This window comes from Amblyomma americanum, chromosome 2 (genome assembly GCF_052857255.1).
Source record: "Amblyomma americanum isolate KBUSLIRL-KWMA chromosome 2, ASM5285725v1, whole genome shotgun sequence".
Lineage (NCBI taxonomy): Eukaryota > Metazoa > Arthropoda > Arachnida > Ixodida > Ixodidae > Amblyomma > Amblyomma americanum.
The window spans coordinates 28,680,321-28,924,707 of NC_135498.1; the positions used below are offsets into that span (position 1 = coordinate 28,680,321).

Genomic DNA, 244,387 nt, shown 5'->3' on the forward strand with positions numbered 1-244,387 from the left:
AAGTGCATGGCGCAGTATCTGTCTCATATATCGTTGGACACCTGAACCGCGCCGTAAGGGAAGGGATAGAGGAGGGAGTGAAAGACGAAAGGAAGAAGAGGTGCCGTAGTGGAGGGCTCCGGAATAATTTCGACCACCTGGGGATCTTTAACGTGCACTGACATCGCACAGCACACGGGCGCCTTAGCGTTTTTCCTTTCTGTTTAGAGTGCACACTCTAAACATTAATGCGCCTATATGGGAGTGAAAAGGTAGTAAGCTGTCCTGCTGCGCACACCGCTTTATAAAAAGGGATTCGCTACGAGACAGCTCCCTCTCTGTTTACTCTACTCCATTATGCTTAGAGTGTATATATATATATATATATATATATATATATATATATATATATATATATATATATATATATATATATATATATATATATATATATATATATATATATATATATATATATATATCATTCCTTGTAGGGGTGGTTTTTTCTTTTTTTGCCGCCTGCATCGGAGGGTTTCTTCCTTTAACTTCGTTGGTTTAGCAACTTCCCGGAGTCCGCTTACAATCGACGCTGACTTCGATACGAGTGGATGCGGTATACACACGCTATACGGTATACACACTCTCTCGATGTGGCGGGGCATATATATTATGCGTGTGCAACAGCAGCAGCAGCAGCAGCAGTGGTCCGGCTTCTTCTTGGCGACGCAGTTCGTGTGCACACAGACACTGGACGACTGCCCCGACCCTGCACGACGACGCACGGAGCAGAGTCGCCCAAGTGCGCAACGACCATTGAGCAACGCGCGTGAACGCGGCGCGACGCCGCAGCGGGACGCCACGCATGCGGTTAGGAGCGGGACCGACACGGCGCGGTGACAGGCCGCGCGCACGCACCCCCATGTGCGTGCCTTGCGGTGTGGACGTGCCGTGCTCTATACCTAAGGCCGGTCGCACTGGCCTCTGGGAACGGCGTGTGGGACTCGGAGGGCTCTCAACTAGGACTGCACGGTGCAGAGTTGTAGAGAGAGGGAAATAGAATGGGAATGAGGACTGCACATCTACGGCTTGCCCCGCCGCGGTGGCTCAGTGGTTAGGGCGCTCGACTACTGATCCGGAGTTCCAGGGCTCGAACCCGACCGCGGCGGCTGCGTTTTTATGGAGGAAAAACGCTAAGGCGCCCGTGTGCTGTGCGATGTCAGTGCACGTTAAAGATCCCCGGGTGGTCGAAATTATTCCGGAGCCCTCCACTACGGCACCTCTCTCTTCCTTTCTTCTTTCACTCCCTCCTTTATCCCTTCCCTTACGGCGCGGTTCAGGTGTCCGCCGATATGTGAGACAGATACTGCGCCATTTCCTTTCGCCCCAAAACCAATTATTATTATTATCTACGGCAAATCTAGAGGGTGACCAGGAGGACAAGCTCGTCTGACTGGCTGACTGGCTGTACTTCTGTACTGTTGGAAGTCTTATGTTCAGACAGAAAGGTTAATGGAGACTGAGGAAGATTGGGAGGAGTGCTTTTATAACATGTCCTGTGGTATGAGGTGTGACGTGATACCATCTGACATGCCAAAAGCGAAGTTACAGGCACAATCCGTGCTACTGACAGCGCCGAACGGCTTTGTGAAGTCGTGCCAACAAATGCGCCTACAGAGCACGAGTTCAGAAGCTAACTATCGCGCTATGTAGTGTCTGACTGTGTTGTGTGCTCTTTGTATCTTCATATGGCGACTATGGTACAATATGTCCCTATATCGCTCCCTTCTTAGTTGTCTGCATCTTCCCAACCGTACGCTGTATGACCTAACATACGCCCTATCATTTGCTAGCCATCTTAGCGTGGTTCGCTGATAGAGCAACAACCAAAGCTTCGGTCAGCCGGTACAGGGCGAGCATGTCTCGTTCTTCATTTTCGCTTTAATGAGATACGTTTAAGAAATGTGCTTTACATTTATTTAGCCCTAAGGAAGAACTCTATTTTATGGTAAGGGGACTGCTAAGCGCACTGGCCACACTTCCTCATTTTCTCAATAAACAAGCGAAACGTAGCTTCTGTTTTTAAAAGCAGCGGCGGTTGGAAAAGAAGCCAGGAATTCGCTGCGCGGTACTTAGCCCGCTCTCATTTACAATTTCCCTCACCGTCCAAGAAAGTAGCCCCGAGATTCGACAAGGGCTTTCGTTTTACTTGCGCACATTACGTCAACATCGCCCACCGAAACACATACAACCCTTATGCGTATATTTATTCATATCCTTTGCACGCTCAGACGTGGACGGTTCTACTTGTACTTGGATGCTAGTTTTCGGACGCGATCTACTCGTAAATCCGTACCGCGATCAACGATGTGCGGTGCCTCCGGGGGAGGGTTACGCAGGTGATGTACGTGCAAAGGCTGCAGAGACGACTTTGCTGAGAAGTATTGATGTGTAATCGATGACTGAACCATTAATCACCCACTGGCTTCCGAACGCTCGGTTTCTCCTCGCCTCCATCGCCCCGCTCAAGTCTGATGAAATATGTCGCGGCTTTCCTGCAAGGCTCCGGTCACAGTCCCATGGCACATGCAACCCGTCGAGCCGCCGAGCACACGGAGCCGCAGGCGAGACGCGTGAAAACTCAATGCATGCAGCGGGAGCAAAACAGCGCTAAAACGCGTGCAAAATCGCGGTCAGCTAAGCCTGGGGGCTTTGGTGAAGCAGAGCGCATCGTCTGTTTTTATGAATTGGCGCGACCGCTTGGGAACCCATTGGACCGGCTAAACACCCCGGGAAGAGAGGGGCGACCCGGGTCAGAAGATGTGGGTCGCAGTATTTCTTCCGTCGTTTGTGCTATAGCGAAAGCTTTGCTGGCTTCTAGTCTCCTAGCCTCCGGTAAAGTGGAGGCGCGCATCATTCATCAAAACAGTTCTTCCGTTCGCTGTCTCTCAAGCAGCCACTTCTACTCCTGTGAAGCCAAGCTCGGTGACCAGCGTGGAAGAGCCAATAAGGCTCTTTTGATCACCAACATAATCGATAGAGGTACCATATGTTCTGCAAGACTAAGGCCTTGGCTGCCAAAATTAACCTGGTTGGCGTCAGTGATCTTTCTACTAAATTAATTTCCCAACCGGACAGACTTCTGTCAAATGTTTCTTTTGAGGCCTTGGCTAGTTCGCTTCAAATGGCCATACAGTTTAACCTCGTTATAACGAAGTTTAAAGGGTCCGGATATTACTTCGTTGTAGCCGTGGCTTCGTTATCACCCGTTTTGGCCGAGCTTCCGAGGGGAATCGTCCTTCCTTCGCTGTACCCATTATTTTGTAATAAACCGTATAACGAGGCGACCGTACAGGCTTTCTCTGAATGCTTAGGACTTGTTCTTGCCACTTTAAATGGGGGCATGGTAAAAAAAAAAAACGAGCTGTACACAGTCGCCGAGAAACCGCAAATGCCGTAACGTAAGCCATACGCAGCCGCTTGAGGTGTCTCCTCTAAATCGAGGTTCCTAGCAAAGTCCACTGGGCCAACAAGCACTCATTGCTATACCCGCACAGTTCTGATTCTCTGTCGTTTGACTTTGTAAGGGATCCTTAAATAGCCGCTTCTGCTCCTCACTAGAAAGCTCTCTGCGTCCACCCACATTTCAGCTTTATACGCAGGGCCACAATATTCTGCCTCCGTGTTCGACCCTCATGTTCGGGTCCTCATTTCCAATTCAGCGCATTTACTTTACGCGCATTAAAACGCGCGCCGTACGCGCACTGAGACGCCCGCAGAAAACAAAAGCCTCCTTACAGCTGTCCACCTATCTGGCTCTCAGTGTATATTGTACTGAGCACGTATATGGCGTTGGGATATAAATGACCGCTTCCTGTATCTGCCAAAACCGGCCTCCAGCGTCTTCTCAGCACCTCCCCTTCCTTTCCTTCCTTCCGACCTCCTGGTGTGCGTACGCACCCCGCCCTTCCTCTTCATTCACTTATGCGGCGGTCACCTGCCGCGCCGACGTTTTTCCCAAGCTTCCGTTGCGCCCGTGGCCGTAGAAAACGCACCCCCCTTCCCCCCACCGCGAAAGGCAGCCACAGCGCCACACACAAAAACACGCACACGCGGCAACGTCCGCCGTGGGAAGGGACAGAAGTGTTTGCCTGTCTGGGCAGTTCTCTGGGGCTGCCTCGGCGGGCGGGCGGCGGCTATACTACTATATAGCGTCGTCATACGGTCAAGGGAGAGATAACAGAGCCAGCGCCGGGGTCTCAGGCGTCCACCGTGCTCCCCCCTCTCTCCACTCCCATTTCACTTAGCCTCCCTCACTCTCTTCCCTCTCCCGCCTCACGTCCGCAACATCCGACGACGTAGCTGCGGTTAACTCGGTAGAAGGGCGACCGTCTTCCTTTGGTCATTCGCTTTTGCGGCTGATGTTGTTTTGTCTTTCCTTTTCCTCACCCCCCTCCGCGCGTCCTCTCGCACCTGCGGTTGCAGAGTCCGGCGGGCGCCGGCAACGGTTGGACTGTGCCGAAGGTTTTTGCTTCCCCTTCGGTGGTTAAGCGGTGTAACCGCGTGACTGCGTCGAAGAAGCAGCAGCAGCGGCACAGCGGCGGTGGAGTCTGCGGCGGCAGGACGTAAACAGCCGTAACCCTCGATCGAAGCCTTTCGTGAGTCGTGGTCGTCATTCCTGCCGCAAAGCGCAGTCAGCTGTGCACACTCCGTGCGCGTTCGGCCCGCCCTCACTCGCCCGCACGCGCGCGCCCGAGTGGTCAAGGACAACGCCAAACAAGACGGATCTTTTTCTCCGTTCGAGAGCAGTGCTTCTTGATTGTTTGCCGGCTTTCTCGCTCGCCGGCCGCCGCAGGACTCGCCGGCACCGCCGACTTCTGCACGGCTGTTTTCTCCTCTCAGGGGTGCTCTTGGTCGGTCGGTTGTTGGTCGGCGTCTCCGTGGGCACCCCCACAAGTGAGTGTGTTTTGAGTTCGCGTCGAGTTTCTAGGGTGCTGTGGAACGCGGTGGGTGCCGCGGAAGTCACGAGGACAAGAAGAAGATGACGAAGAACAAAAAACGGGGGAAGCCGGTTCACGGAAGTCACCCACTTCCTGAAGTCGCTTCGTCGCGCTCCTGCTGGTGCTGACACTGCGGGACACTTCGTCGCGTCGTCTACGTCATCGCCGAGTTGCCGCTTGAAGCTGACCGTTGGATAAGACCTTCCGCCGTCGTCTGCTTTTGACAGACCGCGTTCGTGTGACATTAGCTGGAGTGTGTTTTATCGCTTGTGTTCGGTACTTACGACACCTGTCGATGTAAGCTGCTGCTGTGGCAAGTCGTGACAGCATTGACGGCCGGACGTGACTGCCAAGTGAATGATTCATGCAGCTGTCGCGGACGCCGTTGGAACGTCGTGATTAGCGTCGATGCCGAGATCCACACTTCTCGCAGGTGTGACGCCTGTCTTCGCGCGTGTTGATTGGTGCGCCGTCAACGGAATATCGCTGAAGCTCGTCTTGTTTGTGCCATATAGCAGTTTGTTCGCTTTTCGACGAGCCTTGTAGCTGGGTGGACGTACCGGAACCATTTTCAAGTGTCCGCAGTGTTGTGGGAGAGGCTGGGTTGAAGTTTGAGAAACAGAAGGTCATCCGTGCACGTGCTTCGTGAATGCGCCTCCGCTCGGTGGTATCGTGACGCGACGAGTTGTTCTGCGCCTTGAGGAGGCGATCCGTTGTTTTGGCTGCCTGCAATGAACGAAAGCGGATACGAGCTACGCAAACGGACGTTTTATGGATACAATAACGCCTTACAGCGGTAAGATTTTTATGGCTTGTTTGTCTGTGTCGCGTTGTTCCTTCAGTACGTTGGTCTTTGTATGCAGCAAAATACGCCCGAGAGTATGCCTCCGATAATGACTTGGCGTTGATTCTGTGATATTCTGGTTACAAATAATAATAATAACGAAAAGAGCTGCGAATATTCTGTGGCTGGAAAGGACCACGAATTGAAGTACGGGCATCCCCTGTATTGGTCTACTGCGTGCACAGCGCTATCGACTTCACCTTGACCGTTGCGAGACTGAAGTGGCTAACACTCGCCGATCCCCCCCCCCCCCCCCCCCCACCGGGCCCTGGCCCGCTTTGTGGTAAAAGCGGCAGCTGCAGTCTGTTATGTGCGCAGTGTGAAAGCAGTGTTGAAATATTTAGACTTCGGGAACTTCCCGGACGGTTTTTGTTTAGATTGCGATTGCAGATTGTGTTTTCTTTTTCTTTTTAGTGAAAATTGTAAAGACTCTGCGATGATGCAGATGAGGGCGAAAACGTGTTATTAAAGTTCGCTTTTCTTCTTCACTTGTAACCTTTAAGAGAGTAATTTGTAACCTTTAAGAATGAACCAACCGGCCAAACCGAAGTTTAAATGTTTCTAAGCTTTTCGTTATCCCAGCCGAAAAATGCTGCGTGCCGGTAGGCACCTGTGCTTTGGCTCATTTGCTTTGCACATTTCCTTTTCCTCATTATTTCACACTTGACAAGCATCGCGATTCTAATGGGCAATTCTACTGTTTGGGCTACACGAAAGCACTCCTTCACCTTCTCGAGTGCTTGCTTCATTTCTCGTAAATTCTGCCACGGTAAAGATGGGCTTTCCCTCTCTTTAAGATCACTTTCTGAGAGACGCAACAGCAGGGCAAGTTATATCTCGCTCTTTCCACAGAAAGGACTCGAGAAAGGAAAACATAAAAGTCGTAAAAAGAAATCTACCGGTCCTGAGAAATACTATTGTCTCAATTTTTGGAACGTCCATCCCGTACAATATTACATGCCTCGAGGCAAGCACAGGAGACATAAGAAACGAACTCTAGTTGCTACGAATCAAGATGTATCTGTAGCCCGGATGCCGACGGTCACGAATACTCCGAGAATGGCTCTCTAACTGTGTGTTCTTATCTCTACCTTGAAAAGGAAAAAAAAAAACCTTCGAGCATCCATCTTATATTCCATGCAGCAGATCCACCTACGGCATGTTTTTTCTGTCTTCTGCACGACTGATGACAAAATTATAGTGATTCGATGAAAAGGCCGGTAAGAAGCAGAAGGAGCACGATTGAAGAAGGGCTGCTGCAGGGATGAGGGAACGCCTTAGAAAGTGGATACCAGAAAGTCGAAGGCGTTTATCAGAATCTCGATATTTATAGCTACTCTTTCTGCGAGTGAATGACGTCAGCTTACTAGGCTAAAACAATGCCCTGAAATAAGCGTAGTGCGCAGCACGGTAAAGGTGTTCAAGCGTAACAACGTGGAAGCTCATGTAAAAATCACTTGAGCGAAACCAGCGTTCCGCAGAGCGCACGCAGGTTACAGGGATAATAGAAAAGAGCGGTCTTTAGGGCTTAGCAAACATCGCCCTTATCCACACTTTTTTTCTTATTTTTTTGTTTGACGTCACCGGCACTTTATTGCCACACAACTGCGCTCGTGCAAGAGCCAGGCGAACCCGCGCCGCACTGCTCCAATACACCGGCCTGTGAAAACACCATGGCAGTCAAGTGTGCAGCGCTGTAAAACTCGCAGTTTTCCCGGTCACACATGTGTGCGCGTTCGCTTCCGACGCAAGTGTGAACACGACCCGTTTACATTTCCGCCCACGCCGTGTTGTCGCAGTGTCTGGCGGTCCTCATTGGCCACGTGTCCAACCCCGAGCAACACGTGACCCAGGGCAAGGCCAGCGGGGGCTCCGGCAAGCGAAGCTCGCCACAGCACAGGCAGGCAAGTGTGTCTTTTTTTTCTTCTGCGCGCGTGTCGTCACAGAGAGCGCGCGGTGCGTGAAATCACCGCGGCGGGGGGCGAGATAACCACCGCCGCGCTTCTTCTGCTTGGAGCAGGCGGAACTGGGTGCCCGTCTGCGCAATCCTGCCGCTATCGGGGTGTTTTTTTTTTCCCTACACCTTTGTCGTATTTGGTCTCTGTTTCTCGCTTTTTTAGCACATGCTCATGACAATGTTGTTCCGCTATCTGTTTTTCCTCGGGCCGGGTTTTTAACTGACTCACAGACGCAAAACTGACGAAAGATACGTGGACAAATGGTCACGTGACACCTCGCGGTGCATTGATACACAATGCAGAGAAATAAGAAGGGATTGGCAGGGAGATTGGAATCATTGACAACACAAAGTGAGCAACGGTGGGAAGGAAGTCTCAGACGGCTGGCTAACGCTAGACCAGACGGAGACGAATCTTCTTGTCGACCCCGCACGAGCGGCAGCTTTCATTGCGCAAATATTATCGCATGCCATCTGGTGCTGATTTTCCGCATTAAAATTTGCGCAGTTGTTTTTCAATATTTTCTTTACTTACGCGTCGTGTTCTTTAACGGCGGCCCGTCGCACAAATTGTACTTCGTTTTTTGAAAAAAAAAAAGTCCGCGTTTGGTCGTTTAGCGGCAGGTGTTTCTTGGAAGGGCCTCTTTTGCCATAAAATGCACACTAACTGCGTAACAAAGATAGCCAAGTACGCCGGCACAGACTTCTGAAAATAAGCCATTCTTAACACTCTTCGAGCTCCTGATATAATTTACGGCGTTAAGCTGTGAATAAAGGTGTTCTCCCAACGGCGGTCCTCGTTCGCCGATTTCTGCAAAATGAAAAAAAGCAGACAAAGACAGCTAGATCACTCGGGTTCACTGTTTGATCTGGCAGCTGAGATTTGTTGTTTCCGCCATTATTACAGGACCAGGCGCGTAAAATAAAATATTCAATAAACGAAGTTGATCCTAAACTCGCTTCGCTTCCGCTTCGTTGCGTTGTGCTGTCAATTCGCCCGGCAGAGACATGTCTCATTATTTTAAGCGAGGCTAAAACGTCGTGGTCGGGTCAAAACGACATTTGTCACCACCGCGCACATGTGTTGTTTGAGCAGCAGCGAACATGTGTCCTGTGAGCGATGCTCCAATGTAAACGAGCGCAGCCCGACATAAGTTCAAGCTGTTCCCGCTTCAGCAGTGGTGGAGAGGGGACCATCGTTTCACTATACTTCAGCGCTATATTTTACTTCATCCCCTGCTTTGTTTTGTTCTTGTTTTTCTTTTCTTGTTTCAAATCTCCGCGCCTTTTTTTTCTCCTCTCTAACACTCCGCACCTGCGTTTCAGGAACTCCACAGAAACAAAACGAGTTAAAGTAGACTAAACTAAGCGAAGGGGTTCTAATACCCATGTCACACGGGACTTCTTCACGGCCTTTGCCGTAAAGTTGTCTTATTGCACTAAAGGAGGAAAACCGAAAAGGAGCAGCGGCGCTGCTACACGGCAAATCCCAAGGAGCTAGAACGCGGCCTCCGTGAATGCCAAAAGTCACCGCTGTATGTGAAGCGGCGCTAGTAACATTATGAAATTAAAGCAGACGATAGCACTTCAGCTAAGAGGATAAGAGTGCTTTCGTTTATGTTGCAAAAAGTAGCTATCACGATAATAAACGAGCGTTCTAACGGTAAGAAACGGATATTTTGAAACAAAAGTTTTTTTTTTTTTTCATCGTTACCGGTCCGACCACGGTAGGCGCACTTTTCCGTTCAGCTCCTCGTTGTGCGTGAGAAGCGTGCTTTGTTTCTTATGTCGTGCGCATTTCAAAGAAATTAGGTTGTGCCTGGTTAGCGTGCTGCCGTAATCATGAGCGACGAACCGCAAGACGTTAGAACGAAGTGTGTCATTGCCATGAAGAGCAAACGAAGAAAAAACAGCAAAGCGAGAAGCGCAATCACGTGTGTGTCGATGCGGCTGCTGAAAAGCGTTCAAGTCCTTTCTTAGCAATGTAGATGTCTTAAGTCATAGCTTCCTCTACGGTTTAGTGCACTGTAACGCAAAATTAACGATTAAATAAGATATTTTTTTTACGTTTTCAAAACTAAAAATTGCGTAAATTTTTTATTCTTTGAGCTCGCTAGCTGGCGCTGCCGTCTGGGTTGCTCCTTTAAGAAACTTTAGGGCCGCTGACGGCCGCCATTGCGGCTACGGACCTTTATCGCAAAGGTCTCGACGCTTTTCCGTGTAGATGCGCGTCACGCGTCTTTGGGGCAAAGGACCTTAATTCCTAAGGCCTTACAAGTGCCCATGTGACAGGGGTATAAGGTGGTGCATTCTAAACGGAAAGGTGTAAGAAGGGAGTATGCAGTCCTTTAGCGCACTCCCGCACTTGACGCGATTACATCAAGCCTAAGTGCGCCTAGTCGTGCCGGCTGAAGTTAAAATAAAAAGAATACCGAACTGTGGGAGCAGAAACAGCGCCCAGCAACACTTCAGGAAAGCTTACGTATCCGCTCAAACATCTAAGGTTGATCCATGACTGCCAGGTGTCTTATCTGATGTTTCATTTGTTATCGAAATAGCACAGACTACAGCGCAATCACAATGCTCGCCTTAGCCATCGTCTTTAGCCGGCTATCATTTTTGTCTCGTTCACGACATTCCTGGCCATCCACAGACCGACCTTGACTAGCGAAGATGTAGAAGCATTCTGTGATCTGATGCACTCAAGGTCAAACGACGTCAAACGTGTGGCGCAAGTATACGAAAAGACGGGAGGAGAATCACAGAGAAGTAAGAGTAGATGGAGCGATGACATTCAGGCGCTTTGGTGCGCAAGGAACTGAGAATCGGCTCCAAGAGCCGTGATTGGCAGAAGATTGCTTTTCATATTGATTTGTTTTTCGCTCTAGTAGAACCATTAGTCGCTACCGCATTTAAGATCCGTTTTGATAGCTAGCTAGCAACGGATGTCACCGGTTCTGATATCGATCACTCTGCTTACCATTAGAGAAGTGGTAGGAGAATTAACTGTGGGATAAATGAATGATTAAAAATATGCAATCTGGCGTTTGCGTAATCTGACGAAAACTTCAGTGCAGACAGTTAAGGCGGCCGTATATGCGTCAGGCATCGTGGTCATTAGCAATGGATGTAATGAGCAACATGACAATTCATTGGTGTCATGACACACTTATGCAACTAATTGGTCACGTACTTATTGGTGATGTGACCGATAACAATAGGTCATGCGATCTTTCTACATTATGACGTCACTTCACGCTGTCGACGACCAGATCTCGGAGCTTTCGCCGCAAAAAGCTTATGCTCTCTAGGTGTGAATGAATCTTGACGTGCCTCCATCCGGCGGTCGGCCTGGTGCGACTTTGTCCTTGACCTTCGTGATGAAGGTTTAGTTCTTTCCGACGTAAAATGTTAGACAAGGAGAGAGCTAAATATGAGGCATCTACATCCACAGCTGCTGCTGCTTCCCACTCTAAACACAAATACGCCTAAATGGGATTAAAAATGGAGTAAACTGCCCTCTTTTACACTTTACACTCTAAACACAAAAACACCTGTATAGAAGTAAAAAAGGAGTAAACTCTCCTCTAGCGCACACCGCTAGAGGACAGTTTTAACCCCTTTTACTCCCTTTGTTTAGAGTGTAGTTTTAAAAAGGGGGTGCGCCAGAGGACAGTTTACACCCTTTTAACTCCCTTCTGTTTAGAGTACTTCTAAGCGAGTGCTTCTCGGGACGCCCCGCAGGTGGCGCCGACGTGCTCCTGTCCCGGCCCTGCTCGCGCCTCGGGCCCAGGCCGCCCGTCGCGCTCCTCTCGCCAGCCCCAGCAGATACTGCAGCAGATCCTGCCCACACAGCGCAGTCCCGCTTCTGGGGCCGCCAGGGCACCGTCGCCCGCAACGACCAGCGTGTCTTCGTCGGTGGGCACGGTTCCCGCCACCAGCTCGGCCTGCTCGGCAGCCTCGTGCCCGCAGCGGGCTGCAGGAGGAGTCAACAGCAGCGGCGAGCAGCAGCAGCAGGCCCAGGCAGCTGCACAGCCGCAGCAGGAACCCTTCTTCCTGCATGAGCCTCACATGACCGTCAGCGACCGGGTGCGCAAGCTATTCGAGAGCGCCGCGGGCGTCGCCACCGGCAACACGGCTCTGCAACCCAGCAACCTGCACGTCGGTGAGCGAGACCGTCACCTCACGGTTTCCAATAGCCCGGCCTCCGCGAACAAAACCAGATCCTTCAGTGTTCGCAACCAGCGATCAGAACGTGGTCGCTGTCCGCATTTACTTCTCAATTCGGGAGGAGGTTTGGTTTATGGGGTTTTTACGTCCCAAAGCAACTCAGGCTATGAGGGACGCCGTAGTGGAGGGCTCCGGAAATTTCGACCACCTGGGGCTCTTTAACGTGCTCTGACATCGCACAGTACACGGGACTCTAGAACTTAGCCTCCATCGAAATTCGACCGCCGCGGCCGGGATCGAACCCGCGTCTTTCGTGTCACCAGCCGAGCGCCGTAACCACTGAGGCGCCACGACAGGTTCATTCGGGAGGAGGGTTGGGCGTTAAGCTTGCAGAGGAAGAAATTACCGGCCGGCGTTGTAAGTACTCATCAAACTCATATGGGTGACAAAGGCTACTCTGATCACGTGGAGCCCAGTAATGCGCAAAGGTCACAGTTAGGCCAAGAAACACCCCAGTAAGTATGGGTCCTTCGTGGAGAAGCGACAAGTAAAGGACTTGCATACAAGCTATGAGCCTGTTGAAAAAGTTTCGGTTCGGTTCCAAGGTGTCTGTCCCTTAATTCATTAACTCGTGAAGTGGGAACGAGACAGCTTTATTGTCAGGAGAGCTGACCTAAGGAACGAATCCCTGTCTCGATACTCCACACTTGGCGAAAGAGAGAGGGAAGGACAGAAAAGCAGGTTGGACGAGGAGATGAGGTGGTGGTGTCTAACTGAAACGAACTGTCATCATACACACATCCTTAACAGTACATACATCAGGTAAGAGTTCGCAGGCCTGTCTTATATGGGATGTATAAATTAAAATACACGCGTGCACATGTACGTTATACACGTATACAAGAGAGACGGGCGTACAGGCCTCTCTCATACAAAAGCTGGAGTAGAGCCTTGGCAACGTGTTGGCTTTGTTTGAATTCCGCCAAGGCGTCCATGTGTGCCTCCTCGGAGGGGGCGGGTGTCCAGTCGTTCGACAGTGAACTTAAAGTGCTCTCCTTCCATCGAAGTAGTAAAGCCGTTAGCAATGAATGTGGAAAACAAGGTCAGTTATGTTGCCGACCGCAGCAGAGTCTTTTTTCACGTCCGTGCTTGTAGAAGTGCCGCGTGGAATAGGTGATGCCAAGCATTAACAAGGAAAAAAAAAGCAAGACTCGTATTTATCATCCTCACGAATCTGGGAAGCCCCAAGCCGCAAACCCGCATCTATAGCCTGTATAGACGATGCTATTGATGGCTTGTATATTTCCGATGGAATTCCATCGCGACTTGTATGGAATTTCACTAAAAGCTGGAGCATGGACCTTGGTTATCAGAAACCTGATTGAGTACCCGTTATCGCGGCCCAGCTTCGCTTCGGCGTTATCCTGCTCGTTATCGGCTTTTCTACAGTTGCTTGGAAATCACTGAAGTTTCACACGTTGCTTGCATACTGAGACGTATCGCAGCCAATGGATAAATTCACTGACGGTTTGGTTGTACGTTCCTTGTTTGATGTAAGAGCTTTTTAGCTGCAATCCAGGCCTACAGTGATAAGCGAGCACTCCCATTGTCGACAATGCTACAGTGTGTGCTGACCTACAGAGCGAATAGCCTCTCAAGTGGGAAGAATCTCGACGTGCGTAGCAGATACTGACGAGAGGCTGACGTCGACGGCTTTTGTTGTGAGTGACAATTCCTGAAGTGCTTTCCGGGTATTGTAAACTAGGGCTGGGCAGTCCATGTTCAGGTGTCAAGGTACAGACAGAATATAGAGCTCGAGTAGCAAAGAAAGCAAGCAAGCTCTACCTACACCGCTGCTGTATCGCGGGAGATTAAATGGGCCTATTATGACCTGAAACAGTTAGGCAAAGTAGGTAATAATTTTCGAAAGGTATATAAAACAAGGTTAAATATAGGAGAGAGTGTATAACAGGGCAAATGGAATAGAAGGGAGTAAGCCCATATACACCCTCAGTGCACGAGTCCTGGTGCTTTCAAGCGTTCAAGAGGGTAAAGATTCATTGTGCCGTTAGAGCTGGCGCAATGTATCGGAGTATTGAACAAAATGCGCACGCAAAGCTACAGTAAATGCCGTTAAAATACGCGCCATTCGCTCCAAGCCAGGGACCGAAAGATACGAATAAAACTGGGCGTATATTTAACGCGACAGTCCTAAGGGTCGCGTTCAGCTAATAGCCCGGCAGCGCAATTGGCGTTCGCGTGTCAAGAAAATCGGTATTGGTCGAGAAGGTAATGGCGTCACACCATTTCCTCGCGCCGGTAATTAAAACATTTCACCACGATTGAAAGAAAAATGGTCCGGCCGGGACTCGAACCGCGACCCTTTGGGTCAGGAGCTGAACGCGCTACCGCTCGACCAACATTCGTTCGACATGGTTGAAGGAAGGCATTGCGTGTAATAAAAAGAAAGTTGAAATGAAATAAAACAACAATATGAAACAGAGAAGTGTGCTTGACTACGAAGTGTTATGTATAGAGGTCCGCAGGGTGCTGAAATAAGTAATTAGCCGTTAAAACGGAGCTTAGGTCTCACCCGAAGTCCTCTGATCTCGGATGCTTGCTTTGCTCACTGCAATTGGTTGTCGGTGGTGACGTCTAGGAACTTGCAGTATTAAACAAAGGTATTGATTTGTCCGTCGATACCAAGAGCACAGCAGATCGTTATCTCGTTCTTAAAAACAACTACGATGTATTTTTGTGGTTTAAAGCTGACGCCCCTGACGGCGCTAGTACGCAGACGTAGCGTACACTGCACGTCGTAGCCTCGCTTGCTCTTGCGGACACGTCGCACTGGTGGTCCAGATACACATATCGATATCGGTCCACGTAATTTCTTGGAAAGGGTTTACTGAGAACAAGAGTGTTCAAAGTAGCGCTAAACACTCCTCCCTGAGGCACGTGAAAAATACACGACTGTCAGTCGTGTCACCCTGCAGGCGTCGTAATACGGTGCGTCCGCTTTTTCATATAGCTTGCAATTGTTTGACGAAACCGGCCACTAAGGCCGCATTCATTTAGGGTGTCTGCTTATCGAAAGCACACTTGACATTCAGGAAGCTCGTTGGCGGCGGTGTTTCGCTGGTTGACACAGGAGCTCCCGTTTCGAAATCTTTTCGCTGATTTCGGATATAAGCCGCGTTTGTCACTGAACCATATCATAGGTACGAAGGCCGTAAGTTTTGCTGTGTTTTTTTCGATGCTTGTAGCTCCAGCCCACAAGCCTGCGAGATAAAGTGATTCGAGGTGGTTTGTTTAGCTTCAGCAGAGCCACGGTGTTGCTTTTTATTCCATTGTCCTGGTGCGGCTGCAGGGACTAGGGGAGACTGTACAGAGCTAGGAGGGCTTGCTTGGGTTGTTTCAGGCCGAAGGTGACTAAAGACAGAGTAGGCAGCTCTGTCGGGCCATAGAACAGGAAAGCGCGCATAAGTGCGCAACGGGATTATTAGTCTAAGACACCATGCCCCCTTCACCCCCTGACCCTTCTCTGACCCCCCCCCCCCCCCCCCCTCTCTTGTAAGCTTCAGACTGCCTATTTCGAATAAGGCTTTCCAAATGGGCACCTTTCCAAGTAAACATCCTTCTTATAGCCGTTGCATTACTGACTTTAATCCGCGATACGCGTGCTCTTGGATGTGTGAGCTCACTTCTAGTACTTGAAGGGAGAAGTTCCGGTACGTCCAATTTGGCGTGCTGTTGTGTGTAATACGTTATGTGAGATGATAGCATCTTCCGCACGTGAGCTCGAGTCCAGAATCGTCGTCCATTCAATACGGCGCGCAATGAGTGATGTCCATGCATGAGTGGCACTTGCACCAGTCACAATTTTACACGAGAACCCAACGTGCGCGTTCTGTTCGAGACTCGAGCTGCACAAACCGAAGTTCAGACATGGGGGCCTTGCAATTGGTACTAGTCATCGGGGGTGGCGAGTATATGCATTACTTTGTGGATTTAGGTTACGTTTTCAGAAGCCTTGTTTGAGTGTCTCATCGGCTTCACGCCTGGCATGCGCCCTCGAGTTCACTATGAGCTTAGGAATATATTTTTCCTGCTAAGGCGAATGTTCTATGCAGTTACATTACAAAGCACTCGATTGATAACATTTTTGCGATAAAATAAGGAGGACTGCAGTGCTGCAGATCTGCTGGAAGCATATGTGTCCTCGATAAAAATGACTGGAGGTGTTCCCGCACTCTGCCGTCCAACACCGCACATCTTCTCACTGCACATTCTTCCACACGGTGCACCGCCTGCACCTGTTCTACCGAGGGTTCGTACGTGACGTCACGTGCTTCATGATCGTGTACTACGCATACTAGTCATAGCTACCATTGTGAGGGTGGTAACAAGGAAGTTTCGGAGCCCACAAATCCTCGGAGCCCAGCACTGTGCCCTATGTTCGCCAGCAAAAGGCAGAGGTAATGGAAGTCAGTATCTAAAACGCGAAGATATAGAAGCTGGCCTGTGTCGGCAAGGTACCGACTTCTAATCCCAAAGAGACCCACCTGCACCGAGAATGTTTATAAGTTAATAACGACCAAATTCAGACGTCGGAATCACCAGTAGGTTGCGCAAATAAAATTCATGCGTCGACACCGAATTTTTTTGTCGCCTATCCCAGAGATTACGATCCACAGCCGTTGACTCCAAAGCCGCCCGACCTTTTCGCTCAGTACGTCACAAGTTCGAATCGAGTGGCGGGAAGATTTTAAATCCGATTTTCCCCGCGATAATTGCGTCTTTTGCTGCCAAACAGAACTCTTCGTGGCCAGAGAGAGTCAAATAATCAATTTTTACTTGCAACTAGAATTAGATGGAGTGGTACTCGTTGCCTATTTAGGTAGCGCCCGCGGACAAGCCTTGCTGTCGGCAGCTCCCATTCTGCCTGCAGGGATCCCTACGGGGATGATCTTCGTATCATACATACCCTAAGCGTACTAAGATTGCAAAACTCTGAAATTTAGAGTTATGTGGAGAGACCTGTAGCTTTCGTTTAGTATTCTTGGACCAGTTGTCCCTTACAAAAATGGTCTATAGACAGTCTATATACTTCTAATAGACTCTTGTCTTCCTATAGATATTTCTCTTTGCCTATTTACAGTCTATAGATAGTCTATAGACTGTCTACGGGATTTGTATTGCCTGAAGATTGTTCTCTACGGTTTATCTATAGAGAGTCTATAGACTTTGTATACAGAATTCTACGTGCAGTCTATAGATTGTCTAAGGAAACTTTAGTAAGGGGTATGATGCGCAATATCCCGTTTTCCGATATTCTGTCGAGCAGTGCGAAGGTGGCATTGCTGCTTTATAAAAAAACTCGAAAAAATTGGATGACGGGATTAGAGCGGACGCCCAAATATCTCATTTGCCTTTTAGTACAATTATTAAGAGCAAAGTTGACGTTGATTGATTGATTGATCGATCAATCAATCAATCAATCAATCAATCAATCAATCAATCAATCAATCAATCAATCAATCAATCAATCAATCAAAGTTGACATGAAAGAAAAGGAAAAGGAAAGAGAAAGAAAAGGGAGAAGAGCCCTAGACAGTAAAGTGAAAGAGGAAAAAATGTGCTATCGATTCACCAGCGCAACGTCACTGAGATAACTTTAAAAAACGCAGCAGTGTCGAACCTCCACACGTTTCAATGACTGCAGGTCCCCGTCTATATTGACGTTCGCTTGTCAAAGGACAAGACTCTAGCCTTTGTCAACGACGCACATCGCTTCGGGGATAGAAGAAACAAAAAAAAAAACAAATCACTGTTGCGCCTCGGTCCCCTATTACACAATCTACACAGCGTAACCGTAGTGTCACGGCTGTTCGCACAGAGGCCACAGAATCAAAAGACGCTTCGAGAACGAGCGCGGGTGCGACCGGCTCTGTTCATTCGCGGACTCCTCTGAATGTCTGTCTCCTCGTGATTGACGTCTGTTTGCGAGGCGGCCCCATCACACGATCGGTTCGCTTTGATGCAGCGTAACCAGAGCTGTTTCACGCTGCCAGGGGTGGGAATTCGATTCGCGCCTTACATAGTCCCCCGTCGGCAAGTAGCGGCGCGCCTTCGGACTGATTAAATGGCGCGCCGCTTTACTTATGGGCACTTGTTATCTGTGCAAACAATGACGGTGAAAACAGGACGTTTATATGGGAGGCTAAAGCGGGCTCTCCTGGGAAGCTGAACTGAACGAACCGCCACTGAAACTGAGTTCAACCTGACACCCGCTGCGTTTTTATGGAGGAAAAACGCTAAGGCGCTCGTGCGCTGTGCGATGTCAGTGCACGTTAAAGATCCCCAGGTGGTCGAAATTATTCCGGAGCCCTCTACTACGGCACCTCCTCCTTACTTTCTTCTTTCACTCCCTCCTTTATCCCTTCCCTTACGGTGCGGTTCAGGTGTCCAACGATATATGAGACAGATACTGCGCCATTTCCTTTCCCCAAAAAACCAATTATTATTAACCTGACACCCGCACCATCCGCGCTGTTTCCCCTCTTCGACGTACTGCGAGTTTCAGAGTTTGCCAAGGCACTTAACGACTGACCAGATCGACAATCGACAGAGATGCTACGACAAAAAAGGAAAGGAATTTGTAAGACGGTTTCGACTTCGTAACGCGAATTCAAGCGATAGCTACTCCCTTCTTACTTTCTTTCTCATCCTCTTTCATTCCTTCTCTCAAGCTAGCTCTCACGTGTGCAGTATGGCCCACTGTTAAAGGGAACATGCGATCGCATGTCATCGGCTTTCCGCGCGGCGCTGCTGCGGAACGCCTGAAAGAATGGCGCGCTGATTATTGACCGGAGTTTTTTTTTTCGGAATTCTGTCCCCTTGCATGGATCTCATTTTTAACACCCACAACGCATTGATTACCTCTTCTCGCTGCTTAATTGGCTTTTTCCATTCTGTGGTTGCGTTTCGGGCGAAATAAGCCACATTTTCTCCGTACTAGATTATCCACGTGCGAGTGGCCTGGTTCATATGCCACTCAACGTGTACTGTACACGTGACCAACGACACGTGACCGCATGTTCCCTTTAACAGTGGACCATACTGTACGCGCTCGCGCTTATTCTGTCATGTTACATTTGAGAACATCAGCAGCTCTTATTGGTACTGCGCCCTGGTGCGCTGCTGCAGGGGACAGCGCCCTAACTACACAGACGAATGGCCAAAAGGCTGGCGTATGCCGGCTGCTGGCACCAACCAATGGACAGCGCCTCCCAACTGCAGCTTCGCCCTTTGCGAAGCGAGGAATTACCAGCTGTCGCTGTAAGAGCGAAGATGAGACCAGCCCTTCCCATGCCACCATGTGAACACAAGGATTTCTGAAGAGGGCGCCACCTTACGGCTTGAGAGTTGCTAATGCGGCCCACTCGCGTTGTGGCCTAGGAAAGTTTGAAGGCAGCTAAGTTTTCATCAGCCAAACAAAGGCGAGGAACGGAAGCCACTTTGCACGGGTGACGTAGAATGAGCGAATGGCGTCGAAGCTAATTCAGCAAAGCATGCGGGCGAAAAAGATAGAAAGGCACTAGAGTTGCTCTTTCTTTGCGTGGAAGTCTCTCCGAGTGCGTAATTGAACTTGCTTAGCAAGACTTACGAGCTGCATGGAGAAAATATCACGGCACAGAGCGTGTTTCAATGCATGTTTCCCTTTCTACATATTGGTGCATTCACGCAAGGGTTCTGGGAAACGAGATTTTTTTTAGGCGCTCGCAATATATGAGGCGTTGGAACAAAAGCCCTAGGGAACAGTGCAGGCTTCTGAGAAGTTGCACACAATGGTACAGTGATAATGATAGCGTAAATTAAAGGGATGCATTGTGCGTGGTAAACCCGGGAGTCTTTTGTAGATTTTTTTTTTTGCAAATCAAGATAGCTTGGAACTGGTAGCGGTGGGAAGCAATCCTCCCTGACATGCTGCAGTGCTTGCGAGTTGATAGTCACAAACGCGAAAGATGCCTTGTTTTTTCCACTTAAAAAAAGAAAAAACGCTTTTCCGTAACGTTCACGAGGAAAGTGAGCTTTTGCAGCTTCAGGTGAGTGAACACGATGTCCACGTAGTCAGAGTTGCATGCTTTTCCGACCGGATAGCAGACAATATGACGGCATTTCTCCAAACACTGAAAGCGCGACCTTTGGACCCTCTACTTTAAACGTCAGTGATTCGCAGGTAATGCTAAGCAAACGTATAAAAAAAAGAAAAGCCTGATTACTCTATCAATTTCAGCGCTACAACGAACGTTCTACAAAGATATAAGTGCCTTTACTTCACATCTCTGAAGTTTCATTCTCTCGCGTTAACGTGAGGGACATGCTTTTATATAGCATGCCAGCGTGGAGCGCGTTCGAATGACTCAGTGCTCGTGCTGCGCTATGAACCCGGACAAGAGTAAGCACTAACTTAAGCTGACATGGTTTGGTATTATTTTATCCCACTGGGGTCCTGTACTCTCTCTACGATTAGTTAAATTACTTGGCACCGTGAGCTAAGATCTATATGAACTGCAATCATCACCCCTGTATGCGTACAGTGCTACTCGCGCTCATGCAAATGATACTGAGAAAGCCTCGTATGACATTCTGCTGAAAGCCGCAAATGTTTCTGTAAGGAGCGCCAAGTGCTGAGTGGGAATTCAGGACTCCAGGCTAGGGTTCATGTGAGCGGCGACCATGAACGACTAGGCAACACAGGCTTAACAAAATGGGCGGCAATGTTCTCTGTTCTTGAAAGGTCGTCTAGCCATCGTCAAGTTGGCCACAAACGAAATAGGAGGGTCGTGAAACGGCAGTGCCGTTGAAGTGTAGTATTTTTTCTTTCTTTTACATAAAGCTTTAAAACGAACAGAGACGAGAATTTTTCACATCTACAGGAAAGACAGAGAGTATAAAACGAGGGAAAGGCCGGAAGTTTAAGACTCATTCGTACAGCGAGTCGCTTTCGATCGGGACACTTTGCCCAGCTTGGCGCACACAGCTACCTAAACCATCGCTGCACGCAGAGACACTCACATGAACGAAGGAGCAAGCAAGAAAGAACGACGATTTGACTTCGGGGCGCAGAGTTTGCTAGCGGGAACCTCTTCTACGGGAGACTTTAATTTTTGTTTAGCGTCTTTTTCAACATTTGCTGCCTCTGCACTTGTCTCTGAAGCCGCTGCCACCGCTTCCTCCTTCTCTTTCCCCCGTCTCCTCTCTCGTCGGGTACACACACGCGGAGAGAGAGAGAGAGCAGGGGTGCATCATCATCCCCGACGCAGCAGCTGCGACTACAGCTGGCCCCGAGCTGCAGAGTCGCGCACTCGCGCCGTACCTCGGCGCGCCGTTATTACGACTGCGTCGACTACGACGACGGCAGTCGGCGTGGGCAGCAGCAGCAGCAGCTCGCTGTCGCCGATAAGGCAAGCGCTTCGCCGACTGCGCGCGAGCAGGCTTTTCGACCTCGAGCTCCTCCTCGTAGCCTCCGCGTCCAGTCTTCGACGTGCTTCATCTGAGTGCGACAGCGAAGGGAAGCCGCCGCGGCGTCCCCCCGTCCAAACACCTCTCACCTCGGCGTCCTGGATAATTTTACGGCTGATTAATCCATTGAGCCGCGTAGACTCTACTGTGAAGCCAGTCTGGCCGAGCAAGTCAGTGAAGAAGCGACGTTTCTATGCCACCCGGAACGAGTGGACAACGAGGAGGTCCAACAAGGACCACAACCGAGGCTGCAGTGGACGTCTCCGTATTACGACGCTCCTTAACGAGGGAGTCCGCTCAGTTTTGGCAGACTTTCTGAAAGAAGGCGTGGCGAAATTTGCTGAAAGTTAATGGAATGCCAGCAGAACCATGGTTAGTGTCGATGAGGGTTCCTGTTTGCGTGACCATGGTCGACTGAGAAGGTGACGAGTTGAGTGAAGTGCCCCGAGTTTCCGTGTGACTTTTCGTGGCCATTGTGGCAGAGAGGAGTTCGTTAACTGGAGCCTTGGAGACAGAGGTGGCAGTAAGGCAACACTTTCTTTATATAGCGTGTAACTATTATTGCGCTTTTATTAATATTTACCATCATGATGACGATGATGATAAAGGCAGATCTTGTTGGCCTATTACTCATTTGGTTTAAAAATATTGCGACTTTGTGAATCAAATCATTCGGTTCTGTGTTGACTTTGTACTCGGCGCTACTTCGCGTTGCGCTGTGTTTTGGTGGTGGTGGTGGTGGTGGTGGTAGTGGTTTTATTAAAAATAATAGTAAAAAGGAAGGAAAAGATTTTTGTTAGCCCCGACATCTGCCATCGATACTGAAGCACCTGAGCTGGGGCAGCGGAAATAAAGGATAGCAGGCAGAATGGAGAAATGAAATGAAAGAGGAGAGGGGACAGGAAGAGAGGATAGAGGGAGAAGTAATATGTACAATGTATTTACACAATAAGAAATGTGTCCAGGTTGTGCGCGTGATTAGTTCATTTTAGAGGAATTAAATCACACACGCGCACAGCACTGTGATGGTTACAACTGGAGTGGGGCGTCCACTGTGTTTTGATAGAGAAGTGAGCTTTCGTACGCCCAACTACAAAAATGGTCTGCAGACAGTCTATAGACTTCTTATAGACTCTATTGCCTTCCAATAGATAGTTATTTTTGTCTATTCATAGTCCATAGACCAAAGTCTACCAAAAGTGTATGGCCATAAATCTATAAATTGTCTATAGACTATGTACGGGATTTGTATTGCCTATAGACTACTGTTCTCTAGTGTTTGTCCATAGAGAGTTTATATCAACTTTATAGACAGAAGTCTATGGACAGTCTATAGACTGTATAAAAAATTTTTGCAAGTGTGTGAACATGAATGGCCTGACTTAAAATGATGGGCGTGAGAACTGTAACCCAGAAAGGGTGTAAAAAGCCAATGGCAACTTCTTTATCAGGCCCGGTTAAAAAAAAAAATAGTGCTGTTTTTCCACACGAGCCTTTGCTGTCACCTTCGCGATGTTTTGTACGGGCGTCCGCGGCCGCAAAGGCTCACAACGACTGTACTCTTCTAAAAGAAAAAAATATGAGTCTGATTCAAGAGGTTTCCGATCAAGTGGACCTCGACCGATGCAGAGGCTGCGCGAAAGAGAGAGGAAATTGTTTACAGCTTGCTCAAGCTGCGTTTCCACTTCATAGAAGAGCGACAACCGGAAACACGCTGCAATATGCAAATAAGAGTGCAGCTGGTTCGCGTTGCCTTTTGGAGTTTAAAATGTGGTGACGCTTAAGTCGGGCATGCAATAAACCTCTAAAAATCCACACCAGCCCTAACAGATGGGGCGGGGCTATACGATCGCCTAAGCACTGACAGAGCGTGCAGACGGAGGACTAGCAGTCGACTCTGCAAAGAGCGTTGGCTCCACCATGTCTCAAACAGGCATTTTCTGCTTCATGTTTCATGTAATAAGTAGGCTTCTCTGTTCAGAGTCATGGCAGCTCGTCACGCTTCGATTTTCTCTTTGTTGTCTCTTTTCGGGTGGTTTTAGAAGGGCGACTGTCATTCTGCAACTTGATATAGCGTCACGCTTATAAATATACGAGGGCAGAAAGTTCAAGCGGTAATAGCACTTTGTCCGACGGAGTGCCGTTGAAGTAGTGGCACCGGTTCATGCAATCTGGAGACATACATTAGCGACAGCCCGCTGCTTTTTACAGCCTAATGTTAGTAGCTCAGTCGCATCGTTAAACCCATTTTAAAGGCTCAACTGACTATTCACACTGCTGGTTCTCCCATGCAGACAAAAGTCATGAGGGCTGAACGTGCCATCGTGTGGCGCTGTTGTCCTTTACGTGAGCATAGCTATTAGGTGGCATTATTGCGCTGTTGTCATACGCAGGAGTTCACGCACATGGGCCCTGACGTCTACCTAATAGCAACCGATCCGATATGTCTCTCTTCCCTTTATCAACACAACTGCGCCAGAAAAGCACTGACGCCGACCAGCTAAGTTGGCTGGTTGGCGTCAGTGTCCTTACAATGTACCCCGTCGGCTAGACGGGATTCCAACATACCCTCGATTTAAACACCACGGCGCATGCGCCGACCCCTAGCGGAAAAGTCGCGGAACTTTCTGGTCGACTAAAAAAAGCCGTTCGTGCTCACCTCAGCTGCAGCCTGCAGCACTAACTTTTGACGATGCTGCAACGTGAGTACCAGCGAAACATCATCACTGGTTCGGTGCGCAGGTACTCTCATCACTGACTAAAATTTAAAATGCCCCTGTCAGTGTATTTTCAAAATCACAGTCGCCGCAGGTGCCACACGAAAGCGATGAAGACAGTTTTCAACGTCGACAAGTTACTGGATAACTTTGTATGCACGATCTCTCTGCTTTTCGGAGAATCTATTGGACGTGGGCAAAATATTGTTGCATACGAATAACTGTAGTCGGGGAAGGCGTATACAAGTGCACCCAGACCATGCTAGCAACGCGCCGACTAAGCAAGGCGCAGTAAGGCACCGCTCCCGTCTGCTGACTTCTTTCAGCGCAATATTAGCGTGCAGTCAGCTTCAATGCCCGAGCGTCATCGCAGACGTCGCAGATAGGGCTTGTCGTTTAAAGCTCACAAGGGCATACATATATATGCAGATCTCGCCGGAAACGACATAGACAAACGCGAGATTGTGGCTGTTCGCTCAAAATGAGGCCAGCAAGCGCACAACCACACGGCGGCACCAAAGCAACAGACGACCATAAGTGCGCGGTGTCCCTGTCACCCGCCGTTCGGCATCAGCTCATGAGCAGGGTAAGTCACGCGATCCCTGATAGAGTTCAGGGTAAAGAGGCGAGCACTTCCTCAGTGTCCAAGTTGCTTTATTGAAGGTGTTTATGGTCTCCAGCTTGCGAGAAATGCCCTGCACTGGTTTTTCCACTATCTTTCCTCGCGAGGGTTGATCTTGAGCTTCCCGCGGAACGAGCGGTGCTTTATACGACTGGCTGCAGCCGCGCTCTGGGTAAACATTAAATACAAGCCCTCGTCTCTCGTGCCCGCTGTGTTGCGCCTTAAAAGATATTCTTCACCTCTTGCATAAGCACCTGGAAACGTTTATAGCTCTGCCATTGTAGGCGTCCTCACGGGTAACTCAGGGTATCCGCACTTTTTCTGGAGGTTGTGTCACCTTTAATGATGATGATGTGGGACGAGGACACGCTTGTGAATTTCTCTTCGCTTAGGTCCTACATGATTTCCTCCGCGTATCATGTCAGGTCGTTTCTCGTCGCATTTCTTTTTTACACCATTTCAATAATTAATCGTTTTAATGCGATGGCGTTAAAAGCCCCGTTGTGCAGGAAATCCGGTGTCGGCGTTCTCGGCGTTGTGAGCGATAATTAGGGTGGCATAGGGTGGCTCAGGCAGCCACCCCCGGAGAAGCAACCTAGGTGGGCGGGCTAGGTCACGTGGCCTTGGGGGTTTTTTTGATAACCTACCCACCGGATTGTGAGAATACTGACCACCGTGGCAGGTGGCTGTTAAATTAATGGTTGACCGCGACAGGTTGCTCGGGAAGAGCAACTTGGGTCTTAGGAGTCCCACCGGTGGCAGCACCTGTCATTGCAGGGCAGTGGCGCATTGCTTAAAGGGGCTCTGAAACACTTTCCGAGGAGAGCACATTGACTCGCTTAATCCCTGCAGTGTGTTGCCATGAAGACCAGAGCCAAATAATACTCTTCTACACGCAGCAGAGGACCCGCAATCACGCGTCAAAGTTGGCGAGCCCTTCCCGGCGACTTTTTCATGCTCGCACCCTCCTCCGTCCCCCGCATCTGCGTAGACAAGATGAGAAAGGCCATTGGTTAGATTCTTTCAGACGTCAGGCAGCTACCCTGGCCAATGAGCCCGTAGCTCCGGCGGGTCGGGAAGCTCCGCTCCCAGAGGAGGAGGAGGGGGGAGGGGGGGGGGGGGGTCGGCGAAGGAGCGCCTACCTTCCAGCGTGCACAAAGCGACGAGAGGAGAAGGAAAGGCGCGAAGACGCTGAAATTCAATTTTTAACTACAGATAACTCAGCTTCCGCAAGGCGCATTAAAAAGAATTCTTACGGGACACTATTCGTGAAGAGGCGTGCTTTAACATCCCAGGCATACTGCAACATTATTAGAGCTCCTTTCACAGCCCCTTTAACAGCTGCACCATTGCGCAAGGAGTGGTATGAGGGGTCCTAGGGACATATGACTGTAAAGTTGAGAATGACCAATCCCGCATATAGGGGCATGAAGTCATTAACGCTATCGCATCATATCCTTAAGACGGAGCTTAAGTGTCCCGTCCAATATGTTTTTTATTTCTTCATTTCAAGCTAAGTGCGGTGCGGTTTTTTGCGTCCATAGATTCGTTCGCTGTCGTTATCACCAGTGATGTAACCCCACTGTACGGCTAGCTCCAAGATATTGGTGTTTCGGTGGCATTGCGAAATTTCTCATCGAAAATGTTCGCCGCTTGAAAATTCTTGTGAAATGTAGTCTATTCTCTAGCTACTTTACTTGGTCAAGGAATACGTCAAGCATATCAGTTCGAGCAGTGAGCTTAACGAAGGTTCCGACTTTTCATTTCACGCGTAGTTACCACTCCGAAAGAGCTATTGCTCGCCGTCCGAGCAAGCAGGTGGTATCTCTACACAATCAAACAGCTTTCAGCTCGAGCTGCAACAAAAACCGGATTTTCAGGCGCACGTGTTGTGAGCTCTCAAGTCACCGCACTAGCGTCACAAGCTTGCAGCTCGTTCGTTCGCTCACACAGCTATCTTTCATTGTTCCTCGCCGGTCTTTTTTATTCTTTATCCGTTAGCCAACCTTTTGTCTCAATTCCGCTCGGCACCCAGCTGCGGAGGCTATCTCGTCCCTTCAAATCGTTCACCCTCGGTTCGTGTAGCAGTTCCTGGTTCTCTTGTATCTCTGTCAATGTTTACATTACATACAGATAAGCCCGCAGCTAAATTGGATTTGGAAAACCTCGGGATGACAAACGCGCGAGCGAGAAGCGAGGAACAGGTGGAAGAACATCTTGCTCTCTTTTACCGCGCTCTGCTTGTCGCGGTGTCAAAGACCTCGGGACGCGGAGCCCGGGACGCGTCACGCGGCTTCGCTTACGTAGAAGGGCGCGTCCGTGTGTGCGTACACGCAGAGATTGACCACATGCGACGACAGACGCGCATCTGTCACTCTCCCCGGCGAGGAAATGCAGGTCGATCCCCCTCCTTCACTCGCGAGCGTGTCTGATTCAGTTTCGGGACGCAGCTGTTTCGCATAGGCCGTGTCTACGAGCGCTTTTCATTTTTTTTATCTTTCTTTGGTTTCTCAATCTCGCTTCTGGGAAGACGTTGTTCTGACCCGGCTCCTCTTTGTTCCCTCGTACAGGCGGTTGCGGGTGGCCTTCTTACAGCTATAGTAATAATAATTTGTTTTGGGGGGGAAAGGAAATGGCGCAGTATCTGTCTCATATATCGTTGGACACCTGAACCGCGCCGTAAGGGAAGGGATAAAGGAGGGAGTGAAAGCAGAAAGGAAGGAAGAGGTGCCGTAGTGGAGGGCTCCGGAATAACTTCGACCACCTGGGGACCTTTAACGTGCACTGACATCGCACAGCACACGGGCGCCTTAGCGTTTTTCCTCCATAAAAACGCAGCCGCCGCGGTCGGGTTCGAACCCGGGAACTCCGGATCAGTAGTCGAGCGCCCTAACCACTGAGCCACCGCGGCGGGGAAGCAAAGAAACTATAAATCTGCGTCGCGTTGTGGCAGCATAATATGGTGAAAATCAACGCACGGTCAGTTGAAGCGCTCCTCAAGGAAATACCTGAGATCTACTTCACAGCTTAAATACTCAACAGCATACTGTATGAGATGCATCATTAATACCATGCTCCTTGCCACATTTTTTTTTCTTCTAGAAAAAAAAAAGTAAAAGTACGTTGTCAAGCATTACATGCAGTCGCATATTAATTTTTCAGTCCCGGTCGATAAGTGGGCTCTGCGATCAAGAACTGTGCACTAATTTTGTAGTTACTGCCTATAAAATCCGCTTTCTTTGATCTATTTTGTTTACGTAAAGTACCCAATAGGCGAGCTCCGGGTGACGACCATCTCACGTGACAGAGGAGCTCTCGGGCATGGGGCTGTTAGTACCAAGCATCAGAATCACTGAAGTGAGCGCATATATAGCATAAGGTTAGAATAATAGTTACTGGCACTGCAGGCACTCCGTTATGCTTTAGTAAGGCCTCAATGCTAAAGTTTTCTCCTGTTTGTTCGATTTTGTATGCTTGCTCAAGCAACTGCCTCAGACGTGCGTCTCTACCCTTTGTTAACTTTGCACTCAGTATTGAAATTTCTCAGCTGTTCTCCGCTCAGCCACAGCGCAGCTGGCGTTGCTTTTCCTTTTTTTTTCCACACACGAAGTTCTTATTGCTCTGCGTTTCACTTGACATCTTCTCTTTTTATTGAACAAAGAAGCAGTCGGGAAACGCAACTCCAACAACGCTTTTAGACGCCGCTGATGGAACCGCCTCGTGCCGATGTGATCCAGTGTGCACCATACAGGCACTTCGCTGAAGTCTGCGCAAGGCAGTCGATTATGTACAACTTCGACGATACATCACGTCCTGCGCGCTTGTTCAGCCCGCATTTTTTTTCCTGCGCTGAATTTCAATTATCTTTTTCCTCCGATTGCTTCTCGCCGGCTAAAAAAAAAAAAAAACCTTGCTACGGCGCTTGCATTCACGAACGATTAATTCTCTGCAAGGACAAGTTTTCTTGACCTATCCGCCTTGTCATCGAACTGGCACTCCTTGTACAGCTGGGTTGTTGATTTCTCCCTTGAGTTCTTATTCTTCATTTTCTAATAATGCTTTGTATGATTTAATACATTACTTCGAAAAAAAAGGATCAATGGCCTTACTCACAGAGAGCCTCAACCGTGATAAGAGTTACGCGCTGTTCAAGTTACTTGCCTAAACCATGACCCTTCGGTTTAATAGCCGGCATCATGCACATCTTTTTTTTTTTTTGTACATGGGCCTAGAAATCTGTCGTTGCGCGTCTAAGCGACATTGTAACACTCTAAGCTCTCTCACTGCATCTTCGCGTTCAAACTTGACCATCTCACGAGCGCAGCTCTGAACGTGCATCTGTATTGGCCTTAACCCGCCGCGGTGGCTCAGTGGTTAGGGCGCTCGGCTACTGATCCGGAGTTCCCGGGTTCGAACCCGACCTTGGCGGCTGCGTTTTTATGGAGGCAAAACGCTAAGGCGCCCGTGTGCTGTGCGATGTCAGTGCACGTTAAAGATCCCCAGGTGGTGGAAATTAATCCGGAGCCCTCCACTACGGCACTTCTTTCTTCTTTCACTCTCTCATTTATCCCTTTCCTTATGGCGCGGTTCAGGTGTCCAACATTATATGAGACAGGTACTGCGCTATTTCCTTTCCCCCAAGACCAATTATTATTATTATTATTGGCTTTACGTGCCATAGCTGTGTACTCAGTATCACTGGACTTGCCCTCTCGTGCCAATCGTATTATGCTTGAGCAAGGAACGAAGACAGTAAGATTATCCCTGTAGCTCCAATTACAGCCTCACTTCGTTCCTCGACAGTCGGCGCCATCGTAAGCAGCAACTCGGGCATGGCGTTCCATCACGTAGTCATCATCACGAACTCGAACAAGCTTGGTCCGCGATTGCTTCCGCGATGGCCATTGTCGGATGCTGCATAACATTGCTTGAAACGTTTATATATAACGTGCATGGCAGACGCCGCGGCTATAACGGGGTACAACACTCGGGCAATCAGGCGATTATATGACGCTATGCGTCGCTCGAGGTCATTTCAACCTCCGCCATTATAGGCATCGGCCTCTGACCCGTCAGGGTCATCCTCGCGGACAGCAGGCGTGCCCGCCTTTCTCATAAGCTGGTGTTGCCATCTTGGGGTATCTGCTTGTTGAGAGAGTTCAGAGATCAGGGTCGTGTACGCGACGACACCGGAAAAGTGTAGCGAGCTGCTGTCATTGTTTTCGCTATTTATATTCCTGACTAGACCCGCCGTCTCCAATTCATTTCATGATGGGTCCCGAAGATATATTCTCGGAAAGTCATCTTTGTTTAATCATCCCGATCCTTAATTCCAGTGTCGTGGGCGTGTTAGGAATACGTACTGAAATAACTATCTCCGGGTGAATGTCTTATCGCCCGAAATGCGTGTTTTGTTTTCTTTGAACTTAAGGCAGTTAAGATCAGGCAGGAATACATTACACCCCTATTTCAACGGCACTTGTCCCTGCCGAGAAAGAATGTAAGAAAAAAAAAAGAAATTCTATCAAGACAAAGTGATGGTGCCAGCTGTTTTGTTTGACAAGAGGTTCTATCGTACGAGATATAACCTAACGAAAGAAAGCCTCACGCGAGTCGCTGAAATCCCGTTTGCTCGAAGTTACTGGAGTTGAATGTCAAAGGCAGTGTCGTTGCATTCTCATTTATTATATATGCAGCCGTAGTAAAAAGCTCACAAAAGGCAATATTAGCTAAAATTTTAATTCCATCCCAGTCATCGCATGCAGCCCAGAATCGACGTATGCGGCTTAATTTTTTTATACGTCTTTATTTCTGCATAAAATAGGCCTAGCCTTGCGGCAGAAATGAGGGGCTTCATGGGGGTGGAGGTGGGGGAGGGGGAGGAGGGCCGGTCTCCACTTCTTCGAAGTGGGGTGGTCCTGTGGTCGGCTCTGCGAAGAAACGGCCAGGCCCTTCTTCTTCCTTGAAGTATAGGAGAAAAGCCCGCCAGAGCCGGAGTGCGTCCGATGATCCGATGTGTAATGGTGGATCGACCCATTCCTGCAAGGTGCCAGGTCGGTGCCCGCCCAGGGTCTGAAGTGCTCGCTCCCGCACCACGTCAAAAGCAGGGCAGAGGCACGGCTTAATTCCAAATGCGTGAATTACGGTCTCGCCAATAAGTCTCAACCCAGGATCTTGCGCCAAAGACATCTATAATTTTTCGCAAAAGCGGCGTTCCGCAAAATTTTGCCAGCGGGTGGACATAAAACATCGTTTCTGTGCACATAATTAAGCTTTCATCACAAATATTTGCTTGCTTAGGTTGTTGGCTCAACGCCGCGAGGGGTGGATCCGTGGGCAGCTGTTATTTGCATGTAAATGTTCAAGGCTGCTTACAATTTCTACAGTTGTCGATATGATCCGCGGACGTCTTTCTCTTCAAGCACAAGCGCTTGATGGACCCTCTCTCTTTTTTTACGACACCCGCAGATATCAGCCGGATGTAACAAAATATAGAAAGCAGACATTCGCGTGCTACAACAAAACTGATTGGTCAGCACCAAACAGGCACAGCCGTATAGAGCCCGAAACGTGCCGATTGCAGCACATTTGACGGAAGTGGTTTCATAGGCAGGTCAAAAACCCACACTGAATGCAGTTTTTATCATAACATGGAGCCTGTACTTGAGAGTATTTATCGCTGAGAAGGAGAAAGTCTGTTCATGCGTCTCTTCAACGTTCTCCACTGAATTCCACATCTTCCTATATGACAGCCACTAATCAGCACCGTTTAAAGCGCATTTTGAGTTATGCAAGTGGTAGTGTTAATGATTGTTTTATCTTTCAAGTCAGTAATGTTTACCAAGCTGTCTCTCAGAACACGTTGATTATACATTTTTATTTCTTGGGCTATCGGTTGACTCCTGGTGATCACAGGGTGTGTCGGTTATGCCCATCCATTGTTCCCTTGTTAAGAATGACATCTACTGCGAGCCCAAGTTTCGGCTTTAGTCGGCTTCTGCTCGGTTCCAGGGCGACGTTCGCCTGAGTTTGCCGAGAATGTTAGGCGAAAGTATTTCACGCCGCTTAATAAACCACTGCACCCTTCTCAAGCCTTTCGGAAAAGGCTTGGGACATGCGCACAGGGAGTACCAGACCAGGGCTACGAACCTTAAAGCGACCCTGAAATGATTTCAATGGGCGTATTCTAGTGCAACATATCTGTAGATGTGGTCTTTGCGGGTATTCGAGTCAAATTTGAAAACTCTGCGTGGACCCTATAATTTAGAAATAATTTTTAAAAACGCTGCTTGCATTAGCCACCCAGAGACGTCAGGGGAGGGTGGGGGGGGGGGGCGGGGGGAGGTACGTGGGGGTGAGGTGTCGCTCTAATCGGTTGGGAGCTATTGAAAGCAGCGATTTTTTTAAATTAAGCTCTAGGGTGCCCGCAGAGGTTTCGTATTCAACTCTAATCCCCGCAAAGACCACCTCTACATATCTGTTGCACTAGAATATGCTCATTGAAATGATTTCAGGGTCCCTTTAACTGCACCCACGCCCCCTCTGCGCAGTACGGGGTAAGAGACACGCCAAGGCTGCGCGCTTCACGAAGGCTCGCTCCGGCGCACGCTTTGAGAGCGAGGGAGCCTTGGCACGTCAACGGCCGCGTGGCACGCGTTCTTCACACGAGCCGGCTGCATTGTTTCTGAACGGGGTAGGCAAACATAGAGAGCTATGCGTGTTCCACGCGTCGCACCCGCGGCAGGCTTCGGTCGTTGTTCTCGCGTTCGCTGCCTCGACAGGGAAGTCGCGACGGGTAGTGCAACACATCAGATCATTCAACTGCCTGCCAGCGGCGTTCGGCCGACCTCGCGTACGCATCTAACTATATCGAGAGAAGACGTGGGCTCGAAATGCGCTCGGCGTAACCCTGTCCCGCGCGTGTGGCTGTACAGTGCACGGCTGTCACATACGTCGCCTTTGTTTGTACCTTGTTAAAGGGGTGGCGGACTCGTGTTAGCGGGCATTGTTCTTGACCGCCTCTTGTATAAGAGCTATAGACATAGTAGGACCTATTATACGGCCTTCAAACAGACGAGGCAGGTATGCAGCTATGTGTTGTGACAGTTGAGATCATTGTATAGAGCTCGTGTGGATGCGGATCCTCGAGTTGTTTCTCTTAAGGACAAGCACTCGAGCTTGAAGATACAGGGAAACCTGATCGGACTATTGAAAAGTTGTTTAAAGATGTTTTGCGGAGCGCCCGATTTTAGGACAGGACCTCTTTGGGGTCTCGTAACACCGATGCAGTCGAACCTCGTTATAACGAAATAATGGGTATGACGAAGGAAGGACGATTCCCCTTGGAAGATCGGCCCACACGGTTTATAACGAAGTTACGGCTATAATGAAGTAATCGCCGGTTCTCCCCAACTTCGTTATAGTCAGGTTCAACTGTACTTGTTTCTTTGACGTGTGCCCGTAGCTCGTTTTCCTTTGCGATGTGTTCACCGCAATGACCAATTTTCTGCACCCGGAGGAAACAGCCCGGTGGTTGCCGAATCGGAACTGTCCGAAAAAAAAAATGCATATGCGGTCTAAGAGGTGCCACTTAATAAAAAAAAAAGGTAAACTAATATACCGAGCTTGCGCTCATTGTGCGGACAGTGTTGGTTGGATTCCAATCGCAGGCCCGGAGCGGTCTGCACGCTCTGTGACAGAGCGCCTGAATCCGGCGCAGAGCGCGCGTCCTGAAATTGCGATTGGAGTACACTTGCTCTGGCCAGAACATGTAGGGCGCCGCTATCGCCGCTGCATAAGAACGTCACGCAAACTTCCGGTCGGATCCGCCGATTTCGGCGGAGCAGTCCCGACTGCTCCTCGGAGCAATCTCGGCTCGGCAACCGCTCCCTGTCTACGATTGGAAGACTCGATCCGTGCCTCAGATCTGCGTTTGGAATACAGTTGCTCCGAAAAGAGCAGGAAGCGTTGCTCCAGAAGTGCTCCAACTCTGTGATTGGAAGTCACCAAGTGTTGGATTCGCTCATTGTTTGACCGCTCTTTTTCGCGATTGAAAGTGAGAATGTCTCTTTCAACAAGATTACAGTGGTGGGGCAGATCGTTTCATCTATATAGCTTGCACCTAGGTCAGGATAATAACATTCACACGAAAGAACGCAAAAACATGCGGTAAAGTTCACTGGAGCGCAACGATTACGGGAGTAACTCAAATGTTCGCGTGTGGCTTACATGAACCAGCCAAAGTTTTCCGCACCAGGGCAGTGTAACACTTGTTTACCTTGCTTGCGTATACAGAGTTGTGCAGAGGCTGCGGCCTTTTTGTTTTCAACATTTTGACAACAGAAACTGAACGGCTAGAAGGCCCGCTTTGGACATGACTGAAAAAAAAAAACAATCGATAATTCTCCGCGTAATAGTTTGCTAGCTAGAACGGAAGTGAGAATTTCAAGCGAAATGAATCATTAGAGTGCGTTTCAACTTTAGTAAGTCTCGTCTTTCCAAGTAGCTTGCTTAAATTGGTGTATTTCTTACGCGCAAAATTCCGTGCTATGAGACACGCTGTTGAGGACGACATCGAATTTACAATATTCCGATCGCCTAGAGTTCTTTAACGTACGCGGATAAACCAGTACGCGCGCTTTTTTGCGTTTCGAGTCCAATAGAATAACTCTTACAAAATACTTTAATGACATAATTTACACTCATTCACAGCGAAGCAAATGCCAAGTGGAATTGTTTAACAGGCATATAAAGCTCGTCGAACTATCTGTAAATCTGTTTTAAAACCGCAATGAACTCTTGTTAATTCAACTCGTTTAATTCGAATTTCCCCTTTATTCATACTAAAGCTTTGCTACCGTTAACGTTAAGTACATTAAAAGCGACCCCCTTAATTCGAACTCCCAATATGATTCGAGCTCATTTTCGATCCCCTTCACGTTCGAATTCTCCCAGGCGACTGTTCCTTGCTTTGTCACGATTTCCATCGCGCGCGCGCATTAATGTGCTTCCATCGTGTTTGCTCTACCGCCGCGGTGGCTCAGAAAATTGGTTTTTGAGGAAACAAAAATGGCGCAGTATCTGTCTCAAATATCGGCGGACACCTGAACCACGCCGTAAGGGAAAGAATAAAGGAGGGAGTGAAAGAAGAAAGGAAGAAAGAGGTGCCGTAGTGGAGGGCTCCGGAATAATTTCGACCACCTGGGGATCTTTAACGTGCTCTGACATCGCACAGCACATGGGCGCCTTCGCGTTTCGCCTTCACAGAAATGCGGCCACCGCGGTCGGGTTCGAACCCGGGAACTCCGGATCAGTAGCCGAGCGCCCCAACCACTGAGCCACCGCGACTGTTTCTTGTTTTCCGCGATTTTCATCGCGCGCGCGTAATAATGTGCTTCCATCGTGTTTTTTCAAGACAGAAAGTATAGTAATGATAATGATGACGATGCAGCTGGCGATTGAAACTCTCCTCTGCCGTCACATATCTGTAACACAAACCTTTTTTCGAACACACTACGAACTTTCCAGCGATACGTGCTCTGCAGGAACTTCACTCTTTCTCAAATGCAAACGTTAGTATCAAGAGCGCACGATGTCGTCTGACCTAATTCCTCCCGGCACCGCCGCCCCGCATACGTCTAGCCGCGGTCGGCGGATAGTAACGCAGCGGCGTCGCCGGTGCTGCGAAGAAAAACGCCGTGGTCGTCACGACCGCGGCCGAGTCAGCGCATGCAGCTGCCGCGTACAGCAAGGGTTGCATAAAGCGGGGCATGCGCGAACCCAGAGAACAGAGAGGACGGGAGACAAAAAAAAATAAATATTAGAGAAAGAGGAGGCTGTGCGGCCGGCCCCCTAAGCGCCCGCTGTCATTATATCACGGCCACATGCGGATAAGAATAACGGACGCGCTGCCTCTTCGCACACGTTTCCAATTGTTCCAGGGGCCTTGTTATTTACTCCCAGTCGAAGGAGGCGAGGGCTTGTTGACTGTTGCTGCGACGTGCACTGCACGACCGACCGGCTTCGGCGGCTTTATGCCTGATACGTGAGCGCCGAGTGCCGAAAGGAAACGCGTATAAAGACGCTGTTTCTCTTTTGCGGCGAAAGGTGTTCGATCGGGGGTTCTGTCTTTACGCTACTCACTCTTATAAATGCGAATAAAGGGCTCCGACTAATTGCGGAGTTATCTTACGAGAACCTGTTCCGCCGCTGTTCTGATCAAATTGGGCTCAGTATTAATAATAATAATAATTGGTTTTGGGAGAAAGGAAATGACACAGTATCTGTCACATATATCGTTGGACACCTGAACCGCGCCGTAAGGGAAGGGATAAAGGAGGGAGTGAAAGAAGAAAGGAAGAAAGAGCTGCCGTAGTGGAGGGCTCCGGAATAATTTAGACCACCTGGGGACCTTCAACGTGCACTGACATCGCACAGTACACGGGAGCCTTACCGTGTTTCCTCCATAAAAACGCAGCCGCCGCGGTCGGGTTCGAACCCGGGAACTCCGGATCAGTAGTCGAGCGCCCTAACCACTGAGCCACCGCAGCGGGTGGGCTCAGTATTCAAACCCGAGTCTTGCGCACGACTTGGGCGCCTTTTCGCGTTCTTTTGAGCGGCATGGGCGTAAAGTCGCGCGTGCCGAGAGCATGGCCGGTTGAATGGGCAGTGCCGTTTGGAGTTAAGCCTTTTGTCGGCGGTGCAAGTTTGCGACGAGTGGAGGTTACACTAACTGGAGGCACGCGGGCTTTCTCAGCGTGTGCTAACGATCTTGGCGTTTAGAGCGGGCGACGTTGTCTGTTGGGCCCCGCAAGTAGTCTGGGAATGTCACCTATAAAGCTTTAAATAATGCAAAATAGAGTCACGTGGGCTCGAAGGAAGGCCTACACGTCCTCGCTCTGCGCACTTTCGTTTTTCTGCTGCATACCTACGAGCTGCTTACTTTCTCAACACAGCAGCTTAATGGAAACACTGATGGGGCTGCTCGTTCGCCTGTCTCTAACCAGCCGTAACTGGTTCATAATATGTTGGTGGTCATTGGCAGTCGTGCCCCCCTATTATTTCGCAAATCACAGGCATGCATTGCTCCGTTATTATTGCGCTTTGTAGTCACCAGTATGCATGGCGCCTCTCTCTAACGACAACAATGGTAGCGTCGGTAACATTGACAAAAATTTTATTCAATACCTGGGGCTGGTTCGCATACTAAAAAATTGGCAGTGGCTTAGCTCGGCTATGCCAGGATATACGTGGCGAAAGCTAAGGCATAGCATGGTTAGCCTTGGTTGATCTTGATTGCAAGTCCAGGTTAGTCTGGTTGTCTAGCCATGTTGTTGTTGCATTAAAGACGACTCATTGCTTTTTAAACAGACACTTCATTGCATTTCTTCTTCTCCTGGTTGCTTCTTGATTGTTACGAAGACGGCTCTATGATCTGAGAAGTAGCATGCGGCCGTATCGATCGTTCCTACGGTGAATTGTGAGGCCAGTGTTTGTCTCTCAAAGACGAGGTCTATGGTAGAGCCCCATTGCGTAGTGTGTACGTGTTTATCAGAATTGCCGCCGTACATACTGCCGCCTCAACTGCGGTTGCAACGAACGCGAGCTCTCCTTTTCAATTCTCCGACATGTTATCAGGCATGCGACGCAGCTGGCGAAGCGAGCGGAGGCGAGCGCAATGACGAGAAACGCGGTGTGACGTCATACCAAACGGCGGCGGTGGCGAGCGCGCGGTGTGACGTCATGCCAGATGGCGCGGCGAGCGCGCAAAGCACAGTAACCGTCTCACATATCGTGGTGGACACCCGAACCGCGCCGTAAAGGAAGGGATAAAGGAGAACTGCCTCCGCTTGCTATTTGCGCGTGGCCACTTACCATTGGTTGGTTGGCCTCAAACAATGCTGGCCAATACACAGGCAGTTTAGCTGTCACCTTTCCTCTTCCTTCTCTCCTAGGAGCTTGTTTACTTGTTAATCCAATACTTTTTATTATTTTTTAAACGTTCTCTTATGCACGCATAACGTGAGCGATAAAGTTCCTTTGAAACTGCGCTTTGTTTTACGCAAGCTTAATGCAGTCAAGGCCTGGGTAAATTCAGTTTTGTACTGTTAGCGCGACAGGAAAGAAATGAAGGCACAGCAGGCGGTGGTAAAGGAGGAAGAGAACAGGAACAGAAGGAGGACGAAGAAGAAAAAGAACGCTCTCGTGTTTTCGAGACTAATCTTTCCTGCAAGGCTTGAAATCGGTCGGCAAGATGGCTGCGTCGTCATCGCAGGCCAAGCTTATTGACCAATGGGACCCTCTCAAGTGCAAACACGAGCAACCGTCTCCACAGTGTCTACTCCGGGTGAAGAAGGACATCGCGGACTTCTTCGCCCAGCCTCCCGCCGGTCTGCTGATCGCCCCCGAGGAGGATGACGTCACCGAAGTCCACGCCCTCGTCGTGGGGCCCGCTGACACCCCATACGACGGTGGCTTCTTCCAGTTCTTTTTGAAATTTCCGCCGGACTACCCGATGAGTCCACCACGCGTCCGCATCATGACCACGGACTCAGGCCGGGTGGAATTCAACCCCAACCTGTATGCGAATGGTAAGGTCTGTCTCAGCATACTCGGGACATGGCCTGGACCAGCTTGGAGTCCGGCTCAGTGCTTGGAGAGTGTGCTAGTCTCCATCCAGTCGATGATGAATGAGGACCCATGGTACAACGAGCCAGGTACCGTCCCCGGGGGTTACGTGTCGGCGGCGAGCAGCTACAAGAACTCCGTCCAGCACGAGACGATCAGGGTGGCTGTGTGCGATATGGTGAAAGCCTGTCTTGACGACAGTCCTCAGTGCCCTCAAGCCTTCAGGCAGCATATCTTGAAGTCTTTCGCTGACTCGTACGACAGGTACGAAGGCATCGCCAAAAAGAATCGCCACTTGTCTGGCAGAAGGATGGACGTCGCGTTCCGTGGCTTGTTCGACTACGAAAAGCTTTTGGAGAGATTGGAGATACTAAAGAAGATGGTGATGCAGAAAATCGAAGGAGGCGCTGGCGAAGGAAGCCAGTGAAAGCCATCGTGACATCGCCGCGTCGACTCAGGCCATATCTCCGAAATTCTTGAAACCTGGTGCGATTTTGGCACAGATCTGCTCTTTTTTTTCATCATAAGCAGTAAATGTACCAGCAGGTTTACGACGCTTTGTTGTGGTTTTACTGGCAGCTTGCAGATGGGCATTTTTCTGTGAGCTGCTGCTTATTCGCGAACATTCTGTGGTGACACAGCAGCCCTTCGGTACGGTGTATCGATATGTGAGCGTTATGTATTTGGTGTGAGTCGGCTACTACGCGGATACAAGCTGCTAGCGCTTATATCTGGAACCCTGTGTGACAAGACGCGTAGAACCATCTGATTCATGCGCGCAGAATTAGCGCAAAAAAAAAGCTGCGGTTTAACTACTGCTGAACCTGCTTACAGAGCAAAAGCTGTGATGTATCGGGCAAGTAGACGCGGCTTGGCGTCTGTAACGTTGAGTGCGTTCCGCACACTAGTTAATGGTTGATTGCGAGAGGTTGACTCAATGAACGCTGTGGCCTATTCCTGCAGAGCCGCGTGTCTGCCACAGCGTTGTCAGCGCTAATGCATGCAGCCCACATCTCTCTCACCACCGCCACATACCTCAAAGCGCGATTGAGGCGTCCACCGTCCCGGGGAGCCAGTTATGCGCCCTCCTTTCCTCAAAATCATCGGAGTCTAGAACGTCAAAACCAACGGCAATGAACGCCGGCGGTCTATAGCTTCAGTGCCGCGTTTCTGCTACAACGTTGTGTAAATTGGTTGTTGGGGAAATGAATCCTCCCCCTTTCTTTCCGTCTTCCCGTGTTTTTGTTGCGAAAGCGACAATACGCCAGCCAGCGAGCCATTTCGGCTCGTCGCGCACTTCAGCTACAGTGGCCACTGTACTTCAGCCGTATGCCGTGGCCGACGAAAGACCTTGAGCCGCCGTTGCCTAGCAACGCCGCAGCCGCACTCCAACAGATGGCGCCGCCGTCGTCGCCGCTCGCTCCACAAGGTGTGCTCCGCTGGGGTAGAGGGAGAGGAGGTGTCGCCTCGCGGGGAGTATATGCGCTTCGCCTCAGTGGATTCTAGTCGTTATGGAGATCGCGAAAGAGCAACAACAACGAAATAACGAAGCGATGAAGACAACGCGTTCAAGAGATGGGAGAAGAACGCGCCGCACGACTCGAGAAGCGTCGTAGCGAAGATGCGGCTAGAAGTGCCACGTCCCGGAGTGACTCTTAAACTGCGGAAGAGACCGGTTTGAGTTCTCCAGAACGTCGGAATGAGACGCTGAGTAGACGACGTACCGAGGAAACGAAGCTTTCGCAATTCAACTAGGGTTAACCAGAGCTAAATAAACCACAGCCAATTTTTCTTACCGCTAGTCGCAGCTCAGGTGCTTCAGGTTTCGATGGCAGATGCCGCGGCTAGCAACATCTTTTCCTTCCATTGCTATTTTATTAATAAATAGACACTAACAACAACAACAAAATGAATCTGTGTCACATATCGGCGGACACCTGAACCGCGCCGAAAGGGAAGGGATAAAAGAGGGACCGAGAGAAGAAAGGAAGAAAGAGGTGCCGTAGTGGAGGGCTCCGTGGCATAACGTTGTGAATGCCAACAACGCATGCAGCGCACATCTATCACTACCGCCTCGTAGGTTAAAGCACGACTGAGGTGTCCACTGTCCCAGGGGGCCAGTTATGACCCTATCTTTTGCTTTCGAAGAAAATTGAAGATTGGTTGTGAAAATTGGTTTTGAGCAAAGTAAATGGCGCAGTAACTGGTTCCCGTACATATATCGGTGGACACCCGAACCGCGCCCGGCGGCGGCGACAGCGCGCGGCGGAACGCCTGTGTCTCGGCTGAAGGTCATACTCCGGCGTACGCGAAACGCGCCGCGGCTAGCCCCAGAGAAACCTTCACTTCAAAAATTGTTCTTAAGATGAACTTTTGTTAAATAGGCACTAACAACAGTCCATCTTAAGAACAATTTTTGAAGCGAAAGTTTCACTGGGCTAGCCGCGGCGCGTTTAGCGTACGCCGGAGCTTGACCTTAAGCCGACCTTCAGCCGAGCCACAGGTGTTCCGCCGCGTGGTAGCTCATATATGTGGCTCCGGTGAGCATGCCTTTTCGTTGGTTTCGATTCCAAGCACAAGGCTTTAAAAACGCAAAAAAAATGTATCTGTGTACATAACGACTTAGTTTAACAGGAAAGGGCCAGAAGTAAATTTCAGACTCTGAAAGCAGTGTTGAGTCGCAGCGTAGACATATGAGGGCCCGTCAGAAATTGCAGGCTTAACCGCCAGGGATCTATGAATGCAAAGTAGAGTACCTTCTTCATGTTTGGGAATTAAGGAATTAAATTATTATGCTATCGTGTCATACCCGAAGGCGGAGCGTAAGTGTCCCCTCGATTTTTTTTCCTTGTCGACACCACGTAAAAACATTTAATGAGGCTGCTTTACGTCGTAATCTGTTGATCGGCACCCAGTCTTCGAAAGCACAGCTAGAATGACAGTCAGGGCGGCTGCGTAGACCCGAGTTGGGCGCTAGGAATAAAACTTGGGCGCCTGTCGGACCGTTACCGACCTCAGCGAGAAAATGGCGACCACAGGGCCGACTCCTGCTTCGGAGCTCGTGTACCGGATCTGCGTTGTCGGAGGACAGGATGCACAACAACTGCTCGCGTCGGCACCCGGGCGATGGAAACAGCTGCGCAGCTGGCACCGCGCATCGCAGTTGCGGTTGACGCAGGGAACAGCGGACCTTATGGAAATCTGTTCATCTGGAATTGCGCCAAGGTAGAGAAAAACAAGCGAGTGGCACTAGTTGGCTCTAAACTTTGAAAAGCGCTTCTTAAGGGCAACTTTGTGGCCGCCTATATCTGGTGCGTTGTTAGCAAATTCGGGTGTGTCCTTCTGACCTGAGCGAAAGTACACTTTGTCAGCGTAAGTAAAAACTACCCTTATAAAAATGGTCTATGTACAGTCTGTAGACTTCTTATATACTCCATTGTAGTCCTATAGATATTTTTGTCTATTCATAGTCTATAGATGGCCTACAGATAAAAGTATACTAAAATGTATGGCCACAAATCTATGTATTGTCTATAGACTGTCTATAGGATTAGTATTGCCCATATACTCTTCTCTAGGTTTGTATAGAAAGTCTAAAGACGATATAGACATAAGTGTATGGATAGTTTATAGAGCGTCTAAAGAAATTTTTAAAAGGGTATTTTCAATTCCGGACGCTCCCCTGAATTCTGCAGGCTAAATGATGAGTTTCAATGTCTTAAGGGCAGCTTGATTCGAGGAGTGCCATCACACGGGGTATTTTAGTTCAAAAGCACAAATCCGGACGTTCAGAGCCTAGCAAAATCGTCTCTTTCCGATGTTTGTGCAGCAGAAAAATCAGAAAGAAAAAACAAATAAAGGAAAAATGATATTAATATCCACAACTGGGAGTACACTAGCCGCGGCGGCGCGAACAGATCAGCTTCAGAGGCCGATACGCGAGAGCACTATCAGCTATCGACGCAGTTTTTTTCTTTATTGTACGGAAGTACACCCACCCTGGCAGGCTTCAAGCCCTGCTTAACCAGGTCGCACCCGGCAACCCGTCATACACAATCACACCAGCATCCAGCTCTCACTTTGCCTGCACATCAAAATTCCGGCAAACACACGCATGCGTCGAGGTATAAGGGAGCCAGGCAGGAGGTCGATTCTCCCCAACATATACCCCCCTCACCACAGCACACTGCTCTCTGAACAGAGACTTCGATGAACGTGGCGACTCTGCATGGTGATCTGTCATGCGGCTCTTCCACAGACTAAACAGTCCCATAGATAGATAGATAAAGAGGAGGAGGGAAAGGCAGGGATGTTAACCAGAAAGGAGTTCCGGTTGGCTACCCTGCACTGGGGAAGAGGAATTAGGGGACTAAAAGGAGGAAGAGAGAAGGGAAAAAAGGCATAACACACACGCACAACGCTGTCACAATTTGTCACTCAATCCAGTCGCTCTCAAGTAGGTAAAGAGTGCCTTGTATGCCTTGAGGGCAGTCGACTGCTGTGGCCACGGACCGAGGATCTTTTGCTCTGTTAATGGGCGAGGATCGAGGCGGTCCAGGGCACAACACAGTGTATGTCTTGCACTCGCAAATGCAGTGCACTCACAGAGAAGATGAGCGATGGTCTCCTCACAACCACAGCTTTCACAGGCAGGGCAGTCGGCCATCCCCATCCGGAAAGCATAGTGGTTGGTAAAAGCAACACCGATCCATAAACGGCATAACAACGTTGCTTCGCGACGTGTTAAGTTACGTGGAAGACGAAGGCGCAGTCCAGGGTCCAGTGCCTTGAGGCGGAGGTTGCAAAACTCTCCCGTGTTCCACGCTGAAAGTGTGAGCTCCAGCGCCAAAGGCCGAAGCCCACACGCAGCGTCAGGTCTCGATATTGGGATCCTCACTGGAAGTCCGTCGTTGTGAGCTGAACGCGCAGTCCCATGAACACTAAAAAAATCACACGTAGCCTTAGAACTTTCTACTGCAGGCAAAAATCTTATAGTATAGGGCGTAATCTCAATCTCCTTTTTGAGTGTGTGTTGAAGAACGCACCCCCCCCCCCCAAAAAAAAAAACAACAACAACAACAAACAAACATGGCAGCAGCCGAACACGCCTCCTGTTGGACTGCAGCACACTGTCGCGCTGTGTACTGCAGAGCGCCGTCTTAACTTCCATTTGCGGGTCGAGCACTCCGTCCCGCGGCACTGCCCGCTCATCGTTGTCTTCTACGTAGCACATATCCGATCTTCTGCACTGATTCCAGAATTAAAGTTGAGTCCAAGGCCGATTTCCGAAGCACGATAGTTACGGAAATGTTGTGAAAGAAGCTGGCCGACTGTCCTACTCTGGGAATGACGGGTGTCATGTGCGTTCCATGAACTTGCACACGACGACTGCACATCCGGCGTCGCATCCGAATCAAGCACAAATATAAAATCAAACGCCCGTACTCCGCGTCCTGGGTCGCACAGCTGTTTCCGCGATGTCCTTAGCCGACTGCACAGTGCAACCGTCCTGTGTTCATCGGCACCGGCCGAGGTCAGGAAACGTTAGGCGCCTCGAAAACGCAGCGATGGGAACAACACAGCCAGGTGAACTGTGCGAGGTTGTGGACTGTGAGTGCAACCGTGAGTACACATTCCTGCGGAGGGGATACAAGTTCTTACCTGCTGACGGCTTATTCTATGCATGCATGTTTTTCCCCTTCGCCATATTTGAAGACGTGGAATACAAACACTGCTGATTTGCGAACGTTTGTCCCTGCATATTCAGAATAACGTACGATGCAGCCTGTCGACCCTGATGCAGTTGCAGGAACTATCTCTTAAAGGCTGTTCAGTAATGCCGCCTTCGTTTTTTTTTCAGAAACATGCTTTAGGATGACGATGAATATGATTGCGATGTTTGTTTCAATATAACAATGGCAGCTTGGACGCCTTAGGGGGTTTAGTACGTCACTAAACGAAGAGAGAGAGACAGCGCTTCGCGCTGGTGTTGCGTAGTATGTATGTACGGTGTGCAAAGAGGTGAATTTTGTGCAAGCATGCTTCGCTCAACTCGACGCGTGGAAGCGTTTCCGTAATATACCAAGTCAGTCGCTATTCGGCCACAGTTTGTGACTTTTTTAAGAAATGACGTGCTTTAGAAATCATGTCATCTTTACTTCATGTCTTAAGAAATAGCGTCATCGCTGCCTTTTGTGATGCCTGTTAAAGGTAGCATGTTGCTAATTCTCTGCGGTCTTCACTCGCTGGCTGCGTTTCTAGAGTCCTTGTTGAGTGGCCTTATGGCAAAAGTGTGGAATCGGTGTATATCGTATTGCGATATGTTGTCGTAAAAAAAAAAACGATACTGTATGACAATGATCCACAGCTTCATTACCGCGCACCTAATGAGTGATGTGCGCTTTCTGGTTGTCGAAGTGTTATCAAAAAACGATGTTAGTTCGGTGCTCCAACTTACCTGTGAGACTGATCATACTTGACATTGACGCCTTTCGCAATAACCTGCTGCAGTGCTTGTGTTTGCGCCATAACTTGCCCGCTTGCTATCTCACAAGGCATAGTGCACGGCTATAGTTACTTATCAAGCGACTTGGCAAACAACGTTTGTAACTGCCCTATTCTGTGGCCAGTTCTTGAGTAGTTTGACTGATGGATCACGCTGTTTTCTCGTTATGCCATTAGGTGTAGACACTGTGCATAAACAGCCTTCACTGGCTGCTTATGCATCCTCTAACTGAACGCATTTGTTCTGCGCCAGCAGAATAGAAGAGTACCTGTACACAGAGACACTAAGGAAACGGTGTTACTGAAGAGCTTAACGATTTCCGCTCGCAGCATGTATGTGGTAACAAAGTCATGTTTGCTCTAATAAACAAAAGCCTGCCAAACAGTCGTAAGCAAAAGTAAGAGTTAGCGATGCACGTCATAAATTTTAGCGTGGTAATCCGGTAGGTCGAGCACTGTTTGTTCGCTTTTGTAAACTGAAAGTAAAGGAGATCGCAGTAGTGTGTTTTATAGAATATATCGGGTGTTCCAGTTAACACGCTCGAAAATTCCTGAAATAATTGGGTTCAGTAAAGCACAAAAATACGTGTAGGATCACACTCTCTGCCCTGGCGGACACAATATGTTCTAAAACCTCTCTAATTATCCAGGTAATTAAAACACCACTAATTAAATTCTTAATTATCGTAGCTGAGTGATACAGTCCCAATTGGGAGTTTGATGCCGTGAACAAGGCGATGTCATATCAGTTTTTGAACCGAAGACAAACTCAATTTCTAGAGCCCTGCAGCGATAACAAATCCGACGCTTTTTCCCGCGCGCGACCGAAACTGAGCGCCCGAGGAGCGCATGAAGTGTGACGTAAGCGAAGCGTCCGCTGGTGACGTGTCTAAATGATTGCAGCGTCCAATTCGAAACGCTCGTGCTAACTTTCCTCGCTAGAGAACTTCGGCGCTCAGCGTAGACCGCGGCCGGCGTTATCGGCTGCTTCGTCACTCGGAGTAAGAAAAATTATGGTCATCGTCTGCTACGCAGCCGTCGCTTTTGGGAACACTGATAAGCACACCCGGCGTTCTGCCTGTCTGGTTAACTCCGGAAATAGCTTCTTTTTAATCTTTTTTTTTGTCACCAGCTTCGTGCAAGGGATAAGGGTACTCTCCTCTGACAATGCAGATTACTGTTTAACGCTAAATAGTGCCGGTATATCGACATGCACTGTATTATTTCTGTCAAACCTCTATTTCTTTTATGCGGTATCGGCTTGGCTGATACAATAAATGAGAATGACTTCGTAGATGAAAAGATTCCAACTGAAAACATCGCAATTTTAGCACTAAGGTGCTCCGTGCCGGCTTGCTCAATACGGTTGCCGTGTGCTGGATCAGACACGTTCCGTGCTGTAAGAAGTGGTAGGTAGTACGAGTACTTAATTAGGAAACCTTGTCCGCAGATGTTTAGCACTTTCTAGTTGTATAACAAACATGAATGAATGAAATTTGTACCTTTTATGGATTTAGTTGGTTGCAGCCCCACCTGGACACTGTAGGAAAGAACTAGTATATGGGATGAAAAGAAGCCGTTTTCACATCACCTGTTGAAAATGCTTGCCGTCCATTGCAGTGCACAGTAGAATGCGGTCTTTGATGGAATTCACTGCAGAAATGAGCATCTCTTGGGGAATCTTTTCAATTGATATCTTGATACGCTCCTTCAGGTTCGCTGGCTCCGTATTGAAAACTTCGTTCTTAACGTATCCCCAGAGCAAGGTATCCAGTGGTGACAAATCGCGCGATCTTGGCGCGTGACGTTTTAATCCACACACGGCGTGACGTTTTAATCCTAGGCGGCACTTCCACACATTCAAGCGATTTGAAACACTGGCACTGCAATGGCCTTGTCACACGCGCACCTCCAAGGCAAGCACCTGAAATTCAAACGACTGCGCTCTATTGGAAAACTGAAGCTAACACGCCAACACAACCGCAAGAACGACTGCCCGATAGCACACAGCCACTGCCGCGCAAGCTCTCCTTGCCACGCTGACAAAGCTTTTCGTTTTGCGGGCGTGGTTCCTGGTGCGCAGCGATTATAAGAAAACAGAAGATCAACCTAGTCAGTAAATGACTTCATGTTATCAGATGTGGCGCACGCACGCACGCACGCATGCGCGCACACACACACGCACGCACACACGCTCGAAAAGACGGTTGCAGATGCGCCCATCAGTGTTCCCAAAAGCGACTGCCGTGTAGCAGACGATGACTATAATTTTTCTTACTCTGAGCGACGAAGCAGTCGATAACGCCAGCCGCAGTCTACGCTGAGTGCCAAGGTTCTCTAGCGAGGAAAGTTGGCACAATTGGGCGCAGCGTTCATCACACGTCACCAGCGGACGCTTCGCCTACGCCATACTTCCGGCGCTCCTAGTGCGCTCGGTTTCGGTCGCGCGCGGGAAAAAGCGTCGGATTTCTTCGCGCTGCAGTGCTCTACAAATTGAGTTTGTCTTCATTTCAAAAACTGATATGACATCGTCTTCTTCACGGCATCAAACTCCCAATTGGGACTGTATCACTCAGCTACGATAATTTAAAAGTTAAAGGTTTCCGTTAATTACCTGGATTACCCAAACTGCAAACACTGTGGCCAACGTGCTACCTACGATCACATCCTGTGGGACTGCAAAATAGAGCCACCTCCGGGTGATCTAGTTACAGCTCCTTCTCTCGAGCGGTGGGAGACCGTGCTGGCTAGCTCTGACCCCAGAACGCAAGTTTTGGCGGTGGAGTGGGCTGACAAAGTCGTCGAGGGCTATGTACTCTCGACCACTTAACGCGACCTCTTGCCAAGCTCTTCCCGGCGAATAAAATGTTTTACAATCAATCATTACCTGGATAATGACAAGGTTTTTGCAGCATATTGTGTCCGCCGGGGCAGAGAGTGTGATCCTACACCTATTTTTTTTGCCATATTGAACTCAATATATTCAGGAATTTTTGAAAGTGTTCGCTGAAACACCCGGCATACGTAAGCAAATGTTCACAAGTAATGGCAGCTGAGAGCACTTTGACCGATACGAGGCCAGGGTTAACGTTGGTGGTGGTAGCGGCTTTATTAAAAATAATAGTAAAAAGGAAGGAAAAGATTTTTGCTAGCCCCGGCATCTGCCATCGATACTGAAGCACCTGAGCTGGGGCAGCGGAAATAAAGGACAGCAGGCAGAATGGAGAAATGAAATGAAAGAGGTGAGGGGACAGGAATAGAGGACAGGGGGAGAAGTAATATGTACAAACTATTTATACAATAAGAAATGTGTCCAGGTTGTGCGCGTGATTAGTTCATTTTAGAGGAATTAAATCACACACGCGCACAGCACTGTGTAGGTTACAACTGGAGTGGGGCGTCCAGTTATTAATCGTTCAAGGTAGAACTCGCGGAGCGTTCGGTCACTGCGTGTAACTACCTGACGGAGAACAGACGGGACGTCAAGCCCGTGTGTTCGAGGAATGCACAGAGGCTCACCAAAGTTCGCTCACGAGTGCGCGCACTGCCCTGCGGCCACAATAGCGTCTTGATGGAGTCTGGTAGTATGCCCTGCGCCCTATAGGCCGCGAGCATATCGCGACGAGCATCGGCGAACGCGGAGCAGCGAAGGAGCAGATGTTCTAGTGTTTCCACTGCACCGCATCCAGTGGAAACACTAGAACATCTGCTCCTTCGCTGCTCCGCGTTCGCCGATAAGTTCACATTTTTATACCCTGATTTAATGTTCAGGATTTTAATGGCTCCAGATTCCCGCCTTCGCTCTTATGTTCAACGCGCATGACGGTTCAGACTAGCAAGTGGCGCAGAATTACGCTTAATGCAACGCTTGTTAAATTGTGAACATTATTGCAGCTGTCTGCAGCAGTGCCATTCTCCCACCCCGGTTACTCAAAAAGAGCAAATTGTTCTGCGAATTTACGAGTTTAACCCCGAAAGAAAAAGAAAACATTTCTTGCACAGCTCATAAAAAAACTGAGGCCGTTGCTGTCCCAGTAAGCAGCTCCCGTGAGATACCGTGGGGATCGCCGTGATATGAGTCTGCAGGAGTGCTGTTCTGATTATGTAGAGGAAAATAATTTTTCCCCGATGATTTGCCCTATTACACTATACATATATGTATTCATGAAGGCTATTGTCGTGTGCGAAGGTATATGATATGAGAAAGAGACCTCCATGTGACTTTCCGTCAGTCACATAGAGGGCTCTTTCTCCCTTGGGAAAACTACTCTTCATATCACACCAACTGTTAGATATCTTCACTCAAAGCGAGCGCCTAAAACCATTTAATTCAACTTCACTCGGCATGACGGGTCTTTGCTCGTTGTAGCGAAGCCAGAAACAGGCATTAGGACGCTAACTCTGAGACCCGGATATACAAGAGCGTCAGGCCACTGATGAACGCACGCAACGATTGGGGACGAGGCGCATATAACTCACGCATTGCTCATGTTGATATACTGTTTTAGTCACTATGAATTAGTCACTACCAAAACACGGATTTAGGGAGGCCTGTTTGAACGATTAGGCACGGCTGACTTAAGAGCAGGACAGCACACATTGTTGCCATTTCCTGCTCTCGCACCGTCCACTGTCAAATAGTTCACGCTTGTTTACCAAGGGGGAATTGAGTAAACAGTTAGAACTCGACAGCAAGTTGGAAATGCCCTCAAACAAGACCGCCCAACTAATAATAATAATAGTAATTGGTTTTTGGGGAAAGGAAATGGCGCAGTATCTGTCTCATATATCGGTGGACACCTGAACCGCGCCGTAAGGGAAGGGATAAGGGAGGGAGTGAAAGAAGAAAGGAAGAAAGAACTGCCGTAGTGTAGGGCTCCGGAATAATTTCGACCACCTGCGGATCTTTAACGTGCACTCACATCGCACGGCACACGGGCGCCTTGGCGTTTTTCCTCCATAAAAACGCAGCCGCCGCGGTCGGGTTTGAATGGCGTCGATTTATTGTCATGACGTCGAGATACGCCGCCTTGCATCTGCTGTGATGGCACAGCAGGTCGCTGGCAGGTGCAACATGGTCGGTCGCATGCTATTGGTTGGAGGGCCTCTTTTGAAGGGACGCTGCCACCGAGTTCCCGAGTTGTGTCAGACTACAACCCGTAAGCATGCAAAATTTGCAACGAATCTCGCTCAATCATCTGCTTTAATGAGATTGTGACATACTCTTACAAAAATGTCTTTATATGGTCTACAGAGTGGCCGTAAACTTTTTTCTATTAGGAGTATAGATTTTCTACAAACATATCATTTAGACTAGTCTATAACCAATACAAATGCTATAGGCAGTATATTATAGACAATTTATACATTTATGGCCATACACGTTTAGTAGACTGTTTAGAATAGAATTGAATAGAATAAAATGGAATATCTATTTCACATAATGTGCCAAAATACAAAAATAGAACTGCAGGGACCCAGCATAAATTGTTAAAGGTCCCAAACTAGTATCAACTAACACATTCTATGTGGGCGACAGCGACATCAAGTAAACACATCATCAAACACATCAAACGCATCATCACAACAACAACAACAACAACAAGAACAACAACAACAACAACAACAACAACAACAACAACAAGACATCAACAACAACAACAAGACATCAACAACAACATCTGCAGACAGTCAATAGGCTATGAATAGACAAAATAAAATACCTATAGGAAGGCACTAGAATCTGTAAGAGGTCTATAGAAAGTCTATAGATCACTGTTATACGGGTACGACGCTTAGCTGAGTACGTGAGTGCAGCCCGAGATGTCACAGCATTTTGCTTTTCCCGCGCTTTTCTTCGCAGTCACTGCTGAGGTGCACGACAACTCTGGCAGCCCTGAGAGCTTCGCCAAGACCGAGGAAGTGAAGGGCGCCGGCGGCGGAAGTTCTTCCGACTCGAGCGCGAGCACCGACGAAGGCATCTGCCAGGACGACGCCACGCTCGAGGAAGACGACAAGCGCGACTCGGACGCCGCGTCGCTGACTCCGCAGAGTGCGAGGCGCAAGGCGCCGTCGCCGGACGCGGCCTCGTGCGCCTCCTCTGCGGCCGGAGGTCCCGAGGACCCCGAAGAAGACGAGGACATGGACGGCGCCGGGAGGACCACCATCTTCCACAGCTCGCAGCTCAAGTGCAAGTCGCCGCCGCCACTGGCGGTCACTCAGCCGCCTCCACCTCAGCCGCAACAGTCACAGCAGCAGCATCAGCCGCAGCAGCAGCAGCCAGCACAGAACAACAGGCTCCCGTCTGCAGTCATGCTGAAGCCAGTCTCCAAGTCGTCGCCCCGAACTCCGCTGTCGTCCAATGGAAACAGCAACGGCGAGACACCTCAGGTAAAATGAGCGGTACTTGTACGACTATATTCGCACCAAAATCGTGAGCAACCGTTATTAGTACAGCGTTTCGGGTTGCGCGATACGATTTCCCAGGGCATATAGCTTAACTGTGCTAGTCGAGTTAGAGGCTATCATTTTAAGGGCAATCCCTCTTGCCTCTTAACATGGTGTCCTCCGCCATGCACCACACATCTATTGATTTGTTGGCTGAATGGTGGTACAATGGATGGATGGAAAACTTTATTGACAAGCGAGTTACAGCCAACGAATCAGTAGATGTGTGGCGCATGGCGGAGGGCAGGATGTTTGAGGGCATGATAAATAATCGTTTGACTATGTTCTTGCAAAAATATAATATAATCTCACCATTTCAATTCGGGTCCCAAAAAAACAAGACACCTGAAGAGGCCCTGCTCATTGTAAAATCATTAATTATAAAGAATTTGGAAGCAAAAATGTTTACTTTGGGAATTTTTTTTGATTTACGAAAGGCCTTCGATTCTGTCAACCACGAAATTTTGCTTCACAAACTTCACAGGTACGGAATTCGAGGCGTTTCATCACACCTCATTAAAAGCTATTTGTCATTAAGATACCAGTTCATAAACCTCAATGGAGAGCACTCTTAAAACTTAGAAATAAAACTAGGAGTACCTCAAGGTTCCATACTAGGTCTCACTCTTTTTTTGCTGTATATAAATGATATCACAGACGTTAGGTACATACCTCATATAACTGTCTTTGCTGATGACACTAGTTTATTTTTTACAGGTAAACACGCAAATGACCTAGATAAAGCAGCTAATCTTTGCCTGTCTCAGCTATCTATTTGGCTCAAGGACAACTCTAGGATATTTTTCAAACCAGTTAACAAGGTTACTAAAGAAAGCCTCACACTTTAATTCAGAATGAAACACATTGTGCAGGTACATTTACAGAAATTTCTAGGTGTCTGGTTCAGTGAAGATCTATCCTGGACTCCACATATTAATCACATTCTAACTGATCTTTCCCGTGCTGTGGGCGATATGAGCCGTATAGCTTCACTTGTCCCTCTATGGCTGAAAAAGACTTTATATTATACGTTATTTTACTCACGGCTAGTTTACGCAATATTAGTGTGGGGCATTATGACGAAAGGAAATTACGACAGGCTGCTCGTACTGCAAAAACGCGTTCTACGTCTATTTGAGAATTATAAAGGCAGAATGCGTGACCTACCAACCCAGCCACTCTTCTTAAGACATGATATATTACCGGCCATCAAAGTGTATTACGCTAAACTGATGCAATTAATCCATAAAGAAAGGCTTACACTAGATTTACAGATATATCGCCACACTCTAGCTTTCGAACCCATACACATAAAACAAGAAAAGCGAGAACAAATTATGGGAGGCAGGATGTTGATTATCAAGCAACAGTTATTTAACCATCATGAGTCCTACATTTATATTACGCTACCATTTAAGCCCTTCAAATGACAGTACAAAGCATTCCTAATGATCACGGAAGACATCTTATGTATATAGGTGCACTCATATGCCCATGCAAATCACCAGCCTTGCAAAAAAAGTTATTTTTTTCATGTTTCTGTCAACATGTTATCCATCTCAACAGCGGTTTCTTTTTCTCGCCAGTGTATTATCGCGGATCCTCTGATGTGTTTTGTTTCACTGCGAATCCTTGATTCTCTTCGAACGTTGCGTTAATCGACAACCAGCATTTTGTGTTCATATGTACTTTATATTTTATGGCTATGTGTGCACTGTTTCATCAGGAGTAAATCCCTGCAAATGTATTGAAGTTTTGCCTGCTCCGAACTACAGATGGGAGACGAGGCCTTGTCAGGCTCCATGCCTTTTTCCTCGTCTTCCACTTTCAACTGAACGGAAATAAAATGATCTGAATCTTGATGTTAAGAGGCAAGAGGGATTTCCCTTACAACAATAGCCTCTAACTTGACTAGCACAGTTAAGATATATGCCCTGGGAAATCGTATTTTTCTTGCCATCGCTGGGATTTTCTCTACCATCTTCGAGTACACACACTAACACATGCCACCTCAGCTTTCTCGTGATGGGGCTAGCAAGGCTCTGGCCTTAAAAAATGAAGGCTTTCCTTTTGGATGCGGACACCATGCTTGGCAAAACTTGCGCGCGTATGATCAAAAGATTTGCGTCGTATATTTGGTAGTTCAAGTAAGTGTCGATATGTTTACGTCCGACCGACCGACTACGCTATACCGGAAAGCTAATAAGTGCACAAAGCTTGCCCCTTGCTTTGGTTGGAGACGACAATTTGAGCACCAGTCGTCAATTAGTTTTGTGGGAAATCAGCGCTGAAAGCGAAAGCTCTAGACGGGTCGGCGCGCTTACACGTAAATTACGCGTACAAGAATTTCTAAAGAGCATAGCAAGGCTATAGAAATTAAATCTATAACCTTGCTATCACGCGCCAGTTGTGGACATTCTTGGAATGCAGTGCAAACGCCAAGAGATGGGTGTCGACCTTCACATATAGCATTCCTATGTGGGGGAGTTGCCTAACAACATATACCGACATTTGAGTACACTGTGTGCACTAAATGAGCATACGCTTTGTGTTGCACTGATCCAAACTTTGTAAGGAAGAAGAGCAGGCCTTCAACTGCTACCGTTTAAACATGCTAGTAAGATTTAGGAGGCTGTCATTAGCTATGTGTGACAGTTGAATAAGCCAGTTCACGATGATACTTGCGGCCTGTTAATTCATAACCTTTCGCTGCTCAGATTCCCTCCGCTACAATGACCTATCCCGCCCGATTCGTGGACTTACTGGGGTCTTTTCTTTTTACAAAGATTGCATGCATTGGTGTAACGTTACCAGATGGTGTATTATCTTTTAAATGATACTACTTTCCTCCTTGTTTTGTTCCGTCGCATACGGGTATAGTACTACATGTATGCAGTGTATTCGGTTTCCTTGGATGTTAACGCAGATGACGTGTCGCCATCTGTAATACCGGCATAATTCCGTGAAGTCTGTGAATTTATTTGTACTCTGTCGTCTTACCGGCCAATGTGTTGTTCGCAGTTTCCGTCGCAGGCCCTCCTTCGGCCCACGCCAGGATCCGTTCTGCTGCGCGACATGCCGCACGCGTCCCCTCCACTGCGCAACAAGTGTTCCTCTCTGGCCGACCTCCTCGACGCCGACCAGAACCACCAGCAGCAGCATCAGCAGCAGTACCAACCTCAGCCGTCATCCGGCCCCACTGCGTCATCCCCGGGACAACCTCGAGGCCAAGTCAAGAAGCCTTTCGAAAACGGCATGAAGAAAGCTTCGTCCACTCTATCGCTGATCACGCCACCTCTGCAGCTTGCTCCCGCACCGAGCCCAGCTCTCTCGGCCAGTGTCAGCGATGCATCTGCTGCCGAACACAGCAGCAGCAGCAGTAGCAGCGACTCGGACTACGAGACCATCTGCACAATGTCCACATACAATGACGACAAGGTGGTCAAGACGCTCAGGCCAGTGTCTCAAGCGGTAGCAGACTCTACTTCCACGTCCTCTACGTCCTCTACGACCTCGACAACGCCCTCACCGCCACCACCTCCACCGCCCATATGCACCACCATGTCTTCACCCCCGCCTCCGCCGCCGCTGCCCAAGAGCTTCGACATCCGTTCCACGGAGAGCACGCTGAGGCGACCGCTGTCAAGCGCCCTCAGCAACAGCACAAGTGGGGAGCTCTGCCGCTCGGAGACGTCCTCGAACGCGGACACGGACGACTCAGCGTCTTCAGCGGGAACGGCGCACAGCGAAGAGAGGACGCTACCGAGGCTATTCGAGAGGCCCATGTCCTTCATCCCGCCACAGTTCATGCAGCCGCCGGACTCGGACACGAACCTCAAACCGTCCGAGTACCTGAAGACTGTCTCCAACAAACCCAAGTCGCTCTTGTTGAACAAGGAATTCAAGGCCGAAAACTCGTCCACGAAAAAACATCTGGGAAGGGTCATCGACAATCCTTCCACGCCCCCTACTCAGGGAGCCAGCAGCCCGCATTCCTTGACTCTGCCTTCCAATGGCAGTGTCGGCAGCGTCGCTAAAGCGCTCAACGGACTCAACGGCATCGGCGGCGGTCAGCACAACGGTGTCAACGGTCACGGCGCTGGTTACAACGGGCTCAACGGCCTGAACGGAACGAAAGTGGGCAATGGCAGTCTAAGCGGGGGTAGCGTCAGCAGTGGCAGCGTAAATGGGGACGAGTCGCCCACTCCGTCACTCTGTGACGAGAAGATCCACAGTAACAGCTCGGCGGTGAATGGAGACGTCAGCAGCAACTGCAGCACCAACAGCCTGCCACGGTCCATCCCTTCGACCCCGTGTTCGCCTCAGCCGAACGGCGGTGCCTTTTCCATCACCAAGGAGCAGCTTCAAAACGTCCAGCTGAAGAGGACAGACAAGCCTAGCACATTGGGTGAGCTAGAGAAAGACTTCTTCATTTGCTTGTTTTTATGTGCACTCTGTGGTACTGCACTTAAATCTTATGATATTTAGGGGTTTGTTCACTATCGGGTCTTAGGCACACGCGCGTCGTTCGGCGAACTTGAAATCATCTAACTGCCGCATTTTTTTTTTGCATATAGAACTTGTTTTAATAGTGCGCTTGTGGCACAGCTCGTTCGAGAGAGCCCGTGTATTTTCTCATTACTTGCATTTGTGCACAACGGCGCCCCTCTAGTGAATAACTTGACATCTTGTGTGTCGCCTTGCAAGTTGGTGCAGGTGGCTGGGCAGCTGATTGAAGTATTGCGGAGCATCGTATCTGGATCAGTCGTTTACGTGGTCCATTGTCCTGTAAACAAACGGTCAATCGCCCTTACCACCGATTCTTGCCGTCCTGCTCCAGTTTTCTCATTATGCCACCCTGGAGCCAGATAAGGGACTGCCGCGTCTGCACTGTTAACAATCTTCACAGATTATCAGTTGGTGACAGCTGCTGAGACGACGTGACATGCTGCGCACATTAACCTTTTTTGCAGCATACCTCGCCTCTCAGAGGAAATACGTATGCGCTTGGCACTATCGCAGTAGTTGTTGCTGCTTACAGATAGCGCCAAAACTTCTTAGGGTCACGTATTGCTTGCCGTTCAGACTGTGCGCTGGCCGTCATCTGAAGAATAGATAAATCTAAGCAAATATACAAGAAGAATGCAGGGCTCGCGTAAAAATGAAGCCAGCTCTTTTGCCGATTAGAATAGCGGAGGCCGAACTCACACCCATTGTGTTATCGGGAAAGGAGTTGGCCTCTTCAGGCAGGCGCTGTCGGTATCTGCTCGCCGCAGACCGCTTGTACGTGTGAGGAGCTATCAAAACAGAATTAAGTAATCGTTTAAATTCGGCGCTCGTTTATATCTTGCCTCAGCACCCCTTGTTTTCCTTCGCGCTGCAGTCATTGGTTATGCTGTACCAGCATGACTAACTCGCTACTTCGCAACGACGACGCTCTTTAAGGTATGTGGCACCAGGCTTTTCGCTGTGCTCTTTAGGTTGCTTGAACACTCGCACGTGTTGCCCTGAGAGGAAATAAAAAATAAAAAAGTGAAAGTCACTGATCAATAGGCATGCGTGCTCTGTCGTGTACACGTGCGCGCATTCGCGCAGAGCACACTGCAGCTCAGTCGTTTGCGCGCCGTGGTCGGGGCCATTATGGAGAGCGCCTGGCGCGCCTTCCTCGCAGAGCGGTGCGTGCTGCTCCAGAAGAGTCCGTGCAGCACGCTGGCCGAGCAGAAGAGCACCATCATCGAGGAGCTGAAGCAGTCCATCGGCACCCAGGGAGTCCACGGCGTGCGCAAGCTCAAGGAGGAGCGACAGAGGCTCGAAGAGGAAAAGGTACGCAGACTGTTGTCGGTGCTGCTGTCGCAGACCACGTGGAGTGCGGTGTGTGCAGGGGTAGGGGCCTGGAGAGGGGGTTGTCAAAATGTAACCTCCTCCCCCTAATTCCTCTGCATTGTTTTTTTTAAGCGTTGGCAAAGCTTTGCTTCTATCACAGGCCAGTCCGCTAAGGCTTGGCGCATGTTAATTCTCGTCTGAAACAAATCCTACGCCCTTGAGACGCCGCGGTGGCTCAGTGGTTATGGCGCTCGGCTGCTGGCCCGAAAGACGGGGGTTCGATCCCGGCCGCGGTCGTCAAATTTGGATGGAGGCCAAATTCTAGAGGCCCGTGTACTGTGCGATGTCAGTGCACCTTAAAGAGCCCTAGGTGGTCGAAATTTCCGGAGCTCTCCACTACGGCGTCCCTCATAGCCTGAGTTGCTTTGGAACGTTAAACCCTATAAACCAAACCAAACCAAATCCTACGCCCACACTTCTGCTGTTGCGAAGTTCCTTGCCTCGCTAAGTACCTTGCCTCGCTAAGTACCTTGCCTCGCTAAGTTTCGTTCAAGACCCTTTTCCCAAGCATTTCACCCCAGAAAAGCCGAGCACCAGTCCGGGGAAATCTCACCCATTAGAAAACCGGTGTGTACCCGGCGGCGGGAAATCAAACACAGCACCTCCAGAATGCAAAGCGGATGCTCTACCACAAGGCCACTGTTTCTCTGTAACAGCCTCTCGCAAGGGCTTAACAGTATTGTAAAAAAAAAAAAATAAGTCCCTTGCTTCGCTGGATGGTAAATACGAGACAAGGACACTGTTTTCGTATTTTGTAGATGACGTGCAGTGTAATTGTATTGCGCATTGTGGGAGTCAATAATGGGAGGCCCGTCGTTATGGCGTTCATATATTACATGTGCGTAGCTGAAAGGACATTCGCAGGCTCGCGTTCTGTGGCATGCAGCGGGATTCAAAACACGCTCGTGTACTGAAAATTCTGGATACGCCGAAGAACCACACACGGTACAAATCAATCCACAGCGCTACACTAAGACGCTTGAAATAGCGCAACCTTTAGCTTTTCAACGCAACCTACGTTTTAATCTCACGGAATTCGGTAAAGGTTCAGCAAATTGACTAGGCCACATGTGAATGAGGTCGACCTTCCAGCGAAATTTTCTCTATAACAGGCCAAAAAACAGAGCCACATGTTCATCTGCAGCTAGCTCGCGCATGCCAAGAAGTGGTAAGACTCTAAGTTTTACTTTGCTTGTCGCAAGTGACGCACTTAGTGACGCTAAGTGCTGCTGACCTTTAGAGCCCATGACGTACTACGTAAACGTCTGCAAAATAGTGCGGGCATTCAGTGCTTTGACACACGTACCGCATCATTCCTAACGTTCTCTTCTTCATTTTTTTTTCTTCACACGTGTCTTGCTGCTGTTAAAAATCTGGTGCAGAAATAGTTTTCATGTTACGCACCAGAATAGTCCGGATCAGCTTGTGGGCCTAGTGTCATCCCGCGTCTTTGGGCAAAATGGCTCTCGCCGGTGCCTTTAAACACTCACATTCAAGACATTACGCTCGTTTGTACTGTAGAACAACAGATGAAATAACCTTCATGCTAGAGGGTTCATACCCGCTGCGACCCACACCGTGAATGTCGCAAACACGGAAGGGAAACGAGACGTGTAATGTTTGCCATAAATACTTGTTTGTCACTCACGGTTAACCGCACTGATTATTGAGATGACACGTATCAGGATATTCTGAAGTCGAGACAATGCCGCTGTACCTGCTTGGACCAAAAACAAAGACCAAAGGTGCCATCAAACGAGTACATACAGCAGGCATGCGTCTAGAAACTGAATGGCCCTTGTTTTAAAAGTCGCGAATATCGTGGCCTAGAAGTGGAACTGCTGCCCACGAACGTCTAACGTGCTTTCGGCTTTGCCCACGTGCACGATGTCCTGCTGACGTTTAACGCCATTAAGAGGCCAACTACGGAGCAGTGGTGTCGTATCAGATTTGGCGCATGACACACGTCAAAACAGGTGGTTGCTTTACGCATGCGGAGTACACGGTGCGAGCACGCTCTGCAAGCTGGTTTTCGCACCCGTGTCATCCAACGCCAAGCTTTTGATCTCATGACTCAAGTCCAAGCCCACCCAAAGGCTTGCACGAACCTGATATTGGCATCGGCATATTTGGCGCGGTAAAATTTTGTTTATCGCAACAGCGCATGACGAAGGTTTGCAAACGGGAAAAGAAACCTAGAAATTTCGTTTTTCGTAATAGATTGTAAGTTGAGCGCATTCTTTCGTGCCTTCCGGTGACAACTGCCTGCGTGCACAACGGTAGCCTTTCGTCTTTTGACGTTCACTTCGCAAAAAGGTTACAAATAGGCCTAACAACAGCGCAGGGAGCGATATGGAAAAGAAAATAAGTTGAACGTTAAGAAAAGAGAAGGGAGCATGGATTGAAAAGCAATGATGATTTGATGCTTAAGTTCTGATTCAAGAACCTCAATTGGCAAGGTTAGGTAATGCGCAGAACTGACAACTGGGCGTTCATAAAAGTTTGGTTTGGTTTATGGGGGTTTAACGTCCCAAAGCGACGCAGGCTATGAGAGACGCCGTAGTGAAGGGCTCCGGAAATTTCGACCACCTTGTGATCGAAATGGTTCTTTAACGTGATTCTTAGCGGTGGTGGTTCCTTAGCGTGCACTGACATCGCATAACACATGGGCCTCTAGAATTTTGCCTGCATCAAAATTCGACTGCCGCGTCTGGGATCGAACCCGCGTCTTTCGGGCCAGCAGCCGAGCGCCATAACCACTCAGCCACCGCGGCGTCAGTTGATAAAAGTGCCAGAAAGCATATCAAATCATATAAAACATAAACGAAGCGAGGCAGAGTGAAACCTGCTGGAATAACAATTGAGGCCACAGCTGGCTCAAGACTGGAGATAAATGGGGCCTTCGTCTCAATGGGAGTATCTTTGTCGTGCGGTTAGCGAGTGATGATTGTGGTGATGACTTGATGTACAGCCAGAACTCTTCATTATGGGAGACCACCACAAACGTCCTTGGACGATAAACCCTGTTACTTGCTTTAGGGCTGGAAACATGTGACGTTCTTTCTGGCTGCGCTGCATACTGGAGATAGTCAAGATTGGTTTATTTGGTTTGGTTTGAGTTTACGTCCCAAAGTGACATGGGCTATAAAAGAGGTCATAGTGACGGGCTACGAATAATTTCGACCACATGCTCTTTAACGTGCACTGACATCACACAGCACAAGGGCTAGAATTTCGCCTCCATCGAAATTCGTCCGCTCTGGCCGGGATCGAACTCGCGTCTTTTGAGTCAGCAGCCGAGCACCATAACCACTGAGCCACCGCGGCGGTCGGAGACAGTTAAGACGTGAGCAGGATGCGTCAGCAGCAGAAGTGACCCTAGCAATCGTTCCCTACCAGTTCTCTTCATCTTCCTGAATGGCCTTTGGACAATCCTCAGCAATTTACTCGAGGTTTGTACTCGACAACTGAGGTCCCTGTTCCGGGGTCTCCAGGTTTACAACCCCCCACCCTCGATGATTTGACTGGAGGGCTATAGTTGGGTCGTTGCGTCTGTTCTTGCCAAGTTGGGCGCAGACTGACGGAGTTTCGCCTGTCGCAGGAGAAGAAGAAAGCGGAGGAGCTGCTGCAGCAGATCAAGGCGACCAACTTCGTGGACACCATCCCGGAGAAGGACCAGAACGGCTGCGTCATCCCCGCCTGGAAGCGCCAGATGCTGGCCAAGAAGGCCGCCGAGAAGGCGCGCAAGGAGGCCGAGGAGGCCCTGCAGGTCAGCGGCCGGCAACTTTTCCGGGGAATCTTTTTATCTGTGGCAATCAGTGTTCCGGTAATCAATTCCAGGATGAATTCAGTCGTGTGTCATTACCAAGAACCTCCGCTTGCTGGAAAAATGTTATCTGGGTTAAGTTATCCAACTCCTGGCCACCTAACGGGCGCAGACGCCGTTGCTCTCGCCGCTTAACTAAAGACCCCCTTACAAAAATTTCTTTAGACAGTCTATAGACTGTCTATAGACTCCAGTCTATAAAGTCTCTACACTCTCTATCGAAAAACCCTAGAGGACAGTCTATAGGCAATACACATCTTATATGCAGTCTATAGACAATCTGTAGATTTATGGCCATACACTTTTAGTATACATTTGTCTATACACAGTCTATAGACTATGAACAGACAAAAAGAATATCTATAGGAATGCAATACAATTTATAAGAAGTCTATAGACTGTCTATAGACCATATTTGTAAGAGCCGTTCTCCAGAGAGTCCGGCTTCGGATTTGTGAGCGAAAAATCACGAACATGTCTCTGGCAGGTGGTACCCAGAGAGCAACCTACGAGACAGGTGGGCCACCTAGGTCACGTGAGTTTGTGGCGTTGTCACAACCTGCCCGTCGTGGCAGGTGGCAGTTAAATTAACGATTGGTCGGTCGAGAAGAGTAGCCTGGGTTACTCGCTTAACCGCTGCACCAAGAATTATGTATGAGGAGTCCCATGGATCTATGAATGCAAAGTAGACAACGGCCAATTCGCATATAAGCGCATTAACCCCTTAACGCGATCGCGTCATATCCTTAAGGCGGAGCTTAAATGTCGCCTTCAGTTTCTTTTTTTTTTCGCATCCTGAAGAGACTGCTGTGCCTTGTCCTTATGGCATCTGTGAGCAGCGAAAATGTACCGTGCATTACCGTCCTTTGTATTTCACCTTCTATCGAACAGAGAGAAGCTGAAGCCAAGAAGTGGACCTCCGTGCCCGTCTGGAAACGGCAGCTTCTCATGAAGAACGGCGACGCCACTTTACCGGGGCACAGGTACGTGGGAATTCAAAGGGCGTTCGTATGCAATACATGCTTGAATATTCTTGCACATGTACTTCACTTTTTCAACACCATGTATACTTGAGAAACTTTTAAAAACTTGTTTCCTGCTTTTCTGTCGTGTTGGAAGTGCACGTGTCTCTTAGTTGGGCTTCTTCGTAAATATCTAAAGATACAGGTCTATGCGTGCTGCTTGCTGTATACCCTTTAATGAACGTATAGGCAAGTCATTAATGCGCCGATATAAGCTTGCTTGCTCGGCGCATCATTTTCTCGTAAAAGATAGAGCCCTGCCTTGTTCTCAGGTTCAAAGCCGCCCAATAGGTAGGATTCATCTGGCTGGCCGGTGTACGTGTACACTGAACAAAGCCACAGTACACGACACAGCGTGTACACAGTACACGAGACTGTCCTCTGCGACGTCTTGCAAGCTTTGCAATCGGACGCTTACAGTACGTAGCGAGAAACCGGAATTGACCGTTTATGATGGCGACTATTAATGCGGCTGTTAAAAATAGTTAATTGCTACTTGAATAATGCTGCTGGACTATATATTGTCACGAAGAGGTGACTGCAGTCCGGAGAGCAGAAAGGCTGCGAAAATAGCGTCTAAACAAAAATTTTTATTTGGGCTCACCTACGCCCACAATGGACTGAATCACTCGGCGGCGGCGTAGCAACAAGCGTGCTCGGCGGTCGTCGAACAGAATGCCCGCCGCTGTCGGCCGTGCTCGATTTAATGCTGATAGCGAACTTTCGAGATAAAGCGTGCAATGTTACTAGAACATTCTGGAAAAACGTAGAATCAGCTCTGCCTGGATGCGATCAATCGAGATAAATCTAGTCGCGTCCTGCGTCGCAAGCAAACCCATAAAGCGGCGTGCCGGCAGCTTTAAAGACTGAACAAACACTGCAAAGATTCGCGGCAATATTCTGTGGCGCATGTGTGAACTTCTCGAGCGGTGTCGCACGTTCGGTTATGAACACCGCAGTCTGACCACCTTACCCCAGTTGGTTGTACAGACAACTTTGCCAATTTCGAAAACCTTAATCGCTCATCTGGACTGTAGGTAAAACTGCGATAAAAGAAAATGGTGATAAGGAAAATATGCTACACTCATCCTTGATGCAATTTTTTTTTTCACCCAGGTACTAGCGCGATGAAAATGAATGCGAAAAGCGCAGCGCATTAGTTACCGCTCTGCTCGCATTATATTTTTATCGCGACAGTACACCCTGTTTGTTTGCCTAGGAACTTGGTGCATACTAACGGAGACCAAGCCAGTCTTGTAATACTTTGGATTAGGCTAATCTGTTCATACTTATGCATTCTGAATATGGAGCAAAAGGAACCAAGGACATGGAAGACGCACGAGAATTACAGCACCTATGCCATCACTGTGCACCTCATTAGCAGTGCACGGAAAGAACCTTATCAATTAATTATTATTAATTTATTTTGGGGGGAAAGAAAATGGCGCAGTATCTGTCTCATATATCGTTGGACACCAGAACCGCGCCGTAAGGGAAGGGATAAAGGAGCGAGTGAAAGAAGAAAGGAAGAAAGAGGTGCCGTAGTGGAGGGCTCCGGAATAATTTCGACCACCTGGGGATCTTTAACGTGCACTGATATCGCACAGCACACGGTCGCTTTAGCGTTTTGCCTCCATCGAAACGCGGCCGCCGCGGTCGGGTTCGAACCCGGGAATTCCGGATCAGTAGCCGAGCGCCCTAACCACTGAGCCACCGCGGCGGGTATGGAAAGAACCTCGAATGTGCTTTCGCCGCGACAAATGAGTTTTGAAGTGCAGAGTGTGATCTTAATGTGCGGGTTTTTACCCCCCCCCCCCCCCCCCAGTAAGTCGTAAGCAAACAGGGATCAGTTCATTTAAGCACAGTCGGAGTAAAAATACTAGCATGGTGATACCTTTTGGCACAGGCAAAAAAAGAAAAAAAAACGCGCTGCAGGTGTGCTCAGAGGTTCTTGCAGCGGGCTCTGCGCAAATCGGGTAACAGTTTATTGATTTATTTTTTCCCCTTCCCCGCTGTCGCAGGACACTGGGGTCCAAACCCCTGACGGGAACCCTGAGTTGTCCCGCCACGCCCGTGTCCAGCGCTCCGTCTTCAACAACGTCCACACCGGCGTCAACACCGTCCAAACCTGAAACCACCAGCAGCAGCGGCAGCGCTAACGGCAGCAGCAGTAGCGAGCCACCGTCTCCGGCGACCAACAACGCCTCATCCCTGGTCATCGCCGAGGAGGACAAACCGCAGAACCCGTTCCTGCAGCACGGCCTGCGGAAGGTCAACGTGCGCTTGCAGTGAGCATGCTGCTTGCAACCTCCGGTGTTCAGCGCATGCGCGGCTGAAGACAGCCGAGTCTTCTGCAACCCGCCAGCTTCGAGAGAACGTGTCAAAGAAGAAGAAGAAAGTGTCGTCCCGAGCGACGAGCAGAAGACGTGGGATCGACGCGTGGGCAAATGCCTTTTTTGGACAGAAGACTGATGTGTGCCCGGTCGTTTTTTTTGTTGCGTTATTGTTTCGCTTTTTACACGTTCTCGTCTCAGCTCTGTGCGTGAAAGACTGCTGTTCCCTCCTTCGCTGTCTTCCCATTGCGCATGCGCGCTAGAACGTTCTTCAGGGGCGCCGCCGGCGAATCATGCGGCGCCGTGGCCTGAGAGGACGAGATGCCCGTGTTGTTGGCCGTCTTTTTGTTTTAGTAATTATTTTCGGAACTGTTTTTACGGCGCACATTAAAAGAAGGGAACATCACGGACAGATCGCGGCGCGCAGTTGTGTGCTTATTAAGCCTTAAGCAAGCAACCTGCGACGCTACTCCTCAATGTGAACAAAAGAATTTGATGAATGTTTACAGCTGGGAAGCAGAACATTTGCGATCGTGCGTACGACCGCTTGCAAACTGGGCTTTATAGTTTTGGTGCCACTTGACTGTTGGATCGCCCATGTGACTTATTTCGAGGATCAACTATTTATAAAAAAGATCCCAATCCGAAAATCTCTCCGTATGCAGAGACAACGGGGCGTGAATATCAGAGGGAGCCTTAGTTCCCGCATTTTGAGTAGCCTCACATTGTGCCCAGACATCTTAAAGCCTTAATGAAACTACTGCGAGTTTTAGGCTGACTCGTAGAGTTGAGCTCGATGCGGCCATTTCTGGACATTTTATGAAGCCATGCGATCGGGTCGTTGATATAAGATCACGGTTTGAAGTTTAGCCTTGAGGGCACTGACGAAGAGACAATGTTGAAAACCTCCATTACACTACGAGGTACATCGGGCACATCGCACCGAAGGCCCAAGGCGCTTGTAGCCCGCTTTCAATGTGTCTCGGTAATTTGCCTTCAATCTTTGTACCATGAGGCAGAAGCTAACGCGGAAGAAACTCTTCATTGGCTGGACCGATCAGTCCAGATATCTTGATTAGTCCACGCAGGAGCCTTACATGTAAACTTGTAGCTCCCTGAAAACTTTTAGTCGCCGCTACCTTCTCAGATCGCATTTTTTTTCTTTTTTACTCGGAGTGAACCAACTTCTTGAACTTTTGCCTATTTCGTGTCACTGTATCTCAGAGAGTCGTTTTATTCATGGCCGTTTTAATTTCCGTACGGCCCAGTTAGCCCCGCCTGCAGCTCCCTCTCTCGAGACTGGCGGGCATATCAAAGGTCACTTGACGGAGACACGTGCTCTGCGGGCGGCGAAGATAGTATTTCGACAGTATCTGTCGGCCAAAAGATATATACGATTTTTAATGTAAAGAACAGATAATAAAGTTTATCAGCTGTGTAGCTGAATGGATAGGCAGAAATTTTGCTCCTAATTCTTGCATGAACTCTCCTTTCGTTTCTATATATATTTTTTTCCACCGAAGCAAACTAACCTCCGTCCTTTACCTACAGTTTTGACTTCGTTTCTGTACATAGTGTTGCACTTTCTGAAGGCTGCGCTTGAGCGGCATACAGAGTGACTTTTACCTCACCGTATCCTATCCCTAACCTCGCTTTTAGGTTCAACCTAAATATTTAACACTATCATGCGTCCTTCTTGCTTTCAGGGAATTCTAACAATGCTTTTAATCAGTTCTTTTATGACACAGGGCACCGTCGGAGTTTGGTATCGTGCTGTCGTACCCTTTAAAAATGTCTCTGGGCTCAAAAGAAGATCGACACGTTTTCCACTGTTTCCTTAGAGCTTGCATGCCCGTTGCATGTTTTCCTTCTTAATCATGCAAGTGGGTTTAAATCGTTATGCTTCGATCGGTAGTTGGTCGTTTTTTTATTTTCGGTTGACAATGAAAAGTATATACTTCCTCGTGTCAATCGTTTATCTGTTTCGGCGCTTAAAAAATTTTGCACAATTTTGTACACTCTTGAGAACACAAAGTGTGCATCCCTTTACCTTACTTGCTGTATTTCAATATGGGGCATGAAAACATGAATCTGAAGGCTCCTTAAAAATACAGGTGAACTGCGGATTCATAAGTATGTAGTAGAGTGAATTCAACGCCAGTTTTTAACGGGAAACATCGAAAACTTAGAAAACGGTGGATCATCCTTCGGCAATTTTTTGCGTCGCTGAACTAATGCCACGACGCCGATGCTCAATGTAAAAGGTATCTCGCTTCCTGCGTATGAAGCTCTACACTCCAAGCCAAGAGAGGGCCAAATAGGTATAACTGCAGCACTTAAATCCTCACGGCGGACAGTTAGTTCGCGGGAGTATTTTGTGGCAAATGATCCCTTTGCAGTTCGTCTCTCGGGGATTTGATGATTAGTCTCTGAGGGGGTAATGACTGGGGCATCGAAGTCAGTCCCCGTAAGGACTATCCACTACACCTATTTTACTCCCTTCTGGCTTAGAGTGTAAGAAGACACTCCTGTTCTTTCCTCCACAAATGAGCGAGGCCAATGGAGGCAGGAAAAAAAAAGCGTCAAATCCGGCTCACCAGGGACAAGTATTAAGGGGCGAAGCACTCCCAGACGACGGCGTGCCTTGAACGCATAATTGCGGGAAGAACGCGCTTTCCCTCCAGGTTGCTGACGTCATTACCCGAAGCGGTAATGTTCCCTACGACACGTTCAGGCCTCTCTGCGAAGTCATGCCGTCGCGGGAGATTTTTTTTTATTATTATTTTGCGGTGCGATGTCAAGCACCGCGCAACGAATTCTTCGGTGCCGCAAAACGCGATCGGCGCGACCTCTTCCTCGAGCAGAGAGAAAGAGTGAAATCTACGGCAACACGGAGGAGTGGGGGCGTTTCTTTTTCTTCAGTTTCTTTCCGTTCGTTTGTGCGCGTATGAGTGCGTGTGCGAATGCTTGCGTGTATGTACATTTTTTTTATTTCCAGATGAAAATAAAGTCTTGAGAGAAACAAATGCACAGCTCTTTGTATTATTGTCGCCAATTTTTTTCTGAATACATAATCTGAAAGCAGTGGTATGTCAGTGTTCAGAAACGCTATTTAAATACACTTTTTTTAAAGCTACGTTTATTGCCTCAGGGCATAAAGGGGGTATGTAAATGATGGTTGGAACTAAAGGATGAGTAAACGCTGTAGTTCAGCCTTCACCAGCGTGCACAAGCATACAGTCCTGGGAAGTTTTTCTGACCGCCTTTCTTGAAAGCTTCCTCACTGAGGTCAGAAATAAGTTCGGTTTCTTCACGCAGAACGTCACGAAAACAACATCAGGAAAGGGCTGCTTGAGTTGATTCGACCATCGCTTACACAGATGCTTCACGAACTCGCGTCGGTGTTGCTGCTGTGGGGACCTGCCCTGCAGCCCCCTGAGTTTGCTTTCCCGCGAGGCACCGTGCAGCGGCGGTATCCCCTCGAGGCTGAGCGGGTTCCCTTGTCAGTTACATTAACTGGCAAGAGAGGGCGCCAGCATCGCCGCGGGAGATGGGCTCTCTTGGGCCGGGATAATCAGCCGGGGCGGACGCGTCGCTCGGCGGCTCCGCTCTTCGCCGGCGGGGCGAAGAAGCAACGGGGAGACAGGCTCCCGTACTCGTCCCGTCCGGCCTGCGGAGTTTATATCCCTTGCCCTAGCGCGGGCGAACATTCGCTCGGAACCTTGCTGGTGAGTCGGACGACCTCGATTCATTAGCGTACCTTGTTGCTAGCTGGCGTTATTGTTTCTGTAGCAATAAATGCCCGTTTGTGTCAGCCAATGTGTCGTTCCTTTGTTCCCCCAGAGCAAGGCCCGCCGTGGTCGGCGAGCGCTCGGTAGCGTACGCGATCACGGGGTGGGGTCCGGGCGGCTTTGAACCGTGTCAGCCGCGATTGAGTGGGGAGAAAGTACTTATCTCCCCAATTCAACCCCACATCTGGCAGCCCAACGTGGGGCCCGCTCTTGGAACATTAGACGACTGTCGGTTCGGTTCGAGGAACGCTCTTTGTCCGGACTTGACAAGTGCTAGGCCTAGAGTGAATTTTGATCGCTAGGACCTGCGACATGCTTTCTTGAGTGCGAGGTGTATTGCGCTGCAGCATGTTTGAACTTTTCGACATGCTCAGCACATTTTTTTTCCCTGGAGTTTCTTCGTGAGAATGACTTGGTCCGCATCGAGGGAGTTCGAGGCCTAGTGCCCGCGGAGTCGCCGAGCCCGAAGCGAGTGAGTACGGAAGCCGCGTGGGTGGTCCGAGTTTCTGTATATATTTTCTCTACTATCTCTTTTTCGACTCTTGGAGTCGCGGCTCCGGGAGCCGGGTGGCCTGGGGCCACGGGTGCCGCTACGAGCTCGCTGGTATTGCAGCTCGGCACCGGGCGCTCCGACACCGTCCGATACGGTGGGCGCCGACCGCTCAGAAGCTGCTTTGTGCAGTGAGCGGGGTAGGACCACCCCACAAAGCTGATGTCTCCTCGCGGCTGCGCGCACAAAACCCGTTTCGGGTCTTTGTTGTGGTCACGGTCGTTGTCGGAGTGGTCGTTAGGCCTGAGGCTTTTCGGAGCTGCCTGCACCACATTAAAAGAGACATGACCACCGGACCGTGACGCTGAGAGGGGGCGCACTTTGCTGCCCGTCCGTTTTTTTGCAACCTCGCACGAACTGAGCAGTCTCGTTCAACTCAAGAAAGGGCTTTGTTCACTCGAACTTTGCGTTTGCACAGCCGCCGACACGTTTTGCTAGCAAGTTAGGCATTGTGCCACGAGGCCCTTGCGGATGCCGTTTCCCCTCCCGTGACCTACGTTAAAGGCACGCCGAGAGCGTTTCGACAATTTTGCAGATCCGGTGGAGCCACCCAGGCTTGCTGACCGGTGCACATCGTCTCGCTGCCACCTGCTGCGACGGAGCGGCCTGTATCCTGTTCGCCGCATCCATCCGGGGCAGCTGTGGCGAGACCAGTCAGCAGTCACCTCCGGCTGCTGCTGCCCTGGCGACTACTGCAGGATCCTGGCCTGCAGTTTTCCCACCGGCCTTCGATTCGCGGGCCTGCGGACACGGTAGTCCGCGGGCCATACGAGTCGTCCCAGCGGAGACCTTCACGCCGCCTTCGGAATACCGCGCAAGTCTGCGTGGACGCTGTCGGCGTGACCTCCGCTGCAAGACGTGCCTCAAAGACATGAAGACCAGGAGACTCCTCCATAGCATGTACTTTCAGGCGCGTGGGTCTATTTAAGGTTGGGGGGATGTGGGGACCTGCCCTGCAGCCCCCTGAGTTTGCTTTCCCGCGAGGCACCGTGCAGCGGCGGTCTCCCCTCGAGGCTGAGCGGGTTCCCTTGTCAGTTACATTAACTGGCAAGAGAGGGCGCCAGCATCGCCGCGGGAGATGGGCTCTCTTGGGCCGGGATAATCAGCCGGGGCGGACGCGTCGCTCGGCGGCTCCGCTCTTCGCCGGCGGGGCGAAGAAGCAACGGGGAGACAGGCTCCCGTACTCGTCCCGTCCGGCCTGCGGAGTTTATATCCCTTGCCCTAGCGCGGGCGAACATTCGCTCGGAACCTTGCTGGTGAGTCGGACGACCTCGATTCATTAGCGTACCTTGTTGCTAGCTGGCGTTATTGTTTCTGTAGCAATAAATGCCCGTTTGTGTCAGCCAATGTGTCGTTCCTTTGTTCCCCCAGAGCAAGGCCCGCCGTGGTCGGCGAGCGCTCGGTAGCGTACGCGATCACGGGGTGGGGTCCGGGCGGCTTTGAACCGTGTCAGCCGCGATTGAGTGGGGAGAAAGTACTTATCTCCCTGGCCGTCAGCGTTGCGGCTGACGGCCAGGCCGAGACGTCCATCTTGGGTCGATGCATTGATCCTCCTCCTACAGCTACCCTCCGAGACCCTCCCAATAATCAATCACCGATATAGAAGACCTCACCAAAGTACCATGATTTGGTGAGGTCCCAGCCCGCTTTACGGTACATATACGTACTCGATGCAAGCGATACGCGCAGTTCAAGTTGAACATATTTATGCACAACTAAAAGATGACCCGTTAGTGGCGCTCACCAAGCATCATCCTCACACAGTCACAGTGAGGCGGATTCCTGGTTGCGCTGGTGTCCCAGACAATGAGACGGGGCATCGCCTCGCCCTCGAACTTCAACATCAAGTGCCCGGGATCCGCTGGCCTTGTCCACCGACGTGGCACACTGCTCGCCGTAACAAACACGAAATAAATAACAACATTAGAGAATCTCTTGTAAACCCTTCCTCTTTCTGACAAATATCTCAACATCCCCAGCTACGTGTTCTTCGGCGCATTGGCATCTGTATCCTCCTCACCACTGCTCATCCTTTCCCCTATCGCCACCTTACCTTCCCTACGCGCCACAATAGCTCGGATCCCTGTGCTGCTGTCGAAAATTTCCTTTTCTACTGCCCCATTGCCATTCAATCGCCAAGTTACTCGTACCCCTCTCCTCCAAAGTAGCAAGAACAGCTAGTCTCGGATCAGCTGATGGTTCAGTTGGCTTGGGGTCCTTCGATCAAGATACCCTAGAAGATTAATTCTGCATCACAACAATGCTCTCTATCTCTCTCTCTCTCTGAGAGATAGGGCGTAGAATTTATATAGAAGGAGTCAAGAGTTTCTCTTGGAGGGTGTGATTGTTCTAACATATTTGGTGGTATACTTCCGCGCCACGACATGCTTTGTCAACGGGCTGCGCTCACCAAGCGGATGCGAGGGGTAACAAAATATGAAATCTACATCGCAGTAATAGTTTTGTGTTTGGTCTGACTGTAAACAGATGAAGGCATCATCGCGTCTGCTGACTGCGTACATACAGCGGGTGTTTCACCTAAGATGTTTCACGCTGACATTGTGCATAGTTCCTTTTTTTATTGCAGGTGTTTTTCAAGAACGGAACCTGAAGCAAGACTGACAATGCGATAACAATGGTCGCAGCATGTGTGACGAGAGATGCCATATTACGCGCCAGCCCTTAGGACGGCATCACACAACCGTTAAAACTGCAGGCCAATTTCAGACTTGAATTATGCGTCAATGTAGAAATTTTATTTACATTGAAAAGAAGAGTGATCGTCTCCAGACACAAATTTCAGATCCGCTGAGCTCAAACGTACGCATCGTGGCTGCCATGGTCATTTCTTGCCGGCTGAACTGAAGCAGTAAGCGGGCGGAGCGCAGGTCGGACATGCGCCACCCGAAGACGGAGGATAGTAGCAGGCCGATACGCACACAGGACATGCCGGCGCTGGAGTATGCAGTGCGTAGAGAGAGAAAAATACAAAATTTAGCAAAAAAATAGTTTTTAATCATATATATTATAAGCAAAATAGCATCGAGAGAAACATCTTTTCACATCAACCTATTCTAAAAGGTCGATGAAAGTTGACGCACCTTACAATTTAAGCAGTTTCTTTTTGCCCTGACCATAGGAGAGTAGAACCAGGTGAACTATAGTCAGCATTTCCGATGACTAAGTATTATTTATAGTTTCTGGTGATCACGTGGGCATGTGTGGTATTCAAGCTGCCATTGTTTTATGCGCGTATATTTTTCTTAATTACTACTGTGACGAAAGGAGGTGAAAAGTTCACGTGTTTATTTCTCTCTTCTGTCTGCAGGTGATGAACGTATATTGTAGGTAAGATTAATAAAAATAAAAGACGCACAATATATGTTCGTTCTGCCCAAAATATTCCACCGTCATTAAAGAAATTCATGAAACGAAGCGCACTTCAGTGCGTAATGGCCGATATGAAAGCAAAATATAAGCCACGAAGATCCTTTTGGTAGTGTACATTTAGTGCAAGTGTGCAGCAGACTTGAGGTTTTCAAACTTGGCAGGATATTGCAGACGAGTGCTTAACGCAACCTGGCGACAAGAAAATACTTTGCAGCAAGTAGCCCAACACTATCTCATGATATGCGCTCAAACATAGCCACGTTTATTTGGCGTCACGGTTATAATCTTCTTCATAAAAGATCTGGAACCCGCGCTCCTGGATAAACCAGTCAGTCAGCATGTCTAGTTTTTCTTTTTTTTTTTTGCAGGAGTAACCTAAACTCTGCCGCTGGCGATGTTTTTCAAGACTGCGATGATGGTCCAGGAGAGAGATTCTTAAGTTACGCAGCGGAGTTAATTTAGCTTCCGCCAAGCACTATTCTCGAGTCATTAAGAGTAAATTATTAGCTAGTTTGATATAAATGTCTCCCTTATTGAAACCTCATATCAGTCTACTTCCTCGTCTATCTTCATCACGTTCGTATTCATAGCACATCAGATGGGAAACGCTAACGCTTGAGAGTGGTTAGACAGTAGTAAGAAAGCAACAGTGGACATTAAAGATTATGCTAACAACCAAAACACTTTCTATTTGATTCTGAACATCTTGAAAGCAGCTCGATAAACTGGTTTAAAAATAATTCTGGCAGCACCGGGAAAAGAAAGTATTCTTCAAGATGTAGTCATCACTGGGAAGAGTATTCTGGAGACATGAAGAACCGTACTTTTGTGCACCTGAACTTTGGGCACTTGTACTCACGGCAAACGCAGATACCGCACCCACTGGGGTACTCCAGCCCTAGTTCACAAGGGCAACGACATGGTAGCGATGGCAGGCAGCCGCCGGCTCCATCCACAAACGAGCCTGCGACGAGATCCGGGCGAGTTATGAAATGCAGCCCATGTTCTGGTGCATGTTCGTACCATGCAGTATGCATTTCCTAGAGGGGATCATGCATTTACCTGACCCGCTTTGTGATCTTATCTTTTACTTGTGTCAGATTTTATACTGACTGACCTTCAGGCCCATATGGGATGTTTTAAGAACGCCTCTTCAGCCTTAGAACATCTTTTCTATCATAAAAAAATACCCCTTTAATGCGTCCTCCGATGCTAACACTTTTGATGTCTCAGCCTTTTAGCGGCTTTTGCATCCTTTAGGGTGCAAAAAAGCACCCTATAAAAATGATGCTTTAAAAAACTTTTCTCAAGGAGTTTATGAGCACCTTCAACTTTTCAGCGTGGGTAGAGGATTCCCAACCTAGTCGAAAAATACGACAGAGCCAGTCCCAAAATACAACAGAAATTTTTGTCGCCCTGTTGTTACGATAGATTTATGTAGTATTGCGAAGTTGACTGTTGTAGAGAAAGAACTGGCTGTGTCTTTACAGCAGGAGACTGCTTAATACTACAGAAAATCCTGTTGTTACACAGGAACTTCTTTTGTCAGGTCACAAGAGTACTACCGGAAAATCTGTTGCGACAACAAAATTTTATGCTGTTTTCCTACAGGGAAGGTGTGTGCGCAAACCCGGGTAGTGGAGTTACTCAAAAGGCTCTATAATGGAGAAAAAAGAAAATATAGGTTTGCGCTTATTACCTCCAACCTTTACATTGTTTTCGAACATATGAAATCACGCACAACGGATCCCGAAGGGCAGGCGACTGGTGACCTGATGAAATGTTGCTTCTCAGCGGGCATACAGGAAGGTAGTTTTTTTCTTTCTACTTCTTGTTGCAGCTACTGCACTCACAGACACTCATGTCACTGCGAGCGGTCGTTGCCGAAGGCCCCGTTATATATTACCGTGTCGTGCCACTCAGCGCCTCGTACCTGCGCTTTTTTTTTTTGTCCGTCAGTGCACCGGAACTTCTGCTGTCAACTGCTACACAAGAGCGGCACAAAACAAGTGCGGTTCTCGACAACAAAAGCGCAGCCCCTGGAATGCACCTTGTGTTTTTATCAATAGGTGATGGAAAAAAACGCATATAAATGACCTAATTTATCCGCAAGCATTTGCTTCGATATTCTTTCTTTTGTCAGCGTGTCGTTACCTATCCGTAATACGTGCCCAGCTTTCGTGAACATTTCAGCAAGTAGCGCCATCTGTTGTCCGCCAGAAGTGAACGCCGCGTGACTGAATCGGGATATTTTTTAACTTATAATTTTGAGAAAACGACAAAATTCCGACTTATTCTGCGCGAATGCGGTGATTATCATGACCGAACCTCCTTTCTCGCTGCTAAATCTAACATATAGAAATCTTCCTGATATATAAAATTATTGTAGTATACCGAAAATTCGAAATTCCCGCGGTGATTTTGGATGTTCAGTGCCACGCGGCACGTCGTGGTAGCCGTGCGAAGTAAAACCGTTTGTGTAGATCTATTTAGAAAGAATACGCACCAAAAGAGATTTGCACTGCTAAGACTACTAATTTGTTGTTTTCCGTTTACAGCCTGCACATTACGATGACAGCAACAATCAATGAACGAAGCAGGACTCCCGGTCACTGAAAGCGCTGATTACTTCATAATACAGTCGTTTCTTTTTATCAAAAATCCCTCGCGAGTGACGTAGGACCACGAGCAGAACACAACAAGTAAAGCCTGAACTGCTGGCGCAGCGAGAACTTGACATATTTGCTGACTTACCTGAAACTGCCTCGTAATAAAAAATAGAGAAGAGGGCGACGGTGAATAGCACCTTGACCGACATCGTTCCTGCAACGAGAACACGTGCACAGGTGCGAAGGCATAAAGTCCCAGCTGCGAGAATGGAAAATGTGACCGCAAAGACACCTGCCCTCCCTATAGTTCAAAAGTTCACTGTGGCGACTAGGCTCGAGCGATCTTCTAAGCTATTGCTAGTGTCGGTTCCACTGCAGTCACACTTAGCCTAATACGATTCCATCTTGTTCGATTTGGAGGTGTTAGTTGAGCGCAACTGGCAAATGCTTAATAAATTTAGCCTTTAGCTGGACCGTTTTCAGGCTAGAGGATTGGCATTACTACGCAATCAACAAGAAGGATGCAGTGCTGTATATGTGAGAAAGATGGCGCTTGGAAATCCACTGTTGCAAAGATCAAACGAAACTAGTACATATAGATGAAAATGTGCTCGTTCAGGCATCACAGTGAATTACAGTATAACTCTACACTTATTGATGATGTCAGGACGGCGCGAAAATAACAAGGACAAAAGAGGAACACAAACACAACACGACAGGCGCCAACTTGCAACTCCTGTCCTGTTGTGTTCGTGTTCCTCTTTTGTCCTTGTTATTTTCGCGCCGTCCTGACATCATCAAAAAGCTATGCACCAACTAGCCCAAACCAAAGTACTTCTCTAGACTTAGTTCGTCGCTATTACAGACTATAACCATGATGTACTATCGGGGACAAAAGTCTCTAGGATACACGAAAAGCAGTCTAGGCTCATAGGGGCTACGTCTTCCAACAGTCACCTCGTTTGAACACCACAGATTATATCGCGTAAGCCTGACTTCAACTTCGCAAGCGTAGTCTCGAGCCACCAATAAATAGCAAGAGAGAGAGAGTAGGCAGTGTTATGGACAGAACAAAGGTTCGAACATGCACAAACGCACCAGCTTAACTGAATTGCATCTAATAACAAATACCACATCGGCGTGCTCAGCGCCAAAGTGACCATAAAGTATGCGTTACATCCGTAATAGAAGTACGCCTGGAATACGTCTACGGTTCGGCTTACCTTCAAAGGCTATGGCTGTAGCAGAAGCGTACAGGGAACGCTGACTGTTTCGAGCTGCGGTAGAAGAACGTGTGTCAGCTGCGCGCTTTTAAGCGCGTTCAGATGACGTGACCTCCGACGGGCATGACGAGTCCTCCTTCCGAGTCCCCCTGTCTACCTCCACATCCGCCGCTGTAAACACGAGCAAAACTCACGTTTAACTCCACGTGCGGCCCACTTTCAGTGCACAAAGGCCGGCTATGTGCCTGCACGTGGAAGTTCGGGTGACCGGTGTAGTCGGAAACTATTCTCTTCGTTTATTTTCCTAGAAGGATAGGGATCGTTAACATGTGTCATGCATTTTGGGAAGGGACCTGAAAGGGAGGCAGTTACAACGTTTATTGCGGAGTCGACTAATTTAGCAGGAATTTGCGAGAGAGGTTAAGCAAACAGTCCGCCCCCCCCCCCCCCCCCCGCCCCCCCCCCATTCTCCGTGTAACTGCTGCTCGTCCGCATAGCTATGTGCGGCTTACGGAGAATGAAAGCCCGCTGATTGAAAAACATGGCGGTACGAGCACGTGGCGGATATTGCAACAGCCGGAGGGCACATCAGTGCAACTGCAGGATGGATTTCCCGGACTTCATTGAACGAGAGAATGAATAAAAATGAAGGAAATTGGAAATTTGCACTATTTCCATTCTATTTGGAAGTGCACAGAGGCCAGACAGGTCGCTGTCGCAACGACAGATTGAGAGCACGCGCCACGTTAAAGAATAATGGTTACGGTTCGAATCTTTCACTCCATTGTATATGGACCGTAAATGTTAACGAACGAACGAACGAACGAACGAACGAACGAACGAACGAACGAACGAACGAACGAACGGACGGACGGACGGACGGACGGACGGACGGACGGACGGACGGACGGACGGACGGACGGATGGATGGATGGATGGATGGATGGATGGATGGATGGATGGATGGATGGATGGATGGATGGATGGATGGATGGATGGATGGATGGACGGACGGACGGACGGATGGGAGCGTCTCCTTTGAAACAGAGTTGTGGCAGTTGCCACCATGCTCGGCTTTTTTCTTTATTATTATTGGACTGAGTTATAAATTGGTCTTAAAATTCGCCATTTTCTTCAAGTATGTTTTCAGTCCTACACTTTTAACCTTATTGCACCTCTCTGCTTTTGAGCCGCCAATCTTCCAATCGCTTTTTGCTAAATTCTATCGCAGATTTATTTGCACGACCGTTGTTATCTCTAAACCTTAAGGCCTCAGGGAGAGTGACTGTGCCTTCATCGACAACCGGATGGATACCATCGCATACATTCCATAATGAGATTCAATCGTTCCTGCAGATTTACCGCATGCAGCACATATGTGGTCGAGATCTAGCATAGTCACCACCTTGCGGCGCGGCGGTGAACCCTCCTTAATGTGGTCTGTGGACGCCCGCTCGTGTCATCTGCTAGCCAGCAGTGTTTACATGCTCGCATACGGCACGGAAGAAAAGTTGTTCAGTAATCGTTGACCTAGAGGTTTCTCCAGCGGTGTGATTGATGTAGAGGTCAAGGTGGTTAGAACAGTAAGTAACAGTTACTAATACCCCTAATAAACGTTAAGAAAACAGGACGGTGGAAGGAGACGCGACAAAGCGGGATTCCGTCCAACCAATTAGCCGGCATCCATACGTTTCTCAGCAGTCTTTACTTCTCTTGCTTGAATTTCGGTATCAGCAAAGACATAAATGACGGCTTCAAGAATAATACAGGTATCCGTCTGGAAAAAATAACGCGCTGGCGAGGACACCATCGAGGCTGCATGAGTTGGCTGTGGACGGCGAGAGTCAGTTGGTTTGTTTGCGCCTAGTTTCATGAAATCCCATAAAGGAAGCACTGGATGCGGTAAACTCGGTAAAGGCCGTCAGAGAGCATAAGCCATGAGAGGTCGCGTCGGAGAAGAAATACTGGGCTTCAGTCGGCGCAGGCTTTGTATCGCTGGTGTAATAAACATGTTCCACTTGCATAAAGCGTTAGTGCTTTCCGGACTTTTGACAAAGTTTCCGGAGTTTTGACAAAGTTTATGCTTGGGTATTGCTCCGCTCACGGCACTAGTCCCCAGATTAGGGGCGTTCATAATTGTTTTTTTTACTTTATGTGGAAAAATTTGTAGGCTCAAATGCACTGGATATTCTTCACTGAAACACTTCGCCTTTTTACTTAATCCTAGTTCCGAAACAATAAAATTATTATTTTGGCGCCACGTGTTTAATCGAATTTTATTTCATTCAACTCTTTTCACTAAATAATCGTTTATTTGTATCTACCTCAGTAGCACAAAGTCGGCTACGAAGTGGGGCCCCGTGTGGGTCCGATGTGGGCAATGCAGACAAGCCCCTGAGTGTTCAATGTGGGTTCTGCAACGGGGGCTGACATGGGCCTGAAGTCGGCTGCCCGCAAACATCCCGATTGGTCCCATTTGGGACCGATGTAGGCGGCCTATGTGGGGCTGACCTCATTTAGCCTGCGTTGCGCAGTGCTGGCAGCCCACCCAGCTCACCAATCTGTCGTACTGTGGACAGATGTCGGCCGCCCCTGAGGCCGAAAAATCGATTATCCCCTCCAATACCGCAACGGGACCAATGCAGGTCCTACCGGGGCAAGCCGAATTTGGGCTTACCCACATTTTCCCCACAAGGGACCGATGTGGGCAGTTTGGGAGCAGCTCCAGATTGAGTTGCTCCTATCGGACTCTCAGGCCGTAACGTCAAACGTTAATGTTTTAATTTTTATATGCTAGCCCGAATGGGAGATATTGCGGAGTATGTTTTGGTCAATTTCCGGATTTTACGTGAGTACAAGAGTCATAACCTATAGTAATTTTTGTAATCGAGTAAAGATGCTCATAATTTTTAAACAAATCATTTATAAGAGCAGGGTATAAGCCTGTATAATACCGATTTTCGAAATGAAAGGAGGCATGCATGATATCATGGATGCATGTCTATGTGTGCAGCCACGCTACGGCCAATATGGGACCGACAGCGGATTTGCATTGGCAGCCCCATTTGGGCTTGCTGCCTTTTCTCCTGCAAAGAGCCCGCATTCACGTTTAATCAGCCCTCAAATCCTCGACAAGCCCGATGGAGGTAGCATGCGGGCACGCGCCATTTGCCGCCCCACCCCGGCCCATGTGGGACCTAAGCAATTTGGTGTGGGCAGCCCATATTGGGCTTGAGGAGGTTTTCCCTGGAGAGAGGTCGATTTATTTTGATTGTACATGCCTTCGAATAACCAATTAGGGACAGATTTGGGGAGCAGGCGATCACGCCTGTTTTCCATCCCCGCCACGGCCGATGTGGGACCCACAGCAGTTTAGTGTGGGCAGTCGCAATTCGGATTGAGGATGCTTTTCTCATTTAGAGTATACATTTATGCTGCATGCGCCCTCAAGTTCCGTACAGGGGACGGATGTAGGTTAGATGCAGAAAGTGGTCTGATTTAGGCCTATAGCAACGCCGAAATGAGACCCATGTAGCATTAAAGGAGTATAGACACCTAAATTTTGGGTGCGTGTCTCCTTGTTCGTAATGATGCGTAAGGCATTTTTATAATGTACCACCTGGTATCTTCCTAGGACCGCTAAGTAATTTATAATCGTATTTCTATCTCGTGCTACTTCGGTTTCAACAGCCGAATGAGGACTGTGACGTCAACGTGTACTTGCAGGTCACGTGAGACATGAAAAAAACTGCAATATAATCGCTGCTTCCTCATTCACTGTCATTTCAGCTCTTGAGGAAGGCTGGCCTCAGCACTGCAGTAAATTAAATATATGAAGCAGCGATTATATGGGCGTTTTTCCATGCCTCACGTGACGCAGAAGTACTCTTTGACGTCACAGCCATCGTTCGGCTGTTGAAAGCGAAGCAGCACGAGATAGAAATGCGATTATAAAATATTTAGCGGTCGTAGGCGAATATCACATCGTGATTCATGAGTAGTAGTGTCTTACTATACAGAAGAAAGCATGCCACCAAAATTAGCTGTATATACTCATTTAACAGGACCAAGCCTAATTTGGGCTTGCCCACTTGCTCCCCAGCAGGGACCGCCGTAGTACGTACTATATGGGTTGCCCCAGCGCCACTTGCCGAACTGGGACCCACAGGCAGCCCACATCGTGTGCTACTTGGGTGGTAATAATTAAGCACTTTGGAATCACAATGTGCCAAGGGTAGGAGTCGTAGCTTCACTCACCTTTGCGAGGAGATGAACGCTAGTCCTAGCAAAAAAAACCTAAATGACCACGACTGAGAGTGCCTCAGCACAACGCCACGTGCATCTAATTTTATTTCACCTTTTTCTAAGCACAAATGACTTAGCCGAAAAGAAGAAGGTACAATCGGAGGACTAAGACCAGAGTAACGAAATCATGCCTAACCTACAGTTGCGATTTCAAAAAGGCTGTTCGCAACAACGTTCGTGACAAGGGCAGACGCGTATGGCCTCCAGCTGGAGCAAAGGGACGCAACGTGTTCACTTCTTGCCGGTGCCTCCGTAGCAGTACGAGGCCGGAGCGCACCGGGGACACGAGGCGGCGGAGGCCGGAGGGTAGTAGCAGGCCGAGATGCAGATGGGGCAGGCGGGCGCTGCAAGGAAGGGGGTGAAGGGGGGGGGGGGGAAACTTTACTGAGGACATACGAGTGGCAATGTAAGTAATAGAAGGATGTTGATTAAAGAAGTGGATAAAACTCCAGTAGAGTTTTTTTGCACCGTAGCCATAGCTTTACCGGGTTAACTATTTATTCATTATTCATTTAATCATACTGTAGGTGAGTACAGGCCCATACAGGAGTGGATTGACTTAGATGCTTGCACAGAAATTCAACAATTTAAAATCGCAGAAATTCAGAACCAATGACAATCGGCATACAATTCAAGAGAACAGGAACAAAGGCAAAAGGAAGATTTCATGTCTGAAATAACAGTTAAGTTTTGACGGTGAATACATGTCGGTGAACGCAGAAATAGACAGCAACCCATGTGAACACGTTGGTTCTCGTGTAAAACTGCTAACTATAGAACCAAACATATACGGACGTAAAGAGCAGTGCACAGTGTTAACTAATTATGAGTCAAAACAACCGAACTGAGTCAAATACCGGACATCTGTGACAATTTTATTTCCTTACAGATTCGCTCACCGCCGGGTTTTAAAGCAATCCACTGATGACGTCATCGGTTGTGTTGAGACCTCGAAAATAGAAACGGCCCTACTGAAGCCGCTTTTCCCGCGAGCAGAGTGCGTTTGGGCGCGCATAAAACAACGTGAATGTTTGGTCCAGAAAGTCTAAACCTTCTGGAAGTAATTTATAAGTATATATTCAATCTTCAGCGCGGAGGAAACTGCGGAAATCCGCAACTCCGAGGGGGTTTCATTAAATGACGAAGTTTTACTGAGGGAATTTAACAAGCCCTCGGTCCGGAGTTCGAGCCCCGTATATAACAACGGGTTTCGTTTTAGCTGTGAGTTTTCTTCTCCAGCAATTGTGACTTATTTCTGTTGTGGCCACGACTAAAGTTAGTTAGAAGGTAAATTTTCTTCACCGTGAAAGCCTAAGCATAAGGTTTTCAAGCTTTAAATCTGGCTCGCGTTTAGCAAATAAGACGCCAGTGTCTTGGAACGGCACGCACCGTGATTTTGGTGCTACAAATTTAATGTACAAGGGAAAATGGCCAAATACCTTGAGAGTAAGAATGGAACAAATCTTCCATACAAAAGCCAAATAAGTAGTCTCAGCAGGCACCCAGAAGACCGCAGAGACCGACCGTGCCGCTATGTCAGTGCGAATTTGCTCCATACATATAACGAAGACATGGCCCTCAAACGTCGTAGAGCTCTCGACTCGCAGGGGGCATGTCGGCTCCTCTTAGAGGACGAATGCATAGGAGGCTGCACAAACTAACAAACTGCAACAGCTCCTCTAACCCATCGCTCATACACCAAATTACCTGGTTACCAGCGCACTCAGGACTCGAGGGCAACAAGGTCGGGGATAGCGTAGCTCGAGGACATAGAAACCGAGCAGGCTACACACAGACTCACGCCGCCCAACTAGACACCACACCAATACATACGGTCTACAACACCAGATTACAACACTCTCGGTCTTTGCGTCAACTCCTCCCCCACCACACAAGGGGCTAAGAGCACAGGAGGCTAGACACTGGGGGCAACTACAAACCAACGCCTTCCCTAATTTACATAAATACAGCACAATACACCCTGAACACTACAAAGCATGCCCGTGGTGCAACGAGAGACCCGCAGCACACCACGTCACGCGGGGCTACGAGGGTTAGAAACCAGACAACCTCCTAACACCCTGCACGAAGGAGCAGTGCATGTGAGGCCGTTCTGTCCAGCTCTGACGTGAGGATCCGGTGTAACCTGGTGTCCGAGACAAGAGAAACAGCCGTGAGCGTTGGAGACACGAAATAAGCACACCAAGCGTCGCAGAAGACTTCGCATTTATTTTGAATTGCCAATAAATGTTTCTGTTATATATACTCGAGGCGTGACGCGGTAGCCCGCATGCGGCAGTTGTTAGAGAGTTATAGCATAGCGCGATCCGCCGGCGTGATCCGCTTCCGCGAGCCCCGCAAACGCAGTGACACGTGACCACTGAGTACGCGTTGATTGGTCTCGATGCGGCAGGAGTGCACGCAGCTGACGGGCACGTGGCGCCATCTGGCGCCTCCAGGGCGTTCTGCGCACGAGCAGTGGCGCCTTGCGGAAGCGTTTCACGGTAGCGGATCGCCTATCGAGCTACGCTATAAGTGCGGAAATGTTGTAAGGGGCGTTGCCACTTTTTACCTTCGCAATAAAGGGTTCCTTTTTTATGTTGTTCACCCCTGCACGGTCACTCACAGCCGCTTCCGGTCATATAAATCTCTGTACCTATTGAACTTGCAATCCTGTTTTGACAAGTGAACCCTCGTTGTTCTCTCCGAGTGAAGCCTGGACTCCATGTACGCGAAAACTCACGCGAACGCGAAGGCGACGGCGGCGGCGACGGCTGGCGTTCGCTCTGTCGCTTGTGGGCAACCTCCATGCAAGCGAAGGCGGCAGGCGACGCGAACCCGCGACGTGCGCAGCGGATTCCGTGCTTTGCGCACTCAAGCTTAGAAACACGGCCGTAACCTGTTCTCTCTCTTAAAATTTTGTGAGTGTGCCTCATAGTCAGGGCCAAAGGAATATTTCCTCTACGGCAGCGGTGTAGCAGCAGTGGAGATAGCCAAAGGCGTGCTTGCGGAGACGAAGTCACATCACGGGTTCACGGGGGAGGTGTGCCTTCGTTCGGTGCCTGTGCACTCCGGCTTAGTAAAAACACTCCCATAAACTGTCACCGCAACCTGACTGTAAGTGAGCAAACTATAATATACCACTGAGAATGCGCGCCGCGAGTGTTTCTGCACAGTTGGAGCGCAGCGGCACGGTGGATCGAGCGCCGGTACCCGCGGCTCGACACGCATCTCTCCCTGCAGTACGCCCGCTAGCGTAGCCCGCTCCAAATGCTGTTAGCCCTCCGCACCCAACAAGTAGATTGTTTTAATTATTTAAATCGTGCGGGTCTGCCTCTCAGCTACAAAACCAAATATTTTCTCTACGGTGGCGATGACCAAGACGACGGGCTGGTTTCGTGAGATGTGCCCGTGAGAAACCGTGGGCAAACCGGAAACGGCTTTGGGGGGCTCTGATTGGCCAGTCGCGTGGGGGACTTCCGGGCGACGAGCGAAATTTTCTGTGGGTGCAGATCCGAGCGACACGGCAAGCGACACATGCATTTTGCTTCGCGCGACGGCGTCGCTTGCCGCCGTCGCCTTCGCGTTCGCGCGAGTTTTCGCGTACATGGAGTCCAGGCTTGAAGCTTTAAATAGGAAGCGCAGGTGCTTCAGCCATTTGTTCACCAGCCTGCACCGGATGCATCCGTCAGGCCAGTAACCTAAACACGGTGACAACTCGTCATGGATTATGTCTTAAGGCCGTTTTTATTTCGTCGTAAAATTTTGCGCAGAAGACAACCGGGACTAGAAGCGTTCCCTCTAAATAAACACCCCGTTTTTCAGTGTCTATGCTTCGTCGGACGCGATAACCCGTTGGAGAGCGTGACGCAAGCGGATGTTTAAAAATATTTTTATACAAGCCCGTGAGCGTGTCCAGGAAGAGGTTAAGCACGAAGTCCGTCCGGTTAGTGAGGGGCCGGCTAGCACTATGACATTTATTTGATAAATTTGCACCCCTTTCCGGAAATTCACACAAGCGTCCGCTCGCTCTCCGGTCACTCACTGAATCAATCAGTTAAAAAAAAACACACATATATTGCTGATCTACAGCACACTAGAATGGTCAGCTAGTTTCTCGGGAGGCAAGTTTACAGGATTTTATTGCGAACAGGGAGACCAAGTTTACAGACTTGGGAAAGCGCCCCACTAAAGCAAGCGTGGGAAGATGGCCAGATACCAGATAACGTCCCGTAGAAATATTGGCGCCATTGAAGCTGTATATGCTGTCGCGACACTACATAGTGGTGGGGAGCAAAATCTCCTCACTCCGGGCTTTGAAAATCCGGTAAGTCCTTTATTTGTAACCAGCTATCCCCAGTGCACAATTGGCTCAAGTGCCAGTCCCCCTATCTCCCTACAGACGGAAGAGGACGCCATGCAGAAAGTGAGGCCTTTTCTTCCCCCTCTCTCCATCCATGTATGTTCTCAAAGCCAGTGGCACAAAAGAAAAGAGGACATCAAGCAAAGGGCCACGCCCCACTAAAGCAAATGGCGCCGAGTGGTTTTCGTCTCTTTTCCTAATAATAATAATAATAATAATAATAATAATAATAATAATAATAATAATAATAATAATAATAATAATAATTTATTATTATTATTATTATTATTATTATTATTATTATTATTATTATTATTATTATTATTATTATTATTATTATTATTATTATTGTTGTTGTTGTTGTTGTTGGTGGTGGTGGTGGTTTTGGAGGAAAGGAAATGGCGCAGTATCTGTCTCATATATCGGCGGACACCTGAACCGCGCCGTAAGGGAAGGGGTAAAGGAGGGAGTGAAAGAAGAAAGGAAGAAAGAGGTGCCGTTGTGGAGGGCTCCGGAATATTTTCGGCCACCTCGGTCTTTTCCTAATGTCCTGTTTTCCTGAGCTTCTGCTTTCAAGATGCAATAGCAAGGAGCCCAGATGTGGGCACCTGTTCAATGAAGCTGCGTAAACCGGGGAAAACATCTTAGAACGGGCTACTGCAGGGACAGACAACGCGTGTAGCATGTGCACTATTGAGTCACGAGTATAAAGAGAGATATAACGCTTCATGCAGGGTCGCACATCACGACTTGAAGCGCACCAAGCTATTTGTATTGCGAGAGCTTGATATGCACGCTAATAGACGCTGCAGTACTCACGGCAAACGCAGATGCCGCAGTAGCTGGGGTACTCGATGCCCAGCTCACACGGGCAACGGCAGGGCAGGGACGGCAAGCAGCCCGCTGTGTAGATACAGTCACAGGTTGCGTGATTAGCGAGGAGATCTTGGGAATGAAAACAATTCCTTTTCGCGAGCAGGATCCCATGTAGTAGTTTACTTCCACTCGTAATGTGCAGCATGCGAGCACAACAAATAAATGGTTACAGTATAATGTTTAACAAGCGAGGACGGCAAGTAAATGGTTACAGTACAGTGCTGTATAACCATCCATTACCAGGAATTCATAACAGTGCAAGGCCAGTGCCACTACGCCTAGCGGTCTATCACGATCTGTTCTGCAGCCACTCGATCATTCTCTTTATTTGTTACGTCACGGATGATTTCAACGAGATATTTTTGAATATTAAAAGTCATTCGCCACCTGGTGGCGGCAAAGGGAACTAGAAGTGCTTCTCCCGAATTCCTGGTCATGCGTACTGTCTCGGTTGAGGCACATACGGAATAGGACTGACGTGCCGCGGACATGCTTCGCCACCAACCGAGCTGCAAAACAGCTGGCAGATTTGACAGCGGTCCAAGATTTCTTTAACCACGACGACGCATTAAAGATTGCAAGAAACTAGGAAGAGTAGAGCATGTTTCGTCCTTGGTTTTCAATTTATGCGCTACCTCTTTAAAAATCGAAATCAAATCCATTGAACTCAAAGGGGATCGAGAAATAGTTTGACATTGATAATTTGAAAAATAAAGGATGGGAATATATAAGCTTATCTGCAATCTTGGTGAAAGAATTTTGTGCAGCCTAGCTAGCACAGCGCTTCCTGCAATGACGCGCCGACGCGCCGTCCGATAGCGTATACTCAAATCTCGCTGCCCGCCGGGTGTCGCTACGTCCTGGCTTTGCTTCGCATCGAAGCCACAGCGAACGGTGCTTTAGAACTTGTCACCGTCTATCATGTGACGCCTGATCCGGTTACAAGTACACCATAAACAAAGTAACCGCGGACTACAGTTAGGGAAACAAGTTTTCGCAACGCCTTCAGTAGTCAAGTAGGTCAGGCGAAAGCCACCAGTAGCTTTCGGTGAGCTAAGTTGGCTTCACCGTGCAAAAGGTGACCGAATACTGGCTTTCCCTCATAACAGCAATGTCGCGTGAAAAAGTGGTCCACCAAATCAAAGGCCAACCGCAACCCCATCCCACGTTTCCCTCGTGACGCGGTTTTGGAACGTCTTCCGTCGCTAGCCCTGGGCCAGCAAGCTTCCAAGGCCGAGTATCCGACCCGGCTTTGGGAGCGAAAAATGATAACGGGAACGGCGTTCCCGCGTTATAGAATGTTCCGTTGAACGAAAGTTCCATAAACGCAAGCAATGGGGTTGTACTTTTGCATGGGATTTTCAAGGGGACGTTTTGACTGTTGGGTATGAACAATAATGCTATATATATCTCGACTTAATATTTCAAAATCGGCTACAAGCAACAGCTGCTATGTCCACGGGTCATATATCAACTTCTGTGCGTTTGTTGCAAGAGCGACTGAAGAAATAGTGCTTAGTTCCACTGCATCATCGTACCAATGAGAGGCACCATGATATACTAGCCCGTGCTTGAGATTTCCCTCATAGATGTAGCTCCAAGGCTCACTGTAAATGCTGAGCACTTAGAGCACATTTCGCACGATGCCGAGAAGTAACTAGTCTACTTTTTTGCGCCAATTTTACCAGACCATACCGCACACTGCATCTCCTACAATAGAGAAGTATCACATCAGCAGTACCCCAAGATGTGTACAGGGCGATATCATTACTTATAAGCCAAAATTTCCCCCACTACACAGCCACAGGATGCTCTTAGCAACCGACACACTTCAATCTTGAATCGGAATGAGCAACATAATTATAATTTCTTCCTTGTAAGCCTCAACTATGCGCTGTTATCTAACAATCCTGTAACTCATCCATGCGTACAGCCTCAATTGAGATCGGGAAGATTTTCCTCGAAGCTACTCACCTGAAGCTTCCTGGGAATAAACGGCGACAAGAGTGAAGGCCAGCAGCACCTTGATAATCATGGCCATGCCTGGAGAAATTATAAAATGTTACGTACGAGAGATGGCAACATTGATAAGTAACCTATAGATTTCCAGTACCACCCAGCTGTATGAGTGCACGCGTGATACTTTGTTTCGAAAGAGAGCTTATGAGCCCAAGAGTACGCATTTGTTTACCACATCTTGCTTAACATGCTCTCTTATAATACCACTCATTTTCATTCAGCCTTGTATTGAGAATTTGTGTATGTCTGTCAGTTCATGTATTTGAGGGGTGCACCGAGCCCAAGCCTCACTGCAGCAACTAAAGCGCATCTCTTGCCGCGACTGAGGCAGTGCCAATCACGTAGCTGTGCGATTTGAACATTCCAACTCGAATCTGCCCCAACCGCTGTCGTGGCTCGTCGACTATACAAGGATTCGATTTGCGCGGTACTCCTACTATAAGCATGGTAGATGAAGCCACGCCTCGCAAGGCGTCAACTTTTACGTCAAGCTTGCAAAGATGAACGCCTAGCATAGCCATGTATCAATTGCGTGATGTAGTTGCAGTTCTAAGCACCGGATTGAAGTAACCGGGCGGAAAGACAGCGATATGACTGCGTCATGAGTTATGTCGAATAAAGTGCGCTGAATTCTCGCTGGGATGTTTTCTTTAAGGAAAAATTTCATACCTTAGCTAAGCTATTAGTGAAAAAATTTAAAATTTTCTTTGAAATTGATATTATTCTGTCACGGTTGAATGGAAAGCGATGGTGGTGTCACAGATGGCTCATTCTCTTATGCACTCCAATGCTCTAAACGGTGAAATGGAGCAGGTTTTCGGACTCCGCGAAAGCAAATAGCGCGTTTCAGTGGGCGATTTGTATTCAGATACTGAGTTCTGACAGGACCGCGACGGTGGGCTTCATATGCATTCTGCTCCTTCGTGGATTTGAAGATGTACTCAGGATCTCTTTTTTGAAATTCGCCTTAATATCAATATCGGCTGTTGCTCATTTTGCTGCGCTTTTCTTTATTTATTTTCTCTCGTTCACTTGCAAGAATTCTTTTAAATTGAATTTTATTCTTTTCTTTCGGTGATCCTGCCTTCTTTATAACATAATAAACAGCAAAAAGGCAATGCAGAATTCGTAGAAACGACGTAGTAAAATTCACCTTGATTTTAGCAGTACCCGCAGGACGTGAAGGTTGGTAGAAGAGAAAATGCTTCACTGCGGATTCTTGAGGACAGCGGAGTTTTAAAACGCGCATGCTGCAGAACCATGTGACCTTTAGACGCACCGGAAGTCGGAGCGCCCAGTACTGCCTCTTCCTTTCCCCGCATCCGTCTACCACAGGTCGTAGCACGTGGCACTGTCGACGTTTACGCGGTCTTTAACCTCCACAATGTCCGCTTGATCAACGCGCGTGTAGACCACGGGCGCAAAGTTCGCAGAATAAACTAACATAAACAACGCTATATACGAGTACAGACGCGCGACTGGAGGATGTTGCCACTCGGACACAAACCATAAAACTGCGTATGGTGTCGATTCAAGGTACTCGAAGTGCTTTTATAAAACATATTAGTGACAGGGGAATGACAGTATGGACAGCATGTTTATTCTGTCATTTTCATTGTTTCTTTTTCTAGTGCGTTCCATGTTCACGTTAACGGAACTGAGAGCAGAATCAATTTTGCAGGAACATGAAGACGTCACGAAACGATGTGTCTTGCTCTGTAAGCCATGAAATATATTTGACAAGTTAAGCGGTATGGGCTTGTCGATGACCGATCGTCTCTATTTATAGAAATAGATTGCGATGATCAAACTTCATCCTGAGAATAAAAGCCTCTGGATATTTATTTGACTCTGCACACCCTACATCATACATTACCTTTCGTGAAACTCAAAACCGCGAGTCTCATCTTTCGGCTTCTAGCTGTTAACTTTTTGGCCTTTTATTTGTGAACTAACACTGCAGCAGTGGCGGCACTGGTACAACTGGGAGCCATCATTATCGACAAGGTCTGCATATAACATAATTAGGAATTTGAAGCTGCTGTTAGCTTGCGCGGCTAAGCCTTGGGACCTGCACCCTTACAAAAATAATCTATAGACAGTATGTGGACTTCTTATAGACTTGATTACCTTCCTATAGATATTTGTTTTTCTCTATTCATGTTCTACAGACTGCCTGTAGATAAAACTCTACTTAAAGTGTATGGCCATAAATATATAGATTGTCTATAGACTGTCTATAGGATTTGTATTGCATATAGACTATTCTCTAAAGTTTGTCTATAGAGAGCCTATAGACTTTATAGACAGTCTATGGACAGTCTATAGACTGTCTGAAGAAATTTTTGTAAGGGACATGTGCTGCCTAAAAGGGTAGAAGTCGAGTTTTTTGACATAACTGATCTTACAGATATTGGACTCAATTTTTCTAAATGATTTAGGTTCCAGATAATCTGCCGAAAACGTCCAAGGCAGTGGCTCCTGGATGTCCTCATGTCTGTTCCAAAACTATTCAAGGTTGAATAAATGTGCGTATATGGAAACGACGAAAATTTTAAACCCCATTTGGGTGGTGAAAAGAGCTTTTTTCCCAAGGGCTTGAAACAGAAAAGTCTGGACTTTTCATTACTCCATTCCGTGTTTGTCGAAACAAATTTCACAATTTTTTAGAAATGGTTACACATCTTAGAGTGCATGGCTATAAGCGAATGGATCCTCACACGTGTGTACGTCATTCCTCCTTTATTAACGGATATTCTTTTTTACAGAAAAACAACGCAGCCCTTATTTTGTTGTCATGCGGAACGTGTGGTCAAAACAAGCGAGCTAGGCCGCTGTCCCTAGTTCATGGTAACGAATCCGTGGGTCAGTCTGGTAATCCTAAATAGTCAAATCAAGAATTTAATCCACGTCAATCTAACCAACCCGCATATACTGTCAGGTATGAACCCCGCATGACAGGCACCTTGCAAGTCCTGGTAGGCCCCTTAGCAAGTCTTCGTGATACATTAAACGATCAGCTTGGACAACCTCATCGATTCACTATTCTCGGTAAAAATTCATTCACTGGCTCTTTCTGGCGATTATGGCGACACCTGTATTTTGTTTTCATTACCTGTACTAGCTTATAACAGCTTTGTTTTCGGCGAGAATAGTGTCTGTGAAGAAAAATCGGTACCCTGTCGCTACAGACCAACCTCTATTTGTTCGGCAGTGTCTTTTTAAGCGGTACAAAGTTTGTAAAAATACTGCTCATGACGTCATAACTTTAACCTTCCGTCAAAACACTCAGGTTAATAATTCGACTAATTCAGACGAGTTCAGACACGTGAGAAATGCATGCAGGAAATAAGTCTACACGGCAACGCCTTTTACTTCTATACTAGTCGCAAGCCTTCCAACATTTTGTGTACTCTTTTTTATGAGCAACCTGTTCTGTGTACAGTCCGTCTGGTTTTTGTCTTTAGGGCGCCTACAGGCTTCGAACTGTATTGCAAACTGGCTGTGTTTCATCAAGCCAGTTAATCTAAGATGGGAGGAACATTTGGACTGTTTGTGCAATGTTTCTTTGCACGTACAAACGTTTTTGTGTGCTGCATATAAGGGTTAATATAATCCACATTCGCACTCGCATTAACGAAATCAGGATGGCACTCACGTTCTTTGAACAAAAATTTCCTTTTCAAATACGCTGTTTTTTACATATTTTAACTTCCAGATGGGCGTTAAAGAGAACCCCGAGGTCCGGCCGCTCTGAAGTTGCCCTGAAATGCCCTGGCGCCCCTCTAAACAGCTGCGCATCTGGCCGGACTAGTAAAACGCCGTTGTCCAGACACGTGCCTTGCAAACCCGCAGGATGTTCATACAGGAAACGAGTTTATTACACTGGTCGTCAAAAGTGCGGCGGCACGAATATTGAAAGTCGAGTACGATCCTTAGCCTTTTATATCACTCGATTCGTTTGGTTCTATTGAATACAGCGCGAACACACAACTACGCCCTGAAAAAAAATAGTAATACATGTTCACTCGTACAAAAATAGAAGAAGCCGCTAACAAACGACTGCGTAAAACAATTCCTTGTAAAACCTCGTTAAGCTTCAAAGTCCAGGTTTTTCGAGATCACGACCATCTTCTCAAGATGCTCTACAAAAGCGCTACGCTTTATCGCAAAAAGCGAGACGTGGTGTCGCGTCAGAGGGCGAAAAAGGTAAAGGTCGGCTCGAAAATAGTGAGCTTCAAATGTTTTTATTTTAGCTTCTGTTCTCAGCACGCTCAGGCGAACATCATCAAGGAACCGCGGCGAACAAAGACGGCGCCAAGATCTTCACAGCCCCGTGCGAGTCAAATTTGGGGGCAGACACGATGCCCATGTGGCACTGTTGCTCGTAACAATAAAAAAAGTGTAAAATTAACGAAATACAGCGGCTATAACTTCAGATACTCGCTGACTGGTGATGGGGCTTAATGGTCTTACACAAAGCATGCGCTGAGCAATTTTTTTTATTGTTATTATAAAGAGCCGGCAAATTCTGGAGTGCCGTTACTGTTACGTCACTGGCGGTGGACCTAAGGGTAAACGCAAGACCGAACTTGTCACCTCTTTCTCAATCCGCGGGTAAGCGCAACACATCAAACGCCAGCGGAGCGAAACTGAAATAGCTTTACGAAAACCAAGCCTCAAGATAATTCCTAACGAACTCTAGCTCAGAGTTTTAACAAGCGCTGCAGTGTCGCCGCTGAGTTCCTTGACATCGCAGCTTAAACGAGATCTGCAAGCTGTTGATGCATGCTGAGGCAAGGGTAACCGATGCAGTGCTCGCTTTAACGAAACACTGAAGAGAACTCGATCAAATTTTGTTGCTCTTAGTAGAAATCGATATATATATATATATATATATATATATATATATATATATATATATATATATATATATATATATATATGGCTTTTCATGGATGTGAGGATGGTGAGGATGTTTGTTTCGCATCACAAGCCGTATTTATTAAATCGATAGCTGTGAGGGTGCAGTTCTGCAGAAAATCTGGTGGCCTCCATTGTTTTTAAAAGCGGAAAATCCGGACTGGTCGAAAAGGTGGCTACGTCGCATGTGGAGCGGTGGGCTTGAAAATATATTAAAACATTAGAAAACTGACGATGAGAAGTTGGCAACTTGACTCAAACGTCATTAGGACATGTAAGTATATATAACGGAAACGAACTGAGCGCAAAAGAAAATTGAGGTGATTAGGTATCGTACCCCTCGCGCTATAGATACTTTAAGGCTACAAGGTCCGTTCGTTCGGCTTGGTTAAAGCGGGGCGTCGTATGGTCATTCACATAATATGGAAACAGTGTGGGCGAGAGAAGCCACTCCCGGGACCCATTAACGCTATCGCATCATAACATTAAAGGCAGAGCTTAAGAGTGTCCGAAATCTTTGCGTAGAAAATTGCATTCAAAAAATTTCCCGTACCCGCCGCGGTGGCTCAGTGGTTAGGGCGCTCGACTACTGATCCGGAGTTCCCGGGTTCGAACCCGACCGCGGCGGCTGCGTTTTTATGGAGGAAAAACGCTAAGGCGCCCGTGTGCTGTGCGATGTCAGTGCACGTTAAAGATCCCCAGGTGGTCGAAATTATTCCGGAGCCCTCCACTACGGCACCGAATTCTTCCTTTCTTCTTTCACTCCCTCCCTTATCCCTTCCCTTACGGCGCGGTTCAGGTGTCCAACGATATATGAGACAGATACTGCGCCATTTCCTTTCCCCGCAAAAAACCAATTATTATTATTATTATTATTATTTCCCGTCACCCGAACCAAACTCGGGACGTAGAGACAAAGGAGTACGCCGTGATCGCAATTTCTAAGTGCATGGCGGTGCAGCCTGGCCTCTGGAATCCGCCGAAAACTGTGTCGACGCAATATAGTTCACCTGCGAAGTCGGCCAGTTATTGCGACACCTATATTTCATTTTATGAACTTTTTACCTCACAAAAAGGAAAGTCAGTCGACGCAGGCCAACCTATTTTGTCCTCAGTGTACGCACAAATGAACTGCGGATGCGTTTACATTGCCTGAAGTGATACTATCAGCAACGAACACGTCCGCTATCTTTCGCTGGGTATGTGACGGCTACGCTCGTTTGTGTATTCACTCGTTTTCGAACATTCTTTGTTTTTCGCTTAGCATGTCGCATCGTGTACTGCGTTCAGCGCTAGAAACTACGCTCTGAACCCGAATACGCCCATAAGGGAGTAAAAAAGGGAGTAAGCTGTCCTACAGCGCACTCCCTTTACAAAAGGGAGTGGGCTAGAGGACAGATTACTCCCTTTTTTACTCCTTTCTGTTTAAAGTGTACATGCTTTTTAGTTTGTTTCTGTGCGCCGTATGGAATGCCGCTTCCATCGCCGCCGGCATCTGCGGCGATCACAGGAAACTACAGACCCCGGAGAACAGGTTCTCTGCCGCAGACCAGGGCGAACCCAGTAAACCGATTCTAGGAGGTTATAAATCTATTTCCAAACTCACTGAAGCAACTAGACAATGGGGAATGCTTTTGACGATAGCAAAAACGTGAATAGAAAAAAATTAAAGACTGTCGTCGGGTTATATGAAAATATTTTGACTGTTACACCGAAATCTTACACTGGATGAAAAAATTTCATTCACAAATGATTTCCCGCTAAAAAATGCTTTTCTCCAGAATTGCTGGGTATGATTGGAGTGGGGGCATATACGCCGGAATGGTCGCCAGCTTGCCGACTCGTTGTGCAGGCTCCTCCCCTCACCGAGACCAAAGGAGGCAGAGCAGACGCTTCTAGACGTGCGCCCTACGACCCGCAACATGGAAGCGCCGTTGTTGGGCCGTCGGGTAACTCTGATGACGCAGCGATGCATTTGGGCCAACTGCTGTGCCTCTCGGGAACATCTGTCCCTCATAGCACGCTATTAAAAAAATGGGTGTCGGTTTAGCATTGCTAAGCACGAAACATTGTGTGAAAGCAGGGTGGGCCACCCAAATGCTGGGGATGGGCCAAGCCCATTTCGGGCGTGTCCCAGGTGGGTTCCAAACGTGGGTCAACACAATTTGATGTTTTAGGTGTGGGTCGCCGAAATTTCCGGTGTGGTTTAACCCCATTTATGGAGGTGGGCCAATTTTATTTTGAAAGTAGGTCAAGCCCGTCTTCCACCCGAGCTAACCCGGATTCATCGGCAGTCAGATTTGACCAAGATCATTCCACGGGCAAATTTAGAGTATTGTAACCATATTTGGGACAAGGTCATGTGCCATAACATGTGTTGCCATCTTTACCCTGCAGGCCATACCAAAACTGAGGTTTGCTTGGTGTCTACCCCGTTTTTAAATCGGCCAAGATCATTCCAAGGTTGAATTTCGGGTGGTTCGAACCATATTTGGTACATGCCTCATGTACCATACCATGTGTAGCCACCTTAACCAGCAGGGCCATCACCAAAATTACTAGGCGGTGCTCCAATCCCTAGGCCACCGCTAAGTGCCTTTCACTCAAAACCCTAGAACCGCTCGCTAAGTGCAACATCCCTGACAGATCACACAAGCTTACTTGTCACTGATTATTTTATTTGCGCTGCAACGCAAAATGACTGGATTGAAATACAGAAATGTGACCTTATGCTTGTCTACTCTCTGATACCTGCTCATCGCTGGACCTCTTTCAGTGTGTAGACTGAGAAGGTCACGGGGACCTTCAACTTGCGCTGGTCGCGAGATCTGAGCCGCGATACAGTGAGTGTACTGGCGTAGTTGGGGGCTCCTATAGCGACCCGTCGAAGTAGACTAATAATCTGAAGGGCGTCGCTGCGAACCACGATGCCTGCCAGGGGGTGTAACGGGAAAGCGTCTCCTTAATAGCGAACGGTTGATACAAACGCTGTTCGTCCAGTAAAGCTTGTCGATGGCACAGCGCTCGTGCCGTTCCTACGTTTTTCCTAAATATGCACCAACAAGCCCAGCTACAAGTACTTCTCCCTTCATTCACCGCCAACAGCACGAGGTTCGATAGATCTTTGATGTTCGTGGTCAGATCTGTGGTGTGATTGACGTAGAAGCCAGGGAGGCAAGAGCAGTCAAGAGCCCTTTTACTTCAGTCCTTCGGGATGGTGGTTGTGTTGGCGCAGAGAAAGACGGAGCCGAGGTGAAGGTACACTCACCTGGCTCGACATTGCGCTGACAAAGAAAAGACTGAGCATGAATTTAATATGGACGACAAGCGTCGGTAGGATTGATCGAGCCAAATTTCACTAAAGCCATTGAGGAAACGACCGGCTACGGCAGTTGCAGTACGGGGTGCGATAAACCTTCAGCTACCAGAAGTCGCACCGACTGAGAAAGAGCAATAGGCGCGGGCTTCGCACTGCTGGCATACTGGACATGTTCTATTTGCTTGAAGGAACACGGACGACAATTCGATCGAATTTTTGTTGTTAGTAAAGTCGACTCAATGGCTATTTGCGTGTATGTTGATGTTTTCCGGCGGCGAAAGCGCACTTATTGCGCTAAAAATTATATCTTTATCGCGAGTAGATTCAAAACAGTGTCGTCCACACCGAAAACGGCTCGGTTACCACCATTTTGATGTGAATGGCAGTTTAGCATAGCCTCTAATATCCGCAATGAAATCTATCGACGCACCGAAGTTAACTTTCGATGTCAGTTGGTAATGGTGACACTTAGTTTTTATTTTGCTTTTTCCAGTCAATAAAAGCTCCGCGTTATCAATAAAAGTAGAAAATTTGTCTCAGAGCGGGGTAATCTAAAGATATTAGTCACCTTCAACTTTTCCTCAGTGTCCATGCATAGCCTTCGTGCTTTCCGCACTAAACAGTTTGAGACACTCCCAAAATGTGTACCAGATTAGTTCCCAGTATGCATGGGTGCGTGATTTTTTTTAACTTTTACATTGAACAGTATACCCTGTCGAAGGCACTGGATATCTTGAAATCCTAGTTCTTAAACGAGCATAAAACTTCTATTTCGGCGAAACGTATTTATTTCTTTTTTTAATCATTTTTTTTTGCAACGTCTATTTCGTTTATCGACAGATGGCTTAAAAATATTCCAATAATACAGTTCCACGAAGATGAGGACCAGTGTATTGCTCACCTCTGTGAGAGGAATACACTCGGCTCCTAATGAAAAAAAAAAGTAAATAACCCTAATGGTTGCCCTAACTGGTGCAGCCCGATGCCATATTCCAAGCACTTTATTTCAGCTTTGTCTGGAAGTGCATGATATACATGGCAGCAAAAAGAAGGGGCTAGTTCCGGAAGAAGGTCATAGTAAAAAAAAACATGTCTCAACTACAGTTACAATTCTCGGGAGTTTGTTCGCGACAACGTCCGTGCCCAGGGCAGACGCGTGAGGCCTCCAGCTGGAGCAAAGGGACGCAAGGTGTTCACTTCTTGCCGGTGCCTCCGTAGCAGTACGAGGCCGGAGCGCACCGGGGACACGCGGCGGCGGAGGCCGGCGGGTAGTAGCAGGCCGAGCTGCAGATGGGGCAGGTGGGCGCTAAGGGAGAGAAAGGGAAACACCTTATTAAAGCGGCACCAATGGTAATTGCATTTATAGCTGAGTACTGAATAAAAATTGCCAGTGGTTTAACTTGGCTGACCTTGGAGTTCAGCGAAACGCAAGCACGCTTGCTAAGCGTCTGAGGCTCGTCCTGCTCGCGACAACCGTTTTACATATACCCACACGACCATGTGGCTATGACGTGGTATCCCATGGTCTTATGACACCCCGTCGGATGTCATCACGAGGCTTCACATCACCCCATCGGATGTTCTTAAGGTCAAAGGTAAACACAAATGTCACCCAATGTCAAAGGTCAACAAAAGGTCATGGCTCAAGGTCAGGGGTCAAGGGTTCGACACCATAACTGTACCACCTATGGTCATACACGACTAACGTGATTTGGCTGAAGGTCGTTCAAGTTCATTATCCGGCCTACGCGACGACTGCTTTACCCAGCGTAGCGAAGCTTTTCGCTTCAAAAGTCAGTATAAGACACCAATAAGACACTGGTCGTAAAGGTCACGTGACCTCATGACGTCATCTCAGCATGCCCACCGATGCAGGTGGCAACCCGGCCACCTTGTTGTCGGTATCCTGCCCCTTCGCAAATGGCACTTAAATGATTGGTCGGAGAGGCCACGTGATAATGTGACGTCAGCACAACAGGTTGTGAGCAACCTAGTTTCTGAAAAGCAACCTGGATGGAGAATCGAAATAAAAAATCTGAAAAATATAGGGCCAGGTAGCACAATGACATTGATTTAGTCAGTTGACACCCCTTTGAAGGAAATCGCTCCCTCGCTCGCTCGCAAAAATATTTTGCTTCCTTTTTATTATTATTTTAATAAAACCACTTACTACTTACTACGCTAGCCCGCTCGCTCACTCTCTCTATCTATCTATCTCACTCACTCACTCACTCACTCACTCACTCACTCACTCACTCACTCACTCACTCACTCACTCACTCACTCACTCACTCACTCACTCACTCACTCACATAGGAAGAAAGAGACCCATATGTATTGGACATCTACAGCATACACCCATAAGCAGCTAGTCTCTCAGGAGACAATTTTAGAGGACTGATTAGCTAACAGTACCACGGAGCAAGTTTGCAGACTTGTGAAAACTCCTCACTAATGCAAGCGTGGGAAGGTGGCCAGATAACGTCACGTAAAAACAAAGACGTCAATGGAGCTGTATATTCGGAGGTGGCACCTTGTGACGGTGAGCAAAATCTTAACCTGCATCTCCAGTAAGTCCCGTTTTGTCTCCAGTTATCCCCAGTGCGCAATTGGCTCAAAGTGTCAGTCACTCTATCTCACTACAGTCGGAAGAGGACACGACGCACAAAGCGAAACGCTTTGTTCCCTCTCTCTCCAGCTCTGTACGTTTTTCGAGCCAGCGGCACAAAAACAGAGCGCGCAAGGCAAAGGGCCACACAGCTTTGTGGGCCTCTTTCTCTTTAATGGCCTCTGTCCTTGAGCTGATCGTTGTTACGAGATGCAGAAGCAACAAGCCCGGGCATGTGCACTTACACAATCATCATCATCAACACCCTTACTGCGTACATTGCGTGGTAAAGGTCTCGCCCATATGCCTCCAATCAGCCCTATTCTGGGCCGGCCGTGGCCACCTAACCTCATCCACCCACCTGACTTCCTGCCTCCCCTTGCTACGCTTCTGTCACCGATAACAACCACCGGTTATCTTGCAAGTTGTGAGATTAACGAGGTCATCAGCACGCATAAAACGAAGTCACATAAACCGGGGCAAACGGCTTCGAACGGTCTGCTGCAGAGACTGAGAATGCATTTAGCGTGCACTTATGTGACATGTGCATAGAAAGAGATGATCACAATCACCAGTCACCAGCCATAACACAAAGCGATTAATATATTAGGAGCTTGATGTGCACACGCATATATGCCGCAGTACTTACGGCAAACGCAGATGCCGCAGTTGCTGGGGTACTCGAGTCCCAGCTCACACGGGCAACGGCACGGCAGCGACGGTAAGCAGCCCGCTGCGTAGATCGTCACAAGTTGCGAGGTTAGCGTGGTGATATTCGCATAAGAACAATACATTTTCACGCACAGGATCGCAATTAGTAGTTCGCTTCTACTTTCACTGCGTAACAAACGAGCACAGCAAGCGAATGGCTACAGTACAAGCGCTGTGTAACCGTCCGTTCCGTCCCGGGTGTGGCATAGATGTAACAGGATGAATGTGCCTGTGGTGGTTTGGTCACCGACCAAGCAACAGAACAGCTGGCAGATCCGACAATAATCCAAGCTTCCCATAAGCGCAGTGACGCATTAAGGATACCTGGAAACCAGAAAGCGTAGAGCGTGGTTCGTTGCTTTTTAATTCCTCCCTTTCCCTATTTTATACAATCTAAGCCTGTGTTTGACTCAATGTTTTTAGCCTCTTTTGATCGATAAAAATCCTGCATAACACGCACTTAACTGCATCGTTGCAATGCAAATAAAGTGAACAAGTGCTACTATCGCTGCAAGCGATATCATTTCGGGCAACTTTGAACGGGATAACTTTTAGGGAGGGCTACCCTGTTTACGCTACATCTTATAACCTCCTGCTTTTTTTAAATCCTGCCTTTAGCATTTTTCTGATGGTCACCCGCGATAACTATCCTTGTATTAGCCATGAGATGCCGCTACTTTCATGCATCTCCTTCAAGTTAAAAATTCGCATTATCAGCGCAACTCGCGTTCACTGCGTTTATGACCTTTGCGTGTACAGTCAATCCCGGATAGATCGAACACAAACGGGATCGTGAAGTAAATTGATATATCTATATTTCGACAAAAACATGGCAATAGGTAAGGTTATCTGCAGCCTAGGTGCAAGAATGTGACGCAGCCTCGCTACCAGCGCACTTCTTGCAACGACGCGTCGCATTGTAACTTACGTTGTGATCTCACTGTTCGCTGGGTGCCGCTACGCCTAGCCTTCTTGGCATCGAAGCCACAGCGGTCGGTGCTTTGAATCTAGACTCTACCTATAGTAAAAGGTCTTTTCCAGTTACAGGTAAACTTTGACTGAAATCAAGATGTCGTCAATTTTCGCAGCGCCTTCGGCAGCGAAGCGAGAGCGGAGCAGGCCAGGTGAAAGCAACCGGTAACCTTCAGTCAGCCAGGTTGGCTTCCCCGTACAACAATGAACTGACTTGGCTTTTTTGCATAACAGTTGTGTTGCGTGAAAAAGGTGTGCGCCGGACCGCGGGCTACTCAAGACTACCTTCTGATCTCCAGCCCTCCCTAAGATCTCTCAGAAATAAAGTTGTTTCCTACCTACATACCCCACGTTCCCCTCGTCAGCCGCTTTTTCCGCGTCTTCCCGTGGCCAGCTCCGCGCGCGAAAAAATATCGCGAGAACAGCGTTCCTCCGATATCAAATGTTGCGCTGAACGAGAGTCCCATAAACGCAAGCTATTGGGCCTATACATCTGCAGGGGATTTTTAAGTTGGTGGCTGACTGTTAGGCTGTTAAAAAGAAATAGCCATTCGACTTATCTGCGTTTCGTATGTCCAGGATCGGCTACAAGCAACCGCTGCTAAATCTACAGGTCATATACTATATAAAATACTGTGCGTTTGTTGCAAGAGCGACTCAAAAAACCATGCTTAGTTTCACAGCATCATCGTACCAATGAGAGGCACCACGGTATACTAGACCATGCTTGCAATTTCCCTCATAGGTTCCGACCCTTAGGTGCTTTGTAAATACTGAGCACTTAGAGCACCTCTTGCTAGATGCCATGGAGGAAAAGAGTTTTCTTTTTCTCACCCATTTTACCAGCACATACCACACATTCCATCTCCTACAATAGAGAAGCATCACATCAGCAGTCACCCTATATGCCCACTGGGCGATAGCTTGCTTGTAAGCCAAAGTTTCCCCCACTACACAGCCACAGGATGCTCTTAGCAACCGACACACTTCAATCTTGAATCGGAATGAGCAACATAATTATAATTTCTTACTTTTAAGCCTCAACTGTGCGCAGCTCACTAGCAACAGGACGCATCTCCTGTATCTCATCCATGCATATATAGCCTCAAGATCAGGAAGATTTTCCTCGAAGCTACTCACCTGAAGCTCCCTGGGAATAAACGGCGAGAAGAGTGAAGGCCAGCAGCACCTTGATCGTCATGGCCATGTCTGGAGAAATTATAAAGTGTTACGTATGCGAGCAGGCAACGTTCATAAGTAACTTATAGATGCCACACAGTAGTATATGATAGCACACGTGCACGTTGTTTTGGATGACAGCTTACCAGCCCTTCTGCACGCATTCGTTAACTAAATATTTTTTTAACGTGCTCCCTTGAAAGTACCGCTCACTTTCATAGGAAAGCATTAGCCTTATATTTAGTGTTGACGTCTTTCATTTCATGCATCTATGCGGTGCACAGGCGTCTTTGCGGTGAATAAAACCGCGTCTGTTTCCACAACTGAGGCAGTACGTGTCACCCATGTGAATGTGCAATTTGGACATTTCGACTCGAATATACTCCAACCGCCGCTGTGGCTTATCGACTTAACGATGATTTCATTACCACGGGACTCCTACTCGAAGCACAGGAGCTGAAGCCACGCGCGCCCACTTTTACGCTAAGCTTGCAAAGATGTGTCCCTATAGCATAACTGTGTTTGAAATGGGCGATGTAGTTGCAGTTGTAAGCCCCGGATTTAAGTAACCGGATTTAAAGGCGGCAGCGAAGACTATGTCACGACTTATCTTAAATATAGTGCGCTGAGCATTCCCATGGATGTTTTTCATGATGAAGTACATCATGGTTTAGCCTAGCTGTTGGATGAAAATTTCTAAATGTCCTTTGAAACTGAGATCGCTCAGTAGTGTGAATCGATAATTTCTTTAAATTTAAATTGACTCTTTTCTCTTATTGATGCTGCCTTCTTCATAGCACGATCAGCAATAAAATGGCAATTCATGATTCGTAAATACAATGTAGGAAAACTCACCTTGATTTTAGCAGTGCCGGCTGGACGTAAAGGTCGATAGAAGAGCTAAGGTTTCACTGCGAGCTCTTCCGGACGTCAGGGCTTTTAAACGCGCGTGCAGCGGAACCACGTGACCTTTAGATGCATCGGAAGTCGGAGAGTCGAGCACTGTCCCTTTCCTTCCCCAACATCAGTCTGTCACGTACCGCGGCACGTGGCACTTTCTAACGTTTAACAGTCTTTCACCTCCACAACATCCGCTTGATCAAGGCACGTGTAGGCTGCAGGCGCAAAGTTCGCACAATAAACGAACATAAGCATCGCTATATGCGAGTACAACGGAGCAACTGGCGGATGTTGCCACTCGGACACAAACCATAAACCTGAGCGTAGCATCCAATTCGGGGTACTCTGCGTGCTCTCATGTCCAAAATACGTGAAGGGGAATGATAGCGTGGGCAGCATGTCCGCAACTCGTTCGTAGTGAAGTAAACGTGTTGTCAGTTTCATTGTTTCCGTCTCAAGTACCTCTCTTGTCAAACTAGGGACATATAAAGGCATCAAAAAGCGATGTGCTTTTCTCTAAGCGCGAAAATGTACTTGACGAGCGAAGTGGTCTGGACTAGCCGACGATCGATCATCAAAAGCGCAGAAATAATTGACGATGATCAAACTGCATCCTCACAATAACAGGCCCTTGATTTTTGTTTTATTTTGCTGTACACACTCTACATCGCAACAGCGGGGTGTCGAGCTAGTCGGTTCTGTTTAGAAAACAAAACAGCGCTACACTCTTAACACGAATACGCATATATGGGTGTAAAAAGGCAGTGAAGTGTTTTCTAGCGCACTCTCTTTTGTCAAAAGAAGTGCACTGCTGCTTTCCCCTTCAGGGAGGTACTCTTTTCCGATTAGAGCGGAGGAACAGGGACAAACACCGATTTCGTGTGTGTCTCATTTCTGTGTTTGTCCCTGTTCTGCTCACTGTTCTGTTCATTGTTCTATATCGCAACTTGCCATTCGTAAAACGCGAGGCCACATGATACCTTGTTTGCAGATTTAGGCTGAAGGTTTTTGGCCTTTTTGTGCTAACAACCACCACAGCAGTGGCCTAGGTCTAATTCGCGGATCAAACAACAATTTTCATTATTCAGTCCAACGACTTAATCGACGTAAATGCAAAAATCCATATGTATCACCACACATCAATCCAACAGTCACTACAAGTCCTGCTAAGTCTCATTGCATGGTACCCGTCTTACTGTAAGAGTGGGGGGGGGGGGGGGGGGGGCGCAGGACTTAGAACTATTCTCGTTATATATGCGCTGAATTTAAACAAATTTAGTACAGATATAGAACCTTTTATGAAAATTTCGCAACTTTTATTTTAAAATTAGCTGCTATAGTTGCTGAGTATGATAAGCCCTGGTCAAGTCATCCCCCCCCCCCCCCGGGTTATTAATAATTAAGCAGAAAGTGCGAAAGTTGTTTTCATCCGCATTTTCACAAGGTCCGGTTGTGTGCAGTAATGCTATTCGTTCTTTTTTTACATGTCAAGTACTGATGAATGTAGAGGTTGGATTTGAGCACGTAATATTTACACGAAAACATTTCTTACAAAAGTAACTTTCAAAATATATTACAGGCATTCTTCAGCGTCTCAGGACTCGCGCGCGCAAAAAAAAAAAAGAGAGAGAGAGCCATTCTACTGTCATTTTTGCGTTCAATTTTTGTATTATGTTTTTTACGAATAAATGAAATGAAAATGAAATTTCTTACCAAATGCCGGACGGATGAACGCTAGACACTGCGGAAAAACTGAAAGCTGAGAATATCAACCTTAAAGTCTGTATTGCTATATTTGTAGCAAAAACTCTCGAATGCTCAAAACTGTCCTGGGCAGCACCTCTCTAAAGATGAGCGCGATAGCGCATCAGCGACAGCCACCTCTAGAACCAACCAGCGCCGCAGAAGCAACGAGGCAAAAAGAAGCCATTTGAGATGCAGTCTTCCGATATTTGCCAATCAAGCAGGCTGAAGACACTAAACATGTCGACGAAGCACACGTATCTTTCTACGGGCCATACACTCCAAACAAAAAAGAGGGAGTAAGCTGTCATCTGCCGCACTCCGCACTCCCTCGGGAGTGCGGCAGATGACAGCTTACTGACAGCTTACTGACAGCAGATGACAGCAAATCACAAGGGAGTGTGGTAGAAGACAGCTTACTTCCCTTTTACTCCCATATAGACGTATTCGTGTTTAGAACGTACAGAGTCCCGCGTATCCCGTCGCAACTTGACGCGCACCTGTCAATCCGGCCGCCGGTTCGTACGCGCCACAGCTACTAGAGGTGCTTCCTGGCTACCGCGCAGACTTATACGTAATGCGTAGCAAGAAATGATCTCTCCTGGTAAATTGCATTTTTTTCAGTCTTGTAATTCCCTGGTTACCTTTTGCGAGAGCTAGCGAGAGGCGACTTTTTCGGTAATCTATTACTATTAATTTGTTGCTTTACGTTCAAAACACAAGTCGCAACTATCGATATAATTTCGAGAACCTGTTTGCTACTGCGGAAATTTCCTTCGAAATAGGAAGACAACGGTCGGCCTGCGGAGAAACCGTTCGCGAGAGGGCGCCCGAACATGCAAGCCCAAGAGGCCTGTATTTCACTAGCCTCGTCCTCCGAGCTTTGCATTTCGCGATGGCGGCGGCGCAGCGAAATGTCATGTCCAGTGGGCTTCAGCTTGGTCCCGTCAGAGCGCGAACAATAGCCAATCGCTGCGCTATGCTCAACCACGAGCTGCTCCTCAAAGTCTTCGTACGTTACAATACAGCACTTCCCACTCGAAAAAAAAAAAAAAACGACTGAACATTGTCAAAAATAAGACAAAAATGTTTTGTAGTTTTGTGGTATAAGGACAGATTTTTATTTTGTCTTGTAGTATTTTTCTGTAGTACTGTAATGTTATGTTGTACTTTCTGTAATATGTAGCTCTGTAGTACTTTTCTGTAGTAACTACACAAAATTCTGTTGGTACTACAAAAATTCCGTTGTTACTACAGTTCTTTGGTCAAAAACTTTACATAACATTTGTTGTGACGACAGAAACTTTTGTGTTATGTTTTTCGAATGGGTTCTCTCCAGTACGCACATCCAGCGAGTCTTCAGTGTCCTTATACTGATGTGTTCTCCAGGAAGCGCGAGAAAACATACCGGAAAGAACTTTGATAACAGCTGCTTGTGCAAATTAACAACGGATGAACTGCTCCAGGCAACAGATCAAGCAAGCCGCATCAGCTCATCCTAGTCCATGCGCCAGGCTAATAAAATCTGAAGAAAAATGAAGTAATAGCAATCAATTGCTCTTTTGTAATGGTTCACTTACTTTTAGGAGCTTTGACTGAGCGCTGAAATTAGTTTCATTTCAGATGGTGTAATTGTAATTCAACCATTTACATCTCTTCTGTAGCGTGCACAAGGCTGATGCTATGCGACTCAAGCAGCCGATCAAAGCACTACTGTTGCTTTTAATCGCCTCGTTTACTTTTACTTTTACTGAGAGAAATGCGGCATTTCGGGCCTTTGCCAACTTTTATCTCGCCTCTTCACGGGGATACAAAGATGGCGGCGCTCCGTTGGAGAGCGCTGGAATCCGCGATACGCCGCGATCATCAGAAGAGCGAAGAGAAGAGGCATCAACGTCGTTGACTGGAAAATCCTGGTTGGTCAAGAGCGTAGTGACGCAAAAAAAACGGTCAAGCAGAATCGAGCCCCTGCCCTTTTGTTCAGGAGCCGGGAACGCTGCCTCTACGCCACTGCGGAACTTTTTTTTCTTTATTGCATGGAAACAGTGCCGAAAAGAAAAATCTAAACATGCTTACGCCACAAAACACCAGATCACCTTAGCGGACCATTTAACGCTATCGCGTAATGATCTTACAAGGAACTTAAGTATCGCTAAAGTTTTATTCGACAACCATAGATAAATAAACATCATTTTCTGAATTTCTATTACATATTTTGCTATGCGTTCTCGTCACGAGGCAGATAAAACTCTAAAAAAATTAATTTAAATGTTGAAAATTTTTACCAAATTGGCGATTTTATTTGCCTCCCCCCCCCCCCCCCCCCTTTTAAGCGAGATAAAGCTTGTTAAAACTCTGTCCTTCCCTCAAAACGTTTCGTTCACTAAACCGACTAATTCGGACCCGGAAAAATGCATGCATAAAACGTATTTTCTTTGTAAACATGTCCCACAGCTTCGAGCTTTGTGTATAGGCTTTTACTGAACAAGCTGTTCTGTCTGTAGCCTCTCCAGTTTGTCTCGTTAAGGCACCTCTGTGTTGCAAACTGTTGTGAGCAGTATTGAAAATTGGCTGTGTTACATCCAGCCAGGTTTTATAAATGTTAGGAGCAACGCTAAAACTGTTTGTACTACGTTTATGTTAACGTGCAAACGTTTTTTTTTTTCCTGTGTGCTGCACGGAAAGGTCACAATGATCCAACTTTATGCTTGCAACCATGAAGTCAGAATTATATGTTCGATCTTAGCACATTTCTGCTGAGCAAACCGATATTTTTACTATAATTAATTGCCACCCCAGGCCGGCTGCTCTAAAGTCGCTCTCAAGTGCCCTGGTGCGCTCCTAAACACGTGCGCATCTGGCTGCACTTGTACATAAAGCGCTATTGTAGCGATAGCTACATTACGGTAGCATTTCGAGCCTTCAGCGTGGTTGGTCACGTGGTGCGGAGCAGCTGCCGGCGGCGCGGCTGATCACGTGGCTGATCACGTGACCAAGATCCACTTGGCCAGTTGTAGCTATCGCGTCACTCCAGGTTTACCCAGAGCTAAACCACCGCCAATTTTATTCTATCAAGCGACGATCGCAGCCGCAGGATGCACTTACAGGAAACGAGTTGATTGCGTTGGTCGTCCATTCTTTTTTTTTTTAACTGAACTCACACAGTAGGAGGAGTCAACTATCGCTTGGAGTGCCTTTGCAGACAACATACCTGCAAATTAGGCCCACGGAAATAAAAATACGCGTGGACTCTTTGCCTTAGCAGACCGCTCCGCGTATTACTACGTATCCCTCCGCCGGTGGCAGAGCGGCAAGCTGCCACTACCGCCACGCGATTGGCTGAAGGCACTCCTCGCGTTGGTCGACTCCTCCTACTCTCAGAGGTCAGTTCAAAATAAACGCTGTAACGGGGACATTTATTCTGATTTAATACGTAAATCGGCCGCACAGGAGAATAATTCGAAGTTTCTAAGGATAACTGGTGTTAAGGTTAGTGTTAGTTCGGGGCGTGGGAGCCCCGCGAGCCAGAAACCTCTCAACACGGTTGCTGGGTGGAGACTAAACGTTTAGTGCAGTAGGGGGAGAGGGAGAGAGATAGGGCTGTGTGAAGACTAAATGTCTATTACAATAGGGGGAAAGGAGAGAGAGGGAGTGTAGAAAAAATCACTTCCTGTGCAGTGGGAGTGCAGGCGGTCAGAGGGAATGCGTCATTCGACGGGGCCGTAGGGGTCGGGTGTCGTTGGGGAAGAAGACGCCTTACTTGTTTTCTTGGAAGCGGCCAGCCCTTGCTAGTTTTCTTACACTCTAAACACAAATACACCTATATGGGAGTAAAAAAGAAGTGAATTGTCCTCCAGCGCGCATCCTTTATAAAAGTGTGTGCGCTAGAGGACAGTTTTACTCTCTTTTTACTCCTTTTGCTTAGAGTGTAGAAGCGGCCGGCTTGTCTGCGCGAAGGAGGCAAGGGCTGCTGGAGCGGCCCTGCATCCCTAGGTCAGCGAACACGACACTTGGAACGCATAGATCCACTTCCAGCGGTAAAAAGGCGAGCTCAGAATCCTCTTTCGTGCACCTTTCAGCTTTCACAAACTCTCCCCGAAGGCTCCGCGCTTTCTCGCAAAATTTGAAACAAGGTAATGCGGAAGCAGGTGGCGACGGGCGAAGGAAGGCTGGCAGAAAAATGTTAAGCTTGAATTGCGTTTAGCTCCCGTTCTCATGTAAACTCAGGCCAACATCGTCCGGGAACCGTGGCGAACGTAAGGGCGAGCGTGGCGCCGAATTTATTACCTCCTTGTAAACTGTTGGGTACAGGCGCAGCGCGTCAAGCTCCGTTGGAGCAAAACTAAACTGGTTTTAACTGTTTTTACAAAAACCAAGCGTCAAAGTCCTAGCCGAGTACGGCTCGAAGCTTTCAGAAATAAGCGTGACATTGTCTCCGGTAAGCTGATAAAAATCACTCAATAGACGAACAAGATCTGCAAGCCGCATGCTCACGGAGAGGTATAGTTGCAATGCAGTGATGCGGTTTAAGAACTGTGCATACTATCTTATCTGAAGTGACATTATCAGCCACTGCCGCGACACTTGGCTGCTTTCGCTGCGTATAGACCGACACCGTGTCTACAAACGCTAGGCGGCGCTCGTGGATACTGAATGCTATACACCGTTTCATACATCAGGTGCAACGCTGTGAAAGATACGGAAGTAGTCCGGGCGGAAAAAGAAAGGGAGACATGTTACTCCGCGCTTGTTCTGTCGCCGAGTGGTCTACGGGACGAGAAAGCGACCGCTGGTCGTCAACAGTAAGAGTGCATTTAATCAAGCAGATTACAAATGTGTCATGTATTAAGCCTGCAGGCAAAGCCTTTAATATCTTTCGCTCGCTGCAAGGCGCGCACTACTTTTTGGTCGCGGATGCAGGCAGCGCAAACAACAGCGCTAGCTTTGACAGCGTTGCCCACGATGTATAAAACGAAATATAGCGTTCCGGTACACTCTGCGTCACTCTCGTGTAGAGCGCTCGGGCAGTGCACTTCTCTGCAAACAAATCCATGTTTTGTCGCAGCCTCTAGGGTTTTAAGGCAACACTTGCTCGAAAGTACTGCAAGATAGACTCGCAAATAAAGTAGTCACGAGCAGTTTGCCCAGAAATCAGGGCTGCTCTTTAATTTGTTTTTTTGTTGTTGTTTTTTTTTGCCAGGTACGCACTGCTCGAGAGCTCTACACAAGGGTTATGCGGACTGTACATGCTACCGCAGGGAGCATGTGGAACATATAACGTAGAGGAACGGCACGGGTATCAGCGCTGCAGTCGCCTGCTACAGTTTAGTTCTTTCGTGTCATGTTTCAGGGATTCACTGTTATTCACGCCTGGGAAAATATTGCAAGATGATGTGGATACGCTTCACTTTCCAAATTTGCACACCGGTCCAACTTTCCAGGATGCTTGCTTACAGAGGAATTTCGGGCCAACAAAAGGAAAAAGTCAGCAGTGCGAGCACAGTTCCACAAGCCCGCACCATGCTTGTAAAGCAATAGGAGTAAGCTGTGTGCGTGCGTGCGTGCGTGCGTGCGTGCGTGCGTGGAAATTTACAGAAGGAATTTCGAGAGATGAAGGAGCTCTGCGATTTCTGATTTTATTTGCTATGCATACGCACACACTAAACATCCGGCATCCCACTCAGAATTTGCCCTCACAAGCCTTGACAGCTTTGGTGAGATCCTCGAAGAAGTCGTCCTGTAGGAAAAAAAAAAAACACATGCTCGTACTTAGGCACCACAGGAGAGCAGTGTGAGGCGCAGGACTGGTCCGCTGCATGTGAACAGGAGGGCTCTATGCGCATTGTGTTTATTTCGCCGATCCTACTGGTTTTTGTCGAACCAGCAAAATAGACCAGCGACGTAGCATGCTTAGGTGAAGTGCGTAATGTGGGCTGTGCTACAAGAATTGCGCAATTCGAAGTGACCCCGTGTCTGTCGAACCAGCCTCTCCTGGGATGTCGGTTGCTTGTCTTGCAGTGAAAGTGACGGCGCAGCATAATTACACGGAATGGCTAGCTGCACTGGTTTATGTTTCTTCACATTCTTTGAAGTCTAATTTGATGTGGAGTGCTTTAATCTATTTAAGCCACAGGTAGAACGCACAACCGCTCTATGAATCCGTCGTTCGGCAGTGCCGGCGTGGTTCTTTCAGACGGCATTGCACCGACACGGATGATTTTCCGGCAGTTCATCAAGGTCGATGCGGTAACGATACGATACGGTCATTGCTTAACGTTAAGACCACAGAGAAGCCGGACGCGAGAATATGACGCCGCTTTATATACCCCTGATTTATATACCCGCCGCTTTATAAAGTGCTCAGCACTTTATATACCTGAACATCGCTGCAGGTGCCGTATTTCAAAGTGAAACGGCCTGCAGAAACTGGTCATTATGGGTTGGCGGGTATGTTGTTTAAAGTTCATTCCACTCTCCATTCATTATTTTTTCTGTTTTTTTCTTCATTTGCAGTAATGAGCTGTTCAGCACAGAAAGTTTTTCCTATTGGAAGAGCTGTTGTTGGAAGAAAACGCCAGGCTCCTCAGGTGTGGCCCCCTAGACTTCTCTTCACGAACGAGTTAGAAAGCAAAACGATTGCAAACATGAGAAGGAGGCCGGCTCAGTGATGTTGCCCTGTCTGGGATGTGAGGTTCGGTGTCTTTTAGATGGTATGCAATAACCGTGCTTTCAACGCTCATTTCGGGTTTTTAGGAGCCAGAGAAAAACCTCGTGCTATGGACAGAAGAACTTCGAAACAATTTCCACCATCTGTGATCCCTCTGCGTAGGCCGAGACTTAATTTCGTTCGCTTTTTTCTCAGTGCTTCGTGCTCCAGGTGTAGGTATTTTACACAAAGCGTGTCGATATTTATAATAACGAGATATAAAAACTCTTACCGTCCAGACAGAGCGCATAATCTCCTCCTAAAAAGAAGAGAGAAAAGAACATTTGAAACATGCAATGGAATATCTTTAAAGTGTATCGAAAGCAGTTAAATTGCAAACCATCTCGCCGTATAGTTTTAATTTGTTGTGTCTCTTGTTGCGTGCGTGTTGAAATGATACGCTACAGATCGCTTTTCGTGCATGCATCATATACGGCGTAAGAATATCGCACTTGGGTGCAAAAATTTGACCGAAGGGTATAAAGACAAAACTCGAGCTATTCCGCGAGGAGAAAGAAACACTGCCAGGGCTGCCCATTTGGCTGCTGTTCTGCACGGGATGCGCAGTAGAATCTCGTTATAACGAAACGGTTTATAACGAAATAATGGATATAACGAAGAAATGACGATTCTCCTAGGAAGCTCGGTCAACATGGGCTATATAACGAAGCTACGGCTATAACGAAGTAATCGCCGGACCAGTTCAATTTCGTTACAACGAAGTTCAACTGAACTTCTACTACGGCCGCCGCGGTGGCTGTGTGGTTATGGCGCTCGGCTGCTGGCCCGAAAGACGCGGGTTCGATCCCGGCCGCGGTGGTCGAATTTCGATGGAGGCGAAATTCCAGAGGCCTGTGTGCTGTGCGATGTCAGTGCACGTTAAAGAACCCCAGGTGGTCGGAATTTCCGGAGCCCTTCACTACGGCGTCTCTCATAGCTTGAGTCGCTTTGGGACGTTAATACCCCGCAAACTAAACTAAACTGAACTTCTACTTTGTCTAGCGTAAAATGAGCGCACTGAATGCTATACCAAACAAGCATGACAAGTACGCTGTCGTGCTAACCCATCTGCAATGTATAAATAGGGTCTTTCGATTTGGCGTTATAGATTTTATATTTTATATTTATCGGAATTCGAAAAGGGGGTGGGGGATGTAGAAATCGGGTACTACACTTTTAGTCCAAATTTCGGTGCAAGACCGGTTATTCAACAAAGATTATCAAAATTCGGGGTTTTTCGGGAAACATTTCACGGGGAAATGTAATTTAAAATTAGCGTATGCGCTTGGTCGGGACATAAACTTCTGTGTTTGTGCTCATTGCTTTCATAAACAGTCTAAGAATGGCAGCTGTCACAAAAGAAAGATCTCTTCACGTGAGATATTTCTTATTTTGTCATCACGACTGTTTCGCCCGTAAGATTACATTTTCGTGACCGGAACTTGCGCCTCCTTGGTAGCCCTGCCTATCTTTGTACACTGCGAAAACACTCAGCGCTGTAGCGGCCATCTGAAGTGCCCAACAGCCCTCCCACATAACGTCCAAACAGTACACGTGCTCTGACTTCTCGGTTTGAAGATCCACTTTACATCCCCATATAATCGACAGATTAGATTAACTCGCGAATAACAGGCATTAAGAGAGGTTTAAAATCATTATCGGCTAACTGAAGACGCCATGCTAGAAAAAGTGCATGACATGTGCTCGTTCCCGTGAGATGCATTCATCTTTGTAGACTGACAAATTACACTTTCCTTAAAATGCATTTGGGTGGAAATCGGGTTTAACCTGATGTTTCTGGTTTATGGTTTACGGGGGTTTAACGTCCCAGAGCGACTCAGGCTATGAGGGTCGACGTAGTGAAGCGCTCCGGAAATTTCGGCCACTTGAGGTTCTTTAACGTGCACTGGCATCGCACAGTACACGGGCCTCTAGAATTTCGCCTCCATCGAAATTCGACCGCCGCGGCCGGGATCGAACCCGCGTCTCTTGGGTCAGCAACCAAGCGCCGTAACCACTCATCCACCGCGGCGGCTAAACTGATGTTTAAGAAATCAACTCGGTGTGTAGGAATAGGTTTAAATAATGTTTTATCCCAAAAATAAGGCTCCTATGCATACAGAATAAACGTTTGCGCATAACTTGACGTGAAGTAAATATAGAAAAACCGAACAATTGCGAGTGTTCGCGAAAACACAAGGCATTCCACATAGTTCAGATATGAAAAGGTCAGCTCACTCACTCACTCGCTCACACCACTCACTCCCTCGCTCGCTCACTCACTCACTCAAAGCTGAAAAAAAAAATACGAATGCGCACGTACCAAGTCGGTTCCTGAGTTGCAAGCTTTCCGGACGAAATCTGTGCGCAAATTCTCCGGCAGCCTTCCCAGGTAGCTAGCGACCTATGGGCGATAGGAAGACGTCGTTCAGAAACAGCCATTACACATGGGGAATAATGGTGTTAGTCTGCACGCATTCTAACTCGAAGTGGAAAGAGTAAGTTGTAAAAACATTTCGGTGAATATAGCGTCGAATAAAACAAAGAATTCAACGGCGTAATGAGAAAGTAATCTGATAGGTAAATATTTTTGGAGCACTACAAAATGTTCTGCAGCCGAGTGCACAGAAGGCAAATCACACCAGGTACAGGAAAACTAAATAATTTCGCCCGACATCGGGAAACAGCGCTTGCTACCAGCGTAAAATGCTTTACCTGAGCAGGTAAGCTATGTTTCTAACAAGCTAAAAAGGGAGCGAAGGCTTGCTTTCGCGCCCTCTTCATTTCTTGAGATCATTCAAGCGCTTAGCAATCGAGCATGCTTGGTTGCAAAACGCTCAGTGTGTTGCCTAAACTGCACGCTTGAATTTGACAGAACCACGCCTAGCTCTAAACTATATTTTTCAAAATACCGCCATAAGATCAGCATAGCCGCAGTAAATTACCATCTTGCATTCCGATACGCTGGCTTCCAGTCAAAAAAATGGCCAGGCTTAGCTTGGTTAAGCCAAGAATGCGTTGCATATCTCGATGGAGTTCCGTGCTGCTCCGTTGACTCGATAGGCTATTGACTCGATCGCCATTGAAACTGCCCGTGTAGCAGCGCTCGATCGCCTTTGAGTGACTATCGGTTCGAGGGCCCTCGAAATGCCCGTGTGACAGGGGTATAAGACTGTCCCGGCGAAGGAGCGCAGCTCTTTTTATACATATGCCGTGACGTCAATCATAGCGCAGCGCCCCTAGCGAGAGGAGCGGGAGTCAGGTGGTGGCTGCGGCCGCGCGCGACCGCGCCAGTGACGTCACGTTACGTGGTTTGGTGGCTGCCCGGCCGCGCCCAAGGGTTGAACTGAGTGATTGCAATATGCAACGCATAAAAAATAGCGCTCAACTTTGTTGATGACAAATCTGTGCTTTCTTTCTCATTGATTGGACAGCCCTCGCGCCATCCCCCCCTAGCCAGTCCAACATCAATTGCCGTCAGCATGACGTTTTCCTTTCGCGCAAAGCATTTTCCTTTCGCGTGCGTGCCGGAATGACGTACGATCTCTCCCACTCATGACACCAGTGATAACGAACCCGCAGAGATTTAAACCTATCATCAGCAGTACCTTTCGCGTGCTACTCAATAATATAACTTTTACGTCCACCTGTAAGTGATAGCCCGTAACGAAGCCGTTGTGGTACAATTAAGTGAATTATGTAGAAGTGCCATCGAAATTATAGAATAAAAGGGACAGAGATAAAACGCAGGGAGTTAAATTAGGAAGTTGTTACGGTTGGATACTTTGCATTGGGAGATAGGCAAGCGGTGATGTAAAATATAGAGGAAAAAGAAGGATGGAGTAAGAAGCAAATTCACAACCTGTCGAGTAAACGTAAGGCATTCAGGAACCGAAACACTGTTCGGTAAGTTTTAACGGAAGACGGCAGATGTCGCTACCTCCGTCAGTCTCCGTCAGCTGGAGAAGCTTCAGGCAGTCTGTAGCACAAGAGAGCGTTTGTCTTTCAGCGATAAACACAGGGAATTAACAAAGCAGACATTCTGCTGTCTCATCACACGTTCTAATTTTTATTAGCCCCTTGTTTGAGTTGACCTTTTTTCATTGAGCCTTGTAAGCCGCTTCACTGCAAGAGTGAAATGAGCCATCTGGGAACACTCCTTGCTGTGCACGCCACATGTCCCAGGCCGCTACATTTTCTCTAGCATCATCGCGCACATGACACCGTAGTGGGTGGAGGACCCAAGAGGCAATTGCATCGATTTTTCACTCAGCCTTAGGACCGTTTGTAGATTTGCAGGTTCCCTGATCTGACACTCCTCACACTCCCCATCGTGCATTTTCCCCCGCGAGTGTTTACCTACTGAAGTTATTGCTAACGCATGTTTGACCATTGGTACAACGGCCAGCTTATTAGCGTGTTCTCGTTCTGCTGAGCAAATAACCTAGCCCACCTAGACCGCGCCGCTGATGCTGTCACCACATCGCATCAGAGAATAAATACTGCAGAAGCTTGGTTAAGCAGCAAAGATAATCCACGCCCGATCTGTCGGATTAACAGACAGCAATCACTCAAGCAAAGCTGCAGCGAAGAGAAGTTTGCTTACCCCGGGGCTCGCGTTCTGCTGAATGCACTCAAGAGCTGGCATCACCTTGTCCTCCGGAAGCTCTGCAAAGCGGTCACCATCCTTATCAGTACGGCTAAAATATTTTTCAGGCCGTCTTGTTTTTTATTTTTCTCTTTTGCAACTATATGTATTCACACAGAAAAATCCCCCCAGGCTAGACCCTTCTTCATGGTCACGCCACCTCAAGCGGTGGCGATGTTTCAAACGATCGCTCGCAGTCTGTGCGCCAAAATTTTAACTTTAAAATGGTGGCGTGACTTATGCAAACATGCAATTGCAGGCTCATGACGCACAAAACTGAAGCCCGAACTGTTATCACGCTCCTTAATTTGAAGCGTAATGATGCTAGCCAAATCGCAATGAACATCAGCCGCTCCCCTCATGAACGTGTGGTTGATGAGACATTCACAAGACAATTGTCATGACAAGTTGCGGGAGATAATCGCACACGGAAATGTGTGGCTCAGCAGGGCGACTTCATGGAGAAGACGTGTCACATTTAGTTGCGTATATAGTTCTGTTTGAAGTAGTAGTTAAACCTTTTTTTATGCCTCCTCGTAGTCCTGTAGGCCGACACCCTATCTCGGTAATTTATTCGTTTTTTCCTTCCTGTCCTTCTGAAGAAATACATCATCTCTCCGATCTATTTCTTCTTTCTCTTTGAAAGTTGCTGCCTGCAGAGGAATACGAGAGGAGTCGTCGGCTGGCTGGTCCTTTCTGTTATCTTTCCTGGTCCCCACACTAGTTGGACCATGCTCAAACAAACACTACGTGCTCGTCTTCGTTCAGTCACTGGAGAAAGGCGCAACAGTAGCAATAAAAACGAAAAAGGAATGGCCATATTCCGGCCAAGCAAATGTACCACCTTCTTTAGCAGCTACTTAATGCAACAAACATACCTGATGATCTCTTCTGGGGGAGAACGGTCGATGCATTGTGTTTAGGCATTGCCAACAACGACTGATACTAATTGCCCTCCTGCTTCATCATATGACCCGTCAGACGAGTCAGTGCTTTCCAGCGTTTCGCAAATGTTTCCTCGCCCACCCCGAAAGTCAAAGCTTTTTCTCTGTCCTAGCTTTACGGCTCAGTTAACCATGTGGCTCAGTTAACCATGTGGCTCAGTTAACCAGTTACCTTCCCTATTTCACGAGCATCATCTGCTTCGGGCACCTTCGCTCATGAAAAGAGATAAAGCCAATGCAAAGGTGCAGATGCCCTTTAATAAGGTTGCAATGATGAGCAAAGAATGTCGCTTTAACATAATTTTTGCTTTGATGCACAACAGAAACAAACAGCTTTGCATGGAGGAGTTCGGAGGATTTTAGAGTTCCACGAGCTTAAATTTATATCATGTGCGAAGCATGCGGGTAAAGCATGCGAAGTCTTTTTCGCGTATACCTTTTTAAATTGTCAAATAAGGCCGCAGTACCTTTCGGTGCGAGAACTTTTGTACACATTGTACATTCACAACCCGTTACAGTGACAAGTGACTTAACGCAAGGCTCATACTTTGTCCGGTCACCGCCAGAGGTTGTTAGAACTAACACCAGCTATAAGTAACGCTGCCAGCATGAGCACTCGGATAACTTTCTGAAACTGTACTATCAGCGCTGAGCTTATGCAAACAGTCGGTGGGACAACCACTGTCACGTACACGTCCAAAGCTCATTGCAGGGACAAGTGACTTAACGCATCGGCTTATACCGTAGCCGATTTCCGCCAGCTCTCGATATTACGTTGCTCAGATGCCAAATCTGCCAGGCTGTGATCGCTTAAACGTGCTTATGAGCCTATAATTCGCGGGGTCGTTATGGCTTTGGAAGAAAAAATTGTATTTCTCTCAGCATAAAAATAAATCCATTCAGCCTTAGTACTGAATGCACATTGGTGTGTTCAGTACTCGCACATCCACCGATTTACAGTATTCACGGCCGTCGCGCGCCGAAGCTACCGCATGCAGACGCCACACTGACATGCATGCATGAAGGGTAATATATCTCTCCATGTGTTCACAACAGTCCTCCCCCTTCTGTGAGCAGTCTCAAGGGCGCAAATTACCCCCTCACGAGAACTGAAGGGCACGTTTGATGGGCACTCTTCCGAGATGGTGATGGGGAGTGGCCGCGGAAGAGAAAGAGCGGGAAATAAAAATCTCAGGGTTTCCCAAGCACAGACTGTTCGACTTACCGCACAGGAACTTCGCAGCGTTGGATACGGTGGCCAGCAGCAGCAGAGCGGACGCGATGAACAGTGCCGCCTTCATGGCGCCTCGGGAGTAGAGAGCAAAAGCAAAGAGGGAAAGGTGAGGCGTGCTTTAGTCGGTTGCGGACTTCGCTGTGAGCGTCGCTTGGCTAGCGGCCCTTTCTTATATGCTGCTCCGAGAAAGAACACGACGTCGTGACGCAGCAAGGCCACGGTCACCGTTGCGTCCAGTTAGCTGGGGCCGTATTTCCTAACGTTATAGTTCTTTTCCGGTCCATTTGATCCTCTGTCATTAGTCGCTTTCCCCCACTGACGTAGGGTTTCGGAGAAAACGACACGCCGGTCGTAACAGGAAAGCGCTCTCGATGCCGCTTGCTCGCATATATAAACGCGTGTCGAGCCCGCGGCCGAGTCGCATTGGCTCACCGGTGTCGACGGCCACAAATCACGGAGCACGAGCTTTTTTTTTTTTTTTTGACGCGACAGACGAGCTTTATCGCCACTAATTCTGCCTCGGCATAGAAACTATGCGTCTTTTGCAAGACAAGTTGGCGCAACGTGGTCAGCATGACTCAGCCGGACAGGATGCGGCTGCATGGGGATGGCTAGCGGCGGCGCTGCGACCTGGTCAGCTTTGTCGGTGACTGGCCGCTTGCTTTCCTACCTGGTGTTGCTTTCGTCACAATGATGTCACGGCCAAATGAAACGGGTAATGGGATTAGAGAGTACGGACCTGCTCCTTTTTCTCTTTCTTTTCATCGCGAAAACCACTATTTCCATATAGCGAAGCTGAAAAACCTCGGGGTGTATGTGAAGCCTCGACCTTTGGCGGAGCATCAGCGGCGGAGGCCTTGCGCAGCTGCTTCGTCAACGCGGTGGGGGCTATCAAAGAAATTCATCACATGGTTCATGTAGAACCTATCTTTTAGTAAGCTGTCAAATATGGTCATGTAACTAAGGGTTAATATTGGCGCTGCCCTACACGCTATACATATTCTATTCTTTTACACATATTACATTCAACCTTTCGAAAAGCCAATTGTGAGTTGTGGGTCTTGACACTCCATCATGTAGCGCGAGCTCCAGGATGTCTATGAAGACGATCGCTTTCACCGCTTCAATTTCTTCCTCGAGCACCATCGTCTAAACCTCAGAAATTGATACTGAAAGATTGGCCACCAGATTCTAGTGCAGTGAGCTTTGTTTGGAGGAATTGTCGAGCCACTTATAGCCACTTATGACAGTTTTCGGCTGGCGGTCACCTTTGAAGGGTTTAGCCGTGAAGGACAGGATCAGCTTGTCACCTAAGCAAGAATATACCGCCTTTGCAAACCTCTCCGGGTTTTTAACCTTTCGAGAAATTTCATGACCTCTGCCTTCACTTTCGTTGGCCTTCCCAGAGTTCTTCCCAACAGTGGCCGTCGCATTTAGTGCGTGAGCATTACAGCGTCCACTCAGCGGATTAGCCGTTGTCTGCGAGATCCCTCTGTGCTTCCTCCACGTTGTAGGCAACCTGCCCTATGTGGCTCTCCTGGGTGGCAGGTCGGCCACCATGGTCACGTAACCTTGTGACGTCATCACAGCCTGCGCACCGGATTGTGAGCGAGCTGCCCACCGTGGCAGGTGGCAGTTCAGTTAATGATTGGTCGCGAGAGTCAGCTTGCTAAGAGCGACCTGGTTGTCAGAAGTCCCGCCGGTGGCAGCAGTTGCCATCGAAGGGCATAGGCACATCGCTTAACCGCTGCACCACTGCGCCAGCAGCGGCATGGGGACTCTCACTGCAGGTAAGTCGCAGTGTTTTACGCACTGAAGGCTTCTGCATTCTTTCACATTTTACTTTTCTGCATTGCTTTCAAATTATTACTTTCAGTACCAATTTTAAAGGGCAATGCCGACAATGGGACCACTTTATTTATTTTTAATTGGCGTTTCATTCCTTTCATTGCCTTTTATTGCATTTTTTATGCGTATTGTTGCCCGCGCGAGCATTTATGCGCTCAGCAAAACTTTAGCAGTAAGTCTGCACATTTTGTGTCTTGTCTTGACCACAATTCTTTGCGCTGTTCCGGCCACCACGTACTGTACATCTCCAACGAGCCTCCACATCTCGGCAGTCAACAAGAGTCGATGTTGAGAACTTTGCGAGGGAGTGCAGCGCGGTACCCGATTGCCACACCACTTCCTTCAGGAGCGTGCGCAGCAGTCTTTCTCGGAACGTGGTGAATTATTGCCCGCAGTGCATCCCAATCTGTCATCGAAACACAGCAGAAAAAAAAATGGGCGGCGGAGGTGAGTAGCAACCAGAAGGAAAGACGAATTAAGAATGGGAGCGAACGGAGAACGTGACTGATATACAGGCTTCCCTGTACAGCATGCGTACAACGTTTACCGAGCTGTGTAACACCGCTCGTCTTACAACAGTAGTCTTGCATATAGGGTTGCTCAGGGGGCCAGCAAAACGGTTGCCCCCAGTGTCCAGAACAAGTAGCGCGTCTCACACGATAAATGGGTAGCAGCGGCACTGTCCAGCGGGGAAAAGCATTTACTAGGGTCGTAATGCGACGTTTCCGGCCATACGTATGTCCGTCGTTCCCCGCTAGCTCAGCTCTCAACTTCATCCCCCTGTACATGCTAAAAAGCGTGCGTCGTGTACACTACTTGCTGCAAGCGGTCTAGGTGTGCTGACGTCACATGCGCGATCGCGACTGGCTTATCGGTCGGTGGGGGACAGTCTTTAGAGGAAATAAACAAATAAAAACAATGGGAACCCCGATTATGCCAGCGTACACTTGTGTGTGCCCGCGAGTCCAACGAGCGAGTTTCCGCAAACCGTTTATTGGAAGCATCCGAGCGTAGAGCAGCGCCAGATGACAACAGAGTGTGGCGGGCGTTTTGTTCGAGCGAGCGCTCTTACGCCCGTTCGCAGCGCTCTTCGCTTGCATAACAAAATGCGTGGATAAGTAATCCCCTCCCTCTCGTTACTTGCCTCCTCACCACATACGGGCTCCTCGGCCAGGGAAAGAAAGGAAAGAAGGCAGGAAGAAAGGAGAGAAAAAAAGAGAGAAAACACGAGCAGTCAACTGGACGTAGTGGTGACCGCGGCCTTGCTCCGTCACGACTTTGTCGTCTTTCTCGGAGCAGCGTATAAAAAATTGGCCCCTAGCGAAGTGACGCGCACAGAGAAGTCCGCTATTGATCAAAGCGCGTCCTCGGCTTTCCTTCATCACTTCGTTCTTCACGTTCTTCATCATGAAGGCGGCACTGTTCATCGCGTCCGCTTTGCTGCTGCTGTCCACCGGGGCCAATGCTGGAAAGTTCTTGTGCGGTAAGTCGAACGCCCTCTACTTGAAGAACCCCGAGATTTCTTTTTTTTTTTTAATTTCCTCCTCTTTCCCCTGTCACCACCTTGGAAGAGCGGCCATCAAACACGCCCTTCAGTTCTCGTGAATGGGCTATTACGCCCACTGAGACAACTCTTTCAAGGAGAAGATCTCCCATGAACACATGGAGACACTTCCATCTCCTGCATGAGATTCAGTGGTATGCGCATGCGGTAACCTCTGTATACGCGTGCCAGTTTGGCACATGTGACGCTCCACATTCGTACCCTTAGTACTCGCTCAGCAGGGCTGTATTTTGATGCAAGGAAAAATAAAGTTCCTCTCCCAAAGGCATAACTGCCCCCAGATTGGAGGTTCATGTGCGCGGTTATGCGATCACAGCCTGACAGATTCGATATCCGCGCAAAGTAAAATCGAGAGTTGGCGGTGATCGGACTAGGTATGCACCGATGTGTTAGGTCACTTGTCGCTGCAACGAGCTTTGGATGCAGACTGTGTACAAAGGTTGTGCCACCCAACGTTTGCGTAAACTAAGTGTCGAGAGTACATTTTCAGAAAGGTCTGCGTGAGCTCGTGTTCGCAGTGTTAGTGCCTGTGTGCCAGTGTCGACAACCTCTGCTTCAAACAGGCGCTACTGGCTGACGCTGAGAACGGGTTGACATTGGTGTGGATCAACCCCATGAAAACAATAAGTAGCGCATCATTTGATTAGGAAAAAGATATGCCCATTGGAAACAGCGCGAACTTTACTTTTTGAGCACGGAGACGCTGGTACGTGTTCCTGCTGAGCTTTAAGACATATTTGAAGTACGTCAATGTTATCTTTTATTGATCCGCAACACGTATAAGGGAGGGTAAGAAAAAAATTGCCAGCGGCAGCTTTCGTACTCATATTCAATCGATTTTACTTGCCACCACTGCGCCTCTAGTGTTCGATTGAGGTGTCGTCTGCCGTGGCTCTAGTGCAACTTTTTCCAATGCTCCAGGTCGCCGCGCAAATTTTCCTTCAAACCAAGTGCACATTTGAGCTCAAGTTGCCCTCCTCACCTGTAATGATTTCGCCTACATCCCAAAGGGTTCGTTTTCCTGTTAGTGCAGATGAAACCGGAGAACGAGTTGTTCTTGTTTGTGCTTGTTTAACATGGTCCGCAACATTTTGGGTTCTAAATAAGGATGTGGATATTTGATACCTTTTCTTGCGTTTCCCGTGATACGAAGTACTGTTTTGCTGAGCAGCAGAAAGGGAGGGGAATGTATGCAAGTTTCTGTCCAGAAATTGCTGTTCTAAACACGACTCAGGATTCGTGAGAAAAAATGTTGAACAGATATCTATTTTCGCCATCTCATATTATCTCCGATAACAGTCCGACAGCTGATAAACCGGCATTCGGCTGGGGAAAATTGACGACGAAATCCTTCTTATCACCCAATCAATCTTGCCTGCAGGACGTTAAGACGCCTCTCCTGAAGCGCAAATGCGAAACATTTTCTGATGCTTATAGAAACAGCATTCTAAACATCCTACTCAGAATCCCGAACATGTTCACGAATGGTTACGAATTACAAGAGAAGGAGGGAAAGCAGACAGGGTGAGCACTAGTCTAGCAACTGTGGATTTTAGTGCGCTAGCACGAAAATTGGCCATTCCCTGCAATGAGCCGTTGTTTGTCTGGAGCCTGGTCTTTCTAGAAAACAAAGCATTACCAAGTGAGACCAGGTAACCAGGTGGTAACCAGATAGTAACCTGGTGTGGTAACCACGTGGTAACCTGTGGTGGTATCCAGTGGTAACTATGCAGTAACCGGGCGGTAAACATATGGTAGCCTATGAGGTGGTATCTGGTGGTAACCATGTGGTAACCTAGAGTGGTAGCCAGATGGTAACCTGTAGTGGTAAATTGCGAAGCACAAAGTGGTAGCGCACATATCTGTATTTGGCTTAACTGCTCAAATCGGCTGCCATTGTTTTGTTGTTGTTGCACCCGTCTCGCTTTCAATCAAGTGCGGCACAGTTCACTCTTCCAATCAGCAATTCTTGATCTTTTCGAAAATAATGTACTGCACTGGTGTTTTTTTTTTTTGTCCGTGCTAGTTTTTATGTAAAATGCACATAGCTGCAGGAAGAAAAAATAAAGGAAACAAGAGGCGCGAAAAAAATGTTTTAGTAGTGCTACAAAGAATGATGACCCCTTTTCAGGGCTTCCGGAAGACAAGGTGATCCCAGCGCTCGAGTGCCTTCAGCAGAACGTGAGCCCAGAGGTAAGCAAGCTTTTCCTCTCTGCAGCATTGCATCAGCGATTACTATCTGTTAATCCGACAGACCAGGTGTTGATTTTCTTTGGCGGACAGTCTCGCCCATAAAGCGCTGTCAGGTAATCCATCAAGAAAAGTCCCTCAAAATGACAAGAGACTCTTTAGAGAAACGGTGCTCGGCCATTTCAGTACCCTGTGGAGTTCACCCAACAAGCCATGTATGATAAAGGGACTAAAAATATCCCAGGCCACATTACCACATCGCATTCGCACGGACCCTGCTCGTACCCCTGCGTGAATGTGTAGGACAGGTCTGGCATCGTCTCCGCTGTGTTCCACACGTGGTGTGTGCGGTGATATAGAACATTATCTTATGTGACTCTGAGAGACACTGTGAGAGCCGCAAAGCGGTGACATTTCCCACGCAACTGTCCTGAAGTGCGACATCTGTCGCAACCCTCATGATGCTTCCTCGAGGCACTCTCTCCGCCATAAGATGGAACGAAGGGCGATGAAGCAAAGCATGAGACACCATTCAACCCACTGGGAGGCTGCTTTTGGGGTACAACGACGTCGTCCCCGTCACCGAAGGCCTTGGGAGTCAAGTGCTCCTGCAACTTGTGTTCACCCACCACTTACCACTGAAAAGGCTGGTAACCCGACGACTGGTGGCGGGGAGGGGGGAGGGGGGGGGGAGTGTGACTTGGCCATCCTTACTGAAACCAAGCATACCCTCCGAGAGTCCGAGAAGTTAACACGCTTCCAATGTCCCCAGCCTACTGCTGATCGCACCCAAGGCCAAGATCGGGTCTGAGGCCTGCAAGTGATCGCAATGCTGAGGTCCCTTATGAACACCATGCGTGTGCTGTATGAACTGCACATGCCAAAACTACGTTACTCATTACAGACTGAATGCGTTAAATGCACTTCTTGCAGCGAGCCTAGTTCCTCTTGAACTGGCTAAACCCCATGACATGTCATTTAATTCCTGATGGCTCATTGAATTTCTGTGCTAGGCTAGCCTCATTCGTTAACGTTCTTGCATTAAATGTTGTCGGGTTCAGCTTGAAATGGTTCCCTGTCCAGATTCAGCCATTCTTAGCACCCTCTCCACTGCGTGAAAGGTCTTCGTGTTACAACCTTTTGGATTGACGCAGCAGAGGCTTGCCATGCCTTCGTGCAAGCTGACGCTTGCCGCTATGAACTCGAGCCAATTTTTCAACACCCGCCCCAAACCTCTTGACCCCAATCTACAGCTCCGTCTTCTGCCTTGTCTACCGCCACATTAAGCAGCTTTGCTTTTTCATGTGTGGCTCGGTGTTGAATTCACAAACCAGCACTCATTCATCGTTGACGAGGCCGACAGCCTTGCACCTCTGGCTATGATAAGACAACAGAACGTCTGCTTTGTGAATGTCATTGTTTATCGCTGAAAGACAAACGCTCTGCTGTGCTACGGATTACATCAAGCTTCTCCGGCTGACGGAGACTAAAATCGTCACATGGTGGCCACATCTGCCGTCAGTCCTACAGGCTTGCCGAGCACTGTCTTAGTTCCTGAAGACGTAGTGTTTCCTCCATCCTATTGTGACTTTTCAGCATGCACGTCCTTACCTGATGTCCTTGCTTCTTACTCCATCCTCAATTTTTTCCTCTCTCATATGGCTGTTGTGTTTAAATTGAGAAGCTATTGACTTTGCACAGTAGAGCCTAATGAGTACAAATTGACCCTTGAATGAGTATTTTATTCAATTTCTGCAGCAAATTGGGCACGGCGTTTCAAATTAAGCTCACTTGACCCAACTCAAGGTATCCTAGTGCGAAAACGTAGGAAAAAAATTATTTGGATAAAGTGTATTAGAATTACTTTCCGCCACATACAGTTGAACCTCGTTGTAACGAAGCTGCAGGGGCCCGAAGATTACTTCGCTATAGCCGTAGCTTCGTTATAGCCCGTGTTGACCGACCTTCTAAAAGGAATCGTCATTCTTCGTTATATGCATTATTTCGTCATAAACTGTTTCGTTATAACGAGGTTCGACTGTATTCTAACCATTCTGAAACATGACGCATAATTCCGACGTTATGTTTTTATGATTGCACGAAACCAAAAGCAAATGCGCAGCTTTCGCTGAAACGTTGAAATAACAATTTATTGCTAGGACTCCAATAGCAAACGCCCTTTGCCAACACTCTCGAAGGAGCAAGTAACAAGGCCGTGGAGACAGCATTACAACGCAACTTAAACGTGTTACACTCAGACATTCACGTGCCTCAAGCCTACGTGCTCACGCTTATATACTGTCTATGAAGGATTTGCCATCTAGTATTAACGGTGCGTCGTTAATCATCACAAATTTCGACAAGAATATCGGCGCCGTTTACGCATTCAGTTGGCTGCACGAATCATGAGATTTAACTGCAAAATTATGTTAGTTAAAATGAGTCCCTACCTGAACTGAGTGTCATTTCAGGAAAAGGAGAATTTATACATGACAAACCATTTAAATAAAACACAAAACCTGGCGAGCATAGTGGCGCCTAATCGGCAATCCAATGCATGTGTCCCAAACGAAAAGAAAACATCAAGCAGCACTGGTCTGTGGAAGAAAGCGATCTCAAAACTCCTTCCTATCGCTATAAGCAGAGATAGGCTCTCGCTAAAAAATCCAACACATTTTGGGAAACAACAGTTGACGGGTGATTGACGCAGGAGTGCTTAGTGATATGAATGGGAAAATCTTCCATTATTTCTCTAGCCAGCTGGTCTTCAGGTCTGAAACGAATGACAACGCTGTCAAAACAAAGAAGAGCATTTGCAAGTGCGACTGTGCAGCACGAGTTCTGTGGATGAATTCGAAGAATCACTATTGCATGAATTCTTCTCTCAGCCTTATGTTAACGTATCATCAAGCCTGTCCGATATGCACAGCCTCGGAGGAAAACGACAACTTACACGTGCACAACGTCAGAACTGCCTGGATTAAACCTCAAACGATTCTTGATTGGACAAAAGCCATTCATGCTGCGTGATCGCGTAACAGATGTCCTCTGCGGCTGTGAACAAACAGTACTTAACAGATTAGGTGCCGAAAAGATAACGCTGAGCAGTACTTTCTTCCTCCTACCTCAATGAGCCCATGGGGAATTTTGTGAACATACGGCAGGCACACCAGCCACCACCTTCCTTGGCTCACTGCAAACGGGCTCTTGGCTCTTACCTGCCCTCATAAATTTCATAACCTTCTCACATGCTCTTGCCACAAGGTGTCCTGGACATCCACTCTTTTTCAGCCTTGCCATTTGTTGAGTTCTTGAAATCGATACTTGACAAAGATTTCTACCTGTCTACAATGATTTTTTTTTCGATTGTAGTAATGCTTTAAAGCTTCAAATATAATTTTTCTACATACGCCTGAAAAGCTCTACCTCTCCTACTACAAATTTTTTTATTGATCGTTCCCTGAGAATTAAGTTCTAGGGAAATTACTGTCCAGCAAAATTAATTGAGATTCAATCTACTCGCAGGGAATTCGCTTTCTGAAGACTGAAATTCAAATGAAACTCAATTGATCAGTGGGTAGTTGGCTTCGTGTTGACTCATATCAGTATAGAATGTTTTGACATGTTAATGAATTAGCTTAATAATATTTTTGTTTTAATTTAAATGTTTTGAGCAATGCCTTCCTTTCACCCCCAGGTCGCGACTTACCTGGGAAGGCTGCCGGAGAAAGGAGCCAGTTTCGTCCGAAACGCCTGCAAGTCAGGAACCGATGTGGTAATTGCACCATTTGTGAGTGAGTGAGTGAGTGAGTGAGTGAGTGAGTGAGTGAGTGAGTGAGTGAGTGAGTGAGTGAGTGAGTGAGTGAGTGAGTGAGTGAGTGAGTGAGTGAGTGAGTGAGTGAGTGAGTGAGTGAGTGAGTGAGTGAGTGAGTGAGTGAGAGCACGATATTTAGGGGCAAGCTTTTCATATTTGTACGAAATAGTCGTAATGACAAAACAAGAATACTTTACTAAGAGAGCACTTTCTAGCTAGCTGCCGTTTCTAGATTGTTCACCAAAACAATGAGCAGCAACAGACAAGTTTTTGTATGCACGAACTGGCAATTACTTTTTCTGGAATAAATTAGATGAATACGCCGAATTATGAAAGTATTTGTTGAATAGCCGAATTTCTACCTGAATTGAGACTTAGAACTTGCACCAGATTAGTGCCCCTAATTCAGAAAAATTATCAAAACCCATAACGCGAAAACGAAGGGCTCTGTTTATACATCTAAGATGCTTCAGTGTTATCGCGTACTTCTCATGCTTCTTAGGTATATCATTCAATGTGCTCATTTTATGCTAGAAAAATATAAGCATACATAAACGCAGCCCACGCCGAACAGCAGCCCAACGAGCAGCTCTGGCAGCTGTACTCGCGCAAAGGCCCGAGCTTATGCCGCCTTCCCGTGGATCAATCTTTTTCGCTTAGGTGCGGCTGTTATACAGGAATTTTACGATGTGTAATATGTATGCGTGTGCAACAGTATGTAGCATATTACTTAAACGGGCACGCAACAAGAGATATAGCAATTGAGTCATGTACGGTAAGTTAGTTCGCGACCCAAATATTTGTCATACACTTCAGAGATAAACCAGTACATGCTTCAAGCATTCTTTTCTTTCTCTTTTTATTTCTAGGAGGAGATTATGCGCTTACTCTGGACGGTAAGAATTTTTATACCACGTCGTTAACGATATCGACACGCTTCTGTAGTGTAGTGCAGAATACCGAAAGCGCGATGCGGCCAACCACGACGGCTCGGCAGCAACGATGCCTTACTCGAAATCTCGGAGATAAAGTTAATGAAACAAAATCTCAGCCTACGTAAAAGAATCGGAGGTGGTCGGAATTATTCCGAAGCGGCCCACTTGATAACACATGTTTCTTTGGCACGTAAAAGCCCAAGCCAACCGTATAGAAAGTGCGATGCCATTACTGCGCGCCACCTAAAAGGCTGCGAGCCGCTCTTCTGAAATCAGGCAACATAGCTGAGTCAGTTCCTGTCTCGTATTTGCATTTATTCTGTTTTTTAACTTCTTTGTTCGCGAAAAGATGTATTGGCTTCGCAGTGAAGTACAGTGTGGTCTTAACGTTGAGCAATGGACGACTCGATGCGTGTCAGACTAATTTGCATTACATTGGTGCTAAGCACGTACGTCAAGTTTGATAGCCAAGTTTAATAATAATTATTATTATCAATTCCACGCTGCCTCAGGAAAAGTGCAATACATCATGTTGTATCCCTTGAACTACCGGAACACCATCATGTTTGGTACAATGGTGTCGAAATGAACCACGCTGCGATTGCCGAAAGACGATCCACAGAGCATTTGTACGGTCAGCAGCTGTTCGAAGGTTTGGTTCGATTTATGGTGGTTTAGCATCCCAATGTGACTCAGGCTATGAGGGACGCCGTAGTGAAGGGCTCCGGATAATTTCGGCCACCTGAGGTTCTTTAACGTGCACTGACATCGCGCAGTACACGGGCCTCTAGTATTTCGCCTCCATCGAAATTCGATCGCCGCGCCCGAACCCGCGTCTTTCGGGTCACTAGCCGAGCTATTCCAAGGAAACTATCTGCGGCTTAAATCGATTAAAGCGCAACACCGCAAGTTAGCTTTAAAATAAAGCGAAAAAACATAAATCAGTGCAGCATAGCCATTCAGTTTTCTCTATCCTTCGCCGTCACTTCGGACAGCACAGTTCGCGTCGCGCAGTTCACTTTACACACTTCCCCTAAGCGAGCTACGTCACTCATCTATTTTGCTGCTTAGACAAAAGCCAATAGGATCGGCGAAATAAACAGTACGTATAGAGTCCGCGAGCTTACATGCAGCGCGCCAATCGTGTGCCCTGCCTCACACTTGTCCTTCTGCGTGGCCAAAGTACGAGCGTGGTTTCTTTTCCCGCAGGACGACTACGTGAAAGAGCTCGACAAAGCTGACAAGATTTGCGAGGCCAAGTTCTGAGTTGGATGCCGGATGTTTAGCGTGCGCGTATGCAATGCAAATAAAATCAGAACTGAGCGTGGAGGTCATTCATCTTTCTTTCTAAATTCCCTTTATACGCGGCCTGCAGTTCGTGCGTCCCTCTTTCCTTCACACACACACACACACACACACACACACACACACACACACACACACACACACACACACACACACACACACACACACACACACACACACACACACACACACACACACACACACACACACACACATACATATATATATATATATATATATATATATATATATATATATATATATATATATATATATATATATATATATATATATATATATATATATATATATATATATATATATTAGCAGACAAGGTAAAGGAAGGTTTCGGTGACTGTTCGCTCCCTTCATAAGGTTCGCTTAGACGCAAAAACATAAAACCCCCGAAAGTAGCAGATTGGACAGCCGTCGCCATAGCTCAGTTGGTAGAGCACCGAACCCGATATTCGGACGTCGTGGGTTCGGATCCCACCAGCAGCATGGTAGTTTTTTTCTGCTGCTTCATAAGTAAATTTCTTTAAGCGACAGATTAATCGAAGTATTATTCTCCCATTAATTGGCACTACAAATTAATATATATCTATATAGAAGAATTTCCCTATGCAGCTATGCACCTTGGTTTCGGTGACTCTTGGCGTCCTTCATATGTTTGTAAAACGAGCCCCTCTGTTTGTAAACGAGAATAATTAATACTTCCATTAATCTGTCGCTTAAAGAAAATTACTTATAAAGCATTGTCCAGATTACGTATCAAGGTTGTCCATGCATCCCTGCCACAAAGCAGGCTTTACACAAACAAACAAACCCACAAGACTAGTCTGGGAAGGGCCACTATGAGTGCTAGCGCACTAAAACAAACCGCGTGACCCGTCACTGTCCACGAGCTTTTATTGCTTTGTGAAAAAAAGGGGTAGTTATTGGTAGTCGCGCTACTGGTAGCAGTATTGTGCTGGCGCGCAAGCCGGGCAGAAGCCTCCCTGTGGGGGAAAGTAGCATGCCGAACGGCATATTGGGCAGACCGGAGCTGAAAAGCAAAAGGAATAAAATGGGAAACACTTCGAAGAAAGACGCCATGTTAGAGATCGACGCTAGCAGCCAGCAAGACACAAGAAAAAACCTCGCAGCCCAACCACGCCGCGCCCGCAAAACAAAATTCTCCGTACGTGTTATCAACTTCCAGCCTTTTAGTGTTTCGGATACCCATATTGTATACACGTAACGACGAACTGTTAGAACAATATTATAACCGCGTAATTAAAAACTATCGAATTTGGCTACTTTCGGGGTGCCTTAAAGCAATAAATCTGCGCTGGCTTGCTCAGGGACATACGTCACAGGCAACAGGCAACAAGGTTCAAAACCGGTGCCACGTTGCCTGCTCATGTAGCGCGATATATGCCCGTTAATTCAGGCACAGTCAACGGCGGCTTTAAAGATATGTCGGTCTTTGTAGTGAGTGATCTTATAGCATTATCAAGTTGCGGTTTGGGCTCGTGGTAGCGCATGACATACGAAATCGGGCAACAGCACACAAAGACGCGGAAGAACAAACAAACGAGCGCTCATGTGCGTTCTTTCGAGTCCTTGTGTGCTGTTGCGATATTTTGCATGACTTGTAGCATGCCTTCTATATGCCTGGCAGCTGACATTTTGAATTTGTTTGCTGAGGTGCCCTGACGCCAAAAATGTACAGATGCGCTCTTTCTTCAAACGCAAACAGTTCGCCAATAGGAATTTTGCGAAGCTCGTGTAACTAACATGTGGCAGGTAGCAAGTTTGTCCGCACCGTGATTTAAGGAATCAATTTTCTCGGGGTCTTGCCTAATAAACAAAATTTTGACATTTTAAAGAATGAATTCCCCTACCAGGTGAAGGCTACCAGCTTCTTAAATATTTCATATGGGGCGCAATGTTGCCGCTAACTTGTGCGAGGGAGGAAAAGGAGGAAACTTGGACTTGGTAATCTTAACACAAGCATAAAGCTGATATCCTTCAATAAGTGCAACGACCAGAAAATGGTCTCGTCCCTTAGCAGCCTGGTTGCGGCCGACAAGATGCTCTGCAGCGCAGAAGCACGTATGGTAACAAGCAAGGCATGCTTCCCTTATAAACATCTAGAGTGGTAAGACCATACCAGCGACCGGACCCAAACAGGTTTTCGCTGGCAGAACCGGTTCCTGACTGGCTGAGGCTTATGATGTCTAGTCGGCCATCTTGAATGGACGTCTCAAGGGTGGAGGCGAATCAGAAACTGTCTGTGTACGAATGGATTATCAGGTCGTTTACTGGTAGGCTATAGCTCTGACTTCCACAACTGTTGAAGATTTTAGTGGTAAAGAGCAAAGTATTCGGAAAACTTAAGCGTTCCATAAGCTCGCACGCGTCACACTAATAAATTAATAACTCGGTTTTTCACGGGATGTAGGGAGAGATGTAAGGAGATGTAGGGGGAGCGTGGGGGAGCTTAATCCTCAAGTCTTCCTGTACTACGAGCACAGCCCAGTGGCCAATATGGAAGCGCCCATCGACTCCTTTTTTGAAAAGCCTCAGAGAGGCTAGGAAGGAAAGAGAAGAAGACGGGCGTTTGTCCCTGTGCTATGGGGAGCGGGCTGTTCGTTGATTGGGCTAGGGGTGAAGTTGGAGAGACGGTGCGTGGGCGATAGGGCTGGGGTAGCCCACTCCCCAAGGCACGGGAGCAAATGCCCGTCGCCTTTGCATTGCTGCCTAGCCTCTGATGCAGTGCCACAGCAAGTTGACCGCGAGTATAATACATCCCCCAATGGCACATAAGCGTGGCATACTCCATGCAAAACTAAAGTCGGATACAACTCAAGAACGAAGTGGCAGATGCCCCTCAAAAGAAGCCCTCAAGCCAATAGCATCGACCAATTTTCTTAATCAGCCGTGGCGATTTCCCTTTCATCTCAACCCCATGCGATTTCACGCTGACGGGTTCAAAGGAATCGGTCAAGGGGGAGCGGGGCAGAATCGGTCGTCGCCATTGGCTGGAGAGGCTCCTCTGAGAGGCGTCTGCCGCTTCCTTCTTGAGTTGTACCCGACTATAGAATCTTCTCCCATTCACTCATTCCGCCTACGTCATACAACCTGAACTATCTTCTCTCTTCCACAGCGACAATTTCTGATTCTTCACTGACTCGTTCTGTTGTAGCCGTTAGCATTGCGTGAGGATGAATTTTCTAGTTATTCGGACTGCTTTCTTAGGTTAGGAGGTTGATAACTTCTCTTGACTGTATTTGCTCATTATCCTTACGCATTACCCCCGCCGCTCCTTAATGAGCTGTCATTGGAGGTAAAGAAATCAATCAATGAGGCGTATTTCTTCCGGCAAGTATTTTCGAGGCGTGTCAACTGCAACTGCTTATGATGACAATTACTTTCAGACAACCCCATTAATCCGTTACTCCTGCTTTAGTGTTTGGATATATCACAGAAGAGAATGCTAAAATGGCGGTTAGTTATAAGCCTCGATGGCGCGCAGAGCACCAATCAGCAACCTACGAATTTAAGTTCTCGTAATAGACTCACGACAGACGCAGATTCCGCACATGCTTGGAGTCTCGATGCCAAGCTCGCACGGGTAACGACACGGCAAAGATGGCTTGCAACTGACGCCGGATCCGTAGCCTGCGTAACGATGCATATTTTTCACTTTAATTTTTTTTAAGGGGAAAGGGGGGGATAGTATCCAGAATTTCTTAGAGACAGGAAATTTCAGTTTTCCGCCATCCAACATGAACAGACTTCGCTTATTTCTGGCTGAGTTGTATTTCCAGAACTGACTATTCAATATCAGTAATGTCAGATGATGATTCTATTACAGGGTTCCGCAATTTCTCCAACATAGTCACCAACGAAGCATGACTGTAACTAGTCAAAATTATAAATATAGAAACCCCCGTAGTCCCTGGACCACAGTTATTATTCTCATGTGTTACCGGGAAAAAAAGATAAGCTTTACAAAAAAAAACTATAAAGCAGCCATTTATTCTATACGAACACACATGCGAAAATTGCTTCAGGAATCCAAACGTAGTTACTATGAAAATGAGATTTCACGCGCTGGTACAGCAACATCGAAAAGCAGTGGAAAATTATCAGCTCATTTCTAAACAGGTCAAAAATTAATTCTTCTACAACATTGAAGCAACCTGGTAACGGCATATGCGACAACACATTAAGCATTGCTAATGCAATTCATCGAAGCAATTCATGTTGCCAGCTCAGATTACTTGATATAATGTCAAAACTAACACTATCGCTTGCCTTGGTTTTTTCTGTATCCTGCGTCTTCTCATGAAGCGTTCAGTCACACTTATCCGTGAAAATACAAGCCCTGCACTCGATAACCTTAACCAGTCTTATATAAACTGATTGCTAAATAATATGCGATTCGCTGATGACATTGCCTTGTTGAGTCACTCAGCAGATGAACTGAAAATCATGATCAATGAGTTAGACAGACAGAGCAGTACGGTGGGTCTAAAAATTAACATGCAGAAAACCAAAGTAATGTTCAGCAGTCTAGCAAGGAAACCGCAGTTCACAGTTGGCAACGAGGTGCTGGAACTGGTAAAGGAATACTTAGGGCAGGTAGTGACAGCTGATCCGGATCATGAGAGGGAAATAACTAGAAGGATGAGAATGGTTTGGTTTATAGGGGTTTAACGTCCCAAAGCGACTCAGGCTATGAGAGACGCCGTAGTGAAGGGCTCCGGGAATTTCGACCACCTGGGGATGAGAATGGGGTGGAGCGCATATGGCAGGTTCTCTCAGATCATGAATAGCAGGTTACCAATATTCCTCAAGAGAAATGTGTACAACAGCTGTATCTTACCAGTACTCACCTACGGGGCAGAAACGTGGAGGCTAACGAAAAGGCTTCAGCTTAAGTTAAGGACAGCACAGCGAGCCATGGAGAGAAAAATGATAGATGTAACGTTAGGAGACCGGAAGCGGGCAGAGTGGGTGAGGGAACAAACGCGCATAACTGACATCTTAGTCGAAATCAAGAGGAAGAAACGGGCTTGGACAGGGCATGTAATGCGAAGGCAATATAACCGCTGGTTTCTAAGGGTAACGGAGGGGATTCCAAGAGAAGACAAGCGTAGTAGGGGGCGGCAGAAGGTTAGGTGGACGGATGAGATTAGGAAGTTTGCAGGCATAGGGTGGCCGCAGCTGCCAAAGGACAGGGTTAATTCGAGAGACATGGGCGAGGCCTTTGCCCTGCAGTGGGTGTAGTCAGGCTGATGATGATGATTTCAATTCATAAAAAAGTGGCAGACAAATATTTTCTATATATGAAGCCGTCACGACTGTCTGTATTATTTCAGTACAATAATAATAAACAGTTCAAATCACGGCTAACAAATTAACTGAACAAATTTAATACTTTGCCTCTAATTCTGTTTGGGTTCCGAGCTATTTTTTCGCCTGAGCTACCTGTAATCTTGTTCACTAGTCACGTTAAATACGCCACTGAGACTGGTAAATTGGCCGCAGCATTATTCATCGACGTTGGGGGGTTTTGATCGAGGAGATAATTACGTTCTTCCCACTTAACCGCGGTTGACACTGTTCAAAACCGCCATACCACACGCCGACCATGGGCCTTGCTCTGAGGTAACAAAGGAACGACACACTGGCTGACGCAAACAGGAATCTATTGCTACAGCAACAATAACGCCAGCTAGCAACAAAACACGCTAATTAATCGAGGTCGTCCGACGCACCAGCAAGGTTACGAGCGAATGTTCGCCCACGCTAGGGCAAGGGATACTCCGAGGCCGGACGGGACAAGATACGGGAGCAAGTCTCCCCACCAGTTAGTTCCTCGCCTCGCTGGCGAAGGGCGGAGCTGCGATCGGCACGTCCGCTCGCGCCGACGATCCCAGCCGAAGAGAGTGAGCTCTACCGCGCGCGCAGCAACAACGCACTCTGTCGCACTCGTGTCGCCCTCTCTTGTTAGTTACATTAACCAGGGAGAGTCACGTGGCGTGCCCCGAATCGAGGCGATGCTGTGGGACGGTGCACAGCGGGAAAGCCAACCGCAAGGGGAAACTGCGGGGCAGGTCCCCACAACTTATCCAAAAGTTTTGGATTAATTGACCGATATATTATTTAATAAATTACCAGCTGTTGGCATTACTTCGCCTGCGCTTACATAAACTCGCAATATTTATTAGATAGGGAGCAAGTAGTATATGTATCTGGCTGTTTTTCTCATCCTAAAATAACTAACGTTGCGGTTCCCGAGCGCTTTATACTCGATCCGTTACTTATTTTTATGTACATAAATGACCTCCCTAAATGCCTTAACATTTCTGCATGTCTTTTATATGCTGATGACACCACAATTTTGCGCAGAGATAGCTGTCAAGGTTCTGCGTCGTTGCCTGTGGTCCCCGAGATCAGGCCGGCCTCGTTATGTAATTCCATCAACACACGGGCATTTTTTTTTATCCAGTGGCGAATTACTTGGCATGGCTTCACGCAACAACGGAACTACACACTTGCTCCGAAATTTGCTTTCTTTTTTCCTGGGCCTGCCTAAAATCTTCGTCCATGAACCCACTTTATTACCTTTCTTTTTCTTACTTCTGACACCTCAAGACAGCCCCCCTATAAAACAGTTTTAGCATAGCGCGACCCGCTACCGTAGAAAAACGCCGCATGCACAGTTGGTTCACGTTACATGTCAAAGAGAGAGAGGGAGAATCAGAGCGGCAGAGAAACCTGACCACGCAAAACGCGACGAACCACGCTGACTAAATACATCCATGTGCAAGGAACGACAATGATAATAATAATAATTGGTTTTGGGGGAAAGGAAATGGCGCAGTACCTGTCTCGTATATCGCTGGACACCCGAACCGCGCCGTAAGAGAAGGGATAAAGGAGGGAGTGAAAGAAGAAAGGAAGAAAGAGGTGCCGTAGTGGAGGGCTCCGGAATAATTTGGACCGCCTGGGGATCTTTAACGTGCGCCGACATCAAAACGCAGTAACCGGACATAGCAGAGGCCTCAGAGCGCAGAAGCAGGCGCGTAGCACGAGTGTAGAGGAAAAGTCTCGAACTTGATGAGGGGCATTTATTGACTGTTTATACAAATTGCTTTTGGAAAACTCGGGCTGCTGATGATTCCAGGAATGGCACCTCTTTAATACACAACATATAAGCTCAAACAAGCAGCGCTTCATTGTAACCTTGATGACGTCATACAGTTCATTCTTGTACGTGATTAGCACACGTTGGTTAGCGTGCTCATTATTATTCCTATAGTGCAATCCTTTGTGGTTATTTACTTCTCTTGTTGGGAGTGCATGTGACGCACCCAGGATTTGTGAAGTAAGAGCAGTTTTCTGTCGGACCACTTTCAAGGCGTGATATACTGTCACCTCCAGAGGCCTTACCTTGGGCCATGGTGAGCACGACCACAGCAAGCATGATGACGCAAATGGACTTGAGATGCATTTCTCGGCACTGCAAGAGCATGAGACGATACCCTTGTGGTATTCAAACGCGAACTACCCGGACTGACCAGAATGCATCCAGCCTTCTTTATTACTGAACTGCAGTAAACAGGAATATCGGGAAAATCTCATTCATGCCATAATGCATTAATGTCGATAGATGGGTAGCGAGTGACCTCACGGGCATAGCGTTCCCAGTGCTGGAATAGTGTGGTAAAATATATATGTATTGACACTCCCTTTATTTCCGCTGCTCCAGCTTATAGGTGCTTCCCGTGGCGTCTAGCAAAAATCTTTTCCTTCCTTTTTACTATTATTTCGCATAAACTACTACTACTACTACTATACTACAGCAATTTTTCTTTCTTCATTTTCACCAGTCCTGAGTAGTTCGTATGAACGCTGCAAGTGGCGCCACTGTCTACTAAATTTTGAGGATTTGACCAATCAGCATTCCGTATTTACATATACGTGCCTTACGCGTAATTTTGTAAATAATATAACTAAAGAGGTTTTTTTACGAGCATGTACGAGCTGCTGCGCATGCGCAGAGTAGCTAAGGTAATGTGCGCATGCGCAGTAGCGCCGAATCAGCAACGTGCGCCGTAACTGGACAGGGTTCCTGGTCTTGTACGGCTCTCAAAAACGGCAAAGTTCAAGTAACTGCTTCCCGCGATGTACTCCTGCTGTGTATTGATACACTCTAAACCGAAAGAAGGAAAAAGGGAGTAAGCTGTCCCCTTGCGCCATTCATTTTATAAAAGTGCTTGCTCTAGTGCAGTTCACACCCTTTTTTACTCCCATATGGGCGTACTCGTGTTTCGAATGTGGAGTATCCGCATTCTTTGCGACGCGTGCGTAGTTGAGCCGCCTTCGTGTAAATTCGAAAATAGGTTTCCAACCAACATTTTTCTATTTTCGCACCTAAAACATTATCTGTGCCTATAAAAATACATAGTGCTAATTCGGTTCATTACAAAGCTTCTCTTCCACAAAATATACCACTAATGTGTGAGAGACTCTGGCGCTGTTTTGCGTAATGACGTTTATTACATTACACAAGGTGTTCAAGTTAGCAGACGCATGTGTTTTCCGCCGGTCCTGCGCATGGGACCAAATTAGGAAATGCATCTAGTCCCATTTTCTAGTACTGCACTCTTGTTCTTCCCGAAACAAAAACGACCATGATACGCCTTCGTAAATAACCAAAATATGGCGCGCACTGCTACCGAGGGACAGAAGGACAAAATTTTGGGGGCTCTTAACATCTCCTTATTTAACTCATTTGCCAGTCATCGTTAATCTTACACAAGAGCGTGATTGTGAAGAATTCTAATACTTGGCGATGTTTTGATATCCGATTTCAGCACAGTTCAAATTCAATGTCAAACATCTACTACGCGACTAAGCATTTTACCGCAAAATATTTTGCGAAAATCTTGCTAGCAAAGTAGAAACTATGTAATATTTGAGCCTTATTCCTTTTACCATCAGTTAGTACGTGTCTGAGGAGTGCGACAGCATAGAAAAACTGACTTCTTCGCTACCGCAGATGACCAGTAAATTAAGGACAGTCAGCAGTGCAAGAGCTGCAAGGCTTTCCAGGACTCCGCAACAGCGCGGTTGAAAGACTGAATAAAAGTACGCGGGTAGGTCAATAGTTATCTACACTTTTTGTTCTACAATTTATTTTCACAGAGATAGGTGTACGACATATGAGCCATTTTTCTACACGCTTTCCTCCCTCTTGAATGCACTTGGTCCATCTGGTCACAAGCTTGCTCATTCCTTCCAAGAAGAAGGTTTTCGGTTGGTCATGAAGACACTTTTGCACCGCTTCACGCACGTCTATATAGATTTGTGTAAAATCGACGACCTCAAAAAGCATTTTTGAGCGGCCCATACCCAGACAGATGAAATTCAGAGATAGCGAGAGCTGGGCTAAACATAGGGAGGGTTTTCCACTATCTCAAAACCCAGCTTGCTGATGGATTAACGTCCTGGCGACCAGTGAGCGGCAGTGTAGTGTCATTCAAACAGAACACTTTCTACGACAGCAGACCTCGGCGTCTGACGCGAACCGCTCGCTTCAGCCCGCTGTCTGAACAATTCACTGTACCTCTCGCTGTTGATGATGATGATGATGATAATAATAATAGTTGGTTTCTGGAGAAAGGAAATGGCGCAGTATCTGTCACATATGGTTGGACACCTGAACCGCGCCGTAAGGGAAGGGATAAAGGAGGAAGTGACAGGAGAAAGGAAGAAAGAGATGCCCTAGTGGAGGGCTCCGGAATAATTTCGACCACCTGGGGATCTTTAACGTGCACTGACATCGCACAGCACACGGGCGCGTTAGCGTTTTTCCTCCATAAAAACGCAGCCGCCGCGGTCGGGTTCGAACCCGGGAACTCCGGATCAGTAGCCGAGCGCCCTAACCACTGAGCCACTGCGGCGGGTCGCTGTTGATGGTAGACCACCTTTCCACGTAGAGGTCCAGTGCACGTTCTTTCGAGCCCTGAAAAACGGTTAGCCCAACCTTACACGCCCGTGGCTTAGTCTTGAATTTTTTGTTCTTTTGGCCTTTCACCTGAACACTTTCACGTGATTAAGCATTCGCCCCGTATTGTGATAAAACTCTGCGATCAATTTCAGCCCATTTCACACCCTTCCGAGCATGGAAATCGAATTTGTTCCCCCTTGGTGCAAACTGCCATCGGTGCGGAAGTATTTACGCGGAAAAACTGGAAGACAAATGACGTGATGGATATCAAACTGCGCATGCGTGACCTCGGCCGTGCCAGCTCAACGCATGCGTGCGCAGGCGGCAGTATCGTGCATGCATGCGCGCACAGACGACGCATTGCTGAGAAGTTGCAAGAAAGGGTCCTTGTTGCACCACAACGCACGCCCACACACGGCTCGCCATACACTCGGAACAGAAGGGAGTAAAATAGAAACTTACTCCCTTTTTACTCTGAACTGCATAAAGAAAGGAACTTACTCATTTTTTTACTTTTATATAGGCGTATTCGAGTTTAGAGTGTACCGCTTAAACCTCCAAGTTGAGTTTTGAGGTACCGGAACAACCTCATATATGCAGTCCAGGTCTCGCTCCGTCCAACCTTCATCTGTATTGTAGAAGAACTTCTTGCTGGGCGAGTTGGTGCATAGCTTTCTTGGTATGGCGTTGCGCACACGACGAGACGAACACAGGAAAGAGTAGGCGTTCTTTCTGTATGCGCCGCTCAAGAAATGCGTTATGGCGTCGTCGATTTTCCATGAACCTAGACGAGAGGGCTTGACGGCTAATCGAAAACCGCCTTTTCGGATAAAATACGCAAGATTGTGGCCGGATGGACCAATCGCATTGAGAATGGACGAGACTATTTAGAAAAATGATTTCCATGTTGTGCACCTACCTTCGCCTCAATAATTTTTAAAACGAAAAGTGAAGATAATTTTTACTTACGTTCGTAAGCAATTCTTTTTATTTAATAAGGGAAGAAGAGTTTCTCGAGCGAGCAACTTACCCCCAAAAGCAGCCGCTGGAGTCGTTGAATGAGGCGTGAGAGTGAATCACGAGAAACAACGTTGTGCTGGCTGCTAGCTGCAGTCCGTATTGTCCACTGCAGCTTCTGCAGACACCTAAACTTTATGCGTGTCCCATAAGTGTCGAGCGACGACGCATTTTTTTATTTCTTTGCTTTTAAGGCCCCCAGTTAAAAAAGGGACTAAGCTGCGCCAAAAAGAAGATATAACAAGATGATGTCACGGTCGTTCGACATAATGTACTGGAAGGCGATGGTCTAGTTACGTTAAATAGTGGTTGTGGGTTGTTTTTACAGGCGGACATTAAACAACAAAGAAGTCTCACTTGCGCAGGATTTCTTGCGCGCAGCTTTTGTTTCCTGATAACTTGACAGAATAGAAACGGAGCGAACAAAGCTGGAAACCTCTTCGAAACGGTTTTGTTTACGTCGTCAATACTAAACAAAGGACGAAAAAAAAAAGACGATTGCGTTTCCAAGCCATAAGTCGCGTGTCGGATTTGATCCCATTGTGCTTATGCGACTGGGACGTTTTTCTGCAGCGTATGAGACTATGATGCTTCATTTCGCTTTCCGACGAAGTAAAAAAATCTCCCGCCTCCGATTGCTCGGCGCCCGGTAGCCTCAAGTACGTCTTAAATCAATCCGATGCAGTCCGCAATTGCGCACACACCTTCAAAGACATGAAGCAAAGGAAGTGCTGGCCTCCGGTTTATTTTATGCCAGAGTGGAAGTACTCTAGTGGAAAGATCACACGATGCGTTAACATTTCTCTCACAAAGCGACACACACTCGAAGTATACGCTCTCCGTGTACCTTCGCTCTTTCCTGCTCTGTAAAAATGCTTTCCTCCTTAATGTCCGCTTTTCTGCTTTCATATTTCTTGGAGCGGCTGCATGATCAGGCATGTAGCAAAGCATTCTCAACCTTAACGCCAACGCAGAGCCTGCAACAGTCAAGGAAGACACGTTGTGAAAAGGATTTAAATAGTTTTGCCTAGCTTCGCCCCTTATGTTGCGCCTAGCTTCCTAGTGCAAACTTCGACGTCTCGTTAACTTCGTCGCACGTCTCGCCTCTTCCTTCCGCCCCTCACTCCTCCTCCTACTCCTCCTCCTCCATGTATAGGTTTGCTTTCAGCCATTTGCATCTGGGGACTAGGGAACCGTTTATGATCGGTCCAGGCCGATGGGTCCGTTCCAAATTTATTCACCTCCACTTCTCAGAGCTCTTACCAGTTGTGGGGAGAGAAACAACTTTATTGCCAAGGATCTGTAGACCGTGGGCGACTGTACCTCAGTGTGACCCCCATACAAGGCTGACCTCCAAGGCCCCGTTAACGAGCGCATCCTGTGTTGTCTTCGCCTGCTTCAGCCGCAGTTGATTCCAGCTCTCTTCAGAGGGAGCTGGAAGGAGCATACGAGGTCGAGGCTTGATTGACCTCACATCCCCATATTATGTGATCTTGGGATGCCAATTTCTGACGTTTTAGGCATGCAGGGTTATACTCCTCGTCCGTAATAAACGATAACCTGTGGGGGCTTAGGATGGATCGAGTCTGGATCCTTCTTAGCATCGTGGCCTGTGCTTTGGTAAGGTCCGCATGCGGAGGTGGATAAATCCGTCTTCTACCCTTATAAAAGTTAATTATGGCATGGTACATGGTCAGTGCTTAGCTCTGGGGGTCCGAGTCTGGGGCGGTCGTGTTGATCTCCCGGGTCGTCAGACTTCGGGCTATACGATCTGCCTCCGCATTCCCTGGAAATTTTAAGCTTGTTTGCCGCATGAAAAATTTTCAATTTTCAGACTGCTGCTACTGGATATACATTCCAAAGGGAGTTCATTTAATGTCTGTACTCGGCTCTTTCAGTGCGCTGTTATTCATATATTCCGCGTGATCCACATTACTCGTTCGTAGAGCTACAACTCTTTGAAAGCATTGGAATTATCGCATTTACTTGAATGTTATGCGTCTTTATTTTTTGCTGTACAATGGAATTAAAAGTCAGCATTCGCGTTTAAGGTAGCGTTATTGGATGTTTATTTAATTTTTCTCCTGTTCGGCGCCGGCAGTAGCGACGCTCACGTTGCAGTCGAGGTCGTGATGCGTTCATGTAGGCACTCAGCAAATGGTGTCCTTCCATCAATGTTGCCACAATTGCACGGCGCATGTGTGCGGGAAACCATGAGAGCGTATGCGGGCAACCGTGGCATTGCGCTCACAGGAGCGGGATGACCTCTTTGTCCCGAATAATTCGATCAGTAGGCCCGGCGCCCCCTAAGCAGAGACGTATATGGCTCTGCCATAGCAGGGCAGAGCACCAGCTTCTTCAGTGCCAGCCTCCTGGTTTGCGCTTTTAGTTTCGATCCTCCCAAAAATTAGCGCAGTTATAGGATGCAGTGCCGCCTAGCGGGAGCGATCTTGCCACTAGCCAGAGTTGAGAATTAGTAGGCATACACTAGTGTGGGACACCTAATGGGGCCAGATGCGGAATTACGGAGTATAATTCACTTTTCGCGCATCGAGCATGCGTGCGTCGGTTTTCCATTTTTATTCCGAAAACATGATGACAAGTTTTGCGCCATCGTTTTCTCTCCAGCTTTCGGGGCGCTCCACATCTTGGCGTCCGGACCCCATCACCGTATCGTTTGTAGCAGTAAAACATAAAATACGATCGCCCGGCGTAACTGGACCGCATGGCGTTTCGTCATCACGGTGCGATTGTTAAGTGACATGAAGTGATGGGTGGATCCCAGCTGCCGCTGGTCTCATTCTCGCATTCTTTGTCGCGTCTACAAGAGCGAGAAGAAGAAGGACAAATGTGAAAAAAAGTCATGAACAATGAGAGAAGCTTTGTTGTGAGCGGGCTCCCCTTATAAAAAAAATTGTAGGGTTTCAATGTAGGACGTGCGAAAGCACTTGATGCAACTCCGCCTCAAAGGCAACCGCATGCAAGATCTTATCGATAGGACTACAAGTGTATGTCTTACAGATAAGACGATAAGACAAACACAGTGTTCGTCTGTTTCATTGTCTCTTGTGTTTGTGTTCGCACTGTTCGATACGGTATGCTTGACCAACTAGCCCGCCAAAACGTTCCTGTTGCAAACTGAACGCGACGACCTCACCGGGGGCAGGTGACCTTCCTAGAAAGAAATGCTCCAAGCTGACCTGGGCCATCGTCTGTTTCTAACGGGGCTTCTAGAGATGGCAGTGAATTTCCATCGCAGCCAGAAATGATGCACCATGGTGGCCTCATCGCCATCGTACAAGCAATTCTCGACAAATGCATTTTGGAGCGGGAAACCGTTTATGAACGCAATTTTTTCATATAATGTAAGGTTTAACTATAACAATCAATATGTCAGCAGACCACCCGACGGCAGTCTTTTTTTTTTCTATTCACGTTTTTGCTATCGTCAAAAGCGGGCAGTCTTAACCGTTCGATGCGGTCGACGGAAACACTTTAAAATAAAGATTTTGCTACATATCAGGGTAATGGACCATTGCCTTCAATATTTCCACAACAGTGTCCCACAATTTTCCAATTTTCAATATTTTTCCCGAGAAAGCTGGACTTGGAGCCATCGGAACTGCTGCGATAATGCACCGGTGTTGCATCCTGCTTTTCAGATGCAATACAGTAACGTTTTTCGCTTATTAATGCGTTGGCATTAGAACGGTTACGTGAACGAAAAACGGCGTCCGATGTATGCCCAACAGAGCGTGGAGCTGAAAATAACTTACCATACTTGTGGCCCCGAGCGGGATTCGTACACAGTTCAAACGCAAGAGCGCGCGGCCGCTTGCACGTGCGAGCCCAAGTTTGAACGCATCTCCGGTTTGAAGCCTACGCTCAATGGCGCTTTATCAAACGTTTGATCCAACTCGACATCGCATTTCAACGAATCGGACAATATCCCAGATGATTTGAAGAGTGACGGTCGATTTGCGAATCAGATGAGCAAGCAGTTTGGTTTTCTCTTCGGTTCCGGTGTTCAGATCCCTGCAGTGTTCACGGATGGCAGTTGTTCGGATAACGATAATGGATTAATGTCCATACATGCGGAACTGATCATTCGCTACATTCATAGATCCCTGTGAGCCTTCCCACAACTCCTGGCACAGTGGCGCAGCGGTCAAGCGATGCGCCACTGCCCTTCTGTGGCAGGTGCTGCCATCGGTGGGACATGAATTGCAATCCAGGTCGCTCTTCGCGAACAGCCTCTCACGATTAACTGAGCTGTCGCCTGACACTGTGGGCAGGTGGGCAGCCTGCCAGAAAACCGGCTTCATACAAACACACAACGGCTAAATGCGGGAATGGCCACTATAAGTGCTATCGGACTAAAACTTGGAGAACATGTCAAGCAGCCTTCCTGTTAACGTGTTAAACTGTCAGCCTCTCGCACTAGATGGCGCAGCTGCGTACAGAGTGTCCCACAAATCCCTGGCACAGGCTCTAGTTAGCGTGACTGCACAAAGAGGTCACTACGAGTCAATGCGCTGAGAAAATCGGAGCCCACTTGCTAACGCACTCCCTTACGCACCAACCACATTGACTGCCCGTACGTGTTTCTTTATCTTTTCCTTTTATGCACTGCATGGATCAGTGGTGTCCTGCAGATCCCTTGCCGATAGACGCACAGACGGCAACGTGCACATTCGCTAATGGCGCTAGAATTCCGTGCGAAATGCCCCCCCTTTGGGTAACTAGTTTCGCCTCGAGGTGCTTAAAGCAGGAGTAAATGGCACAGTAATTTATGCGTTTTCTTTTGTTTTAGTGTCCAGGAAACAAAAACAAATTTGGATCACGCACTACAGGGAAACAGAATTCGTGCATTCAATACTATTCAGCGAACGCACACAGAAAAAGAGGGCGTAGAAGAAAAAAAAACGTATTTACTGCTGCAATACCGAGCAGTGTGAGCTATGTACAGATGGCACAAGACGATCCTATCATGACAAGTCGAAACAGAGGGATCGCTGGGCGCACGCGCTACAACTTTGGAGACTGTGTTCTCGATGTCGTTTCAAACACTGCTGCGAGGCTTTGCTAGGCCGACGAAGGTCCTCCGGTAGCAGCCAAGACAAGGCCTGCCTTCAAGGAAAACGCCACCTCCCAAGCGCCGCTTTTCTCCGTTGTCCAGCCAAGCCGTAACCGGGTGCCGCTGACGAAGCCATGTAACCGCCTTCAGAATCCGCAGCATGTCCACGTAGTGCGCATGAAGCACCTGCAGCCGAGGCAGTTTGGCCTGCATGAACCTGAGGAGCGAAAAAGAGATACGTATTAACAGAGAAAGGCAAACAAGGCGACAGCTGGGGTATTCCAAAACATGTAGTACAAATGAGCCGAGTTTTACAATCACAACACGAGACACGACTGGGCGAAGCGCATCAAGTCGTGTCTCGTGTTTAATAATAATTGGTTTTGGGGAAAAGGAAATGGCGCAGTATCTGTCTCATATATCGTTGGACAACTGAACCGCGCCGTAAGGGAAGGGATAAAGGAGGGAGTGAAAGAAGAAAGGAAGAAAGAGGTGCCGTAGTGGAGGGCTCCGGAATAATTTCGACCACCTGGGAATCTTTAACGTGCACTGACATCGCACAGCACACGGGCGCCTTAGCGTTTTTCCTCCATAAAAACGCAGCCGCCGCGGTCGGGTTCGAACCCGGGAACTCCGGATCAGTAGTCGAGCGCCCTAACCACTCAGCCACCGCGGCGGGGCATGTGTCTCGTGCTGTGATTGTAAAACTCGGCGCATTTGCACTACAGCTAAATAAAGAAAGAAACAAACAAACAAAAAAGAATTGTATGATGGGCAAACGAGGAGTGCACTCATTACACCTCATTCGCACTAACGTCCGTGATGAGTGAGAGTGAGTGGGCATGAGTGAGAGTGAGTGAATGTGAGTGCGGGTGGACATGAGTGTGAGTGGTCCGGCGGAGCGACTACGAAGTTGCCCACGTATTTCCCGATGACGGCGTAAACAAGACGAGCGGCGGGGAAAGAGAAGGCACTTCATTCAGCACCGCAGCCGTATGAAGAGGCGTGTGATAGGCAGCGGCGCAGGAGACGTGCGCAGTGGTTGGCTGGCTTCGCAAGCATGACACTGCGCTCCGTCACAGGCGGTATCCACTCTGTTTTTTTTTTATGTAGTTTACAGCAAATATTTACTGCCGGGGGCGCTCGAGGGTGAAGCAACATGCCGGTGTGTTTGAACGACCGAAGTATAGTGAAATCCACTGGCGCAGGAACGGCAACCTTTTGTGTCTGTTCCCTTTGCTGTAGTTATGAGCCGCTACGGGTTTATCGGGGCCCTTGATCGATTTTCTCACTGCCCCCGCTAGAAGGACGGGCGTCACTTGTCGCGCCTCGTGCACTGCTTACATTACAAGTTCCAGTGCTTGCTGCTGAGACAACTGGACAGCGTGGGGAATCATTTTTCCCGTATCGTCTTGCGCATGCGCACAGCCTCCTCGCCACAGTTTTCGCAAGAAATGGCCTGCAAAGTGTATATCCAATTCGTTAAGCACACGTTCTTCCACGGTACCCCCCCCCCCCCTCCGAAATTTTCTGAACACCCCCTCCTCCCCTCTTTTCGGCCTTTTTTTCGCCATGCTATTTACACATCGCATCGACATATTAAAATTTGAAAACGAAAATAAGAAGAGCGTCGATTTTGTTGACAAAAATGGTTCCTGTGCTGCACCGGCGACCCCAACAGCGGCGGCACACGCCTCTCCAACAAGGTTAGCGGAACCTTCAGGTCAGGCAAGACATTGTTTAGACGCAGGCTCTCTTTCTTTTCTCTTTTTTTCACTGGCAGCGTATAGCACCCGCTAAAAAATATTTCTGGCTACGCCACTGGCACACGCAGCTGGACCCAAAAGCGCTGACTGTGATGTAGTAGTAGTAGTGGTTTATTTAGAATAACATAAAAGGAAGGTAAAAGATTTTTGCTAGCCCCGGCATCTGCCATCACGTGCGGCGGCACCTGAGCTGGGGCAGCGGAAAGAAAGGATAGCAGGCAGGTGGGAGAAATGAAATAAAAGAGGTGAGGGGACAGAAGAAAGACATGGGGGGAGGTAAATAGTACACTACATAAAATAAATATACACTGCATAAAAACATTAAAAGTGAACACTATAAATGCAAAATAAATATACTATATACATTATTTACACAAAGAGTCAAAAAGTCAGTTGTCTTCGCGGCGCGCGTGTGCTGATGACGGGAAACTCGGCGCTGGCGAGTTCTGGGGAGGCCGCTGTCAAAAGGTTGATCACCCCGTGCTAGCACGATGGAGCTGATATGCCGCCAGGGGGTCACGGACCCTCCGATCCGGCCAAGCAATGACCTTCCGACACCGGTCGTTACCGACGCGGGACGAAACGAAAGGGGAGACGGGGGCGATGAACGCGGTAGCCGGGAAAGGCATCTCTGTTCACGGCCGGTCTCGAGGGGGCCGCGGTACGCTTGTCCCGTCTAAAGCCCCTTGTTTTCAGGCCTCAAGGATGACAGGGGGAAGGAGGGAGAATTGTTCCCGCTGGAGAACAAGGAACGCTCGGCCGCCCGATGCCTCTCTTGTCGGGGCGCAAGGGGAGGGGGGGGGGGGGGGCAAGAAAGAAGGGGTTGGAAGAGGGGGGAGGTATTCCACTGGCCTTCGGCGTCGAGCGCAACAGTCGCGCGCACCTGCGCTGCATGGCTAGAGGAAGTCAAACCCAAGGGGCCATTGTAAAGGGATTGCTAATGGCCATCCCTCCTGGTAAAAGTTTTCTTGTGTCAGTCGCTTTTCTTTGCACGCAGGTACGCGCAGACCTTTTCTAAAACACTCTCAATTTCCCACACCGCCAAAAATATTCATAGTGGCCACGTGCGTCCACTGTGTTGATGCACACTTGCAGACAGGTCATTGTCCAGGTAAGCTCCGAGGCTATGACGCCTCGCACAGAGGCAAGTTGTTGAAAGGACACAATAGAGCAGAGGTGCGAACCCCAGGAGCCGGCCGAGACAGGTAATGTGTCTCTGAAGGTGGTGGTGACAATCGAAGCTTCAGGTTCTCGCAGATTTGGGGGCAGTATACCCCTCACCTTTGCAAAAAAGAGTACAATGGTGGGCGACTGACTTATCTCCCCTCACGCTAACCCTTTCTGTTGGGACAGCAGGAAGTGGAAACGCTGTCTGTGAACGAGGGTAAGTCAGCTTTCCTGCAACTTTGCAAGTTGTCCATTGCGAAAACTGGCTGAAGAGCCCGACAGAGGTCCCTGCAGCTCATCGCTGCATCTGTGCGAGGTTATGCTCCTGTGAGCACATATCATGCTACGTTAGGGGAGGGGACCCAAACAAAGGCCACCTCGCCCACTAGCATCGTCGTCCGTGGTAGTAAAGGCTAAGCCAGCCATAACAGCCATAAACTCCACGTACTCGAAAATTAGCACGAACGGGAAGGCGACAAGCGACGAGAGGCGCCGTCGCGCGAAGCGTTTTGTCCATGTCGCTTGCCTTGTCGCTCGGTTTCGCACCCGTAGCAAATCTCGTCGTCCATAAGACCCCCCCCCCCCCCCCCCGGGCGATTAGCCAATCAGAGAACTGATTGCAGTTTACAGTTTGTCACATAGTTCCTTCCCCGGAATCTGCATTCGCCTCAACAAGCGCATCGGCTTTGTTATCGCCGCTGCCGCTGGACCACCGCCGTAGAGAAAATATTTCGTTTTGTTGCAGCTATGAGGCAGCTACATTTAAATGGAGAGAACAAGCCAACCACATCACTCGCTGCGCATATTCTTACTTGCACACTTTGTTCACTTACATGCAGATAGAGCTGACAGTTTACGAGAGTGTTGACAAAGCCTGGTTGCGCAGGCATCGACCAACGACTCTTCCGCGAATACTGTCTTCGCCTTTGCAAACGCACCATGGTTTGGCCATCGTCACTACACCGCCGCCGTAGACAAAAAATGCCTTTTGTCCTGGCTGAGACAGACACGCAAAACTTAGAAGAAGAGAACGGTCTGCTAGTCGGAGGGCTAACCATATTTGCAGACGGCTGCGGGCGGGCGTACTGCACGGCGAGGCTTATGTCGAGCACTCTATCATACCCGGTGCTGCTACGCCGGCCACGCTTCGGTCGGCGCATGCGCAGAATCACCCACGGTGCAACTGTTCATTTCCACAGTTTGCTCACTTTCAAGCAGATCGATGCGAGAGGTTACGGGTGTGTTTACTAAGCCGGAGAGCGCAGGCACCGAACGAAAACACATATCTGCTGGTGCACGTCGCCTGCCGCCCTCGCCAGCTTGGGGTTTGCCCACGAAGCCAACGAAGGAGGTCCTCGCCGCTCCGCCTCGTCACACCACATTTATATCTCTCATCCGCTCCACTGTCAGCAAAGAAAGAAAAATAAAACTCTATCTAGAAGAATGTCGTCTATACGCGAACATGCACTGCAAACTTCATGGCGAGTGAAACTGTGAATGGGCCTGTGAGCGTGAGTTAATGCGAGTGCGAGGTGACGTTAGTGGTTGTGGTGTGTGTGGACGTGAGTGTGATTGTGCGCGAGCCACTTCTCATGGTGCCGAGGTACGAGAAGACGATATGATTAAAGAGAATGGGCAAATACATGCGCATGCAAGCATAAAACTAATCACTTACCGGAAGAAGGAAGTGACGTGGTCCGCTGTGGTCACCGCATCTGTGAGGACGCAGAGATGTCTCAGAGTGGAAATGTTTGCGAGGCCCTCTGCGAATGCGTTGTGCTGTAGCTGCATGCCGCGGGTCTCAATCGCCAGGAAGCTGAGCTTCGTGTTGGCTCGCAGCAGCTGGGTCAGGCTAACGGGGAAGCTAGCAGTGTTCGTCACCTCTTGCTTGAGGCTGTGCAGGCTGAACCGCAGGTCGGTGACGCGACACTCACGCAGGAAGTCCAGAGATGTCATCTTAGCCGCGTCATCCAGACTCAGCCGCCCAAGCTTGGTCGACCTGTGCAGCTCCTTGAAGCCCGCTTCACTGAAGCGCAGAGGCGTCTTGCAGAATTCGCACAGACAGGCCCCATTCGAATCATGCTCCGCCCGGACTTCCAGCAGCGTTAGGTTTCTGCACCCACGGGCCAGGAAAGCGACAGCGTCGACCTGGTTGACCCCGCAGGGAGTGAGCGCCAGTGCCTGTAGATGGGGCAGAGTGCAACCAACGATCGCGGACCCATCGCTGCCGTGATCGAAGTGGAACGACGCCATGTTCAACTCTGTGATGTTGCGCACGCAACTCTTTAAGAACAACTGTGTTGCGTCGATGAGGTAATTGCTGGCACCCACAGTTCCTGGCAAGTTACCTCCACGGGGAGCCCTCAGGACTAGGCACAGGCAGGAAACATCCGTCCAGCAATCGGGCCTTGAGACGACTTTGGAAAGGCGGCGAAGCTTTATACGGTCGATGGCTTCCATGGCCACGATCGCTTGCTCGACCCCTCTAAGTTGCTCGCTCTGCAGTCCGTCCTCGAAAATTACCAGATTACTCGAAGGTACCGGCTTCAGCTGATAGCTTATGTTGCCGAGCATAATGTATTCGGCTTTAACTGGGTGCCTCTTAAGATGGCTGGGCCACTTTACTGCTTCGGTTTTGGGGGCGAAGGCTTGTTCGCAGGTGAACTTCACTGTATCCAAGTTTGGCAGGAGACTGGCAAAGTACGTGCGCATGTCGGCGACCTGTGTGCATGCAACGGCTTTGCGGATGGAGTGGATGTGCAGGTTTCGCAACTGGTGGCATTGCTGCAGGATCTGCTTCAAAAAACAGAAATTATCTATCTTAGGCACCAGCTCCACGTACATGCTCTCCAGTTGCATGTTCGGCGACTGGATGTCGGGGTCCACCCCCCACGCGTAGAACCTGGTATCGTGAAGCGACCATTCAATCCTTCGCACTTGGGGCATTTGGATAGCAAGAAGGGTGAATAGCTGCAAAGGTTGAATTACGCAGTTGACACAGCACAGTTCTTGCAGATTGCAGCAGCTGGAAATGCAGTCTATCAGCGCTGCTGACGAAACCGCGATGCAGTTACTGATGTCCAGCTTTTTCACGCGGTCAGAAATATTTGCTCCGAGGAAGTCTCTTATGGTGCACTCGTCTGTGTCGGGCGTAAATGTGAGCGCTCGAACAAGGCGTTCCTGGAAGGCGATATATTCGAGGCCGGGAAAAGATTCCGTGAATGCTATCAGGGACCCTCCGTCCAGAAATGAAAATATGATCTCCCACGTTAAAACTGACAGGGAATCAATATACTCGGAGGCGTCGAAAGCCGGAAACATGCTGAAGAGCTCGTGGGAACGAATTCAGTCTCGGGCCAACGAGATCCTCAAATTACTGAAAGAAAAACACGACCGGCGCCTCCGCAACCGAAGGCGGGCAGCAGAACCTGAAATAATCAAATAATGACGAGGATTCTACTCACTACTCACTGTATTCCTGACGGGTCTTGAAAAACCAAGGCCCGAAACGAACGGAGGAATTTCAGTGGGCGAACTGCTGATGCGAGAGGTCAACGACCTCTCCTCAGGGTGACAACAGAGCCCCTCTGAGTGGAGAGGGCAAGAGCGTACGGAAAAAAGGGAGGACGGTTCGACAAAAGGTTTCAAAGCTGCGCTGGGACACGCCCTCGCGCGTGACTCACCCGTCACCCTTCTTAAAGGGGCTGTGAAAGGGGGTATCAACAAAGATGCGATGTGGCTATTTTTTTTTATATAGGATGCTAAAGGACGGAGCGTCACAAATATCCTCCAGCAAGAGATCTTTAGATGCGTTTTGTGGAAGCTGTAGTCAAAATGTGAATTTCCGTATCATCGCGCCTTTCCCTCTCGTCACTTTTTGCACGCTGAAATGTCGGCGCTCCTCCACCGGCCCCTCGCACTCGCCCCCTCCACCGGCTGCCGACGCGCGCGAACCAATGCTAGCAGTCCGCTGCTGACGTAACAAGCGCTACATGACGTAACGAGCGCGGATTCGGGCGAGAGCGCAGCGTTGCAGGTCGCCGCTAGGCGCGAAATCAGGAGTTTTAAAAATTGCATTATAAATTATCGGCTCGCTTTTGATGTCTTGTACGCGGCATGAACGCTCGTTGGCCTGTACTCTACATAATGCGAGCATTTTATAGACAGCCTCAAACACCCTTTTCAGGGACTCTTTAACACGTGTGGGGCTGCGTGTTTGCTCATTTTCGATGATAATGCACCACAAGGGAAACTAGAAGAAACACACAGGGCACACACGTCAGCACATTAAACACTGATAGCTTATTTCCTGTTACTGGATGATAAATTACTGCGGCCAAGACACAAACATCCAAGAAATCTCTACAGTCATAAGAATGAAAGCGGGGACGAGTAACTTTTTCTCCTACATCCTTCCCGTTTATGCACTGAACCCGTGCTTTGCCGACTCGTTTTACGACAGAGGCACTGATAACTCTGATACAGGAATAGCCGAGGTTTTTTTTTATTCCTTGCCTCCAAAGCCGGATCTCTATCTCTCTGGTTATATTATCTTCAGTCCTGCTTAGCACATGGTGACTGTCTGAACATTGTAGCGCTGGCAGACGACAGACGAAGGAAAGACGAGACACACAGTCTCCCTTCCCTTCGTCTGTCGTCTGCCAGCACTACAATGTTCAGACTGTCAAACCAACAAGCCCAGCAACACATCCTGCACATGGTGACTAGCGCCAAAAAGACACGGACACACAAAGAATTAAGTGGACCTTTTTTTCATACGGGGCCTCTGCTCACGCGCGCGCAGTGCATTGCGGGAAATGCGCTACCGCCTTGTTTTTTTTCTTTGGTTCGTCCGGGTCAGTCGCTCGTGGCTCCGCAGGTGTCGGGAACGCTGTGTACGAACTCAAGTCGCTGACCAGGAAATGCAAGGTTCCTCAGATCTGATCACTCGCGCCCTACCTGTATACAGGGTGCCCCAGCTAACTTCAACCAGGGTTTAAAAATACACTGAGGCACTCCAAGACGACGCGACCAAATGCATGCTGCTGTCTATTGTATGGAGCAAGTCAGACTATTTTTGTATTCTGCTTAATTGCGTAATTAGTCGAGATTAATTAGCGAACTTGGCAAGCAATGAAGATAGGCAACAAAGGCCAATGGGAAAGTTGTAGAACGGTCCGCAAAACGTCCGATTCAACAGTTTTCAACTTTACATCTATTATTAATAATAATAATAATAATAATAATAATAATAATAATAATAATAATAATAATAATAATAATAATAATAATTGGTTTTGGGGGAAAGGAAATGCATGGCGCAGTATCTGTCTCATATATCGGCGGTCACCTGAACCGCGCCGTAAGGGAAGGGATAAAGGAGGTAGTGAAAGAAGAAAGGAAGAAAGAGGTGCCGTAGTGGAGTAATAATAATAATAATAATTGGTTTTTTGGGGGAAAGGAAATGGCGCAGTATCTGTCTCATATATCGTTGGACACCTGAACCGCGCCGTAAGGGAAGGGTAAAGGAGGGAGTGAAAGGAGAAAGGAAGAGAGAGGTGCCGTAGTGGAGGGCTCCGGAATAATTTCGACCACCTGGGGATCTTTAACGTGCACTGACATCGCACAGCACACGGGCGCCTTGGCGTTTTTCCTCCATAAAAACGCAGCCGCCGCGGTCGGGTTCGAACCCGGGAACTCCGGATCAGTAGTCGAGCGCCCTAACCACTGAGCCACCGCGGCGGGCCGTAGTGGAGGGCTCCGGAATAATTTCCACCACCTGGGGATCTTTAACGTGCCCTGACATCGCACAGCCATCTATTACGTATCAGCTTTTTTTCGGTGACTGCTTATGCCCGCGAAATACAAAATACCACGTGAGAGGCATGTATGCTTGCGCGCCGCGACTGCAATGCTCCCAAACGTTCCGTGTAAGAACGGACAGATTATTTAGGACTGTGTGCTGCCGCTTAAAAGGTGACAGGGCAGCGACGCATTAGCTGGTTGTGCGATTAACGTCAGCGGTATGCTTCCCTTGCGGCGCTTGATGGTAGCGACCAGCAGACACAGTCCTTATCGCTTGCACTCGTGTAATCGCACAGCCAACGCCTGCGTCGCAGCCCTGTCACATTGTATGCAGCAGCACACCCGGCCAAATGAGCTGTTGCTTCGTTGGGCGAAACGTTTGAGAGCACTGCAATCGTGGCGCTCAAGTGGACATGCATCTCACGTGGTACTTTTTGTATTTCGCGGGCATCCGCAGAGACCGAAAAAGAAAGCCGATACGTAATAGATGAAAACGCAGGACGTTTTGCAGACCATTCAACAACTTTTTCATTGGCCTTTTTCGCCTCTCGAATTCGTTGCTTGCGAAGTTGGTTAAATAATCTTGACTAATTATGCAATTAAGGTCAATACAAAAAATAGTGTGAGAGTGCCGCGGCATATTTTTAAACCCTGACTAAAGTTAGCTGGGACACCCTGTCTATGTTATAGTGTAAATGGAATATACATACCTCTCGCCTCCTATCCCTTCTGCCTGTCCCCTCATCTCTTTCATTTCATTTCTCCAGTCCACCTGCTATTCCTTTATTTCCACTGCCGTAGCTCAGGTTCTTCCGTAAAGATGGCAGATGCCTGGGCTAGCAAAAATCTTTTCCTTCCTTTTTACTATTACCTTTAAAAATAAACCACTAGTAGATCTTCCGTGGCAGCGCTGCACGCAGCCAAAAGGGCGAAGTGGGTGCAAGCAGTGTAGACACCTAATTTTCGTGCCATGTTTTCTTCTTTACAATGATGCGGAAGACACTACTATGCATGGATCACCCTATGATATTCGCCTACGACCGCTAAATAATTTATAATCGATTTTTTTTTGTCATGCTGTTTCGGTTTCAACAGCCGAACAATGGCTGTGACATAAGTGTTTGTTTTTGTGTCAAGTGACGCATGGAAATCGTTTTAATTTGCTGCAGTGCTGAAGCCGACCTTCCCCAGGAGCCGGTATGACAACCAATGTGGAAGCAGCGATTATATTGCAGTTTTTTTCATGTCTCACGGGATCTATAAGCACGCGCTGACGTCACAGTCCTCATTCGGCTGTTGAAACCGAAACAGCACAAGAAATGCGATTAGAAATTATTTAGCGGTCGTAGGAGAATACCAGGTGCATGGTAATCCATGTATAATAATGCCTTACGCATCATTATAAACAAGAAAACACGCACCCAAAAATTAGGTGTCGACGGATTGAAAATTGGTTTTCGAGGAAAGGAAATGATGTCGTATCCGTCGTACTATCGAGATCAGAAGTTTACAGGATGCCAGCGCGCAGTTATTTCGGCGCAGTCACGTAATCCATCTGCGGATATGTGTGAAAGTATGATCTAGGGGACGTGCATGTTCTATCCGCTGGTTACAATATCACGCGAGAGCTGCAATAAACGTTTTTCCGAGACCATGCAGTACTTATATCCATGTTACATTCACGTGCATGTATACTGGTGGCTCCAGCCTTCAAAATTCATCAAAATTCGCATTTGCGATTTACAGCAAAGTGAATGACGAACATTTAAATGACACACGGAACAGAATCAGCGACTGATAGGCTCCACGAAATTTATTTGGCCCTCCAATTCCATCTTACCTGTCGCGATCCGCGAACGTAGATAATCTTCAGCGATTCCCAGTGCCCACTGAAAGCCTTCGAAAGAGCTAATTCAACACCTTGGAACGCTATAGGCTGGTGCGCGAAGTACCTAAATTTTGCAAGGCTACCAAAAACCTGCGTACCGTAATCTTCCAAGGATACTCTGACATTGGCCAATTCCTGGAAACACCGAGGCGGGCGGAGCCGCTAGGTAAGTCTTCCGTTCTAGAGTTGTGCAGTACGTGCGCCATTTTTTTTAAAGTCCGTGCGTGTTTAAATGAGCGAAATGATGTGGTTTGAGCCAATACAATATAGAAGTTACGGTATAATATTCCATTGTCTCTCAACAGAAGTCTGAAAACTCTTATTCACCACTCGCGTTTGGGAACAGTGTATACGAAACTTTTTCTGCACGGAATTGGTCGCGCAGAGAGCCCACAAAGTATAGATGACCATGAAGACGGGCATGCAGCTCATCTAATATCCGATTGTCTAGGGCATGTCGACAATTACAGGACACGATCGAAGATGGACCTGAACGCTCTTGATAAAAAATTCGCTCAGTCTTCTAAAGCTATTAGGCCTGCGCGGCCGATGCGTGCGCTGCAAAAACAAGCACTCATGGCGCTGAATCACGGAGAATATTTGGGAAATACTAGGTGTAACTCGAATTTAATTACTGGAGGTTAGGGCTACCGCCTCTCTTCATTGATGTCTCGCGTCTCCAATATCTGTAGTGTTCACTTCCCTTTGCTGACATCATTAGTTCACGATTGCGATGATAGCCGGACAACCATTTTTGAAGTTCACATTCATGTGTCTGCGACTAAGTCATTGCCTGTCCGTCATTACTAAGTCGTTACCAGGCTAAGTCCGTACCTGTTGCGGCTTACTTAAATCCTCCTATTGTATATAGTTCATTATTGTGTTAGCTTTACAATTTACATAAGTTATGCTCGCTCATTAATGTTGTTTCTGACGTGTGCACTGTGTTCTCAATATCATGCATTGTGCATTTCCTAGCTGCGGTTTAGTGCGTTTATATCGTCATACAAGTGGTTTACTCAAGTACCGGGCGTTTTTTTTTTTTTTTTGCAAGGTCCAAAATTTAAAGAAATAGGGTTTTTGAGATAGAGGCTTTTTGTGACAGTAATATCGGTGTTGGCGGACGTCAGAAAACAAGCAAATCATATATATGCTGACTAGAAGAGTGATTAACTGAATTCTAATAATTAACTTAGTAATGGGCATACCAGTTGTTAGAGTTTCGAAAACGCAATTACCCTCGCCGCTGTGGCTCCCCCAATTTGGGCCATTTCTCGCGCCATTCGAAAACCGCGCGCTTGCGGGAGGGCGCAAAGCGATGTCAATCAAATCGCGGCACTCCGTGACGCACGTGACACGTAATCTCAGCCCCGCCCGTGCTGCGCACTGCTCCCTACTCCTTGCCACTTCGCTGCTCCAGCGTGGGCGGGGCGGAGAACGTCACGTGACAAGGAGCGAACAACGCTGGCGCGCACCGCCATCAAGCCAGGCGTAAGAACATACAGGGGCCTTAGCCAGGTGCAGCGTGTAACCTATAGTGAACTAGAATACCTATTCTAGTTCACTGTAGTGTAGCCATCGCAGCGGCGCCAGGGTGTCTAGCGATAATCACAACGGCTGCCGGGCGCGAAAGAAGTTATGCAATGGAACAATGCAAACACTGACTACATACAGTGTGAATGTGCCTCAATAATTTTTAATATTTGGCTAGTTAGCTTGGGTGCACTGTTGAGTATGCTGTTTTAGTACTTTGCCAGGCATACATGGCCCCAATTTGCTACAGAGCTCAACCCAACCATCATCATCAGCCTGACTACGCCCACTGCAGGGCAAAGTCCTCTCCCATATCTATCCAATTAACCATGCCCTGTGCCAGCTGCTGCCACCATATCCCAGCAATCTCATCCGCCCACCTCACTTTCTGCCGCCCCCTCACTCAGACATGACTGCCTTCTGGACAGGCTGGCTCCCCTGTGTGCACTGAATTAACGTTCACTAGCAGGTTTTAAGACCTTTTTTTCCTTTCCTCTTTCACTCTCTCCTTTATCCCTTACCTTACGGTGGTGGCGCAGTTCAGGTGTCCAACAATATGAGACAGATACTGCGCCATTTCCTTTCCCCAAAAACCAATTATTAGCATGTTTTAACATGAAGCACTTCAGCCCCTTGAATTCTCATGTTGCACGATTATCATAACATTCAGGTGCATGGCAAAAAAAAAAAAAGTCGATCCAGAATAAATTGGCACCAAACAAGTCTCAGGTATAACAGACCTTTATTATTCTCAGAGACACTGAGAAACAACGGCAGATCTTCAATATGAAAAAGTGAAGCTTTTGTGTACAATGATATGTAAGCTGAATAAATAGAATGTGTTGCACTAAAAAATATGTTTCACTGGTAACAATATCACAAAATGCGAGACTACCTGCAGCATCGTCCACTGCAGCTCCATTCGATAAAACAATGCAGTATCATTCAAGATGAAAGACATTGAACAAACACTTCATAAACACCCAGATGCTGATGCATGCGGGCTTAGTCTCACACTAATACTGATACACAAAAAAATGCACTGGCTTTTCACTGAGCTACAAAACTTCAGGTAAATGGTACTCAGCCCTAGTGATGAAAATAAACATTCCTAAATATACCCGCCAACGACCTGCGCATAGGAACAAATGGAGGAATAAAATAATAGTGAAAATCACCTTTTTCTCCATGCAGCTCCTTCAAGGCTGGCATATGCATAGAATGTATTATTTAAAAACACCGATCTACTCGTGAAGGCACACATACAAAGTCTTCACAATTCTTTCGACAGTCTGCATCTAAAGCAATGTGATGCTTTCAGATGGCCTTCAATTTAGGTAATGATTTCCGACCTTGTGAGGCCAGAAAGTGACTTTATATAAGGCACAACATTGCTGACAGCAACAAGCAAACAATAAGTGTCAACAGCCGCGCAAAACAATTAAGGCAAAATAACTTCAAATAAATGATCCAAAGGCATTTCGGTGTCAACGGCAGTTGTGCAGTGTGCAGATGAGGACTTCTATGAACACTTTGCAGGTATGGCGGCAGCTGTAGCAGACTGGAAATAGGCAGCCTGACAGCGTGATGCAGAAGGCAAAGGTGCCTCTACAGTGAAAAAGTCTTGACATGTGTATGCAAAATGAATTATCCGCAGTGACCTATGATGTGGTTGCCAAGATCAATGCACACACCATATAAAAATACTTGTCGAATGCAGCTTGAAATGTGTCGGCCAGCCACTTTACTGGGACGCCCACTGATGTGAATGAATGCACACACAGCCTGCACTGTGTCAACATGCCACTTGAAATCGAGATTCCTTTCATATTCCCCCTATCCGCCCGACAAGAGCACACTTTTCAAACTGATGGCACAACCCTACAAAACCTTCCCAATCAGAACAAGTGCATGCTACACTTGATTCATGAGTGGCTGCACCAGACAGATGAAAGAGACATGTAAAATAATCTGCTAGTCTTGAAAACATTGACATATCATGGGTGAAAAAAAAATGCAAAATCAGATCCCGCAGTTAAAAAAAACCTTGTCCGAAAACGATGAAATGTTGGCTATACATAGGAACCCTCTTCCAGTGACCGCAGTGATCACATTCACTGCTGCCCCTCCCTTGTGGGTGCTTGAATGCCAGTAGCCTTCAGCATCGACGAAAATGCCGAGTTGGGGTCATTGGCGAGAGTGAAAGGACTGTCCATTTCAACAACCTGGAAAGAAACAAGCCATCCCAGTGCAGTTAATTTACTGCCTGATAAACAGAACAGCTGTCTGCATGGACAAGTTGAAAGCACTGCTACATCGCCACAATTTCAAACAGAACCTCACAGATGAGCAGCTTTCTTATAACAGGCACAAGCGGAGGCAATTCCATTTCTGCGTGAACAAGTTGAAACAGTGCTTTTATGTGGCTGAACATTGTGAAAGCGATGCGATGATCCACTATGATCAGAACTTTCGATCTCTGTTAATTCAAACAGAGCTTTGCCATTAAATGTCTAGTGTTTCGGCTCTCACCTCAAACAATATTTCTGCACGTGAAAGATTTGCTGATGTTATGATGAATGACCAATTTCAAAGCACAATCAAATAGTAGTAGAAACTTTTTGGCATCGGTGCATGACACCACATGTGGTTGAGACAAAGCACAGGAGCCAATCAAGCTAGTGCTGTCTGTACAGCTCTCACAACGAAGAAGTGTGTTGCTAAGGAGTTTAAAACAGCTGAACTTCACTTCAGCATACAATGAGACGAAAAAAGCGAGAGAGTTGATCTTGTTTTCACCTGCAAATAGACTGCCTTTATCTCCCAATCTTTCTCACCCACACGCACACGAGCAGACATGCATGCACACCTAGAATTTACCATTGCTCTGTCTTTCTCAGTGCAGCAGCATAAACTACACTGACACTCAACATTGCAAGCTGACATTTAACGTAACAGCCTTTATGCCCACTCCCCTTCACATTATGCATAAAAGTGATTTTGGTCTCAACTTAAACTCCGTATTGCACTAGTTTTCTTTACATAAAAAGTCAATACATCTGCTCAATATGCACCAAACAAAAGTGCTATTATTGTAACAAGAGAGCTTATATGAACACTTCTATATCTTTGTAGGACATCCTGGGAACATTATGCTCAAAGATACATCATGTCCGCCAATGACAGGTATACCATTCAAAGCAAAGAGAACTTGCTGTTAAAGAACAGGTGCATTAGGATGTTTCTGAGAATGCTGAAAAAAATTAAAAGAACTGAGAGCTTACAACACATGAAAAAACCTGCGTAAACAGAGGTATTTTACTGAAGAACTAGGAGGTGAATTCGTTTCAACTTTAACCTTCAGAAGCAGCATTTCAAACCAGCCGCTCAAGACACTGAAAGCTGCTCCTTTAACCCAGACAGAAAGGCACGAGTTTAGCAAAGGCTGGGGCCAACCTGAGTATTAAGCCTCACAAAATAGCCATTCATTCATTCGCGTCAATTAAGTAAACTGAAAAATAATCAGTTCTCAACTAGGTATATGAACGATAAAACCGAATTCAGAAAGCTGTTTACAGAACCTGAGCTCACCTTTCCCGCGTCCAGTACCAGCACCATATCACAGCTAAGAACAGTGTTCAACCTGTGCGCAATGGTCAGGACGGTACAGCCTGCGAAAGTCTCCTGCACTGTCTGCTGGATCAAACGGTCTGTCTCAGCATCCACAGATGCAGTGGCTTCATCCAGGACTAAAACCTGCGAGCAGCAGAAGAAGTGAACTACATGGCCACAAATGTTTCGCAACAGCAAAAAAAAAGGATGGACTTTAAATGAAGCAAATCAAAGCATCTTTAACCAAGTCACACAGCCACACTTATGTCCTAAGAAGAAATAAATCCCGCAATTAAACAGGTGACCTTAAGTGTGAAACATGTCATTTAACATGTATTATGAACTTATGAGTGTTGTGCCTAATGCTCAGTGCGCTTGTCTCGCAGACCAGTCTCTTGAAAGCCATCACCAAGACATAAGGCTTGGTTTGATTTTTACAGGGGTTAATGTCCTGAAGCAGCTAAGGCTACGAGGGACACCGTAGTGGAGGGCTCTGGACAATTTCCACCACCTTGGGTTCTTTAACGTGCACTGACATCGCGCTGTGCATGGACCTCTAGCATTTCACCTCAAACGAAATGCGACCATGGTAGCCGGGATTGAACCCGCCTCTTTCCGGTCAGCAGCCGAGCACCATAACCACCGAGGCACTGCGTCAGCATTAAGATTAAGAATGCTCGAGCCTTGCCATATAGAGTTATGCACATGCAACAGGTGCTTACCTTATTGTGACGCAGCAGTGCTCTGGCTAGACACAGGAGCTGCCGCTCGCCAACCGAGAAGTTGTCTCCGTTCTTCTCCACGACACATTCGAGTTGCTTGTCCTCTTTTTGAATCTAGACGAGACAAAGACAAAGGATAACAAAAACAACAAAGAAATAAACTGCAGCAGCTGAAGTCCTGTGGAGCACTGCAGGCAAGACAGTTAACCACAACTCGGTATGAAGAATTAGTAGCACAGGTATGCTGCATGTGCAAATTGTGAACAGTGAAAGCTCAAAACATTTGTGTGCAGTACGTGAATACTTTTTACAAAAGCTTGAGACATGCAATGCACTAATGATGCTGCCAATGAGAAGTACAACACAAAGTTAGTCACCATTTTATAAGCCCAGACAGACACCCAACTACCACAACTCCGCCACAAAAGGACAAAACCAACCAAGTTCAAAACAAAAAAGTGCAGTTTCTCTTCTCTCACAATGCTGTTGTTATAAAATAGTTGGCTTTGCGCACAACTTTGCCACTGCCACAAGTGGTTTTGTCTGTACATGTTGATCCTATCAACATAATGAGCTATTCAAAGTAACATCAAGAATTGCTACAAGAGCATATACATGCATATTGCCCGCTGAACTAATATGCAACACAAAATTTTGCACAACTAGTTAATATGATGCTTTCTACAGCAAGTACGTATAATACAACGTGTCTTGTGAGACAAAGCAGGTCACTTTCAATAATGGGGCAAATTTTGGCTGTTTCCATCCCAATACACTCCAATGCAGATGTGCTTGAAATGCTGGTGAGCTAAGTGCACATCATAAGCTAGGTTATAAGCAAAGTCTAATTTGTGCGGTTAGAAGATGAAAAATGAGTCGAACAAAGGAAGAAAAGAACAATTTTTGGAACAGAATTTACTAGTACACTGCCCTTTCAGGAACCTGTCACAGCAGTAGAGTACAAGTTCAGAGCCCACCTTTGCCTTCAAGTGTGCCCTCTCCAAGGCATCCCATAGTTCTTCATCTGTGTTTTTATTCGTGGGATCCAGGTTGTATCTGTGTGATAAATTAAAAATCACAAAGTTCATATTTCTGCAGTAGCAGCTCGAATCATGAAACGCAAAGCAATAAAGATTCCTAAAGACAGCTTAACATCCTTTTCATGCGGACAGAACCTTGCTCCAAAAAGTGGTATTCTTCACCAGTGAGACATCTGTGCAAGCACTAAACAAAGTTGTGGCGATACAAGAACTGTTATAGAAACAGCAGCGGCTTAAGTTCTGACCATGACAATATTCCAACAAAGCCCGGCACATGGGCTTCATACGGGTGAAAACGCCAGCCTATTCTATAGGGCAATCACCGAGCTGCTACACGAATTAGCAAGACAAAGAAAGTATTAAAATGCAAGGTCAGGTCTGCGGGTGAGCACACACCTGACGGTACCCTGGAAGAGCACAGGGTCCTGTGGAATCACAGCCACCGCGGAGCGCAGTTGGTGCAACCCCAGGGCACCGATGTCCACGCCGTCCAGTAGAATATGTCCAGATTCCAGCTCCTTCAGTCGCATGAGTGACACCAGGATAGATGACTTGCCTATGAAAGAACAGCAATCGGAAAAGAAAAAATCACCTTGTTACACACTACACTACTACACTACACTACATGCTCCTCTGACTAGGCACAGAAAGAGAAAGAATATAACCATTTGTGAAAACAAACGAACAGTTTAATGTGCAAGCATTCCATTCATGAGCTGTGACTAAGCATGTGCGAATATTCAATAATTTCAAATATTTGGTCGAACAGTAAAGTATTCGATATTAGATTCAAGTGAAACACTTGCTGCATGCAGTTTCGGTTCAGTGTACCTCCTCCGGGATGATACAGTGGCGCACGTGCAACCAAAGCCCCGACTCCATGCTGCGTGCCAGTGCTCCCGCGCGTACGGCATGCCGGAGCCGGTAGCATATGCTCACGGCAAAGGACACAAGTAGGCAGAAGCGCAGCGCCCAGATCTGTACCTGCCAGGTGTCTGCGGCTGCACTATCCATGGTGCGCACGCACCGTAACCCCTTAACGCCGTAACGGCGTGCCTCAATGGAGAGATTTAGCATAGCACGATCTGCTTCCGCATGCCGCCAGTGTGCTTGTGCTGGCTGGTCCGGACATAGCAGGCGTGCAAAAAGCTAGCCTGCGCCTGGTTCTTTGTGGCGTCCTCAAGGTGATGTGTGCATGCGCAGTGGCTTCCAGTGGAAGTGGATCGCGGTATGCTAAATCTCACTAATCGGATGATTCACGGCTCCCTTGACTTCCGTGGAACCAGTATCTGTTGACTGTGGGTGCTGCAGCTGCTCTTCTCCACATGAAATTCACTAAAAAAGCATGACGGCGCGAGCACAAAGGGGAGCTAGCACGAGACACATGAAGTTTGGTGGCCCTTTCTAAAGCCTGACGCGGGATGGTGCTGGGTGCGTGGTGCATATGCCTAGCAGGTGTCATGGAGTCACCGCTTAAAAGCAACAGCTGCGCAACGATGCAATCACAATTAAGAGAAACAGTTGAGGGCCCCACATATAGGTCTCGCAACCCACAGATACATCAGCATCGCATGTAGGTCGGCTGCCCCAATTTCCAATGGCCATTTTTGCAGGAAGTCTACACAGCTTCAACGCATTTTTTTTTTCACGTAACGGCTTTGCGCGTTTGAAAAATATCAGATTTTGAAAATGCCTACTACGGCGTTCAACCTTTTTTGTGTGCCAGAATTATTCGAAGAAAATTGATTTGCTTTGAATTTGCTTCGAACCAAAAAACAGTTTTTTGCACAAGCCTAGTTGTGACCCATTGTATCGCACACAGTATACACAAATTTTGAAACTAAAGTTAGACAGCTTTTTGTTGTTTGTATTTGCATTCAGTACTAAGGGCATATACTTGGAATTTGATTTCCCTGACAACTGATCCCCAGTAATGCAGGTTACACTCGACATTGAAAATGTCATTCTGTTTTTCCAACACGTTCAAATAGAATTTTCCCAACAGTGGCATGGTTCAGAGACTTAAGTGACAAACTCCTTCTGCAGTTTCGGATGCTATGAAGCAAACAGAATAGTTGGCTCATCAAGCCTGCCTCAAAAGCAATACATGCAGTGCCCTTATGAGGGTTGCTCTGATGATGCCATGCCTCACCAACGGCTACAACAACACCTACCGCTGCTGATGCAAATCAGTGCACGCTGCTGGAGATCATAGTCAAAGTATGAGCTCAGTATCGAGACTACAACAGTTATGACCTAGAATGAATAAAATTTACCTAGTACACCCAGAGACAGTGGGTGGCTGCCCTATTCCAGGAAGCCATTGGACTCAGCTGCCACCAGGGCGTAGCCACCGCTTGGTCAGCACACCCTCCCACTGATCATGCGTTGGCTTCCTGATTGCATCTAATCTTGGACTGTGTCGGCAGACCCATACTGTGGGGTAAAGGTCTGCCTTTTTGTTAAAAAACTGGCATTTTACTTCACAGATATTTGCGAATATTTTATTAAGGATGCTGGGGCTATAGAAGGAATTAGTTTGCAATTTATTAAGCATCGTTCCTTGACCTAGTGCCAAATAGAATGCCAATAGAACCAATTCAGAAGCCCTTTAAAGCACAAATAAGTGTGTGCAATAACGGCTCACCTGCACCGGTACGGCCAACAATGCCAACTTTCTGGCCACCCTGCACGTGAAAGCTGATGCCGTGTAGGACCAGGGGCAGTCCCTCACGGTAGCGCAGGCACACCTGATCGAAACGCAGGTCCCCCTGGCTGGGCCAATTCGTGAGGTCCACACCCACGTCTCTGTGCCTGGGGGCCTCTTCAGTCAGCTCCTGCATTGGTGGGGACGATGATCAGGACTTTGTGCGAGAACTCCTCAAATTAACAGACCTTGAATGGCTGCTCATGCGTTCAGCAACACTACGTACGTAGATATGGTCACCAAATTAGTATCTCATAGGGCTTGCAAGGTTGTCTGCCGAGCACATCAGCCCTTCAGCATTTCACGTTGAGGGCAAACTAAGGCCTCGCACTCAGTCATTTAATAAGCTTGAAGTGTGACTACTGCAAACCAAACTCAACCCCCGCCCCTCCCAAATAAAGGAAAGCGATATAGAACCCCAGCTTGACCTGCCAGTCTTAAATTGGCCATGGCATAGGACCTGCTATGGCGCAGAATGACAATGTTGGGACATTCAGTCACACTAGTGGCATACACAATGGCTTAAAGACCAGACAAACCAGAGGGGCACAGGGAATGAGTGAAAATTTTATGTGTCTACACATTCTTCTCAATGGTAACAAAACAATTCCTATTTGCTCTCAAACTACATGTGGTACCTGCTTTTGTGCAGCACTACTTTGCATGCACTGATAACCACAATTAGTAAATTCTCGCTGATCAAAACACAACAACACTTGATCAAAACACAACAACACTTCGCTTAAGACAACAAGAATAACAGCTCTGAAACACTGGATCACTCACCTCGCAGTACTCCTGAATTCTTCCCATTGATGTAAGCCTGGCCGACAGCTCAGACTTCAGCCTCATAATGAAAGGTATGAACGTGCACACCTGTAAAACCAAAGGTGAAGGAAATGTGCTAAACAGGCATAATAAACTTCGACAAAGAACTACACTGGGGCAGCAACGAAACCAAAACCAAAGTCCCCAGTACAGGAATTACCGTGTATGCTAATTTACGCTTCATTGCTTCAGAGGGGGGTCCAGCAACAATGCAGTAAGATTACATCTGAGAAGCTGCTCTAGAAAGCACTTAAGGAAGGCTGCTCAACAGCTTTCCCCTGAAGAAAGTCGGAAAGGCTCCTCTACGAAGTGCTGTCATCAAAAACCTTAACTTCTAAATTATCCACACAAACTGCTGCATACCTGTTAAACAACTTGCATCAGAGCTACCTTGACTGACTGCCTATATATGCCAAAATTATAAAATGAAGCTGTGTTCTCATCTTATACACAATTCTCTGGTTAGAGTTGGCAGAAAAAGAAAACGACACCGATAATGGTGCTTGCAACATAATTCCCCGCAAAGAAAACGGCGTACAGAAAAGACAGAGGCGAGCATGAGGCCTGCCAGCCCAGTGCTGACGCTCTGTCGCATGATGACCACAATGAAGGCTGCAGCAGCCACCATGCAGGTGCCCACAAACTCCATGCGCAGCGTGAACCACCGGGAGGCCAGGTGGAACACCACATGCGCCACCGAGTGCTTGTTCACCAGCTCGTACATCCTGAAGAAAGCCAAAGAGAATGCCAGGTATTGTCAACACCAGACCAAAATGCAAGGGATGCCTCCACAGCGTGCAACCGCATACAACAATCATAATTCAATTTTGCCTTTGTATAATATCGATTAGATGCTATACGCTATTTGCGGGTTTCATTGCGGTCATTTACGGGCTTGACAAGCTTCAGCAATTTTAGAGCGCAGCTCTTAGGTGCCTGTTCCTGGCTTGCGCGTCGTCACCGTTGTCGGCATAACCGGCCGAGCTATACCAAAATGAAGAGGACAACGAAGGATGAAAAGGCGGTGGAGGAGGTAGAGGCAAAAGCATAAGGTGCTTAAGTGGAGGAAGAGGATACCGTGCAGGCAAGCGAGAGGGGTTGCACTCAGTTCGCGCCAGCTGTTGCACAATGACTTCCTGAACACGTCCACAGGTACCAGTCATGCCTAGAACATGCACCGCGACCACCTGCGTATAGGCGACTACAGTGGATGTCGTAGCAGGAAGATACCCCCGCAATTTCTCACTTCCAGGCAGCACAAATTACGTGATTCGTGAAAAAAAGACGCACTGCATTGCCCAATTGAGGAGATTCCTTGTGCAAAATTGTGGGCCCCTTAAATGTCGCACAGGTGCGTGGCTGATTATGTTCTAATCAGCGTAAGATCTACCTCAAAACTGCTAGTCTCAACATAGTTAGCCACGAATCACCAGTCGATTCGTCAACCAGCACACACATGGCAATCCATGGGGGCCATTCGTGAAGGCCATGCCATTTGCCATGGGAACGGGCCACATGCCTCACGGCCCACTCTAAACGAAGACTTGTCCTTAGTGGCTTCATCACTCCTCCTTGATGCTATGAGACAAGCACGTTCCAATGCATTCTCAAAGGGAGCAGCAAATGCGGGAGAGGACGCCGGGACCGGGCAAGGTTTGCAGTGCACTTCTCTGAACCAATACACAGCATTTGTTCAGTGCGATAGTTTAGAGACCTTGAGTGACAAAGTGGCACTACTTCGCATCAAAGTTTGCTGCCTCAATGTACAGCAAAATCAAGCTGCACACAAATTTAGCATTAGGGAGTACCGTAATCATCAGACATTTTTATGAGTCACTTAACCTCGGTCATGATTTGCTGAATGGGATGCATATGTAGCACATACAATTCAATACAGACATTCCGACAAAAATTCGATGCCTATTTGTGAGGAAATGACAAGTAATGCTGTGGCTAGCATTTCCATAAAAAATGGATAGAACAGACAATGACAAAAGTCAGACAAGAATAACTGAAGTACGCAATATATTTATGATATTGTAAACAAGCGCTCCATATGGAACCTTGAACATCAGCTGCTCTTGCTTCTGTCTACTTTGTTCAGTGAGCATTTTATGAATTTTTGACAATATGCTTCAGGTTGAATAGATAGTGCTCCATTAAATGCTTGATTACCTAAACTGTTATTACACTGTTCCAGGATTCAAAACTCATTTGTCAGCATGAAACCTCAAGCGATTTTTTTTTTCATTATTTTAACTATGTCACAACATGAACATGATCTTTCGCTGCTTGCACTTGAACACGGCATACTGTCACATATGTTTGAAGCTGCCAGCATAAAGGAAGATTTGCAGCTGATCAAGCACAAATGTGTGCAAGCATGCCCGATTTTTTAGAACAAGACTAGCATAGTTCTATGGTGTTCACACTACACTGCAAAACACAGCATGCTTTTTAAATGGCTTTAGAATTCATCCAGAACTCAATAATTATTGAAATGTAACCCTCAGGACCATGGTTACACACAGATTTTAGCAATGAGTAGTGATAACCTTGCCTCCTTTCAACTGGCCTTCATTTGAAGAGGTGCAAAAAAGTACAACACGACAAGCTCACTTGTTGGTGAACCACTTGTGGCATCCGAAGACTCTGATGACTGCGACACCTTGCAAGGTGGTGGCAAGGTGCACAATAACCGCTGAACGGGCGACGTTGTCCAGCTTCTTGACCTCACGCACACCGACATTGAGCCAGCGATCCAGCAGCAGGTACACCACCACGGACGCACCCAGCACAATGGAGAACACCTTGTACACATACACCGAGATGAGCAGTTGCAGGGCTATGGACAGCAGACTCTGCACCACCATCTCCAGGAAGAACGGCACCCTGATGTCCACTGCGAGAGAGCAGAGGGCGCAAAAGACGTGTATAAACACTCTGCAATGAGTCTCTCAGCTACCTTATTCGTCATATACCTCGTGAGCGTGCGTGTTAGCAAAATTAGGGGGAATTTGTTAGCATAAACATGGAGACATCTCATGCTCCGCCCTCATCCACACACATTTCCTTCAAAGCATACTCAGACACTTGCATTCCCATATACTGGCCAATCACATTTGCCACTGCTCTGTGCATTCACACCTAGGCCAACTAATATTCATAGAACACATCTGCGCTGACGCTCACAGCACATCTGCGCTAGCACTCAACTGTCTAGACACACATCTGTTCACACCCATAGGAACTCATTAAAAGGCAATTCTGGGGTTTTTCGAGACTCATGCATTCTAATTATACTTTTAATGGAGCTTCTCTCCGTCCTGATCATTTCGACCAAGTTTGGCAGCAGTGCAGCAGTTCGTTCCTGCACAAATCAATTTTCGAGACTCGTTTCTATGGCCTCGGGGCAGCCGATTTCTGCGGGTCAGACTGCATTTGTGACGTCAGAAACTTTAATCTTGCGCTATTGTCCGCTCCCAGTATACAGAACAAATTTTGAGGCTTGAATTAAGTTATCTTTGGCCTTTCATGAACGGAATAATTTCCTGTCGCTAATCAGCCATTCAAAGCGCATGCAGAGCCTCGTTCCCGGCCACAAACAGAGTTTCAGTTTGATATTTCCGTGGTTTTAAAAAAGTTCTACTTGGTATTTTTGTAAAAGGTCTGTTGTGCCAAAGAGAGGGAACTCCAAGGAATACGATGTGATCGTTAGCTCAAAATGCTGAAAAAAAAAAAAAACATCCGGAGTTGCCCTTTAATACTCAGTTCATTTCCGCTTGCTCTTCACAGCAAGTAGGCAAGCTCACACCTTTAGAACCAGTTTGTGCGAGAATTGCAACTGCAATCTGTTTGGGCAAGCTTGTTAACCTATCACAGGAAGACAACAGCACTACCATGTGCGTACACAAGAAGCAATGCTGTCAGGAGCTGGGTGAACCCGATGTGGTGCACGACGGAGTCGCACTTCTTTACGCTCTTGTCACTGGAACCAAGAGCTCATCAATTCTGATCATCATGACAAGCGACCATGACTAAAGTAGACCCTCCTCTCGCATGCAATAACACAGGCACTGCTGCTGACCTGACCACTTGTGACCAACACCTAGGGTGTTGCACAAAGCCAAGACTGAATGATGATAAAGACCCAAGGGCAGTCATTGGAGCTGAAGTTTGAAATCATTCCCAAAATTCAGAAATAATGTACACGGGCACTCACTTCACTCAACCTACGGCTAGCAAGGCCGTTCTGTTCTGTTGTAAATACCACAGTAGGTTTTTAGAAAACAAGATGAAGAGAACAAGCACTCACTCTCGTCCATGTCTTTGGAAAACCGGTTAGTAATGCGACCAGATGGGGTCACATCAAAGAAGCTCGTTGGGCATCGTAGTATCCCTTGAAGCATTTGGTTGTGGAGCTTGCTAGAGGCATTCAATAAAATCTGGAAGGAATAAACAAAAAATAAAGACCCTAGAGTACACAAGCAAGCAATGCCAAGGTGCTCCAAGCTCTTTTAAAAATGTAAGCTTTCAACAAACAATAGATACTTTACAAGTTTACTCTCAAGTCACTCAATGTTTGCAACACTTAGGGGCAGTGAAACTTGTGATCTGAAATTGCAGGTTAGCCAGTGTGCAAAGATTGAAGAATACAGATACTACATATATACCATTAGGATGAAGCCTTTAACACAAGACACCTGAACTCTTTCTGAAGAAAAGTTTGACCCTTCTAGGTTAGGGTCGCCACGATGGCTCATTCGGCTGCTGACCCGAAAGACGCGGGTTCGGTCCCGGCCGCAGTACTATGCGATGTCAGAACCCTAGGTGGTAGAAATTTCCGGAGCCCTTCACTATGGCATCCCTCATAGCCTGAGTCACTTTGGGACGTTGAACCCCCATAAATCAAATCCTTCTTGGTTAGGCTGAGTTGCATTAGGATAGATCAGCCGAATGTAATAGTACCACCAGCAACATAGGGTCATACAAATACCTCTGGAGTGGAATGAATTATGGAATTAGCTACTTTTGCCAATAACAACAACTACTACCTCACTGCTCAACACAAATAAATTACGGAAGGTGTGAAAGTTTGCTGTAATAACCTGTGCAGGGGCCATTGTACAACTACACGAGAAATCTGCACACCCAATTGAAAGGCAAACATACGCAGTGCACACACTAGCATACCATTGTGCATGCGATGCCCTTGACGATGCCACACAAGAGCATCACAGGCACAGCCACACCATAGGCAATGTGGTAGAAGCTGTCTGAGTGGCCACTTGCGTCTGTGTGCCCTTGGTGAAAAGACTGGTTGCGAGCAGTCAAAAGGCCTGCAAACAAGTCGAAAAAGAAAAAAAGAGCAAATTATTTACATTTTAATGCCAAACGTCATTGCACTTTATTCTAGATAATCAACAAGGCTTTCAGCTTAGTCACACGTAAAGCAATATACATACCTTTGACTGGTGACTGTGTGGATGTTTCATTGGCAAAGGCAGTTTTTTTTGCCTGCATCTGAAATTAGAGGGGAAAAAGAGAATAAGAAATATATGTTCACGAAGCTACAATGATGCTCAAGCAATATAATAAAGGAGCAATTACTCATTGGCATCCACCCAAGCGCAGTTCCGAGGTGGTTCTGGGTTGGAACCCCGGACCAGGACGAATTTTTCTTTAAGAATTTTCTAAGAAAGCTGTATAGCTTTCCTCTGTAGCCGTATGGCTGCGCTCGGGTGGATGCCAATGAGTAATTACTCCTTTATTACAAAATCAACTCCACCTTGACATTTGACCTAGCAATATGGTAGTTAGGAAGTAGCGTACAGGCAAGCAATTATTACACTTGATCAATATATACTAGATCACAGAAGAAGCATTGATACGTTAAGACAAAAGCGAAACCGAACAAAAATGTTTGGCCAATTTTGAGTCTGGAAAAATTCCAGTACACTATCCATGGTGTACATAGCCCCTGCATACCCATCCTGGCTAGCTTGCTTTCCGATGTGGCCAACTGTATAGTCAACTCATGCAACACTTTATCACACGTGTGCTGAGCTGATGACCCAAAGAAAGCAAATACAAAACACAAGATCAACATCTGAACACGATAAATGCATATATACCAGTCGGTTAGACACTGTAATAACACAAAAATGTTTGCATTTGGATTTGGCTTCACAGTACTATAAGTTTATAAAACAACATGATCCTCAGACATCTCACAAGCATGCAAACAAACCTTTATTAGCACAGTTGCGAATTGTAACTTAAAATCTCTTGATCACACTGTCTCCCTAACACTCACTCAATGTGTAGCTAAGTATGCTTGCTGGCAATGCCAGGAATATTTCAAAACAAAGTCCCATTTAATGTAAGAAACACCTTAGTCACGTGACATGGACTGCCATGAACGATAGAGAAAGCGAGAAAATGGAAGATTGCCGTTAACTAACCAGTATCCAAATTTGTATCCACATCAGACTTACCGAGTCTACCCAGTACTGCAGCCAGACATTGGCAAACATCTGTGCACCGACAAAGACCAGGAAAGCCACAGCCAGCATGGCCACAACGCACGGGCCACCTGCAGCTCGCACGTAGAGGCAGGTCGCACGTTTCGACAGGCCCCCAATCGCCTTCTCCTCTTCTTTCACCAGACGGCTGCTTCCTTCTATGCTGCCGTCCACTGTGAAGATCACCCGATCAAGTCACTACAAGGTTGACCTTATGAGACCTTACGAGCCACATATTCATTTTTGTGCAATTTTCTCCCTCTATTGGCTCAGTGCGATTTCAAGCTTTGGTACTGCTAACTCGAGTGAAGTAGGTTCAAGCCGAGTCAAGTACGAGCGAAGTCTGTTTGGTTCGGTCTAGTCTGGTCAAGTTATGTTACACGTCAAGTTCAAGGAAATTAAGCTAGTGCTCACCACACTGACGGCTGAACTGAGTACTGTTCAGTGACGACAAAGTTTTTCTTCTGATGGTGGGAAAATGCAGTAGGTATATGTAATCAAAGGACCCCCAATCAAAAAAAGAAACAAACTTCTTTCCCCACCATCCAGTAGACGTGGAAAATTTACCGCACCCTGCATCCCCTTTGTGACAACGAAACTAATGGTAGTACTAATACAAATGTAATGCTGTCTCACAGAGCAAAATACAAAATTTTCACGCAAGAAAAACTGCTTACCTGTATCCTTGTCACCAGTGAGTGTTTCTTTCGAGTCGGCAGTATCTGCTTTTGGCATATCTGGCAAAAAGAGAAAAACATGAAATTACACTTGAGAAACGTTGAAATTTGGGCTTGTAGGGTCATAATTCGCAGCAACTCGTTCTTGGTCCCTTGTCCTGTTTGCGCTATTGATCCGAGAGATGAAATAACTTCACTGCTCTTCCTTATAAATATGAGCTTAGGGGTTATGTTTAGTTAAGATGACTTTTTAAAGTAAGAGCCATTTTAATTACGTCCTGTAATTATGTCCTGCACATGATGCAAAGACCCTGCGGGTTCTACACAGTGTTAAAGGACAAAAGTATAAAATTTCACTCTGTAGAAAGGCACAAAGCGGGTGTGAAAGTAAATTGCAGAGAAAGTTAAACGGAAAGTAATGTGACCAAAATATAACAAGGCCAAGCATGCCAAGACAAGCCCATGTTTCTAGAGAAAAATTATCTCTACAGTGTCTTTTTTTTTTACTGTTATTAAAGTCTTACGAGCTCTACACATGCAAAGGGGTGACCGACTGTGTGGAACTGCCAAAGCCAGACCTCAACCACGTTGAAAAGAGGAAACCCCTGTGATTAAAATTTATTAAAACATACCTTCTATAGCTTTTCCAAGAACTCACTACTATGGGCCATTCCCAACTCTGATGTACTTCAATAATTTGCACAATTACTTGGACAGTTGCCCGCAGAACCTGTGCCCACAAGCCATTTGCTTGTACTGGTTGCATATGACCAAAAGTGGCCTGCTAAAACAGTGGCCACATTTCAACAAAGATGAAGCGCAAAAATACCCATGTACACCCCTGCGCAAAAGTGCCGAGACCACGCCAACAGACAGGACTGCATGCGAACGCTCTCTGCCGGTGCAGCGCCTGTTTTCAAGATGTGCATAGGATGACTAATCAAATATGTTAGCCTGTCTGCAGCGCCTACACACTTCCGCCAGGTGCACCTTTGTACACAGAAAAAATCGCGATCACTGTCATTCGCGTGGTCTCTCCACTTTAGCGCATGACTGTACACATTAGGATTTTAGTACTCAAGATGAGGGAACTCAAGCGGCTGAAGTTAGTCCGCAGAAATGCAACTTGATTTTCGTCAGAAACCATGCTAAGCTATGGCATGTTCTCGAGGATACAATAAAATTTGTTTAAATATGCGGTGACAATGGTGACACCAACATCTACCTCTTTATGAACAGGGTTACAGTGAAAAAACAACAACATTATTCATTAAAATATTTCAGAATATGACAACTGAATGCCAACTATAATAAGCCAACTCAATGGTGCAAATAGCGGTTTCGCACAAACCACATAAAGAGTGCAATCTCGCACAAAGGTGCAGTTCATACTTTAGAAAATGTACAAGGCTGCTCTAACACATTAACAAGAACATTTTGGTGTCAGCTGCTTATGCTAAACTCCTCTCAGAGATCTCGTGGTCATCGTATATGATGCGACATCACAAAGCGAAGTCACAAGACTTTGTCATCGGTCACAAGAACCATAAAACCTGAATGGTCAATGGGTCCACATGACACCCAGACACATAAACGACACAGACCCGCGCCTGACCTCCTTACACTACAAGGCCCCCGTAACAGTGGACACAAAAACTAACATTGCGCAATCACGTTATTCGAACGGTTCTTCAACAACTTTTTAGTAAGGCATATATACAAACCACAAGGAGACCAACCTCCAGCTCCGGACTCCACAGAGACCTTGGCGGCGGCGTCCATTTCGAACATCTTGCGGTACTCTCCGCGGAAAGAGATAAGGGCAGCGTGTGTTCCTCGCTCGATGATGCGCCCTCCGCGCAGAAAGAGTATCTGCTGGCACTGCTCCAGAGCAGTCATCGAGTGGGTGACGAGGAAGACCGTTTTCCCACGCAAGGCCCCCAGGATGCAGTGCTCCAACAGGCGGCGTGCCACACGAGTGTCCACGGCTGACAGCGGGTCGTCCAGCAAAAAGATGTCACGGTCGCTGTACAGGGCCCGTGCCAGACTGATGCGCTGCCGCTGACCGCCGCTCAGTGTCGCGCCTTTCTCGCCAATCTGCAGACAAGCGCCGCAGGAAGCTGACAACTTGCTTTAACCATGGCAACAAGCATCACCTTTATGTGCAGTCGAAAACACTAGCATTTGGGCCAGTGCACTATGCTCATATAGTACTGTGTTGCTGCTGAATGAAATAACTGCTGCTCATGCTTGAATCAAGGACTCATATGACCTGAAAACTTCCAAATGGGCTGTGTTCAACGCAAGTATGAAGACTGTGCTGCACTGTTAATTAAAAACAAACAAATAAATTAACAATAAATCAGATGCACACTACCGGCAATGAGATAAAGCTGAAAATGTGCAAATTCACGCAGCAAACAGCAGCGGCTTTATCTCATTATATAAAGAGAAGAACAGTGCACCCTGGCTGTGAAGTCTAATGGATGCACTGTTGAGCTAACCTCACTACCAAAGTCTGCCTGTAAGGATAAATAAGGGTGAAAACAAGCTAGGGGAAGAATTTACGGATGTTTCCCTTAGCAATGTTAACACTCTGTAGCTGTGCCTTGAAGTAATGAGTTCAGTCAGCCTAACCCTGGTGTCATTATGAGCCCATCAGCATGCCCTACACAGTGGCTCACTCTGCCCTGTAGAATGTCTACATAAACCCACTCACAGTGGCACTCACACAAAATGTGCAACTAACCACCAGCTTTTAAGACGACAGATGTCACATCAAGAGCTGTTGTTGTGGCTACCCAACAGCATGGAAAGTAGTGAAGTAACATTTCTCTTTTTATGTGTTGTTGACGTTAGACAATGCTACAAATGACATCACACCCAGACAGCTAGAGAGGGTTAAAGAACAGTCATATTCAGTCTACTTAAATAGGGATGCCATGTACTTCACACTCATTACACTGCCATTGAACTTAAAACTGGCGAATCCCAGAATCGTACTAGCTATGAATTGTGCTATACCTACTAATCTGCAGAATGTTATCCACCTGTGAATGTTTCAGTGGATTATAATGCCACTGTGTTTACTTAGAAGCCATACTACCCAACATGTTGCACATTTACTTTGCACACAAGGCCAAAATAAATCAGACAGTGAATGCAAAAAAGTATATACACAGCACGAGAAATGTTACCTCTGTAAGATCTCCACAAGTGAACTGGGCCAAGTCAGGCAACAGGCAGCAAGCGTCAAGGACAGTGTCGTACCTGTGAAAACAATGAGCCCAAGGTTAGAACAGTTATAGCCACAAAAGTCAAACTCACTGTTCAGCTCAAGCAAGGTAGAACTTTCACCTTGACTTCAAATATGGCAGCCCAAAAAGAATGTTGTCCCTGATGGTGGCATTGAAAATCCAGGCTTGCTGGGTGACAACTGCAATGCTGCCATTGACATCGATCTCTCCAGCCAGCAGGTTCATCTGGAAACATTCGAGAGGCACCATAAGCCCAACACAGGTTCCATACTTTTTGTTGCGAGCACTGTCACGTTCGCACCACATTAGCAACTTGGCGTGGATATCAAGCGACGATGAAACAACGCACCACGCTAGAAGACTTTTGCAGCTTAGAACGAGCAGACAATTGCATAAACTGCTTTAAGGGAATAGCCACGTACAATGGACTCTCGTTCAAACTTCTGGTTTAATTGAACTCTGGATGATCTGAGCACACTTTCAGCCCCCCTTAAGTTCAATTATTGAGAGTTGACTCAGCTGTATAACTGAATGCCGTTTAACATGCAGGAGGCATAAGAGATGCTATCTACAAAAGCACAGCTTTGTTGACTGCAAAACAGAAATTCAGAACAGAACGATTTTTGCAACAAAAGAGCTGCAGTGATGCGAGCCCTGCCTGAACAAGTTTGTGTTTAGTGCACACAGAGCAGAAGTTTAATCCATGCTGGAAAATCCTCAGTTTCCCCAAGGTTAGCAATTTATAAACACAAGATGTTCAAGGACTGAACACCCTCTGTAGACACATACCTCACCGCACAAAGCATTTAGAAGTGAAGTCTTGCCACTACCCACTCGGCCACAGATTCCTATAAGTGAGCCCTGAAATCAGAAAGCGGAATCAAACACTTGCAGAACAAGAGAGACCATAAAACAAAGTTGTTGAGCAAAAGATTAAAGCAACTACTCCCTTTGTAGCACACAATGGCATTACTTGTTTATGTGCATAAAACACAATACTATAACTAATATTCCTTTTCCATACCTTCTTGATGTGCAGGGTCACATCTTTCAGTGCCTCCTCGGGTTCAGCATTTGTCTCATTAATGGGCGTTCTTTCATTTGTGTCTCCGTTGCACACATCATCTCGTGCAGACCTCTGCCTTGTCCGCTTGCCATTTGGCACACCCTTTGTGGAAGTAAAATGTGGTAATAAATACCGGATTAAGCCGTGAGCCATTGGCTAACAGTGCAAGGGGAAGAAATTCGGTTTACTTTCGATTAACACAATTTTACAGCTGATGTAGGGGCAAGGTCTGAGAAAAAATAAGGAGCCTTTCTTGACTTCAGAAAAACCATGATAAAACATTTCTTCGAATCACAGACGCAGTCCATTGCATTGCAAATGGCCACTCAAACAGCTTCCCCTTTGCCTTGGAGCATTTTTTTTTGTTGCTTTACCTTTTTGGTGCACACTAAATCACTGATAAGTATTGCACATCTACATCTTTACGCTCCAATACTGCCTCTCACAATATTGCATCAGACATAAGAAAAGGCAAACGTTTTGCACCGAGGTTATGCAAGTGTACAATTCGCATAATCTGAACAAGTTTTTGGCTTCCTCTGAGTGCAAATTATATTGAGACGGCAGTATGCATTAAAGACACCATGGCTAACTAGTGGATGCGTGTTCACTAACCTTGAACCTGTCCTTGACGATGTCCACACTGTTGATGTTGGCCTGCACAGTGTTCCACGTGAACGTGGCATCTGAAACTGTCACAGCAAACCGCTTGTCTTTCTCCTCTATTTTCCTTGTCCACACTTTGGCATCGTCCAATTCCAGGAGCTCCTGCACAGATATTACCGGCAACACATAAGCTTGACGTGCCAAGAATATGCTTCTTAAACTGAGCATGTTAAAACTACAAGAATATGATACAAACACCTGCAAATCATTGAACCCTTTTCTTATATCTAAGGCAATCTTCACAATTAGCTACGCATGTTATACAATCCTCATCACTTCAGCATAATATGTCAACTCACAGCATCAATCATCAGAAGAACATGTTTTCAAGCAAACAAGTTTTCGGTTTTTGAGGGCTTAAACGCCCACAAGCAACTCAGGCTATGAGGGATGCCTTAGTGGAGGGCTCCGGATAATTTCAACCACATGGAGTACTTTAACATGCACAGACATTGCACAGTCCAAGGGCCTCTAGCATTTTGCCCCCTTGAAATGTGACCGCCACAGGAAACTGCGTCTTTCTGATCAGCAGCCGATCACCATGACCACAGAGTCACCACGACGGCTCAAGCAAGTAAGGTATTGTGGTGAATTATAAAAAGAAACCGAATACAAGCAGAGACTGATGTTATATATTCACATGACATTATCATGATAGCAGTAATGATATAAGCATGGTCAAAACAGCTGCCCTTGTAAAACATTGATCAGTAGTTCAAGGGTAAAATTAAGGCTTGCAGAATAGAAATTGCTGTTCTGCAAGCCTTAATTTTACCCCTGATCTACCTCAACTTGAGTCACTGCTGTTTTTAGATATTCGTTTGTATTTCATTGACCCTGGGCATGTATGCTGGACGTATTCGCCACATACTAAGAAGTCTTTGCTTCCTTTTGACTCGGCCCATTCAAAGCTAGCAAAAAGAGGAATAGCTATGTCATGCCTTCGTGCAGCACTCTTGAAATCGTGTCATCACAAGACAAACGAAAGCTTCAGCAACCCAAGTCAAGCGTCCAGAAAATTCTGGATACCCTGTTCACGTGATTGTTGCCATGACAGAAACGCTGATAAAAAGATAAAAAGACCCCCATAAAGACGCACAGAAGAGGAAAAGAAAAGAAGCTTCATTGAAATGCCGTACGTGCATTGTGTGTCCTATAATCTCAAGAGAATTGCAACAAAATTTGAAATCGATGTTGCTTTTAAGGTGCTGTGCAGATTGTCGGAGCTTTTTGGCATGGTGACAGGCGAGGGCCTAGAGAAGTCTGGGTGCAGTAAGAATCACGCAGAAAGTTTTGTTCCGTGCAACGGAGGTGTTTTTTATAGTATCCCTCTGAGCTGTGGTCAAGTCTACATCGGTCAGACGGGCTGCTGTCTAAACAACCGATTAAGGGAGCATGAGAATTCGCTAGCTAACGGTTACGGCTCGAATCTACCACCCATTGTAAGGACTGCAAATGCCACCCTCTGCTGACAAACGCTTCGATAATCAGTCGGCAAGAAGGAAGGCTCGAATATGATATGTTAAGAATCTGTTATCTATTCATTGTCTCCACCCTTCCCACTACTCTTGCCCTTTAAGTTTATTTTCACCGTTCTTACGAATGAGGCTTTGCGCATGTGTGATGGCTCCCGTGAGATACTGCGTACTTCAATACATCTGTTGAAAGTTTGCGCCCGTCCCGTCCACTTCTCTGCTGTGTCCTTGTGTCTTCGCACTACAAACACTTCATCATGACCTACCAACAGGCCCAAATTGCTACTCTATTGATCAGTAATTCGAGATTTATCGGCTGTTACAAAGCGGCATTGCCTAATGCTCTTGAAAACTTAAATGACACCTTGCTACAAATCTAAAGGTCATGCGACCTGGAGAAAGTGTTATGCTGGTGCAGCAGGGCTCTTTTTTTTGTGGCTACAGCACGCTACAACTGCAGTTAAGCTTTGCAAATGCATTAACAAAACATTTTAATTTTGAATAAAATTAGTTACTGTATTTTAGCTTCAAATAAAACTATAGTTACTGAGACAACCTTGGTCCCCCATGAAATGTCTAGATGCAAAAATGCATTTATGCTGCACAGTCTCATTGTGAGCCGCGTGTTACCACTCCATTAGAGCCCTGGCATGAAACCGAATTTTCTAACCGGAAACAAATCAGGCTGCTAATTAAGCAGAACATGCTTCAGCAAGGTTTCAGTTCACCGACCCACATGTAACTGAAATTTTCTACATTCTACCTTACTGTGAAGAGCTTGACATGTGTGAAGTTACTGTGTGCGAAAATTGCATGTCTTTTGGTTTGGTTTATGGGGACTAACATCCCAAAGAGACTCAAGCTATGAGAAACACTGTAGTGGAGGGCTCCGGATAATTTCAACCACCTGGGGTCACTGACGTCACACACTACACGAGCCTCTAGCATTTCACCAACGAAATGGGACCGCCGCAGCTGGGATCGAACCCAAGTCTTTTGGGTCAGCAGCCGAGCGCCGTAATCACTGAGCCATCACAGCGGCTTGCATGTCTTTTCCATATAAATTATTCAAGAAAATGACAGTGTTGACCTTGCCCATTCTTTTATGCTACTGACAACACACACAGCCAGGCCCTGACAGACTAAACAAAAAAAAAGCACATACAACTTGCACACTAGTAACCGATATTTTCACTGTTCAATTCTTTGAAGAATCAGGTGACTGCTATACAAACAGTGAGGATGCTGCAACAGTGAAGATGCTAGTTACAGTGAAGATGCTGCCAAGTGCCTAACATGAAATAAAAAAACATCCAACGAAACTTGTGCGTACGCACAGGCACACGTGCACACACCTGGATCCTCTGCAGCGCCACTTTGGCCTCGGTGACTGCTCGGATGGCGTATGGCAGGGTGCCGATGGAGAAGCCCATGCCATTAAAAAGAGCAAAGAGGGTGAAGGCCTTCGAAGCCAGCAACTCGTGGCCTGTGGCTCCATAGCCTAGCAGTGTCGTCACAGTCGCCATAATGAGGATCACTGGTGTCACGGTCGTTGAGAGTGACTGCAGAAAGTTGCCCTTCATCAGTACTTGGCGCTCGTCATGCCGCACGCCTGTGATAGGAGGAAAAAAAAATGATTAAAAACTTTCGCAGCGTTTTAAGATTTTCAGTACACCAAACAAGCAATACGTATAAACTGGACAGTGAAAACGACAGCGCTTAAGCTCTAATGCTAGAAGAATCAAGTGTTACACCTGTCCTACATGCCTTCCATCAACTGCTATTTTGCCTTGATGTCTCAGCAGCATTAAATTGCAAGCTCAGGCTCGTGTATTAGCTTTTTGATGAGGTACACAATGTTAGTACAGCTTACACTGAAAGACGAACTGATCAGCATCTCCATTCCCCTCCATTCTGCACGGACAATGCTCAAGTGGCCACACCTCAGACATGCCGTATGTTCAATGAGAATAAAAATGCACTTCTGACACCGCAACCACAAAACAGCTCGCAGCCTCGCTTCTCTACATTGGAATGCTGCTACATGCACAGACAGCAGGTATAGACAGGTGCAGGTTTAGCACGACAAGCTTTGGTTTGGTTTATGGCGGTTTAACGTCCCAATGTGACTCAGGCAATGAGGGACGCCGTAGCGAAGGGCTCCGGGTAATTTCGACCACCTGGGGTTCTTTAACGTGCACTGACATCGCACAATACAGGGGCCTCTAGAATTTCGCCTACATCAAAATTCGACCGCCGCGGCCGGGATCGAACCCGCGTCTTTCGGGCCAGTAGCCGAGCGCCGTAACCACTCAGCCACCGCGGCGGCTTAGCACGACAAGCAAAACAGCGGTGCCCACCATGAATCTTGTAGGAGAAAGGGTCCTCCCAGGCATACATCTTGATGAGACGAATGTTATTCACCACCTCTGCCATCAGCTGCACCCGCTCATCTGCTTGCTTCACAGTTTGTCGCCGGAGCTTGGCAATGACCGCTGCTATGCCACCCTGCAGACAGTGCACACTCAGTCAAGGTTTTCCACCCAGATAAGACTAAAATAGGCTATATTTATGGAACAAAATCAGCACTAATTGCTGCCAAGTTTTACAAAATTAGTAGGAAGTATTCACCAACCCATTCACCTAGTCCAATCGCATGTGCACACTCAAATTTACACAAGGAATATGTTGAGAGATTTTAACACCCCACCTAAAAATTGGCTGGCCTGTTGCAGAAAGCAGTTGTATCTGAGCCTTTGTAATGGTATGGCAAATATGAAGAAAGTGAATTGTAGCTATTACTCAATTTATGTTGCTTCCAGAATACCAGCCTGCCTAGTCCAATTTATTTAATGCATGGATGCATCCCCTGATAAAAAAAAAATTGCCGTAAATAGATACATACCTTACCCTTATCACTGATAATTTGAGAATGCTTTTGCCAGTGTATTAAGCAGCTGGTTGCCAAATATACACCCACACATCTCAGAAGCACATTTCCAGCAAGTTCCTCAACCCTTTTCACCACAGCTCTCAAGCATTCACTCATGCGTGTGCATAGAACTTTGACAGGCTGTAATGTGGCGCACGGCACCTATAAGTTTTGGTGGAAAAAATGCACTTGCTGCTCAGCCCAACAGTAAGGGTGAGGCTAGTCTCGGGGGACACTGAAAGGATATGTGAGGGTTCCTCCTCCCCAGTTCCTTTGTGTTAAAGGGTATAAAAAAAGACCAGGAAAACCAGTGCCCTGGCAGTCCCGTCAGGGAGCAGAAATGAGAGAGTCTTGGTTTGACCCTGGCCACCGCTGTAGACACCAGGGACAGTCTCCCCCCTGTCGGGTTCAACCTCGTATGTGACGTCCAAACAAAAATTTGCCTCTGCTTTCTGTTTACCTATTCACGGGCCCTCGTACACGCGACAAGGCTTTACAAGGCTGTCAGTTTTTTGAAGTTTGTTCTAGAGTGGAAGAAACACGGCAACATCACAGAAAATCCTCTTCCAACTAGACCATATTTAATGAATCATTTTCCGACAGAGGAGAACCAAAGTAATCACTTCAAATCACAAAAGGGCACATAACAAATATCACGAAATGTCAGTTACTGGGTTAAGTGGCAAGGTTAAGAAAGTAGGTAGCTCGCAGTGACTGCATGCACTGGTAACTGCAAGGTCAGCGTGTTGCACAATTATCCTGAATTGAACAAACTGAACCAATAAAAAAAAATCCTGCAACTTTTACATCTATCACATAATACACAGCTTAATTAAGCAGCTTTTTACAGGGCACAACACATCTGAATATGAGGGAACTGTGTGTTTACCATGACAGGGTAGAACAAGAGTATCACAAAGTTTCCCATAAGTGCCCATGGGCCAATGAGGTAGCAACTGTAGACCAAGGTCAGCAAAAACATCACAGGCGTGCCCAGCATCAGAGTCCCATTCATGGCTGCATCAAACACCCGTTCCATGTCATTCGTGACATGGTTAATCAACTGAAAAGAAAAAAAAAAATGAGCATGACGTAAATGGCACCATGGTTACTTTTTTCCTCTTATGTAAAAGAGATGTTCGGATCTGAAAAACAAGAGCGCTACTGACCTGTCCTGAATGCTTTTCTTCAACCCTAACCTTGAGCATTCTTCGGTACATGAGCAACTGCAAGGCCCCCTGAAGTCTTATGCCTGCAAGATGTAAGGGAAACATTAGTAATAACAGTATACTCGAATACTCGAAAAATTTGCTGAACAAGGCCAGGCAGCAGCTTAACAGTGGAGCAAGGGGTGAAAATGACCAACTTTTTGGGATGGCTTTCAGTGCCTGCAGATAAGTAAAAGGTACATTTTAACCCAGTTTGCACGGTGCTGCCAGCTCACATATGAAAAGGAAAGCTTTCTTACTGTTTCTAGAGTTGGAGTTTGACAATTGCGAATTCTTGCCTAGACACACTTCACTCAGCTCTTTGTCAGACATACCTCTACGTTCTAGATAACAAAAATTAGCACTATATGCTCACCGGCACTGACATACAAGGCTTACACATGGTGCATGCCAGCAGACAACCTATATGTGGTTTCTATTGCTACTGGGCCACCAGCTCAATGGGAACAAAGTGAAAAAATGTTGCTGTATTCAGGAAGAACTAAAATGATGTTCTGCCTAGCAACTAACCACCTACTCCAACACAGCTCATCAAGAAAAAGGTGCTGTTGGTGCTCCCACTAATTGGACAGAAACACATGTCAACTACGAGTGTGAAACATGCCACATCCCACTCTGCATCCACCACTTCGCACTGTTTCATGAAAGAAAATAATGGTTTCAGTGCGGAAAGAAGTATAGATTGAAGGAGAGCCTAGACACTACATTTACAAGATATATTTTTTACATATATATTTACATTTACAAGAAATATATATCAATAAATATTTTTTTCATGTTCCCCTGAATGCAGCCAAGGGTCATCTTTGTCCCACTTTTTCAGCTATTGTTCTTGGGGGACATATTTCACGCACTTTTTTTAGCGTTTCTAATTGATGTCAGAGGTTGGGAATTGCGCTAAAAGTATCCTTTTGCCTTTCCTAGTTTGCAGGGTTATGATTTGTACGACATTTATTACATGAAGCCTACAGCTGCCTACGAGTTGAAATAAAAAATAAATTGACTGAAAAAACTGATACTTAACGAGCATACACAGTGCAACCTGTCAATCTAAACGCACCCACGTTTAGTGATCATGTCATGTTGTTCAACTCCTTGCCACACATCCAGTGCCAGTGGTCACGTCACGGCGAAATTTAAGAAGAATAAGAAGACGAGGATGCTGGAGTCACCATTTAACAAAAGCAAGAAAGAAGCTATCAAGCAATACCGTAGAACCACAAAGGTAAAAACAGATTTCAGTACAAGGGCACTAAAAATAACATTAAAAGAGACACAGAAAAACAGTCCTTACAAAGCAGTGTGTAAACTCTCAACCATAAATACAGTCAGGCACCCCCTTCTCCAATATCAGGCTTGCTGCTATGAAGAATGATAAGCAGGCACTGGCTTTGACAAATTTTGCATTGACAAATCTAATACATGCATTTCCCAAACCGAGGAATGAGTAAAACAGCTTCAAGCAGCTTAAAATCCAATACAGCTGTTGACTACACAAGCTGTAACCAAACGTGCATAACGCAGTAAATCAACCACTAATGAAAGAATGCGATATGCTCAAGAATGTAGTCTGCGCCATTCTTGTGTTGAGCATCGAGACGTGTGCTGCCCTGAAAACAAAGTTGTATCTCCCTGTAGCTTCTTGGTTCTAGAGGGAGCACTTGTGCGGCCACGGCCACATAGGTGTACAAGCCGGGCAGACACACGCGCATTCCCCGAAAACCACAGGCTGCTGTCTGATTGCAGCCTTTATTGTATGGTGCGCATTGCTCGAGCGCTCTAGTCAAGGATGATGCAGACTGCACATGCAACAGCTTTTGAGCATAGGGTTCAAAATGAAAGCACTTGGCAAAAGCACAGCAGCGCAAGTTACAAAAAATGGCAAGCAAGAACATGCAGAAGCAGCAAGGCAATACCCTACTCCAAGTTTCCTCAAAGCTGCAGCTAAGGCATGCATGTAGTTTCATTAGGTGAGACAGGCTCACTTGTGTTCAGCGAAACTTGGGATAAGCACATGCATCAAAACTCCTGGTAAGCACTGAGAACTTAATTCTGAGGTTCTCATCCTTGAATACATTGCACAACCTTTGAGCACCCGGTAATGATATTGAAGAGTCAAGGGAAATATAACAGTATATGACAGAACATAACTAATTCAACTCATAGTTGCGACACCGAATACCACTTGTTCCACAGAAATGTGCAGAAGTTGCAGCAACTCACTAAGGGGAGAGGCGGGTCTTAAAATGAAAATTTGTTACTAGAGATATCATAATGAAATAAGGTATGTACAAGTCTTCCTTCCTCGATCCTGTATTCAAAAATATATAATTAGTTTCAGTACACAGTCGAGCCCACTTATAACAGCCGCAGTGAAAATGAACACTCGCTTATTACGAACGAGGGCGATGGTACCATCAAAATATACATTAGGGCAATGGGCCTTGGTCTCAGGTAATATGAACAACTGCCTTCAATAGACTTATAAACTTTGCAGGTAGGTACTTTAAAGTATACTGAATCCGAATACGCCATTTTTGAAAAGCCTAAATTTTCTAATTTTCCTACCAGTTCAATAACCCCAAATACTGATGTTCAGTCTGAGAACATGGAAGTAACAAAATTCTGAAGTCCATCACAGCTCAACCATGAAACCCTTGCATGGCTAAGCTGTGACGATGCAGATGCAACCACAGGCTATATATCTCCTAAAAACCAGGCTGCAAGAAAATTCAGCCTTTTCGCAGATTCCATGGCATCCACATTTTTCTCTACTCATCCTGAACAGATATGCCTCAAGTCGCATACATGACAAAGGTAGGCAGCTTCCTTGGCTCTTGGCATCCAGCCAAAAGTAGGAGGCTGCACACAGCACTTCAAGGACCTCGGGAATGTCTGTAGTAGAACCGCAAAAGGTTTGCAGACCTCAGCTTTAGGCGCACTATCCAAGTATGTACATCTTTGGCAATGCAGCCCAATGTAACACAAGCTAAAGTGCACAAAGTAAGAAGAGGCCACTTGATGCTTGTATGTCAGCAGCAGCAGCAGTGGTAACCTCCAGAAGCCAGCCTCACCAGTGTGAGCACCAATCACCCACGCCATGCTCAGGCATCCCGACCGCATCAGCTGAGTCCCCACAAGGCTGAAGGCAAGCAGCAAACCAGTGCTCAATTTCGCATTGGGGTCTTCGATGTAGGACAGAATCGCACGCAAAAGCACGGCCTGAAATGCAAGACAAGCTGCATCAAACACACACAAGCTGGGAGGCCATCAAATGCACAATTACTAAACCATGAGCTGCAACTTATGCAGATTTTTATACTATGCTTGACAGTCACACAATGTCTGGGATGTTCATATTTAAAATGACATGTGAAAGACCCCAGAAGAGTAATCACACTGTGCCAGGCCTTACATTGCCAACACTTAAAGGGACACTTGAGGACAACTCCATGCAATCACTGTTTTCAATAAAAATTAATTCCCGGCTCCTTCTGACTACACTGATGTTTGTTCGGCAGCATTTATCGGCGCCAAAATCTGATTTAAAAATCATCCCATCAGTCGATTCAAACTCTTGACGTCCTTACCGAAAAGGACGGAGTTGCTACAGTTTTGAAGTGAATTGTGCTGTAGCATAGCCTCCATCAGAACAGAACTTGTGACATTAGGACATAACAAAAATTGCGGTACTATGTCTTGCTTGAATAAGTAATGCTGATATTGAGCTACTCAGCGTGTCAGTTAAAGAAAAAATACTTTTAATCCACTTTTTTCAGCATCGATGACCCTAGGAAAGTCATGAAAAAATGAAAAATAACAGCGCTACTGGGTGTGCTCATGTATGAAAGTCAAGTGCTCCATTATTCGTCCATTATGTGCAGCTTCTCTGAACTGATGGTATCAAACTGGTAGCTGAAAGTTGTGGCACAGGTTTCTTTCTATGTCGGCGCCTTCAAGGATGGATATACCTAACTACGATACAGACCCGAACAATTTCTGAGGGACCAGCACAGTGGTCGCAAAAAATGGCATCAAAGCTCAAGCCAGTCATCGACTGAAGAGGCTGGTCACTTACAGGTCCAAGAAACTGGAAGGTCATGCCAAGGCAGGTGAAGAAGCCAGAAATAATGGCCCGTGTCTTGCAGAACCTGGCGGCCGCCTTCCAAAACTGAGCCTTTTCTCCCATCAGTAACTGCTCATCCTTCCAGAGTCGTTCAAGCCTACCCAAGAAAAAACAACGGCACAACAGCAACAACTTTTAAATGTGGCTTATCAACAGGTTTATAAAACAAAGAAAGCTTCACGGCAAAATAAAATAAAATAAAAGCTACAGTAACGCAGAAAAAGCAGCATGGTCACACAGTTTCGCAACAAAAAATGCCAACACAGTACAAAGTCCTATGCCCATGTTTTGAAGATTGGTGCTGTAAAGTAAACGCCACGGCCGCTAAGCACAGTGGATGGCTAAATCCACCTGTAGTTAACAATTCTGCAATGAATTGAATGAACTGGCCACAGCCGCATATGTGCACAAGTCTCCAAATGAACACACCACACTCACTGAATATTTGTAGCCATGGCTACAGCACTTGATCAAATATTACAACTCAGTAGTTCAAGCTATGTGGCTCTTGTCAAGGAACACACAACATTATGATTAACACACTGAAATACCAATACATCTTCGTCAGTAATACTTTGCTTTTCATATTTATTCCCTTGGATTATTACCTACTTCAAAATCAGCAGCCAGCCATATGTGAACATCAGCCTGATCTTCATCCAGGAGGTGCCACCATATATATATTGGTGGCACCATGCATTTCCAGTTCAACATAGGCTATGTGTGTGGCTTGGTCACAAAGTGCTTATTTGATGTGCTACCAATGACCAAGGGAGCATTTGCGCAACGATCATTTAGCAGAATAAGCTGCTTCACTCTCAGAAGACACAAGCATTTCGAGTTTCAAAATTTTGAATTCACAGAACTATGTTTGGCACTAATCTCGGCCATATTCACATCACAGAGATGCAGTTAATAGCTTAAACATCAAAAATATGGCTTTGTCCTTGATATTACAAGCGATGTAAACACTGCAAAAAGTGTGTTTTTCAGTGCATTGTAAAGTACTTGACTGAAATATGGCAAAAAGATTTCAGAGCGGCCACGTGAATTTAGTATTCTCATGACTATGCCTGTCCAATAAAGAGTGTTTTCGGGGGGTACCTATAAACAAGAATAGAAGCAGAACTAAGGAAAAGGCTAATCCAGCACAAAACTGATGAACGAGACTGGCATGGCGGCTGGAGTCTCACCTCTTGACGTTGACCTCGGCCGATTCGCTGGGTGCCATTTGCCAGAGGTCCTCCTGGTGGATGCCCTGGCGGTACGCCTTCCACATCAACTTGGTCATCCACACAAGTGAGATGAAAGAGAAGAGGCCTGCCTTGCTGGTTGGCATCTCATGCTTGTCTCTGCAGTGTATGGGGACAGGAGCGAAGCAGCAAGAACCCTACATGTTTGGTATGCTACTCTAGCACTTTGCCCGAAACACAAATGCAAAATATTTAACTTAACTCCACCTATGGGACAGCATATAAAGCAAACAACATCTGTTGTAAATCATGTATGCATTATGAAATCTAAGGTTCGACGAAATCTCGTCTGGTCGGGTGAATACATTGGCGAAAATAACGAAGCGCCGACCAAAAGGTGTCAAGATGGAAGGACGTTTTGACTTCCACACGGAAGTCTTGTTCACTGATGGAAAAATTTCGCACACAAAGCTTAAGTACGTTGTGCTAATCGTCGCAAGCATCTAGCGTACGAGGGCGGTAGATTGCCGATGTTACGGTTGAGCGTCTGATCTGTTGTCTGGATAAACAAAGACTCCAGATATTGGCGTGACATCCAGTTTTTCTCACGGCCGATAATTGCCGCTTCTTCCCAAGCGATATCATGCTTCGTGTTTTCAACGTGTTCAGCCAGTGCGTTGGAACAAGCCTTCTTTTTCTTGACATCATTCTTGTGCTCATTCAGCCGTCTTTCAAAGTTTCCGCTTTCACCTATGTAGGAGTGATCGCAGTCTGAGCAGGGGATTTTATAAATTACTCCGGGAAACTTTTCCTTTTTTTTAGCTTGTCCTTTACGGACACCAACTCGTGACGAAGCTTGCACGCAGGCACGTGAGCTATATGCACATCGTAGGTACGAAAAACGCGGGCCAATGACTCGCTCACGCCTGGCACATAGGGTATTGCAGCTCGGGCACGGCAAGGTAGGCGAACGGGCTGAGCTGGTCTTGTTGTCTGCTGTATTACAGCGTTCACGAAGTGTTGTGGGTAGCCACAATTGTTGAGCTCGCGTCGCACTTGGCGTATGTCAGAGGCTTTTTCTTCGGGTTTCGAGCATATTCTTTCCGCACGACGGACGAGGGTAGAAACGACGGAGCGCTTATGGCACGTAGGATGGACTGAATTAAAGTGAAGGTATTGGCCTGTGTGCGTGTCCTTTCTGTACACCTTGAATGATAGGCGGTCATCACGTCGCTCCACCATGACGTCCAGAAAAGGAAGACGGCCAGAAATCTCCTCCTCGACGGTAAACTGGATGGAATCTTCCATGCTGTTCAAATGGTTCGTGAAAGCAGCCAAGGCATTCTTTTTGATTATGCAAAAGCAGTCATCAATGTACCGCAGGAAGACCTTCGGGCGTGGCTCGAACGAAGCCAAAGCGCGGCTTTCCAGTGCTTCCATTGTGAGGTTTGCGGTTGTGACCGAGATAGATGCTCCCATGGCAGTGCCATGAACCTGCTTGTAGACAGTGCCCCGAAAGATGAAGTACGTGTTCTTCAAGCAAAACTGCAGAAGCGTCAACAGGTCCGATGGATCGATGGGTGTCCTAGCACTCAGTCCGTCGTCGTCCCGAAGCGCTGAACGGCATACCTCCACCGCCAGATCCACGGGGACGCTGGTAAACAGTGATCTGACGTCAAATGACACCATTATCTCGTCGCTGTCAATCTTGATTTCGCGTATTTTTTCAGTAAAATCAAAGGAGTTGCGTACGAAAGTCGGTCTCTTGCCAACGAGTGGCGAAAAAACTTTGTGCAAGTAGCCTGAAAGCCGGTACAAGGGAGAGCGGGTAAAATCCACTATTGGTCGCATTGAAACGCCTGGCTTGTGGATCTTCGGGAGGCCATATAAAGCAGGGGCAGATCCATTGTGGCAGAGGAGCGTGAAGTATAACGACCTGTGCTGTGGTGGAACAAACTGGAAGACGTCTGTCAAAAGCCTTTGCAACTCTCGCTCTACCTTGAGTGTAGGGTCCCGCTTGAGTCGCATGTACGTGCCATCATCTTCCAGAAGCTTCGTCATTTTCTCAACGTAGTCGCTGTGGTTTAGGATGACGGTGGCGTTGCCCTTGTCAGCAGGTAGGATTACGATGCATGATATCGCTTGGGAAGAAGCGGCAATTATCGGCCGTGAGAAAAACTGGATGTCACGCCAATATCTGGAGTCTTTGTTTATCCAGACAACAGATCAGACGCTCAAACGTAACATTGGCAATCTACCGCCCTCGTACGCTAGATGCCTGCGACGATTAGCACAACGTACTTAACTTTGTGTGCGAAATTTTTCCATCAGTGAACAAGACTTCCATGTGGAAGTCGAAACGTCCTTCCATCTTGACAACACCTTTTGGTCGGCGCTTCGTTATTTTCGTCATGTATGCATTGGCATACTGCTGTGTTCACATTGTGTACTTTAATATAAAACAAAATAGCTTTACTGATCACTTCTCTGACAGCACTCTCATGCATTTCATGCCTTATGTCCATGTTCTCATCTTCACTGCAAATCTCCCATTGTGTACATGGACAAGTTAAGGGTCCTCAAAGCAGCAAAAGAGTTGCATTACATAGCAGGAAGCTGCCCGAGATGCTTAGTGAACTTTTAATGCGGCAAACATGTGACCATAGAGATTCCATAGTTAGATCACGCAATGAAGTTTGTGGCCAGAACATGCCCTGCGATAGCCACTTCCCCATGTAAGCTAGAAAAATCCCAAGTGACAAGTTCAAATTCAATCTTCTCAACCATTCTAATGCACAAACATTTTTCTAATGTTAATATATTCTGATCAGAATATATTAACATTAGAAACATTAGAAAGCTGGAGTGGATTAATTAAGTGCTGCTGTCGACAGCAGCACTTAATTAATCCAAACCAGCTTCACTTTCTGTTATGGCTCTGCTAGAATATTCAATTTTGTCGAAAGTATTCACATCAAGTCTACTGCCAACTCCACACACACATGGCTAGTTTTTAAAAAACTGGGCTAGGACATAAAACAACAAGAATATGCTGAAACTCCAATACAGCCCCAGTTTAATTATTCAACGATTCAGCTTCAAAACAAATTGGTTTCACTGCAACTTTACACTGAAGCAGCGTATTTAACACCAGCAACTTCATCAGAGCAACACACACTACACTGTCCATGTGAAGCTATTACATCAAGTGGTGCAATGCATGGATCATTAACATTGAGGGCAGACAACAACCAGCTTACAAATGCCACCTTGCCTTGCTACCCTGAGTGGAAAGAAGCCAAGCGATGAATTATCTTTTAGGACTGGCCTGCCTACGTTGGCCCTAAGCTGGTTCCCAATAACCAGCACCCATTTTCCTAATCTTCCTGTGTTAATGAGGTTCAGCACTTCGTAAAAATAAACAGTAGACACATCACAATCCAGGGTCAACTTTCGAGGCTAAAATGACAGCTTTTGAAAGGCATTAAGGAGTGTTAGAAAGGCTTGGCTGACAATTTTTAAGCATTCCAAACCTCAGGCTGCAGGGCAATCAAGTTCATTGCTGTCATTTTAGCTAGCCTCAATATGTGCCTCCCATTGAACTACTACACCACATTCAGCCATATATTCCCAAACATTTATTATACCACTATGCATCAGATCAGCCTCACTCTGCAGAATACAGTACAACTAAAATAACTTATACACCCCAGGGGACCAACAAACACCTTTTCTTCCAACTTATCTCACACTGATCTATTACATATATACATCACCTATTATGTATACAGTCCTGTGCACAATTTAACAGCTTTTGCATGCCATATGTAGTTAATAATGAATGCTAATTATGTATCTTATGCCACCTGTTTAAATATATTCTTATTCTGGACCACCTATTCAACCATGATTGCTTATATATAGGCGCATGCCATACACAGCATATATTGTAAAAAAAGAAAATGAGGCTGATTATATTGAAAGGGTGTCTCAAACAGCTTTTAAACGAAGGTAATCGCTTTAAAATGAGGGATGCCGAAATTCATTGAAATACAGCAAGAGAAATTCTGACACAGATGTGTCATAAGAAAAGAAGTTAAACGCTTCCCTCAGCAACAGGAACAACTGGCAGCTGCTAAACGTGTGTTAGAAAAATTTGTAAAAAGAAAAAAGAAAGCAAACAGTGAGGCGCAGGCACAATGTAAGGACAGGCAGTAGCTGCGTGGCATGTGGAGACACTTTTCCATTGCTGCTGCTGCAGCTGCGAAGTTCTGCTCTGACCTTGCTGATCATTTCAGTCATCGTGCAGGCATTCAAAGTCTGCACATTGCTTCGTGTTTGTTCCAGGGGCATAGGCAGATCACAGCAGCACAAAGGCCATGCACAGTGACATCGTCGTCAGACTTTCATACGATAAATGTGTGTATTGTAATGTTGAACAGCACTGCTGGAGAATAACTAAAACATGTTCAGCTCTTAAGACTAGGCTGCAAGGCCTCTTGCCATTTTTTGGAGATTTAATTGCTCCAGGAATTCTTGTTCCTCATAACCAAAAGTATAGCCTGCTGTGCAAAACACCTTTATGGCAAAATTTATGGCTTCCCAGTTCTAATGATGGCATCAAAACATTTGCGACTTCTCCATCTTAATCTGTTGTGATCATCACTAAATGCTGTTTCACTCAGAAGACACGAGAGACCATTAGGTAACATCAAAAGTATTGCGAGAATTTCAAGAATGGAAAGAACACACAAAAAATATTCCTCGATACAGCACTTGCACATGACCCCTACAGAAGACTTTTTTCCCCATCATCTGGCTAACACGTACATCTACCATTCAATTTAACACTCTGCATTCAAATAATGCTAATTGTTAATACTAATTATGCACCACATGTTTTACTTGTGTGCACAACTATGCACCCAGATAAGTTCATTCACAGATGGCTGCGCATGCTCTACATATTCCAAGCCTTCTAATCACAACTGTACAGTATTCAAGAACAGAAAACTCACTTGGAGTGAGGACGGACAGGTATAAGCACTTTTAGCGCATCCTTGTACTTGGATAGGCCTTCATTCACCTTGAATGTGTCCAAATCCAGAGAATCACTGAATAAAAAAAAGTTGACCACATCTTTACTTGAATGCACATTAAAACAAACATTTTGAAGGCGCTAACAAAAATACACAGCTGCTCCTAGAGAGCTCAAAGAAAGTAATTCATAAGCTAGCATTTCACGAAGCCACACAGTAATTGTTTATTCTAATTGCTAGTAAGTACACGCAACTTCCTGAACAAATACTGAAGCCTTAATTTTCCCAGTGAACATTTATGGCTCAATGCAACTTTTATACCTTTCTGCACAGCGTTTATGAGCAGTTACAGGGCTGCACAGGTGCAAAGGCCGCACATACCTCATTAAAGTTTGTGAGCTGCGAATCCCCTCAATGTGCACGAGCAAATGAATTTTTGCTACTTCCTACCAATTTCCTGCGAACCAGCTGCTGTTAATGTGTTTCATCCCAGCATACACAATCTTCAACCCTTCCAATACACACATAATTCCATTCTCCTTGTTGGTATGAAACAAACTTAACAAAAGGTTACAATATATAAACAAACTTTCCAGTGGACTTTTTTTGGCTCCTTACCAAACGACATTTCTGAAGGAAGAAAGTCTTAAGCACTTTTTAATCTTAACAGCATGTGCTGAAATGTGTTGCAAACTGTTGTCTGCACTCTTGCAAGTTGCAAAATTTCTTGTAAAAAAAAAGCATTGAACCCCTCCTTGCGTTACCTTGTGTGGGGGGAGGAGGGGGGAGTGCGGAGGTGTTTGTGCGTCAACCTTTCACCATTCAAGAGGCGACTGCAGGATGACGGACCAACAGCCGTACGCATAAAAACGCCGGCGAACGTTGCCGCAAAAAGCAGAAGAGAGCGCCTTTCTTTGTTGCGAGCGACAGTTTACGCAGATTGATACACAATGCTTGTATGTCCATGTCGCCACGGCGCGTTCTGCGTGCGCAGTATGTGTATGTTTCCCAGAAAGCGCCGGCGCTGGAATAGGCTGACAACAGCCGAGATGAACACGCCGCGGCAGGCCAGTAACCCAACGCCACAAGCGTGCAAGGTGCGATCAGCACGTGTCCTGTCATGAAGCGACAGCGCGTTTTTCACTTTCCCCCTCAAGGACACAGTCCGCATCGGCCGACTCCACGGCCTTGGCTGGGAGCAGAGAGCGAAAACAGACCCGAGGGATGTCGGCCGAGACAAGATACCCGCGAATGAATGAAAAAAAAAAAAAAATGTCGAGAACGCGAAGCGGCATCGTTAGAAAGGTTAACCTGAGTCACTGCATCTTGATAGCAGCGTGAAGCGACAAAAAATGAGCGCATCAGCGACTATCGTTTGATCCGTTATCAGCAACGCGCTGTACTACGCACGAGAGCGCAGTTTGAAATTCAACGCGCGGCGTATACATGCAACAGTTCAAGAGTTAACCAATCTTTCTGCGTCCGCTCGCTTGTTGGTTTGTCGAAGGCGCATTACGAAAGGCTGGAAACGCGTTATAAAACCAAAATGTTACTCACGCGTTCACCATATTACATGCTCTGCCGTCGGGCACATCTTCGTCTACCTGCGCGTAGTCCTCGGCAGTACCGTAGGGGAGGAACAACGAGCCCGTCGACATCCACTTGTGCATGTCCGCGGGAGGCCTGTTAGACTTCGTTGCCGCCATGCCTCGTAGTCGTGTGGAGCTTCTTCCGTGAAACGGTGCGGATGCGTTGCGGGTGACTCAAACGCGTCTGCTACAGCTGGACGTGCAAGACGTAGGAAGCGCGGTTTCGCACGTCATCATTTGAAAACGAGACACACAGGGGGAGACTGTCTCTACAGCAGTCACGGTTAGGGGCTGAAATTTCGTGTGCCCTAAGAATACTACGCAAAAGGGGGCATCGTATCAAACGGCACCGCCAAGGTCGAGCAGCCGGTACGCCGGCGACACGGAAGAGAAGTAAAGCTCGCGCCGACCTCGAGCAGAACGAGCGAACGAGCTGGATTGGCTTGCCTTGACAGCGATTTGCAGTTTTTATGATCCGATTATGTCGCGCTGGATTCGTCGCCTTGATCCAAAAAATCCAAAATAAATTGTATCATACCAGCTGTAATAAAAAAACGTGCTCTAAAGCTCGAAAAAATTTCTAATTAACGTTAAATACTTAATACATTAAGTGCAGCTCGTGTAGTCGCGTCAGCTGTTTTGGCTCAGCAAGTTCTTTCCCGTTCGCAGCCGGGCCGAAGCCAAACGTGATAGACGTCGCCGTCGCGCCGTCGCGGTGAAAAGTAGTTCAAACTCGTTTGCGCTTAAGTGAACTGGACAACACGTTGATAAATGATGTGTATCGAATGCAGGGATGACACTCAGTGCTGATATGATCTTAGTCGTACTATAGTATTCATTACGTAAAGATATGTCGGACAGTAGCTCGGATGAGAGCGATGAACGGCTGAGAGAAGCTGTCGTCACTGCTAAAGATATCGTTAATAAAAAGCCGCAGAAGTGGTAAGATGCCTGCTACGAGAAATTTGCTGTTCGTTTTCACTGCTGGTGAAATACTCAAGTGATTCCAATTTTCATGTAGCTTTCAAGGAAGTTTGGACGCATCTAACGATCATGGTACTAGTATAACAGACCTGTCTGTAGAGTGCAGACAGTACTTGGCCAAAAGCCTTTCGAGTAGCCTTGACAAGTAAGTGCCTAATTCTTTAATTCTTTTTTGTTGATTAACTCGCCCTTCTATGGATTCTAGTGCATATGCGCCCTTTAAAACAAGGTACATAAGTTTGCGTAATGTTATATGGCCCTCTTCGCTTGTATCTAACAAAACTGTCAGCGAGCTAGTTGGCTGAATTTTCTCACTGTTGCTTCCAAAAGCTGGCAAAAGAGGAAACCTCAAATTTTCAGTAATCTGGGATCGGGTTGTGACAATCAGATCTACATTTCATCCACTGACTTGCGCGGCCGAACATCTATCTGGCTGTCGTGTTGCATTCGTGAACATGGGGCCTGTTTTTTGGGGTTACATGGTAATCACTATTGCGCCGGCGTGTCGAACAGAGTGCTCCATGACAGCCTTATAATGCTCTTCTAGGACATTCTATGAGCTTCGAGTTATTTTTAGCCCTAAGCATGCATGCCAGAATTCACATGCTCGCTCATAAGCAGCTAAGAACAGCAGGACTAGAAGGCAAAAGGCACACACAGCGGATTGTGTACGTTTTCTTGTACACCCTCCCTAACGTCATCCATCCTGTGCAGTTTCCATGTTTAGCATATGCAGTTTGTCATTATCGGTAGGCAACTTAAGCCCTACACACCTTGAACACTTCTTCAGATGACAAATCGTGTGCAGGTATGTCATGCTCATGAGCCACTTTCTGCACATTTTCTGTATGCAGGCATATCAAAATAGTTGATAGGCAAGTTGATGTCCAGGATTACGATGAAAGCGTGGGTAAGTGAACTTCCAGATTTCTTCATGGAAAACTTTTCTTCACGAGTGTGAAAACGACTTGTTTTTCTTGTGCAGGTATCAGACTTTTTACTGACTCAACTGTGGAGCTAGTAGAAGTTGAACAACCAGAAGTGGAACGGCCCCGTAAGAAGCATAAAAAGTCAAAAGAAAAGTAAGAACTTAAAAAAGTTGACAGCCCGTAGCAATAGCAGTAGTGAATCATATTTGTATTTTTCATGTGAAGTGTAGGTCATCCTGGTAAACTTCATACAACACACTGTTATCTCACCATCACTTTGCCACTTGCAGACTTCTGTAGCAATAAACTGTAGCCATGTAGATTACAGTAGAGCTGCTTGTAAGGGCTTGTCATGGGATTCACTGTAGCTGTTCCCAGTATAGTGACACTGCTTCTCTACTACACGAGATGCTCACAGGCAGAATGCCAACGTATAGAGGAGGGAAAGCAATGGCAGAAATTATGTCCTACATCTGTGCAGCAAGCTTGGATTGTATAGTACTCAAAAGCATGCGGACGAGCTTTACTGGTTTGTTTGCAAGAGGTGGGACATGACGGTCACTGTGGGGCATAGGCGACGCCATTATCGAGGTGAGAACGGAGAGGGTGCTACAGTTATAAGACCAGATATTTCCTTTTTCACATGTGACATGAAACCGTTGAATACTGACCGCAGTACTACACGACACCAGGTATTGAAGCAAGAGAAAGTGCACAGCTCACAATGAGCGAGAAGGGGGCCAGGTTGACACATTGTCAGCTCATTCGATTGTTGTGGTTGGTTCATTGCTTTTTTCTAGCACATTATTGACTGTCCAAGTATCCGTTGTTAGCATACAAAAAGAATGCGAGTTCTATTGGGGTTTGGGGCCAGTTCATATTAGTAATTGGGGTGAATATGGTTTATGGGGGTATAACGTCCCAAAGCGACTCGGGCTATGAGAGACGCTGCGGTGAAGGGCTCCGGAAATTTCGACCACCTGGGGTTCTTTAACATGCACTGACATAGCACAGCTATGTTTATAGTACTACAAAATGACATTGAAGATGGTTTACCTAGGCTGCATACATCTGTACAGCTTCAAATGAGTGAAGAGTGTCAAATGAGAGCTTGAGAGCATGCCCTCCATTTTGCGAGCTAGTGCAGTTCTGTGTAAAGAAAAAAAAAATCTGCATTACCACCAGTTGGGAATAGAAGCTCTTGTATTTTATAGAGTCTACGTTCCTTTTTGTCTACGGCTTCCTCTTCTCCTTTCTATTCTTCTATGCTCACCTGAATAACGCGGATAACCTATTCGCATACCTGTGCGGCCATCACGAATGCCGTGTATATGTACAGGGTCACTCGATATGAAAGGGAACATGGGAGCGCGAGGCCACTGCACTTCGTGGTGCGCTGCCGCAGAGTGTGTGCAAATCAGTGGCAAAGGAGCACCTGCAGCAAGTATGGCCGGCTGCTGTTTTTGGGCATGCACCATGCTGCAGATTCTCACCAGCTCTCATCAGCAGTCGCGATGCACAGCAGCCATGCGCTCCCTTTTAATATTGAGCGATCCTCTATGCTTACGAAGGCAGTTTTTGTTTATTATCTAGGTAAGCTTGGAAATGGATAATCTGAGTGAGCCCTACAGTGTGGATGCAGAGCTCAAGTTGGTGAAAATTTGGCGCAGAAGGCCTAGAATGGCAGTTATACCCTTAAAAACTTGTTACATTTTGATACAATGGGATTCGGCAAGGCAAAATATCTGGTGGTCGTTAAGGGTAACAGACTGGGTTCCAAGAGAAGGCAAGCATTGCAGGGACAGCAGAAAGTAAGGTGGATGGATGAGATTAAGAAATGTGCTGGGAGAGGGTGGCTGCAGTTGACAGGACAGGGTTAATTGGAGAGATATGGGAGAGGTCTTTGCCCTGCAGTGGACGTAGTCAGGTTGATGACGATGATGAGTAACAGGCAGAGTCATTTTTCTCTTCTCCATTTGTTCAATCAGTTTGACAAGCTTATAAAAGTTCTCCTACCACAAAACTAAAATCATATGCAGTGCACTGAAAATGAGGCTTTAATGCTGTTTTTTTATTTCCAGGGTAACCGATGACATGCTCGCAGCTGTTGCTGTGACACCTGAATGGGTGCTACAGCAGTCTGGGATTCTCGGCGCACACAAATAAGTGAAATCTGCCTGTGCATTGTGCGGGTGATATTCAGAAGTAGGCGATTTTAGGCTTTTCTGTTGTGTATATACTTCTTTCCGATCATTATTCTGTTTGTGACTGAACTGCGTAAGGCATCCATTGTCTTCTGCAGTAGATATCAATGAATTATTTAAGATTGCAAAAGTGTATGCAGCATTACCTTCATAGTCCATTATCAATATGGCTCATGACTCCAGAGTCTCAATTCAAAAGCTGCCCGTCAACTGAGCTCTTAAAAAACAGGGCGGGTGTAGAAAGATTTCATATGGGAATGACCAGCATCCACTGCACTCAAGAATGATAAACTCATCTTCTGAGCAATTAATTTCTTTTGTTCATTTGGTGGCGCAAAGCCAAGGACCTCATGATTAAATGAACAGATTTGTCTTCCATGCCACAGTAGTTGGATTCTTGGCACCTAGCACACCACATGCTACACAAGCCACAATGGGTCTGCAGCTAGCGGAGACACTGTTAGAGGTTTCACCGTTTTCATGTTCCTTGTGCTTTACATCTAATAAAGAAGCTTCTTCAAGCCACCACTAAGTGCACAAATTGTCGCGTCCACTTTAATTGTGTTGTTTCCTCTGTAAAAATGGTAAGCTCAGCGCATCTCGAGCTAAGCAGACTTCATGGGGAGCTCTTATAGTCTACAGGCTGATCTTAATATGAAACACCACAATGCCATGAAGAGACTTTACTATCAAGCGAACTGATGCAATGGAAAAATGGGTTAATATACCATAAACGGTAGTGTAGTATAAGAATAAAATTGTTGGGCAAAACAAGTACATGCGTGGCCACTTGCAGACCACTGCAATGATATGGTTTGCTGCTCCACACCTCCGATTTGGCTAACCTCCGACAGCTGCACTGTAGTATTGATTTGCTTGATATCTCCCGTCTTGCTTGATCTGACACTGATGTAGATGTCAACTTGCACATCAGGTTTTTATGCAGGCTAGTTGGCAGCTTTACTACACCATACAGAAGACTTTTTGCATGTTATTAAAAAAAAACAACGCAAAACTAGGCCACAGCTTAGTTAAAGGCCTGGCAAGAGCCACAATGTCCCTCCACTCTCCCCCTTCTCAGCTCGTATTACCATGGCTTCTGCGTTCTCTTTATGGCTTGGCTTTGACTAATGGCTTGCAGATTTCTACAGCTACAGGCTTCAGTTACACACCCGTTCAAGCTGGGGGTCCCAGTAATGACTCCATGAAAAAAGCGTCAAGGGCATAAAGCAGTAAAGTGTGCCTAATGCTTCGTAAAGCGGGCATTGCAGCAGACTGGGAAGTCTTGCCTCTCTACGACAATGCAAGGATGACCTGTACATATTTGAATAATGGTACCAATCGCCGCCCCTCCGGGCCAAAGAACACTTACAGGTGCACAGAGCAAATGTGTGCAGGCAGTAGGCCTCTCCAAACTTACCTAGAATTTGTATACTCTTCACAGTGTTTCGAACAGCTGCAGGTAATTCCAAGCTTTCATCTAGTGAACATGCACTGCCAGTATACACTGTTTGTACAATTTCCTGTATTGTACTCTGCAAAGCTGCTGCACGCACCGCTACTAGTCTCATCAATCCATAGCCTGCTTTCTAGATCCTTTTCAACTGCCCGCAGGGCAAGCTGCATGGTATGCGACAGGAAGCATTGCTCCACAGCAGACAGCTACATTTATTTCCTTGGAATAGAATATAGAGTATAGCTCTCGCCTATTTAGTGCATCACCAAGCTCTATCGCAGATGGCAGTATGCAGTCTGGTCAAGAGCTACTTTCTACAAGCTCCTTGGCCGAAATCTTCTGAATGCTGCCATGTTATCACAGCACCGGTGTTTGGCTGCTGAAAAAATTCTGGAGAAGGCAAGATTCGGGAATACAGCAACACATTTGTTCAATGCAATGCATCAATGACACAGCAAGTGAAGGGCTGGGTGGGGGCCATAAAGCCTGTAGTCTATAAGTGATTTCACAGTATCGCCGGTCATGTTCACCAGGCGGTTTCATTATGAAGAACCTGCGGCACATTAAAAGCTTTTACAGTAAAATCTCAATGAGAATCTCATGGGGTCCTGAAAAAATTCTCATCACCCAAAGCCAACAAAATCCATATGCAGAAGCACTGGAATCGCATTTACACTATCTGTTAACAGCCGACGAGATTAACCATGTCCCACCACCACTCCCAGCTTGCGGTGCGTACCGCTCGACTGGTAAAAGACATGGACGACATGCGAGCAGTGCTATGGCGCTGCAGGGTGTGGTCAATGCTCGCACGCACATTCGGAACATCAGATATTCTGCCATAGTATACAGTGCACTCTGAACAGGAAACATCAATTCGGTTCAGGCGGAATCCCACTAGATTCTACCGTAACAATAAAGAAAGTGAACATTCACCAGGAACTAAATGCATGAGTTATGAATTCCAGTGTCCCCTTTTGCCTATTCCACTGCAGCACCAAGTCATCGCTTGCACAGAAGAAAAGGAAAAGACAGTCTGTAGGTTGTCTTAATTTTAAGTTTTTATTACCCAATTTACACAATGCCATAGTATGCAGAGATATAAAGTCGTAGTACATGCATCCTAGCACACAAAGGGGGGGAAACTGTGGAAAAGTGGTCGAGAGGGGTTGCGCGGCAGATGGAGCAATGACTACGTTGGGTTAAACCACACTCTTCGGACACGATCGGATGATGAGCCCCCTTTGGAACGTTGTGCCCACCGTCCCACCTGCACCGAGATATAGCAAGGCGCCAAGAACAAGTGGTGGAGGGGGGAGGGGTCCCCACGGGCCTACACGCGTGTGTCCACAGCACAGACTTGCGAGTGCTTCACAAATGTCACACAAACATTGAGACAAGAATTTATTCTTTAAAGAAAATAAAAGAAACGTACACAGCAGTAAAGCAGCTAATAAAGCTGGTCTTACACAACATCATGCCAAACAGTTCATGTGAAAAATGGCTTCATCTTTGGGGAACCTTCATATTAACAAGCAGAGCTAATCTCAATTAAAAAAAAAGTGCTAGCGAGATGTGTCAATGGCACCCATCAGACCCCAAGGTCAAGACTTGGTTTTGCCAAAACAGTCTTAGGCATTGCCAACAAATGACCACTCTGACAACTGTCTTTGGACAGAAAAATAAGCACGTATAAAAAGCTCAGTTGGCAGCAACTCAAGCACAAACAAATCCTTTAGACGAGGAAACGTCCGGAATGCTCAATGCAGGAAGCATGAAAACAGTGAACTCAGTGCAACGCGAAAGACCTTGCTCACCCAAAAAAACTGGGCAATAGAAAAGAGAAAGACTGAAGTAGGAAAAGAAATTCGACAACCAGAAATGACGACCGTAGACATTAAGGTATGACACCACTCTTGAAGGGAAAATGTTTATTTGATGGAATGAAATTTTGTCCGCTGTTTTGAATTGTTAGGCATACCATGTTAATACCATCAGCAGGTAAAAAGATTCGAAAACAAGTTTAGCAGTTTTTTAATTGTAGCATCCTTTTAAAAGTGCTAAATATGCCTCTCAAGGCAACAATGATAACTCTCAAACAAACTAATGCACACAGTAATCAGGAATTTATGCAGGTCTACCCAATTGCTGCGCAACGAGCTAGAACAAAGTCTGATGAATTCAAGGGCCATCATAAAAAAAAAATAACCCTAAAATTGGCTTTCCAAAAGCATGGATATTCAGATAACAGGCCGCAACATGAAATATTGATTTCATGTTGATTTCAATAATCCCGGTTCAGTGCATGCCTTGATATGTAATAAATGAGCAAGTAGAGTTCAGAAAATTTTCACGGAGTGTAACTTTATGTTGAAATAACAAATAATAAGAAATTTGCATTATGAGAAAAGTAACATTGAAGACTACAAGTTGTATATACACTAGTCTATGTACACAAGAAAGCAAAGCCCTACACCGCTAAAATCCTCCACATCTGTAGGAGGGCTCTCCTCGAGAGTTTCGTTCCTTTTTTTTCTCATGTTTTCTCCTCTTTTTTTCATGTGTAGCAGGTCATATTTTTTTTGTTCATTTCATTTAGCACGGTGCAGGTAAAATTTTAATCTGAAACTTTTGAACGGCACTACATAGAATCAATTCTTTTTGCAAAAGGTAGAACTGCAGGACAAAGGTCCATCCCAAAGGTATGTATAAAAAAAAACTAGAAAGACAGTTGTTTTTTTTTCATAGAAAATTCCAATTTCAAAAGTGCTGTCATACCTTAAAAGGAAAATGAAAGGGCTCCCACAGGTAGCGGCATTTCATCAAACTCAAGAAAACTGGCAAAACGATCTATGGGCAGTCCTGCTTCATTTTAGAGGAATATCCCAGCGCCCAAAACGACACTGCCACTTTCGTGGGAATGAGCACTAGACTTAAAGAAAAAAAAAAAACAAATGGCACACATGCACACACGCAGACACTTACACATGGCATCTGACTGTCGTCCTCCCCCTATCCCCATTCACAAATGGGAGATTACGGAGACGAGAATGTGCAGCACACTACGGTAAAAGAATAGGCGGAGCTCAAAGGCGCAAGAGAGTCTGCTATAGCCCAGCGCACGTGATGGGAGGAGAGAAAGTGAATGAAAGGCACCGCCCAAGAACCAAAATCCGCGGCCAGATGAAGTTCACAAGCCACTTCCAACGTGCAAGAGAAAAGCTCCCAAAAAGGAGGGGGGTCACAATCAGCTTTTCCAGGATGCTGCTGGGAAGCGGGCATTGCAGCAGACTAGCAAGTCTTGCCTCTCCACGACAATGCAAGGAGGACCTGTACTTGAATAATGGTACCAATCGCCACCCCTCCGGGCCAAAGAACACCAGCAGTGCTACAAAAAAAAAAAAAAAGTGACATGCTATTGCTATTTGTATTCCCCCTTCCCATCAACCCTCGGTTTTGTGAAAGGACTGCCTCTGAAGTACCAGGCATCTTGAGTACACTTGGAATGTCTGCTTGTTGAAACACAGAAAGAAAGAAGCACTTGAGTACTGCGAGGGTAAAAAAAAAATGCACAGTCAACAGACACCGTAGAAAAAAAAAACACTAGGCTTTCTGACCAAACTCCGACATCAAGAAGCAGTGCCAAACAAGGTTTACGCTTCACAAACACATCGTACATCAACAAACATCCCGGACCAAGGAACTTAGTAGAGATTCGTTCGCGTCACACCTAGAAAACAACAGTGGACTACTGGCCAGCACATGCACGAGTCTTTCTGCCTTCACACAGCGGGATGCACACTACAGGAGTCCTCAAAAGAAACCCCCACAACTCACTCCTCCATCACTAGCCCCCCAAACAAAACCTCACTGAACATGTGAACCTTGCTAGAGTCACAGTAACACAAGGGCGCTCGCACAGAGAGCCAAGCGACAACACCTCAAAAGCAGGATGCCTCGCTGCTTGGGCAACTACAATTTGGGAGAAGGCCCGTCCACTGCCAAGGCGAGAAGATCCCCGCAGCCATGCAATGCTCTACGCACCCCCATTGGTCGCTGCCACCATTCGGGCGCGTTTTGGTCGTGGCCTGGTTACAAGACTGCTACGCTAAGTAAAATGCCCACCGGCCACAAGTTCAGTGCGCTACGGCCAAAGGGAAGCTGTGCGTAACGGGATCCAACTGGGGGATATTAAAGCCTCCCCTACAGTGGGGGAAGAAAATATATAATTAAAAGGGCGCTGAGAGCTGCTCCGATTTCCAGAAAGCACATTTGTGTTGTTAAACCTTCCAAAAAGAAGAAAAGGACAGAATTCTGCTGTAGTTTGGGTCACTAACAAACACTTACTAGTCGCAAGACAGATCACTCAATCCACCACTGGTTCCCCCCCTCCCCCTTTCTTCATCTGTTGCTGCTGTTTGCTCACATTCCTTGTAGAGAGAAAGAGCCTAGAGCCACTTTTACGAAACGTCGTGGTCTTCAACCTCTGGCGCCTGTTCCTTCTGTTCACCGTCACCTAAAATGGAAAAGAAAAACAGAGGTTTGCAATCATAATTTGCAAAGCTAATGTTAGATGAATTAATAAAATCCAGCCGGTTTCACAACCAAATGCATCATTTACTTGCACAATTTTCACACCCCTAATGTAACAACACCCGGATACACTCCCTACTGTGCCAGACTATCAGCATGCGCACGAAGTGTGCGCAAGGCAGGCAGACAAAGAAACGCGCCACTAGCATGGAAGCACCCCATTCTAATTTTCTGCAGCATAGTTAGCAGTCAGCACGCGCTGCGGTACCGCATGTACGGGGTTCCAGGTGGAGTCTGGCGCGCACGACTCATGCGTGGTTGCGCCATGTAGCAGGCGGTTATAGTCTATCAGCTCCCACTGCAACGTACCACGTGGGCAAAATTATGCACACATGAAGCAATTTTTTGGCCGACTTTTTCCCCCAAATTACAGTATGGCAAGTTGTGGGTGCGGTCCTTACATGAGTACATACAGTAAGTATTGTGTGTTATGACCTTTGCAGTTTCTTTAGGGCTTTTGCGAAGCAAGAAACAAAGTGCACATATTACTCGAGTGAATACAATATAAGTGAACAAAACATGGCGGTTAAAACTTCAAAAGTGTCCAACATTATGGGTTGGCCAGGCACAAAGCAGCTAAGTCTGACACTGAAACCATCCATCTCAGCTGCACAGCCTAAATCAGCAACAACATTTTAGTGAACACTCGAGTCGAAGAAACACAAGGAGGCAGCAGGGCAACAGGAAAGAGGTAGCGCCCGTGTTTGTCTCTTTTTGTGTCCTGTCAAGTTTGCACTAAAAATATAAACTTTGTTAGAAATCTAACTAGCCCCAACATCTAACTCTTTTAAACTATAAAAACTTCTTGTCCAGGGAAGCACGGGAATTCTGTTTGCTGTGCATGCTTGCCTTCCCAAATTTCCACATTAGCAATAACATATCAAATACCTGCTTCTGCTTCTAAAATGCTGCTTTTTCTTACCTCAACCACAGAATTTAAAGGGACCATGCAATAAATTAATTGAGGTTACGTAAAGCAGACGAGAGAGAGGCATTTCATCACTCGTCACCCCAACGCAAGAATTTTTAAGCTAGCATCAATAACAACCAAGATATAGATGATTAAAAATTACACTCCTCCTCTCCCCCCTCAACTCGTACACGCGGGGCACCAGACAAAAATAAAGAAAACAGCCCTGGGACTGGGTCTTGCCCATGAACACGTCATCCGCTGACGTTCCTTTTGCAACTTCCGGTTGTCCCTCCTAGCACCTCAGCAGCAGCGTCGGCGGTGTGATTGCAGCGCGCGTCGGGTTTCTTTGCTTGTCGTCTGTTGTAGTTAGCAGTAATGGACCCAGACCTCGAGGTGCGACTGCTCGCTCTTACGGCCGCGATAGGCATCGAGCCCTATGCGTTCCCGCCGTACCGGCTGAACGGCAGCGAGGACAGTAACGACTCAGCGGGCCACTGCGAGCGGCTCCAGAACTCCCGACAGAAGGAGGCGGCAGAGGAAAATTGAAACCATATGCTCAAAGGCCATGCCCTTGCACGCGCGGCGGCACGAGCAGCCGATTTTCATGGCTACCGGAAGTGTGCCCGTGACGTCGTGGCTGCCATGGCTCCAGCGAATGAGAACGTGTGGTGGCCTGGCGACGTCATGAGTAGAGTGACGTCTTTTTTCACGATTTTAGTTCCAAAATCGGTCACTACGAGCACACCAATCGGCCCGCGAATTTTAAAAAACACTGTTTTTAAAAATTGATAATAAATTGCCGGCTCAGTTCCGAAGACTCATACTTGGTGTGAATGCTTCTGAGGATCATTTCTAAGCATCGAAAACATTTACAAGCGACTTTTTATTCATTGCATAGTCCCTTTATATACTGACCACTGAGCAAAAGATGTCACGAGATTATGGTGAAAATGATAAGATTGTGCCTCATGTAAGAATTGAGCACTGAAATATTAAAGAAACGAGGATTTATAATTTCAATTTGGCACTGAAAATCGCATAAAAAGCAATCTTGCGGTGAAACCTGCATTATCAGTGGCCTACCATGCGACCACATCTGAAAAATATTGCCTACTTGTTTTAGGCGCACTTTCCCCAGTGCACCCTTCAATTAAAAGCAGTGCTCCCTTTGTATTCTCCAGCATACTCTTTTGGCTTTTCTAACGCCACAGTGTTTTGAACTTTGATGAAGTGGCAACCACGATCTACCAAAACTTTTGTCGACGAGGCACACATCACTGTGCCTTAACAACTTTGGGTGGGGAAAACTAAAAATATTGTATTACTGTCTACTGGCTGGGATTTATATTAGTTTTTGATGCAGCACCTTTGCTAAGGTGCAATCGCCGTCACACTCACTGATCATGGTTTCCAGCATCAGGATACATAAAAATGAGCGCGTGCACCGATTTAAACACTCGGTGTAAAAATTTTGTAGAAAGTTTCCAACAAAATCGTTGTGGAATCCAGCACCTTGGACAACAAGATTTCCATTGTGGCGGAAAAAAATTCAGCATCCGGTCACTTAATGGTAGCATACCGAGAGTTGCAAAACAATTCCACGATTTCAAACCTGTTACATCCGACACCTCGAGCTTGCACTGGAGAAATGCTTGCCTTCGAAGCATCAACTTTCTAAAAATGTTTGTTTTCCTGCTAACATTAGAGTAGCTCACATCTTGAACGAAGAGATTTAACTGCAAAACTTTGCTAAGCAGCATTATATCTGATGTCATTTTGGTACAGCTTTTTGAGCTCGAATTTGTTTCTATCAGCTGTTGCTTGGGTCAAACTAATTTGGCTGCATCAGGGAGTGCATTAGGCACTACAGATATGGGCATGCACCAGGTGAGAGGAACAGCGCGTACCCTCGTGCTGCATGTCTGAGGTCCAGAGGGTGAGGTTGTCCCTGAGCAGCTGCATGATAAGCGTGGAGTCCTTGTAGCTCTCCTCGCTCAGGGTGTCGAGCTCTGCGATGGCATCGTCAAAAGCTGCCTTGGCCAGCCGGCAGGCCCGGTCTGGGGAGTTGAGGATCTCGTAGTAGAACACCGAGAAATTGAGTGCCAGGCCCAGGCGGATCGGATGCGTGGGAGGCAGCTCTGTCATGGCAATGTCACTGGCTGCTTTGTACGCCACCAGGCTGTTTTCGGCTGCTTCCTTGCGGTCGTTGCCCGTCGCAAACTCTGCCAGGTAGCGGTGGTAGTCACCCTTCCTGCACGCCAGTTAGCAGAGAAGAGATACAGCAACAACAGCGCTCCAGCACAAACTGCCCAGAGGCAAAATGCATGCTCACTTCAAGTCTGTAACTAAACCAATTCCATTTTCTCAATGCTCTTAGGGCATGCCTTCACCTTCAGGGACATGAAGTGACAGTGAAAAATGAGTGTGCCCAGACTAAGCCTAATTTAAGCAGGGCCCTTACACAGTGGACCCGCCGTGGTGGCTCAGTGCTTAGAGCGCTCGGCTACTGAGCCCGAGTTCAAACCAGGCCACTGCGGCCACATTTTGATGGAGGCGAAAAGCAAAAGCGCACGTGTGCTGTACTATGTCACTGCAGGCGGAAGCTCCTTTGTAATCAAGTGCACAGTTGGTTGCAGACAGAGCTGATCACAGAGGTCACAGCGTGTGCATTTCGAAGGCTATTCATGCGTGGGTGATGAAAAATTTGAATGCGGCCCTTACGTGGATCATTTTTTTTTAAATATTTCCTTCGGGAAAACAGGGTGCGGCCCTTATACACATTAGTACAGTAATTGCGGGCGAATTGACGAGATTTTACTGCTAAGCCTTCTCAACTTACATCTTGTAGTAGAACACCTTGGATTCGCCGGTGGAGGCAGTGGGGATGAGGTGCTTGTCCAAGACATCCAAAATGTCCTGGCAGATTTCTTTCAGCTCCGTCTCCACCTGCAAGGCCATAACAAAAGGAAACTTAACAGTCGAACGTCAGTGAGCAGGCATACAAATATGCACTGCCGAATTTCCAAATTCCATTCCGTAATTTCAACCATATAACGCCACACAATTTACTTGCTGAAGGCTGCACAGCATTACTGCAAAGTCAAACGTAGACATGCCACACTACAATGTTTTTGCATCAAGTGTCATGTAGCCCAGACTTATGTCAACTATGAAAGTGAACTACGAGCATGCACTCATTGCAAGAGGCACATGCCATACAAAAAAAAAAAAAAATGCTACGAGACCGCAAGATGCGAGCCAATGCACACTTGAAGCTTGTATGATAGGCAAGTACTGTACAAGGCACACAAGTTCTAAGCACTTAATGCCTGTAAGCAGGTACATGCGCACCCATCTAGTTTAAGGAACAGTTGCTTCTTTGAAGAAAACGAAGGTAAAATATGCAGATAATTGCACTTTTCCATATTCACCCTGCTTCAGCTGCCCAGGATGACATAAAATGGCTTGCAATCTGAATTCTGACACGATTCTGGCAGTCATTCAGGAGATGTCCACTTTTTTGTGCAGCTAATGTAGAGGTTGTGAGCAGTCACACAATAGAGGGAATGTAGCTGGAGCACCAGAAGGTGCATTTCACCCCAAGTGAAAACTAACTGCACAGTGCCGATGAACGAAGCCTCGAGAGCAGGGGTACCTGTATCCGGTACTGGCGGATCATGTCGAGCCTGCTCTCGGAGCCCTTGTTCTCTTCCTTCTGCTCGATGGAACTGATGATGCGCCATGAGGCACGGCGGGCACCAATCACATTCTTGTACGCCACGGACAGCAGGTTGCGCTCCTCGACTGTCAGCTCCACATCCAAGGAGGCCACCCGCTTCATCGCCTCGACCATCTCTGCAACGTCAATGCAAGCAGACGTGTGCAGTCAAAGCAGGGCCAACCAGAACAATCTAAACCATCAACAGTGGAAACATTCACACAGTGCACACTATCTCCAATAGTCATGCGGGTAGTAACACCAAACAAGCACTACCCTGTGCACTCAATGGGAGGATCACCGAAGGAGCTAGCTATGCCTAGAAGTTATAAAAGAGGCATGGAGCTAGCTATGCCTAGAAGTAATAAAAGAGGCATGCACTACAAAACTATAGAAGGCAACTAGCTCCAGCTTATGATCAACCAAAACAGCACGGCCAGCACTGTAGATGACGAACAGGTTGACAACATCTGCCTGCTTGCTGAACTTGTGCACATGCAGCAAGCAGGTTATTCGGGTAGATGGAAAATCATGGCAGAACTATGCCAGTCGGACCTTTCTTCCTTCAGGGGAACCAAAATTGAGATAAGCATATAAATGCTCCACTGGAAGTCTGCTTATAGGGGCCACGATAGGGCCATGACTATGGTAAAAAAAACCACGGGCACAACCTACCTCTCCCCTCTCAATCCTTCCCACTGGATGTATGCTTGGATAACCTCTGAATTCCATCTCCTTTTACTTTAGTGAGGGAGACAAAGACGACGAGTGGTTTACAGAACTACCAAACAAAAAAAAAATTTAGAAATGCTACTAAACTATTTTACATATCCATAATGATGCTATATCTACAAGGATCTTAAATGAACAAAACTATGCGCACTCAAATTTGTGCGCAGAGAACACGATTTCAAAGAGGCCACATGAAGTGCACAACTTAATCCTTGATGCTAAACTAATTTGTCACGTTATGTCCATTACTCTAATGGGCACAGCTGAATGTAACAAACAGTAGCAAGGCTTTTGTGACACAAACCGTGACCAAGCAAGGAGATAATGTGGTGCAGTTGGCAATTAGGCACCAGAAATCCCTTTTTCACAGTGCCTGCCCTCCCCTATCCCAAGCTCCAATGAAAAAAAAAAAAAACTGCCAGCTTCAACTGTGCATGTGCAGTTGATGTTGGTGACAGGTGCAAATGACAGATGGCAACAGCTGCCAAGCACACACCTGCCACTTCGCATGCGCAGTTTGGTGCCTCATGTAAGCCGATTGCACCTGCGTTGCCCACTATTTGTTTTCAGCCAGTTTTCTGGATAGCAGACAAATTTTCGCGCACACCCCAAAGGGCACCACATCTTGTGGGAAGGGTGGATTGGGAGGCAGCAAGAAAGAATGGTCACAGACAATACAACTGCACCAAGATATTTTTGCAGCAGCCTCAAGCTACTTCTTGCTCTAACATATAACTGAAGAATGTCAACAAAAATGCAAGCAAAAGTTATTTTGCTGCTTCAGGTTTTTTAATCCCATATCCTCTATCAGAACTCTGTTGCTCTATACAGGCAGCGTGTCAGAGCAGCGATTGTCATCCAGTCGTCTCTGCAAAACCGTCAGTGTCTGCAGCTAACAATATTTGTAACTACACTCTAACCTAAACTGAAGACGATATGTGTGCTACCTCCAAACAATTTTTGGTTTACATCATGTTTTGCTGCACAACTACAGGTGCTACCTTGCGTTGAATTCCAATGGCCGATCGAGAGCGCTCCGCCGGATCACGAACAGAACACAAAGCTCCGGCGGAGATCGCTCCCTCCCATTTTGCGAATGGAATGAGTGCGCTCCTGTGCGGGGGCACTTCAGTGCAAGAATAGCTGCACGTTCAGGCAACATGGCGGCGGTCGTCGAAGCGGGGCCGCTCGCTTCCCCACCGATTCATCCTTGCCGCCGTGATAAAACTTGGTAACTTTTCAGATTGCTTCCGTATTTACAGAGCTGCTAAGCTTAGCGAGTACACGTCGTTTGACGTCAGAAAGCGAGGGAGGTTCAAACAAGTCAAGGACTTTGGTCTAAAATGTGGTCACAAAACTGAAAATCTGTTAAGGCAGTTTTTCGAATTTATGCAGATGCAAACAAAACGAAAAATAATTAAATTCGGAAGAATTACCATTGCGCGTTTTGGCTGAGATGGCATTGCAGACGACTCAGGATCCAAAAAAAGGTAAAAAAATATCCCTTGCATGTTGCCCGGATCACCTCATAGCGGCGTAGCGACGACAGGAAGGACGCAGCCGATTGTAACAGGAAGTAGACGCGGGGAAAAGGAAAACGTCATGCAGGGTTCCGGTCAAATCTGCAGATTTCGGCGGAGCAAATATTGCTGCTCCACGGAGCGATCAGGGATCGGTGCCTGATCCCGATCTGCCATTGGAACAGACAACTCGCGCTCCCATTTTGCTATTGGAATACGATTGTTCCCAACAGCAGAAAAACTTGATCCGGATCTGCCATTGGAATTCAACATTAGAAGAATAATCAAGTTTCGCTGTCCTACTGTAGTTGGGCACAATTTTTTCAAATAAACTCTTTAAATTCCTCGCCTTGCCCACAAGGAGCAGCTGGCTTGCTCCCTGTGCTACATTAAGTGCTACATTTACAGCACAATGCTTGCGCATGCATATACATCCCAACTTTGGTCAAGGCATGGCTTTCCAAGAACTGTCTGCGCAGGGGATGGCTAGCTGTAGCCCATCTTTGAAGTAGCTCGCGGTAACCTCATCGGCAAGGTGAAAACTGGCCTCTTTTCTGTGCTTCTCCTATAACCATTGTCACAGCCGGAAACAAGGCAACTTGGTGATTTCTGATGCTTAGCCAATGAAATCTAGAAAGTTTTCCTCCCTTTCCATAAATAAAAACTAACAACAAATTTCGAAACTTTTTTTGTGCTCCATTTCTGTGCTTCACAAGAGGCATAGCAATAAACCAGAATGCGGCATAAAGGATTCCTTTTAGAAGTCTGAGGAAACAAAAACTACCGAATAACAATCCGCCCACAATGCTTAAGGAAAACAAAAGGGCATGTTATAGCCTCCAGATTTCCTTGTGTACGAGGAAGCAGTTCCCCGCCGCTGGACAGAGGGACGTTTCACCCCCAATCGTTCACATAAACAGTCAAGAGTCACCTGCAACTTCATCACCAAAGCTGCCTATTACAAGCAACCATGGGATTATAGAAAAAGGAAGGTTGATGCAAATCGAAAACTTGATTACACACCAAGAACCAGCATCCAAATTCATAATGTTAACCGACCAGCTCAGCAATAAACTTGGTTTGAAGGATTTCACCCATCACTACAGTGCAAGATGCAAACGGGTCCACACAAAGTGGGATATGGAACTGTCAAATGAACTATGCACGCCAGCCATGCACGGACATTTACACAGCCAACCTTTGTTTTTACAGTAGGAATTCACAGCGCCCTTCAGAAATACAAGATGCTACCAAGCGATTAAAATAATACTAAAGCCAGAAATAAGCATTCTGGTGGCATACAAATGAAGATGCAACATGGACGAGCATCCAGATGCAAGAGGAATGTCACATCACAGTGCATCATGAACTACCGCTGGAATGGCAAAGCATGACTGCATTGCTCCTTGAGCCCCCTTAGTCCATTTTACTCAAGGCATTGTGCGAGCTGAAAATTTCACAATACATGCCAGTTCTGGATCCAGAAACAAGAGCAATGAATTATGAAACTGCATCATGTCTGGCTTTACCCCCCTAGAAAAATTTAAGCTTGCATCAGGACAAACAAGTGGAGAGACACAAATTGCCCTCTGATACTAAAATGCCAAGCAGTACTGATTAAATGCCACGACCGTGGCATTTCTGCCATGCAAGATAACGTGATAGCAGGCTGACTCGTAACAATGCCACTGTCTAGGACACGAAATGCTTTCCGCGGACATCACCCGCCCGCACTAACATGTTTGTGCATCCCAAATCAGGTGTGGTACTCCCCCAATTTGGCCACTTGATACGCGGCCACCGTAGCAGTAGAAGTTTTCGTTCTCGAGCAAAACGTCAGTGCTTAAAAGAAAGCCGTGTCCCTTAGAACTGATACAAGGCAGATCAACCGCAACTGCAAATAACGGTTATTATAAAAGTAACGTAGAGATGCTCCCAGAATACTATCCACACCGGAAACAGCAGTACATGAACTCCACTCCTTGACCACATTATTGATTAGCAGCGGTTTTCAACGCGAGCAGTCGACGAGTTTCTCCACCGCACGAATAAACAGCGCGCACTGTTAATACCGTGACATTGATCTGAACGGCGCTTAGGGGCCGTACAAAACGGCAGCGCTTACGTTATCCGCGGCAGCTACACAAGGGCGCCGCCCCACAGTATTGTGCAGTAAAACGAACGCCCAACAAAAGACCGGCACATACAGTCTGCCTACGCGATCTAGCTTTAAAAAAAATAAAATAAAAATGGAAACGCTGCCAAGCTGGTGACAGGCTCACTTCCCTCAAGGTCCCAGGGGCAGGGACCAAATGCCGGCTAAGGAACTCATCGACTTCGCTCCGCGAAACGCAGCTTTCAAAAGGCCGTATCCGAGTAACAATCGGCGCAGTAGTTTAGCCACAGCTCGCATAACGAGCGCTCGCCATGCATCAACCACTAGCCTTCAGCCAAATGTCAAAACCGGGCATATCGCCAACGCCGGACAAAGCAGCCAGTGACCTCATGCAGCCGTTACTGCCAGAGGGAAGATACTGTGCACGTTTGTGTGCGCTCTTAATCGAAACAAATGCGCTCCCTGAGGAGACTTCAAATGTAAACTACACGCCACCAAACTACCTTACAGCCGAAGGCAGTCACCGCTAGCGTGGGCAGGGCACGCGAGATCTGTCTCGGGCATTACACAGGCAACGCGTACGCTGTAAAAAAAGCAGAGTACCGCATCCGGCGCGGCGGACCGTACAGTATGCAACGCCCGCACCAAACTCTCGCAGCGGATTAGCGTTTCGTTGCGAAATGCAGAAACAGTCGAGGCCGAGGCAAGGCGGCATAGGCCTAACGTCTATGCCAAAAAGGACTCGACACTCGGGAGGGCACGTCGCTCACCATCGTATCGCTCGGCTTGTTCCGCTAGCTTGGCCTTGTACACGTTGTCTTCTCTCTCGGCCATGGTGAACTAGGAAGGGACAATCTGTGCCGGCGTCCGAGGCAGTGAATAACTTAAGAAACGCTTGACACACCGCCGAGAAAGTCCGCTCCACCTCCCGGTTGCACCAGGCCTAACACTTTGCCGCCACGAACGACAGGTTACTCCGCGCCGGACGCGCCGCCGCCGCACGCACGCACACAGCAGACACCGATGCAGCAAAGCGGCCGAACTGCCGTCGGGTGTCTCCGGAGCCTCCGCCGCGCTACAACGCTAAAGTAGTTCCGAGCCGAACCGAAGCCCCTTGCGGCTGTCAGCAACCTAATCAGGAGCTGTGTGTCCCGGAGATAAAGCCAGCTTAAACGATATTTGCAAGTTCAGGGACGCAAGAAATTCCCCGCCGAAGCTGTCACTTCCTTTTCCTTCTCTCTCACTCGCCCTCTCTCTTTTTTTCGTCTGCTGCAGCCGTATTGGCCGAACGCAACGCCCGGAAGGGTCGATCGGCAGCGCGCTTGTCCGCCGCTACTTCGAAATTCGAAGCGGCGCTTCAGTTGCCTGTCAGACCACTGATCCGGGAAACTCGTCACATACGCTAACTAGAGACGGGAAGCGCGAAGGAAAACAACGTTGATGACACTAATATAAACGCGTCAATGGGCGGCATTTAATTGTGCGGCATCAGCCCAACATTCACTTTCAATGCGCACTGAATTAGGGCTTGTCTCCTTGCTCTCCTCCAGAGGCCGCGCCTATTATTTTTGCACGGTTTCCCACACTCAAAACTACGCAGTACTGCAAGCATTTTTCAGATGCTACACTTCAAGTGCCATGGAGTTAATATTAAACATGTCAATTTCTCTATAACGATGTTCAATGAGAACTTGCACAGGCCATGCATATATAAAATGGAAACGTACACAAGAGCTGTTAAGCTCCTGGTCCAAAGCAAAGCATTCCAATTTGGCATCATTCAACAACTGCCCTAGTTGCAACAAACTTATGCCACATACCTAAGTGACTGATGCTAATATGTTTCTTCACAAACCTGCCAAAATGGATGAGAGGGTTTTGTTTTATAGCTTCTGAAGACCACGAATGAGAGATGGGTAGAGAACAAAGCCGTTTATAGGCGGTTAGAAGAAACAGTTTAAAGAAAATTGCATTGCATGCTCTTCTGTGGAGTGGCCAGTTCCACCGTTCACCTTGCCATCCTTGAGGAACTATGTGCATAAAATGACAAACAATATTGAGACAAGATCCTGACATACTGTGGCAGTGTTTGTAGGAGGAGGAGCAACAATAAAAACAAAACTATGGTTATAATAAAGGCTTTGCAAGCACAGGTTCACGGGTACACACTCACTGCAGCCAAACCATTCATGCACACACAAAGACACACACATAAAAACGGGCAGGCTAAACACAGCTCCTAAATCAGCATTTTTATTTACTTTCTTATTCAAATTGAAACTTATTTACATGTCTGGCCGCAAAATTGGCGACACACCAGTAGCTCTTGTCTAGGCTAAGTTCTTGACTGCAGTCACCTCAGGCACAACCACTTCCTCTCTACCAGGGTTGACTTTTGACGCCGCACCGTCCACAATTCAAGAACGAAGAATGCAGCAAGAATTATCCATGGTCAAGTGACGTGTTGCGTGCTACATTAGTCTTCAACGTCTCCCTGCTGTGGCCTTGCTTGGAAGTCACAGATGCTAAAAGAATTGTAATGTCGTCTGGTTTTCCCCCTATGAGAAAAAGAGAAAAACAGATTGTTCACCATAGGCACATAAATCTATCACGAAAACAAAAAATGCGGCGTTTTCTCACATTTTGTACAGTACCCAAAATCATGAAAGCCAACTTTATTTCAGATTCCATGAAAGGGTGGAAACACAAAAATGCTCACACTGCACTCTTTCTACATGCTGAATTGCACAGTTACAGATAGCATGAAAAACCAAAAAGGCTGCAATTTTTGACAGCCTTTCCCAGCTTTCTATTAAACCCTGCATACCATATCAATTTGAACAGGATAACAAAGTGAATGCAGCTTTATATTATTTAGGTATGACCACACATGAGCCCAGAGTAGCCTTTCCTTCTTTTTTTTTAATGCTTACAACTAAGAAATATCAAGCAGTTACTACAGAACCTTTCACATCTGGCTGGAGGATTGTGACAAAATTGCTGATGGTTTAGCTCTGGTTAACCCTGGTCGAAAACGAAAAGCTGCATCTCCCTGGCTACCTGTGGTCGAGCGACTGGCGGTTTCCATAGATAGCCCTACTGACACACACATTTCACCACACAGCAGTAGGCATTTATTTTAAAAACATCCTGCTTTCTTGGAAACGACATTAAAGATGCTTACACAGGACAATATATATTTAATATAGCTTCGGTAATATTTACAACTGTATTATTGCTTTTTCTGTGCGGAGATATGGAACCAAATCTCATTCCAAAATCGACGCACAAACCCTGCAGATAATTTCAGAAAGCCAAATTGAAATAGAAATTGGTTTTTTGGAGAAAGGAAATGGTCATTTCCTTTCCTTAAAACCAACTTTATTTCACTTTCTTTTTCTTACCTTAGGATCATGCACCCCAAGATATGCGAGTTCAAGTGGACACCCAGATATGTGAGGCTACAAGATAAGTGAGATGCCTCATTTCCTTGTTCGACCTCTAGCTACATTCAAGGTCAAACTTGTGGCCCCACAGACGGAAAAGCTGGCATAATGAAGCTTTTCGCTTCAAAATTGCTCTGCCTAAGCTAATGGCCTGTCTGCACCAGCATAAAGCACAAAAAGTAGCGTATTAGTATGGTCTATTTTGCTCGTGAACTAATACAACATCCGCAATCGCATGCACTGCCTAGATTTGCTGAACTGATTATAACGCAGTCAACTGCGACTCCTGTTTCTAAAAAACGGAGCCAAGCAATGAATTTGATCATTGGCATCACTTGCCGGCATCAACCACACCACTCGTCTATCCGCCAAATTGGGTGCTCTGTGTCAATTGCTTATTTCACTTGCATATTGCATTGCCTATAAAATTTTCCGCCTGGCTTACTTCTCAACAACTGGGAGTAACAGTTGACAACAGTTTCTTTATGATTCCAGAAAATACAGGCAAGCACCGATATTAGACTACTTCCATAGCTAATAGACCATAATATGCTACCCTAGTGCACAATATTTCAACCCGAATAAGTCAACAGTTTGCTCAGAGAAATTTTTTAAAGATGAAAGACCTTTTTATAAAGCCCATAATCATCTAATAACGCTATTTCAGAACCGCAAACATGCAATTGTGACCAACCCATCATCAAGGATCAAAAAATACAAAAGAGTATTAGGCAATCTTGAAAAAATAAATACCTCACTTTTCAAGAAGCTTGGGGCAAATGAATTTTTATTTTTACAGCATCTTTTCACCTTGGTGTAACTCACTGACAGAAAAAATTACACTCCTTCAGCAAATGTTAACAGCAGAATAAAAATGTCACCCGCATAGCTCTTCAGGACCATGTCTACGAGAAAAGTTACATCAAACTACATTTGCTTGCTGCATATAAAGATCAAATCTGCACACAAAGCATAAAAACTATGTTAAACAAATCATGCAAAAGGTAGTAAAAGACAACATGAATATGGCTTATATGGGAAAAAAAAAAAAACCTTTTTCATACAGAAAGGTGTGCCTCTCAAATGTGCAACAGTTGACGGTATTGAATGACTTTGCCTTGTGTTCGCATTACATGCAGCAAGCATGAACAGGATGTAATTAAGACGGCCTTGTGCGCACATCGTCTGGTGTGCTGTCATCTCTACCTTTTCTTGTGCTGTCTTCTCTACCCTTTGCGTGTCAGGTGATCTTCTCGAGTGTAAACTGACCCCCTCGTCATTAGAGAGCTTTAGTTTCATGTACGTACAGAGTTCACATACGTAAATGTGAGAAGTTACGTAGCATACGCGGCATGTCGTTTCAAACCCTTTTAGTTGCACGTATACGACAAACGCCGCGCGTTCTTCCTTGCACCATCTACTGACAGATGAAGACACTGCTGTAGCCACTCTAAGACAAGATGAGTCAAAGCCAAGCCAGTCGAACTGCGTCAGAGCGCTGCTTTGTTAGGCTTAACAACTGGGAAATCACCCTTATATCTGAAATACAAAAGCTATTTGTTGCTTGGAACTTTATGCGAGGGTGGAAAGAATGGGCAAATCGATGGCGAATACAAGTTTAGAACACGATATCGCGTCGAGGGATTAGCGACGAAGCTGTTATCGCTGTGATGCGGCGGGCAGGGCGCCGCCATGTTTGTCAACGCTACGCACGCAAGCAACACAAAGACCGCAACGTAAAAATCTGAATATCACGTACGTACGTGAGACTCGCGCATACCCTTTGCGTTCTGCGCATGCGCGCTAGTCACCTGTGAGAGCTCTATGTATGTGAAGCCTCTACGTATGTGAAACTAAAACTCTCTACTAATTAAGAGGCTGGTTTCTTCACTCTGCATTGGCCACCAAGTTCCAGTTATAACTCCTAACTGCCTTGGGTCAATATTACACAGCCATTACCTTCAAACTGAATGGCAGAGGTAATGAGCTCAAGTGAGCTCGCTAGCTAGTGAGCTCAAGAAGGTGAAGCCCAGGAGGAGGTTGAACAGAGCGTATAAAACTACAGGCCAAGGAAGCGAGCAAAATGCAAGGCAAAGTGGCAATAACAATAAGCAGCAGCACATTCTTCAGCTTGCATGGAGGAGGTGCGAGAAGTGTTGTCAACTATTTGTGGCATAACCAAGCAATAATGAAACAGTAGAGTGTGTGACTTCTGGCAAGTGCCTTACCCGTTAGCCATTAACCAACAAGTACACATCAGTGTACAAACTCTCCTTCCTCACGACACCCAAAAAGTTAAAAGCTCTCATGCCACAGTACAAGAAATTAGCTGGCTAGGATTTAGTACAGTTCAGTTTATTACCACAAAGATTCCCACAGGGGTGGGGTAAAGATAAATGAAAAAATTTGTTAAATTTATTCATCCATAGCTATACAGTAGCCAATTAACTTTTTTGACTCCAACAGTTCGGACTTTCAAGACACTTCGAACTTTACTGAGGAATTGCGCCACGCACCACAAAGGAATGTAGAGGCCAAATGTTTGATTTTTTGGACTAAAATAGTCATTAACCACACTGTGGAGATTGTTTTTCAACCGAAAGTTTGTTTTTTCAACCTAACAAAGCATGGGCGGGAATTGTCACAACCAGCCGGTTCTTCACCACAGCGAAAAGTGCCAATTTAGATTTAAATAGTGTCAATCACACAGGCTGGCTTAGATAGGCTTGGCTATTAGCTCCTCATTGTTGCCTTTTGTCACACCACAGCTAACGCTTAAACATTCGCATTACACGCTCATAACCGCCCTGTGAGTTTTTATTCTACCATAAAAAACGCACACCCAACATTTCAAGGCCAGCATTCATCATGGTCTCTTTTATCTCACTGCAATTGGCCAGTGCCATTTGCCATCACAAAATCGGTGGGCTGCGCTGTGAAACAACAAACACCTTTAGAAGCGAAGAATGCTAAACACTGACGGCACGAACTTGACTGGCCGCATGCTTTCGATGATGATGGATGAATGGACGAAAGGACGAGCGGGCAGACGTACGATACAAAATTTCGACTCCCAAAAATATCTGTCGAAACTTTTTCTCTCCTCCGCGTAATGAGCCCTCCCCCCACACTGATGAACTTTTGAGCAAAAAAACTCGGTTTATTAAACGAGTAATTATTGTCACTATACCTAAAAGCATGGGGGAATACGTGGGCGTGTTTTTTGGTGTTTTTTTTACCAAAATTATATAATGATTGGATTTTCCGGTTTTCTCAACATCGTCATAAATGGATTGCACTGTAGAATGACAGGAGCTATAAGGCTGCCAGAGAAATCAAGGTTGGCCTGTGCGTGAGAGGAACTAAATACACATCACAACTCCAGAGAACAGCCCAGTGGACAGAAAGAGACACCTTTGCTTACCAATAGTGTCAATGCCATTGTCCCGTGCCCGGAGGGAGAACGGAGACAGGTGGGCTTCGTCAAATGCAAGCCGCCTGGCCTGAAGCGCCAGAGAGTTTACCGTCTGCTGAATGCTGTCTAAGCTCGTGTCCTGAAGAATGGAAAAAAATGGAGAAAAAAAAGCATGTCATTGCAAAACAATTTGTGACAACAGTACAGCAACAGGTACACCCATCCAGAAAGAAGAAAGGAGGGAAGGAAGGTTTAAACCTATTACATCTTTTCCAAGCCATAGCAAACTTCAACTATTCTATACTGGCTAATTTTATTTTGTGTGCAAGAGGAATTTTAGGCCTCCAAGTGCTTCTGCACGTGTGTCTTATCCTTATTTTGATCACAAAGAATATCATATCACAAACAGGCACAACAAGTAAGCGAAAACCAGATTCACTCATCCAATGTATTTTCGACACCATGTAACAGCACCACTAGGGCTGGCCACACGCCTGAAATGTCTGTGGCTGGCAGGCTTTGCATCATGTGTACTGGCCACCCAAACTTGGCTTTCTAATATCATTACCTCCGATCTGCACCTGGCTTCCCTAGTAACCCACCTGTCAAGTTACTTATGCTCTACTGAACTCCTAACGCGACTCGGAACCTGTCATAGTGTCACTTCTGTGCTCCACAGTGAGGTTTTGAGCTCAGAGATTAATTTTGATTACCTTTTAGTAAATTCACTTTCAAAGCCTGTCAAACACCACCCTGAAGCATTTCATACTTCAGAGAAACCCCTGATGACATACCCGAAGTTGTGCGAGCTCGCTGACTATCATATTCTCGGGCAGGTTGTCGAAGAGGCCATCAGTTGCCATCAAGATCAGGTCCCCTTCTTGGACGGGAAAGGAAGATGTCTCTGCTGACTCAGGGCTGCACAAACCAGAAGAAGCGATCCATTTCTCCAATGCCTTTACAGAGCTTTAAACACAAGTTGGTTACAAGACAATGTAAAAGTGAACTTTTCAGTTGAATAAGAACAGGAAAAAAATGTGAAACACATAATGATCTTTATGTCTTTCTGTGCACAGCATGCTATTTCATCCTCAAGAACACCGCTTCACAGACATGAACACCAGATAAGCACTCCATTTCAGCTTAACATTACAAATGCTATAATAACCATGGCCAAGAATTAACTCCCAAAGATGTTTTAATGCAAGAAAGGCGCAGGTGACAGCCCTGCACTAGTATAATGGCTAACGCACACTGGTTCCTAACATAACTGCGGTGCAAGTCAGGACTGCACAACTGAACACAACAAACTAGAAATGTTTCTAGAGTTTCTTGAGCGTGTGCTTTATATCAAAAACAAGATACTTATAGTCAGCTATTTCTCAAGAATGCAGTAGCGAAAACCATTTGAAGGTCCTCCAGCCAATGGTGCTGACCGGTTTTCACGAGGCAGAGAGTAGGCAAGAAAAGGAAGGAGAAGGGCCTTAGTTCCCATGTCGTGGGCAGTGGGTTGAGAAGGAGTTGAAAAGACAGTGCAGGGCCACTACGACTAAAGACAAAGGCCCCTCTCCCTCCCTCTTTCCTGCATAGCCTCTGCTGCATAGCCAGAACTGGACGACGCCACTGCCTGGACGGGCCTCCTTTGAGAAGCATTTGCCGCTGCATTCTTGAGCTGTAACTAACTATAAAATTTGGAGTAAAGTGTCCTCACTTTACTTGTTTGGCATTCCTTTATGTGAGGGAATTGCACAAAAAGTAGCTAAAGCAAAACCTGCACTAGAGCCCAACAATGAAAGAAACGATTAACACAAAAGAAACAAAAAAGCCATGATGTGAGTCGAACCCACTCAGGGGTAGCTAGAGTACCATAAAAACCTGCGAATAATACAATGCTATTGCATTAATATATATAGTGGAATGCACCAAACATGCTGGGTGTGATGGTGAGGATGTGTAAGCACAAGTGTCGTAGCGCGTTCGGAGTGCCTTTTCGAGCAGTGAGCCGCTGCGTTTGAAAATAAGCTGTTGCCCAGCGAAAGAGTCAAGCACCTGTCGCTGAGGACGAACTGACTGACACCTGGCGGAGGCAGGCACAGCTGGAAAGGAGTGTTGAAGTAGTGCTGCTGCTCCTGAGACCGGTGCACCACTTGGCCCCGCCGCACGACCAGGAACCCGCTGTCCCCCAGGTTGGCCGAGTACAGGATGCGCTCCACGCAGTTCAGAACTAGGACACACGCCGTGCTGCTCCCTGAACAAGCATGCACCGCAAGGCGAGGTGAGCAAGAGGATAAAAATGGAAGAAATGCAAGGATACAGCACTCAGAAGGCATTTGGGCCGCCGCGGTGGCTGAGTGGTTATGGCGCTCGGCTGCTGGCCCGAAAGACGCGGGCTCGATCCCGGCCGCGGCGGTCGAATTTCGATGGAGGCAAGATTTTAGAGGCCCGTGTGCTGTGCGATGTCAGTGCACGTAAAAGAACCCCAGGTGGTCGAAATTTCCGGAGCCCTTCACTACGGCGTCCCTCATAACGCGAGTCTCTTTGGGGCGTTAAACCCCTATAAACAGAACCGGAAGGCATTTGTTTTTGTCTGATCAAAGGTTGATGATGTAATAACTGTGAATTTTTTTGCACTGGACAAAATTTAATAATAAGTTAAAGGGACTATGCAATAAATTAATTGAGATTACATAAAGTAGGCGAGAGATAGGCATTTCATCACTCGTCACCCCAACGCAAGAATTTTTAAGCTAGCATCAATAACACCGAAGATACAGACGATTAAAAATTACGCTCCTCCTCTCCCCCCCTCAACTCGTACATGCGGGGCACCAGACAAAAATAAAGAAAGCAGCTCTGGGACTGGGCCCCGCCTATGAATACGTCATCCGCTGACGTTCGCTTTGCGACTTCCGGTTGTCGCTCCTAGCACCCCAGCAGCAGCGTCGGCGGCGTGATTGCGGCGCGAGTCGGGTTTGCTTGTTGCTGTTGTAGTTAGCAGTAATGGACCCGGACCTAGAGGCGCGACTGCTCGCTCTTACGGCTGCAATGGGCATCGAGCCCTATGCGTTCAGCCAGTACGCGTGAACGCCAGCGACGACAGTAGCGACTCGGCGAGCCACTGCGAGCGGCTCCGGAACTTTCGACAGAAAAAGGCGGCAGAGGAAAATTGAAACCATATGCGCGAAGGCAATGCCCTGGCTCGCGCATGCCCGAGAGGGTCGCGATTTTCACGAGCAGACGATTTTCACGGCTACCGGAAGTGTGCCCGCGACGTCATGGCTGCCGTGGCTCCAGCGAATGAGAGTGTGTGGTGACCTGGCGACGTCGTGGGTACAGTGACGTCTTTTTTCACGATTTTAGTTTCAAAATCGGTCATTGCGAGCACACCAATCAGCCCGCGAATTTTAAAAAACACGGTTTTTAAAAATTCATAATAAATTGCCGGCTCAGTTCCGAAGACTCATACTTGGTGTGAATGCTTCTTAGCATCATTTGTAAGCATTGAAAACATTTACAAGTGACTTTTTATTCATTGCAAAGTCCCTTTAATATGGCCCACAATTTTCAACACAATGCAGAAAAATCTTGTTTCTCTCTATCAAGTTTGATATATATATATTTTTTTCAATGTACAACCTTGGTCAAAAGTCTTAAGGCCAAACAAACTTTTTTTGCTTTAGCTGCATAACAGAGCCATTATGGCACTATTAAATACTGAATGACTTTGAAATGCTAGCAGGTTTCTCATTGAGGAAAAAAGCTTACTGCTTGACATTCGTTTTGAATGATCCACTATACAGAGCACTCTAGAAACATTCATTTCGCTGGAGCTGAACGTTGTGGCCTTACGACTTTTGACCAAGACTACATTCAGTGCAAGGCTGCTCTCAAATGACCCTTGAAGTTCAAATGACCATTTGCAAACCTCTGTTGAGATGACTACTAAGCTAAATGGGCCACTGGAAACGACCGCATGGCACAAGCACGGCCAGACTGAAGCAGCCCGTGTGACTGTGTCATTAGGTGCATGCCTCACTGCATTTGCTTGATATACTTTGTCATACATTCTGCTTCTAGGCACCTGCTAGCACCTGCTAGGCACCTGCTAAGAATCCAGCTAACAGCTGTCCTCAGCCCATTGTAGAAGAAGGGACATAACAAATAATAAATCAAGCCAACCTTCTAACGCACCTAACATTTCAGTGCAGCATTTCTAGACAACATGAACCATAAAGCAGGGCACTGCGATAAGGTCAATGTCCCATTCATGGTAAGAACGGTATTTTGTTTGATCTTAAACATTTGGCAAGGCATCATTCGCTAGTTGCAACCTCGGTAGCATGAATTATTATCGGACATATACATATGCGCTGTGCAGTAAGATTCTTCGAAATAGTTGGCCCAAAGAACAAGCGTCGATAGTAGTAGTAAAGACTTTTATTCGACCATAAGTTATAGGCCGAGCATGTCGACCGCCTGGGCGACCAGAAGCCGCTGTTCTTCTTCCCCTTCAGCGCCAAGCCAGTCGAGCCAGGTGGTGATGGATAGAAAGGGTGGGGGGAAGGAACCCGACTGCTGAGCAGCCGGGCAATAGAAGAGGCAATGGGCCAGGTCCGCATAGATGCAGGGGCAGTTGGGACAGGAAGGGTCCGATCGATAGCGATAGAGGAAGAGGCGGGACGGGGTGATAACTGCATTCATCTGAATGTGCCGAAGAAGGCGATATTCGTTCTCTACCATCAGTGCATATGCAACAAAACTTGCCAGCTGTATCCTGCGCACATTTTGGGCTCACAAAACTATAAACTCTACAAAACCTTGTAATATGCTTCGATGTGCAGAGAAGAGACGGCCATGTAAACATCTCGAAAGCCAGCACAGAACAGCAGACACAACATGGAATTGAAGATGATTAATAAAAAAATTCCATACATTCCCAATTTGCCTCCTCCTCCTCCACGCTGAACTGTTACCGCACAAAATTTCCGTACGATCTAAACGACAATCTGTCAACCATGCTGATACGAAATCTGCACCTAAATTGTAACCATCTCCTGGAGTAAAACAAACGGTAAAGCCCAACACTCATTCAAACGGCTAAGCAGGCCGGGACATACGAATGGAGGTGCATCGCGTGTTGTCAGATAACACAGGACGTTGTCGTCAGCAGTTCTGCGCGCACAGAGAGAGGCACACGCGCAACTCACCAATAATGTGCCTCTTGTTCTCCAAGAGCTCGTAGTAGCTGGACGCGATGATGCTCGCCGGCGAGTTTGGCTTGAATCTACCGGAGTGGACGACGCGCTCGCAGTTGCGCATCAACGCCGTCGAAAAGAGCGAAGGGTCTACGCCGTACGTCCGCCATCCACCGACACCATCCGCTACACCTGTGGCAAAGATATCAAAGAAAAAAGCAACGATACCTGCGTTCAGAGAACAGCGAAAAGATCACGTGCGCAGCCGCAATCTGCGCGCCTGACTACCCGCATTTGCATTGCACTCAACTCCGCCAAGCTCCCTGACAGCGCTGAATGACGTTCACCTTGTTGCGTGACATTGCGCTGACGGATCCTTTGACGCTAGAAGGGTGAAAGTTTAAGGAGTATTCCGCGTAAACGAGGTTATCAACAGTTCCCTTTCCAGGACGGCCACTCTATTAGAAGAAGCCCACTTCCAGAGACTAGAGCGAAAGTTTTTAGGCTTAAAACGCTCACCTAGGACGTCGAAGGACTTGTACTTCGCTGCGAAGCAGGCATCGTCTCCGAACTGGCCCCTGCCCAGACCTATGGAGAAGCGCTTCCTTTCTTTGGGAAAGCCGCAAGTGACCGTCTGAAGTCCGAGATCGCCTTTGGCCCAGGCGTACTTCGCGTCGGAGCTTGTGGTGCATGTCGAATAGCTAAAAACACTGTTCGCTAGGGCACGCGTGAGGATACGTCCATACATCAACACCGACTGCATGGCAGTGTGCGTGTTTACGGCAAGTGCTTGCGGCTTACATGATCCAGGGACAGGTTGCAGCTGACGTTTTCAGCACGCAATTTTTATGTATGTTTACCGACGAGGCGGGCAGAAACGATTCGCGATTATTAAACCATGCTGCATCGAGAGAATCAGCGCCTCTGGCGACCTTCACTTTGGCGATCACACACGGTCAGCCGACGTGAAGCCGACGCGCTCCAAACCGGGCGGCTCTGCGATAGGTGCGCGTAAAATAAAACAAAACTTCAGAAATACATTTTTAATTGCATTATTAGTTTAAAGTTTATTAAATCTAATTAGAATATAATTGCGGTCACTAGAAGTTGAATTTTGTTGCCGTTTATTCGCATACGAATCTAACTACCGGAATTCTAGGCTTTTCGCAACCGGCGGCGCAGCGATCCTTTCGCGTGGATTTCTGTTCGGCGGCCGCTTGCCTGTAGACGCGATGTTCTCGGTGTGTCCGCGCTTGTTAGCTGAATCGTGCGTAGTAAGCAGACTAGCTCATGCCTGAAACGCGTAGAAAGTCGTCCTTGGACGGATATAGTCTTCTAATCTCTTAGGCAAATCTTAGCTTTCGTTCTTGGCATTATTTATTGCTCCCGGCGACCAGCTCCTACGATGCAGCGCTTCGTAGCATCACTTTTTCCGCTCTGCGTTCTGCTCTCCCTTTGCGATCCTGCCCTCTGCTTGGGCGAAGTCATCTACGCGATCAATGCCGGCGGCGAGGAACATGTGGACCTCCACGGCATCAGGTACAAGCGGGATCCTCTGTTCGGAAAAGTTGGCACGGCGTCCGATTACGGGAAGCTTCTAGTCATTGGCCGGGCGCACAAGAACGACCACATCCTGTACCAGACGGAGCGTTATCATACCGCCACCTTCGGCTACGAAATCCCAGTCAACAAGGACGGTGACTATGTCCTGGTGCTCAAGTTCTGCGAGGTCTACTTCGATTCACCGGGTCGGAAGGTGAGTATAGCAGGGGCGCACGGTCTGCGTGGCGTTCCACTGCCAGTCACGCGCTTACAATACATGCAGCTGCAGTTGAGATCGCCGGCTTTCGTAGCACTTCGTGCGGTTTAAAGAGCGCTCATTCTGTTCTTTTCTTCACTGCATTATCCGCCACTTGCTCTCCCATCTGAGTGTGTTCGATCCCGGAACACGCCGCGCGAGCAGTCCGCGGGCGCTCGCGAGAGGAGCCGGAGCCTGCTGCGGGCCATCTGCTGCTGTTCTACAGGCGCGCACATTGTAGCCTTCCGCTTTTGTTTTGTATTAATTGCTTGCCCCCTTTGTCGTCACCTCGAGGCAACGGTGCTTTCGGTTGTCTGCTTCTTTTTTCTTTTCTTTTTTTTTACACGCGTCTTCCGACTGCTCGTCCCGCCGGTAGCTAGGTGGGAATCCCACGCGAGCACATCCGTGCTTGATTTCGCGCAGGTTTCGATGTGCCAACGAGGCACGCTTACGCGCCGCGTTTTACACGTTTGCAATCCGTTTAGGATGTCTGCATTCATCATCGCTTGACATTTTAACTGCGCGCTGCCTTATCGACCTCGCGACATTTTCCCTGCTTTCTGTTTGCTTTCTTACTTTAGTCTTTGCATTATATTTTAGTGCGCCTACCGCGCGACGTCAATCAATCTTGTTGAGCCGGCGCACTTCAAGCTTAAAGCTACATTGGCTTCTAAAATTTCTGGTTAATATAGACATTAACTTCTAGCGCTGTGACAACTGTCAGCATGCAGGTAATATATTAATTCACGAAGGTTATTCGCAGTGATGTTAGCATCGTCGCTATGGCGTGGGGCACCGGTGGGACACATTGCTTATCCAGGATTTGTGGCAGCGAGTATCCGCATCTTTCCATTGGTGCAACAGTTTTACCTTTCTGGAAAATGAGCACAATGAACAACTTCTTTTATCCTATTCTATTAAACATTGGCAACCTCTAGGGGGAGGCGAAATAGCTGTTACCAACCACACTCCCATGACGCTTCAAAACTAATCCAGCGTTACATCCCTTGCGTGTTATTATTATTTTTTTTTTCTGAAGCACACGTCCATGTGGTCACTTTGATTTGTAATGTGCAGCGGCTGGCACTTGCTGGCATGCGTGCAGAATAAGACCAAAGCGTCCGCAGTTCCTGAATACATTTGTGGCCATCAGACCAAGAGCCCGTACAAACCAAAAATACAGGCATCTTTACGGCATCTCTCAATGCCCAAGAAAGCAGCTGCACATTGCAGTGACTTACTGGTGGGCCTAAACACACTCTGGGAAGCAGCAGGCGATCCACTTGTGTGTCCTGACACACATGGGCTGAGGTTTAAACAACAGCTGTCGCACTGAACTACCATCTCAAATCAGCAAAAGTATGTGCTTTTGCTTACAAGCATGTGCAGTTAAGTCATTTGAAAGCTTGGCCAGTGTACTACTTTAGTTAGCAGCTCTGGTGAAGGCTTCATATTTGCTTCATAGTAAACTAACCGCATTAAAAAGCAAGAGGCATACAGTAGCGCTTCATTCCAAATGGCCTTGAGTTCCTTTCACCACTAATGGCTTTGAGTGAAATATAAAGGTCACCAAAAATGCACTGCCCTTCTCAGCTGCACTATTGACTTGTTTTAAATAGCAGCCCCATGTTATCGTTTTAAAATGAATACCCAATCTTGTGATCTTTGCATGAGACTGCACTTGGCTTTTCTCATCGCTTTTATCTGGGCATCTCATTACTCGCACACTTCTTGAAAGGGATGCTTGGCCTGCATCTGTTGATGCATACCATCCAGGGTATCGATAGATTTCTGCATTATGCTTTCAATGAAAAAAGCTTTATTAAGCTTGAGAAGAGAAAAAAAAATGAAATACAATTATTGTTGCCATTGGCCATTTTCACTAGCAAACTGCGATGACTTCGAGACTAAATTTTGTTCACAGATCTGCAAGACTAGGCTACACTACCATTCACTTTCAAATGATGATAGCTGAATCCTTTTCTATCTTGATGTTTTTAGTTTAAATCGAATGGTAGGAAAACTTTTAAATACAATTTTCTTGGCAATAAATTGTCTCTTGCAGCCAGGTAAACATCACCGTAAAGAACCCCAGGTGGTTGAATTTGTCCAGAACCCTTCACTATGGCATCTCATAGCCTGAGTCGCTTTGGGACATTAAACCCTATAAAACCAAACCAACCAAATATCACCGTAGCCAGAAAGAGCTGCAGAATCAATTTTTTACTACAAACGAAAAGTTTGATGGAATTGTCTTCTCTGCCTCTTTAAAGACCAGCAACCTGTCGCTTTGCACTAGTAACTTTTTAAATTTCACTGTTTTGCTTCCAGGCACAATGTCAGGCTTTAAATATTTTTTTCGCGTAACTTAAATCCTGCTGTATACAGCTAAGATGACGGCGGAAAATTTAGTGTCTATTTTACCATTAGTCTTTCTTTCCCAGGCAGTTCTCTGCTACATAGTTTGTTTACTTCTGTTATGTTTAAGGAATAACACTCCAGGCTGCTTATGAAACAGTGAATGCAGGCACACAGGGATGACTAAACAGACTATAAGGAATAACATGCCAGACTGCTTATGAAAGGCCAATCTGTTTGTCTAGGACCTGTTTGTCTGTCTTTGTTTTATTTTATTAGTCTGGTGCGCTGTTTCTTAAATATGAGCAATTTGGCTGGTCCCAACTCTCACACTGTTTTCTACCGTTGTGTGTTGCTGAGAGTTTGCCAAAGCTGCTTCTAGTTTTCTCATTGCTCTTTGTCACTGGCCTTCGATTAAATGTAATCTGTCGTAAACGTTAAGGCCACTGCTTTTTCAAGCTAAGGACACAGCTGTGAGGGGCATCATAACTTCATCCACCAAGAGTATTTTGGTATTCACCGAATTTTGCATTTCACTTCCGTAAAAATGCAACTGCCATGGCCAGGGTTGCCACAACATTGTTTTTATTAGCAATGTGTAATGGCCACTAAGCCACCACGGTGGAAACTTTTAGTCGAATACAACTCACATGCTCTGGGACTGTAACAAAAACCCGCAAGGTGCTAAGTCCGGTACCCTCCCGCCGCGGTGGGCCGCTGCCTTGCGCAGCCCCAGCCTCGGTGACCAACTCTGGGCCGTCCAGCAGGCCCGCAAGGCGATGGCGAGGCAACACCTCGACGTCCCCACATGGGAGACCTAAAGCCCCGTCGACGAAAGCTCTGCAGGACTATAAATAAAGTTGTTACCAACCAAATATAGCTCGAGAACAAAGTGGAAAATACATCTCAAAGGAGGCCCCTCAACTAAAAACACCGTCATGGGTCAGTCCCCTTGTACTATCGGGAAGAAAAGTCTTCAGGACATGCAAAATCAATCAAGCTACACACGTTCCACTTTTTCCAGCTACTACCTCATGGCTGCTACACATAAGACTATGTGAGCACAACTTTATCCTTTTGAAGTGCGGCTTCACGCTATTCGCTTCGGTTATTGCTTGCTTGTCTTGGAGAGTTTTGTTCCTGATAGTATCTGCTAGCCACCTGGCGATGTTGTCAAATGCACAGTGGTTAACATACATCAGAAGAACAGGTTGACACCATTGGAAGACTTCCTTTGAGGGGGGCTTCTCTCTTGAGTTCTGTGTTACTGTAGTGGTGTAATGAACATCACAGAAGGTTCCACAAGCTATTCAAGTGTAGCGACTAGAAGGTTGCCTGTTGTTTTATACAAAAGTGCTGAAATGCTACTTGAAGACGAGCTATATTCCACTTATTTTTTTTTTTCATATTTCATGTTTCATTGTTTTCAGAAGTCCTCAACAGTTGCTTGTTGTATCTTCCTCACCTTCTGGGTTGCATGACCAAAAGCTCCTGAAAAGTCTTGTGCACTTTGCTGTGCAAAGAAACGCTTTCTGGAAAGCCTCTGCACACACAAAAACTTTGCTTAATGGTGCAAAGTAAAAGCGTAAATGTTCTAGAATATCTCCATACCGCATGATGAGAGAGCTTTCTATTGTAAAAGAATGACGTATCATAATCTGTTCATGAGGTAGTACCATACAAAGCAGTAAAAGGGATACGAATGCTGCTATCACAACTGCACTTTTAAAGCAGTGCCAGGAATCATGCCCCTAATGCGGTCATAAAGGTTGCTCAATATGAAGATGGTGCTGCAAAGTCTACCATGGCAACGAAGTTTGCTTGTAATTCATAGTTGATTTACTCTCATTTGCTGAGAATCTTGTGAAGGGAGGTTTCAGTGTCGTGTTTTCAAGCTAAACTTCTTGAAAGAAAAAAAAAAAAGCAGTCTGGGCTGAACTTTACTGAGCATTCAGAGCTTTCCCTTGCTCTGTGTTTTCTGTTTGCTTCCGGACGAGCTTGCTAATAAAGAAAAAAAAAACTGCCCATGCAGGTGTTTGACGTCGTCTTGAATGGGCAGCATACCGTGGTGGCTGACCTAGACATCCATGCCAAGGTTGGACGCGGAGTTGCTCACGACGAGCACATTGCATTCAGCATCAAGGGCAACAAGTTGCGCATCAACGGTGAAGAATCCACCCATGATGGAAAGATCAAGGTTGAATTCATCAAGGTAGATGAATAAGCCTAGATTGCCTAGCCTGACACTTGGTCAATTTCTTGCTTTCTTTCAATGCAGTCACTGCATTAAGTTACGTGGCAGTCCCAAAAATTTGTATCTGAAACGCTGGATGTGCAAGACGGTAGCCACGATATGTGTAGGTGCATGTGAACAGAGTAGGAAAACCGTTTCGCCTGTTTCAAACTGCGTTTCTACCAGGACTGACTATGTTGCTACTGTTGCTTCTTGCTCGGGGTAGTGTTGGGAAGTGAACTACCCTAGAAACAACAAATTAAACATACACAGCATTGCGAGTGCCATGGTGTATGGGAAGGAACACGTCTAAACAACACTGACTCATCCGCATTTCTTAGTGTGTAAAACAGTTACCAAAGAGCAGTGCTGATTCATTGCTGAAAATGGAAGCAGAGCACACTGTTTTTTTCTTTTACATAGTGTGGTTGTGCAACAGAAAGCAGTGTTATGGACCAATGTTTGCTCGTTTCTTTTCTGTTGCTATCTTTCTTGCTGTGCATTAGTCAATAATGCAGCTAATCCTTTGACGACTTGTCAGTCATGATAGAAACAGTACTAATGCTATGTAAGGTTATCAGCTCGTCAGAGCATTATCTAATCGCATATTTCGACATATTTTTGAGGCATACTTTCAATGTTACCGGCCGCGGGCACAAATAGATGTGTGGCAAGATGTCGTATTGCAAAAGCTAGGTCCCACTATGAAAAAATCTTTAAACTTCATTTGTAATCCTGCTGTGCCTACAGGTGGTGAAACAATACAGACATGGTCAGGGACGTGCCGAAAGAGGGTTGGGGGAGTCAAAGCCTTTCCATGTATTTGTGTAGAGAAGCTCTGCCCCCCACCCCCTTTTCTGTTCCCTCAGGTTCTGGCATCCCTGGCCTTCTCCGTGCACCACAGAGTGAACAGTTGATTTTAGGACGTCTTGAAATTTTCAAGTTTCCTGTTATGACTAAAAACAGTGGTCTTGAGTTTCTCCACAAATTTAGTGCAAAATTGGACACTGCATCCAGCTGCGTGCCAGAGGTTGAGAACCTTTAGCCAGCATTTTCGTGGCCTGAAAGTTACATGATTCAAGGTGCATTCACACTTTCATACAAAGAGCAGGTTAACAGTGACAATGTTCATATTATCACTGTTAGCATTACATGCGGGCTGGCTTTCCTGAATGGCCTCACTCAGAACTAGAGTTGTCGATCTTAACTGTTGCATTCAGTTCTGAGGCACCGTTGATTGGCTTGGATGTTTTGCGACTCGGGGTTGCAGGGCTGGAAAATTAAGCAGTGCACGACTGTCCTGCGACTGTCTTTTTTTTTTTTTACCAAAATTGTCGCAAAACCTACGCAACTCACAGGTGTGAATGCATACTTAGACCAGAATGTTACAGCAGCAGCAGCCTTGGTAAGCATGCACAGAAATCAGGCACTGTGTTCTGTTGAATTTTGCATATTATTGTAATTTTTTCTTTGGTTGACACCATATGAAACTAATACAGTAGAGCCCCGCTATAGTAAACTCGGATATAGTAAAGTGAAATTGCACTCCCTTTTCACCTTCCTTAGACACCTGTGCATTTTTTTTTTCATTTTTAGATTTTTTTACAAGAAACCGCTATAATCAAGAATGTCTGAACGTGGCGACGTAGTTTCCGGAGAATGATGACATCGCGGCACAAGTGTAGTCGAGGACTGCGGGGTCAACGTTAGAAGGCAAATGGACACCTTAGACGATAAAACGGTGCTTTTTTTTTTTTTTTGAGGTGGCTTCACCACTAAGTTCATGAGCGCAAGGAGAAGCCAACTTTTTAAAGGTATTGGAGCTGTAAGGCAAAGCGCGCGGCGCGCACGAAAAAAAAAAAGAGTAAAGCTGGCTGTGAACGCAGGAAGAAGGCGCAGTGGTTCGCTGAGGAAGAAAAGCTAGTAGAAGTGCAGTGAGGAGTAGAAAAGGGAAGAACAGGGGGAACATTCGCAGCACGACAGCAGCGGCACTGCGTGGGTGCCTTTGCCACGTTTGACCGCGTCGTGCGCATTTTCCAACTATTGCCTCTTAAATGAAGCTGAGGCTGTGGAAGACGACGCCGAGTTCACGCAAAGCTTTGGTTTTTACGTGGAATTAAATTACCGTTATATTTGTAGCCATGTTGTATTCATGCAAATGCAGTACACTTCCTCAGGACGTTAACATAATAGAAAACGTGGTAACATAAAATGTGATAAGTGAAAATAAATAATTATCACATGAAGGGTCGATTAGAGCTGGGTAGAAGGTATTTTTTTTATAAGCCAACACTTTGTAATTGGCAAGTAGCCAGAGAGCATCTTCAGAGCCATGCCATCACCAGTAACTGATAATATAGTAAAGACTTTTGCTGGTCCGAGTGACTTTACTATAGAGGGGTTCTATACTGTAGTGAACTTGGAAGAATGTAGTAAAAGGTATGAACTTTCATGCTGTGTATGTGACATATGTTTAATTTCAGCTTGATGGCAGTGTTTTATAGGTGCTAAGCTCTATTGAAAATCCTCTCCTAATTACATGTCATCAGTTTGTCTGCTCAGCAGAAATCTGGCTGAAGCAGTAGGAAGCAGCCAGCAGAGTTAATATTCGGAAATTTGGAGCTTAGGCTTTGTTAGTTACATTAATTTATACACACAGCTTCTACTTTAATTTTGATTACATTTGTCACTGTATAAATGTCGTGCTTGCTTCATTTTTACAGGGTTACCGGGACAACCCAAAGATAAATGCCATCTATGTGATGAGGGGAACACTGGACGGTGAGAAGCTTTATTTCGTGCACTCTAATTGTCTGGCACTTTTCTGGCAACCATCGTGTGAAAAGTATTTATCTATTTGCCTGGCTATCAAAAACAAAAGAATATTCAGTTACTGATCTTGAGCCTGGTTTTATGCTAATTTTTTATCCCAACTCGGACTCTGAGGTTTGAGTTGGATCGGCCGTGAATGATGTCTCAGCATTGAATTAAAAACCATCGCTTTGATAGATTGTTGTATTGACTTTATTTTTAGAAGTAGACACAGTACTTTGTGCAAAATGTTGTGGAGACACAGCTCTTTGGTAATACAAAATCGTGGAAAGTTCAAAAGAAAGATGCAATGGGCATGGGCTGAGCTTTTCAGGATTGGCGCTTTCCAGAAGGCCTAGCTCTCGTCGTCAGGTCCAAAGTCATTACCGGCCATCATCTCGTGACATTTCACCTAATGTTCGGGAATTCAGTTCCCTGAGTACAGCATTGATGCTGTAGGCATTTCTGCATTTCCATGCAGTGCGACACTTGCAAAGCATTTTTTTTTTCATGCAGTTAACAAGGCTGAGCATTACTTAATGGGCATTGTCACCTCGTATGGCTGCTTTTCTGAGAGCATTCTTGTAGTAATTTGCAGTCAGCGCACAGTCTGTTTTGTATCTTGACTTGTTTATTAAACTGTCATGTTTACTTTTAAATATTGGGGCTTCTGGTTGTGTCATTTTTGTAATTGAAATTGTTTTGTTTTCGTGTGCATGTAGTGTGAGCACATAGTAGCATAAAAAGTGCTTTTATTTGGTCGTCAAGAACAAAAAATTGACATGCGATCATACAATCTGGTGCAACAAATCTGCATTGGCAGTATTGGTTTTATGTTTCACTTCTACAATGGTTGCCTCCCATTGTGTCTTAGAATTTGATTTCACCATTTTTTTTTTTTTTTTTTCATTTTACTGATACATGGCCTTCTGGTGGGTGGAGTTGGTTGGGTGATGGGTGGTGGGTGGAGGCTCATAGGTGGGAGATGCATTTTTACCGATAGGTGCCTGGAGTTTGATTCACCGGAGGGTTCTTCTGGAGTGTAGAGGATTTACACACGATCAGACAGCAGCTTTTACATCAAATCAGGACTGTGCTGTAAAACAACTCACACGACGATTTACACGTGTGTAACACGAATGTTTGAGCATTAGCTGTGGTGTGAAAGCAAAGAATTTTTATATTATTCTGGTCTAAACTCAGGAACCCCAGAACCTTTTTTTAAGTGGGAAAGGGGAGGGGGGCTTCAAGTTTCTTTTTTATTTTTCATTTATTTATTTTTATCATTTTATTTTTATTTTTAATATTTATGCCAGCGCTTGTTCAGACGAACGCGCCTGTCAAGAGCAGGAGAAAGAAGTGTTGTAGAAACGCTCGTCCAGGGCTATGCCGCTGCTGACTCTCGGCCGCTCAGCACCAACGTGACATCTGGTGCAGGTGCTGGGTACGTCGTTAATGTACCTTACGCCCCCCTCAAGCCGCAGTTCAACCCCCGGACAAATACGGCCCACAGATGTGTACTGCAGGGGGCCATTTGATCACACCAACGGGAACGTGCACGTCGCGGGTAACCGTGCTAGGAGAAACATTCCTGGCAACGTTCGTCGTGCTAGCCGAGTGCTCCCGGGACGTCATACTCGGCATGGACTTTCTGACTGAAAACGGTGCCGTGATTGATCTGCAATCGCAGTCCGTCAAGTTCTCGACCGAGAAGGCCATATCCGTCGATAGTGTTCTCCCCGCGGCGCTGCACATTCTAGACGAACATGTGACCGTACTTCCACGTTCCAGTGTAATGGTAACCGTCGGCTCAAAGAACGTGAGGCTATCAGCACACAATTAAATGAAATGCTCGCCAACGACGTTATTCGACCTTCTAGGAGCCTGTGGGCGGCACCTGTCGTGCTTGTGAAGAAGATGGACCGCACCTTCCGATGCTGTGTTGACTACTGTTGGTTAAACATCACTAAAAACGATGTGTGCCCACTACCCAGAATTTACGACGCCTTGGATTGCTTATGCAACACCAGATATTTCTCCTTCATGGACCTGAAGTCTGGATGCTGGCGAACTGAGGTGGACGAGAGGGACCGCGAAAAAACAGCATTCATCACTCCAGACGGCCTGTGCGAAGTTCAGGTGATGCCATTTTGTCGTCGTTCGGCACCTGCGACGTTCCAAAGACTCGTGGATACCGTTCTTGCAGATTTGAAGTGGCAAACTTGTCTGGTCCACCTGGACGACGTCATCGTTTTTGCGCCGTCTTTCGAGGAGCACCTGCATCACCAGGCCTTACTCTAAAAGCCAAAAAATGCCATTTTGCCATTTTGCATACGAAGAGTTATTAGGCCATGTCGTGAGCTACAAAGGAGTCCTTCAGGATCCCGAGAAAACATCCGCTATTGCCAATTTTCCACTGCCGCGTGACTTGAAGGAAGTTCGTCGATTCCTTTGACTATGCGCATATTATCGCCACTTCGTGGAGAATTTCTCTAAAATTGCCTCACCCCTTACTGATCTGACAAAGGCGCATGTACCGTTCAAGTGGGAACCACCACAGCAGATGACGTTTCAAGAGCTTCAACGTCGCCTGCAGACACCCCCTGTGCTGGTGCACTTTGATGAACTTGCAGACACAAGGGTCCACACCGATGCAGGTAACGTTGGTTTGGGCGCTGTCCTAGCTCAAGTTCGGCAGGACCAACCACGTATCATCGCCTATGCGAGCTGCGCACTATCGAAGACAGAAGCCAACTACTCTGCCTCTGAAAAAGAATGCCTCGCCATAGTGTGGGCAGTTTCGAAGTTCAGACCATACCTTTATGGCCGCTCTTTCAAAGTAGTGACCGATCATCACGCATTATGCTGGCTGACCAACCTCAAGGATCCCTCCGGGCGCCTCGCACGATGCAGCCTTCGACTTCAAAGATTTCGATATCGCCGTCATTTACAAATCCGGTCACGCACACGCAGACACTGACTGCTTATCTAGTGCTCCCGTGCAAGCAGCTCCGGACGACGCTGCTGACGACGATGAAGTTTTCTTGAATGCAATACATACCAACGATTTCGCCGAGCATCAACACGCCGACCCCGACCTCTGCGACATCATTCGTTATCTTGAAGGTGCCAGCAGGAGAGTTCCTAAAGCCTTCAGGCGAGCTTTGTTGTCTCTCTGCATACGAAACGGTGTTCTCTTCAAGAAGAATTTCGCCACCAACAGTAGCCAATATTTGCTCATCATCCCTGTGAACCTATGCGACAAAATTCTTCATGCCTGCCATGACAAACCAGCTTCCGGCCATCTTGGTGTTACTAGAACAAAAGCCAGAATTCAAGACAAGTACTACTGGCCTCGCCTGGGTCCTGACATTGCGCATTACATCCGCACTTGCCGGTATTGCCAGCGCAACAAAGTTCTGCCCGTGAAGCCAGCCGGATTCCTCAAGCCTATTGAACCGCCTTCACAAGCATTTCAACAAGTCGGGATGAACTTGCTCGGGCCCTTTCCTACCTCAGGCTCCGGAAAAAGGTGGATAATAGTAGCCACTGATTATCTCACACGTTATGCGGAGACAGCATCTCTTCAAATTAACACCGCCATCGAAGTAGCCCAGTCCTTTGTTCATCAAATCATCTTACGTCATGGTGCTCCACAAGTTTTCATTACGGACAGAGGGGCTGTCTTTTCCTCTGAGCTCCTGCACCATATTCTAATTTTTGGTCACACTAGTCACCATAGGACGATTTCTTATCATCCTCAAACTAACGGACTGACGGAACGTCTAAACAAGATGCTTGCAGACATGCTTTCAATGTACGTGGACATGGAACATAAAACCTTGGACGACGCCCTGCCCTACGTCACGTTCGCATACAATACAGCCCTACAGGAAACAACCAACATGACACCGTTTGGCCTAGTTTATGGGCGTCAAGTGACGACAACACTCGATGCCATGCTGCCTCATGTCGATGGTCACTCAAATGACGACGTTGCGTCCTCCTTACAATGGGCCAAAGCTGCCCGTCAACTCGCGGGTTCGAATTCAGGACCAACAGGGCCAAGACGCACAACGCTACTACCTGTGGAGGCGGCGTGTGGAATACCACCCAGGTTACCTTGTCTGGGTTTGGTCTCCTATCCGATGACGCAGACTGAGTGAAAAGCTCTTGCGCTGCTGTTTTGGTCCTTACCGAACTGTGCAACGCCTCAGAGCCCTGAATTATGAAGTCGTCCCTCATGGGACTCAACAATCTCGACGCCACCACCGGCCCGACGTGGTCCACGTGGTTCGCCTGAAGCCCTGCTATGCACGGACACCCTAACTCTTCTCGAGACCCCCTACATTCTCTTCACCATCGGGTCGATGCTTTCGGGGGAGTGGGCTAATGATGCCAGCGCTCGTGCGGACGAACGCGCCTATCAAGAAGTGGAGAAAGAAGTGTTGTAGAAGCGCTCATCCAGGGCTACGTCGCTGCTGACTCTCGGCCGCTTAACGCCGACGTGACAATATTAATTTTTTATATTTTTGTTTCTTTTGTGTATTTGTTTAATACGTATAAAGCTTATACTGACATGGGCAGCTTTATAAACATACATATGAGAGAAGTGATTGACCGCATTAGTAAAATCAGCGCTGACTGTTTCAGTTTTGCGAGTCATGCTCATGAACAGCGGTCAGCCAATCGATGATTTCTGTTGGGAAATTGGTGGTTTAGGTTATTTTTTTCTCTTGTTTTTTTTGCAGACGTGCCTGAGATGCCCCCGCTGGAAGAGCTTGATGAAGAGGATGAGGAAGAGGAAGAAGACTCTCCTGCCAGCCATGGTTCTGGCGACTCAGCTCATGGATCTCAGCATCAGCCGCGGCGGCCCTCCGGGCCTCGCAGCCCAAACCCGTACACAGGAGACGATAGCAGCGCTCTCTTACCCATCTTCGTTGCCATCGGAGCCTTCATTCCGCTGCTGTTCTGCCTCTGCAAACTCTGAGCACTGTCTTCGTGGTCTCGATTTTGGTGCCGCAGCCCCAAAAAAGGAAACGGAGATGGGTGCTGCTAGGGTGTGAGGGGAGTGGGAGGCGCAGAGCATTGTAGGTTCATTTGGACTGCAGTTGAAGCTCATGTTTGGGTCCCCTGAAGACGCCAACTTCTATGATGTGCTGCCCTCTGTGTGCACTGAATGAAAGCACTGGCTTAGACATAGGGGCTACCAGCTTTTGCTGCAGTCCAAGGAACTTGAAGAAACTGCAGTCGTCTCATGCGTGTCGACGAAAGTGATGACAAGCGCGCAAGCTCTGTGGTTACTGCATTTCATTTTGAAGTCCAGACATTCAGTGGCCTGACCCATTTGGAAATGTGGACATTGAAAAAGACTCTCTTGGTCCACAGTTTGTCGTCTACATTACACAGAATTTCGTGCTTCATTCCACTGATCATGTGAGACAGAGTGGCGCTGGTGGAAACTTGACAGGCCGTGTCCTATGGTGTGGTTAGTCTACATTTGTAATACAGGCCGTTTCGTTCTGATTGTGGCTGATGGCACAAGTTGCAAGTGGTCCTACTGGTCTTTTGTGTTGGTTACTAATAATTGGATTCAAAATCAAGTAGAAAATAAGCATAATTTAATAGTGCTGTTGCTCTGTGGCCTGTGGTTTGCATAAAGATTTTGCATTTTTCCTGCAAGATGATGCAGACAGTGCTAAATGGTAGGTCAGATGTAGCATTATGCTGCACAGAGTGAGTGCTGCTTTTTGTACATTCTCTTTAATATTTCTGCTCTGTCGATTGCATCGTACGGGTCTGCTTCTAGTGCAGTGTATGTATTTGCGTTCATTAGAGTGCATTGGGGCATTTCTTAACAGCACATCATTCTCCTGGTGTTGATTGCAGCATGTTGAGTACGCATACATCACATCCAAGTAGGTCTTACGTTGGATTGTGTTTGATGAGGTGAAAGGTCCTGCACCTTAAGAGTCAATTTGCAACTGCAGAAACAAGAGAAGCAGCACCTTTGGTGTAAAGCTCTGTCTCAGTAGCTTGTCTTGCCAGGCAAGGGTGGCCACAAAGCATGTGCAGAGAACTAAACTGTGTACATACTAGATATGTATAAAGTTATTACACGCAAATAGAGCAAAGGCTCATGGTTTCAGCATGTATCTTCAAGAGAGTGCCACAAAAGTTTTAACACAAAAGTCTTCGTGTAGCTGTCTTCAGGCCATGAAACATTCCGAGCGTAGTGTACTTGTTTGGGGAACTAATGCTTCGTGCCAAACGGCAAGACTTGCGAAAGGCTTCATCTTTTTGATTCAGGCCAAGCATTTTGTTGCAGGAGTTGGTATGGCCCAGATTTTACCTCTGCCAATTGATTGTTGTGCGTGATACAATTCGACATGACAGGCTTATTGTGAAACACAGGCCAGAGAAACACTTTGCAACGACACAAAAAATGCAGACATTACCCTAGAAATTTCAGGCGACATTGAAAGTTATCCCTCTGTTACCTCGTTGTTGTTGTTTTTTCTCCTGTTTTATGGTGGGGGGACTTTCGGAGGAAGGAAGCGAAAGGGCTTGTTTACATCGTTGCCAGTTTTGTGCTAGTATTTTTCTTGGTGTGCTTTTTAAGGGGGCTCTCATGGGTTGTTTTCTCTTTCTACATTGAGCAGTTTTGCTTTTGTTAATAGGATTAATAGTGTGACATTTAATTGGCACAGATTGATCTTGGCATAATGATTTGCGAGATTTGCCAGGAACTAAATGTTTTTTTTTTTTTCGTAGTTCTATTAGTGCGGCTTCCATTTTTTTTTCAGAAATTTTTGTTGCCTGATGAATCACCATATTGCATAATTAATATACCTTCAAGAATGGGAGGTGTGGAGAGAAATTTATATATTTACATACCTATGTATACATGTACCATACAAATGCATGTCCTACATTAAAAGATTTTGCATTGAAATCTGCAGCTTGTGACAATGTTTGTATGTGTTATGCTTTGCTTTGGTTCAACTTTAAATGAAACTGGCAAAACCAGGGAACCCGAAAATGTCCAGGAATGATCTATTAGCGCTCTTCTCAGTCCCAGCAGAGAAGCCTTACTGCAGTCGAAGTAATCGGATTTTGCCAAAGTTCGCCTAGTTTGTTTTCCTGTACATGATTTAGCTCCGTGCAGCGCGTTGCTCTGTCTTTGGCATTTGTCTGGTGAGCTCAACATCACGGGAGAGAAGCCTGGCCACAACAGCAGCATTTGGAGGGCAAGACCGCCCGAAATGCAAGACCGCCCGTCTGCACTATGGCATTCCTCATACCCATAGAGTATCCCACGTGCATCTGACACGTTTAATCACCACTTATTCTAATCTTTTGATGCAGTTACTAACGCTTGCGTTTTCTTTTTTAAATTTGATGAGAACCTGTTCGCAAGCTTTAACACGTGAATCTTGGCTAGAGATGAGACAACAAGCGCCCAGCTGCAGTGTTCTCGAAGGCTTTGTAGCGGCAAAAGTGGCGCTCTCCCCGTGAGGTTTTACAAGCGGTTGCCATGGCGTGGCGCTGGCGTAGATTCCTGGAGCAGAAACAGCGCGTCGTCGGTACGCGCGCAGCGCGGCTAAGAGCGGCCGACGGGACAGTCTCGCTGTTTTTTATGGCGTTATCACGTAAGTATCCCAGTTTTTTAATGCATCACCGCTTGGCTGCCAAAGAAGACACAAAAAACGAATGGATATTTAATTTTAACCTTTAAAGGGGAAATCAGTGGCTGCGTTTCAGTGACGGCGGCAGCGGGAGTCAAGGGATGGCGGCCGCTACCTTGAAAATTTGCCCGCCGCTCCTTTCTGTCACTGGTGGAATTTATTTTGTTCGCTCACATGCACCTAAGCAGCTTAGTCTTTGCGTTGCGT

General features: G+C 46.9%; 7 protein-coding genes, 4 long non-coding RNA genes and 1 pseudogene across 12 annotated transcripts in view; 5 read left to right on the plus strand and 7 right to left on the minus strand.

Moving 5' to 3' along the window:
- Positions 1 to 67,481, plus strand: part of f (espin protein forked) — a 249,298-nt gene extending 181,817 nt beyond the window's left edge. The window contains exons 5-12 of the mRNA XM_077653627.1: positions 7,620 to 7,724; positions 11,522 to 11,942; positions 50,808 to 51,334; positions 54,413 to 55,799; positions 57,063 to 57,214; positions 60,876 to 61,043; positions 61,992 to 62,083; positions 64,144 to 67,481. Coding sequence (XP_077509753.1) covers positions 7,620 to 7,724; positions 11,522 to 11,942; positions 50,808 to 51,334; positions 54,413 to 55,799; positions 57,063 to 57,214; positions 60,876 to 61,043; positions 61,992 to 62,083; positions 64,144 to 64,414 — 3,123 coding nt within the window. The 3' untranslated portion in view covers positions 64,415 to 67,481. The remainder of the gene's footprint in view (positions 1 to 7,619; positions 7,725 to 11,521; positions 11,943 to 50,807; positions 51,335 to 54,412; positions 55,800 to 57,062; positions 57,215 to 60,875; positions 61,044 to 61,991; positions 62,084 to 64,143) is intronic.
- LOC144120859 (ubiquitin-conjugating enzyme E2 Z pseudogene) lies at positions 37,941 to 38,995 on the plus strand (annotated as a pseudogene).
- Positions 67,482 to 71,535: 4,054 nt separating the features above from the next.
- LOC144118422 (uncharacterized) lies at positions 71,536 to 76,175 on the minus strand. The gene is made up of 4 exons (XR_013312020.1): positions 76,019 to 76,175; positions 74,941 to 75,009; positions 73,046 to 73,150; positions 71,536 to 71,751 (listed from the first exon to the last, which is right to left on the minus strand). It is a non-coding gene; the product is annotated as an uncharacterized LOC144118422 (long non-coding RNA).
- Positions 76,176 to 80,406: 4,231 nt separating this feature from the next.
- Positions 80,407 to 87,604, minus strand: LOC144118423 (uncharacterized). Its single transcript, XR_013312021.1, has 3 exons — positions 87,537 to 87,604; positions 85,506 to 85,589; positions 80,407 to 80,667 (listed from the first exon to the last, which is right to left on the minus strand). It is a non-coding gene; the product is annotated as an uncharacterized LOC144118423 (long non-coding RNA).
- Positions 87,605 to 96,925: 9,321 nt separating this feature from the next.
- On the minus strand, positions 96,926 to 102,222 carry LOC144118424 (uncharacterized). The gene is made up of 4 exons (XR_013312022.1): positions 102,149 to 102,222; positions 101,255 to 101,323; positions 99,081 to 99,164; positions 96,926 to 97,129 (listed from the first exon to the last, which is right to left on the minus strand). It is a non-coding gene; the product is annotated as an uncharacterized LOC144118424 (long non-coding RNA).
- Positions 102,223 to 109,547: 7,325 nt separating this feature from the next.
- Positions 109,548 to 140,293, minus strand: LOC144118425 (uncharacterized). Its single transcript, XM_077651365.1, has 7 exons — positions 140,167 to 140,293; positions 136,574 to 136,643; positions 132,692 to 132,790; positions 115,249 to 115,310; positions 112,966 to 113,046; positions 110,875 to 110,901; positions 109,548 to 109,673 (listed from the first exon to the last, which is right to left on the minus strand). The coding sequence occupies exons 2-7, from the start codon at positions 136,632 to 136,634 to the stop codon at positions 109,617 to 109,619; spliced, it is 387 nt and encodes a 128-aa protein (XP_077507491.1). The 5' UTR covers positions 136,635 to 136,643; positions 140,167 to 140,293; the 3' UTR covers positions 109,548 to 109,616.
- On the plus strand, positions 120,577 to 129,147 carry LOC144118426 (uncharacterized). Its single transcript, XR_013312023.1, has 5 exons — positions 120,577 to 120,799; positions 123,012 to 123,073; positions 126,768 to 126,845; positions 127,754 to 127,780; positions 129,029 to 129,147. It is a non-coding gene; the product is annotated as an uncharacterized LOC144118426 (long non-coding RNA).
- A 17,821-nt stretch (positions 140,294 to 158,114) lies between the features above and the next one.
- On the minus strand, positions 158,115 to 196,524 carry LOC144120860 (ATP-binding cassette sub-family C member 5-like). Of its 2 annotated transcripts, none has more exons than XM_077653629.1 (29): positions 196,040 to 196,524; positions 194,462 to 194,557; positions 189,444 to 189,602; positions 188,203 to 188,347; positions 187,199 to 187,346; positions 184,065 to 184,147; positions 183,785 to 183,958; positions 182,324 to 182,471; positions 181,319 to 181,575; positions 178,438 to 178,590; positions 177,781 to 177,924; positions 177,546 to 177,617; positions 176,857 to 176,981; positions 176,697 to 176,769; positions 175,239 to 175,596; positions 173,500 to 173,559; positions 172,796 to 172,995; positions 171,764 to 171,821; positions 171,492 to 171,637; positions 170,614 to 170,743; positions 168,918 to 169,200; positions 166,837 to 167,023; positions 166,257 to 166,346; positions 165,411 to 165,600; positions 163,160 to 163,319; positions 162,701 to 162,779; positions 161,724 to 161,837; positions 160,981 to 161,145; positions 158,115 to 159,614 (listed from the first exon to the last, which is right to left on the minus strand). In XM_077653629.1, exons 1-29 carry the CDS (start codon positions 196,186 to 196,188, stop codon positions 159,504 to 159,506), a joined length of 4,257 nt encoding a protein of 1,418 aa, XP_077509755.1. In that variant the 5' UTR covers positions 196,189 to 196,524; the 3' UTR covers positions 158,115 to 159,503. The 2 variants fall into 2 exon arrangements, with proteins under 2 accessions (XP_077509755.1, XP_077509754.1); XM_077653628.1 differs by having other exon boundaries at positions 175,224 to 175,596.
- Positions 196,525 to 196,757: 233 nt separating this feature from the next.
- On the plus strand, positions 196,758 to 200,713 carry LOC144120862 (uncharacterized). Its single transcript, XM_077653630.1, has 5 exons — positions 196,758 to 197,013; positions 197,093 to 197,200; positions 197,910 to 197,965; positions 198,041 to 198,137; positions 200,066 to 200,713. The coding sequence occupies exons 1-5, from the start codon at positions 196,922 to 196,924 to the stop codon at positions 200,148 to 200,150; spliced, it is 438 nt and encodes a 145-aa protein (XP_077509756.1). The 5' UTR covers positions 196,758 to 196,921; the 3' UTR covers positions 200,151 to 200,713.
- A 1,970-nt stretch (positions 200,714 to 202,683) lies between these two features.
- Positions 202,684 to 216,478, minus strand: 14-3-3epsilon (tyrosine 3-monooxygenase/tryptophan 5-monooxygenase activation protein epsilon). The gene is made up of 5 exons (XM_077653631.1): positions 216,007 to 216,478; positions 210,806 to 211,005; positions 209,990 to 210,096; positions 209,058 to 209,401; positions 202,684 to 206,160 (listed from the first exon to the last, which is right to left on the minus strand). Exons 1-5 carry the CDS (start codon positions 216,068 to 216,070, stop codon positions 206,105 to 206,107), a joined length of 771 nt encoding a protein of 256 aa, XP_077509757.1. The 5' UTR covers positions 216,071 to 216,478; the 3' UTR covers positions 202,684 to 206,104.
- Positions 216,479 to 217,473: 995 nt separating this feature from the next.
- LOC144120864 (protein phosphatase PTC7 homolog) lies at positions 217,474 to 228,247 on the minus strand. The gene is made up of 6 exons (XM_077653632.1): positions 227,812 to 228,247; positions 227,305 to 227,484; positions 224,147 to 224,345; positions 222,892 to 223,015; positions 222,107 to 222,236; positions 217,474 to 217,794 (listed from the first exon to the last, which is right to left on the minus strand). Exons 1-6 carry the CDS (start codon positions 228,053 to 228,055, stop codon positions 217,679 to 217,681), a joined length of 993 nt encoding a protein of 330 aa, XP_077509758.1. The 5' UTR covers positions 228,056 to 228,247; the 3' UTR covers positions 217,474 to 217,678.
- A 233-nt stretch (positions 228,248 to 228,480) lies between these two features.
- Positions 228,481 to 243,453, plus strand: LOC144120865 (malectin-B). The gene is made up of 4 exons (XM_077653633.1): positions 228,481 to 229,048; positions 233,481 to 233,660; positions 236,405 to 236,462; positions 241,244 to 243,453. Exons 1-4 carry the CDS (start codon positions 228,698 to 228,700, stop codon positions 241,480 to 241,482), a joined length of 828 nt encoding a protein of 275 aa, XP_077509759.1. The 5' UTR covers positions 228,481 to 228,697; the 3' UTR covers positions 241,483 to 243,453.
- The last annotated feature ends 934 nt before the right edge of the window (positions 243,454 to 244,387 follow it).

Bases quoted from the DNA above. Each gene is read 5' to 3' on its own strand.
- LOC144118425 (XM_077651365.1), bottom strand. From the start codon at position 136,634: ATGCATCTCAAGTCCATTTGCGTCATCATGCTTGCTGTGGTCGTGCTC. The intron at 132,791-136,573 runs GTAAGGCCTCTG...ATCGTTACGCAG, and splicing joins CGTGCTCACCATGGCCCAAG to GCTACGGATCCGGCGTCAGT. The intron at 109,674-110,874 runs GTAAGAGTTTTT...TTTTTCCTACAG, and splicing joins TTATGCGCTCTGTCTGGACG to GACGACTTCTTCGAGGATCT.
- LOC144120860 (XM_077653628.1), bottom strand. From the start codon at position 196,188: ATGGCGGCAACGAAGTCTAACAGGCCTCCCGCGGACATGCACAAGTGG. The intron at 167,024-168,917 runs GTGAGCTTGTCG...GGCTTTCTTCAG, and splicing joins CACAAGTGGTTCACCAACAA to GATGTACGAGCTGGTGAACA. The intron at 159,615-160,980 runs GTGAGCTCAGGT...GTTTCTTTCCAG, and splicing joins TGGTACTGGACGCGGGAAAG to GTTGTTGAAATGGACAGTCC.
- LOC144120862 (XM_077653630.1), top strand. From the start codon at position 196,922: ATGTCGGACAGTAGCTCGGATGAGAGCGATGAACGGCTGAGAGAAGCT. The intron at 197,014-197,092 runs GTAAGATGCCTG...ATTTTCATGTAG, and splicing joins AATAAAAAGCCGCAGAAGTG to CTTTCAAGGAAGTTTGGACG. The intron at 198,138-200,065 runs GTAAGAACTTAA...TTTTATTTCCAG, and splicing joins CATAAAAAGTCAAAAGAAAA to GGTAACCGATGACATGCTCG.
- 14-3-3epsilon (XM_077653631.1), bottom strand. From the start codon at position 216,070: ATGGCCGAGAGAGAAGACAACGTGTACAAGGCCAAGCTAGCGGAACAA. The intron at 211,006-216,006 runs GTGAGCGACGTG...TTGACGTTGCAG, and splicing joins ACAAGCCGAGCGATACGATG to AGATGGTCGAGGCGATGAAG. The intron at 209,402-209,989 runs GTAAGTTGAGAA...ACTGGCGTGCAG, and splicing joins AAGGTGTTCTACTACAAGAT to GAAGGGTGACTACCACCGCT.
- LOC144120864 (XM_077653632.1), bottom strand. From the start codon at position 228,055: ATGCAGTCGGTGTTGATGTATGGACGTATCCTCACGCGTGCCCTAGCG. The intron at 222,237-222,891 runs GTATGTCATCAG...TCCATTCTTCAG, and splicing joins GCGAGCTCGCACAACTTCGG to GACACGAGCTTAGACAGCAT. The intron at 217,795-222,106 runs GTAAGCAAAGGT...TTTTTCTCATAG, and splicing joins CAATGGCATTGACACTATTG to GGGGAAAACCAGACGACATT.
- LOC144120865 (XM_077653633.1), top strand. From the start codon at position 228,698: ATGCAGCGCTTCGTAGCATCACTTTTTCCGCTCTGCGTTCTGCTCTCC. The intron at 233,661-236,404 runs GTAGATGAATAA...TCATTTTTACAG, and splicing joins TCAAGGTTGAATTCATCAAG to GGTTACCGGGACAACCCAAA. The intron at 236,463-241,243 runs GTGAGAAGCTTT...TTTTTTTTGCAG, and splicing joins GATGAGGGGAACACTGGACG to ACGTGCCTGAGATGCCCCCG.